Here is a 288,358-nt window from a genome sequence, read left to right as displayed (position 1 = left end):
GATAACTTTCTTTATATATATTTTCATATTGTCAAGGTATATCTTCAAAGTAAATTCGAGAAGTGGATTTATGGGCCAAAATGCTTATGTAGTTTTCTTGATTTTTGCAAATTCCTCTCCAAAAGAGTGGTATTAAAGTGTATGTCCATTTATGTTTCTTCTATGAAGATATATTTATACTTTTCTCCAATATCTATAGTTATTTTCATGAAAAGGTTGGTCTGCATGATGTATTTCATCATTATAGAAAACAAGAAATCCGTCGTGCATCACTCTTAAATATGGAATGACAGTCAGTGATCATTGGACATTTCAGGCAACCCCCACATGAAAGAGAGGGACGCCTGGGTGGCTCAGTCAGTTAAACATCTGACTTTTGGTTTTGGCTCAGGTCATGATGTCATGGTTCGTGAGATCTAGCCCCACGTCAGGCCCTGCACTGACAGCATAGAGTCTGATTGGGATTCTCTCTCTCCACACCTCCCCGCTTCATGCTCTCTCTCTCTCTCCCTCTCTCTGCCTCTCTCCTGCTCACGTTCTCTCTCTCTTTCAAAATAAATAAATAAACTTAAATTTTTTTTAATAAAAAAAAGAAAGACACAGAGACTAAAATGACAAAAAAAGGAAAAAGGAAACTCAGATGAAACAAAGGCAATGAGGAAGAGAAAATAATTTTTAATCCCTTAATTAATATTTTTAGGGGTATATGTTCACAACACACATAAAAAACAGTGTGTGTACATGTAATACAAAGACAGAGGTATGTATGTGTAAATACACACACACACACACACTCACACATATATTTCCTAACTCTGCCTCCAAGAGGGGTTAGAAGCAGTGATACAGAGTAGCAGTGAGCACACAAATATCCAGATCTTGGTTTCTAAGTACCATTCTCCACTAACCAGTTCGGAGCTCTCTGGAAAATGGCTAATTCTAAGACTTGGAGCAAGGAAAGAACAACAAGACAGTCCTGAAACACCTGGTACCAGAAAGTAAAGAAATGTTCAAAGGATGATATGGAACATGTGAAAAATGACACAGGAGCCACTTTGAAGTGGCACCCACTAGCCTACTTTAGGAAAACATGGGCGAAAATAAACAAACCAATACAGCAACAGATTAAAAGCCATGGAATAAAAGAATTTAAAAGGTCATGATAATAAAAACTAAATGAACAAATATAAATAAGTAGGGAAGTGGGATTCCAGCTAATGACTAGAGAAGAAGGGTAATGAAATTAAAAACCTATGAACTGGCAACAATCATAGTGATAATTACTTCACAAGATAATCATCAACAGATATAAACTAGTGGGCTAAGTATTGCTGAGAAGCAGCATGTAGGATTCAAGTACCTTACCACAAAATATTTATTAATTACAAAAAGAGTAACTTTGCTATAGAGAAACCCAGAGTACACCAATTTACACAGCTGATTAAAGTTAACCTCATTAGTGGGGTGCCTGGGTGGCTCAGCCTGTTAAGTGTCTGACTTCAGCTCAGGTCATGATCTCACAGCTGGTGAGTTCGAGCCCCGTGTCGGGCTCTATGCTGACAGCTCAGAGCCTGGAGCCTGCTTCACATTCTGTGTCTCCCTCTCTCTCTGCTCCTCTCCTACTCATGTTGACTCCATCTTTCTTTCTTCCTCTCTCTCTCTCTCTCAAAAATAAATAAACATTAAAAAAATTTTTTTTAAGTTAACCTCATTAGTAATGGAACAAATCAATTGTCTGTAACTGATCAAATTTAAGCTCATCAGTAATGGGATAAATCAATAGACTACATTGAGAAGAACACAATAGCATTTTCCATCACCGATATTCCTGCCACAATTTTATGACCTGAATTTAGTCATGGGGAAATATCAAATGAATGTAAATTGAGGGATATTCAACAAAATGCTCTTCAAAAGTGTCAAAGTCATGAAAGACAAAGAAAGACTGAGAAACTGTTTTAGGTTAAAGAAAACTAAAGAGACTGGATAGCTGAATTAGTTTTCTGTTGCTGCTGTAACAAATTACCACAAAATGTGAGAGGAAAGAGAGAAGCTCAAGAAAGACCTACAAGGATCCAGGACTTGCTGGCTTCAAAATAAAATTGTTCTTATTCCCATGATTTCCAAGATATTCAGATTGATAAAAGATCCCATCCAAAGTAGGACTGTAAGTCCCTGGTTAATATGTCGGAAAGATCCGAGACACTGCCTCAGAAAACCAGTTAGCCAGACAAAATACCATCAAAGCATCTTAAGAGTACAATAAGGTTTCTAGGAATCTTCAGTTTGTGGTCTCTCTGCTGTCCAAGTGGAAGCCTCTCAATGATGCTTGTGTATGTAATTTTTTTAATGAACTGGATTTTGTAAATTGATTCACAGGAAACCCATTATGTTTCTAAAGGAACTGTATCAGCATGCAATTTTAAATGGTAGGAGGCAGTACAAAAGGAAGAAGGATCATGGGGCAGTCGGTTGAGCATCTGACTCTTGATTTCTGCTCAGATCATAATCTCACAGTCGTGGGGTCAAGCCCTGAATTGGGCTCTGTGTTGGCTGTGGAGTCTGCTTAAGATTCTGTCTCCCTCTCCCTCTGCCCTTCTCCCACGCACACGTGCACACGCGCGAGCACTCTCTCGTTCTCTCTCTCAAAAAAAAAAAAAAAGAGAAGAAGAAGGATCTTAAGGTCATGCCTCACAGATCCTCTCCATTAACTGTTAGGACTTCTAAGAATCTTGACTTTCTTGTCTCTCAGTGGCTTCATGTGAAGCCCAGTCGGTGAGATTTCTGGGTATGTGTTTCTAGAAGTTGGTTCCTAAAAACAAAACCACAAAAAAGTTTATAGGAACTGTATCAACATGGACTGAAACGCATAGAGGCGGCACGCAATGAAGAAGGCTTTTCGCTCTAAGACTCCTTGGGAAGAAGCAGGGTGCCCAAATTCCTCAGCTGCCAACATGGCAGCATTTTATGGAAAAGGAAGGCTAACTCAGCAGGCAGCACCGGGGGCCCAGGGCTATGGTGAACCGCCCCACACGGTGGGCTGAGCCCTAGCCAAGGCAACAAGTGCCCAAGGGGGCTCCGGAACTGTATAGGCCAGTGATTCCTGGGGGCTCCCTATTGTACCTTGTTACGGATGAGAGTCATTCTCTCATACAGCAGTTTTTCTGGGCCTGTCCCACCAGTGTATGTTGGGTGCCCGGTTCCCGGGTCTCGGACTGAGAGACGCTGTACTTGAGGTGCTATGTCAGAAGCTGTGCCCGAGCCATCATCCACCTCGGAACCAGGCAGAGAAAAGGAGGTTCTGGACCTCGAACCCGAGTCAGTCCTCTATTAGAGATATTGGGAAGCTTGTATGTAATTTGCACGTGGGGGGAAGACAAGTACATAATTTGAGGCCAGAGAGCCAACCGTGGCAGACTGAAAACACGCCCGCAAAATCTTTGGCCTGCCTTCCATGGAACGATGCGATCTAATTCGCCTTCCCTTGAACCTGTACTGACCTTAGTGACTCACTTCTAAGAAAAAGAATGCAACTTAAGCTGCCGTGAGATCTGTAAGGCTAGGTCATAAAAATGAGCCAGGCTTCCCTTGGCTCGGCCCCCTTCTTAGGACCGAGGGTGCCCCGAACTGGCTTTTCGAAGTCCAGCTGCCTACAGCTGCCAAGCAGGAAGTGCACGTGAAGAAACAGGGGCGCACCAGGAGCCCCCAGGGGTTCCAGTTGCCCAGATGCCTCGCCTGGAAGGGAGCGAACCTCCAGGGGGTGCCGTTCCTCAGTTTGCCAACCACAGACTGGCCCCACCCACCTGCCGACCCAGTATGTTCCTGCTCCTGTGGTTTTCAGCCACTACGTTAAGGGATGAAATAAATACCCAGAACAATTAACTACTGGTCGTCAAACACATTTAAAGGTTTTGCTAAACTGTTCCAGAAAGATCATATTCTTTCTGTGTTAGATTTCTTCCTCCGTTTTGTAATTTGATTAGCAGTCTCATTTTGAGTGAGGTGTTTGAGGTGTGTTTGTTTTTCCCTGCTTCTCCCTGGTTTTAACCCCTCGCTGTTTGCCAGTTTGACAGTTGTCCCCGTCTCGGATCCCTTCGCTGTGACCCCTGGTCCACAACAGTTCTTATAGTGTCTCATTGGGCTCCTGTCCCACGACGATTAATTGGCGGTATCACAGGGCCATCCCTTGAGCGTGATTCAGTTCCTGGCCCCATCCCCCCAGTTCTCCCATCCCCCCAGGCTCCCCACTTCCATAAACCCATGGCCCTACGTTGTGGACAGCAGGAGCCTTTACGGAGGAGGAAGAATCTCCCCTCTAGGTCCTGACTTCACACAGGCTCCTGGCTTTTATCTCCCCCATCTAAATATAAAACTTTCAGATCAGTGCCCAGTAGGATCCAAGTGGCTCACAGCCATGGCCCATCTCTGGACCTAAAACCCAGACATGCGGTTTCAGCCCCCCTCACTGCTTTGCACTTCCGTACTGTGTATGGTTTCTAGAGACCTTTATTTTGTCTTTCAGCCAGACCGTGTCTTTTTTCACTGCTTTTATGTATTATCACTGTTACGTGTTTAAGGCAGACAGAGTGCATCAAAGCATATCAGTCACCATAGTGACTGGTAGGTCCTTTCCTCTTCCTTCGGGGAGACCCCGGGCCTGGGAATTGGATCTTTTGGTATTGGGGTTGTTCACGTCAGGCACTTGTCCATCACACGAGGACACTGGTTGTTACAGAAATGGGGGGCGTCTGGGTGGCTCAGTCAGTTACACATCCGACTTCAGCTCAGGTCATGAGTTGAATTCATGAACTGAACTCACAGTTCACAAGTTCGATCCCCATGCTGGGCTCTGTGCTGACAGTTCAGAGCCTGGAGCCTGCTTCAGATTCTGCCCCTCCCCAACTCGTGCGTGCACACTCTTTCTCTCTCTCTCCCAAAACTAAACATTAAAAAAAAAAAAAAAAGAAATTAAATAAATGCTTTACTTGGCTCATCTAGTTCATACTTAAAGACTGCATAAATCATTAACACAGCCCAGTGTATCTGTGGTAGAAATATTTCTGATTACTACCTCCGCCCTGCCATATCAGTTATTGGAGACACATCCTGTGACCTTGATCACATATCACTGTCGACATTGGGGAGCCCATTTCCACTGAGGCATCTTGTACTAGAATCTCTTGAGTGAACAGCCGCAAATGCACTTTGTAAAGATTCTGGCGCTTCCCTCACTGGCTTGACACATTCTCTAGCCTTGTTCTGACGTGCAAGGCTTCAGGAAATACAAGAGCCACGTAACCTATCTGAGGACAACGCTTGGGAAAGTCCTCTAACTCTCTAAATCCAAACCAGAGCATGAGATGAGAAAGCAGGGCAGTACATCTTATTGTGTCTTCAGAGCATAGATGACGGGAATGTCACTTGGAGCTCACAATGCAAGTTAGGTAAGTATTCTTGACAAGGAAGATGATTTTAGCCCGAGCGTAGATATTTTAAGCTGCTTCAGCAAGGCCAGAAGTGAGGCAGGGACAGGCACTGGGAAGGCTTCTCCTGGTCTTGTTGGTTGGGAGGAGGTTAGCAAAGTGTCTTAGGGGGAGGGGAGTATATTTATTATTTTGCTTTAATGTAATAATGGACAGACTTTTTCATTGTGATTTTAAGATCAGGATGGCAACTGCTAGGGGCTCTGGAAAGGACGGTAGAACTTTGAAACTAATGAGGGACAAAGGGGAATAAACAGAAAAGTTGACCAAGGCAGAAGGAGTAAGGAAGGGAAAAAAGAAAAAGAAGAAAGTCAGATAAGTAGCAAATACTAAAATAAGTTAGCAAAATTAAATTTCATCTCATTATGACATTAGATGTGAGTTATATGAATCCCTAAACAAAAGGCTTTTATCAAAAGAATATATTTTCTTTTTTTTAATTTTTTTTAATGTTTTAATTTATTTTTGAGACAGAGGAGACAGAGCATGAGCAGGGGAGGGGCAGAGAGAGAGGGAGACAAAGAATACGAAGCAGGCTCCAGGCTCTGAGCTGTCAGCACAGAGCCCGACACGGGGCTCGAACTCATAGACTATGAGATCATGACCTGAGCCGAAGTCAGATGCCTAACAGACTGAGCCACCCAGGTGCCCCAAAAGAATATATTTTCTATTAAAACATAAGAGGGGGCACCTGGGTGCCTCAGTCAGTTAAGGGTCCAACTCTTGATTTCAGCTCAGGTCATGATCTCACGGTTCATGGGATTGAGCCACAGGTCGGGCTCTGTGCTGATAGCTTGGAGCCTGCTTGGGATTCTTTCTCTCTCTCTCTCTCTCTCTCTCTCTCTCCGTCTCTCTCTCTCCACCCCTCCTCGCTCATGCTCTCTCTCAAAATAAATAAACTTAAAAAAAAAACATAAGAGAAACAGCTAAAGCTTTTTTTCATATAACAGTGGTGAAATGTGAGTTTGATGATGAGTGTTGGGAAAGGAATGGCTAAATGAAACTGGTTAATAAAAATGAAACAAGTGAAAAAAAAGAGTTAATTACAAGTTCATAAAACCTGCAAAAATGAGCAAATTAGATAATCTAAGAACCCAAAAGTAAAATGTATACTAAACATAAACATGCATTTAGAACATCAGTTGTGAATACCAGTGTAATAAGTGGGTTACTTTCTCCTATAAAAAGACACACGTGTTGTTTACAAGAAACACACTGAAAATGCAGGGATAGAGTAAGCTCAGAAATATATGGATTTTCCTTTTTAAAATTTTTTTCATGTTTATTCTGAGAGAGCGTAAGCACACATGTGCACAGGAGAGGGGCAGAGAGAGAGGGAGAGAGACCATCCCAAGCAGGCACCACACTCGATGTGGGGCTCAATCCCGCGAACCACGAGATCACGACCTGAGCTGAGATCAACAGTCCAGCGCTTAAATAACTGAGCCACCCAGGCGCCCTGGTTTTTCCTTTTTGAATATCCCTGAGGATGTAAGGGAACTAAGGAGGACCTAGACTGATGATGTAGCGAGAAGTGGCTCTTGACAAGATAGAAACACAGCAAGAAACAGAGGACAAACTTTCGGAGTTTATAACTTTATCCATTTTTAACTGCAGTGGGTGGTGGGGCGGGGGTGGGGGGAGGCAATGGAAGTCGCACTCAAAAGTGTTTCATCATGTGACTGCTTATAACTTTACTGGAATTTACTGTAATTTAAGAATAACCTTAAAATGCTGGCTTCCCACATTTAACCCCCTACCTGAGTACCTGAGTATTTTTTGAGATTTCACAGTAGCTGGGTCGTTTTTTTTTTTTTTTTTTTCAACTCTGTACCTGTTTTAGACGATAGTAGGACAATAAAACTTAAGTGAATGTGTTTTTTTGTTTAAATAATTTATGGCTCCTGTAATAATAACGGTGTAACTATTCTTCCTGGTGTCGGCAGTGAAAATTGGCAGGGGAGGGGTACAGTTATCTAGATACGCTGGAATAGGACAGGCAGCACACAGGTTAATGATTAAATTGGTTAAAAAGATAATCAGGATGGATAAACAGATAAAAAGGTAGGTAGGTAGGTACATAGATAGATGATAAATGGCAAAAAAAAAAAAAAAAAAAAAAAAGTGGATCCGCTCCTCCCAGTAATGTACGTTCAAAGTCAGACAACAATAGAGGTGGGGTAGTGGATAGACCCCAAAGCAGGAGGAATGACACCACCTTTACGTGGAGTTCTTCATGGTTTACAAACACTCCCACAGCCATCTCCTTCCTTCATCCTCACAAAAGTTAGAGTGTTTTTATCATCTTCAATTTTACAGATCAGAGAAGTAACTCTTAGGTTTAAAAAAAAAAAAATGGATGAGAAATAGATCCTTAAAAAAAAGCAAAAAAAGGCATCAAGGCATCACAAGCGGTATCATTATTATCAGAACACATAGATTTTAAAATTAAAATCTTCAAAAAGGAAAAACAAGGACACGAAGTAATAATAAATGCATGAATTTAAAAACAAGATATAGTCGTTATAAGTTTGCTGCACCAAAAAAAAGGGTAGCTAAATATATAAATGGCAACCATTAGAAATGAAAGAACTTCATTCTAAAATTATATTAAAATGAGAGTAACCGTTTTCTCAGAATTAGATATAAAAGACAAAAATAAGAAAGGACATAAAATCAAATAACATAATCAAACCTGATGTGTATATGAAATAAAATTTTGTCATTTGATGAGGTACCTGGATGGCTGTTAGTGAAGCATCCGACTTCGGCTCAGGTCATGATCTCACGGTCCACGAGTTCGAGCCCCGCGTCAGGCTCTGTGCTGACAGCTCAGAGCCTGGAGCCTGCTTCGGGTTCTGTGTCTTTCTCTCTCTCTCTCTCTGCCCCTCTGCCGCTCACGATCTGTCTCTCTCTCCTTCAAAAACAAATAAACATTAAAACAAATTTTTTTTAATAAAAATAAATTTGAAAAAACTTTGTCATTTGAAAAAGGAATACACACGCACATATGTATGTCCAGGTATTACAAAATCTTGTATGCATTTGGTCAAAAATAAAGCATAAACAGTTTTAAAACTATACATGTTAGGGTCACCTTCTCTTAATGGAAGGAGAAATAAATAAGAAAAAATATGACTTTAGAAAATACATAACTACTTGCAAACTAGAAAAACATCGTCCCAAATACACGTTGGACTAATGAAGAAATCCAAACGGAAACCACTACCTAAAAGAGATCAAGAAAAGGAGAACGCACCCTCTCGAAACCTCTGAATCAAAGTGTTAGTTGCGCTGGAAAAATATCTGTCACTTGAAATCTCTTCATTCTTCAAAGAGAAAGACAGAAGATAAAGGAACTTCATGTTTCTCTATGGGGGGAACTGGTAGCTGTCCTTCAAAATCAATCCTCCGCTTACCACAGTAAAACAACAGTAGCTGGGCACGGGGCAGGACAAGCTGGTGCCCAGTGACACCGGCCCAGGACTCCCTCGCAGTTAGATGCGGCCATGTGACTAAATTCTCAAATATGAATGGAAGTGGTATGGACCACTTCTAGGCACAGGGGGGACATGCCTTTTCTCTATTGTCTCTTCCTTCCCTACCAGCTGGAAGAAGGCGTGCTGGTGACCCACTTTTGATTCCGCACCCAGGACTCTGCCTTAGAGCAGAATCAGCAAACTAGTTCTGACAAAGGCCGATGGGAAAATGCTTTTCGTTTCGTGGGCCATCTGGTCTCTCATGACTACAGTTCTGCCATTGAAGCTCAAAAGTGAAAGGTAGGCAAGATGCAAACACATCAGTGTGGTTGTGCTGCAATAAAATTTACTGATAAAGAACAGGTAATAGGCAGGACTGGCCCTCATTGGTATGCTGCCCCCAGCCCTAGAGAGTGGCAGAGTTTTCCCACTTGCTTGTGTTCCTGAATGACGTTATGGAACAGGCCACTTACCCACCCAGGACTGTTCCATGAAAGAAAATAACAAAGACGTTTTGCGATCGAGTCTCTGCTCCAGCAACTTAGCCTTCATTGTAACTAGTATGTCAACGTAATTTTAAAAACTTTTTATTTTATTTTTGAGTGAGAGCGAGAGAGAGCAAGCAGAGGAGGGACAGAGAGAGAGGAAGACACAGAATCCAAAGCAGGCTCCAGGCTCTGAGTTGTCAGCACAGACCCCGACGCGGGGCTTGAACCCACGAACTGTGAGCACGTGACCTGAATCAAAGTCAGATGCTTAACCAACTGAGCCATCCAGGCACCCTGTCAACTTAATAAATTAAGGGGGAAAATAGAGTCAATTTGAGAAATAAAACATGAAATAAATTAAAGATGAATTTAGTGAGGTAAAAATTAGGAAAAATGAATGCAGAGTTGGTGCTTTGCAATCACAGAACTCAATAAGCTCGAAACCCTTGGTGATCCTGGCTAAAGAAAAAAAGGGTGAAGAAGAGAGTAAAAGAATTATGAGACTACTTTATCTTAACCTATTGAAAATATTTTGAAAATTTAGAGGAAATGGATGGTTTCCTAACAGAATATTAATTATAAAGACTCAAGAAGCAGTAAAAAACTGGACTAAAACAAATGCTAATCAAATCAGACAAGAATGGAAAAGTGATTAAAACTCTATTATTTGGAAAGACCAATACTTCCAGGATAAAACTCATAACTGAGTCGTATCTGAACTTTCAAGAGCATGTATTCATTCATTCTATAAATATTTACTGAGTACTTACCATCTTCCAGGCACAATTCTCTCTCCAGGGTGAAAAAGTGAACAGAACACAGTCCCCACCCACATAGAGAAAGACAATAAATAAACACCCAAATAAATACATGATGCACATTGTGATAATAAATGCTGGGGAGAAAAGCAAAGCAGAGGTAACAAATGCCCCTAATGATAGGAAGTTTTCCTAATGGCACATTTTTCATGTGGTTATTTCTCATCCGCGTATCTTCTTAGGTGAAATGACTCTACCTGTCTCTTGCCCAGGATTTGTTTGATTTTTTTTAACTGCTGAGTTTTGAGTTCTTGATATATTCCAGATACTAGTCCTTTGTTGGATACGTGGTTTGCAAATGTTTTCTCCCAGTCTTTAGTTTGTATTTTTATTTGGCAAGTTTTGAATTTTTATGAAGTCTAATTCATCAATTTTCCCTTTTAAAGTTCATGCTTTTAGTCTCCAATCTAAGAATTTTTGGCATTACCTTAGATCTTGAAGATTTCTCATAGGTCTTTTCCCTTTATGTTTTACATTTAAGTCCTTGATCCATTTTGAGTAAATTTTTGTATAAGCTGTGAGACCCTGAAACAGGATGGGGTTTTTTTTTTTTATTTGTTGCGTTTTGGGTTTTGCTCATAGATGCCTACTTGCTCCAACATTTATTGAAAAGGTTATCTTTGCTTTTTTTAATTTATCTTAAATCTTTGTCAAAAATTGATTGGGCATATTTGTGTGGATCTATTTTTGTGTTCTCTGTTCTGTTCAACTAATCTACATGTTTATCCCTCCACCAATACTACACAGTCTTAATTACTATAGCTATATAATAAGTCTTGAAATGGAGTAGATTAATTCTTCCCATTTCATTTTTCTCTATCAAAATTGTTTTAGCTCTTCTGGCTTCTTTGCAATACCACATAAATTTTATTTATTTATTTATTTATTTATTTATTCATTCATTTATTTATTTAGGGGAGAGAATAAGCAGGGAGGGGGAGAGAGAGGGGACAGAGGATCTGAAGCAGGCTCTGTGCTGACAGTAGCAAGCCTGATGTGGGGCTCAAACTCACGAACCACGAGATCATGTCCTGGGCCACAGTTGGATGCTCAACAGACCAAGCCACTCAGGTGCCCCTCCCACATAAATTTGAGAGCAATCTTTTTATCTACAAAAAGCTCTTGCTGGAAATTTGGTAAGAATTGTGTTAAACCTGAATATCAGTTTGAGGAGAACTGACATCTTTACAATGTTGTCTCCTAATCCATGAACATAGTATGTCTCTCCATTTATTTAAATCTTCTTTGATTTGATTTCTTTCATCAATGTTTTCTAGTTTCATGTACAAATCTTGTACATGTTTTGTTAGGTTTACATGTAAATTTTTTTTTTCTTTTGAGAGACAGGAGTGTGTGTAAGCAGGGAGGGGCAGAGTGAAAGGGAGAGAGAGAATCCCAAGCAGTCTCCATGCCCAGACTGGAGCCCAACATTGGGCTCAATCTCACGATCCTGACCTGATTCGAAATCAAGTCAGATGCTTAACTGACTGAACAACCCAGGTGTCTCTCTCCCTCTCTCTCTCTCTCTTTCTCTCTCTCTCTCTCGTGATTGTAAATGGGGACTGTATTTTTAATTTTGATGAGAATGTGTTCGTTGTAGAAATACAATTGATTTTTGTATGTTTATCTGGTATGAATTTGCTGAACTCACTTATTCTAGGAGCTTTTTAATAGATTTTTAAAATATTTTCTATTTAGATAATAAGCCTATCATCAGCAAATAGAAACAGTTTTATTTCTTCCTTTCTAAACTCTATTTTTCCTTTCCTTTTCTTTTCTTGCCTTATTATACTGGCTAGAATGTTCAGCATTTTATTGAGTAAGAGTGGAAGAGCAGACAACCCTGCCTTGTTCCCAATCTTAGGAGAAATACATTCAGCCTTTTGCCATTAAGTAACTGTTAAGTGTAGATTTTTATAAATGCACTTTATTAAGTTGAGAAGTCCCCCTCTACCCCTAATTTGTAAAGAATTTTGTTAAGAATAAGTCTTAAATATTTCAAATTTTTCTGCAATTGATGTACTCATGTGACTTCTTATTCAGCCCATTGATATGGTGGATGACATTATTTGATTTTCAAATATTGAACTAGCCTTGCATTCTTTGAATAAACATCACCTGGCCATAGTGCACAATTTTTTATATGTTGCTGAATTCTGTGTGTTAATATTTTGTTAAGGGTTTTTGCATCAATGTTCATGAGGAATATTGGTCTATAGTTTGCTTCTCTTGTGCTGTGTTTGGTTTGGGGATCAAAGTAATACAGACTTCATAAAATGACTTGGAAAGTGTTCCCTCCTCTTCTATTTTCTGGTATAGATTATGCAGACTTGGTGCTAATTTTTCTTTAAACCTTTGGGAGAATTTTCTGAAGAAGCCATCTGTGCCTCAGGATTTCTTTGGGGAAAGTTTTTACATTATGAATTCAATTTCCTTAATCCTTATAGAGCAATTCAAATTATTCATTTCATATTGGCTGAAATAGGGTAGTTTTTTTTTTTTTTTTAAGGAACTGGTCTATTTCACTTACTTTGCCAACTGTATACATACAGAATTTCTTGTGGCATCTCTTATTATATTTTTTATGTTTGCAGGATCTGTAGCAACATTCCCTGTTTCAATCTTGACATTGGTAATTTGTGTTCTTTTTTATATGTCCATGTTGCTTGAAGTTTGTCCATTTTTGTTATCTCAGAGAGGTAGATTTTGTTCTATCGATTTCCTCTATTGCTTTTCTGCTTATACTTTGCTTTCTGACCTCTTTTATTGCATTCTTAAGCTTATTTTGCTCTTCTTTTTCTAAGTTCTTGAAATGAGAATGCAGACCACTGGTCTGAAATTTTTCTTCTTTTATAATGTGAGCATTCAGTGTTACAAATTTCCTTCTTAGCGTGCTTTAGCTGTGTCCCACAAATTTTGAATATGCTGTATGCATATCACTTCAATGTTGTTTTGGTTTTTTTTAATTTCCTTTGAGATTTTTCCCTTTGAAACACGGATTATTTTCAAGTGTGTAAGTTAGTTGCCAAGTGCTTGGAGATTTTCCTGTTATCTTTGTGTTATTCTTTTCTAGTTTAATTAATTATATCATGATCAGAGAACATACTTCAGTATGTTTGGTTTCATGTTTTTTTTTTTTACATTCCTTGGGGTTTGCTTTATGGATGTGGTCTTCGTAATATATTCCACACACACTTGAAGAGAACGTGTATGCTGTTGTTGTTAGGTGGAATATTCTATCAATGTCAATTTGAAATAACAGAGTACAAAGCAATATGTTGAACTATACCGTGAGTATCCAGACAGGGGAAGGACTACAGATAAAATGGCACACGTGTTTCAACAGATAATTTGTAAAGAAAAAAAAAGAGATAGAGAATCTGTAGATTAAAGACCTTAAAGTACACAGCAAAGTAAAAATAATGTGTGATATTAACCATAGTGTCTAGGGATGGACCCATGGTTGATAAAAACCATTAAACACATGCGCATGCATACACACACACACACACACATACACGGAAGTGATTACTATAAAAGTCAGGGTAGTGGTTACTTTTGGATAGAGATGGTTATGATGGGATACACAGAGGGGCTACTGGGGTAGCTGGCAACATTTTATTTATTAGTTTGTGGTTTTATTTCTTGACTTGGGTGGCAGTTACAAGCAGTGGTGTGCTGGTATTTAACAACTGGCTCTCCAGGGGGAAAAGAAAGCCTGGGCTTGTAGCATTTCCTGATTTCCATCATGTAAACACTACCACCATGGCCAATTTTCAAGCTACCAACATGATGTCATCGTGGAGCTGGGAAAAGATTGCACAAACGGCCCTGAGAGGGCCGCGTGGGCCAGCTCCGGCACAGCACTGGGAGGTTGTGTTCCTTGTAACAACTCTCTGAGCTGTACGTTTAGTTTTTGAATAGTTTACAGTTACAAGGATAAAAATAAATGTAAAACAACAGCACTGGATAAATGGGTGCTTCTCGAACAGGAAACACGTAAAATGAGCCTTGAACGTCTTTCAGTGTCCGAAAGCAAGGAAGTGCTCAAAATAGAAATAAAGAGCCCATAATGAGAGGGGTGTGTCAAAGGGACCCAGTAATTAATTGAAAGGGTTCCCAGTGGCCAAAGCTGGAGTGATTTGAGCAACAAGATATGGAAAAGGGGGGTAAAAAGAGTGACTTCATAGTAGAGAAACATGACAAACTCTCCCTCAGCCATGTGATCAAGGTCAATGCCAACAGAGGTGAGTCATGTCGATACTTTACACCCTTGATGTGATGTGATGAACATGGCACTTTACTTCCATAATCTTCCTTCCAGAAACCTGTAAGCCCAGTCGAGTCATGAGGGAAACATCAGACAAATCCCAAATGGGGGACATCATTCTGCAAAATGCTTGACCAAGACTCCTTAAAACTGTCAAGGTCATCAAAAACAAGGAAAGTCTAAGAAACTGCCATAGGCATGACAAGCCTAAGTAGACATGACAAGAAAATATCATGTACCCTACATGGGATCCTGGGGCAGAAAACAGGGAAAAACTAAGGTCATCTGAACAAAGTATGGACTATTGTTAATAATGTTTCCATACCGATCGTTAAATGTGCCGTGCAAGGCAAGCTGTTAGTAATAGGGGAAACTGAGTGTGGGCTATCTGCGAACTCTCTGTACTCTCTTACAACTTTTCTGTAAATGTAAAACTGTTCTAAAACGAAAAGTCTAAAATTAAATAAAATTTTAAACCATCTACTCTGTGTCTCTTCCTTAGGAAAACCACACATTCAGGCGAACTCGTCTCACCTAAACTTTACAACCCCCAGACCTCCAATGAGTGCTTGGTGTTGTCTAGAGGTCTTACTGTCTTGTCCTAAACAAATTTCTCTGCCTTTTTCCAAGTCACATTTCCTCACTTGTCACAAATCTTCCACACTGCTCTCCAGTCCAGTCCCAGCTGGTGGCCTTACTTCATGTTTTACTAAGAAAGCAGAAGCAAACAGAAGAGAATTTCCATATGTTTTGGCCACTGAATCTAACCATCTATTGTCCACATACTTAAGACCAGCGACTCCATTTCTGCACTGGGTCCCACCTCCCCTGCGGCCCCCGTTAAAGTAAAATCATTACTTTTCCCCTTTGTGTAAGATCATTACCGTCAGCAGTGTGTCTTGCGAATGGGGCATACTATCTGGATCCCATATTCCCTTCCAGCTTACCCCCCATTTTTCTGTTCTTTGCAGCAAAATGTCCTAAAGGAGTTACCTGCATTCGCCATCACTGTTGTTTTAAAATAGAGTGTATTAATAGAAAATTCGAGGTATGGTAAGGCCAACAACGGACCGGGAAAATTTTGACAGTTCGTTACTCATCGTTCCTAAAGGCAGAGGAAGGCCACACCATTGCTGGGCCCCTGGGGAAGCACTGGGAGGTAAAGAGGCAGAAGGAGAGGGAGCCACTGTGGACAAGAGCTTTACTGTGGTTTCCACAAGAAGGAACAGGCAAGGTAGGGCAGGCAGACTTAGGATTGATTACCTCGAATCACTTCAGTGGGCTCTGGGGCACAGGATGTCCCTTGTTGTCTGGTAGTTGGCCCTGGGTGGTCAGGGCAGGGAATAGGTGGCCCAGAATGTGAGAGTTGGGGATATGGGCTCTGGACTGGTTGGGTTGTTTTTGAAAAGTGTGCTCAGGAGTGAGTCATCCAGTATCTCTAGGAACTGGTAACCCTGGAAGGGGCAGACCATCCAAGATCAGCAAGGCCCCAGATGTCAAAGCATCAGCATAGAGAAAATAACAAACATGGTTAATACGACCATTTCTTCTCCTGTTTTGGACACACTCAAATCAGGCTTTCTTCCTTCTACTCTTGTCTTCCTCATTCTTGTAATGACATCTTAATCCTCCTGGATGTCTTTTTACCTCATTTTCTTCTGGTGGGGCCTTCTCCTCTTCAGCCCAGCCTCTGGAGATTGACATAACCCCAAGGCTTAACGCCCTTCTCATTTCTGTCTTCACGAGCAGCTCATGAGGGGTGCTGCGTGGACCCCTGTGGGGTCCCCGAGAATCCCCCTCAGGAACTCTAGGAGATGGCGATCGTCCCTGCTTGTTTCACTCAGCTCTCGGTTGGTATTTGTGTTTGTGATGCAAAAGGAAAGGTGGGCAAAACTGCCGGACCCTCAGCATTATTCAAGGCAACAGACTGTGCTAGTAAGGTATTGTTTCTTCACCGTCTCACACTCCCACTAAAAAAAAAAAAGAGGCAGTTTCACTTAGAACTATGTCTAGTAAAGTGCTTAAAAGTTTTGCTTTTATGAAATCTCCATCGTTTGAACAGGGTGTATACTTAAGGCATTTCTGCTGTATACCAACATATAATTATCCTGGGGAAAAGCACTTGTACAGTTGTTAAAGTTGCAAGCTGAACCAGCCTCTTTTTTCACAGGACACCATTATTTATAATTGCCAAGACATGGAAACAACGTAAGTGCCCACCAACAAATGAATGACTAAAGATGCGATATATACGTAGAGATAGAGGTAAAGATACAGAAAATTAAGCCATTAAAAGGAAGTAATCCTGCCTGCCATCTGAGACCAGCGCTGGATGGACCTTGAGGGGATTACGCTAAGTGAAATACATCAGAGAAAGACACATACTGTAGGATCTCACGTTTTTGTGGAAGGAATCCAAAGTGGGAAAAAAAGAGACCAGATCTGTGGTTACTAGCAGCAGGAGGTAGGGGTGGGGGAGAACTGAAAGAAGGTGGTCAAAGCTGTAAACTTTCAGTTATAAAGTAAAAAAAGAAAAAAAAAAGTACTATGGATGTAATAATGTACAACATGCTGACGATTTAACTGCCACTGCTATATGGTATATGAAAGTTGTTAGAATAAATCTTTTTTTAAAAATGTTTACTTATTTATTTTGAGAAACAGAGCACATGTGAGCAGGGGAAGGGCAGAGAGACAGGAAGAGTGAGAGAGCAAGAGAAAGAGAATCCCAAGCTGTTAGCGCGGAGCTGGATGTGAGGCTCAGTCTCACGAACCATGAGACCATAACCTGAGCCGAAATCAAGAGTCAGATGCTGAGCCATCCAGGCCCCCCTAGAAGAAATCTTAAGAGTTCTTAAGAGTTCTCACTACAAGGAGGGGCTGCTGGGTGGCTCAGTTGGTTAAGAGTCTGACTTTGGCTCAGGTCATGATCTCACGGTTCATGAGTTCAAGCCCTGCATCAGGCTCTGAGAGCCTGCTTTGGATTCTGTGTCTTCCTCTCTCTCTGCCCCTTCCACTGCTCACACTCTGTTTCTCTCTCTCTCTCTCTAAAATAAACAAACATTAAAAAAGAAAAAAAGAATTCTCACTACAAAGAAAAAAATTTTTCTTTCCTTTTTTTTTTTTTTTGGTATCTGTATCTATATGAGATGATGGCTGTTAACTAAACTTATTTAGGTAATAATTCACAATATATTTAAGTTTAATAATTATGCTGTTACCCTACACTTATATATACAGTGCTGTATGACAATTATATCTCAATAAAATAAAATGTGGGGGGAGTACATACTGGAAAAAGAAAAGAAGGTTTAAATAAATTATAACACATCAGTATAATGGATAATATGTAGATAAAAACCAATCAGTAGCTATCTGTACTCACAATGGAAATTCCCCTAAGATATAATGTAAATAAAAGATAACATTCAGAACAAGGTACATAATGAGCCACCTTTTGTGTAAAAATAGAGAAAAATAAGGCTCTGTATCTGTGTCTACTTGGATATACATAAACTCTGAAAAGATACATAGAATCCAGTAAGAATGGTTTCCATGGGTAGGAGGAAGCAATGGACAGAAGAACAAGCTGGAAGGGAGGTCTTTTCCTTGTGTATCATTTGATACTTATGGATATAATACCTATTGGAAAATTAAATAAATAAACCTTTTATATTATTGGTGGGGGCTGCGGAATGTAGATTGACAGATTCTGAGCCCCAAAAGTTTGAAAACCTCTGATCTCACCTACATAAATCCCCTGTGAACCCAGAGATGGTTCCAGAAAAAGAGTCTGCCAAAATCTCACATAACAAAAGTAAAAGAATTCTGTCCATAATAGGATGAGAAAACTCTTACCCCTCAGGGTGATGTCCTTAAAGACAGCACAGTGGACTAGGTGCACGTCCACAACAACAACAACAACAACAACAACAACACAGCAAGGATGAAAGTTATGAGGGATCATTATAACATTATAACAACTTTTGCAACCCCTTTACCCTACAAAGAACATAGAGATAACGTTCCAGCTCTTCCCCTTGAATCCGCATCCTCCCTTATCCTCCCTTCCTCCCAGGAACTTTTCCTTCTCTTGCCCCATCTGGCACAAACTAGTCAAGAAATCCCCGGCTCTAACTGTGTGCACAGGACAGGCAAGTGCCCTGGGGTCTGGGAATCCAAATGTGTCCGAAACTGTGAACCACAATGTGGCCTTCTGGCTGCTGGGGCCTCCTCAGCCTAAGTCAAATCGGTCTCCTGGGTATTCCCGGGGCACTGTGTGCACTTCACCCTTGGCCTTCTGCGTGTTCCGTCCGCTGGTGGGCTTAGCGGACCCACTAAGTGGTAGACTGTGCAGACAGCCTGCCTCTGTGATCAAGGTCCACATCTTTCCTTCGACCTCACTCTTTTCCAGCTAGACCTAAAACAACAAAGTTCTGAAACGATTTGAACCCTCCGGGAGTGCGTGGTGGGTCTGGTAGCCCTGGACGAGGTGGGCGGACTCCTCTAAGTCCAAGTCTGGGCTTACTAGAATGCCCTCCCAGGTGGCTACCTTCCTCCAGGCTTGTTGGCATCCAATCCATTTTCCCATAACTACCAAAAGACACTTTTATTTTAAGTTTATTCATTTATTTTGAGAGAGAGAGGCAGAGAGAGGGGCAGGGAGAGACTCCCAAGCAGGCTCTACGCTGTCAGCACAGAGCCCCACGTAGGGCTCCGACTCACCAACCGTGAACTCATGACCTGAGCTGAAATCAAGAGTCTGACGCTTAACCGACTGAGCCACCCAGGCGCCCACGAAAGGAACTCTCTAAAACTGCAAATCTGGGGGTGCCTGGGTGGCTCAGTCGGTTGAGCGTCCGACTTCGACTCAGGTCATGATCTCGCGGTCTGTGAGTTCGAGCCCCGCGTCGGGCTCTGGGCTGACAGCTCGGAGCCTGGAGCCTGCTTCGGATTCTGTGTCTCCCTCTCTCTGTCCCTCTCCTGCTCTCTCTCCCCAAAATAAATAAACACTAAAAAAAAAAAAAATGTTAATGCAAATCTGATCACGTCCCAGAGGCCACAGTGTGGAGCAGAGGTGGCCCCCCAGGAGGGTGTGCTGCTGTGCGTGCAGTGTCACAACCTTCATGTGATGAGTCTGAGTGAATTCCAAAGGGGTCCAAAAACTGGGGAAGGATCCTTTTTAAGCCTCTTACAATTGTTATTAAACATTAACTTTCTGTAACTAATACAAGGAAAGGACCAGTTGGTGACAGCAGCATTTTTTCAAGCCAGTCCATGGAATGGCACCCACACCCCATGTGTCGTATAGACGCCTAACAGAATAGGTGCTTGTCTAGGGACAACTGTATACGTGCTCCACCCACCTCCAGGGCTCAAGCCAAACCAACCATTCTAGATAATGGATAGCCCCCAATTACTTTTCCATTAACTGCTGGAATTTGGCAGGTGCCCCAGAAATATCTTGTGATGTGCATTCAAAATTGAAAACCACAGAGGACACGTGAAGGCATCCCTGGCTATGCACACGTTAATACCTCCCCATCAAGTCCGGTCCCGAGAACTAACGGATATGTACAATGGACTCATCTTTAGGCTGCTATTCTGGGTGCAAGGGCCTACCCGCATTTATCATTTTCCTGATTTCTTCCCCATCGCTACAGTACGGGATGAAAAAGATGGACAAAGTTTTCTAGATTTTACGTGTCAGATCATTGACCGACTGCCCTTTACTAAGATCTCAGGACTCCTAGACTTACTATGCTTTCCTAGACCTTGCAAATAAATAGCCTACAGAAATTCAATGCAAACAGTTCTCGAGCAAATGTGGAGCAAACATGCATGTGATTCGTGAGGGAGAAGACAATGCCCCTGGCTTTGGAGTGTCATGACAGCTCCCCCTACTCTGCAGAAGCAGAGATTTCCTAAAAGCGAAGCTCTTGGCTTTGGGCTTCTGCTCGGCCCCTAACCATGCATAGGCATTTGCTTTCAGAACACGAAGGGTCTGGACTGCCAGGTATTTGGCACCTGGCTGCTGGCCACATTATCGAACCACCACGATGACAAGGTTACAGGTTGTTCCAAGCGGGGCCGGCACTGTTCAAATGCTTCCCCCAGCTGGAGGAGTAATTGTGACATTATCTCCTCACTGATCCGTATTATCCCTTTGGGAAATTCCAATCTAACCACATAATCCAGCAGTTAAGCCACTGAGACCCCACGCTTGCAATCTTTATAACGAGAGGTGCTGAGATGCTTCTTATAACATGAACACCTTCCCCTTATGACCACGGAGTTTCACGCGTCCCGTTTTCCCAGCCACCTTCATCAAGAGCCCCAGCAGCCACTCTGAATGGACACCAGCTAAGCAACCCAGCCAAGCCTACTATGTCAGCGTCGTAAGAAACCTTGGCTCCTAGACACCTGGGTCATTTTCCCACCTGCTCCTTGTGGCTCCAACCTTACAGGTAGAAGTGGAGCCCCACTGAGCAGAATCCCATGAGAACTCGGCAGTCACCTCTCTCTGGATGCAAGGGCATCATGGAGGGGTCTCCCCGACTCTGTCTCCCGAAGGTCTGTATATCTGCTGTCACACTACTGGGGGGATGAGGGGGCGGAGGTTCAATACTAATGCATACACTGTGTTCCATATCCAGAGATAAATACAGGAGAGAGAGAGAGAGAGAGAGAGAGAGAGAGAGAGAGAGAGAGAGAGAGAAAGAGAAAGAGAGAAAGAGAGAGAAAGAGAGAGAGAGAGAAAGAGAGAGAGAGAGAGAGAGAGAGAGAGAAAGAGAGAGAGAGAGAGAGAGAGAGAGAAAGAGAGAGAGAGAGAGAGAGAGAGAGAGAGAGAGAGAGAGAGAGAGAAACACCGATTTTCTCCATAGGGACAGTTAGAATTTGGAGTATCCTAATCAAGAGTTCATATTCCAGACTTAGAGAACTGGCATGTCAAAATTACGATGGAAATATATACCAAAAGGTTTAAGACCTAGAAGAAATCATTGGTGAGATGGGTATCTTTGAGACTTTGCCCAGTTATAGATTTTATGGGCCCCATGATGCTTTGAATGAATGAACATTCATTCAGACAACAGGGAAGCCAGAGGCTATAGGCGGTGCTCAAGAATCCCTTCACTCCCAGAAGACTCGGTGGAATGACCGGACAACCAGGGTGGAGGTACATGTGTCTTCTAAGGAGTGAATCTGCCACGCGAGGTGTCCAGGCGACACTGCGAGGGACTTCCCATAGCCTTCTTCAGGACTCAATACTTCTTCCGGGCATCCAGATCCCCCCTGTCATCCTTCCCTCAGTGAACTGCCAATCTTACTTGACTCTGCAGCCAGACAACCCACCCTGCAGATTCTGGCCTTGCCCAAGCCTCCATAATTGCATGATCTAGTTCCTTAAAACAAATCTCTAGATAGATAGATAGATAGATAGATAGATAGATAGATAGATGATAGATAGATAGATAGATGATAGATAGATAGATAGACTTTGTCATTTTGCTATTTGATTTTTATTTCATATCTATAATTTGTTCCATTTTTCCTGCCTTCTTTGGGGTTGAGTAAGTTTTAAGATTTTTTTTTTATCTCCCCCATTGGCTTATTAGCTATGCCTCTTCAACTTATTGTTTTAGTGGTTTCTCTAAAGTTCCAATATACATCCTTACTATAGTCCACCTATGTAATATATCACTTCAGTTATAATGTAAACCTTACACCATGTTTCTTCTCCCCTTTGTTCCTTTGTGCTACTGTTGTCATGCTTTCTACTACATACGTTTTAAACCCAACAATACATTATTAATATTCTTTTAAGTATTCAGTTGCTTTTTAAAAAATTTTATGGGGGGGGGGGGTGGCACCTGGGTGGCTCAGTTGGTTAAGCATCCGACTTCGGCTCAGGTCATGATCTCATGGTTCAAGAGTTCGAGCCCCATGTCGGGCTCTATGCAGACGGCTCAGAGCTCAGAGCCTGGAGCCTGCTTTGGATTCTGTGTTTCCCCCTCTCTCGGCCATCCCCCACTCATGCTCTGTCTCTCTCTGTCTCTCTCTCTCAAAAATAAATAAACATTAAAAAAATTTAAAAAAAAAAAAACAACTTTTCTTGAGGTGGATGCAGAAGGAAAGGGAGAGAGTGGATCCCAAGCAGGCTCTACACCCAACACAGAGCCCAACACAGGGCTCGATCTCACAAACCATGAGGTCATGATCCAAGCCGAAATCAAGAGTTAGACACTTGACTGAGCCACCCAGGTACTCTTCAAGAAACTTTTTAAAATAAGAACAATTAGCTACCTATTTACTATTTTCAATAATCTCTATTCCTTTGTGTATGTCCAGGTTTCTATCCACCATCATCTTCCTTTTGCTTAATGTTCTTCCTTTAACACTTGTGATAGCATGGGTCTACAGAGAATAAATTCTTTCTGTTTTTGTTTGCCTCAGGAGGCTATTGCAAAGACTATCCTCTCAGGGATCCTTTCAGGGATTCTTTCTATAGTTTGTTACTAGAGAAGTTTCTCTGAACATGTAGAGTGCCCATGAGTATTGAGAAAGGCACTTGGGATGAGCGGTGGGTGTTGTACGTAAGCGATGAATCACTGAATTCGACTCCTGAAACCAATAGTGCAGTGTATGTTCACTAGCCAAACTTTAAATAAAAAATAAAATTAATTTAATTTAAATTTTAAAAATGAAGGCAAAATGAAAATGGTTTCAGAAAAGGGAAAAAAAGGCTATTACAACTTCATTTTTGAGTGCCATTTTTGCTCAAGATTAATAGATGGATGCCTAGTTTTTCTCTCAGCGGTTTAAAGACTGTTCCATTACCTTCTAGATTACAGAGTGTCTGATAGGAAGTCTGTGAAAGCAGAGGAACACTACAGAAACCCTTACTGCAGCCCCAGCTGAAACCTTGACTGCAAGTTCTGAAAGCCTCTGAGCTACAGAGTTCAGCTAAGCTGTGCTTCGATTCCTGACCACACAAAAATTATGAGGCAACATATGTGAGATATAAACCCCACTAAGCCTTGGGGCCATCTGTTATGCAACAAGAGATATCGAATTCAGAGGCTATCCTAAGAACTTCCACAAATGAAAAATTAGTTACATGAAAAGCACCCAGGATATAAAAGCACTGGACATCTCATCAGCTGCTTTAAAAACTGAGGCGGGTGGGTGCCTGAGCGGCTCAGTGAGTTGAGCATCAGACTCTTGACTTTGGTTCAGGTCATGATCTCACGGTGCATGGGATCAAGCCCTGTGTCGGGCTCTGTGCTGACCGCATGGAGCCTGCTTGGGATTCTCTCTCTCTCTCTTTCTCTCTCTCTCTTACCTCCCCTGCTCGTGCTGTCTCTGTCTCTCTCAAAATAAATACATAAACTTAAAAAAATCAAAATAAACCGGACGAAAGGAAGGTGCAGAATGCAAGAAAACGAAGACCCAAACCAACAGAGAGTCAAAGAGAATCCCAAGAGTAAAAGTAAAGGGAAACCCAAGATAGTAGCTATGTTATAGACTAGAACCACCACCCACTCTGAAATAAGAGAGTGGCGGGTGTATGTGCCAGAATTCGTAAATACCCAACACCCAGCTTGGAAAGTTGGAAAGGATTGCCCCTGGGTAACAGGTGAGAAAGGGCGCCTGGGGAGCACGGCTCCTGTCTCACCAAACTGTAGGGAAATCCTATGTCAGCCACCGTGGGGACTTTCTCACATCCACTCTCTCCCCAAAGGTAATCTATTTACTGCATCACATAACTGATGCGTGCACAGTGCCTTGCTTCATGCAGAATTAGTTCTCAGAATTCAAACGTTGTTATTCGATCCCCATCTCTCTTTGACCACATCTTTGCTGTGCTTTATTCTGCATTCACTTCTCTCTCAGGTAGGCACTTGCCTAAGGGGCTACTAGTTCTTCATTGGTCTAGAGAATTCCTGAAACTGGGACTTCCTGAACCAATCATTACGGCTGAGACAAAGAGCATATGATAATTAGCTAGGCCCGAGGGCCCTAATAAATGAAAAGACCCCCTTCACCACTGGAACTTACGGAGAAGTAAAAGTCCAAAAGGACTTAATTGTGCAAACATTTCAAGGGGGCCAGTCAGGCCTGGCGATTACCCTGTGCCAGCTTTTCCCTTCTCAAGAGTAGCGTAAGAACTGATTTATCATGGTCCTAGAGAAAGGAAGCTATCCTTGAAAAGTGTGAACGTGTAGAGAGCACATCTGAAAGGGACTGTTATTAGGACTTGCGAAGAGAGTCTTTGGAATCCTCACCGCGACCTAAACTATTACCCTGAAATAGCATGAGGGTTCTAGAGCATGCAAAATCACCCCAGCTGAGCACAGGAATTAGACACACCTCCACGTCCCCCTTACCACCTTGGTTTTTGCCAGAAACACCTGAAGGAAAACCAGGGCAAACACCATGCCAACCACATTGATTCATGGTGTGCACGGAAGAGGAGATTAGGATCTGACACAAGTTGCCAAGAAAGCAGCCAAAACCTCATTAAAGATGTTGAGAGAGAGACTGAGGGGAAGCCTTCAAGAAGATTCTCTTTCCACTACTTGCCCAAGTATGACTACGAAGACTATACTCCAGCTTTTCCTCTCAACAAGAGCTAAAAGATCTTCTAGTAATAGGTTCTTCCTCCTCCAGAATCACCTAAAATCACCTACTGTGGAGCTCCAACAAGTTTCCTGATGTTCTGTTTCCAAAGAGGAGCCAGGGGAGCCAGGACCTTCACTATAAAGTGCGTTTTTAATTTCATGTAAGATTAAGCCTTAAAGCATTAGCACTGAAATCCTCAAGCTGGCAAAGAGACACTCCAGAAATAATTAGGATTATTTTGTCCATTATTTTGTCCATTTTGTCCATTAGCACATTTGAGTACTTTAGAATAGATGAAAATGATCTAAATCTCTCCTTAGATAGGTCCAGACTGCAGAAGGCCAAGTGAGAAATGTATTGTTTGTATTTCAAATTTAACAAGTCTTAGTCTAACAAGAGGCGCTAAGAAGATACATTATATATTTTATGTAGAAATGGGTTTAAAAGTTTTGTATTTTAAAAGTCTTAGTCTAATAAGAGGCATTGAGTAAGGCAAGTTTTTAATCAATAAAAAGAGAATTACTTACAGTTTTATACACAACCTATCTATCCAGACACACACATAAAACAATTCTCTTTGTACCAGCTTTAAAAAATGCCTTCCTGTGAACACCTGAGTGGCTCAGTCAGTTAAGCATCTAACTCTTGGTTTCAGCTCAGGTCATGATCTCACAGTTCGTGAGTTCAAGTCCTGCCTCAGACTCTGCACTGACAGCATGGAACCTGCTTGGGATTCTCTCTCTCCCTCTCTCTCTGCCCCTCCCCTGCTCGCTCTTGCTCTCTCACTCTCTGTCTCTCTCTCTCTCTCTCAAAAATAAATCAACTTAAAAAAAATTTTTAAATGCCCTACTTCCAAAAAGCACTTATGGTGCTGTAATTGTCAAGAATGGTCTGCTTAGAAACTTCTAAGGGTTCTGTTCCTTCAAGCATATATACAACTTTGTGTTTACCCGTTTGGTTGAATGTGTGTAAGTATATATATGTATTTGTACCAAGCTAAAATTAGAATGGGTTTTAAGCAAATACATCTATTTTTTAATAGATGTATTAAAAAGAACCTCAAAAAAGAAATAGAACCTATCCAAAGGCTTTTTAAAAACTGGAATTCTACACTGTAATTAAACATGAGGATAATAGTAACTATTATGTACAAAATGATGTCAGAATTTTGACCCAAGTAGACAGGTCCTCACGCAAATCTTCAAAGCTTGTAATATGTGATGTGTGGTGGCCATGGAAAAGTGTCTCTCAGATCACTGAATGCAGAACGTATCGCTGACCAGTGGCCCCACAGCAAGCTGCACTTACTCTAAAATCCGCCACGATGTTTTTGTACTGAAGCCAAGCTTCCCAGCACTGCTCCCAGACAGTGGCTGTGCAGCAGGGACGCAGAAGCCCGCCCATTCCCAGGAGACACCGGATTCCTCTAAGGGACATCTTTGACTTGAGGACTCCTCGTCCGCCATATTGAACCTTCTTAGGGCTACGTTACAGGCTAAGACCCTTCCGCCCCACCTTCCTTTTCTCCCTCTGTCCTTCACAACGGTCAGAACTGCATCACGGGCTGACAGCCCTCCAGCCCAGGTCCCTCCTTATTTTTCCCCCTTGTGTGTCCCTTGTAGGTCCCTTGCGTGTCTAACCTTGTGATGCTATCTGCTCCTCAGAAAAGGTGGACTAACACAGCATCCATCCTTTCTTAATAAAACAGAATTCGACTATTTCATGAGATACTACATCCCTCCTTAAAATCTTCCTGCAGGAAAATCAAAGATGTTGGGATTCCCATTTAGGGAATCATTTGGATTTTACACATTGTAAACTTTGATATAATGTGATATTATTAAGTTGGCAGAAAAATGTTACATATTGTGTAAGGAAGCTAAAAACGAAAAATAAATTTTAGAGGCTTTACTATCATCTCATGTTTACTAAATTAAATATTGGTGGAATATATGAACATATGTAGCTAAATGAAATTTCCATACAGAACTTGGGAAATTCATCTGCTTGATTTGCCCTTTACTCCTCATCTCATCAGGTAGGCTGATAATTGGCTTCTGTCCTCCTCCAGGGTTTGAATACCACACAAGAAGAAAACTTCTTGGCTGAAAGCCACTACCTCTTAAGAAAACTGCTGATAACCTCCCAGAATTGAAAACAAATTAAATCATATTTATCACATATGATATATGCATATACATACATGATACATGTAATTATAAAGACTCAGAATAAATTATTATGAATGACTCTCCCAGAAAATAATTGGACTACGCATCCGTAGTGGCATTAAGTATAAGGATAAAAATAACTGCCAAAGAAATCTTAAGCTTTATTTAATAATTTTGTTAGACAACATTAGTAATTACCTTAATCTCGTTTGGAATCAAAATCTTAAGTATAAGAGAAAGGGGAAGGGAATTATAAAAGCAAAGTGTTTTAGTTAGGAACTATAATGTTAGAACTGAATTAGAAACAGTATGAACCCATGCTTAAAAAAAAAAAAGCATATGTTTTCCAATTCTGTCAGCTAAAATGAGCTAGGAACAAGGGACTAAGAGAATGAACCTAATGAGTAAACTTCGCTATTATGATTTCTAATTCCATCTTTCCAGGATACGTTGGAAAAAATGGCTGATTGCTGTCTAGGGTGGGTAGGTTATAAGCCTGGGGCAACTTGCTGAGCCAGGAGACAAGAAATAATGCAGATTAATGGGACTGTGTCAAAAGAACACAAGTGCCGTGATTCCCATGGGTGCATCAATTTGCAGTAAAAGACAATGGTTGTTGCAGTTGGTTAAATCACATTGAGACTCTGCAAAGTCATGAGTCTATAATGATATACAGGAGGAAAATTAGCATAAAGATGAATAAAGATGGCGAACTGAATAGCCCGTATTAGTGTTGAATCCTTTACTCAAATATGATGTTATTTTGATTCATTTACTTTATCAGGGAAAAATTCAGAATTTAGTAAATATTAAATACATACTATTAAAAATTGTTTTCTGGCTTAAGGAAGGATGCCAGTAGAATGATCCCATAAACTGTGACTGTAAGTTGGACAAAGACATTCAAGATTACCAAATTCAATCAGGTATCATTTCAAATGTCCACAAGCATTTTATGGTCTGAAGAATATGGAAAAATCGCAAGATACCATTAAACTCAAAGATTTTGAAAACCAGTTTGAAAGGCATTTGCAAATGTCTTAAAATCTTGTGAAGTTAAAAGGCAGAGAGGCTAGAAGTTACACGTTACAGAAGTAAAAATGTATTTTTGTATCTTAAGAGTCAAAACACAAAATCCAAGTAACCAGCCCAGAGGAGAGCCACCAACCTCTGTGAATGGACAGAAGCAGCAGGTACTGTGTGCAGATTCCATCCAGGGACACGATCTGAGCAATCCATAGCATTACTATCTGGCAAGTGGGAACCTGTGTGTATTTCAGATTTTATACACTTGTTAACATGTAAGAGGATTTGGCCTATTAGAGTGATGGCCTGTATCTCTAATTTAAAATGTATAATTGAATAATTTGTTTAGATTGGTCATTTTAAGTTAAGGTCTGACTACATATAGTATTCAAACTAGTATTAAAAAAAAAACAACTTGAGACTCATCCCAGCCATTGTTTATTTCATAAATTTGTAAGTATTTCATACTCAGGATAGATTAGGGAGAACTTAGTGACAGCTTAGCATATACTAAATAAAGCCCATGAACTTTTACCACCGGCGCAAATCTTGAGGTGGTCAGCATAAACATTTTCCCCTTTCTAGAATGGACGGACTTCTGCTAGGGGCTTGCCTGAAGCTGTGGTCCAAACTCTAGATATTCCAAACTCTAGATATCTCTTTCAATTCCTCTTTCAAAAAAATCAGCTCTGAGACTCAGGTCAACCTAGATGACTCAGTATTCTTCCCATCCGAGGTGCAGGGTTGGAAACAATATGGGTAATATCCAGATATTACTAGCATCTCTGTCCGTGTGCTTTTAGTCTCATATTTCATCAAATTCCAGCTTTGGGTAGCTAGTGCTGAACTACAAATGTGGTTTTTTAAAAAAGGCTACCACATATATGTATCTAACTTAAATAGCAATATAAATTTTTCACTTATGATTTCAGTTTTTGTTATATTGTTAAAAGATGCGTTATAAACCTAAGCATTTTTGCCACTTTCTAGGGCCATTTTAACTTGTAGCTGGTCAAGTTATGGGTTAGTTTTATCTGATCGAAACACACGTATTGAGTACTTACTATGTTCCAGTTCTAAGTGCTACGCAGCTGAGAAGCAGGACACTATCAATATTTATATTTTATAAATGACCTACCCAAGACCACCCGACTGGTAAGTATTAGTCCCAGGACTGGAATTAGGATGACTGCTCCAAAGCCTCTTCATTATTTTAAACTTCATGCTACAGTCCTATATCTTTTCTTATATTATGAAAGGCTGCATCATAAACAGCCTCTACTTACCCCTTTATTTTCATTTGTATTCTTATACTGTTCCAAGAAAGCAATTTTATAAACAATACATGGGGTGATAAACACTATTGGCCAAAGTTGCATGTATGAATGGAAATACACATAAATATAAAATTAATTCTCTCCACATCTAAGTCTGGCCAGGACACTGTATCTGTTACTAACCAAGCAATTAATGATTCCCAGGGCAAAGCAAGATCCATTAACTTCTGTGCCAATGAAAAGCTAAATAGAGTAAAAATCTAAAAAAAAAAAAAAAAATCTAAATAGAGTAAAAATAGAGGTACACAAAGTTTTCACCGAGAAACGTACGGATCCACATAGTACAGCAAAAATAAGAGCTGCGACCAAATATTTTAGAGAAGCGGCAGTTTGTTCTGACTTGTCTTCATGACCACATCTAAATCCGTCATCTCATTCGGTGGGGTGTGTTGGATGTTTGACTGACACCGAATAAAATTAAATAAAAGCAATCTCCCCCAAAGTGCTCTACACCCTGACAAGTTTGGGATCGATTTAATTTTCTATAAAATAAACCCATAATAGTAAAACAACAAAATGCTCGTGTTGATATTACTTGTTCTACCCAAGATCAAACTTTGACAGAATCCTTGTCATCTGAAGAGGGGATAAAAAAGTACATCCCCCCATAATGCAGGGGAAAGTAATATATAGGTGTATCAGGTATTAGTCTTTAATAAAATTATGTTATTTCTCTGAATTCTGTGATGACTATGTTGTCAGCTTTTCAAACTGTGTAATTTGTTGTGATTTCTCATCTAAAAAATATTCACTTCCATGCCTAATTTTTAAATAGTTTTCTTACAAATATTCAGTTTGTATAAGCTTTGAGCCCCACAAAACTTGGATTTGCCCTTGACCATCACATTATTTTGGAAGAAACCAGAGTAGCTCTCTACGCTTACGGACATGGAAACAAGTCCAGGATACATTGCGAAGCATAAAATTCAAAGTTCAGAATAATATCAGTAGTATAATACCACTTAAGTAAAAAAAAAAAAAAAAAAAAAATGTTTTTCAAGTTTGACTCCATAATCTTTATCCGTAGCAAAGTACACATTTTTTTTTTTTTAGCTTTTTAGTTCTAAAAAGCAGCAGAAGGGCATTTTCGACCTTAATTCATATTTGTAGAGAGCAATACAACACTTCAACGACCTCGGTACGCCTATTCCCTCACATTGTAACTTTCCGAAACTGGGCTGTGACCGGAGACCGCCGGGAAGCCGTGGTCACTCGGCGCGCATGCGCAGCCAGGGCCGTGGCCGGTCCGACGCGGTCGTCATCGGCGGGGTCGTGCGCGTAGTCGGCACGACTTGGAGGGTAACGGCCTTTTGAAAACGTCCTCCGGAGGTTTACGGGACGATTCTGCATGGAAAGGCGAACGCACTTCTGTGTACGCCGAAGGGCAAGTTCGCAGCAGCGGGGCGCACACCACACCTCGGGCCGCTGGCCGCCTCGGGCGTCACGGCCTCGTCCACGTGCTTCTCCGCCCCCCTGGGGAGCGCCGGGCCCGCGGCCGACCGGGCTGCGCGCTGACCTCAGGGCCCCCCGTGCGTCGTGCAGGGGAGGCGCCCGCGTCGTTGGTCCCGCTGCCTGCGCACGAGCCGCGCGGGGAGAGCGCCCTCCTGGGCCCCCGGGGCCGGCGAGCGGAGGCGCTGCCGGACGCCGGAGCCCGAGCCCCCGGCCCGGCCGCCCTTTGGGAAGGGAGACCTTGCGCGGGCACCGAGAGCGATTCTCTCCTGCAGCCCGTGCTCCGCAGTCTCTCCGACTGAAATCAGATTCAACGCGCTGGTAACTCGGCCTTCCGCTGTCGCAGCTTGTGAGAAACATGCCCTTGTCCGCCTGATCCCGAAGTAGCTCTTCACAGAAGGGCTGCCAATCGGAGCGTTTCCAATCATTGCCTTTTTTTTTGCTCCTCGGCGGGTGCACCCAGTGTCTCTCTCTCCGTTGTTTCATTAGCACTTCGAGGGTAGATAGTGCCCACCCTGTTCTCAACAAATGTCATCCTTTGCCTTTATTTGGGGATGACGAGGTTACGGCACTTGATCAGATTAATCTTAATCCTCTGCGTTTTTAGTATATTACAAGAAGGCAGTAGGCTCTTTGATCTTTAACCTCAAAATTTAAGTTGGAAAAACTAGTGAAACTTCAGATTGGTTTAGCTTGTAGTGAGTTACATCAGCCCTGGCAGGGTACATTTTAAACCACTATTGTTTAACAAATCGGTGTCTTATGGGTATCAACACCTATACACTGTTTATTATGAGTTTCATAAATAATAACTAGCAGTTAGGCATTACTTCTCAGGTCCTGATCTAAGTATTTGAAACAATTAGCAATTAGGTATAACTTTTCAGGTCCTTGATCTAAGTATCTGGAACTCTGTTAATCCTGACAGCAATCCTGAGGTAGGGCGGATGAAACTGGAGGACAGGCAGAAACCCAGGCCATCTGGCCCCAGAGGCTGTCTTAAAATGGAGATTCAATGAAATACTCTTTTTTTAAAAAAAAGGTTAGCTTTAAAAAAAAGTTAATGTTTATTTTTGAGAGAGAGAGAGACAGCACGAGCAGGGGAGGGACAGAGAGAGAGGGAGACAGAATCCGAAGCAGGTTCCAGGCTCTGAGCTGTCAGCACAGAGCGGGATATGGAGCTCGAACTCACAAAATCACAAACCCTGTGAGATCATGACCTGAGCGGAAGTTGGACACTTAACCGACTGAGCCACCCAGTCGCCCCAGCAATGAAATAACTCTTGAGCAGATTGGCAGACGATGGGTATAATGAACTTGGGGCTTGTGAATGTAGAGTACCACATTTTCATTAATACCTTACATTTTATATAAATAATAAAATCAACCTTTGGAAAATGAACTCTCTATGCTCTTATCTTAACAATAAAAATTACATAACAAGTCACGTCATTTTGCCAAGAAGGTTATGACACTCTATTACTCTCCTTTGACTAATATTCGCAGCATTCCTCATGCCAGGAAACTAAATTATACCTATGTGCCAACTATGTGCCAACTATTAAATAAATTTTGCAGTATAGACTTACTGTAGAATTTTCTTATTTTACTCTCTCAACTGTCATCCTTTTGTATTTTGGGTTGGATTCAACTCCCTTTCTACTAAAATATTTCATAAGTGTACACTTTTTAGACTTTTGTTGTTATCAATGTGTACAGGATTCCCCAACTTTTATCCCAAAATAAAGAAGTTTAGTAATTATTATCCTAATTTCTTTAGGTGAAAAAACTGAAGCTCAAACAGGTTAAACACTATACACGAGATCACATAGGAAGGCAGATGGGTAGTATAGACTAGAAATCCTATCCTAGGGCTCAACAGACTTCAAATGGCTTATGTAAATGCCTTGTGTTTATTCTCATATCTTCTCAGAATGAATATATCTCAAAAGCATAGCTCTATCATCATAAAAATATAGTTTAACATCACCTGTGTGCTCTCCGTACAAGAAGAACAGAACTTTAAAGACGTAGATCCTAACATGTTCCTCTGTTTTTTTATCAATAGGGTAATGTTGGTCTTTTCCCCCAAAGATATGGAATGCAAATTAGTGGGAGGTAGGGAGTTTGTTGTTACAGAAACTAGAAAGGAAGAATTTATGGTTGCACAGCAAGCCCCTGGTTTAATTTCAACATCTGGTTGTCCACATTACATATAGACAGTAGTGATTCTGTGCCATTTTTATTCAGATTTTTCCTCTCCTAGGATTCTCTATTTGTTATTATCTGAAGCTCTGATCATGGCTCTGAATCTGAATCTGTTCTTTTTTTCTCCCCCGCCCGACTCTGTTTCGACACTTCTGTAACTCATTTGCTGTGAAGTCGAGAATCTCTCTTGTAAGTGAGCTTACCGGGTGGGCCAAACTACCATGGCCCAGGGTTGTTAGGAAGTCGATAGGTTGCTAAGAAGTCTTGCTAATTTGCTATATAAGCTGAATGGAGTGTCAGAGAATTCTCCTTTCCCCTGATGAACTTAGGAGATGGATGTTTTGACCTGTATCAGTGATTCTATTTGGATCGATTACTTCGAGGTTAGTTTTTTATCCATGTATGAATGTTGCACCTAATTATCCCTGTAATCGGTTAAACAAATGTCAGCTGTTCGTATTTCAACTCTTCCTGCCAATAACTGCTGGAAGTGATTTAATGCAGCTGGAAAACAACCCTGACAATCATTATAGCCTGCAAAGTGTGAAATCATTTCATTGCACTATTGTGGTCTCCTTAGTCTGAGGACTGATCACGTTCTGCGGATGACGCTTAAAAAAAAAAAAAAAAAAAAAGCCGGTTTTATCATAATTAGGGAAATACTGGGAAAAAGGGGGTGAGCCCAGGGGCAGCTCGGTGTTGTTTATCTGGTGAACTCTTCTCAGTCAAGAGCTTGTTTTTACAAGAAGGCGCTTTCAGCGTTGAAGGGAAATCCTGTCATCTGAAAAAGAGGGCTGTGCTTCATTCGAGATTGTTTCCCCCTTCTGATAAAAACACTTACTGATTACATCCCAGATGCGGCTCCTTTGGGGGAAAACGAAGGAAGAGGAGAAAAACGCTGGGTGGAACCAAGGGGTCGGCAGCAAGGCTTCCAAACTCCCGGGGCCTCTTCTCTTTTCGCTCGCCTGAGTCGCTCCGGGGTCCGCTTCGAAGGCGCGATGCCCTCGCCGCTTCCCCGGCGCGGTTACCTCCCCGGCGAGTTTTCGCCCCCGGTGGACTCGAGGCCCTGCAGCAGCCCTGCTGAGCTGCCAGGTAGGGCAGGGAAGCTCGTCGTGGGTGGCACTCCTCCCAGGGCCCCGCGGCTACCGCGCCGGCTGGCCTGGTGCTCCATTGACTGGGAGCAGGTGTGCTTCCTGCAGAGGCTGGGAGCTGGCGGGTTTGGCTCGGTGTACAAGGCCACCTACCACGGTGTTCCGGTGGCCATAAAGCAAGTGAACAGGTGCACCAAGAACCGACTGGCGTCCCAGCGCAGCTTCTGGGCCGAGCTCAACATCGCCAGGCTTCGCCACGACAACATCGTGCGGGTGGTGGCCGCCAGCACGCGCACGCCCGCAGGCTTTAACAGCCTGGGCACCATAATCATGGAGTTCGGTGGCGATGTCACCTTACACCAAGTCATATACGGTGCCACCAGCTGCCCTGAGGAGGACGCGGAGCCTCGCTGCTGTGCCAGAGAGCAATTCAATTTGGGAAAGTGTCTGAAGTATTCCCTAGATGTCGTGAACGGCCTGCTTTTCCTTCACTCGCAGAGCATCGTACACTTGGACCTGAAGCCTGCGAACATTCTGATCAGTGAGCAGGACGTCTGCAAAATCGGCGACTTCGGGTGCTCCGAGAAGTTGGAAGATCTGACGTGCTGCCGCACTCCCCCTTACCCCCCGGGGGGCACCTACACCCACCGAGCCCCAGAGCTCCTGAAAGGAGAGGCCGTAACGCCCAAAGCTGACATCTATTCCTTTGCCATCACTCTCTGGCAAATGAGTACCAAGGAGGCCCCGTACTCCGGGGAGCGACAGTACGTGCTCTATGCTGTGGTGGCCTACGATCTTCGCCCTTCTCTGTCAGCAGCTGTCTTCACGGACTCCATGTCTGGGAAAAGACTGGGGAAGATCATCCAGTGCTGCTGGAGGGCCAGTGCCTTGCAGCGGCCAAGTGCAGAACTCCTCCTGGTCGACCTTAACTCCTTAAGAGCTGAATTTGGCTGACTCTAAACCTGTATCAAGATAGGCTTTGTCTTTGTTTCTACTCGTTTTTAAAGAAGTGACCATGTAGAAAAAAAAAAACATATCTGCGGGATGGGTTTTTAGAAAATAAAGTTATTAAAAACTCCTTTTTTGTCTCCAATACCTTTTCTTTTTTTAACTTATTTTGAGAGAGAGATGGTGGGGGGGGGGGGGGAGGAGGGGTAGGAGGGGTCGAGAAAGAAAGAGGGAGAGGGAGAATCCCAAGCAGGCTCTCAGCGCAGAGCCCGATGCAGGGCCGGAACTCCTGAACCATGAGATCATGACCTGAACCGAAATTAAGAGCCAGACGCTCAACCGACTGAGCCACCCAGGCGCCCCTCAAATACCTCTTCTAAGACACACAGCACAACTACAAATCTAGTAGTTGTCTTAATATTGTTAGTAACCTTATTCCCTTAGAGAATCATACACTTTGCTTTCGCAGCAAGCATGCTTCTTTTTTTTTTTTTTTTTTTTTTAACGTTTATTTATTTCTGAGACAGAGAGAGACAGGGCACAAGTGGGGGAGGGGCAGAGAGAGAGGGAGACACAGAATTTGAAGCAGGCTCCAGGCTCTGAGCTGTCAGCACAGAGCCCGACATGGGGCTCGAACTCACAAACCGTGAGATCATGACCTGAGCCGAAGTTGGTCGCTCAACTGACTGAGCCATCCAGGTGCCCCAAGCATGCTTACTTCTGCAGTCCCCTACTCCTGAATTTATTCAAATCTGTTATTGGTGAAACCGACTTGTCCAGAACAGAACTGAATCATAAAATGCCAAAATTTTCTATAAATTCAGATCATATGCTCCATACCCACCACCTAAATTTAACCTACTAACAGTTTACTTGCTCCCACACCAAAGCACAGAGCCCAGTGTGGGGCTCAAACCCACGAACCGCGAGATCATGACCCGAGCTGAAGTCAGGCACTTAACTGACTGAGCCACCCAGGCGCCCCAGTAGAAAAATACTTCTAAACTGGGTCTCTTTTACCTATTATTTGGACTCAGAAATAGGTGACAAAGCAAAGATTTATGATATGTGAGAAGAAAATGACAACCCCGAGGAAGAGTAAAATTTAACATTTGGTTGGAGGAAAGCAGGCAAGTAAAACCAGAATGCCCCCTTTAGAAATCAAGGCAATGGCTGCCAGGACATGAGACTGTGAAGAATGAGGTGACTGAATTTTGTCATTAGGACCACTCTGACTTCCATTTAGCACAGCCGTTTCCGTGAGTGGTGGAGGGCAAGGCCATTGCAATGGACCAGACAGTTATGGCAAAGACTCGATGTGCTTGGGCTCTTGAGGAAGAAGGCAAGAGCAGAAACCTTCAAAGGGGGTAAGATACACCCGTGTTCGGCTTCGGGGTTTGGTTTAGTTGTCTTAGGATGAAGGAAGTGAGTTGATTTGTGAACGAAGCAAGAAGAGACAAGGATAAACGATGAAGTTTAAAAAGTTGTAAAAGAAATGGAAAGTAGTACCTAGGGAAGGAAACCATAGCTTTAGAGAGAAAGGGTATTTCTCCCCAACGAGCAATATGAGTAAGCAAATGAGGGCGGGACAATTGCCACTGAAGGTGAGTTTTTATGCAGGAAAAGGAGACACTGGGGAGGTTCACATCTGTGGGCTTCTATTTTCCGTTAAGGGTGATTGAGAGTAGGAGGTCTACAAGGAGATCACGGTTTGGAACTGTTCTCGAGGGAAACCAAAGGGAGCTGTCCACGCCCACGTAAAGTACTGGTTCAGCATGCTATCTCTGTCCATGCAGCTTGGAGCACAGAGCACCCAGATACCAGCGAACAATTTCCTCCCCTGTTCATTGGAGCCACAGGGGTTCATGTTGGAAAGTTTAAGGTACGAGGGCTCAAAAGCAAAATTAAATCAGTTTGTTCCAGGGGCGCCTGCGTGGCTCAGTCGGTTGAGCGTCCGACTTCGGCTCAGGTCACGATCTTGCGGTCCGTGAGTTCGAGCCCCGCGTCAGGCTCTAGGCTGATGGCTCAGAGCCTGGAGCCTGCTTCCGATTCTGTGTCTCGCTGTCTCTCTGCCCCTCCCCTGTTCATGCTCTGTCTCTCTCTGTCTCAAAAATAAATAAACGTTAAAAAAAATTAAAAAAAAAATCAGTTTGTTCCGTCAAGTGTGCTAAAATGAGATTCTAATTATGCCGAATATCTCATTAACAGACTGTCAGCGAGCTCCTTGAGGATCCCCTATCAAAAGCATGAAGGTCCAGAATTCCCTTCCAGAATGAACGTGGCCACAGCTTAGACTCAAATACCTTCTCTTCTTCTGGAAACCAAAGTGGGAGGTACCTTGTATACCCCCTAATCGGTGACCCGAGGAGACAAAAGGTACAGGCTACAAAGTGTATGTAGTGACGCCAGATGACTGGACACAGCCTGCAGGAAGAGAGCGCGGGGAGCGGTAGGGGGTAGCTCAGGGGAGGACCTGTCAGTGGCCGACCTCAAAGTCTTGGCAAAAACACGGCCTGATGAAGAGGAACGCACTGTGAAGTGCAAACGTGGAGGAAGAAATCCTCAGAACAGGGCCAACATCAAACGGAGCTGAGCTTACAGGAGTTGATAGAGAGCGAAGGCACAGAAAGTACTAAGGGAGGTCTGGCCACGGCCCAGCTCAGAAAGTGGAAGCAAAGAGCCCCTTCTGAGCAGGAGAGGGTCATTTGGGCGGGGGCCGGGGGTGGTCAGGGAATACAAGACAGGCACAGAAGCCTCCGGAGCCCGGTTTGTTTGGAGAGAGAAAAAGGTGTGGTTGCTTGAAGAAACCCACAGAAATGCCATGCTCGAAGGAGACAAATATGGTCTTTGGGGTGGCAGAGAAAGGAAGTCTTTGAGCTGCGGGAAGACTGCTCTGATGGGAGGTGGAATAAGTATGCGGACGGCTTCACCTGTATAGCGAACAGTCACGGGAAATTACTTAAAGTAGACACATCAAGTCAGAGGTAAAGGCATATTTAACAGTACAAAGATAAGCATTGAAGATATACTCCTGACATAAATTGAGGCACAGGGGGAGAGAGGAAAAAGGATGTAAGCTGTCAACGTTATCACTGTTCATAGAAGTAAACTCATAGATATTGTCTAGGATTAAGGATGTTATATACAAGTATATAATTGAACACAAATACAAAAAAAAAAACAAAAACAAACCCGTCTCCAAAATCAGAACTACCAAAACAAAACAAAAAGGTGAAAGGACCAAGCACAGAATGAAAGACAACAACATAAACTATAGGAACAAACTAATATAAAATGTGAAAATTTAGATTAAGCTTATCCGTCATCACCAATAAATGTAAGTGACTTAATTCACCTATTAAAAGAAAATCTCTATGCTATAAGATATAGTTCTCAAGCAGGGGAGCAGCAGAGAGGGAGGGAGAGAATCCCAAGCAGGCTCTGGGCTATCAGCACAGAGACCGACGCAGGGCTTAATCGTTTTTTTTTTTTTTTATTAAAAAAATTTTTTTAATTGTTTTGTTTATTTTTGAGAGAGAGAGAGAGAGAGAGAGAGAGACAGAGCACAAGCGGGGAAGGGGCAGAGAGAGAGGGAGACACAGAATTCTCAAAGCGGCCTCCAGGCTCTGAGCTGTCAGCACAGAGCCCAGTGTGGGGCTCGAACTCATGAACCATGAGATTACGACATGAACCGAAGTCAGACACTTAACCAACAGCCACATAGGCACCCAGGGGCTCAATCTTATGAACGAGGAGATCATGACCTGAGCTGAAACCAAGGTCGGATGCTCAACCGACTGAGTCACCAGGCGCCCCAAATATAATTCTTTTTTAAAAGCATGGACAGGGGCGCCTGGGTGGCGCAGTCGGTTAAGCGTCCGACTTCAGCCAGGTCACGATCTCACGGTCCGTGAGTTTGAGCCCCGCGTCAGGCTCTGGGCTGATGGCTCGGAGCCTGGAGCCTGTTTCCGATTCTGTGTCTCCCTCTCTCTCTGCCCCTCCCCCGTTCATGCTCTGTCTCTCTCTGTCCCAAAAAATAAAAATTAAAAAAAAAAAAAAAAACAAAATAAAAGCATGGACAAAAATATACCAACTAAATGCAAACCAAAAATGGGAGCCACAATTTTATCGTAAGATAAAAAGGAGTTGGAGTCAAAGAAGGATATTGCATAATGTCAAGGAATGCAATTCACAATCAATAAACAAAAATTAGAAATAACTGCGAACCACATATTATAGCAACAATTTTCACAGACCAGAAATAACAAGCAGTAAGAGAACAAATTGAAACACTATCCACACAAGACTAACAGATTAGATGGGCACAAAATAAGGTATGATGTAGAAGACATTGACAAAATTAATAGAATACATCTGGTTGTAACACAGTTAAGACCCCAAAAAATAAACATAGCTTCTTTTCAAGTACCTGTGGAAAACTGATGTATACCATGAAGAAAACCTTAAATTCCAAAACCTAAAAAGTGTAAAGACAAATACAATTGAAATTTTAACAAAATTTAAAAAGAAAAAGCTCCTTTTCCTAGAAATTTTATTTATTTATTTAAAACATTTTTTTAAATGTTTATTTATTTTTGAGACAGAGAGAGACAGACCGTGAGCGGGGGAGGGGCAGAGAGAGAGGGAGACACAGAATCTGAAACAGGCTCCAAGCTCTGAACTGTCAGCACACAGCCCGACGTGGGGCTTGAACTCGTGAACCATGAGATTGTGACTTGAGCCGAAGTCAAATGTTTAACCGACTGAGCCACCCAAGTGCCCCCTCCTAGAAATTTTAAAACTCTTAAGTAATTGTGTGTCAAAAAGAAATGCTAGTCAAAATTGCGGGAACTCCAGAGGGCAACAATAAGAAAAACACATATATTAGAACACAAAGGAAAACAATAAAGTCAAAGAACATTTGTAGTCTCAAAAAGTTATAGCACCTAGAAGAATATATAATATTTTAGGAAACTATAATTTACCAAGTCTGGCACCAATGAAGATATAAAATCTCAGCAGGCCCATTTCTATAGAATAGAGAAGGTTGTCCAATCCTTCCCTTCCCCAGAAGGTTGTCCAATCCTTGCCTTCTCTAGAAGGTTGTCCAATCCTTTCCCTTTCCCCACCCCATTAGGCATAAGACCCAAAGTTCCACTGACTTCAATCCTTAAGGACCAGGTAATCTTGGTGCTACTTAAATTAGAAGAAAGACTTCCCAACTCTTTTTGAGAACAACACACTGAAGCCTGATAAAGATTGCTTTACAAAGCAACAAAGACCAACCTTATTTATAACAATCAGTGTAAAGGTTCTAAATAAAATATTAGCAAACAATATCATGCATGATAAATAAATGTGAGTTTATTCCAAGAGGCAAGGATGGGTCAGTATTTAAAAATTATTAAATCAGGGGCGCCTGGGTGGCGCAGTCGGTTAAGCGTCCGACTTCAGCCAGGTCACGATCTCACGGTCCGTGAGTTCGAGCCCCGCGTCGGGCTCTGGGCTGACGGCTCGGAGCCTGGAGCCTGTTTCCGATTCTGTGTCTCCCTCTCTCTCTGCCCCTCCCCCGTTCATGCTATGTCTCTCTCTGTCCCAAAAATTAAAAAAATAAATAAATAAATAAATAAAATAAAAAAATAAAAATTATTAAATCATCATATTAATTGGTCAAAGAAAAAATAATATATACTGAGAAGACAGTTGACAAAATTAGACGTTCAGTTCCAATTTTTAAAAAGAGACTAAAAAAGAGGAACCCTTAATATTTTTAAAAACACTCCACATACCAATGTTAATTTCTTAGTTTTTATAAATATATCATGGTTATATAACATGTTAACATGAAGGGAAGCCAGGTGAAGGGTATACAAGACAAGAGTTGTCTGTACTATTGTTGCAACTTTTCTGTATTTCTAAAATTATTTCCAAATAAAAAGTGAAAAATCATAACACACACATTTCAGCCCAAGAGCCACCACCGTAATGAGTAGTCACTGGAAACATTCCCACTAAAGTCAAGAATAACATAAGAATGTACACTACTTCCCTACTATTTAACACTTTCCCACTGAAATTAGAAAAAAGAAGGAAATTTAGGGTCTAATAATTGTAAAGATAGAGGGAAAGTTAATTCTGTTTGCAGATTCAATTTTCAGGATGCAAAACTGAAAAAGAATTAACAGAAAAGCTAAAGAGCAGTGAAAAGACTGTATAGGGTAGCACTATAAAAAATAACATAAAATATGTCAACTGTATTTCAATAATAAAAAATTAATGAGCCAATAGACTTCAAATATGTAAAAATAAAAAAAAAACAGAATTTATAGAAGAGGATTCCTTTTACAATAGCAATGAAAAAGAGAAAAATACTCTCCCTGACACATCCAGTGGGCCACTTGGTTGGTGATATTAAGGCCAGAAGATGGGATATTTGGCCAGTGTGGGAGGGATATGATTTGTATACACGTGGGCCGGAGAAGTAAATATATTGAAGATAATGGAACCCCTTGGAGAAGAGGGCTCTAAGTACAAAAAGGAAATAGTCTACAATAAATTGCATCCTGTTGGATTGAAATAAGAGGTATCAGTGTAAACTCATACTTTTTAATAGTGATAGACGGCTAGCAAGATACAGACATATAGAAATAGACATAAATGTGTTTGTATCTATAGGTGTGCATGCACATACATGTATTTTCTATTTCCGTCCTTTGAGAGGGTCTAAAATAATGGTGTTTTGAAGCAGACTTCAACATCAGATTTTAGTTTCTGAATTCTGAGTTTTTAGTTTCTAAATTCTTAACTATTCACAGCAGAAGAAAGACAGGGCTTCTTAGAGAATTGGCTGATTGCAGAGCGGAGAAAATACAAAATGGACCTAGAACATCTTATGCCCCAAATAAGGGAAGTGCTCCAGAATGAGAGGGACAAGTCAAAAGGACACAGGACAGGTCTCCACTGGCCAAACCGAAGACTATTTGTGCATTAAAATAATAACAGCAAGAAAATAAAAAATAAAACAAGTTAAAAAATGTAAAATAAATAAACATTAAAAGAAGAGAATCATTAAAAAAAATAAAATAATAATAACAGCAAGTAAAATAGGAACAAATAATCTTAGTGAATGAAATAGGAATTCATACTAATATGAATAATTAACTAGATAAGGGAGAAAGGAAAGTCCTACCTTACAAGAGAATTGCTAATAAATGTAAAAGACTTATTAATTATTAATTATCCTTACAGTGGAAAGTCCTGCTGACATTATCTTACAAGTGATATAGATAGATATAAGCTATTTTAATCAAGTTAGTATCACTAGCAACGGGACAAATTGACATCATGTGCCTCCTGATACGGCGCACTGAGAAAAACATGCACCACTTCTATGACATTCCTGAGAAAGATATACAACCTGATTCAAATCATGAGGAAACAATCTATAAACCCAAATTGGCCCGTGTAGTTGAAAGCCATCAAGGAAAGACGGAGAAGGACATGACAACCCAATCTAACACATCATCTTGAATTGGATCATGGTCCCGTAAAGGACACTACCAGGACAACTGGCAAAATTTGAATGCAGCCTCTGGATTAGTTGATAGTATTGGATCAATTTGTTGATTTCCATAGTTATACTGCAGTTATGTTGGAGTGTCCTTGTTTTTAGGAAATACTCACTGAGATACTAAAAGAGTAATGAGGTGTCCATGTCTGTAACTTACTCTCAAGTGGTTCAGAAGAAGAAATAATTATAAATATATGTAAAGAGAATGATAAAGTAAATGTGGTCAAATTTAACAACTAGGGGAATCTCTGTTGAAGAGGATTTGGGAGACTTTTATGTCACTTTTGCAACTTTTCTGCAAGTTTGGATTTCAAAATAAAACAATTAAGGGGCGTGTGGGTGGCTCAGTCGGTTGAGCATCCGACTTCGGCTCAGGTCATGATCTTGCAGTCCATGAGTTCGAGCCCCGCATCGGGCTCTGTGCTGACAACTCAGAGCCTGGAGCCTGTTTCAGATTCTGTGTGTCCTTCTGTCTCTGACCCTCCCCCGTTCATGCTCTGTCTCTGTCTCAAAAATAAATAAATGTTAAAAAAAAATTTTTTTAAATAAAAAAAATAAAACAATAAAAAAGAAAATACGTAGGTATAAGCTTTAAAAAATGTGCAAAATCTTCATGGGGGAGACTTTAAAACACCTTAAAAAATACATAAGAGTCATCAAACAAAATGAAAGCTTATTATAAAGATGCCTATTGTTCCTACATTAACTTATAATTTTTAAATGATTCCAATTTTCGTCTATCTCCATCTGAAAATCAGACAGGCTGACTCTAAGATTTATATAGAAAATAAAAAAACAGAAAGAGCCAGAAAAATTCAGACAGAAATGAGCAACAAGAAAGCACTAATCCTATTAAACATTAACAGGTAGTATAACATCTAAGTAATGAAAATATTGTGGTATGATGTATAAATACACAAACCATTCAAACAGAATAGAATGTCCAGCGAAAGAGTCAAACACATATGTGAATTTGGTATGCAATAAAGATGGCTTCTTAAATCAATGGAGAAAAGATGGACGTTTCAATGAAATTATGTTGGGACATTTATGTGGCCAACTGGAACCAAAATTAGGTCTACCTCTCACAACATATGAATAGGTTCTCAGTGAGTCAAAGATTGAAGTGTCAGAAATGAACTAATGGGAACTACCAGGAAAAAAAAAAAAGGTGGGGTCAACTCCATTATAACATTAGAGTGGGGAAAGTTTTTCCAAAGCCATAAGAGGAATAATTGGTATTCCCAACTACAAAAAGAAGGAACGTGTCTACATGGAAAAAAAGTTAACAATACAGATAAGGTCAAGAGAGAAATACAGACTGGGGGAGAGTATTTATACTTCAAACCACCGCAAAGAGCTAATATCCCTAATACAAAAAGAGCTCTTAGAATTTGATAAGGGGGGAAAAAAAAAGAAGGGTGAACAATCAGTTCACAGAAACAGAAACATGAATAATCTGTAAATATATGAAAATTCCTAATTAAAGCTACTCTGGGATACCATTTTCCATTACAGAAATTGAAAACAGATCACCAAAATGCAAAAAAATTGACAAATAAGATTGGTGAGGCATGGGGAACTGGATCCCGTCAGATATTGCTAGTGGAAGTACAAATTGTTATGAACTTCATGGAAAGTACTTTGGTACCTCTATTAAAATTACAAAATCACGTACCCTGTGATCCAGTAACCTTACTTCTGGAAATTTATCCTGTTGATCTACTCATAGGTATATGAACAAGCTTATTCATTATAGTATTTTTGGAATAGCAAAAGATTAGACGCGGGTCAAGTACCTTTCAACAAGAACTAGTTAGGCTTTGATTCATCTATATAATAAAACACTATTCCCGGGAACAAAAAGAATACACTTTTCACTGTTACTGAGAAACCTTCAGAGTGTATTTTTAAATTCAAAGCAAGGTATAAGACAGTAATGAAGGCCATACGCCATGCTATGCTTCCTTTTGCGAAAAATAAAAAGGAAGGAAAATAAGAATATATATTCATTTTTGTTTCTATTTGTATAAGAACCCCGGAAGGAAAAACAAAGTAAAAGTGATGATCTGTGGTGGGAAAAGAGATGGATGGAACAGGAATGGTAATGAGTTTTTGCAGTGGATCTTTTCTATTATTTTCTATTAACTTGATATTTGAACCATATGAATGCATTGCCTCTGCAAAAACAGCAACATTTAAACCATGTTTAAAAATAAAGTCAAACCTTGTCTGCACAAGTTTGCCCCAAACCACTTTGAATCGTCTCACCTAGCTGCCCTCTTCATCCAGCTTCCCTCAAGCCAATGGAATCATGGTAAACATGCTTTTAAGTGTGCCGGGAAATTCATTTCTTCCTGACCTTTCTCAGATTCAAAGCAGAGAGCAGCTTCCCGGGGCCATGACCTTTGAAAGAAAAAGACTGAAGCTCACCCAGGTTAGGTTACACCCTCTGATAAACATCCCTGTCGCATTCTGCATCTGCACAGCACCCATCACTCTTGTAATTACTCTCTTCACTACTTAGAAGAATCATCAACATCATACCTAAACTCCGTCGAGAGCATTATGTACCAGGAAGGAACTGTAAAATGGTTTACGTAGCTATCAAATTAAATCATCACAACTCCTCTAATGTACTTACTATTATTATTTCCTATATGTGAAATATTGAGGAGACGGACACAGAGAGGTTCAGAACTTTCCCAGGGTCCTACAGCTAAGTGACAGGGTCAGAACCCATGTCCTTGCCATTCTACTTCACCACCCAAGATGGTGGTGAGGGCAGGGAATACCCTACTCTTAGCTTCATTATTTCAAATGTTTAAACAATTTGCTTTATCTAATTCATAAAAATCAACCAAGAAAATTACTATGTAAGGCATTGCTTTGTACAAATATTAGGATAGGGTAGTTGAGGATGATTTTTAAAAGGAAACAGAAAAGATATCTGAGAAGTAGAATATGATGCCCAATGCTGAAAAGAAGAAAACAGTTGTAGTCTGTACTTATTCCTTTCCTTCACGTAACTCTGATCATTTTTCACGTGTTCACATATTCAGCAAACCTGTATTTCACTATCCAGTATATCCCTGGCACCATTGCAGGCACAGTGCGAGAAAGCACAGGCACACACATAGACCCGGGATTTGAGAATTACGTTCTAGTTGAAGAGGTAGTGCGATACTATGTTCAAGATTTTGTGGATACGGATTTCCTTATCGGTATATTAAATACATTTCCAAATTTTAAATTGCCTGACTGTCCTGGAAAACTCTGGAACTTCCAGTGAATGATGAAGGGAGAAAATTATTCATTTATCTCTTCTCCCTCCTAAAATTCCATATGTGACAGGAGATGAATTTTTAAAAGCATTAATTCACAAGGGCAAAGATAATGAGAGAGAAAATGATAGGAACAAAATTTTGGAAGCTGGCAACTTCAGTGTGCCCTAGAAAGCTTAATCCTGAGAAACAGGGGAAACTGAGATACAACCTGAGTTGAATCACAGAATGCCCAAAGGGTTTAGCATTGGTTGTTTAAGTTCACAGATTCTGGCAACTGGGCTAATACCCTGTAAGTAGAAAAACATGAATAGTCCAAGAAAATATGCCTCAAGATATTGACAGTGGAGGTTCCCTAGTAAAACAGCCAGAATAACCTTACAGTGAGGCTTTCATTCTTTGAGGCCAATCCACATGTACAGAGTTACCAATTAGCTTTTTAGTGCCCTACTATTAAATAGGAGTAGATAGCTCAGCTTGTCTTTAAAGAAAGTCTTGGATATGAAAGAGTAAGATCAAAAAACCTTAATTATCCTCACAGGCATATAAAAGGAACTACTCACAACATGAAAAAAACCAGGGTTTTACTTTTTAAAAAAGCCTAGCAAATAGTAAAGAGCCCTTGGAAGTTACAGCTATGATAACATAAATGAAAAATTCATCAGAAAAACTGATACATAAAGAGAAGTAAATCTCTCAGAAAGTAGAGGAACAGTAAAAAAAGATTTGAAATATCAATTGTCTTCTCCACGACATTGGAGGGTCAATCTGTGAAGTTTAATATCCAAATAACAGAAGATCCAAGGAGAGAAAATATGGAAAACAGGAGATTACCAATAGACAATTTAGTAAACAAACATTCCAGAATGAAAAGATGCAGTATTAATTGCCCAGACAACAAAAACAAAATACAAGAAGCTTTTAATAAAGCTTCCCCAAGAAATCACACACAATAGATAAGGATCCTAAAAGACAATGGAGGCTACTACCTCCAAAATTCTGAGGGAAAATCATTTCCAACTTAGAATTCTACTATACCCAGCCAAACTATCGAGTGAATGCGTGTCTGACTAAAGACCTTTCCAGGCATGCAAGATCTCAATTTACTCCTGTGTACCCTTTCTCAGGAAACTACTTGCGGGGGTATTCCACCAAAGCATAAGTAGGAACCAAAAAAGAAGAAAATATGCGATTCAAGAAATAGATACAACTCAATAGAGATTCAAAGGGAATCTCCAAAGATGATGGTAAATGAAGATCACAAGTTACCAATAGTGCAGTAGGGCAAATTAGAGCAAATCTGAAGACCCAAGAAGATAAAACTAAAGAATATCTGTGTTTGAATACACTGAAAGAACATTTCCCCAATTTGAGGAGAGCTCAGGGTTAACTGATGAGTACGGAGAAAACAAAGCGAATGCAACAAAAAATGTATTACCTTGAGGGGACACAAAAAGTTGGGCAATACAAGAAAAACAAATACAGCATAAAAAGCGGTTCAGTTCAAAATAGCCCTATGTAGCTATAATAACACCACATTGTATGTTGATCTAACCAAAGCTATAACAATGAAAGAAGGACCAGTGGAGGGGAATTTTGACTATAGGTATTGGAGATGGGAATGGGAAAAACCGAAATCCTAATCTTCCGAAGACAGAAGTCCATAGGTATCAATAGGTAGTTCCTAAAACTAAGGGGGAAAAAAACTCCAGCAGTGTCCACATAAGCACACAACTTCTAGGCACAGACACAGATACCAAAACCACCAGCAGAAGGGAGTTAAAAATGGTTATAAGTCTCCGAGAGTTGATGCGGCATCCTAGAGGCCTTTTGTCGTTGTTGCTGTTGCTGCACGAATTCTAGTGCAACGATTTGACTTCGAAGAAAAGTAAAACTAACTTTGAGAAAGAGAAAGGAAACACGGGTGGGCGTGTCTCGGGAAAAGGTGGATGGCAGGGATATATGTTAACGTGCCTTTTTCTACAAAAGGAATTTTAAGAAACGCTACCAAAGAGACGGAAGTAAATATTATCTCTGATGACTTTAATATGCGTGAATCAACTCACTCTGCGACATCCACGCTTTCTTCACACTAGCCTGGTGAAACATGGCGGGCTCCCTCAGAAGGGGGAAGCCTGACAGAAGGAGCAAGCCACCCATTCGGCTAAGGAAAGCAGAAGTGGGGGACAAGACAGCTTCCGGCACACTGCTGAATAGGGCAACAAATTACAAAGAGGGACACCCTCAGGGTCTCTGGAATGATAGAGTAGGGCCAGAAGATATTTGAAGGGAAAGGAGAGAAAAACTGGACAGAATAATGGCAGCCCGTGCCACGAGCAAGTCCCCTTACACGGGAGTCAAGTTGCAGAATTTCCCTGACTTCAGAACTGGAAGTAGATTTCCCCCCCTTCCAGGAACGGTGAATCATCTTACAACACACGGGACAGGCAGTCCGACCAAACATTTGTCAAACGTTGAGTAATCTTTGCTGAAGTCGTTAAGGAATTTTGATTCTTCCACAGTCTGAGGAAGAAACCATTGGGACAAAAAGAAAAAAAAAGACAGCAAAGTCACCCGTTTTCTCCCCTATTTCTCAACTGACTGTCATGACAGGGTCATGCCGGTCTACTCTAGATAGATCATGTCACTCTTATTAATTGTCTGCTGAAGTGTTTCTTGCCATAAGTATTTCAACTTCCTGCTATTAATCTCAGCTAGAACTACCCAGCACGAGGACAATTCTGTTTCTGTGATAGAGCGGACTGAATTCAGGCTTGACGATGCAATTAGTGGATTGTTCAGGCTCTGTCTTCTGGATTTCTTGCTGTCCACATTTTGGCCATTCCGGCACTCATTAGAACCCTGACCAGATGTTAGGAGAGAAAATGATGGAGACAAACTCAAATTTCTTTTTCTAACAAGTCTGTTGCCCAGTATAGGCTTTAATTCGATTTGAAGACTACTTTTAGATTTCATTTAGTTGTACCCTCCCCAACTCCCCATTTTATAGATTCTTCCTCGGGAATTAAAATTATATTTTCAAGAGTTGTTTTTTAGGGTTTTTTTTTTTAACTATTTAATGAGGTCCCAGAGTCAGAGCTATAGTTGGAACTTAAAACTTCAGGCATCAGTGAAGGCAGTGGGAAGGCCAGACTGGGCTTTTGTTTGTAAAAGCCTCAAAGATTTCATGAAAGAGATCACTAAGAAATTGGGGCTCTGGGGCACCGGGTGGCTGTTGGTTGAGTGTCCGACTTCAACTCAGGTCATGATCTCACGGTTCGTGAGTTCAAGCCCGAGTCAGGCTCTGTGCTGTCAGCTTCAGATTCTGTGTTTCCCTCTCTCTGCCCCTCCTCCACTCGTACCCTCTCTCGCACTCTCTCTCTCTCTCTCTCTCACACACACACACAAAATAAATAAACATTAAAAAATTAAAAACAAAAAGAAATTGGGCCTCATAGCTGAGCCCCCCACCCGCAACCCCTCCACCTCTCCCCATCAAAAAGATAAAAACACAACCAGGAAATAGTGGCATTTCCTTAACTAAGGAGGAGCTGTTGGAATGGAAAAGAAATGTATTCTGAAAAGACTATCAGAGCAGGTAGCTTAGGCTACCTTAGGGGCTGAGAAAGAAGATCTTTCGAGGTGTCTTCCAGGAAAAAATTCCAGTGGAGAGGACGGACGGTTGTATGAACAAGTGAAACAGAACAATTAAAATAAAAGAAGCGCCAGGGGGCGCTGCTGGCTAACAGCTGGGGTAGCCTTTTCCCTGACCCTGCAAAGGTAGGTGTCCTCAAGGAACAGCAGAGGCAGCAGCCCCTGAGGAAGCTGTCATGACCCTAGCAAGGGGACAAGCAGTTAGTGTCTCTGAGCAGAGGGCGGGAGAGGAGAACCCATCTTTCCTGATTGTAGCCTGGGCTGCTGGAGCGCCAAGAAACAGAGGCTGTGTTTAGGGAGTCTTCTGTCTGGGAAAGTGGAGGAAACCAAAGAGTGAGTAAGTCATGCTTCTTATTTTCTTTTAAAAAAAAAAAAAATGTTGTTTTTTACATTGATTTATTTTTGAGAGACAGAGTGAGACAGAGTGTGAGCGGGGGAGGAGGGGCAGGGAGAGAGGGAGACACAGAATCCAAAGCAGGCTCCAGGCTCCGAGCTGTCAGCACAGAGCCGGACACGGGGCTCAAACCCGTGAACCGTGAGACCGTGACCTGAGCTTCAGTCCGACGCTTAACCGACTGAGCCACCCAGGCACCCCTAATCATGCTTCTTATTTTCAAGAAGCTTCTAGCCTACCACCAAAAGTTTTACTAAAACTACGTATGTATTTTTTAATAAATACTTTACATATCACACACCAATATCATTTCCAGGTGGATTAGAGAGCTGGAAGAAGACAACTGAATAGTTAATATAAATTTGAAGGAGGAAGCAATTTCTAAAGTTTTATAAAAGCAGTATAAAAACTGTAGAGATTGCCACATCTAATTACATAAGGATTATAAGTTCTGGATATTAAGAAATAAAATGCAGACAATGGGTTGAGAAAAATAGACACGTGAACAAAATTCGTAATGCTAATGAAGTTGTGGTAAAACAGTCTTTCATACATTGCTGGTCACAATACAGACTACTGCAATTTTTTGGAAAGCACTTGCAATTTGGCAACATGTATCAAGAACCTTAAAAATATTTTTATTCGCTGATTCAGTAATTATGCTTCTGGAACGCGATCCTAGGAAATGCTACAAAATAAGCATTTTAATTAACAAAATGTTCACTAAGAGCCATTTATTTCAAGAAAAATTCGAAACAAGATAAATGTCCAAATGGTTAAATAAATTACAATACAACAGTTGATTTAAAATGTTATGATGATCGAGGCTCCTGGGTGGTTCAGTCAGTTGAGCGTCCGACTTAGGCTCAGGTCATGATCTCACACTTTGTGGGTTCCAGCCCCACATCGGGCTCTGTGCTGATAGCTTGGAGCCTGGAGCCTGCTTCGGATTCTGTGTCTCCCTCTCTCTCTGCCCCTCCCCTGCTCATACTGTCTCTCAAAAATGAATAAATATTTAAAAAAATTTAACATTATGATGATTATAATAATACAGAAATGGCTATACTACCTCATTAAGTGAATGGGGCAGAATACAAAATTATTTATCAGTTTGGTTATAATATTTTTAAGTAAACTGTTTTCAAAACATGTAGAAGAAGACTGAAATTCTTGTTTGTCTGGGGCAACTGTGGATGTCTCTTTATTTTTTAAAAGCTTTTCTTATTTTCCAACTTCTAAATATTCTTTATAATGAAAATACTTATTTAAAAATAAATGGCCACCAAAATCATTGGTATACATTCACAAAGAACAATCTGGAAAGGAAATTAAGAAAACAATTCCAATTTACAATAACATCAAAAGCAAAAAAATACTTAGGTATAAATCTAACCAAAGAGTTAAAAGACTTGTACACTAGAAATGACAAAATATTGCCGAAAGAAATTAAAGAACAAGTAAGTGGAAAGACAACTCATGTTCATTAATTGGAAGACTTTAATATTATTAAGAATGTCCATACTACCCAAAGCAATCTACAAATTCAACACAATCCCTATCAAAAACCCAATGGCAATTTTCAAAAAGAGAAAAATTCATCCTAAAATTCATATGGAACTTCAAGGGACCCCAAATTGCCAAGACAATTTTGATAAAACAGAACAAAGTTGAAGTGCTCACACTTCCTGATTCAACATATATTAAGGAGGGCATTGGGGGACCTGGGTGGCTCAGTCGGTTGAGCGGCCGACTTCGGCTCAGGTCATGATCTCGCGGTCCGTGAGTTCGAGCCCTGCGTCGGGCTCTGTGCTGACAGCTCAGAGCCTGGAGCCCGTTTCAGATTCTGTGTCTCCCTCTCTCTGACCCTCCCCCATTCATGCTCTGTCTCTCTCTGTCCCAAAAATAAATAAAAACATTAAAAAAAAAATTTAAAAAAAAAAAAAGGAGGGCACTTACTGTAATGAGCACTGGGTGTTACATGTAAGTTACAAATCACCAAATTCTAGTCCTGAAGTCAATATTACACTATATGTTAACTAACTAGAATTTAAGTCAAACGCTTGAAACAAAAAATAAAGTAAAATAAAATAAAATAAAACTATAGTAATCAAACTACAGCGTGCTACTGGCATAGATAGGCAAATAGACCAATAGAATAAAATAGTGAGCCCAGAAATATACCCTTACATATACAATCAAATGATCTTTGACAAGGATGGCAAGACCACTCAATGGGAAAAGAATAACCTCTTCAACAAATGGTTCTGAGAAAACTGGATATGCAAGAGAATAAAGTTAGACTCTTACCTCATAAAATATGCAAACGTTAACTCCAAATGGATTAAAGACCTAAGCATAAGACCTAGAAATATAAAATTCCTAGGAGAGGGGCACCTGCGTGGTTCAGCCGGTTAAGCACCCCACTCAGGTCATGACCTCACGGTTTGTGAGTCCGAGTCCCCCATCGGGCTCTGTGCTGACAGCACAGAGCCTGCTTGGGATTCTCTGTTTCCCTCTCTCTCTGCCCTCTCCTGTTCTCTCTCTCTCTCAAAATAAATAAATAAACATAAAGAAAATAAAAAATCAAATAAAATAAAATTCCTAGGAGACAATACAGAAGAAAAGCTTCATGATATTGGACCTAACGATGATTTGACACCAAAAGTACAGGCAACAAAAGTAAAAATGGACAAATGGGACTACATCAAACTTAAAAACATTTGCACATGAGGGAAACAGAGTGAAAAGACAACCTAGAGAATGGGAGAAAATATTTACAAATCATGCATCTGATAACGGCTTCATGCCCAGCATATGTAACAAACTCATACAACTCAGTGACTAAAATCAGATAACCTGATTTTAAAATGGGCAAAGGATTTAAATAGACATTTCCTGGGGCGCCTGGGTGGCTCAGTCGGTTGAGCATCTGACTTCAGCTCAAGTCATGATCTCACAGTTTGTGGGTTCAAGCCCCGCATCGGGCTCTGTGCTGACAGCTCAGAGCCTGGAGCCTGCTTTGGATTCTGTGTCTCCGTCTCTCTCTGCCCCTCCCCTGCTTGCACTGTCTCTCTCTCTCTCTCTCTCTCTCTTTCAAAAATAAAAAAATAAACATTAAAAAGAATTAAATAGACATTTCCTCCAAAGACATACAAGTGGCCAAAAGCATATGAAAGGATGTTCGACATCACTAATCATCAGAGAAATGCAAATCAAAATCAAAATGAGGTATCACCTAACACCCATCAGGAAGGCTATTATAAAAATTAAAAAATAATAACAAAAAACCAGGGTTGAAGATGTAGGGAAACTGGAACCTTTGGGAACTGTTGGTGGGACGGTAAAATGGTGCAGCCTCTGGAAAACAGTACAGAGAATCCTCAAATTTTTAATCTAGAACTACCCTACAATCCAGTAATCCCACTTCTAGTATATATCCAAAAGAATTGAAAGCAGGGTCTCAAAGATATATCTCCACAGCAGATATGTTCACTGCAGCCTTAGTCACAATAGCCAAGAGGTGGAAACAACCCAAATGTCCATAAACAGATGAATGGATAAATACATAAACAAAATGTGATATATACATGCAGTGGAATATTATTCAGCCTTAAAAAGGAAGGAAATCTGGCAATGTGCTACGACAATGATGAAGAAAATGATTAAGAAAATTAGGTTGAGTGAAACAGCCCGTCATAAAAAGACAAATACGATACAATTTCACTTATATGAGGTATCTAAAATTGTCAAATTCGTAGAAACAGAAATTAGAATATGATTAACAGGGGCGGGAAAGGAGGAAAAGAGGAGTTGTTAATACGTAGAGAGCTTCAAACTTGCAAGATGAAAAAGTTCTGAAGATCTTTTCACAACAAGGTGAACACATGGAACACTACTGAACTGAAACTTAAAGCCTTAAGCGGTACATTTTATGCTTATTATCACAATAAAACATTAAGGAGTCAAAAAGTGTTCTAAAATGAAATAAATGGCTGATGCAGCCACATGCTTCCACTTAAAGTAAAAGTTTTTCGAAGCGTAGTCTCCACTTCAAACCACGCTAAGACTGTCTTGAAACATCTCACGTCAAGGTAACACCACTGCATCCACTTTATGAAATCAAATGGTCCATTCTCTATCTTCATTGTCTTTTAAAAACAGCTTTCTTGAGATATAAGTCACATATACAATTCACCTATATAAGGTACACAATTAAATGGTTTTCAATACGTTCAGCTGTACAACCACCATCATAATCAATGCTAGAATATTTTCATCACCCCCAGAAAATCTCTGTCTATACCTATTAGCAGCCACTCCACCGTCCCTTCACGCCCGGCCTTCAGGTAAACATTAATCTACTTTCTATCTCTACAGAATTGCTTAGTCTCACATTTCAGGTAAGTGGAATCATATACTATGTGGTCTTCTTGATTGGGTTCTTTAACTTGGCCTCATGTTTTCAAGGTGAATTCCTTTAATGGTTTATTCCCAATAATATGATATATATAATGCATATAATATCTTTTTTAAAAATTCTTTTTAATGTTTATTTCTTTTTGAAAGAGAGAGAGGCAGAGCGTGAGCAGGGTAGGGGCAGAGAGAGAGACGGAGACACAGAATCTGAAGCAGGCTCCAGGCCCTGAGCCGTCAGCACAGAGCCCGACGTGGGGCTTGAACTCACGAGCTTTGAGATCACGCATGACCTGAGTCGAAGTCGGATGCTTAACCGACTGCACTACCCAGGTGCCCCTATAATATTCTATGTTATATTCAAATAACATTACACACACACACACCATATTTTGTGCATCTATTCAGTTGTTCCCACTTATTGACTTTTATGAATAATCCTGCCATGGACATTCGCATACAAGTTTCTGTGTGGATATGTTTTCATTTACCTAAGGTATATATATTTAGGAGGGAAGTGTCTAAATTGGATGATGAAGAGTTTTAACCTCTTGAGGAACTGAGACTGTCCTCCAAAGCAGCTGAGCCATTTTACATTTCCACCAGCAGTGTATGGGGGTTCCCAATCTGCACATTTTCATCAATACTTGTTATTAACTGCCTTCTTAATTGTACCCACCCTAGTGGGTGTGTTGTGGCATCTCAGTATGGTTTTGATTTTCATTTCTTTGATGGTTAATTTGCTTGAGCATCTTTTTATATTTTTACTGGCCGTTTGTGTACCTTCCTTTAAGAAATTTCTATTTGGATTCTTGGTTCATATTTCAGTTGGGTTATTTGTCTTGTATTATGGAATCATATGAGTTCTTTACATATTCTATATATGCATCCCTTATCAGATATATGGTTTGCAAATATTTTCTCACATTATATAGGTTGTCTTTTCACTTGTAATGTTTATTTATTTATTTTGAGGGGGGGGGAGGGGTACAGAGAGATGACAGAGAATCCCAAGTAGGCTTCCCACTGTCAGTGCAGAGCCCTACTCAGGGCTCGAGCTCATGAACCGTGAGATCATGACCCAGGCTGAAATCAAGAGTGGGACGCTCAACCAACTGAGCCACCCAGGCGCCCCAATCTTTTCACTTTCATACAGTGTCCTTTGCGGTACAAAATGGTTTAATTTTGATGAAGTCTAATTTATCTTTTTTTCTTTTGTTGACTGTAGTTTTGCTGTCGTAGCTCTAAACCATTGCCAAATCCAGGTTCACCAAGAGTTATGTTTTCTTCTAAGAGTTTTGAAGTTTTCTCTCTTACATTTCAGCCTCACATACATTTTGAGTTAACTTTTGCATATGGCATAAGTAAGACTTCCCTCTCTCCACCGAATTGTCTTGGCACCCTTTTCAAAAGTCAACCGTCTATAATGTGAGAGCTTATTTTCAGATTCTCAATTCTATCCTATTGGGTTATACATCAGTCCTTATGCCAGTACCACACAGCCTTGATTAATGTAGCTTTGTAGCAAGTTTTATTTTTCCTTTTTTTAAGTTTATTTATTTTGAGTGAGAGAGAGAGAGAGATCGAGAGAGAGCACAAGTGGGGGAGGGGTAGAGAGAGATCGAGAGAGAATCCCAAGCAGGCTGCACACTATCAGTGCAGAGCCTGATGCAGGGCTCAATCTCACACACCACGAGATCATGACCTGAGCTGAAATCAAAAGTCAGATGCTTAACCGACCGCACCACCCAGGCGCTCCTGCTTTGTAGCAAGTTTTAAAACCAGGAAGTGTGAGTCCCCCAACTTTGGTTTGCTTTTTCAAGACTGTTTACTATTTCCAATGTGAGTGTTAGGATCAGCCTGACAATTTTTGCAAAGAAGCCAACTGGGATTTTAATAAGGACTGAACTGAATCTGTATGTTGATTTGGAAAGTATTGCTATCTTACAACAGTAAGTATTCCAACTCATGAACGTGGGATGCATTTCCAATTACTTAGGTCTTCTCCAATTTCTTTCAATAACGTTTTATAATTTTCAGATTACAAGTTTTGGACCTCTTTTGTTAAATTGATTCCAAAGTACCTTATCCTTTGTGATACCATTAGAAGTGGAATCTTTTTTTTAACTTCATTTTTGGATTGTTCATTGCTTCAGTTTAGAAATACCCAGTTGAATTTCATATATTAAATTTGGCATCCTGCAATCTTGCTGAACTCATTTATTAGTTCTAAATGGGTTTGTACATTCTTTAGGATTTTTCATGTATAAGATAATGTCATCTGTAAATAGATAGCTTTACTTCTTCCTTTCCAATCTGGATGACTTTTTCTTTTCTCTTTTTCTTGCCTAACTGCCCTGGCTAGAAACTCCAGCATAATACTGAATAGAAATTATGAGGGTGGACATCCTTGTCATGTTTCTGATCTAAGGGGAAGAGCTTTCAGTCTTTCATCAGTAGGTAGGATGTTAGTTGTGGGTTTTTCAGAGAAGCCCTTAATCATGTTGAGGAGGTTCCATTCTAGTTAGTCCTGGTTTGTTGAGTGTTTTTATCATTAAGGCATGTTGAACTCTGTCAGAATTTTTTCCATATCTGTTGAAATGATCATGTGGTTTCTGTCCTTTAACACATTGGTTGATTTTTGGATTCTCTCTTCATTCCTACTTGACCTCCAAGCAATATTAACACTGTTTGAGTACTGCTTTTTGAAATACTGTATTTTCTTCTCTTGACTTCATTATTCTATTTTTCTCCTACTTCACAGGTTCCTTTTCCCCTGTCTAAATGCTGAGGATCCAGGGCTTTGTCCTGAACCCTCTTCTCTTCTCTGTTTGCACTCTCCTTGCATGATTTCATCCAGTCCCATGATTATCCCCATGCTAATGGGCCCCCAATTTATATTCCCAGCCTTGATCTCTTCTTTGAGCTCAGAGCAAGATCATACTGCCTCCTTTATGTCTTCATTTTCTATTAACAATGCAAACTTAACTTGATCAAAACAAAGTGATTGTTTCCCACTGCTTTCCAAGTCTTTAGCTCAGTTGATGTTCCCCAAATGCACCTATTTGCTTAAGCAAAGACCGAGAAGTCGTCTTGATTCTTTTTCTCCTCTACCTTCCGAGCCCAATCTAGTCATGTCTACTTCAAAAATACATCCCAAATTCAAGGACTTCTGATCATCTATATTACTAAGGACAACTGTATAAGCTTCCTAATAGTTTGCATTGCTATTGTTAATTCTCTGTGCAGCAGCCTAGTTTAGGTTTTTAAAACCTAAATCATTTCATACCACTTTCTTACTTCAAAATTTACATTATCAGGGTGCCCTGGTGGCTCATAGGTTAATTGTCCCACTCGAGATTTTGGCTCAAGTCATGACCTCACGGTTGGTGGGTTTGAGCCCCATGTTGGGGCTTGGGACTCTCTCTCTCTTTCCCTCCTGGTCCTCCCCCACTTGCTCTCTCTCTCAAAATAAATAAATAAGCTTTTTAAAAAATTTACATTGCCTTCCCATTCCTTCATAATGAAACCCAAACATCTTATTCATAACCTAAATCTGATCAAACCATGATCTGGGCCTTGGCTATCTCTCAGACTTTACCTTTCACCCTTCTTCCTTATTTTTCATGCCTAAACACACCATCTTTCATCCTGTCCTGTAATATACCAAGCTTCTCCCAGCAAGGGATGGCTAGTTCTTTATCATCATTCAGAATTCAGCTTAAATGTGTCCTCCCTTGAATATTCTATCTTAAGAAGAAACCATCACACTCTACTCCCCAGTCACTCTCTGTTCTATACCACTCATCTTTTATTTTCTATAAAGAAAGAGATATTATGATATGAAACTATTCTATTTATTCGCTTACCTTTCCAAAATATAACCCATCCTCATCCGCTATGTCACGTAATGAATGTAAGCTCCATGAGAGAAAATGTGGCCTCAAAGTATCTGCCCTCAAACAATATCTGACACATAGTAGCTGATCAACTAATATGTGTTGAAGAAATGAATAGGATATGTGAGAGGTACAAAAACTATAAAGACAGAGCATCCTTCCTGAAGTAACTTGTAGTTCAGACAAAGAAATGTATATTTATTCATTAAAAGTAGTTCTGAATATCTAGTATGTATCAGGCATTTTGCTAGGAGTTGGGAACACAAAACTGCCTCACTGTCTTCATCCTAGTTCGGGCTCTCATCATTACTTGATTTAATTTCTAAAATAATCTCACAGTGTTTTTTTAATGAACATTTTCAAACATATATGAAAGTAGAGGAGCCAGTATAATTAATTTTCAAACGGAACAATTACCACAGCTTTGCCAAATGTGCTTCATTTAGTTTTCTCTCTACTTTTTTCTTTGCTGAAATATCTTAAAGCAAACACCATTTCCATTCCTAAAAATATGAATTTTTTCTTACATAACCATATTGCCATTATCCCCTTTAATCAACAATAATTCCTTACTAACATCTAATAATCTGTCAACAATCAAATTTCCCTAATTGCCTTAAAATAGGTTTTATGATTATTTTGTTTGAATCAGGATTTAAATAAGGTATACACATTGTGCTTAGGTGTTCTTTAGTCTAGAGTGTCCACCCTCCTTTGGTTGTACATTTTCAGAAACCAGACATTTCTACAGAATGTCTCACATGCCAGAATTGCCTTGTGGCTCCCTTGTGTTTGTAAGTGGAATTTAGTTTCAGAGCCTTGACTAAATTCAGGTTCAACTTTTTGAGGAAGAATACTTCCTATGTGGTGCTGGTTACTTTACCCCAGGAGAAACACATTACTTTCTCCACCTTTTAGAGATACTAAGATGGATGAATGGGTTCGGTAAATCTCCCCATTGTAAGATTACCCTCGAGCTTTCTTTCCTGTAATGGTTCCATCCGTTACATGTTGCCTGATTCCATTTTTTTTTAATTTACTTATTTATTTTGAGAGAGAGAACACAACCGGGGAGGGGCAGAGAGATGGGGGGGGAGAGAGAGAATCCTAAGCAGACTCCATGCTAATAGTGTGGCTCAGATTGTGAACCAACAGTGAGATCATGACCTGAGCCAAAATCAAGAGTTGGATGCTTAACTGACTGAGCCACCCAAATACCCTGCCTGATTCAATTATTTAATTAGGAATTGTAAAAATGATAGCATCCTAATTTTACTGTTTCTATGCTATTTAGTATTTGAAATTCTGTTAAAAAAGGAACTCTCCCATATAAAATAGAACCATTTGGTGGGAATACAGTATGTATAAGAAAATCAAGATAAATGCTTAATTTTTGTTTCTAATTTCCAGTTTTCACGATAAGGCATTAGTGCCTTATTTACTTACTAGGCATCCAATGAGTTTAGTTATTTTTCTTTTCTTCCTCTATAGTCTTGTTCCTCTCTCTCTCTCTCTCTCTCTCTCTCTCTCACACACACACACACACACACACACACACACACACACCCACACTCTTGCTTGCTCTCTTTGGGTATCACTGTGAATTCATTGTTTTTTATGTATTCAATGTCTGTCAATTCTAGTCATTATTATTTTGATACTCAAATGATCTCATAACTGTCTAACGGAAGCTTCTTCATATTGATTGGCCTTTGTTCTTTTGACATAATCCATTAATCTTCCTCCCTCTGTGACACAACAAGATGTCCCAAGCTCATGTTGTAAATTCCTGCCCATATCCCGAATCAGGTATCCCTCCAATAAGCCCTGGATTATTGTAGTGGGGAATGGTATTTAGACACCACAACACAGGCACTAGTTGAGCTCATGGTTATTGGGTTGTTGTTGCCCCCGGGTCACTTCTGTGGATACAGCCAGAGAATAAGTTTTTTTTGAAATTAAAAAAAAAAAAAAAAAAGGTAAACATACGCAGTATGTTAATTATACTTCAACAAAGCTGTTAAAAATGAAAAACAAACATAATGCACATCAATGGGCTCTATTTCAACCACTCTTTTCACTCTCAACATTGATAAGATAAAGATAAGGTGAGATAAAGAGAACCATATGGAAAAGTACATAGCACACACACTTACACACCACCACAGTTCAGCAAATAAGTGCTGACAGATTATTTTCTATACAAGACATCTATAATAGAGATCAAGAAATTCTAGGTGTATTTTTTAAGTGAGACAACGAGGTACATCTGGAAAAAAATAATTTGAAACCACCTACTATCTTACATCAGAATAAATCTCAGAAGGATCAAAGAAATAAAGATAAACAATGAAACCTTAGAAGCATCATTAAAAAGCCACGGAAATTTTTAAAAAGGAAGCCGTGAGAGATAAGTATGACCCCAAATCCAAAGGAATAAAAGTGTAATTAATGACAACAAAAAAATAAAACTTCTGCATAGTAAAAACTGACATTAGCAAAATTAGAAGATAACTGACAAACTGAAACATAATATCTGCAACGCAGATCACAGATTAAGAGCTAATGCGCGTAACAGAGGGCTCCTACCAAATACCTGAATAAAAACAAATAACCTAATAGAAAAACATGGGTAGAGGATACCAATAGACTATTCACAGAAAATAAAATACTCCAAATGGCTCTGAAATATACTAAGTCAGGCTTAATTAGCTCAGAAAAACAAACAAACAAACAAAAAACCCCACAACAATTTTAGATGAATGCTAAAAGCAGTAAAACTAATCAATTTTACTAAATCTCCATCCTTTCCTTTTAATAATCTGTGTGATCAAATTGGAAGTACACATTAAATGCACGGAGTCTGTCACTTCAAGGAAAACAATTAACAGCCAATTGCTAATGACAAAATTTGAGCCTTCAAGCAGACTTGTGGCTCCCTTGTGGTGTCTTTTTCTACTATCCTTCATATTGTTTGTAAGTGGAATTTAGTTTCCAAAAGTCAGAGGACTTTGGAAAACCTATGTCTGCCACCATGAACTTCACAGCTTCCTAATACTGAAAGGACTTTTCTGACAAATTGAGTAGTGATAGTAAGAAATATAATTTTTAAAATATTGTAAAGTGAAATATGTCAACATGTAGAAAATCTGCATAAGTTCAGAAGCCAATATTTTCCAAGTGACCAATGCAAGATGTCACAAAATCATGCACGAGTAGGGGTAAAAGGTCCATTCAAAGTGCAAGCAGGACAAATAGATATTATTATGGGACAGTACAAAAAGGCCACTGATGTGGTTTCAGATTCTCATTGTCATTAGTCTTTAAGAAACTGCCACTTATCCAGTGTAAGTGCATCAAAGAAGATTATCCACAAATATCCGAATAGATTATTAAAATTCTTCTCCTTTTTCCAACTTCTTGTCTGTGCTCACACAGAATTTCTACACATCAGCCGCGGCAACCTACTGTAACAGACTGAATGGAGAAGCAGATATGAAAAGTGAGCTTTCTTCTATTAAGCCAGACATTAAAGAGATTTGCAAAAATACAAAACAATGAAAATATAGTTATTTTTCATAAAAATGTTAACAATGAGTAAGTTTATAATTTTTTAAAATAATGAACAAATGTTTTTAGACTTCCTCATTTTTAGTCTCTAGTACAGCAAACACCAAGAGACATCAGGCCACATAAACAAAAGCTTTTGGAGTCTTCAATAATTTGGAAGCATATAAAGAGTTACTAAGAATGGGAAGTTTGAGAATCACTGTTCTAGAAAATTATAAATTGCTAAAAGTGACCCCAGAACAGAGATACCAAGGCAAATTAATTACCATAGAAGAAATTAATGTTTAGAGTTACCTCTCAATAAAACATGCATTCTACCATATCTTTTAAGACACGCATAACCACACTACTATATAAACTTTGTGCAGAATGAAGGAAAGCTTCCAAATTGTTTCTCTGATGCCAGGACATAAATATGTACACACACACACACACACACACACACACACACACATATCTTAAAAACAATCTCATTTGTAATATGTTCTGTGAAGAGATTTTTCCCCAGGAATCCAAAAAAAAAAAAAAAAGGCTCAATATTAAGAAATCTATTCACCATATTAGTATGAACACCTACTTACTTACTTACTGAAAAGGCATTTGACAAAATCCTAAATTCATTCCAAAATGAAAATTACTAAAAGAAACCATAATTTAAAAAGTAATCTCAGAACGTGGAGGGTCTTTCTTAGCAATCAATTATTTTCTTGATGTGTCCCATCCAGTGAGGTATAAACAAGGAAAAGGTTTTTTTAAATCTAATTACTGGTTTCAATTGCATTTTGTCACTCATCTTTTCCCATCCCTTAATTAAAATCTAGGGAAGAGTCAATGACTCTGCTAACTTCAGGTTATTAAAACTCAGTCCCAATGCAGTTTAAAACCCTAAACTGATCCAATTCGAAGGCTTCTCCTCGCTATCACCCGTCGGACTTGTGCTTGAGTAAAGAGACCATAACATTAACAATCCAAATCGGAGCATTCTTGAGTGAAAGTTGGCGCTGGTCAAAACAACACCTTGGTCGCGTACTGAGGCTGCCCTGGCCAAATCAGATGAATGGCCACCTGAGACCACAGGACTTGAATGGGGAGAGAGGAGTCCCCATCTGCCATTTCAAGCCTCCTCCCCTGTGGATTCTATATCTAGCTCCTCCAGTGTTGGGGAGCAGGAAGGAGGGACAAAAGAGGCAGAAGCCATCTTGCGTGTCTGGCAATATGTTGGCGGTGAAGAGATATTCTCGGATCTGTTTATTTCCATGCAGTAGCTTCTCAGAGCTGGAAGATCACATAGTCCAACACCCTCCTTTTACAATGAGAAAACTGAGGCCCGTGTAGATAGTGTGACCCTTGCGAGGTGGCCACCCCAGCAGCGGACTTAAGCATGTCCTCACAACTCCTTTCAGTGTGCCCTTTGCTGCCCTACAGCTGCCTCTCCTACCCGCGCCCATCAGAGCCAGGACCAGGGTGAGGCCTTAGGAGGTAATCACCTCAGGTATAATATTTAAGGGGTGCCAAAAAAAACTCAGTAGTAAAGAACAGCAATAGGGCAGTGCAATATTTTTAAAAAGCAAAGTAACCCACGACAACCAACATATCACAACGTGCAATACAGACAGCATCAGTATGACTGACATTTCCTTCCGGCTGAGGCTCGAACAGCCATGGTATACATAGCTTTAAATGTCTAATATTCGTCTGGGACTGAACGTGTCTACAACAGAACTCTCAATCTTCACTTAACCTGTCCCTTCCGCAGGCCTCTCCACCCCGGTGAGTGGCCTAGTTCATCAGGCTTAAAACCCAAGAGACATTCTTGATTTTTTTTCCTGCCCGAGTACCTACAGCCAACCCATCAACAAGTGCCATAGAATCGACTTTCAAACTCTGTTTCTGATCTCCGGTCGCCTTCATTGCCAAGGCTACCACTCTTGTATATAACACTAAGCTCATCCTACCTGCAACAGCCTCCTAACTTCTCATTTTCACCATCATCCCCCTACAATTCATCTCCTCAAAACACAAATCAGATCGTAGCCCTCCCCGGACAAAAACCCTTGGGTGGTGTCGTAAGTAATGTCCCCCAAATATGTCGAAGCCCTGACACCAGTACCTGTGAATGTGGACTTATTTGGAAATAGAGTCTTTGTCGATGCAATTAAGTTAGGGACCTTGGGATGAGATCATTCTGGATTTGGTGTGGGCCCCAAGTCCAATGACTCGTGTCCTTAGAAAGAAGGACGTTTGACTCAGAGGCACAGGATGATGGCCATGTGAAGACAGAGCAGAGACTGGTGTGATGAGTCTACAGGACAAGGAATGCCACGTCCTGGTAGGAGAGAGGCCTGGAAGCAGAGAGAAGGCAAGGTACAGATTCTTCCTCAGAGCCTCCAGAAGGAACCATCCCTGCCAAGAGCTGTGAGGGAATAAGTTTGTGTTGTTTTAAGCCACATGTTGGTAATTTTTGACAGCAGCCATAGGAAGTTAATATGGGCAGCAGTTTTCTGTTGCACTTAGAATAAGACCCAGGCTCCAAATCCTACTTCGCAAGGAACGTTACCCGGCTCTGCCCTCTCCTTGACTCCAATTCCGTTCACCTTTTTCTCATCCACCATGCTGCGTCTTCTCTTTTTTCACAAACAAAACAAGGTTACTTCTCCCCTGGGGACTCTGCTGTCCCCTTTGACTAAGAAGCTCTTCCCCCAGCTTACTCCCTCGCTGGCTCCTTCCTGTGATCCCATCCTCTGCCCAGTGACACCTCCAGAGTCACCTGCTGTTCTCTTTGGCTACACAGCTGAAAATGCCAGATATCACTTTCCCGGCAACTTGGCCACGGCCACACGAGCTAGGCTTTGCCCATCAGATGTTGGCATCGAGAAACAAGGAACCGGGCCGAATCCGGAAGGAGCGACGACTGCAGCGGCACATGGATCCGGTTTCCAGCGGTCGTCAAGGCAGGGGCTTCGATACACTGTCCAGTGGCCACGGTGCAGCACAGCTGGGGTACACAAGAGGACACTGCAACATCAGGGCTCAGCCCCGGGACAACTGCGGCACTGTGTCCGCAGCATACCCTCCGAAGCCGGTTCTGCAGCCCTGCCACATTTTAATTTGCTTAAAGTGATCCAGAAGTAATTTCTGTAGATTGCAACCAGGGGTCGCGAGGGATGTGCCTCTTCGGGAGGCCCTTGCAGACCCCACAACTTCTATGCACATATCCTGTGCTGTTTTCTTCATAGAATTTATCACCGCTGAAATTCCCACTTATTTTACAGCCAGTTATCCGTCTCCTCCACTAAAAGGCATGCTCCGTAAGGCAGGAATGAAAACAAGGGTCTCGTTTTCCATCGTATTCCCAGTGCCTGTAACTGCCGAGACACAGGTGTCAATCCATAAAGATCTGTGCGATGAATCGACGTAATAAAAGAAAGTGGAAAAAGGAGCGCCTGCGTGGCTCAGTTGTTTAGGCACCTGACTCTTGATTTTAGCTCAGGTCATGATCTCATAGTTGGTGAGTTCAAGACCCACACTGGGTTCTGTGCTGACAGTGCGGAGCATGCTTGGGATTCTCTACCTCCCTCTCTCTCTCTCCCTCCCTCATGCTCTCTCTCTCAAAATAAATACACTTTAAAAAAAAAAAAGAGGGTTGCTTGGGTGGCTCAGTCAGTTAAGCATCCGACTTCAGCTCAGGTCATGATCTCACAGTCTGTGGGTTTGGGCCCCACATCAGGGTCTGTGCTGACAGCTCAGAGCCTGGAACCTGCTTCAGATTCTGTGTCTCCCTCTCTCTCTCTGCCCCTCCCCTGCTCGTGCTCTATCTTGCTCTGTCTCTCACAAATAAATAAATGTTAAAAAAATTTTTTTTGTTAATAAATAAAAAGAAAAAAAAAGAAAGCAGAAATAAGACCGTGTCTAAACTTGAAGTGTGTTTCAAATGGCTACTTTACCAGCAGAGAATAAAGATCTTTCAAATTACAATTATGAGTTTGGCTCTAAAGAACATTAAGGGAGGTAGTGAAGCTACTCGAAAGTTACTCCTCACCACACAGGGCCAGTTGAGAGACACACCCGTGGGGACAAGCTGACCGGAGGAACACTCTGAGCCTCGTGATTACGAGAAAGGGCAGTCTCCATGCTGCTGACAGGCCAGCAACAGTTCACAAAGGCAACAGGAAGGAACTCTGAAGAACAGGTATCTCTTACGCAAGCAGCCTATGATTCTGCATTCCCCGCAACGACATGGGCAAAGCGGTTCAACACCCTCTGATCAAATATCACTTCACTTGATCTTAGCCAAAAGGCCGAGAAATGATGATCAAATATCACTTCAGGTCGCCCTCTGGGGACTCCTACGTGACCCTTTGCAGCTCATTTCACCAGTTCAAACATGTTGTGTGTATCCAATGTGGTAGTGATCTATTGCCAAGTACCAAGTTACCACACATTTAGCAGAGGAAAACAACACGGTCGTTATCTCAACAGGGTCTGTGGATCAGGAATCCAGGCTCAGCTTAGGAAGGTCTCCGCTCAGGGTCTCTTGTTAAGGCTGCACTCAAGGTATCGGCCAGGGCTGAGGTCTCGTCTGAAAGGAGAGATCTGCTTCCAAAGTCACATGGCTGTTGGTAGGATTTCAGTTCTTCAGGGATGTTGGACTGGACGCCTCAGTTCTTGCTGGCTGTTGGCCACAGGCCGCCCTCATTTCCTTGCCCCGTGGGTCCCTCCCTATAGCAGTTCGCCACGTGGCGGCTTGCTTCATCAAAGCCAACAAGGGAGAGAGTCTTCTAGATAGTCAGGTGTCGGAACCCCATTTAATCTATTCACAGAAGTAATGTCCCAGCACTTTTGCTAAATTCTCGTGTTCAGAGGCAACGCACACGTTCCCACACTCAAGAGGAGGGGATTCCACAGGGGCACGAATAACACGGTGGTGGCGATCACTGGGGGCCACATTTGAGGCTGTCCACCACACAAAGGCAACGCGGCAGCATTCGTGTGTGGTGAAAGCTATAGGTTCCAATCTTCTCACAAAGGGAGGCAGATGGTAGGAATATTTTCTAAAGACTTGTGCCAATTCTATGCAACATGAAAAGCACAACCCCGGGGGGGGGGGGGAAATGATTGATAGGTACCTGGCTCCCCTGTGTGAGATCAGGATCACAAAAGTGCGACCATGGGAGTCCTCCGCAGGTTTTCTGCTAAAACTAGGAAATGGCACTAGGCAACACAAGTAGACCCATCTTTCAGGTTGCATTTCAAGAAACGCTAGAATCTTCAGGCCCGCGGGCCTGGGAACAGGAGAAACAAAGCAGGGAGAGAAGTACGCTCAGGTCTGGTGGATCGGACATTCAGTTTCCACCCCTACAAAGAATTCTGCGAGCTCTGCAGTCAAATATGGTGGAAACGTACCAACCCAATGCGTGTTCTGTAAGAATCGTTCTCAATGAAAAGATCTGTGTCCCTAGTTCTGTTCCATTGCTCACTTTTGTGAAACCATTTTAAGAGCAAAGAGAGTTAAGTGGCCTTGGGTATCTACAGAACTGCAAACCGGAAAAAAAAAATCGAAGAATTAAATAAAAAAGGATTCTGGGGTGCCTGTTTGGCTTAGTTGGTTGAGCATCCAACTTCGGCTCAGGTCATGATCTCACGGTTCATGAATTTGAACCCCGCGTCAGGCTCTGTGCTGACAGCTGGGAGCCTGTCTCCTTCCCTCTCTGCCCATCCCCTGCTCACACTCTGTCTCTCTCTCTCTCTCTCTCTCTCAAAAATAAATAAACATTTTAAAAAATTTGAAAGAAAATAAGGATTCTGCCTTACAGTGGACACATTAGTAGCTCAATAAAACTTCTGATTTCAGCTAGAGTAAAATACAGAAAGCCTTTCTTTTTTTTTTTTTTTTTTTAAATTTTTTTTTTCAACGTTTTTAATTTATTTTTGGGACAGAGAGAGACAGAGCATGAACGGGGGAGGGGCAGAGAGAGAGGGAGACACAGAAGCGGAAACAGGCTCCAGGCTCCGAGCCGTCGGCCCAGAGCCCGACGCGGGGCTCGAACTCACGGACCGCGAGATCGTGACCTGGCTGAAGTCGGACGCTTAACCGACTGCGCCACCGAGGCGCCCCCAGAAAGCCTTTCTATGCTTTTACACCTCGCACACAGGTACAACTACTAATGATGATGATAAGAGCTCTGTAAGTGAGAGACACCATAGCGTAGTGGCTAAGTGGCTACAAACGCTGGAGTTCGACCGCACAGGTTCAAACACCGGCTTTTCCTGTGACCTTGGGCAGCTCACCTAAACTCAGCTTCCTCATGTATAAAAGACTTTCCGGGGGGGGGGGGGGGGTCGATGTGAAGATCAAACAAATGGATGTGAATACACCATATACCCAGCACTGTTCTAAGCACACACATGTAATCCTGGCACACAAGGAATTGCCTCCATATTTCACTCCCCTACCAACACAACACGGGTAACCACAAGAAAAAGTTTTCAACCCTTTCTGGTTTTTATTCTTAAATTTCAGACAGAAGTTTTAAGACGAATTTATTTAGATCATAAACTCTGCAAAGAACACAGTGTCTAAACAGCCTCTTGACACATTCATTTGAAAATACGGCTTCATTATTTCACCAATGTACCCATCTGTACCATGAATGAAGTCGTTTTCAACTTCTATGAATTTCCTTTGGTGAGAAGTTATGATGACGCTGTCATTACAGCAAAAGACCAGTAGATGGCTGTCCACAGAAAGGAAGTCTTCACAAGATCATTTGAAAAGACCTACAAGGGGTGCCTGGGTGGCTCAGTCGGTTGGGCGGCCGACTTCGGCTCAGGCCATGATCTCGCGGTCCATGGGTTCAAGCCCCGTGTCGGGCTCTGTGCTGACCGCTCAGAGCCTGGAGCCTGTTTCAGATTCTGCGTCTCCCTCTCTCTGACCCTCCCCTGTTCATGCTCTGTCTCTCCCTGTCTCAAAAATAAATAAAACGTTAAAAAAAAAAAAAAAAAAAAAAAAAAAGACCTACAAAGATCAGCAAAGGAAGTCTACGAATAGAGATGTTGAGAATGTAATCACCACACTGCTGGAAGAAGTATCTATTTGAGCATAGCCTTAAAGGGCAACTTACATAACACCAAAGTATTTCTGATTTGCATAATATGCATATCCTTTGATTAAGCCATCAAAGGATAAGCGTATCTAGTAATTGATCTATGGCATTATGGATGGCATTCTGCATTTTCTTCTTCTTTTGGATAAATTGTTAATTTTCACTTTTTCTCCCATGAATATCTCACATCTAAAGTTAGAACATTACATTTTTAATTAAAATGTGGGGACTACTCAGGGTGCCTGGGTGGCTCAGTCGGTTAAGCATCCAACTTCGGCTCAGGTCATGATCTTGTGGTTTGTGAGTTCAAACCCTGCCTCAGGCTCTGTGCTTGCAGCTCAGAGCCTGGAGCCTGCTTCACATTCTGTGTTTCCCTCTCTCTGCCCCTCCCCTGCTCACATTCTGTCTCTCTCTGTCTCAAAAATAAATACACATTAAAAAAAATTTTTTTTAATGTGGGGACTACAGGAGCTATTAACTTTAAAGAGAAAAGTACAACAAAATGTTTGAACTAAACGTAAATTTAAAAATAGTGATGTTACACTGGAATACTACTTGGCAATGAGAAAGAATGAAATCATTCCATTTGTAGCAACGTGGATGAACTGGGGGGTATTATGCTAAGTGAAGTAAGGCAGTCCGAGAAAGACAGATACCATATGTTTTCATTCGTTTGTGGAATTTGAGAAACTTAACAGAAGACCATGGGGGAGGGGAAGGGGGAAAAAAAGTTACAAACAGAGAGGGAGGGAGCCAAACCAAAAGAGATTCTTAAATACAGAGAACAAACTGAGGATTGATGGCGGGGGAAGAGGGGAAAACAGGAGAGCACCTGTTGGGATGAGCACTGGGTGTTGTATGCAAGCGATGAACCAGGGAATCTACCCCCAAAAGCCAAGAGCACACTGTATGTTAGCCAATATGACAATAAATTATATTTTTTTAAAAAATGAAAGTAGTGGTGTTTTCATTACGTTCTTTTTCTTTTTTTGTAAATTTTCACTACAGCCTTCTAATATTACCTCAACCAGCTGTTTCCTTAGTTCTGGTCACATCAAGAATTATTCCCATATATGCTGGGCCACATTTTGCCTTTTCCTATACTGAAATTCTTTTCTGTGGTCAAGGAAGTTAATTTGTTCACCGCTTTCTCAAGTGCTTGAGGGGAAACAAACCTAAGAATAGATGGACCAGATTTGTTCCTAAAAAAATCACAAATACACTTAAGCATTCCTACTGGTCGCCATCACAGTCAAACCCTAAGTTACGAAGTCTCATTTAGATTACAGCTAGTAAACTAAGAATTCTGGTTTTCAGATGTTCTGCTGTAAATTCTATGGATATGTTTGTTTGTTTTTTTTACAGCCAATGGATGCCATTTTAGAATAAAATGAACTAGAAAGGTACAAATTTTAACACTGAAATTAATTGTTAAATGGCAGAAAAACCTAGTATACATATTTTTGTGAGTCAAAGAAAGCCAGCTAGTAGCTCTGCCCGGTTATCACCAAATAAGTAAGTTAATGCTGTTATTTCATGACAGTTTCAAACATCATTTCCCTTCAAGGAACAGAAGAGAAGGGCTCAAGAAGGAGCCCTAGCTGGAGGGGTCAGAGCTCTGCCCACCAGTTCAGTGTGTCGGAGCAAAGAAGTCTCATGCACCCAACGGTTCACCTGTAAAATAACGAGGTTATTTACCCTTCCTTCTGCCCTGCACCAAAACCCACCGTCCCTATGTCGTTCTACTTAACCACTCTGCCATTTTTCAGTACATGTGTCCTCGTTATGGTCTCTCTCCTGGCAGAGTGGTTAAGTAGAACGACATAGTGATGCCAAGTCAGCTGACCGCTCTTAAGTTTTTCCACTGTACTTTGTCCCATACACTCAGGCGATCTCGAAGGGTCTTTTCCGATGTTACCTTATCTGAACAGAGAGGGGATACATGTTTAGAGTTAGGGAGAGAGCCTGGGTCGCCAGGATCGGCTTCTGGAGGCACAACACGCTCCAGGATAATCCCAGCAGCCAGGCATCACGTTCCCGGAGGGAAAGAACCCAAGTTCAGGTGCTTTCTAGAAACGGATTACATGCTTCTACCGGTCTGCGACGCCAGAAGGCAAAGTATCACGAAAAGGTATTTCAGGCTATGAAAACAACGGCCTACTCACTTTAAAAACAACACGCCCAGCTTGTCAGTCATTTTTCCCAATATCCAGGTGAGTTACACTCAGAGATGTTACCCACCTGCTCAGAGAACGAGTGATTCGGTTTGTATGGGAAGAAACATTTGCGCTGTAAAAACCACAGGCGTCGTTTTGATTTTGCAGAGACCAGGGGCAGGGGCGCCCGGCAGAGGAGTTTCTCAGGTTTTAGATCGCAATCTCCCGGTCATCTCTCCCAGGCGGTTAAAGGACCGCGGTGGTGACAGCGCTGGCGTGGACGCCACCTCGCGGGGCTCTGACTCCTCCCGGCCGAAAGGGGGCGCCCGCAGCCTCACCTTTCCCGCCAGCTCGTCGGGCGCTCCAGCCCCGGCTCGCGCAGCCGCCTCCGTAGCCCTGAGGGCAGTTCCTCTTCCGGGGCAGTGCGGAGACTCGTGCGGGACCCGGATGCAGACGAGAGCGCAGCTATATAAGTGCCGCGCAGGCCACAAGCCCTTCTCTTTGAGGAAGACGCGGTCGCGGCCGGAGCGGTGCTTTGGAGGCCCCCCGCGCTTGCTCCTGACTCACCGCTGTTCGCTCTCGCCGAGGAACAAGTCGGTCAGGAAGCCGCGCCGCAGCCATGGTGAGACGGGAGGCGGCGCCGCGCGGTTCGGAACGTGGCGGGACTGGGTCCCTTGTTGGGACGCTTGCCGGGCTGGGCGGAAGCGGCGAAGGCGCGAGCCTCGCCTACCCGGGAAAGGGGCTCCTGAAGTGGTGGAGGAGCCTGGGGAGACGCGATGAAGCGTGTTTCTAGGCTTTTAAAAGACCTGTGTTCATCTGTGTAATGCTAGGCTTTTAAAGACACCGGGAAGACCCCCGTGGAACCGGAGGTGGCGATTCACCGAATTAGAATTACTCTAACCAGCCGCAACGTAAAATCTTTGGAGAAGGGTCAGTATGGTGGCTTTGGGCAAAAAAATAAAGTAAAATGAAAAAACGATGAATTTGACTTGTTGCTGTACAGGATCGACTCGGAAAAGTCAAGTGACAAGTTGTTTAACTTAGAAAGGGAAAATGAGAAGGATCCCCCCCCCCTTAACTGTTGGTGCGTCTTAAATCCTTGTTGGCGATGAGGAAATAAGTGTGTTGAGTTATGATGATAGTTTTATACGCTATTCTGAGCCAGCATCAGTTCAGATTTCTTAGGGCTGCTTTGGCTGTTTGGGACGAACTGAAAGATGCTTTTATTTCCCTGTAGTGTGTGCCGACTTGATCAGAGGCGCCAAGGAAAAGAATCTCAAAGTGAAAGGACCGGTTCGGATGCCCACGAAGGTGAAATGAGTCAGAGGGGTGGGAGAACCACACAACCCGAGAGAAAAGCGGTTAGAGTTTGTTCGCGTTGAGTAGCGGGGGAAGTTTTGCTCTTCCGTTCCTGGGTGGGTGCGGCGCTCGCAAGGGCACCGTGCGGGCTGAGTGGACACGGACTTGCCCTTGCAGGTCGGTGCCAGGAGAGGAGTGATGCTCCGGGGAGTAATCCCAGGGAATGGGCGTAACGGTCTTCTGGATGTTTAGAGAGCAGCGTAAAGCCATAAATGCTTGGTTTCCTTTGTCTTTTGTTGCAGACTCTGAGAATCACTACAAGAAAAACTCCTTGTGGTGAAGGTTCTAAGACTTGGGATCGTTTTCAGATGAGGATCCACAAGCGGCTCATTGATTTGCACAGTCCATCTGAGATTGTTAAACAGATCACTTCCATCAGTATTGAGCCAGGAGTTGAGGTGGAAGTCACCATTGCAGATGCTTAAATCGGCCTTTTAATAAATTGGTTATCAGTTAAATCTCGTTGACTTTCATTCGTAATGCCATCAGATTTTAGCAGTATGCATTTGTGCCACGAAGTTTAGTCCATCTTGCAGGTGGACTGGTCAGAATTAGGTGAATGTCCTGGGGTGGTCTCGCTTGTTCTCATTAGGCCTCTTAGAGGCCACTGAAGCCGTTCGCACTTGACATCACTTGAGAACTGAGTTGTATTCACGCAACGCGTGAAGTCTTCAGGATTGACAAACCTACGGCTGCATGTTGGAGCTTTTTCAAAGGATGTGTCTGGATCCTACCCCCAAATTCTAAATTGATGGATCACAGGGTGCTGCAAATCTAAAGTTTCTGGGATGCAGCTATGACTTGAGAACCTAATGTATTCTGGTGGGTAGGTAACATGGGAAACAGTAAGTTCTGCCAGTTAATCTTCCTCCTCCTGAAGACCAGGCTAAAGAGTAAACAGATGTTTTGGGAACATTTGCGGTTTTGCAGGCAGGTGTTTTATATTTTAGAAGAACGGGTTGAAAAAAAACCTGGCACTTGTTAGCATTTAGGTTATATGTATAGAAGTATTTTATATACCGTCCTTGAAGTTTTCATTTGATATGTAGACCATTTAACATGGAGCTATGCTGACATGTAGTTTATATATAAATACTAGTTAATTTTAGGAGTGAAAAGCATGTCCTGTAGGCCAAATTTATTTAGCCAAGCCCTTATTGGCACAGTAATGGATATCAGGCTCTGTTAGTGCTTTATTTTCTTGAATGTGTCTCGGGAGAATGCTGATGTTCCAGTATTGAGATTTTTTGCTTTTTGAAACTTATAATCAGATGGATATCTTCAATAGGTCTAGTTTCCTACTAGAGAAAATTGCCAAAAATATTTTGACAAAAGTAAACATTTTTGCAAATTACAAAATGCCCTGAAAGTCATCGTGATCGTATTTGCTATGCTTACTAGGATAACAGTGATGAAGTTAATGCCTTTCCTCTAGGTTTGGGCTTAGACCTTCACTTTGCTGCACTATCTTGTCCACTGTCTTCAGTTAACTATGTGCGTTCAAATTGAACTTGAGCTCAGATTGCTCTATACATCCAGTTGTGTGCTAGATACCTGTGCACCTCCCAAGCTCAAACTGTACATGCCTAAAATGGAAATCTCTCCCTGCTCAAAACCCTTCTCTTAGACCTCAACATTTTGGACTGAAGGGATTTGAGTGGAACTGACAGGAACGAATTACGCCAAGCTGATGAACTCACAAATTCCAGTAGTTTAATTAGTTTGGGAAACTAAAAAATTAAACAGTAACTTTAGTAAACATTGGCCATAAACATACTACTTGAAGAATTAAGCAGGGAGTCTAGTTAAGGTTCCTGGGGTAAGCAAGCAGTGAGTGATCCATTCTTTACAGAGAGGCTGGTGTTCTTGGTTTAGAAGTGAAGGAATTCTTGATCAGAAGCCAAGTAGTGAGCTCCTGACCTGTCCTCTAACCCAACTTTAAGATTTCTCTACATTGGGGACCCCTGCTGAGAGCTGTTTACTTACCAGTTAAGATCATTTTAATACTCAGTACCCTGTAATGTGTGACCTTCACACAAATACCTACAAGCTTGTTTTGATCAAAGTATTGCAGCATAGAAGTCTCGAATATACTCAATATCCTGAGAATTGTTTGAAAAACGATCTTCTGTGAAAACGTTGAAGTCCTTTAGGACTAAAGAACAGGTTGATTGTGAAAAGTGTGCCTCAGTACATTGGAAGATGTTGAAAACAGCTTTATGGCCTTCACGACAGTTGTGAATTTTACGTGATGTGCCAGAGTAACTAATACATGAGCCTTTGTGAAGTTTCCCACTCAGTTGGAGCTGTCTTTAAGTTACAGCTATTTAGCCTGTGATACAGCCAAAACACGGCACTTAAAATTTGGGGAACTGCTGTCGTCTTCCATTCCTCAAACATTTAAAAACATCTGTAGTACTTGGAAACAAAACCCATGCAGGACCTTGGGATGTTTAGTACTGACCTAAAGATAGGTTAAATAGTGGTCGTGGTGCCAGTGAGCCTTAGAGGCCAGCTTGTATGGATTAGGGATGTAAAGAAACACTGGAAGTTGGGAGACCTCTCCTGTCCTAAACCTCATTTCCTTTGGATTTACAGAGTACTCACAACTGTGAGCTGTGAACATAAGGCAAGAGAAACCACCCTGGCTGTGCGTTTGCTGGATCACATGTCCTCGCCTGACATTCCTAAGTGCAGGTGTACAAGCTCTGGATATAAAGTGAACAGGCAAGAGAATGTAGAAGTAGAAATTCTTGGCCGTGAGCAGTCAGATCTGCTGCAAACGTCATTTGGATAAGTGGGCTTGATAAGATACTGCTTTGGGACTCGTGCAAAACACTTAGTAACTATCTCAAGACCGTATATGGGTGTTCCTTTCTCCAGGGGATATTTTCCAACCAAACCAAGACTGGCTCGCTAAGGGCGTAGATTTCTCGCGCCTGGACCTCCATTCCCAGAGGGCAGGGTACGCTGCTGGTCAGTGGTATTCGGTCAAATTACGCTTCATTAGAGAAGTACACGTGAATCCCCAGAGGCGTGGCCTTTCTAACCATCCTCCTTCAAAAAAGTGAATGTGTAGATCTAACTATACTGGAGAACCTGGCCAGGCCAAAGCTTTATTTTTTTGAAAATAAGAGGAGCCAAATTAATAATTTACTTCATTCCAGGAATAGTATAGTTCACTTATATAGCAAGTTCAACTTTTAGAACGAGAGAAGTGAATCCTTCGTACATTTTGTTCTGTAAACTGCCTTTTTTTCTTTACATAGAACCTACCCTAAGAGGTATTGTTAATATTGTATTATTCAAAACTTTTCATGTACATAAAAGTGTATGTAATCATAATCTACTCTTTATATAAAGTCTATCTTTCTTTAAAAAATACAAATGAGAGGGGCGCCTGGGTGGCGCAGTTGGTTAAGCGTCCGACTTCAGCCAGGTCACGATCTTGCGGTCCGTGAGTTCGAGCCCCGCGTCAGGCTCTGGGCTGATGGCTCAGAGCCTGGAGCCTGTTTCTGATTCTGTGTCTCCCTCTCTTCTCTGCCCCTCCCCCGTTCATGCTCTGTCTCTCTCTGTCCCAAAAATAAATTAAAAAACGTTGAAAAAAAATTATAAAAAAAAAAAAAAATACAAATGAGAATACTAAACGTAAATTATTTTTATCATTCTATATCTGGGATAAGTTCCTATATCAGCACATAACTTCATTTCTTTTAATGAATGTTGCATTATATGGATGCACCTGAATTTAGTTAAATAACCAGGATTTATTTAATAATTATTCATTTGAAGAATTAGTCATTTATTTAAGAACATTTTCTATATTCAGGTATGACTTTGTCTAAGTCACTTTGATTCCACCTTGATTCCACTCTTAGTCAACGTTTTCACATAATTATGTGAACTATCGGAATCTTAATTCAGATGGTTTTCAGCCAGTTCTCGGGGTATTGAATGTATTCCAGAGACTTCTTTGCTGCAATATACGTCAATCATCAAAACAAGCTTGTAGGTATGTATACAAGAGAAGAGATAAAAGAGAAATAGATATTTCTGCCCTAAGATTCCAGAATTTTTAATTTTAAGTTGTTACCAAATTGGTGCCCTTGAGTGATTGCACCCATTTATATTCCTACTAGTAGTGGAAGTGCAATAACGTCCATCTGGTGGACAAAAAAAATGTATCAGTGTTTTATCTCTGCCCTCCATTTGTTGAGTTTCTCTTTCTGGGGCTCCTATTGATTGGGTGACCTGCAGGTCCTGTATGTCTGTTAGCTTTCTTTCACAGGCTCTTTTAGTCTTTTTTAATTTCACAGTGTGGGATTATTTCTTTGACTTTCTCATCTAGCACTTTTATTAATTTTTCATTTTGATAATCTTGAGGTGTTTTTTTTTTTTTAACTCCTCCATTCTGGTAAATTTCAAACATAGAAGTAGAGGGAATGGTATAATGAATCCATTCAGCTTTAAGAACTGTCAACAGTTTTCATGTATAACTTCATTCTCTCCCCCAACCAACCTTCAAATTATTTTGAAGTTAATCCCAAACATTATATTATTGTATACACACATTTTTCAGTGTCTACAGGACTCTTAATTATTACTTTGTAATTATTTACCTTGTTTTTTCAGTTTAGTAGTGTTAAGTGTGTTCACTTTGCTGTGCAACAGATCTCCAGAAGTTTTCCATCATGCAAAACAAACTATACCCAGAGTTTGACTACTTTAGATACTTCATAGACATGAAATCCTACAGTATTTCTCTTTGTGACTGGCTTACTCCATTTAGCATAATGTCCTTAAACTTCATCTTTGTGCCGTAGGACAAAATCTCTTTCCTTTTAAAGGCTGAATATTTCATTGTATGTACATACCACATTTTATTCATTTATCCCTCAATGAACATTTGAGTGGCCTTCACCTTTTGACTATTGTGAATAATGCTGCACTGAACACAGGAGTATTAATACCTCTTCCAGATCTGGCTCTCGATTCTTTTAGGTGAATACTCAGAAGTGGGATTGCTGGATCATATGGCATAACTTTGTATTTTTCATTTTTTAGGAACCTCCATTACATTTTCCTTAGCAGCTGCACCATTTTACGTTCTCACCAAGGGTTCCAATGTCTCCACATCCTCGACAACACATTTTCTGTTTTGGGTTTTTAATTTGTTTTTTGTTATAGTAGCTATCCTAATGGGTGTGAGGTGGTACCACACTGTGTTTTGATTTGCATTTCTCTAATGATGAGTGAAGTTGAGCATCTTTTCTTACGCTTGTTAGCCATTTCTGTATCTTTTGAGAAATATCTATGCAAGTTATTTGTCCATTTATTAATCAGGTTATTTATGTTCTTATTGGGTTGTAGGAGTTCTTTCTGTATTCTGAATATTTAACTCATTATTAGTTGTGCGATTTGCAAATATTTTCTCCTATTCTATAGGTTGCCTATTCACTGCTGGTTGTTTCCTTTGATGTGCAGGCTTTTTTTAAGTTTGGTACAGTCCCATTTGTCTACTTTGCTTTTGTTGCCTATGCTTTTGGGTGTCGTATCCAAGAAATCATTGCCAAATCCCTTGTCATGAAACTTTGTTTTCTTCCGGGAATTTTGTAGTGTAGGTATTAGTTTAAATATTTTTCTGTGTGAGACAGAGCGTGCGTATGTGCAGGGCAGGGGCAGAGGGAGAGGGAGAGAGAATATCTTAAGCAGGCTCCGTGCTCAGTGCAGAGTCCAATGTGGGGCTCAACCCCACCACTGAGAGATCGTGACCCGAGCCAAAATCGAGTGGGATGCTTAACTGCTGAGCCATCCAGATGCCCCTAGTTTAAGTCTTTAATTTTGAGTTAATTTTTGAATATGGCTTCACAGTTTTGCATGTAGATATCCAGTTTTTCCAGCACCATCTGTTAAAGAGACTGTCCTTTCCCCCACTGTGCGTTCTTGGCACCCTGATTGAAAATCATTTGACCCTATACATGAGGGTCAAGGCATCCTTGCATTCCAGGAAAAAATCCCTCTTGGTCATGGTGTGTAATCCTTTTAATATGCTGATGAGTTTTGTTCGCTACTATTTCGTTGAGGATTTTTGCGTCAGTATTCATCAGGGATATTGGTCTGTAGGGTTTTTTTATTAAGGTATAATTGACATATAACTTAATAGTTTCAGGTGTGTAAGGTAAGATTTAATATTTGTATATATAGTCTGTAGTTTTCCCGTAGTGTCTTTGGCTTTGGTATTGGAGTAATGCTGTCCTTAAGAATGAGTCTGGAAGTATTCCCTTCTCTTTGGTTTGTTAGAGGAGTTTGAGGATTGGTGTTAATTCTTCTTTAAATGTTTGGTAGCGTTCCCCAGTGAAGCCATCTGATCCTGGGCTTTTCTTTGCTGGTAGGTTTTGATTACAGATTTAGTCTCCTTACTAGTCTGTTTCAATTTTTTATTTCTTCATGATTCAGTCTTAGTACGTTGTGTATTTCTAAGAATTTATCCATTTCCTATGGGTTATCCAGTTTGTTGGCATGTAAGTGTTCATAGTATTCTCTCATAATCCTTTTTGGAATTTTTAAAAATATTTATTTATTTATTAATTATGAGACGGAGTCGGGGAGGGGCAGAGACAGGGGGAGACACAGAATCCAACACAGGCTCCAGGCTCTGGGCTGTCAGCCAAGAGCCCAACATGGGGTTCAAACTCACAAACTGAGGTCATGACCTGAGCCAAAATCAATGCTCAACCAACTGAGCCACGCAGGTGACCCAATCCTTTTTGGTTTTGTGGCATTAGTTGTGATGTCCCAGGTTTCAATTCTGATTTTAGTTATTCAAATATTTTTTCTTTTTTTGAAATTAATCTAGCTAAAGGTTTTTAAATTTTGTTGATCTTTTCAACAATCCAATTCTTAGTTTTGTTGATACCCTTATCGGGGTTTTTTCTATATTTTGTGTATGCTCTCATCTTTAGTATTTTCCTCATGCTAACTTTTGAGTTTCTTTTTCTTTCTCTAGTTGAGATGTAAAGTTAGATTACTGATCTGAGACTTTCTTAATGTAAGCGTTTACACCTATAATCTTCCCTGTTGGTACTGTTTTCACTTTATCTCATACATTTTGGTGTGTTGTGTTTCCATTCTCATTTGTCTCCTGGTATTTTCTAATTTCCCTTGTGAATTCCTTGACCAAAGAACTTGACTAAATTGATTTTTTGAATTCCAGAAAGTTGAACTCGCAAATCTGTTTCCATTTTCTTTGTTATTTATTCCTTGGTTTTCCTCTATGATAGTTTCAGTGAGGTCTCTAGGCAGAGATGAAGCAACTATCTGTGCTCAGTCTGCAACCCTGAGCTGAGATTTAACTGATTCTTAAGGTTTCTTGAGCATCTGTTTTATATAGATAACCCATATAGGACATTTGTCATTAACAAGAACGGTAGAGTGGCATTGTGCTGAAAGGTAGGGGCTCCTGAACCAGACCATCTGGGTTCCAAATTTGGCTTTTCTCTTTTGTAGCTGAGACTTTGGTTAGGTATGTTACTTATATTCTTGTATATGAGTTTCTTCACCAATCAAATGAGAATACTAAAAATCCCTTATGGAGTTATTCAAAGATGAAATGAGTTAATATTTTTAATGTACTTAGGTGAGTGATTGGCATAAAGTAAGAACTATTTCAATATTTGAAATTGAATAAATTTGAATTTCAGAAAATGAAATGCATCTGAGAATGTGGCCCCTTGAATTTGTCTCACTCATACCTGGTACAGAGTTCCTCGAATACAACAAGATTTAAAACATTTTTTTTTTCTGCTTAGAGGTCAACTAAGTTGAGTGGTGACAATTTTTGCACTTAAGTAGGTAGTTAATAAAAAAAACGAACTTAAGTAAGTTTGAATGACTGTGTGTATCTTTGACAAGATATACAGGCGTCACAGTCGCGACTGAAAGGAAATCACAGAAAGTCCGACTAACAGAGTCAAGAGGCACAACCTGGCCAAGGGAACACTCAAGGAAACAGATTACAAACGTTTGTTTCCTTCATTTTTATTAACCCTTGCATTCGCACAATATTTCAGCCGAAGCTTGAGGAAAGTAAGAACCCGACCTATTGAAAGCTCAACCAAAAGACTAATAAAATAGTCAGCCAAAGATACAGTTCTACAAAATTGCAATATTTTTTAATGTCTGTTTATTTTTGAGAGAGAGAGAGAGAGGCAGAGTGCAAGCAGGGGAGGGGCAGAGAAAAAGAGGGAGACACAAAACCCGAAGCAGGCTTCAGGCCCAGAGCTGTCAGCCCAGAGCCCGACGCGGGGCTTGAACTCGCAAATGGTAAGATCATGACCCGAGCTGAAGTCGGAAGCTCAACCGACTGACCCACCCAGGCACCCCGGCAACATTTTTTAGAAAGAACTTTTGACATTGTTTTCCTGTAAGCATTTGACAGGTGTTTTTAATCACACAGTATTCATTAGTTGTTCACTTACAATTTGGCACATTTGCATTATGAAGCCTCAAGTGTTTTCATTTCTAAAAAGGTCAGCACTGTGGGCTTAAGTCTTTTTCAAAGATAAATCCCATTAAACTTTGCTTTACAAAAAAATGAAAGAAGACCCACAAGAGCAAAACTGAGGAAGGAGAAATCAACCATTACACTAAAACCAGGAAGACCGATTTATCGCAGTTCAGTCCTTTGTTGCCACGATGCCAGAAAATGAGGTTGACACATGTTCTTTAAAGATTCTTCTTGTTTTTCTTTTGAAATAATCTCGAACTTACAGAAAAGCTGCAAGAACAGTACAAAGAATATTTTGTCAACCGTTTGGGTAAAGGTGGTCGACATGACACTCCATCACCCCCAAACACTTCAGTGTATTGTTTCCGGCACAAAAATGCATTCTCCACAACCATAATACAGCCGTTAAAATGAGAATATTCACACTGATAACGTTAGCTCCGTCCAATCCTCACATCTCCAAGTTTTGCCGGTCGTTCCAATTTTGCCCCTTAGAGCACAGGGATCCCGATAACAGTCAGGCATCCCATTGAGTTAACAGATCTTGTGTGTCTCATTTAGCCCGGAACGGTTCCTTGGTGTCCCTTTGACCGTCATGCCCCTGACGCTTCTGAAGGTTCCAGGCACCGAAATTTGGATACTTTCCTTACCCCACGTGGGCTGCGGCACCTCATTCAGGGCTGCCTCCTGCAAGCGTGCCCTCCTGCACGGAGACCCTCCACTTGGGCCGGACGCCCCAAGCCCTGCTGCCCTTGCCATCGCAGTGACGCCACCTCACCCTGCTCGGGCTCCGGCACCCTGGCACCGGGGCCCCCACCCAGGCAGCACCCCTCACCCCACTGAGGCGACAGCACCTTGCGCCAGGCAGCCCCTCCACGGACACCCACCTCACCCTGCTCCGGTGCTGACAGCCTGCAATGCGGACGTCGCGGCGCCCCACTCCCCGGGTGGCTGGTCTCACGCAAAGGCTGACTTGCTCAGGGAGAGAGGGATCACGGGAAAAAGGACAAGCTTCGGATGGTGTTCAGAAAAGCGTCTTAGTATCTGTAGGTGAGTCGTAGCCGAACCGGCTGACGAACTTAAGTCCTTTTACTTAAGCAGAAAGCACAAACCGTAAGCACAAAAGCGTTCTCATTTACATCATGAATCCCAAAGGAGTATTTTGAAGTGTTAAAACGGGTGGTCACATTTGACTGTGATTATTTTAAAAACATGCGCAGAGAATTCACTCAGTCTTCAACATTTTCTATGTATACACAAAAATGAAACCAATAAAAATTATCGTATAAGACATTTAAATTAGTAAGCTGTTATTATATAATTTGGGTTCCTGTTTTATAATGATGTATTAGTGTTCTCCAGAGAAACAGAACCAATAACTTCTATATACATGACATTTATTGAAATATATGAAATTTATTGTAAGGAATTGGCTCATGTGATTATGAATACTGACTAGTCCCAAGATCTGCAGGGTGAGTCAGCAAGCAGAGACCCGGGAGAGCCAGTGGATTAGTTCCAGTCTCAGTCCAAAGGCCGGAGAACCAGGAGCAATAACGGTATAGTTCCAGTCTGTAGGCCCATAGGCTGAAGATCTGGAAAGAGACAACGTTTCGGTTCAAGTCTGAAGACGGGAAAAAGCCAGTGCCCCAGCTCAAAGTCAGGTAGGAGGAAGTCCCTCTTACTCCCGGGAGGGTCAGCATTTTTGTTCTATTTGGGCATTCGAGTGATTGGGTGAGGCCCACCCATGTTGGGGTGAGGGGCAATCTGCTTTACTCAGTGTACTGATTTAAATGTCAATCTCAGGGCCACCTGGGTGGCTCGGTCTGTGAAGCGTCTGACTTCGGCCCAGGTCGTCATCTCACAGTTCGTGAGTTCGAGCCCCGCATCGGGCTCTGTGCTGACAGCTCAGAGCCTGGAGCCCGCTTCGGATTCTGGGTCTCCCTCTGCCTCTGTCCCTCCCCGCTTCGCACTCTGGCTCTGGCTCTCTCTCTCTCTCAAAATAAATAAACATTAAAAATTTTTTTAAAATGCCAATCTCATCCCAAAACAACCTCACAGAAGCACCCAGAATAATAGTAGGCCAAATATCTGGGCCCCTCGTGAGACGTCTAGTCAAGTTGACATATAAAAATTAACCATCACAAATGGCAAGCTACATGTTCCTACAGGAAACCCTCTCGTGATTACTGCCAGTCCAGACCACCATCCCTTCTTTTTTTTTTTTTCCTCTTTCACCTATAACCTAAAGTTTAACATCTTCCTGTTTATAAGTATGCAATTCAGTAGTGTGAAATATACTCACATTGTGGTGAAAGCAGATCTCCAGAACTTTTTCATTCTGCAAAACTGAAACTCTATACTCATCACACAACAACTCCCTTTTCCCCCACCTCCTGGCCCCTCGGCCACCGTGCCACTTTTCTGTTTCTCAGAGTTTGACTATGTCGGATACCTCACAGAAATGAAATCATAATGGTATTTGTCAGTTTGTGACTGCCCATGTCATTTAACATAATGTCCTCAAGGCCCACCTACGTTGTAGTATTTGACAGGATTTTCTTTCTTTTTAAGGCTAATATTCCACTGTGTGTACCACATTTTCTTTCTCTATTAATGGACATTTTGGTTGTTTCTACTTCTTGGCTACCATCAATAGCGTTGCTATGAACATGGAGGTGCAAACAGTTCTTCAAGACCCTCCTTTCAGTTCTTGGGGGTAAATTTCCAGAAGTAGGATTGCTGGATCGTATGGTCTACCATTCACTTCCTACCTGGGGTATTGCGGTCGCCTCATTCCCTGTCACTTGTGCCCAACCGCAGGCTCTTTCTATTTTTTTCCATATGTGCTAAAATTATCCTTCAGGTATTTAAATCGGGTCACGTAATTTTTTCTGTGTAAACTGCTCCAATAGAGACATCGAGGTCCTGCTTGAGATGTACAGAACTAGAAAAAGAGCCACTCCCAAACTTACAGCAGTAAGAAAGAAAAAAAAACCCTCAAATGCGTGACTTTTACTGAACTCATCAGGCTGCTGAGGTCTTAAGGCAACCAGATGGTGATCTAAGGCAACACAGGCGTTTTCTGGGAGAGGCCGGAGGCAAGCATCTGTTTGTCTGGGGCAGATGCAGCTGCTAAGAGGAACCAGACACTTTTCATCCTTTCTAATTTCTACGTTTCCGAAATCTTTCATCCTTTCTAATTTCTACGTTTCCGAAATCTCTGCATGAGGGAATTACGTTCTGAACGGTAATTTTACAGACAACTAAAGTAGAGTCCTTTAACTTCTAAATATTTTCTTCTACCCATTTGCAATGAAAGGTTTCTAAAATGTGCTGTACTTCGCCCCGCTTTATTGGACCAAGGACATGTACCAGTTATTGGGCTTTTGTAAGCTACACCATCTAGAACAGGTGCTGTACCGCGCTAGAAGGCTATCCTGTCCTCCAGGACGTCGTACCGTGAGAGGCCCTTGAGTGCATTTAAAGAGATCATCCTCCGGGCGCCAGAGTGGCTCAGTCAGTTAAGCGTCCAACTCTTGAGTTTGGCTCAGGTCATGAGCTCATGGTTCGTGGAGCCCCGCATCGGGCTCCATGCTGACAGTGAAGAGACTGCTTGGGACTCTCTCTCCTCCCTCTCTGCCCCTACCCTGCTCTCTCTCCTTCTGTCACGGTCAATAAACTAAACTAAATAAATACATACAGACATACATTAATGAATAATCCTCTAGCTGTTCTTCTGTTCCTTCAGGAAAGCCCTTCAAGGCTGTCCTTCCCAGTGGCACAACACCTAGAGGAAAACCTAGAGCAAGACAGAAGTCCCATTACCTTAGCTCTCAGATGAAAGGTACCAGTAGACCAAGTAGGAGTGGACTGGACTGGAACCCGTCTAGGTCCCTGGTCAGTCTTGGACCCTTATGACTGTGCTCACCTGCCCTCCAGGGTTTTGAGAGCATATCTGAGGAGCAATACACCCACTAAACTCAAGAGGGTATGCAAGCTTATCCAAATCTGATGATGATGCTTTCCTAGAATTCTGTGTGGTGTGGTACCACGAGTTCTTTCTTAACAAAGAGCTCTTTGCTTCGGATCTTTGGATCACCAGAAATCTGTGAATGGACTCCGGTGAATTCACTTTGAAATCATAGATAAAATTTTGTATAGGCTTATGCCTGACTTTTCTGGGAAGGAGTTCCAATATTTTCATCAGATTCTCAGAGGCAATGAAATAGGCTGAGATGTTACCCCTCTAACTCTGAAGAAAAAGAAGTGATGAAGTGAGTTACGTTGGTCTTTTACACAGGCTCAGTCTGGGCTGAGCATCAGGTATAAATAAAAGTGCAAGGTTATCTCTATTGGATCGGCGTCTGACGCATATGTAAGTGTATATCACACTCGAGTTACAATGCTTCCCACAAGGGGCCCCCCGGATGGCTCAGTCGGTTAAGTGTCTGACTTTAGTTCAGGTCAAGATCTCATAGCTTGTGAGGTCGAGCCCCGTGTCGGGCTCTGTTCTGACAGCTCGGAACCTGGAGCCTGATTTGGATTCTGTGTCTCCCTCTCTCTCTGCCCCTCCCCTGCTCGCACTCTGTCTCTTTCTCTCTCTCTCTCAAGAATAAATAAATGTTAAAAGATATTTAAAAAGATACTGTTCCCCACACAATGTCCTACACCTTTCCTTTCTTCACTAATATATCAGGACATCATTTTAGGCATCTTATTTTTGTGTTTATGGAACTGTGCTAATCTTTTTCATGATCACGTGGGATTCTTATGTATGGCTACACCACAATTTATTTATCTAGCACCCCACTGATAGATACCTAGATTTTTTTATTGTAGTTTTGTTGTTGTTGTAAACCAATGAAACGCTGCATATCTTTGTACATATGGCTTTGCACAATGTATGGTGGTGCCTTTTTGCTCATTCCCTTCAGACACAGGGCATTATTAATATCTTTTGGGCATTTTCCAGAATGATAGGTAAAACTAGGTGTGGTACTTTGCTTTTTATGTATTCCCTTAAAGATTTCCATATATTCATGGAGCATTTGTGTTTATTTTTCCATAAAATATATGTTTACATTTGCCCCAATAAATATATCTTTATAGTGTTACCTGTTATAAAAGTGAGAAGCCCAGAGTGACATGGGCTACAGCCCCCATTTCTCAGTGGATATGAAATTTGATCCTACTCTAGAACAAATTACTCATGCATCTATTTTCTTTTTTCAATTTGTTTTTGCAGGATCTGTTATGGTAGCTAGAAATCTGATAGAAAAGTCAATTGCCAAAAAAGTAATGATACACTGATGCACTGAGTAAAGATATATTAATATCCAAAGTAATATTTCAGGAAATACCAGGAACAGAACAAATTAGTAATAAAAACTTCTTTTTTGTAATGTTCATTTATTCTTGAGAGAGAGAGAGAGCACTCAAGCACGAGCAAGGGAGGAGCAGAGAGAGAGAGACAAGGGGACACAGAACCCGAAGCAGGCTCCAGGCCTGACTCAGGGCTCGAACTCCCGAACTGCGAGATCATGACCTGAGCCAAAGTCAGGCGCTTAACCACCCGGGCGCCCCAGGAATACAAATTTCTACAACACGACTTCAACTTAAGTATGAACTGACTTAAGGAAATGTTCGTAGTAATTACCATATTTCTGTGGGGTTTTTAAAAGGTAAATAATGCTTTTCTTAATGTCTATTTATTTATTTTGAGAGAGAGTGTGTGAGCAGGGAAGGGGCAGAGAGAGAGAGAGAGAGAGAGAGAGAGAGAATCCCAAGCAGGCTCCACACTGTCAGTTCAGAGCCCAACTCGGGGCTTGATCTCACAAACGTGAGATCGTGACTTGAGCCCAAGTCAAGCGTCAGAGGCTTAACTGACTGAGCCACCCAGGCGCCCCTAAGGTAAAGAATGCTTGGCTGCAACTACAGCTCTCACTATTACCCACAGAGGAATAATTTTATGTCCTATAGGGAAAAGTTGTAAAACTTTAAAAGAGTTGTGATTTCTAAATGCAAACTTTGAAGTTTTCTTCTTGAAGTCATCTCCCTGCAAGTTTTTGGCAGTTGCACTACTCTTAATATTTTACTGGATTCTTTGAGCGTGTATTAAGAATGCGGTTCCATAGGAAGAAGAAAGCTGAGCTCTGTGATGAAGGCAATGCTTAGTAGATCAGATGTTTTTCTGTAAATTTCAATATGGTTTTGATAAAATCATGGTTCCAAGTCAGTGAGTATTTGTTTTATTATTTGCACAGCTCAGAGCTAAATGTTTTGCCCAACTCACTTGGATTTGCCAAGGACCCATTAGCAATGTGAAATATAAGTAAGAATATGTTATATTGGGGGCCCGGAGGTGGGGTCTGGAGGTACTAAGGAGGAGACAGAAAACAGGTGAAGGAGTGTTCTAGGCAGAAGGTCCAGCTTGTGAGTGAGAAAGAGCATGGCATGTGAAAGGGGCTGGGAGAAATTGGGTGTGGATGAAATATTTAGCCTGGGATTCACGTGAGGAGACGGAGAGTGCTGGAGAGGTTAGACGGGTCAGGTCATGCAGAGGATTTATTCTATGCTAAGGACTGTAGACTTTATCCTCAGAGAAAGAAGAGGACATTAGAGGGTTCTGGTCAGAAGAGTAAGATGATGAGATACAGTACTAAAAACGGATTGGAGGGGAGGGAGAAGCCTGAAGGCTGGAAGACCAATTCAAGAGCCCAGACAAGACACAACTGCAATGCTAACTAAAATAGCGGGAATTGGAATGGAGAGATTCTATCACTGTGAGAAGTTTTCAGAAGGTAGAATCCACCATATTTGTAAATAGGTTGAATAGGAGGAAGAAGGTGTCTTGAGCACCCGATGCGGTGTCCTGAACACTGGAGAGCTGAGAGAGCATTTACAAAGAACACTAGGGAAGGTTCGGAGGGCTGGCTTGACCTATTAGAAGTGACCATGTGACATCCACGTGCAGGTACTTGGGAGATAGCTGGGTAAAATGGATCAGAAGACCTCTTTCTCAGGATAGAACTCTGGAGTGGAGCTCAGATATGGGAACCTCAGCACGAAGATAATTGCAGTCAGAGAGATCGAGGAGATGGCCCAGGGAGCATGTGTCTAGTGAGACAAGGTGGGCTGGATGGAATCTGAAGAATACAAATCCTGGTCAAGAAAACCAAGGGACTGTGGAATGAGGGAAGCCAAGGAAAACATTGCAAGAATGAGAGCGATGTCAACTGGGTCAAACAAGATGAGTCCATTAGATTTAGTAAAAACTTCCACAACTATCACTTCAAACAGCTGGTGGGGATGTGAGGGAGATTGTGAGAGGCTGGGGAGTGAGAGGAGGGTGGGAGAATGGAGGCAGTGAGCACAAATGAATCTTCTGGAGAGTTGGGCTGTAACAGAGATAAGAGAGACAGGGCTAGAGGCCAGCTGCGTGTGGCTGAGTGGACTTGGTGTTCTTCAGATTAACTTAAGGTGAGTTTAAAGGCTGATGGGAAGAGAAGCAAGAGTTGAACCCATGGGAGAAGGGGGTGGCAAGAGAAGGAGAAAGTGGTGAAGGATGACATCATGGGAGAAGGAGATGGGAGGGTGAGGTTCATGAGAAGGTTGGGGGGATGGAGTCCAGAGACAGGTAGAGGGATTAACTTGAAGAGGAGGAGGGGCACCTTATGCTTTTCTGTTTTATGTAGAAGGAAAACGGTAAGGACAAGACCTACTGGGAGGTAAGTTTGTTTAGCGCCTGAAGTTCAATAATTGCTCATCCATCGATTCCTAGTGTCTCTGTGAATGGAAGAGTCATGAGCACATGAGTAAGGAGTGAACTGTGGAGCCCAAGACTTGAAGAGAATGAGCAAAGTGTGAAAAAGCTTAAGGGAGACCAGGAGAGAGATAGAGCCAACCAGAAAACAGGAGGATTTGGGGGTGGTAAGACTGATTTTATAATGGCACCAATCCAAGCCATTTTATTGCTTTTTCTGTAGTTCGTGATCAAGATTTAGAAATGGGGAAAGCAAATGGTTGTGTTGATCTGGGACCGGGCTTTTCCAGATCACGACAATGGTGGGAGATATAACAAGAGAGTGGAGAATATAAAAAATATTTCCAATAGCAAAAACACCCCAATAACTCCATTAAAAGGTAAGCTAAGAACTTGAATAGATGTTTTTCCAAAGAATACATATAAATAGTGAGCACGTATATGAAAAGATACTCAACATCACTAGTCATCTGGGAAATGCAAATTAAAACAACAATAAGATACCATCTCACATCTGTTAGGATGGCCGTGATCCAAAAAATCAAACAGTGTTCATGAGGATGCGCACTGTTGGTGGGAATGTATGCAGGCGCCCCCACCCTGGAAAACCGTATGGAAGTCCTTCAAAAAATTAAAAATAGAGCTACCATCTGATCCAAAAATCCCACTCCGGATATTTATCCAAAAGAATTGAAGTCAGGATCTCAAACAGATATTGGCACTTACACGTTCATTGTAGCACTATTTACAATAGCCAAAATGTGGAAACATCCTGAGTTTTCTTGATGACAGACGAATGGATTTTTTAAAATACAGTATATACACACATCGGAATGTTATTCAGCCTTTAGGAAGGAAATCCTGGGGCACCTGGGTGGCTCAGTTAAGCACCATTCAGCTCAGGTCATGATCTCACGGTTCATGAGTTCGAGCCCCACATCGGGTTCTGTGCTGACAACTGAGAGCCTGGAGCCTGCTTCGGATTCTGTGTCTCCCTCTCTCTCTGCCCCTCCCCTACTCGTGCTCTGTCTCTCATTCAAAGATAAACATTACAAAAAAAAAAAAAAAGAAAAGAAATCCTGGAGTATGTGACGACATAGATGAATCTCGAGGATATTGTGCTCAGTGAAGTAAACCAGTCACAGAAGGACAAATACTGCATGATTTCACTTACCTTACACACACTTGCTAACAGATACATGAAAAAGCGTCCAACCGTATTAACCATCAGGTAAACGTAAATCAAAACTACAATGAGACATCACCTCACACCTGTCAGAATGGCTAAAATCAAAACCACAAGAAACAACAGGTGCTGGCGAGGATGTGGAGAAAAAGGAACCCTCGTGCGCTGTGGGTGGGAATGCAAACTGGGGCCGTCACCGTGGAAACAGTAGGGACGTGCTTCAAAAAGTTAAAAAGAGAACTACTTTATGATCCAGCTCGTGCACTACGGTGTATTTACCCCCCAAAATACAAGAACGCGAATCCAAAGGGAAACATGTTACCCCTATGTTTATAGAAGTATTATTTACAATAGCCAAGATATGGAAGCAGCCCACTGACGAATGGACGAAGAAGATGGGGTGTGTATATATAAACACACGAGGGAATATTATCCAGACATAAAAAAGAATGAAATCTTGTCATTTGCAAGGACATGGATGGAGCTAGAGAGTATAATGCTAAGCGAAATAAGTCCGTCAGAGGAAGATAAATACCATATGATTTCACTCAGATGTGGAATTTAAGAAACAAAACAAACAAGCAAAGGAAAAAAAGAGAGAGAGAAAGAGAGAAACCAAGAAACAGACTCTTAACTGTAGAGAATAATCTCATGGTTACCAGAGGGGAGGGGGTGGGGCATGCGTGAAACAGGTGATGGGGATTAAGGGGGGGCACTTGCCGTGATGAGCACCAGGTGACATATGGAAATATTGAATCATTATGTTACACACCTGCAACTAATATAATACTGGATGCTAACTAACTGGAATTAAAATAAAACTTAGGGAAATGCAAATCGAAACCACATAAGTTATCACCTCACATCTGTTAGAATCCAGGCTGTTATAAAAAAGGCAAGAAGTAAGCAAGTGAAACCAAAAACCGAACCCACAGATACAGAGAACAGATTGGTGGTTACCAGACGTGGGGGTGGGGGATGGGCAAAGTGGACGGAGGTGGTCAAAAGGCACAGACTTCCAGTTATAAACTAAATAAACCCTGTGGATGTAATGTACAGTACGGTGACTGTAGTTAAAACACTGTAGTGTGTATCTGAACGTTGCTAAGAGGATAGATCTCGAAAGTTCTCATCACAAGAAAAAAAATTCATAACTATGTATAATGATGGATGTTAACTAAACTTGCTGTGATTGGTTTGCAATCTATACATATATTGAATAATTGTACACCTGAAACTAATATAACGTTATATGTTAATTATATCTCAATTAAAAAAATACTTTCGGAATAAGATCAACAAATTCAATGAAACCTTACACATCTATAGAAAGACTTTTAAAACCTGCCTTCATAAATCATATAATTCTTTTTTACATATGAAAAGGTACATATAAAGCCACAAACATCCCATGTGGGGAAATAATGAAAATTCTGGGGCGCCTGTGCGGCTCAAACTTCGACTCAGGTCATGATCTCACCAGTCCCGAATTTGAGCCCCACATCCAGCTCTGTGCTGACAGAGCCCAGAGCCTGTTTCGGATTCTGCGTCTCTCTCACGCCCTCTGCCCCTCCTCCATTCGTGCTCTTTCTCTCTCAAAAATAAATAAACATAAAAAAAAAAGGAAAAATTATGTTAGAAGGATAAATGGACTTTCATATTTATAAAGGTGACAAAGGAAATAAAATCTGAGGAATAAAATGGTTTAAAATGGAAATGCTATTGACTCCACTTAGCAAAGAAAATAGTCCTCTGACCTTCTTCCTCCCCTGAGACCCTGGCCAGTTCTCCCTAAACACCAGTCCCTCACCACCACCCACCCCATCAGTCTCAGCGGCCAGACACACAAACATACACACTTCTCCTCTGTGGGATGCAAGGTCTCAACTAGAATTCAACTAGGAATGAGAAGGGTAGCCCCTCTAGAATTTACTTTCATCCATGACTAAGATGTACCACTAAGGGGAAACGAGAACTCCACAAATCTCATCCAAAGCCAAAGAGCCGGTGCCAGAGAAAAATGATTTTGATTTTGATGTTTTTAAATGTTTATTCGTTTTTTGAGGGAGAGAGAGAGAGAGAGAGAGAGAGCACCTTGCTTGTACCTTTCCTCTAGCAACGAGGACTTATAAAGCATGTCCTCTGTGCCAGGCAAGGATGGATAGGCATGACCATGAGGACCTTGTATGTAGGAAAGGAGATAGACACCACATCACGTGAAAGGCGTGACAGCCTGGTACCTGATGCATCAGAAATGAAACATACTTTTACTGACACTTGATAACACTCCTAGGCCAATGGCAAATTCAGTCTGGTCCTGAGTTCTCTGTGTATCTCCCACACCTCCTACCACCAATTGACTTCAGTTGATTGTAGCTTACCTGAGAAGGTGTCTTACTTCATCTAGAGTCTAGATCCATGACAGTAATTGATACACTGCCTGGCACACAGCCATCTTTTTCATTCAAATGAATTTCAATTTGAATAGAAGGGACAGAAAGTCCTGTTCATCTCTAATCCACATCCCTCTGTCATCTCCAATGGCCTGGAAGACATTCACCTTCTCCTAGCGGGAGAATCAGTAGAAGTTGACCATTTGTGGGGGTCCTGAGTAGTCTCAACCCCCAACTATTTCCCTATCAAAATTTGAAAAGCCAGTATCAAAATCTATACCAGAAACTGTTTTCCCCAGGCCCCCAAATCTTCAAGGTCCTTAAAATAGGAACAAGAAGCAAAACATAAAACATAGCAAACAAGAAACAAAACTGGATAATTACACTAGAGACAGGACATAACCTATTTAAATTCCACAGTGTTGACATTAACCAAAATAAGAGGATTATAAAAAAAAAGATGTAAAATAGCCAAACTCATGGGAGCAAAGAATTGTGGTTGCTAGGGATGGGGCGGGGGGGGGGGGGGGAGGGGCGGGAAAATAGGGAGTTGCTTTCAATGCGTATAAAATTTCAGTTATGCAAGGTAAATAAGTTCTAAATATCTACCGTACAACATTGAGCCTATTGATAACAATACTGGGTTCAGCACTTTACTTTTTAAATTTTATTTATTTTTGAGGGAGGGAGAGAGAGTGAACAGGGCAAGAGTAGAGAGAGAAGGAGAGAGAAAGAGAGAGAGAGAGAGAGAGAGAAAGAGAGAGAATCTCAAAGAGGCTCCACGCTGATCCCACAAACCATGAGATCACGACCTGAGCCGAAACCAAGAGTCGGACGCTCAACCAACGCTCAAGCGACTGAGCCACCAAGGTGCCCTTGTTGTGCACTTTAAAATCTGTTAAGAGCGAAGATCTCAATGTTAAGAGCTTTCACTATAATTTAAAAAAAAAAAAAATGCCAAGTGCTAGAAGATGAAATCCATGAATGATAGGGAAGATGTGCAACAGAAGATTCTGATAATTACATTCTGGCAGAATGAAGGAAAGTCAAAGTATACATTGGCAATCTCACAGCAGCATTCAAGTTACACACACACACACACACACGCACACACACACACACACAATGTGGAGCTGGAAAGAGCACAGGACTTGGTATCAGAAGATGTTCGTTCCAATTCTTCCCTCTTGTTTGGCCTTGAACAAGCAATATGACCTCTCTGGGATTCAGATGCCTTCTGTATAAAGCCTTAGACTAAATGATCTCAGAAGTCCCCTTCAGCTTTGAAATTCTAGAATTGTGGGATTATATTGAAGGAAAATAGTTTTTCTATGATTCTACATGGATGTGATGCTAATTTCCAGCTGTGGTTATAAACCATAACTAATAGGAATGATACACTCCATAATAACAAGAGGACTTTCTGTTGTTTTAATTCAGACTAGTGATCTGAGAATATTGGCATAACAAGTTTGGAGAAATGTTAGGATTTTTATTTTAAAGTGGCTACAGCAGAGGGTCTAGTAACATTCAATGAAACAAACTTTTTGTTAGAAAGGAGTTCTAGTAAATAATAGATGCTAACTTATTTTTTGCTGAGCAAATGTCCTCAGCACTGAAAATCCAAGGAGATACCAAACTATGGACATAATGAAGAGTCATAGTGAAGAGAAAAAAGGAGTTACTTTAAACTAATCACCTGGCCTTTACTGTCTTTTATGATATGACTTTGGCTATTCGTAAGATTGCCCTTATAACATGGTTTCTCTGGGACACTCCTGGTTTAGGTCTTTGCTTTCCATGTAATTAATGACATTTCTCCCTTTTACCTCAGTTCTTATTACCAGCTAAAACATATCTAACTTCTAAAAAACACCCAAAAACTGTTTTTGACGTGTGCCAAAAGATGAGGCAAAGCAAGCATCAGAACCAGACTCAGAAATGACGAAGATATCGGAATTATCGGAAAGGTAATTAAAAAGAACGATGACGAATATGTTAAATGTTGTAACGGAAAAAGTAGATAAGGTGCATGAACAGACGGGTAATGTACACAGAGAGAAACGCTAAAGAAAAGTCAAGAGAAATGCCAGAAGTCAAAAGCACAGTCAAATAAATAATGTCTTTGATGGGCTCATCAGGGGACCAGACAGAGCTGAGGGGAGAATCAGTGACCTTGCAGGTAAGTCAATAGAAATTTCTCAAACTGAAATTCAAAGAGGAAAAAAAAAAGGGAACGAAAAAAAAAGAGTGGAACATCTAAGAGCTATGGGGAAATTATAAACAGTATAACATACGCATAATTGGAACGTCAGAGATAAAACAGAAGAGAGAATGGAACGTCTGCTGCATAGACGCCAAACCACAAATCCAAGAATTTCATAAGACGCCATGTCAGTTAAACACCAAGAAATCTACAGCGAGGCTTATCATACTCATACTGCAGAAAACCAAAAACAAAGAGAAACCTGAAAGACATCAGAGTGAGGATAAACATTTTGGCTCTAGAAGAATCAGGGTACGAATTACAGCCAACTTCTCAGAAACCATGCAACCAAGAAGAGAGTGGAGGGAAATGTTGAGCATGTCGAAGACTGAAGATGAAATTGGCAACATTCTAGACAGAACAGAATTAGCCTTCAGACATGAAGGAGAGATAGACTTTCAAAGGCAAACAAAAACTGAGCGAATTCATTGCCCACAGACCCACCCCGGAAGGTTAGAGGAAAGTCTTCAGGCAGAAGGAAAACGATGTAAGTCAGAAACTCAGATCTACAAAAGAAAGGAAGAAAATTAGAAAAGGTATAAATAGGGGCGCCTGGGTGGCGCCGTCGGTGGAGCGTCCGACTTCAGCCAGGTCACGATCTCGCGGTCCATGAGTTCGAGCCCCGCGTCAGGCTCTGGGCTGACGGCTCGGAGCCTGGAGCCTGTTTCCGATTCTGTGTCTCCCTCTCTCTGTGCCCCTCCCCCGTTCATGCTCTGTCTCTCTCTGTCCCAAAAATAAATAAAAAACGTTGAAAAAAAAATTAAAAAAAAAAAAAAAAGAAAAGGTATAAATAAAGGTAAATAAGTTCTTTACTTTTTCTTGTATTTTAAATGTTTATTATTTACTTTGAAAGGGGGGGGAGTGCAAGCAAGAAAAGGGCAGAGAGAGAGAGAGAGAGAGAGAGAGAGAGAGGATCCCAAGCAGGTTTCACACACCATCAGCACAGAGCCCTACATGCTACTCAGTCTCACAAACTGTGAGGTCATGACCTGAGCCAAAATCCAGAGTTGGATGCTTAACAAATGGAGCCATCCAGGCTCCCCTATTTTTCCTTATTTTAACTGCTCTAAAGGAGAACTGTTTAAAGGGATTAGAACAGCAATGCGACAGTTGTCGCATATGGACAAGTAAGCTGCATGCCAGCAATGTCACAGGGATGGACGACGGACTTGGAATATTCTAGTCTAAGGTATCTGCACTCTACATGAGGCAGTATAGTATTATTTGAGGGTGGGCTTAGGGTACTTGTAAGGTATGTGCAAACTCTAGGGCGACCACTTAATTTTTTTTAAAGAGGTATAAATGATAGAGACATAACATGGGATCAAATAAAATGCTGAATTAAAACTAGAGAAGGTGGAAAGGGGGGTGGGGAGAGAAACAAAGTACAAATGCAGCAAACAGAAAACATTTCCAGAAGTGGGAGATTTTTTTTATCCAGCGCTATTGACAATCAGTTTAAATGGGACTGGTCTAAACATGCCAGTTAAAAAAAACAGAGATTGTCAGATTGAATTTTAATTTTTTTTTCAACGTTTTTTATTTATTTTTGGGACAGAGAGAGACAGAGCATGAACGGGGGAGGGGCAGAGAGAGAGGGAGACACAGAATCGGAAACAGGCTCCAGGCTCCGAGCCATCAGCCCAGAGCCTGACGCGGGGCTCGAACTCACGGACCGCGAGATCGTGACCTGGCTGAAGTCGGACGCTTAACCGACTGCGCCACCCAGGCGCCCCTAGATTGAATTTTTAAAAAAGATCCAGGGGCGCCTGGGTGGGTTCGAGCCCTGCGTCGGGCTCTGTGCTGACAGCTCAGAGCCTGGAGCCTGCTTCAGATTCTGTGTCTCCTTCTCTCCCTCCACTCCTCCTGAGCTTGTTCTCTCTCTCTCTCAAAAATAAATAAACATTAAAAAAGAAAAAAAGAGGGGCGTCTTGGTGGCTCAGTTGGTTAAGCGTCTGACTTCGGCCCAGGTCATGATCTCACAGCTTGTGAGTTCGAGCCCCGCATTGGGCTCTGTGCTGACAGCTCAGAGCCTGGAGCCTCTTCAGATTCTGTGTCTCCCTCTCTCTCTGCCCCTCCCTCACTCATACTCTGTCTCTCTCTGTCTGTCTCTCTGTCTCTCTCAAATATAAATAAACATTAAATAAAAGAAAGGGTCCAACTCAGTTTAAAAATTAAGATACAGGGTATTAACCATGTTTCTAGCTTCAGTAAACTCTGTGTTTTAACATCTGGTCTACACATATGGGCTTGACATGTCTTTTTCTAGGCAACCCAATAATATACCTTAGTCACCTTTCCTTGCCTTCCCGCCTCCCTCATTGCTCTCCCCCAAGTGGGGTATGCTTTTTAAATGTTTTAACGTTTATTTATTCTTGAGACAGACAGAACGCAAGTGGGGGAGAGGCGGAGAGAGAGGGAGACAGAGAATCCCAAGCAGGCTCCAGGCTCCGAGCTGTCAGCACAAGGCCAGACATGGGGCTTGAACTCACCTGGACCCGTAAGATCGTGACCTGAGCCACAGTTGGATGTTCAACCGACTGAGCCACCCAGGTGCCCCAGAGTGTACTTTTTAAATGCAAGCTAATCAATCCAGAGTCCACACTCCCAACCACCTCTTTCATCTGACTCACTGAGTTATTATCCCCTTGCTCTAACTATCTCCTTTTTCTAACTGCCCCTGGGCCCCAGAGCCCAGTGAAATAATTCAAACTAGCCAGTCGTAAGCCTGCTTGTCCTTTCTTGCCATTTCCGCCCTGAAGAAAGCTCAACAAAGGCCCTGGCCAACAGTGTCCCTCTCTCTCTGCCTCTTGACTGACCAGGGTGCTTCCCCGTGTGGCCCCCTGTGGTATGGCGTGTCCCCTCCTCCGAGGAACTGTGAGTAATAAACTACCTTTTTAATGGAAACCGCCTTCTCCTGATTATTGGCCTTACCATATCTCAGGTTTTCTACCAATACATCCTACTTTGAAACACTCAGACACATGAAAAGTAAAAAGATCAAGAAAAACATATCACGCTGACACTAATTTTTGAAAAAAAACCTGGAGTGACCGTATCAACTTGAGACAAATCGGAGCTACCTTGAGATAACGATGACATTTCCCTCGGCCTCAGCACGAGTACCACGGCGGTGGTGAGATCTCTGTAATCCCTCGTAATCAAAATAAAGTCCTTTGTAAGTTAAGGTTCCCGTCCACCAGCAAAAGGCATGAGGCTGAAAAAGATAATGTTCTGCATTTGGATCTGATGTATGTGCCACACGTAGAAGCGTTAAAGGCGGATCCACTTCAGATTCTGTGTCTCCCTCTCTTTCTGCCCCTCCCCGGCTCACGCCCTGTCTCTCTTTCTCAAAAATAAATAAACGTTTTTTAAAAATTTAAGATCCCTTTTCTTTTCATTCCCACATCGGCTTCTTCCTTCTCAAAAAAATGTTTCCAATTTGTTTTTTTCTTTCACATGAGAACATGAATACGAAGCACTTAACATGGAACGTGATATATATACAGTGGATGGGCGGGGAGCGTTGACTCTCACTGCCCTTCCCTAGGGGAGATTCAAACAGACAAACAGACAAACAAACACCTCTTTGCTTCCTGGCTTTATTGATGCCTTCTTGGAAGAAGGTGCATCTGTAAGAATCTGCAAAATCTGATTTTACCAAGGGGCCCTTCTGTCTCCTTTTTAGGCCTTCGTGTAGTTTCTCACCCCCGCCCACCAGGTTGAACCCATCTCAGCTCAGGGGTGTTTTGCTCTTTTTTGAGGACGCGGACAGGAGCCCTGGGTATGGAGTCTGTCACTGGCCGAGTCTGACAACGTGTTCTCCTTCAGGTGAGATCACTTGCTTCTCCTCAGTTCCCAATGACCCCCTCATAGGCTTAGTCCTAAGGAAGAATTTTCCTCCCCCTCTCTTGGCCCAGGATAAGTCTTTTAAAAAGTGCACTATTTGAAGAAAATTTAAGTTCATATGGGATTTGGGGGAAAACCAACAAACCCAATTTGTGTGGTGGGATTTTATTCCCTACCCACCCTACCCCCCCACCCCCACCCCACACACCACGATCTAACCTTATCATGGCTTTCAGTTCCTCTTCCCACCATTGAGAGATACTTGCATGAGGATTCTTCTTTCTCTCCTCATGGCTGGCTAGAAAGGGAGACCTCTGAAAGGCAGAGTGAAGAGTCGTCCACGTTATGCTATGATAGTCCTAGAAAATCTTCTAGTTGCTTCCTTCTGAAGAATATGTAAGACCCCCATCTACTGTATGGTGCCCGTTAAGAGTCCACTACTGACTTTGCAAGATGGTCAGCAAGATGCAATGCATTTATTGCAAGATGGCTGCAAAAGCCACACAGGTGGAATTGCCAGAACCCCGATGACTACTGAGGGCAACAGGGACCCAGGGAGGGACAGGTTAGCCCACACAGTAATTCATCTTCTAAAAACAAAGCAAAAAGTCTTTATGCTATATGATTCCATTTATATGAGTCTTTAGAAAAGGAGAAATCATAGTGACAGAAGGTGGACCAGCAGTTGCCTGGGGCAGGGGTGGGCACAGAGGTGCAAAGGAACACGAGGGAACTTTCTGAGATGCTAGAAATATTCCACATCTTGATTGTGGTAGTGGTTAGATGACAGGATAGGCATGCCAAAGCTCATCGAGTTGTACATTTAAAATTACACTGCAACAAGGAGCTAATTAAAAAAACAGTGTAAGACACCCTCACTTAAAATGAGTGGGAGAGCCAAGGGTGCAAACTAAACCAGCGCACCGCCCCCCCCCCCCCCCCCGCCCATTCCTTTCCTCCCCACGTCTCCTGCAGATCTCTATTGGAGGTCCACGGTCTGGAGGTCCTGGTCATTGACCAAAGAGAAGGGGCCCCACTGAGTAGTACAGATTGCCTTGCTTATTTCCTCTCTTTCTCACTTTCCTTGAACCTCCAGGGGTGCTGTGGAGGATGACACCAGTACCTTGTAATAAAGAAATAAATCCGGAATCATGTTCAAATCTCTTCTCCTCCTAACTGGGCCTTCTGAGAACCAAGGGGAATCATACCAACCCCCCAGATTCCATTTCCTCATGTCCATCTCAACTGAGGTGCTATGGCATACCTTGTTCTTTGCCATTTTGCTGGGACTGGACCACATGGTGTCTTACCCTGTCACCTCCTGGCCCGTTGTAGGGAGTGGTGCCATTAGACCGGCCCACAGGACCCTCTTCACCCTCTATGCCCACCTTGTTTCTTTAAGAATGTCTCTTCAGTTCTTCAGGAGGTTCCAGAACTCACAGCATAATATATGTCTATGTGTTTTTATTAATCCCAGGGACTCAGGATTGGGCTGAAATTTATTAGAGAAAATTTAAATCTTTGCACATTTTAATTGCAACTTTGAAGAGATTCCTGAGGGAGATTTTTTTTTTTTTTTTTTTTTTTTTACTTTTACTCAAAAATTTAATGAAATAACCCCTTGGTCATTAATCTGCCCGGGCAGTTGGTGGGGAATGTGTTCACACCTGCAGTGATGTATACGCCAGCCTTCATCCAATTATAAATCTCTGTGACCTCAGCTCACCTAGGAGTGTCACCAAAAGCCATTAAAATGTTTTAAATCCACTCAACCCTTAAGGGATATCTTTATAATTACAGTTATGCATAAAATTTTGCTAAGGGTTTTCTGAAGTCACTATACAACACATGCCAAAATGGCGAGGAGATTCACTGAAACTGAAACCCTACTGCATTCAATCGACAAGGAAATGCATTTATTGCCTACAACTTTTATCTAGTTTTAAACCAACTTACAATCATTATGAAAAGATTTTTCTCAAAGAAAATTCGACTAGATCCACCAGCCCTTTTGATACTGGGGGAGAGGGGGTGCTGGTTATCCATTGAAACCTCACTCTCTCAGGAGAACTTGAAGGGAGGGCAGGAGCCTATTGGGGATTCGATCTGTTGAGTCAGCTTTTGGACACTAGAGGACCAGGGACCACCATGGGTGGACTTTGTGACTTCTTATTTCATAGTGTCTATTTCTCTGGGATAAATTAAAGTGGGAAGGGCTTATATTCATCTTTCGAGAGAGCAAGAAAGTGAGAGCTGAAGAGAATCCTGTTTCGGAGGACAAAAAACTCCAAAGGATAGGTCCGGTGGTGACCACCATCCCAGAGGAAAGGATCCTTGGGACTCCCGGCAAAGAAGAAAGGAGAGTATAGGGAGCTGTCGTGGCTCTCCTCCAACAAGAGTAGAAAGTTTCATGGCCTTCAGGCTACTGGTTGCTCCATGGGAGAGAAGGGAAGTCATATTTCACTTGGAATATGCCTATTGGAGTCCCAGCATTTAGTTAGTTAGTTTGTTAGTTAGCTCTTCCTTATTCGTCCTCTGAAATGGTTTGCTGCCACTCTCCAAAAGTCCTTATTATTTAGCACTTACTACATAGAGAACTCCCACCAAAGGTGTTTTTCTTAATCACATTCCGTGAGACCCACGTTAGCTTAGCAGGGAATAGGGCCCCGGATGATACGAGAAAGAAACAAAGATTTGGGGACATCAACATTAACGGCAAGTATGCCACACAGGTAAATGACTTAATTCTGAAGGGGAAGAGCCTCATGTCATTTCGATCCTGAGTCATGAATATGATACCATCCTTTGAACTCTTCGGCCATTACAACCATCTAACTATCTCATATCAGATAGCATTAAATCTTTTTTTTTTTTTTTAAGTCAAGTTAGCTAACATACAGTGTAGTCTTGGCTTCAGGAATAGATTCCCATGATTCATCACTTACATACAACACCCAGTGCTCATCCCAGCAAGTGCCCTCCTCAATGCCCATCATCCATTTTCCCCACCCCCATCCACGCTTAACTACAGTTTGTTCTCCGTATTTAAGAGTCTCTATGGTTTGCCTCCCCCTCTGTATCTTATTTTTTCCTTCCCTTCCCCTATGGTTATTTGTTAAGTTTCTCAAATTCCACGTATGAGTGAAATCATATATCTGTCTTTCTCTGACTGACTTATTTCGCTTAGCATAATACTCTCCAGTTCCATCCATGTTGTTGCAAATGGCAAGATTTTGTTTTTTTCCATCTCCAGGTAATATTCCATTGTGTATATATACCATATCTTCTTTATCTATTCATCAGTTGATGGACATTGGGCTCTTTCCATACTTCGGCTATTTTCGATAATGCTGCTATAAACATTGGGGTGCGTGTGACCCTTCAAATCAGCACTCTTGTATCCTTTGGATAAATCCCTAGTAGTGCAATTGCTGGGTTGTAGGGTAATTCTATTCTTAATTTTTCGAGGAACCTCCACACTGTTTTCCAGAGCAGCTGCACCAGTTTGCATCCCCACCAACAGTGCAAGAGGGTTCCCCTTTCTCCACATCCTTGCCAATATCTGTTGTTTTCTGAGTTGTTAATTTTAGCCACTCTGACCAGTGTGAGGTGGTATCTCAGTGTGGTTTCGATTTATATTTTCCTGATGATGATCAATGTTGAGCATCTTTTCATGTGTCTGTTGGCCATCTGGATGTCTTCTTTGGAAAAGTATCTGTTCATGTCTTCTGCCCATTTCTTCAAGGGATTGTTTGTTTTTCGGGTGTTGGGTTTGGTAAGTTCTTTATAGATTTTTGATACTAACTCTTTATCCAATATGTCATTTGCAAATACCTTCTCCCATTCTGTTGGTTGTCTTTTAGTTTTGTTGATTGTTTCCTTTGCAGTGCAGAAGCTTTTTATCTTGATGAGGTCCCAATAGTTCATTTTTGCTTTTACTTCCTTGCCTTTGGAGACATATCAAGTAAGAAGTTGCTGTGGCTGAGGTCAAAGAGGTTGCTGCCTGTTTTCTCCTCTAGGATTTTGATGGTTTTCTCTCACATTTAGGTCTGTCATCCATTTTGAGTTTATTTTTGTGTCTGGTGCAAGAGAGTGGTCCAGGTTCATTCTTCTGCATGTTGCTGTCCAGTTTTCCCAGCACCATTTGCTAAAGAGACTGTCTTTATTCCATTGGATACTGTTTCCTGCTTTGTTGAAGATTAATTGGCCACATATTTGTGGCTCCTAATTTTTTTTTTTAAGATTTTCTTTTTAAGGAATCTCTACACCCAACGTGGGGCTTTAACTCACAACCCGGAGATCAAGGGTCACACACTCCACTGACTGAGCCAGCCAGGGACCCCATGCCCAGCATTTATTACCTGTAAGAGTCCTTAATGTCATTTTCTGAGATATAAAAAATAAAATCCTTTTGTAGTGCTTGTTCTGTGTCAGACACTGTGGTAAACGTCTACACACATATTAGCTCATTTACTCCTGAATCTAGAAGCAGATGGCATTATCCTCAGTTTACAGATGATGTTTAAGTAATGAAATCCAGTAACAACAACCATCACATTTGCCTTCCGTGGACAACAGTGGAGAGTCCACAGAGGCTGCGGTCACTGCAGGTGAGCCCCCTACCGTGCATGCCCTACAGGCTTGCTCCCACGGCCCATCCTGATGGGGCAGCTCTCCTGGCTCTTTGATGGCACCCCTCTGCTGAATATCTGTCTTCCTCACCCAAGGACCCACTAATTTTCATGCGACATATTAGCACAGCAAAGGCTCTTCCTTCCCAGCACCACTAGATTCCAACCCTCTCCTCATAAAGTCCTGGCCAGTGTTTTGTTTTGTTTTCTATTTTTGTTGGAGTTGGTGGCGGACAATGGTTCCTCCCCATGGTGCTTTGTCCTTGGGATAGCTTTCTCTCCTTCACATGCCTTCGAGGCTTGCTGCCTCCTTGCCTCATTGCCTCATTGCCCCATCTCTCCAAGGACCAGTGCGAAGAGACCTTAAGATGCTTGAAAGCCCTAAATCTGCGAAAGCCATCCCAGGACAGAACATTTATGATACAGATTTAGAAAGAAATGTACCATGTCCCAAGATTTTATTAGACTGAAAGCAGTAATCCCAATATTTTCTTTGTAATGTCCTAGATTTTGAGAAGGAAAAAGCAAAACCTTCAGAATCAGTGCCATAAAATGCAAGTCTGTCTGTCTTTGGTCATCAAAAACCCAGGCTCTTCTTCTTCTGGATCCTGGAGGTTCACGAAGGTGTTTTCTTGTAACACAGGCTAGTTTTTGTCCGTGCTGAACATTTGCTGAAGCTCATCTTTGGTCTGCTTCTTCAGCTCAGGAAGGAAAGACATGATAGTTCTGGTAAGTTCAAGTGAAAAGGAAAATCTTTCCAATGGACTTGACGTAATTATGCCCAGTACATGTTGGGAGGAGGAAGACCCTAGCCCGTTGTCTTGGGGACCTCTCCAGCCTTGAGCCTGACGCTCTGTGCAGGTCACCTGTTTCTTGTGCGCACACCTTCTACAGAAGTTTCCCCATTGTTTAGAGCCTCTGTCTAGAGCCTCATAGGCAGAGGCTTACAAATTGCTGCTTCTTGTTTCCGAAGGTCTCTAGCATGGATCAGCGCCATTGTTGGATCACTGTGGACTCTGTCCCAAACTCTAATTTTCTGCTCCAGTGTCATCACTTCCTTGGACAGCTCCACTTTCCGTTTGTTTCTATCACTAGGAGAAGTATTTGGCTTCCTCTGTCTGTAATGGGAAAAGCCAACTCTGTTTTATCTCATAAATATCCCTATTGATAAGAGGTGACCCGGGGGAACAACAAAGCAAGGCTGAGCTGGAAATGCTAGACAGTGGAAAGGCACCAGGTTTGCACCTCTTTGCAGTCATGATTCCGGGTAAGAGATGCACAGGGCGGGCGTTTCGTGACTATGGGAAGAGAGACACCTGTTTCCAGGTAAGAAGGGGTGACCATATCCATGCTTATTGTCAAAGTCAGTTTTGTCCAAATTCTTGCCCTGTGGTTTATTACCACCCAGGTCTCTTGGGACTAAACCCTTTAGGAGAAAACACTCTATACTTCTTTGTTATGTGTTTTGCATGACATACGTTTTCTGTTTTCTTGATGTTATTGGTTGGTTGGTTGGTTTTGTAGCTGGATAATTTTAATATGTCCAGGGAAAATACAACAACCAATAAAATGGGGCAAATTGTCTGTAGTCACATCATAACTCAGATTATCATCATTTAAGTGGGACAACAATTTGTTTGCTTTCAGGAAAACTTCTAAGCCCCAAATCTAAGAGAAGTTTTACTGTGAAAAAACAAAACAAAACCCTGGAATAAATTACAACCTGGCTAAGTTGTTCTCAGTGCCATTAAGCTCTACTAACTAAATGTTAATAAAATCTGAAAAACAAAGCCCCAAACCCATCTTACCTGAGAGATGACCTCTTAATACACGGACATACCTCTTAATTCAAGGCATCATGGGAATGATTCCTTTCAGGGCCTATCTTAATATGTCTGTGTGGTCAAAAAAGAATAAGAAGTGTCATTCAAATTAATAACGGGAATGTTTCTTCCCCCACTATTCTGTATGCCAAGCACAGAGGAAATCGGGGGTGGGGAGTAAATTTTTGCCATTTATAGTCTAGGCAAACTACCTCACTGGTTATTTGCAATTGGAAGGTGCTGGTTTTTCAGCCATGTTTCTTTTTGTGACACATTTTGAAAAATCATTCAGGTTCAAGAGCAATATATATTAACTAATCATTTGAGTTTTTTCACTTGAGATATTTAAGACTTTAATTAAAGGAGCCCATTCCCCACCCCCCTTTTACTGTTTCTTCTTAATAAAGATATAACTTTATGAACAACAATCTCATATTAAAATAGGCATGAACTCATTAAGCAAGGGCACTTTATGTATGTGCTGGACTGAAGTTAACACAATAGTAACTTGTCACAGCTTTGCAGTTTTCTGGAACGGACAGCTGGAATTCAGATCTGCTGTTTTATAAGGAGTAAGTTATTTTATACGTTTTGAACAGTGACCACATTATTACACATTTTCACGAGTTTGTATTTCTGACAAAATCTCTTTCATACACATTATTTTTGGACTGAATTTTTGCAAACAGATGTAGGCATTTTACAAACAGAAAGATTCAAGGCTGAAGTTGTAAATGCAGCCAGGTTATTTCAACTTGATGACTCGGGTTGTTTGAGATTATGAGCGCTTTCTGGGGGCGTGGGGTGGAGATACATTTCCATTTCATTGTTCTTTTCAGCTTTGAAAGAGGACTTAAGGTAATGTACAGCAGCCCATAGAGAGGGAACCAGAACCACCACTGGGTCATTTATGTGACTGAACACAAGATGGCGCTGTCCCCTGAAGGAATTGACTGGGATGCTAAGTTTTTTTTTTTTTAAGCCTATTGTCAGGGGTTGGTTTGTTATTTTCCAAAAGTCAGATAAAAATATTCCCTTGACTTTTTGTTCTTAAAGAGGTTTTAACTTTATGAATAAGCATCTACACTTGAAACAAACGTGGACTTCTTGAAGAATGTAACTCTAAGTAAGATGTTAGGTAACTCTTTCCGGCTTCATGGTACCAAGAGCAGACTCATGGAACTTGTTTACCTTTCCGTGGCTGTTGTTAACAAACTTTATTTTTAGAACAGTTTCAGATCTACAGAAAAATTCCACAGATCGTACAGCAAGTTCCCATATACCTTGCATCCAGTTTTGCCTATTATGGTACAATTGTCACAACTAATGAATCGATGTTGATACGTTATTATTAATAATAATGTATCATTATTAATGATACATTATGATTAACTAAAGTCCACACTTTATCCAGATTTCCTTAGTTTTTACCTAATGTCCCTTTTCTGTTCCAGGATCCCATCCAGGACACCACATTAGACTTAGTCCTCATGTCTCTTTTGGCTCCCTTTGGCTGTGACAGTTTCTTCATTTTTGATGACCTTGAAGGTCTTGAATGTTGCTGATTGGCTGTCTTATAAGATGCCGCTGCATTAGAATGTGTCTGATGTTTCCTAATGATTAGACTGGGGTTATAGATTTGGGAGAGGAAGATTACAGACGTAAAAGTGCCATTTTATCACATCAAGGGTACATATCGTCAATGTGACGACTAATCACTGTTGATAATGTAGACTTTTGTCACCTAGCTGGGGCACTGTTTGTCAGGTTTCTTCACTCACATTACCTTATCCCTCCCTTCCCATGCCGTCCTCTTTGGAAGGAAGTCTCTATGCACAGTGGACATTTAAGGGTTGGGCTGTTATGCTTTACCTCGTTGAAGGCGAAATATCTACATAAATTATTTGGAATTCCTCTGCATGGAAACATTTTCTCTTCTCCTCCACTTATTTATTTGTTGAATTATTTATTTATACCAGTGTGGACTCATGAATTTTTATTTTACACTCTGAGTCATAATCCAATACTACTTTACGTATTTGGTTACTCAAATCCTTCCAGCTTTGGCCCTTGGGAGCTCTTTCAAATGGCTCTTGTGTCCCTTTGACATACCACCATCGCTGGTGGGTTGTTGCTTTTAAGCAACTTGTTTGCTTTCTAATAGATTTTGTTTGATCTACAAATAGTATTTAGCTCCATTATTCTGTGGGCATTTCTCCTTTCCGTTACTAAAATAATCGACAATAATGAAAATTGGAAGATAGATAAAAGTAGGGGAAAAAAGCACAATTCAGTCTTTATGACTTGAGTGTGTACTCTTGGAGTGCCTTCTTTTTTCTTTTTCCTTGTTTTGCAAACTTTTCAACGTTTCTTTTTTAAAAAAATGGGTCTAGTCATTCTTTGTAAATAATTTGATATGTGGGTTATTTCTATTTAACTATACATTATGAACATTTTCCTGTCTCATTTGTATATATAATATATAATATATTTAATTTTATATAAATCTATATATCAATAAAATATATATTATATATAATATATATTAAATATATTATATATAATATATATTAAATATATTAGTTATAATATATTATATATAATACATATTAAATATTAATTATTTTATATATACAAAATAATAAATATATATATATATATATATATAACTTAAAATGTTTTACATAAGGAGCACCTGGGTGGCTCAGTCAGTTAAGGGTCCAACTCTTGATTTCAGCTCAGGTCATGATCTCCCAGTTCACAAGTTCAAGCCCCAAATCAGGCTCTGCGCGGACAGTGCAGACCCTGCTTGAGATTCTCTCTCTGCCACTGCCCCGCTCACGCATGCTCTCTCTCTCTCCTTCTCTCTCTGCCTCTGCCCTGCTCATGCGTGCTCGCTCTCTCTCTCCTCTCAAAATAAATAATACAAAAAACTTCAAAGTAAGAGAATGTTCTACACAATCAATTAACCTTTCCTGTTTTAATTTGATTAAAATTAGCCCATAAATATCCTCAGTGTATTGCATAATTCTGGATGCATAGCAGGTCTTTAACACATAAGGGCTGAATAAATTAGCTGTTTAGAAAGTTTCGATATTTTGGAATTATAAATAGTGATGAAATGAATGTGTTTGAATCTACAAGTTACTTAAGTATTTTTACATACCTAAGATTTCTAGAAGTTGAGCTGAGTCCAACAATAGCATGGATGTTTTTGAAGCTCTTTTTTTAAATTTTTTTTTTATTTTTAATGTTTATTTATTCTTGAGAGAGAGAGAGAGAGACAGAGCATGAGTCGGGGAGGGGCAGAGAGAGAGAGGGAGACTCAGAATCGGAAGCAGGCTCCAGGCTCCGAGCTGTCAGCACAGAGCCCGACGCGGGGCTTGAACTCACGGACCGTGAGATCGTGACCTGAGCCGAAGTCGGACGCTCAACCGACTGAGCCACCCAGGCACCCTGATGTTTTTGAAGCTCTTAATTCATAATCAGATTTTATGAAATTGGGCAAATCGTATGAGGCTAATCCACTGAAAGAAAGGGAAAACTATTGTCCAGACCGTGCGAGGAGGCAAGGGGTCACTGGTTGAGCCTCTCAACAAAATGTGTGCTGACTGATGAAACACAAGACTTATTGGAGACATGCTGTCTCGTTCAGAGCCTGGGGGCTGCCCTTACAAGCACACATTCTCGCTGCTTTGCTGAAACTCGGGGAAGTTGTGTGACCCGTTCGATTCTGTTCAAGAAAAGACAGGAGGAGAAGAATACACATCCTGGGCAGCACTGGCCACATAACCCTCTCAAGCGCTCTCATACGTGGGCAGAACAGTGAGAATTCACATCTCTCCCTAAGATCTCCGCTTAATTACACTCCTGTACTATTCACAAGGTTCGTTAAAAAGGTAACACAGTAGCGGGAAAACCCCAGAAAACCCCAGAAGCCAGACTCCTACATTTGATAGGAGGTAATATATTAAGAGGATTGAAAAGAGATTTCCTGCTGCCAGTTTTAAAAAGGTTTTAAACTATTTTTCTCTCGCAGGAGAAGAGTTCAGTCCTTGTTTTTTTTTTTTTTTGCATTACTTGGTCTAGCAGCACAGGGCTTTTTTTGTGGGGTTGCGTCTTCCGAACATTCAGGCTTTAAACCTCACACACGTTGTTGAATGTTGGCTTGGGGAGGTGTGTCCAGTGGGGACTCCCCATTTTCAAATTCCACCCTGTGAGGAGTATGACACATTCTCACCTCTTCCTCTGCCTCAGGTTTACGTCTTCTCCTCTCAGAGAACCCTATTTTCCACTCCAGAGCATTCTCCTAGATGCTGGTGCATAGCTGAATTCACTCCTGAAAGGGATTCTCTGTCACACTCTGGCTAGGTCAAGGACGAAAGTCCTTATCTCTTTTACTCTACTCTCTGGAGTTGAAGGTTTTAATCTGATTCTTAACGTTTTTCATTCTCTCTTTCTCTTCATTTCCTACCACAGCCCGAGCAGCTATCTGCAATATGGTTTGGATATTTTTAAAGCTGTTGACAGATGGGAAGCGGCTGTTGAAAGAACTAATGATCACAGAAATGACTGGGGGGGGGGGGGGGGTGTGTGTGCGCGGTCGTGGTGGTGTGTGTGTCTAGGTATCTTTTTTTAACGTTCATTCATTTTTGAGAGAGAAATAGAGGCGGGTGGGGGGGGGGGGGGCGGGCAGACAATCCGAAGTGGGACTCAGGCTCATCACGACCTAAGCCAAAGTCAGATGCTTCACCCACTGAGCCACCCAGGAGCCCTCTAGGTCTCCTTCAATATGAAATACACCCCAGCAAGGGCAGCACCCACGACCACGCCTAGCACACGGCAGGCAATCGATAAGTATTAGTTGATTGATAAACAGTTGGTAGTTTACTGTTATACATTCCCCCCCAGTCGAGATCAATTCACTTCTCTTTCTTTTTTTTTTTTTTTTTTTTAACATTTATTTATTTTTGAGACAGAGAGAGACAGAACATGAACGGGGGAGGGTCAGAGAGAGAGGGAGACACAGAATCTGAAACAGGCTCCAGGCTCTGAGCCGTCAGCACAGAGCCCAACGCGGGGTTCGAACTCACGGACAGTGAGATCGTGACCTGAGCCGAAGTCGGACGCTTAACCGACTGAGCCACCCAGGCGCCCCAATTGACTTCTCTTTCTCATCCACGAGTTCTGGTTTCTTTGGGGATCAAAGTCCTTTTAAACATCGCTAACAACGAAACACCCCAATCTCTGAGGATTCTGGCAAGAGAGAATAGGAAAGTATTCTGTCTCTGAAATACTTTGATGTTTAAAAAAAAAGGAAAAAGAAAAAAGGCTCGGCACACTTCCCTATCCCTTGGAATAATGATGCGGCGGAAGACGTTGGCGACTGATGATAACCACGCCTGCGTGCGTGCACATGCGTGTGCCCAGGACGGTGGCCACAAACACGCGGCCCTTCATGTTTCGCCATCCTAAGAGTCAGAGATCACTCTGGTCTGTGTCTGAGTCAGACCTCTCCATCCAGTCGTGATTCTCCCTCTGGCGCTGTCTTAGAAAGCCGACCCAGGGGGCTCGTTGGGCAGGTTCAGCAAGGTCTGACTGTCCCCGGCCCTCCCCAGGGTCAATCAATTCCTAGAGACAGCGAATGACTCCCCTGGGAGCATGCATTTCACATGCGACCCAAAGCCCACACCCCACCACCTAACCTTTGCTCCCACACTGGGACCACTATCCCCCAGGCCCAGGTAACTGTCAGCTAGCTCACCCCAGGCCCCAGAGCCGGCTGACGTCATCCTGACATTATCCCAGAGCCAGTCCTAAACCTGCTGGCCCCGCCTTCCCTGCAGAAACCACCAGAAAGCTGTGGCCCGTGTTTTCCCCTCCCGCCCCCCCACCCCCAGCACTTCCTGGGTGGCCTGGAGCTCTCTCTTCTCGGGTGAACTATAACAAACTTTGTTTTCAATGGCTGTTGTCTCCTCCTCTGTTGGCCTCCCTCCACTTGAGTACGCTGAGTTCAAAACCCACACTTGGAAACATACTGCTGAGGCCTCCGGAGCCTGGATGGCACCCCACGTTAGCTCTCCCTACTTCCTGCCTCAGCACACACTTTGTCTTGTTGGCCGGCCTCGCTCTCCCTCCCTATCCCTGCTTTCCGCAAGTTTCTCTTTTATTGGCCACTCCTGTAATTTCCCTAGGCTGCTGCGTTAATGGGCCAGGGACGGGACGCGGTAACAAAGCGCCACAACCGGGGTGGTTTCGACAGCAGAACCACAGCAGAAATTTAATCGCGCGCAGGTCTGGAGGCCCGGAAGTCGGAGATCAAGTTGTTGGAGGGTTTGTTGTTGTTGTTCCCAGAGCTTGAGGGAAGGATCTGCTGCTCCAGGCCTCTCTCCTGGGCTTGCCCACGGTCTTCTTCTCCCTGGGGCTCCTGACATAGTCTTCGGTCTATGCGCATTCTCTCTCTTCCCAGGATGTTCTTTCTATAAGGGCGCCCGTTATATAGGGTTAGGGACCTCCCTGTGCAGTCCCTCTTGGCTTAACTAATTACATCTGTAACAACCCCATTTCCAAATAAGGTCACATGCTGAGGTCCCGGAGGTTAGCATTTCAGCATACCATTTTGGGAGAACACAATTCCTTTTTTTTTTTTTTTTTTTTTTAATTTTTTAACGTTTATTTATTTTTGAGACAGAGACAGAGCATGAACGGGGGAGGGTCAGAGACAGGGAGACACAGAATCCGAAACAGGCTCCAGGCTCTGAGCTGTCAGCACAGAGCCCGACGCGGGGCTCGAACTCACGGACCGCGAGATCATGACCTGAGCCGAAGTCGGCCGCTTAACCGACTGAGCCACCCAGGCTCCCCGAGAACACAGTTCCACCCTAACAGTTCCCAATGCCAAAATCCAATTCCCTAGTTGCATTTATCAGGGTTATAATTTGAATACTGAAATCAGATCTCACCGATGGGGGAGGTTGTTAAAAAAAAAAAAAGCCACACAAACAGATCTCTGCACCCCATTCCACATCTGGAGACAGCCAGTCTCAGGGTGTCAGGCAAGGCCCTGAGATGGTCTGCACCCACAGTGTCTCCCAAAGCATGCCATAGTTTGGGCACTTATTTTCCCCTGGCTGGGACTGCCGTAACAGCCTCCTCATCGGTTTTCCTGTCCATCCGTCCCTCACACTGCTCACTGGTTGGACTTCATCATGTGATTTTCTGACATCGTGTTTTAATTTTTTTTTTCATATTTATTTTTAATTTTTAAAAATGTTTTAATGTTTTATTTATTTTTGACAGAGAACATGAGCGGGGGAGGGGCAGAGAGAGAGGGAGGCACAGAATCCGAAGCAGGCTCCAGGCTCCGAGCCGGCAGCACAGAGCCCGACGCGGGGCTCGACCCCATGAACTGTGAGATAGTGACCTGAGCCGAAGTCGGCCGCCCAACCGACGGAGCCACCCAGGTATCCCTTGATTTCACGCTTTCATTTCACAAACGCATTGGCCCAACTGTGTGCCTGGTTCCTAATGAACTATTACATGATTTATTCCTCATAACAACCCAGGGAGGGGAGGACCACTCTTACCCCTATTTTGTAGCTGAGCACGGTAAGCAGAGCCGGGGTAGAAAGCCGGGCAACGTGGCTCCTCTGTCCAAGGGCCGCCACCTCTCTGCTGAACCGCCTGGCCTGAGGCCCCCTCGAATGTGTAGGGCCACCACCCGCGTGCTCTAAGAAAGTTCCTTCTCCTCACCCAGGAGCCCATATTTTCTCCACGAGGTGGCTCATCCTAGTTGACTGGGTTGCCCAGCTGCTGAGCACCTGTACGTCCAGTGGGTCTCAAAGGGTGGTCCAGACTCAGGAATATCGGCTGCTGTTCTTGGGTCCCTCCCCAGACCCCCACCCCAGAACTAGAAACTCAGGGTCGGGGGCAGTGATCTGTTATAATGGATCTTTTCTTTTTTCTTTAAATTTATTCATTTATTATTTTTTTCAAATTATTTTTAATGTTTATTTTTAAGAGCGAGAGACAGGGCACAAGCGGGGGGAGGGGGGCAGAGAGAGAGACACACACAGAATCTGAAACAGGCTCCAGGCTCCGAGCCGTTAGCACAGAGCCCGACGCGGGGCTCGAACTCACGGACCGCGAGATCGTGCCCTGAACCGAAGTCGGACGCTTAACCAACAGAGCCACCCAGGCGCCCTAAATTTATTTTTGAGAGAGACAGAGACAGTGGTGAAGTGGAGGAGGGGAAGAGAGAGAGAGAGAGAGAGAGGGAGAGAATCCCGAGCAGGCTCCACGCTGCCAGCGCACAGCCCGACGCAGGACTCGAACCCACAAAGCCACGAGATCATGACCTGAGATGAAGCCAGGAGTCAGATGCTTCACCGATGGAGCCACCCAGGCGCCCCAGTTTTAAAAAAATTCCGGGTGATTTTGACGCGATCTCGAGTTTGAGTAGCAGGGCCTTCCTTCTACCGGGCTGGGGGGCTCTGCCCTTTGGTGTTTCCCACACTACCCTGCCCCTGCCTCTTGCCTGCTGCGTCCCTTCTCGGAAGCTTCTCTCTGCAGAGTCTCCTGTCCGCCTGCCAGCGCCCCGTCTCCCTGCAAAGCCAGTCCCGGATGCCACTTCTTTACGAAGACTTTTGTCTTCATCTCCACGCCTGTTCCTGTAACCAGCTTCGCCATCTCCCCTGGGAAGGATCTTCTTCACATTTTCCACCTCTTTTTTCCTGTATGCTAGGTTTCTGGCATTAAGCATCCCTGTACTTGTCTCCTTAAAGCAAGGAATTTGAGACTCACCGTCCATGTCCCTAAGGCGTCTGCTACATTTCCTGTCCTCAGGGAAGTGTTCGGTAAAGCACTGCACTGAATGACTACTGTTAGCCCACCGAGCACCCTATTTAAAGCGAAGTGCAAGGACAAAAAAGAGATTAGGAGTGTGCTGAGCCACGTTTAAAACGTCTTACAAAGTAGGATTCAAAATGAATTCTCTGACAGAGCAAACGTTTTTAAATGATTCCATTTATCTCCTTTACGTCAAAACTCAAAACGTCCGTGGTGTGGCTCTCCCCGGCTGCCCAAAGACTTCCACACTTGACATGCTCCCAATTCTTTCTCACGTACCCCATAGCCCACATCCAAATGACTTTTCCAGAGCTGTTCAGATTTGACAATTCACCATCGAGCGTTCAGAATTGAATGTAGTGCTTCCACGTGGTCTGAATTGCACGTTAGGAAAGAACGTCTTTGGTTTTTTTAATCATCTTTTTTTTTTTTTAATGTGTACTTATTTTTGAGAGAGAGAGAAACAGAGCATGAGTGGGGGAGGAGCAGAGAGAGAGGGAGACACAGAATTCAAAACAGGATCCGGGCTCCGAGCTGTCAGCACAGTGCCTGACACGGGTCTCGAACTCCTGAACCATGAGATCATGGCCTGAGCTGAAGTCAGATGCTTAATCGACTGAGCCACCCAGGCACCCCTCAACTGTCTTTTTAAAAAGGTGTGAGTAGTGAGTTGAGCTCTTGTCTGAGCTCTCTTCTCAAGTTAAAATTACTCAGAAATTTTCCCTCATACCTGCGCAGACTCCAATGAAGCAATTTGTAAGTGATTCCTTTGTGCGCCTGGAATGCTCAAATGAGTCAGGGAGATCCTGCTGTAAAAGCCTTTCACTTATCTCACAAGGAAACAACATGATGTGAAGCCAGCCTATTCCTCCGGTGGCCTTCAATGCACCTGGGTTTTCGGCCGTTAAATAGCGATAGCGCGGGCCATACCTTCAAGGGTTACGGCGTGAATTACAGGTAATTTTTGCAACGTGCCCAAGTACAAAAGAGAGCGCCGAGCCACTGGCGGGTGTATAGTTATCTTTGTAGGTTTATAACCACCGTTATCTTTGTAGGTTTATAACCGCCGTTTCCATCAGGAAGAATGGCAAGGCTCATGGTCACTTAATCTGCTAAGAAAGCAAAGATCCTGGGAGGAAAGATGGGTGGTGAGATCTCATCTGAGAATACAAGGAACTAACGGGCTGTGGAGGTGGCAATAACATTCACAGAGGCCAGGGAGCTCAGCTATGGGATGAACAATTGCTTTAATTCAATCAAGCGTACCCCGATGCTGGTGTTTCAGTACTGAACGCCTTTCAGCAGCTACTGCCCCAATATAGTTTGTATTCGAGCAAAGGAAAAGATACAAGGAAAGCCATCACCACAGGCTAAATTGGAAATGTGTTTGTATTTACATTTGAGTGCCCTTGAGCTATCCCACTGCATGAGTAAATAAATATGGTGCTTCCTTTCGTTGGCCTCTTTTACACACTCTTGGGACAGGAATCAAGGCTTCCCCAGTTTATTATCTTCCCTAGGAGGCCTGGGCAGTATGCTTTTCCAGGGCGGTTCTGACAGAATCCCAGGAGGTACCTTGGAGGGGCTATAGAGTGTCCCTTCTACTGAGGACACCAGGGTCAAGCCTATGAGTTTTACTTTGGATTCAGTGAGCTTCATGGTCATAAAAGAGGAAAAAGGCACATTTTCCCTCTTCCGTCCTCCAGGAGTCCTCTGTCCTCCCTGGGGGCATCTGAGGAAAGTACAGGCTGGCCTTCCTTTGAACAGTTAACCTTGCCATATGGACCGAAGCAAGGGAGGGACTCTCAAGCCTGGGTAAACCAGATATCCACCGGGGAAGCCTCTCAAGTACAGTGACTTACAGCCCTCCTGCGGAACAACAATGGCGGGACCTGAGGCCATGCTCCTTTTCAAGTCCCCAGTAATGAGCTGGGATGTGATGATGTAAGGCATTCTGATCCGCGCCCCCGCCCCCTCCCCCCCCCCCAAGATGATACAAACACTGCCCAGGCCCTCACTTTGCCTGCCGGTCATGAGGCAGCTGGAATCCTACTGACGAGGGGAGAGACCCATGCTGTCCATGGGGTATGATGTGACAGGAGCACATCCTGCAACTGAGTGACGAGGCCCCAGGTGATGGAGGAAAAGATCACATGCTTGATTGGGAGGGAAAAGTGGACCGTAAAATGGCGAAAGGAAGCAGAATTGAGAAAAGAAAAACAGGGCGAAGATAAACTTACTAATTTTCTAGACGTTTCTGCTTTAGGGATTCTTTACACTTTCTCTCCATAGAACATGCTGGGTCATACGTGTGATTTCTGAAATGAAATGTGAACAGGTGGGTGAATCAAGTGATCAGCTGTGCAGACGTTCTATGGTGATAACATTCTCCCTCTGTGAATATGGCATTTGTGAATCAAGAACTTCAGAATATTTTAAAAAGGACGTTTAAAAAAGATTGCACAGGAAAGTAAAATATTTTATCCCTTCCCCTAGGTACCCAACACCTAGGCGACACGCACAAAATGAAATTCTAATGGTGCCTGCTAAGCCTATTTGAAAACAAATCCTATTTGGCCCCCATAAAGGGATAGCCAGACTGTCAAGTCCTAGTTTTCCAATCTGGAAACGCTCAAAGGAATGGAGGTAGAACTTGTCAAAGTTTTTTAAACGATGTAACTGTATGGAATCGCCTCTCATTTTCCCCCAACTGGTACTCATTTCTACGTTGACGAGAGTTGGAAATGTTGGACACAAGGAAAAAGCTTGAGATGTTACTGGGCCAGGTGTATTCAAATAAAATCAAAAAAACAGCAATATTAGGTATATACACAACAGCATAAGTGAAACACGATGTGACGTAGCATTTTCTATTCGAAGCTCACAGTAGAACAACTTAGTAAACAAGACCTCTCGTCTCCCTTGCTGCAGGAGCTCATTTGAGCCTTTCAGTCACTTCCGTTCCTTTCGTATCCTCGTATAAATAGTCCCACCCACACCTTACACAATTTAGAAAAGATGGCTGAATCACAAAAATAGACCCAAATATGGCGTTTTTACTTTCTCGAGTACAACGAAAATTAACATTTCATCGTTAAAATAACGTTCAAATCATTGGAAGCAATAAAGAGAATTCTTATGTCTTAGAAGGCCTTTTATAAGGCTCTGCAGAGATTAGAATCTTATTGTTTGACCCAAAGTACATGGTCAAAAAAGTCTCTCAGATAGGAAACTGGGGAATTGAAAAGCTGGGCCGTTAAAAATATTCCTTCTGAGGGTACAGCAGTTCCTTTGGTTCTTCTCTCTTTCCTGGGAGGTCTGGGCCAGCCCTGGACGTCGGTGGGATCTGTGTGGTGACACACGACATCTGTGCACACTCACAAACCACACACACTCCTACAGGAAACAGAACAGAAGAGCATGCTTCATGTCTGGGAGTTCCCAGCCGTCTCCGTGGAAGGAAAATCTTTAACAGCCTCAGACTTTAGGGGCAGGGGAAATCACTGCAATCTGGGAGAGACCATTTTAACCTTCTGACTTCAGCTGCAAAACGTAACAGATCGGATTAGTAATTTTTTTTTTTCTTTTTTTTCTTTTTAACAGATAAGCCAAGGCAGAGAGAAAATGCAAACGAGGGTCGTGATCTGCGTCTGGTTACTTCGCTTTTTAGGAATGAGTTTCACTCTGCTACTGTTTGAGATTCACTGCGAGGGCCTCTGCGCCCATGAGTCCCACATGGAGTTGTAAACAAGAGGCCGAGGTGGGTGCCTGTTGGACAGAACAGGTGGCTTCTTCTCCGAAGGCAGACGTCGGTCTAGCGAAGCAAGGTTGCCGGCTGGGTGCGGTCCGCGCGGCTGCCGGTGGGCATCGGCCGATGAGAAAGAGAATACTTGCCCATGTCGAGAGTGTTCTTCCTGAGTAACTCGGCCTCGCTTTCAGGAAGCAGGGCCGGTAGATGATCCTAGCATATGAAAGACTAGCACAACCAGCGACGGTCATGTTTTCCTCTCGAATGAGGCAGCCGTCCCAGCCGATGGCCACGAGCCTCCCTGGGCGTCAAGGCTGCTGCTGATACTGCCCTTCCGTGGCCGTGTAGAAATCATCCAGGACACTCTGTAAGTAATCAAACGTCGGCCTCTCTTCTGCCTTTTCTTTCCAGCACATTTTCATAATGTCATAGAGCTCGTCGGGGCAGTTCTCCATGCGGGGCATCCGGTAGCCCTGCGACAGGGCGGTCATCACGTCGGCATTAGTTCGCCCTAAAGCAAAAGAAATGTACCATTTAGCAACCTGACCGAGGGTCGAGCACTGGAGTGGTCTTTCCGCTCCCGGCATCCTACATCCACTCTTGAAGCGAGCTGTAGACGCTGTCATGGACTGAACTGTGTCCCCCACCCCGGCCCCCAAATAAATTCACACGTTAAAGTCCTAGCCCTCCGTCTCAGAACATGCCCACGGGGCAGAGATACGGCTTTGAGAGAGGTAATCAAGTTAAAATGAAGCCTTGAGGGTATGCTCTCACCCAATCTGACTGATGTTCCTTATAAGAGGAGATTAGGACCCAGAGACACCAGGGACGTGTGGGCACCGAGGAAATGCCACGCGAAGACACAGCGAGAACATGGCCCTCTCCAGGCCAACGAGGAGCCTCAGGAAAAGCCCAGCCTGGCAGCATCTTGTCGCAGACTTCCGGCCTCCAAAACCGTGAGAAAATTCCTTTCTGTGGTTTGAGCTATTTAGGCTGTGGCACTTGGTTACAGCAGCCCTTGCAAATGCATAGGGAGGCTAAGGAGGGTTCGGTAAGCAACTAAATAACGCGTAACTTTTACTACAAAGGGGATCAAGACAGCATTCAGTTTGCCAGAGTGAAAACGGGCAAACGAGAGAAGCAGAAGACAGAGCAGGTCCTTTGAATGGCAAAAGGATAATGGACTTGACTGGCCTTAAATGATCTAGCCAAACCCAATTCTAACCCTCAATCTCCATTTCTTTTGCGGTATTTTTTCCAACTTCTACCTGTAATACACAAACCAAAAAAAATCATCCTCGCGTACGTTATCTCGTACCAACGTAGTTTTTTCAAATCAGCTTTTCAACATAAGTTTACTAAAGGAAGTCAAAATCCTTAAATCAGCCAGTCCAGTGGATTATGTCCCAATCAAGAAACTGTCCCCTAAAAAGACTTCAGTGCAGAGCTCACACTGACTCTAGAATGTGTATGTTCTTAACGTCCAGTGAGGGAAGGGGAGTGTTCGTCGTTCCTACTGGGCTCTGCAAGAGGACTGGGAATGAAGGGTGGCCTTTCATGTGGGCAACTGTCCATCTTTGATCCTGAGAACAGCTTTAAGGAAGAAAAAAGAACGTTTCCCTCCGTGTTTGAAATGGGGTATCTACATCTGTATGTTTTGCCAACTGTGCGGATACCTGACCGTGTAGGGAAAAAGCGGAGTCATGCAGAATGTTTCCACGTAGCATCTGATACCCGGCATACGAGGCGTTTCATTCATTACAACAATTTCCTTTCCATTAGCCATAGGTCTTACCAGGGGCGGTCACTGAGAAGGTTCTAAGAGATGGCTAGAAGTGAAAGGTCTTTGACCAGATTGGAAACAGAGCCTTCTTGTGAATTTATTCTCTGATCAGTGTTTCTCAAATTGTGGGTCACTACATGCATTTGATTTGAGATCAACAAATTGACCTTTTTTTTTTTTTTTTAGGGAGCTACCAGTTTTTAAAAATACATTATAACAGAATAAAATAGAAAAGATCAGAATGCCCCACACGTAGTAAAAGTTAGTGCGATTTTGTGAAAACTTTTGTTTTGTTTGTGGAGCAGACTTTCTGTTTATTTCTTACCGTGGGGCATGATCGGCGACCTTTGAACGCCTCTGCCCTGAACTAACCTTTCTTTTTCTAAGGACACAATGACTGAAGGCCCCGCATGGATTTTAAACCCTTGAAAGAAGACATCATTATTTCAGTCTTGGAAAAGTCCTTGTCTTTGAAATGGAAAGATCCAAGCCAACCTTACAATAGTTAGGATCTCCTGCAAGTTGTTTATTTACACGGTGAATTAATTTTGCTCAAGTCTTTTGAAACACTAGCTTCAGATATTTGTGTAACAGGAATGTTCTAATGGGAAGACTTCAACTTATTGTCATTGCTTGAAGCCAAGGGACCGATGTGCAACACTCTATTCACTTGGGGTTCCAGTCTCCATAAATTATGTGACCCCAGCATTGTTCTGGCTCTTGTAACTAGCCAAGCTCACTTGGATAAATTTCAGTTGAAATCTCTGTATTTGCTTCTACTTGGGCACTGGGTGAGGCTCTGCGATCCTGGTAGGAGGATTACACCCAGGATGATAGAAAACGGCAGCTGGACCAGCAAACTTCTTAGGAATACGTTTTTCACTTTTTTTTTTAATTTATTAAAAACATTTTTTAAACATTTGTGTATTTTTGAGAGACAAAGTGAGACAGAGCATACGTGGGGGAGGGGCAGAGAGAGAAGGAGACACGGAATCTGAAGCAGGCTCCGGGCTCTGAGATGTCAGCACAGAGCCCACTCATGGACCACAAGATCAAGACCTGAGCCGAAGTCGGACGCTTAACCGACTGAGCCACCCAGGCGCCCCTTACTTATTTATTTTGAGAGAGGGAGAAAGCGCATGTCAGGGAGGGGCAGAGACAGAATCCTAAGCAGGCTCCATGCTGTCAGCACAGAGCCCGATGCGGGTCTCAAACCCACGAACCATGAGATCAAGACTTGAGCCAAAGTCGGACACTCAACCGACTGGCCACTCAGGCATCCCCTCTCTTCTGCTTTCTGCCTGGAGAAACCCTAGCTGAATAAACGGTCAGAACGTGCCCACAGAAGAGATGATTTTCTAGCCCGCCCCTGCTTGGCTCACTGCAGAGTTTTCTTTCCTCATTCTCTGTTTTCCTAAACTCTGAAGAACTCTCCATAATGCAGATAAAGGCCAGGTGTGCTCCATCCTGCCTGAGGGAACATGACTTGATAAGAGGACCAGAGAGAAATCTGAATGCACACATAAATCAAGAAGCACAACGAGGCTATCGAATGAGGAGTCTTATGGAAGAAAGGGAGGGGGGGCAGGGAGACTTCAACCAGACCCTAAGGTTAAACCTGATACTTGGTCCTTGCTCTGTTGTGAGGTTACCCATTGGCTGGTGACGGAATAGCTAGCACTAGGCTCTGAGAGATGCAGAGATGATTAAGACAGAGTCTTGTCCTCAAAGGGCACGCAGCCCAGCGGGGAGGATGCCCTCAAGGAGAGGGAGGTGGGTAGGGAGCAGGAAGTGAAATCCGGAGAGGGTAGGAATTAGCAGAGACTGAAAGTTGGTGAAGGAGCACAGGGAGGAGAAAAACGCAGTGCAGCCGAGAACAGAAAAGGAATGGAGAGTTAGCAACTCTCTCCCCTCTGAATGGGAGCCCAGCAGGCCCCAGAGACCATGAGTCTTTAGAGACAAGGGGCCCTCTGTGCGTGTGAGCGAGGGAGTAGCAGCTGCTATGGGACCACAGCTTCCCACCCCCTAATACTTCCAAAAGGGCAATTTTTTTTCTCTTTCTTTTGAGCACCGTCTGTGACCAAGGTGAGTATCCACAGCAGATGAATTCCCTGATTCCAATTCACACGCTGGACGTGTCTGGTAAGAAAGAGCCAGGAAAGCGCCTGGGTGTCGCCGTCGGTTAATCGTCCCACATCGTCCGACATCAGCTCGGGTCACGATCTCACGGTGTGTGAGTTCGATTCCCTGCGTTGGGCTCCGTGCAGGCAGCTCGGAGCCTGGAGCCTGCTTCAGGTTCTGTGTCTCCCTCTGCCCTCCCCCCCCCACTCACACCGTCTCTCTCTCTCTCACCAAAATAAACAAACATTCAAAAAAGAAACAGCCAGGAAAGACATGATGCTTCAGGAAACTTTGTCATTTTCAAACTTCCTTTTTCTTTGTAAGAGCAAAGCAAAACAAAACCCCAACCACAAAGATCCCCTCTATTTTCTTTAGAAAATTCATATATGAATATGATTGCAGTTTGCTTTTAGGATAGGGAAGTAAGGATCTTTTGCCCCACCTCCTCCCCCTCCCCCCTTTAATGTATCCTAAAACACAAGGAGAACAAGAAATAGAGACTTCAGCTCTGCATTTGGTGAAACCGGGAGACACTTGTCACCCGGAGGCAGACGTGGTCTGAGCCAGGAGCAGGCACGTGGAACAGAAGTACCTGGGCGAGAGGATTACCACCAGCAGGCAGGATGTGTCCTCCCGGCACGCCCTGGGGAACTTCCACACGGAGTCACCTCACACTCAACAGAAGGGTGACGTTGGTGGCCGCAGACGGACTGCACCCGGAGCCTGCCTGGCAGGTGGCCCACGTTAGCGCTGGAGAGACTGAAGGCGACAAGCCCCACGCTCAGGAACGCCAGCCCCCGTGGAGGTGGGGGTAAAGTGCAGGCTGAAGGACTTAGGAGGAAGGCTGAGGATGGGAAGACGGGACCCTCCCGACATACACCACAACCGGAACGAACCTTGAGGACACAAGCCAGACGCAAAAGGGCAAATGCCGTAATGATTCCATTTATCGGAGGTACCTGGACTTGTCAAATTCAGAGACGGAAAGTAAAATAGAGGTTGCCAGGGGCTGGAGGGCAGGGGACTGGGGACTTACTACAGCTTAGGTCTGGGATGGTGAAAAAGTTGTGGAAATGCAGGGTAGCGATGGACACATGACAAGGTGAGCGTACTCACTGCTACCGAATTGTGCGCTTGAACATGGTTACCGTGGCAAACCTTACTCTGTGTATATTTCACGTACCCTGGCAACCATGGTTACCGTGGTTACTCTGTGTATATTTCACGACAATAACAAAAAAAAAATACAACCACAAACAACCACAGAGGACACTGAGGGCCCCTCCCCAGTGCACCTCCAGAGTGCTGACAGCCAGGCTGGTCCCCCACAGGCAGGCCCTGGAGATTCTCTTCTGAAGAAACTAAATGTTCCCAGAGAACAGACCTGAAGACACTGTCCCGGAAGGGTGCTGACTGGTGAGCCTGGACCACCGCAGACCTTCGTTCCCGTAAGACCCCTCATCAAAGGAAGGGTGGGCAGATAAAGCCTTCGAGCAGTACCAAAGGGCAGGATGACAGAAGCCACGAACAGACATGAGCCTCAACCTCCCCGTACGTGATCCAGCAAGAGAACAGAAAATGGGGAGGAGGAGTTTCGAGGAAGCTACCTATGAAGATTTCCCAGAATTTACGGCCACAAGTTTCCAAGTAGAAAGGACAAACAGTTACTAATAGTAACATAATGACCAATGACATTTCAGGGAGATAGAAAGATCCTGAGTTCTTCCATGGAAAAACAAGGGGATTCGGGACACGGGATGGGATTCAGAAGCCATCTGCTGTGGCTAAGCCACTTAGGAAGGCAGATTCGGCGGAGGAATCTGTTTAACATTCTAGGTGAAAGGTTTGCTGTACGAGCAGTTACAACATAAGCAAATTCGATAACGGTACTTAGTGGTTTAATTTTATTTAGGTCGTGAGTCTCTCAAGAAAAAGCCCCATTCGGGAAGAGTCCTAAGTATGAAGTACAAGCAGAGTATCACCTCTGAAGCCTCAAATGTTCATGACCGTGATAAGCTGTCTTTAGTCATCCAGTGCTCCCGCATCAATGAGAACAAGAGAATGTTTGACAAAAACCATTTCTCACCGCTCTGAGCCCAGGAGGGCTAAGAACTTTAAAACACAACAGAAAATTGTTGAAATGGACTCACAGTAATTGAAAACAAAGCATTTGGGGGATCTGCCCAAAATAGGATTAACAGGTACAAAAGCCTGTTTGTAAAAGGTGTGTTAAGAAAAAGACCTTTCCAGAAGTTCGTGCCTCCTCAACGTATCTATTTCAACACAGAGAACTGAAATGGGAAATGACACTCCTACCATCTACCCTATATTTAGTATGTGACGACTAGCATTTTGATTTTACTGATCCAAATGGATTTGTACCTTTTATTCTCTTATTCCCAGAAGTTTGTTCTATGTGGGTGATACCAGTTTTGGAACCCAGTCAACATGTGTTTTGGTACACCTTTAATTGTATCTGCATGAATATTTCTAGAATGTCTCTGTTCAGTTCAGCAGGAATTGATAACAATGGTTCCTATGGGGGCAAGGGGGCAAGGTGGCAAGGGGGGTTGTACGGCTGGAGGTTAGGGATGAAAGGCACACAAAACTGCCACCATATACTTCCCCGTAGGTCTTGAATTTAGAACCATGTGACCATATTCCTACTTAATGGTAAGTAAAATGGGGAACATTTTTACTTAAGAGAGACTAGTATGAGTATTTTGAATTCTGAGCAACAAATATTAAAAAAATTATTTTATGTTTATTTATTTTTGAGACACACAGAGAGAGAGAGAGAGAGAGAGAGAGACAGAGACAGAGACAGAGACAAGCAGGGGAGGGGAAGAGACAGAGAAGGAGACACAGAATCCGAAGCAGGCTCCAGGCTCCGAGCTGTCAGCACAGAGCCTGACGCGGGGCTCGGACTTACAAACCACGAGATCGTGACCTGAGCCGAAGTCGGACGCTCAACCCACTGAGCCACCCAGGTGCCCCTCTGAGCAACAAATATTACGATGACTAAAGTTCGTGAAAGTAAATGTCTTTGAGGAGCATGAGGCCAGGGAGGCAATTTTTCATTAGAAGTCTCTCCATACCACCTGGTTTTTTGATGAACATATATTACTTGAGCAAGAATTGAAATATTTAATAAAGACATAATTTTTTTTTAAATTAGAAACATCAGAAGTTTATCAAGAAGAAAATTAATATAACCTATCATTTTACTGCCCAAGGAGAGTAACATTTTGGTATATTTCACCTTCTGGTCTTTTATTTATTATTGTTTATTAATGTTTATTTTCGAGGGACAGAGTGTGAGCGGGGGAGGGGCAGAAAGTGAGGGAGACACAGAATCTGAATCAGCCTCCAGGCTCTGAGCTGTCAGCACAGAGCCCGACACGGGGCTGGAACTCACGAACTGCGAGATCATGACCTGAGCCAAAGTTGGACGCTTAACTGACTGAGCCGCCCAGGCGCCCTGTCTTTGATTTCTTTTAAAATACATGTTCACTTTATATCTGACTTCCTTATCTCCTTTTTGTTCCCTCCCTTTCTCTTATTCCCATTAATTTTACAAACCACTTTTTAAAAAGTGGTTTCTAAACCACTAAAAAAAAAAAAAAAAAAAAAAAGCATCTCCAGCACTCTTCCAGGTAGAGAAAATATGCCCAGATAACTCAATTATCAGTGGGGTCTCTCCCACAAGAAGTTTTATAGCAGTGATGGATATGGCCTGTGTTGGCAATATTCACCAATTTCCATGTTACCTGTGAATCAAGTCCTCTGATATTTAAGTAAATAGGATCGTTCAATTCTGCTCACATCTCCTAATGCTGGAAGCTCTCATCTTCTACAACCCTCACGACTGGAACACCTCACCAATCCAGAGTTCCTGACAGTATCTCACATCCCCTGTCCTTACAGGGGACAAGCTATCTGGGGGACAAGCTATCTGGGGGACAGAGCAATCAGTGCTTTCTGGTTGGTCTTACTGTATCCCCCCCCCCCATTTTTCTACTGCTTTACTTTTCTTTCTTTTTTTTTTAAAACAGTTTTAATGACTTTTTTCCCCCTAAATATTTTTAAATCCTGGGCATTGAGCACAGTGAATGAGAACAAGGTATTCTTGGGGTTCAGGCCTGAGGTTCAGACGCAGCTCTGCAAGGGGCTAGTGATTCAGTTCTGAGCCCGAGTCTCTTCTGAGCCTCACAGGCATCGCCTATATGTCGCTGTGGAACATGTCCTACGTATCACACATCATTTTATGAAGTCAAATGTTTATCTGATCAGATTCAGATTATACACGTAATCTACAGTCTCTCTGTATAGATACAGATCCAGATGATAGATCCAGATATGGAATGTCAGATATCAGGATTGATCCAGAAATATTTTCCTTGGGCACCTAGGTGGCTCAGTTGGTTAAGCAAAAGACTCTTGGTTTCAGCTCAGGTCACGATCTCGCGGTTTCATGAGTTCGAGCCCCACGTTGGGCTCTGCACCGGCATCATGCAGCCCGCTTGGGATTCTCTCTCTCTCTGCCCCTCCACACTCAGACAGTCTCTCTCAAAATAAATAAATTTTAAAAAACATTTCCCCCATTTTATAGTAGTGTTTTCATTCACTTCGGCATCTAGAGCGGGGTTGGCAGTCAGAATATGAAACGTTGGTACAAGAAGGATTTCATGGGACGGTCAGCCCACCACCTGAGGCTCTCCCCTCCCTGGTCCCCTGGTCCTTGATTCTCCGTGGCTCATCCCAAAACCGCACTGAGGGTGATCAGGAGCACGAAGGCCACATTGCTACTCTGTCCACAAGTTTTTCTCATCCATAGCACAGTGCCTGTCTAGACGTTAAATGGCACGTCATTCGTTCATTCATTCATCCGGCAAGCACTCACTGAGACCCAAACCACGGGGCCTCAGGAAGTCAAACAGTGGCTGTTTCCCCTGTGGGTCACCGGACCCTCCAGACAGCCCTGTGGCTCCCTCCTCAAATTGCTGAGTCCCTGCTGCCACCAGGATCACAGTAGACAACCAGCTACCCTCCTCCCCTACTCACTGATCTTTAAGCTACTCCATAGCCCACTGCGCCCTCTGACAGTCTGTCACCTAGTTGACTGTTACCAGTCCCTTCCTGCTAGGATATCAGCTCTCAAAGGCACAGGAGCTGTGACTGCGGCATCCAGGCACCTCGAGGTGCCCGGCGCCCTCAGATATTTTTTGAATGAGGGAACAATTGAAACATTAAAGATTTAACTGTAATTTCATCATATCATCGATTTGCAAAAAGCCGAACATTAACAAAAATGCGGAGGCTTTGGGAGAAATCCTTCTTCCTGCATATTCAGGCATGGATCCTGAGAAAAAAGGGCGGGCTGGCACAGTCTGGCTCCAAGGGCTTCGGGTGTTAGGAATCTAGAGACACTGAATGGATGGCCTCACATTCAGTAAGTTACAGACTGGGAAGATCTTTCACCGAGAAGCAGAGGTGGTCCCTTCCTGAAGAGGCAGAGACTCCAAAGTACTTTATACAATATAATCTGTTTCAAAACTAGCCAAAAAGCATTGTAAATCCTCACTGTTGTGTCTGTTTCCTCCTCTGACAGGTGCACCGCCGAGGAAGGGCACCTGTGTCCAAACCGTCCTCGTAACAGCAACGCCTATGAGGGTGCCAGGCACCTTCCAGGCATTAAGTGGTGGAATGAATTAGAAAAACAAAGGGAAGGGGCGCCTGGGGGGCTCGGTCAGTTAAGCGGCAGGCTCAGATCCTGATCTTGTGTGCATCAGGCTCTGTGCTGACAGCTCAGAGTTCGGAGCCTGCTTCGGATTCTGTGTCTCCTTCTCTCTCTGCCCCTCCCCTGCTCCCACTCTGTCTCTGTCTCTCAAAAAATGAAATAAAATGTTAAAAAAAAATTTTTTTAAAAAGGGAATACACATTCAATCAATACACATTCAATACACATCAATCAATAAGAAGGCAGGGAAGTGTCTAAGCCTATTTCAGAACACTTTCCACTAAAGATAGTCACAGTCAAGTTCTAGCACAAAGGGCTTATTCTTAACTTTTGGGATGGGTTTATTTTTTTATGCCTCCTGCCCTTGGGCTTTTTTTCTTCATGGGTACTACTCGAATGAAAATAGGTAAGCAAACAATACCTGGGTAGGGAATTTTCCCGTAGGTGACGATTTCATACAGGAGAATTCCAAAGGACCACACATCAGACTTAATCGTGAAACATCCAAAGTTGATTGCTTCTGGAGCCGTCCACTTAATGGGGAATTTGGCACCTAAGGGAGAAGACATGTGTCACTTGGGCCTCTGAGCTGACACGGAAAAAGTCCTGGACATGTGGCCTTCACACTTTCCTTCTCTGGGGGAAAATTTTAATCATTTCTTTTGAATAGAGAATGCCTCCATACAGTACAAAACAGAGACAGTAGAAAACATCATACTGAAAATAGTCGCCTCCCTCCCCTGTGTCCCTTTTGGGCATTCCCCTTGTGAGCAGCAAAGTTCCTTGTGTGCCCTCCCAGGGACATCATGACGGGCCCACCTGAAACAAAAGAACGTGACACGGAATGTATAGGCATTTATTCTTCGCTCACATATTTGTCCCTCGACACCGGTCTCCAAAGCATACATCTTCAGTGTTCAGATGGTCACTGAACCCGTTCTATGTTTGTATGGAATATAAATAATCCCTTGCACATTCTGGCGGGCAATCTCTGTAAACCCACACCAGCGGGAATTTCAGATACGACTCCAAATGTTCAGGTCTCCTGCCTTCATTTGCTCGGAGCAAACATTACTACTTGCGGGAACTGAGTAGCATAATGATCTGCCCAGAGGGAAGCAGTAAGGACACCAGGATTCTGGAATTTCTTGAAGTATCAGACCCAAGTTGGAAATCGGAACTAGAACAGTAAGGACAGGAGACGGCCCTGTAGAAGAGCTAGGTCCTGCACGCAGGGTACTCACTCTAGCACGTTCTGGCAATTAACCCCACAGGGCTGGGCAGCAGCAGGGGGGGTCGGGGGGTGGGTCGGGGAGGGGCAGGGTGTCTTGAGGTGGGTGGGGGGAGGTCAGTCCTGCCCAGCGCGCCCTGCTTTGAATCCCAGGTCTGCTGTTTCCAACTTGGTGTGACCCTGGCAAGTCACTTAACTGTCTTTAGGCCTTCTTCTGGGCACCTGTATCTCTCCGTCTCGAACCTGAGGAGACGGAACCTCCCCAAGGTTGGTGCCAGAGTCCACTGGGTTGATCTGCGTGCTTGGCACAGGCTAAACATTCCCGTTGCCCTGAAATGGCTACTATTTAATTCTAGAACCCAAGCTCTCTGCGCTAAGCCACCTGTCTCACACGAGAACAGTTAGTTATTTTTGTGAGACACCAGTCTCGTCATATCCAACAAAACCAGTGGAATATATTCCGGCTGGTGTAGGTCGAGGCTACCCCTCCTGGGTTCGATTCTTGGCTCTCCCACTTACTATGAGGCCTTAGCAGCTGCCGAATGTCCCCGTGGCCTGACCTAGAAGGTGGGAAGGGTGATGATAGGACAACAACGTGGCATCCTACATCACCTGCCTTTTCGCTGAGGACAAGTTATCACCCAACCTCAGGGGGGAGCCACCTGAACCATGATGGGCACAAGAGAGGCTAAATAGATCAAAGCGGTGTTTCCAATGCACCTTTTTTTTTTTTTTTTTTTTTTTAAACATTTATTCATTTTTGAGAGACAGAGAACACAAGTCAAGGAGGGGCAGAGACAGAGGGAGACACAGACTCTTAGCTGGCAGCACAGAGCCCGACGCGGGGCTCGAACTCACAAACCGGGAGATCACGACGCGAGCTGAAGTCGGACACTTAACCGACTGAGCCACCCAGCCGCCCCTCAATGTGCCTTTATAAATCCAGTAGACGTCTTCCAGAAACGGCACGTGTGTGTTTCCAGGAAAATAATCCTTGTTTAATACTTTTTGGGAATGTCAAGAGAATGCTTGGCTCTACAAAGATACGCACGCAACTTTCGTGAGTGAGACCTTCAGGATCCTCAGACCTTAAGCAACACGGAAAGGCGAGCACAGCCCTAGACAGAGCCATGAGCCAGCTTACTCTGTGCGTTTTAGTATGTGTAGAAGAACATGGAACGTGGTTAAATAAAAGGGGTGTATTTTTGTAGCATTACATTTACTTCTCCATGTGCCATACTTTCCAAGTTTTGATTTGCAATCGAAAGGCCAGAATACAGGATACAGAATTATCGTTACAAATGTTTTCTCCACAGTTAGGAACAGTGTGCTTCGTTGTTTGGGCAAAAAGCTTTAATGTACAATTAGCAACAAAGTCTAATCTTTGTTTGCCAAGTCTCTCTTTGTTTTCCTTTGCTTAATTGAAATACAGATGACATTTATAAACTTTACACACAGTGTGTGGAGTTAATCAGGAGAGTAATTTTTTAAAAACGATTATTAGAATAGACCCACAAACAGCAACTACGGTACATTGTGAACATTTTACCAAAGGAGTTCTTTTCTTCTTTTTAAATTTTTTTTAAGGTTTACTCATTTTTGGGGGGAGAGAGAGAGAGACAGACAGACACAGAGGGCGAGTGGGGGGAGGGGCAGAGAGAGAGGAAGACAGAGAATCCGAAGCAGCTCCAGGCTCTGAGCTGTCAGCACAGAGCCCGACGTGGGGCTCGAACCCACAGATCGCGAGATCATGACCTGAGCCAAAGTCGGATGCTTAACCAACTGAACCATCCAGGAGCCCCAGGAGTTCTTTTTTTAAAATGATGACTATTGTAATTGCTTTGTAAAAGAAAAAAGAGAGAGAGAGAAAGGGAGAGAGAGAGAGAGAGAGAGAAACGAAATAAAACACAACAGCAAGACAGCTGAAGCGGTGAGGACAACATACCTTCCCTTGCTGTGTACTCATTGTCCTCGATCACGCGAGCAAGCCCAAAATCCGCAATTTTGCACATGAGTGACTCAGAGACCAGAACGTTTGCTGCTCGTAGATCTCGGTGAATGTAGTTCTTCCTCTCGATGTATGCCATTCCCTCTGCAATCTGAAAACAGAAAAACGCTCTCATTTTCCGTTGAGGGTAACCTATCACAGAGGACCATCAGGAAAACCAAAAAGACTTACAAGTTCCTGAAATCCTTTCCCGTCTATTATTCTGAGCTTTCAAAAATTTGAAAACAGTGGGTAGGCGGGCGCCTGAGAGGCTCAGTCAGTTAAGAGTCCGACTCCTGGTTTCGACTCGGGCCATGGTCTCACTGTATTGTGCTCTGTGCTGACAGGGCAGAGCCTGCTTGGGATTCTCTCTGTCTCTCTCTCTGCCCCTCCCCTGCTCACTCTCTGTCTTTGTTTCTCAAATAAACAAACAAATAAATACAGTGGATAAATTACAACTGCTATTTTGAGTCCTTTCTAAAAGAGCTGCCCCCACCCCAAATCTCCAATGATAGTTGAAAAGGGCCGTAAGGCAAGCTGAGGGCCAAGCACAAGCTAGCACAACCCCTCCACCCGACCCCCACCCCCCCACCCCCCCACCCCGGTGGGACGCGTGTGATATTCCTCAGGCACTCCTGGCTGCCCAAGAACAAAGGAAAGGACAGAAATCAAATGGTTAAACTGATCGCGTCTCCATCGGTTTACAGATATCTCATCAACAGCCTAATCTCCAGGAAATGATTATGCTTTGCTAAATGGAGAAACAACCTTAGCTGACAACAGCTAGGCCTCCAGTCACCTGTCAATCCTCTTTAGCATACGGAAATCACTTTGAGAAACCTTCTCTTGACTTTACCTCCCCCAACCCCACAGTATATAAGCAGTCATTCCGCACAACCCCAGGGTTGAGGTCCTGTCCTCACGCTTTAATAAAATCACCTTTTTGCACCAAAGGTGTCTTCAAGAATTCTTTCTTGGCCATCAGCTCCAAACCCCGCCATCACCCCAAAACCCCATCAACAGTGATCACGTCTCAACCGGATTTTTGTCACAGCTACGTGTGTTGACGTTTCCTAATGTGTGGGCAATCTTTTTTAAGACCCCCGCTAAATTCTTGCACAGAGCTACACGGATGTCATGATCCCTGTGCTTCAAATGAGAAAACAGAGCTCGAGAAAGGGCCATGCTCACACAAGGAAATTATCAGGGTATTAAGAACAGCATGTCCTTGGTCAGCAAGATCCTTGCTGTCAGGTTCATCAGCAGCCCACAGGGCCAGTTCTCCAAGCTCTCCCCGCACTGTCGATGAGCAGAGAGCTTCACCCTGACAACAAAGCACGCCAGCAGGAAAGAAGCAAAGCTTTAAACAAAACTGTAGTAAAGCCAGGGAGGTGAAACTACTCCTCGCGGAACTCGGTTTTTAAGGAAATCCAAATGAGATGTTTAGGGGAAAACTACCAAATTATAAAGATAAGGATCTGGAAGGAAGGAGGGAACGAAGGAAGGAGGGAGGGAGGGAACGAAGGAAGGAAGGGAGGGAGGGAGGGAGGGAGGGAGGGAGGGAAGGAAGGAAGGAAGGAAAGAAGGAAGGAAGGAAGGAGGGAAGGAGGGAAGGAAGGGAAGAAGGAAGGAAGGAAAGAAGGAAGGAAGGAGGGAAGGAAGGAAGGAAGGGAGGGAGGGAGGAAGGAAGGAAGGGAGGGAGGAAGGAAGGAAGGAGGGAAGGGAGGGAGGAAGGAAGGAAGGAAAGAAGGGAGGAAGGAAGGAAGGAAGGAAGGAAAGAAGGAAGGGAGGAAGGAAAGAAGGAAGGGAGGAAGGAAGGAAAGAAGGGAGGAAGGAAGGAAGGAAGGAAGGAAGGAAGGAAGGAAGGGAGGAAGGAAAGAAGGAAGGAAGGAGGGAAGAAAGGAAGGGAAGAAGGAAGGAAGGAAGGAGGGAAGGAAGGAGGGAAGGAAGGGAGGAAGGAAGGGAGGAAGGAGGGAAGGGAGGAAGGAAGGAGGGAAGGAGGGAAGGAAGGAAGGAAGGAAGGAAGGGAGGAAGGAAGGAAGGAAGGGAGGAAGGAAGGAGGGAAGGAGGGAAGGAAGGGAAGAAGGAAGGAAGGAAAGAAGGAAGGAAGGAGGGAAGGAAGGAAGGAAGGGAGGGAGGGAGGAAGGAAGGAAGGGAGGGAGGAAGGAAGGAAGGAGGGAAGGGAGGGAGGAAGGAAGGAAGGAAAGAAGGGAGGAAGGGAGGAAGGAAAGAAGGAAGGGAGGAAGGAAGGAAAGAAGGGAGGAAGGAAGGAAGGAAGGAAGGAAGGAAGGAAGGAAGGAAGGGAGGAAGGAAAGAAGGAAGGAAGGAGGGAAGAAAGGAAGGGAAGAAGGAAGGAAGGAAGGAGGGAAGGAAGGGAGGAAGGAAGGGAGGAAGGAGGGAAGGGAGGAAGGAAGGAGGGAAGGAGGGAAGGAAGGAAGGAAGGGAGGAAGGAAGGAAGGAAGGGAGGAAGGAAGGAAGGAGGGAGGGAGGAAGGAGGGAGGGAGGGAGGGAGGGAAGGAGGGAGCTGTATCTGGTGAGCAGTTAGAAAGTTCTAATTAGGATCGCGTCACATAGGAATGAATGTATTCTTCTGGATTCTATCTTGAAATCCAAGAGTCTCAGCTCGGAAGGCCTGACTTTCACCCCTCATCCACTTGGTTCAAACCCCCTTTCAGCAAGGCCAAGCCGCTTTGCCAAGGTGTCGTTCCTTGTTACCGGCTGTGCTTCTCCTGGACCCTCTCCTGGAATGCCTTTCCTCCCCTTCCCTCAACCCCTCTGCGATGAGTTCTCGTCACTCTCTGCCCACTGTCAAGGGTCACCTTGTACAAAACCACGTGTTGGTCTTTATTTTTACGCTGTTTAATGTGTGTATCGTGTCAGGCCTGCCAGACAGTAAACACCTCCAGGGCCGAAGCCACACCCTGTACCTTGTATGCTTTCACTTCTATCTCCTGGAACCTTCCTTCACCAAACCTCTTCTCAGAGCTTTTTAGAAGCAAGAGCGGTGCGTGTGGCCCTTGACTAGGCAGGTGGCGTGGAAGACCCAGCCTACGTGAACCCCTACAGGGGGAAGTTGGAGTCAGGTCCCTGCTTGGCCAGCCTGGCCAGCCCTCACTTCCGTGAGGGCCCAGGTGACCGCATCCCTGATGCTTTAGTCCTCTGTGCGACTCCGGCCGGGTCACTCCCTGCTCAAAGCCAGCCTCAGGCCAATGTCTGAACTCTGTAACCCCGCCACTCAGGCCCCGTGTGACCGGCCCCTGCTCGGCCCTCCTGCCTCCTCACCACGAGCAGCTCCTGTCCCGTATCCTGGTTCCCCAGCTGCCTCTGCTGGACACATTCACTCTGGTCTCTTTGGCCTGGCCAACTCATTCTGAGGGCCTCAGTGGGGATGTCACTGACTCTAAGAAGCCTTACCCAGCTCTCCTCGGGGAATGCGTGTGGTCCCAGGGCTCTCTGCTCCTCACCCGTTTACCTACGAGCCCTGCGGGAATATAAACCAGGGCAGGCGTAGAGTGTGCCCGTTTCTGTTCCTGGGCCTTTATGTAACATTCCAGTAACTATACGTAAACCGGGTCAGGAAGCCCAGCGAGCCAAAGTCGGCTACAATCTCAACCTGGGCCTGTACCGCAGTTGGACAGAGCACTCAGGAAGCAGATGACCCACACAGATGTGCACTGGTGGCGTGGACAGAGCTTCTAGAACATGGCACCAAGTATCCACACCTCTCTGGCTCTTGGGGACAGATTTTGATGACCCATATGTTATTAAAAAAAAAAAAAAAAAAGGCAATAATTATCCTTGCCCTTGGAACTTTAACGAGGCTGAAAGGAAATTTCTTTCCCAGAATCATACCACAGGTTAATGTGATGGTCTGGAAGTCAATTTAATTTCCCTTGTGTACGTTTAGCGGTTAAAATGAAAGCTTAACCCCTATGCTAGTATTTCTTTAAAAATGGTTTTCTTAATATTTATGTTTGAGAGAGAGAGAGAACATGCATGAGTAGGGGAGGGGCAGAGAGAGGGGGGACAGAGGATCCGAAGCAGGCTCTGAGCGGACAGCAGTGAGCCCGATGTGGGGCTCGATCCCACGAACTGGGGGATCGTGACCTGAGCCGAAACCAAGAGTCGGGCGCTTAAGCGACTGAGCCACCCGGGCACGCTTGACTTGACCTTTATGTTTTAAATCAGATGAAGAGATTCTCTCATCATCCCGGACCACGGCAGCTTCACAACGCCAGGCCCAGGGATGTACAAACGCGAGAGGACCTCAATTCCGCAAACCACCTGCTGAGGCTAAAGCAGCAATTAAATGGGTCTCTTCTGTGTGCGCCAATTCCTGACTCTGTATTAGAGAGTCTGGGTGTGAAGCTACTGGGGAAATTTGAAATACAAAGCACCTCCATTATCTAAAATGAGAACAGTCACGTAAAAAGATAACGTTGGCGATGTTTTCGTGCTCCTGGCTTTAAGCAAACTGATTTAGGTTTGGGTGTGTTTTGCATTTCTCATGCTCTTCAGCTCAAATAGCATGACAAACGTACATTTCTTGGTTCCTCTTTCTGTACCTTCAGTGGAAATATATGAAGGTGACATTTCTGCCTTTGGGGGGTGTGTGTGTGCACACGCGTGTTGTTCACTGCTGTCCTGGGAGGGCAGTGAGGAATTATTAAGTAAGATAGTGACCCCCTGGGATCCCAGCCTGGGCTCTGGTGAAATTCCAGGCATCTAGTACCTGGTGAAAGTTCTAGGCACGGGGGCGACATTAAAAATGCTGTTTCCCGAGTTAAAGGGCAGGTGCTTAAAAAGCAGGCTTTAGGTCTCATGCAATGCAAGTTTTTCAGAGAGGCCATTTGAATGTGCTGTTAGAAGAAAAGACATTGGTCATCAGGGGTCTGCCAATCAGCTTTCAAACATGGGGGAAATCAAGGGGCTAAAAATAGGAGTGCAACCAGAGAAAGAAGGGGTTATCAAATGTTCTGACCCCAAACACATTGGCCTGCCCATTTTTGCTGCTGGTGTGAAATAGAAAGTGTCCTCCCTCCCAACCCGTGTACCCTCCCTGGCCCACAACAAATCAGAAGGCGCCATGTCTTCCAAGGGCAGGTGACCCGGCCGTGTTGGCTGGTGGGCGAGCTGGATTGGGGGGGTGGGTTTCCGACCCTCACCCAGCATCTCAGAGGGTCCTCGCGGGCACACTCGACAGGGCGTTGCGGTCCGTGGGTGTCTACGTTCTGGTACATCCACGTCTACAGATGTGGTTTTACAGACACACACACGTACACACACAAATACAATACAAGCGCAGGGCGAGTTTTCAGAACTCTTAACAGCCTCTGCTCCCTCTGCCCATCATTTTCTACTGCAAACAAATACATATACACGCACGTATGCAAAGTGGGGACGGAACACAAAGTCTAGAGTCCTATTTACTTTGCAAATACATTTTTTTTCCCCCAGGGTACAAGGTCGGAAATCACACCAAACTTTTCAGAAGCATTTGAGCTGAGTTCACTCGTTTTTAAATTCCTGCTCCAACAGTAACATTTAGGTAGAGAAAGTCTGTGTGTTCCTCTTCCCCAAAGGAGGCGTAAACATGGCAGGCAGCTCAGGAGACCCTCTCCACACACCCCTGCCTGGGCCGCTCTGAGGAAGGCCACACGGGTCCTGCCCTTTTCAGTGACCCGTGGCTTCCATCATCAAATACATTTATGGAGACGCGAGTTGCCAGTGACCGACTGGCGGCTCTCGGTACAGTTCCGCTTGGGGCAGAAAATACCTAATGACTACAGGCTTTGGGTCAGTATCAGAGGCTTATCTCATGTGGACTACAACTCTGGAGGGGGAAAAAAATCTATTATGTTCTTACATATCAAAGCAGAGCTCAAATAAACCTTGCAAGTGACCTTCCTTGCTAGCAACCGACCACAGAGGTCACGCATCTTTTCCTGTTTTTCTTAGAAGCCCCATCAGCAACCAGCATCCCAGCATCCCACACAGGACTCACGTCCCCCTCTCCCCCGCCCGCCTTCCAGTAGACTCCCTCCGGTTCACAGGCTCTGAGCCTTCAGTAGCCTTCCCAGGCCTGTGCTCTGTGGATGGTCTGCTGGGCACACACACTGGGCTGCTTTCACCAGAGAATCGGAGTGATGCTTTGGACAGATAACAAAAGGCTCGTGTGGATGGCCTTGCTCGGGAAGTCTTGCTCCGGTGTTCTGTTCGTCCTAATCACTATCACTTTCCTGAGAAATTGGCAAGCAACAAGCTATCTGGCTTAGTGAGTCATTTTTTATTTTAATGAGGAAGAAGCCTGCATTTGAATCGGATGACGGAGGGAACAAAGGAATGGAAGGAGCCTAATTGAGGGACTCGGTGTGATCTCTCAAGCACAGCTAAAATCTGCCCCAGGAAGTTCCAGCCTAAATGAGAAGCTGGAACTGAAAATACAACCTGTCTCAGAATTGGCTGGTTGGAAAACATTTGTCATCTAGACCAGCAACGAGAGAAGTTAAACAAGCAAAGTGCCAAAAGGCAGGAGAGAATAAAAAAATCTGGTTTTCTTATGCTTTACCTGTCCCATTAGGCATCGGTAACTTCATTTTTTTTTTTTTTTTTAAATTTTTTTTTTCAACGTTTTTAATTTATTTTTGGGACAGAGAGAGACAGAGCATGAACGGGGGAGGGGCAGAGAGAGAGGGAGACGCAGAATCGGAAACAGGCTCCAGGCTCCGAGCCGTCGGCCCAGAGCCCGACGCGGGGCTCGAACTCGCGGACCGCGAGATCGTGACCTGAGCTGATCGTGACCTGAGCTGAAGTCGGACGCTCAACCGACTGCGCCACCCAGGCGCCCGGTAACTTCATTCTTTAGATAGGCATTTCCTTCCTACCCTTGGGACAAAGAGGATTCCAATCACTAATTACTTTCAAATGCCCTAGGGGGCTCATGAAATAATGATGGGGATAGTATTAATAAGCTGGAATGGAACAAATGAGGAACAACTGAGTAAAACCTAGTGTCTGTGTGAAGGGTCCTTGTAACAGGAAGCCTCTAGAGTCCATCCCAACTGACCTAAAGACCATTTAATGACATAAAGACAACAGGGAGCTTTCAAACAGAAAGCTTAAGTGAGAACACATCCCCTCTGTAGTCCAAATGTGGCAGCATGTGTCTTACAGCACTCGATAGTTTTATAGAAACACTTCTCTATAAATATTCATTGATCTTTCTATACTGGATTCCTACAGTCTTTAATGTGTAGTTTGGATGGAGGAAGCACGGAGCTCACCCCTCGCTGGGTTTTGGGTCAAAATTTCCTAGAAATTTTGTTTGAGCTTTATTTGGTTATTATAACGTTCTTCTTTATTCTTCCCTTTCAAGCACAACTGCTAAGAAATAGTGAAGTCTTTTCCTTTGATAATGATGGTGGGGACGGTGATGATTATAGCTACTGAGTACACACTGCTTACTCTGCCCAGGCATCTGGCGAAGCATTTATACTCCTTATAACAAGCCCATGAGGCAGGCGATATTCGTGGTAAGGATGAGGAAGCGGAGTCTTGGAGAAGGTCATTTTTTCCTGGATAAACTTGGGTTTTAATCCAAGTCTGGCTGGTCCCACCACCTGTGCTCTGAACCCTTCATCCAGACTGGCATCTTCCTTTACCAAGAGGTACACATAGTGGAATGCTCACAAGCAGGTAAAAGGAGGGAAAAGAGAGAGAGAGAAAAAAAACCAAAACTAGATAACTTAAAAAGTGGCCAAGTTAAAGTTTGCAGTCTGTCCGACTACCGTCAGAGCTCTCAGATGAGGGCAGTTTGGCATATGCGAACTTGGGGCTCGTAAGTTTCCTGTGACCGGTCAAAATTTAATCAAACCGACATCAAACTTTCCATGGAGACAGTTTCGTTGAATAATCATACTTAAATCAGCAAGTTTCCATGAAGGAGATTCACCTTCTTTAGCGAAAAAGGAAGACAAATCTGTCAACTAATTCCCATAGAGGTTTTCTTGAGAGAACTTTAATTAGACTACTTCACGCCCATCAGGATGGCTACTGTAAAGACCAACAAAGAGACACCAAAGAAAAACAGAAAGTGACAAGTGTTGGTGAGGATATGGAGAAATCTGGAACCCTTGTGCACTGCTGGTGGGAATGCAGAATGCTACAACCACATAAGGAAGACAGAACGGGTATTCCTAAAAACATTACCACACAAACATGGAATTATCCTGGGATCCATCGATTCCGCTTCTGGGTGCATACGCCCCAAATTAAAAGCAGATATTTATACAATATCTGACGGATATTTGTACACCCCTATTCACAGCGGCATTATTCACAATAGCCAAATGGCGGAAGCAACCTAAGAGTCCACTGATGAGTGAATGGATAAGCAGAATGTGATCTATACATACGATGGAATATTTAGCCTTAAAGAGGAGTGAAATTTTGACACCTGCTACAACATGGATGAGCCTCGAGGACATTATGTGAAGTGAACTAAGCCAGGCACGAAAGGGCAAATGCTGTATGGTTCCACTCATGTCACGGACTTAACGTAGTCAAATTCGTAGACACAAAGGAAAATGGTGGTTGCAAGAGGCCAGTGGGGGGGGGAGAACGGGGAGTTGTTTGATGGGTATAGTGTTCTATTTTTGCAAGGTGAGGGGCGCCTGGGTGGCTCAGTCGGTGAAGTGACCGATTTCAGCTCAGGTCATGATCTCGCAGTTTGTGAGTTCGAGCCCCGTGTCGGGTTCTGTGCTGACGGCTCAGAGCCTGGAGCCTGCTTCGGATTCTGTGTCTCCTTCTCTCTCTGCCCCTCCCCCACTTGTGCTCTGTCTCTATCAAAAATAAATAAATCTAAAAAAAAAAAAATTTTTTTTTTTTTTTAATTTTTGCAAGGTGAAAAAAGTTCTGGAGATGGACGGTGGTAATGATTGCACGGCCCTGCCACTGAGCTGTGCACCTAAAAATGATAGATCTTCTGTTCTGTTCATTTCACGCGCCCCTCTCCCCCACAGCTACATTGGAAGCCTCGCGCCATCGGGAAGCAGGACCGGAGGCCAGCAAAGGCTTTCTGCCGCAGGGAGCCCAGCACAGCACTCGTCACCCACCCGCCTGTGGGTGCAGCTGGCTGATCAAGGTGCAGCTTCCCGGTGGCACACCAGGCGGGACCGAACCAAACTGGGAAGCAGGGAACGCTCCTCCCCATCACTTCTTCGCCTGGGGCAGCTCCTCCATCCGGCCTCAGATAAACCCTGGCCCCGACTGCGACTATCCACCTAGGGCCTGGCGGGAAAGAGATTACCGACGCTGCCTCGGGACACAGTTGGGACCATTGCGACTGTGCGCCCTAAACTTTAGAAGGACTCAGCTGGAGTTTACACAAGATGGGGCTGGGTTTCTCCTCAAAGCCTCCAGTTTCCCACTTGGCAAAATGGGGCTAATATTAGTAACAACCTGGTAAAGTCCAGAGGAGATTGAGAAGAGAACGGAAGGACGTTCAGCGCAAGATGACCACTCTTGTCACTGCTACGCTCCTCCTCCTGCTGCTGCTGTTAATAACAGAAAAGACCAAAATCCAGATGTGGCTCCTAACGGTGACATGACAGACAGCGGAGCAGATTCCGTGGAGCCCAGGGACAGTGGCAGGAAGCTGCGGCACAGGGCGGGGTGTGGCCCCGGCACGCCGGCTCGCGGCTCTCGGCTTTGGCCGACTGGATGCGAGCGGCCTTGCACTCTGCGAGTGGCAGAGGCTAAACTTGAAGACGCTGCCTCCGCTCAGGGTGGGCAGCAAGCTCCCTCCCACCAGCTGCCCCAGGGGGTAAAGGGGATGGTCTGCCAAAGATGCCCCCACCCCCCCCCCCACCCCTGCTGCAAGAGACTGGCCAGTTCTGCACACTCAGGACAAGGCGGTGAATCAATGACACTGGGGATCAGAAAGCTCCTTTGCTTACCATCCCCTCTTCCGTCATCATCAATTTCGTCGGTACTACTGTGCCGTAAACGAGCTACCCCCTGATCTGTGGCTAACGAGCCCCGCTCCTGCTTATCGCTTTGAAAAGCAAGCAGATTTTGAGAAGGAAGCAAATGGTTCACAACTTATCCCGCCGCAGAGGGAGGAAGTGAGAAAAGAACCCAATGGGTCTTGTTTCTGAGCTCGAATACCGATTTCCTCTGAGGTGGGATGTGAACCAACCCAGACGGTCCCCCCGCCCTGACACCTCAAACTGAGAAACAATTCACTCTATTCATTGCCACTGGGTCTTACGCGTAAGTGAGGGATCAATAAATTCTACTCCTGAAGCCAATATTACACTCTACGGTAACTAACTAGTATTTAGATTGTTTTTTTTAATGTTTATTTAGTTTTGAGGGGGAGAGAGAGAGAGAGAGAGAGAGAGAGAGAGCGAGCGCAAGCCAGGAAGGGGCAGAGAGAGAGAGGACACAGAATCTGAAGCAGGCTCCAGGCTCTGAGACGTCAGCACAGAGCCCGACGTGGGGCTCGAACCCACGAACTGCGAGATCATGACCGGAGCCGAAGTCGGATGCTCAAAAGACTGAGCCACCCAGGCGCCCCAACTAGAATTTAAATAAAAACTTGACACAAACCAAAAAAGCCAAATTTTGCTCAGTGAAAACAAGCTGTGAATGTCAGGAGGCATAAAAACATTTATATTCTGATCTTGTTATCTGGCTAGTGGGCAGGGGATGGGCAGGGGTTCTGTGGTAAGGAAACAAAATGAGTAAAGGTTTGTCCCCAGAAATGTTTTGTATTGTTATTTATATTAGGGAAGAATTGGAGGTTCTTCATATGGGAATGTTAAGGAAATCATCGTATAATCATAGGAACAGAATATTATGTTGTAAAGGCACATACGTGTTTTTTTATTTTTTTTTTTAACGTTTATTTATTTTTGAGACACAGAGAGAGAGCATGAACGGGGGAGGGGCAGAGAGAGAGGGAGACACAGAATCAGAAGCAGGCTCCAGGCTTTGAGCCATCAGCCCAGAGCCCAATGCGGGGCTCGAACTCACTGACCGTGAGATCGTGACCTGAGCTGAAGTCGGACACTCTACTGACTGAGCCACCCAGGTGCCCAAGCACAAACATGTTTATAACGTGATATTTATTTTTATTTTTTTTTCCAACGTTTTTTTTTTTTTTTTTTTTTTTTTTTTTTTGGGACAGAGAGAGACAGAGCATGAACGGGGGAGGGGCAGAGAGAGAGGGAGACACAGAATCGGAAACAGGCTCCAGGCTCCGAGCCATCAGCCCAGAGCCTGACGCGGGGCTTGAACTCACGGACCGTGAGATCGTGACCTGGCTGAAGTCGGGACGCTTAACCGACTGCGCCACCCAGGCGCCCCGATATTTATTTTTAATAAAAGGAAAAATTATTGGGAAAATATATTGGAAAAATATTGAAAAATATTCAGTCCAATACATACAAAACAGCACAGCATTTACAGTACAAATCTAATGTATAATTAGAAATAATTAAAATGGATGGTGAGGCACTAATAGAAAAAAATGAGCAGAAGGTTTAAAGAGTTCCCAGAAAAATATACTGCAAAGAATAAATGTGGAAAAAGGTGCTTGACCTCATCTATGTTAAATAAACATAAATTACAATAATGAATGCTAAATCTGATCTATCTGACTGGATTGGAGAAGGCTAACAATACCAAGTTTGGGCAAGGAGAGGAGACAAAAGATACTCTCATTTTTTGGAAAGACTTTCAGGAGTAACTATCAAAATTTTAAATGTACACACACTTTTGGTAGATCTATAACCTACAATTAATTTCATTTTTTTAAACGTTTTATTTATTTTTGAGAGAGAGAGAGAGAGAGGGAGGGAGAGAGAGAGGGAGGGAGAGAGAGGGAGAGAGAGAGGATTAGAAGGTGGGTTCTGTGCTGACAGCCTGCTTGGGATTCTGCCTCTCCCTCTCTTTCTGCCCCTTCCCTACTCGCGCTTCTCTCAGAATAAATAAGCTTAAACAAAGAATGAGGGGGGTCATTCTACACTGATATACAAAAATAGCCAAGATATATCAAGCTACGGAGTTGCAGCATATTGCACATATCATACATTTCCGTGGGGACCGGGAGGAATGACCATAACCAATGCTGGTAACTGGAATGATGCATTAGAATTGCCAAAATTGGGACCGAGGAATCGGGGTATAAGGTTTTCAGTTTCTAAGCTAGAGTATACTTTACTTTGACTTTTCTTCTTTTTTAACCCATTATCAATGCAATGCTTAAAAAAATATCATTAAACAAATAAAACTGAAATGTAGCATAAGAACACACAAAAAAGCTTATAACAGGAAAATGGCATCTGAATGCTATGTTTTCATTTGTTTTCAATATTTCTATCAGAAACGTGCACTGACTTTTTTCTTAATGATTATTTATTTTGAGACAGAGAGAACAGGGGAGGAAGAGAGAGAGAGAGAATCCCAAGCAGACTCCAAGCTGTCAGCACAGACCCTGACGTGGGGCTCAAACTCATGAACCGTGAGATCATGACCTGAGCCGAAATCAAGAGGCGAAAGCTTAACCGACTGAGCCGCCCAGGTGCCCCTGCAGTGACTTCTACTAAGCAAAACAACCTCTCTTTTTAAAAAAAAAAAAAAGGGGCGCCTGGATGGCGCAGTCGGTTAAGCGTCCGACTTCAGCCAGGTCACGATCTCGCAGTCCGTGAGTTCGAGCCCCGCGTCAGGCTCTGGGCTGATGGCTCGGAGCCTGGAGCCTGTTTCCGATGCTGTGTCTCCCTCTCTCTCTGCCCCTCCCCCGTTCATGCTCTGTCTCTCTCTGTCCCAAAAATAAATAAAAAACGTTGAAAAAAAAAATTTTTTTAAAAAAAAAAAAAAGAAAGAAAGAAAGAAAGATCTGATATGGATCACATTTTCCAAGACTTTCCCAGAGCATGAATACCTGTTTTGTGCTACGTCCGCTTTGAAAGACTTCTAGGATTACTCACTAGGTACGTATTCACATATACACAATCATATCAATACGTGGGTATGCCCCAAGTTAACAGAAAGCAGCTAGGAATGTACTTGGGGGGTCCGGTCACTTGTGGCTTCACGAGGATGCCACCCCCAGAGGACACTCTTCGTCCACTACAAGAATGAAGATCACTGTCATTCTGAGGCGGGGTTTTCCACTTATACCCAGGCCAGTCTGCCCGCTAGGAGCCTGGTCCTGTTCTGGGCGGGTGGCAACGAAACGGCGTCCCTGCCCTGTGGGGTTTACTTCCTAATGGGGCAGACAGAAAAGAGCACATCGGCAAACAGACGTCCCCTGTTGTGGGACAGCTAAGCACGGAAGAAAACACAGAGGCGCGCGTGCTGTGTTTCAACTCCAACGACACACTTTAAAGAACTTGAGTTTGGCTGGGTTGGCAAAGCCTGGGCTGTGGCTCTAGAACTAATCCCCGACTTCTCTTTCCTGGGACCAACTGAAAGCAGCCTGTGATGAGATCTGATAAACTCCAAATATACCTGAGACAGAGGCGCTGTAATCATTGTATTTACATTTCTTTTTTATTTTTATTATTTATTTATTTTTATTCTTTTTTCAATATATGAAATTTATTGTCAAATTGGTTTCCATGCAACACCCAGTGCTCATCCCAAAAGGTGCCCTCCTCGATACCCATCACCCGGCCTCCCCTCCCTCCCACCCCCCATCAACCCTCAGTTTGTTCTCAGTTTTTAAGAGTCTCTTACGCTTTGGCTCTCTCCCACTCTAACCTCTTTTTTTTTTTTTTTCCTTCCCCTCCCCCAGGGGTTGCTGTTAAGTTTCTCAGGATCCACATAAGAGTGAAACCATACGGTATCTGTCTTTCTCTCTATGGCTTATTTCACTTAGCATCACACTCTCCAGTTCCATCCACGTTGCTACATTTCAACCCTTTTGAAATAAGCTTCCAAAGTGGCCTGTGTTTATCAACGGAGCCGGTGAAGGTCTGCTCTCCGCGATGGCTCCTGTCCCTTTTCCTTTTCCTAAGGATATGGGAGGAGTGGGGAGCCGGAAAGGCGGAATCTTAGGAGAAAGCTGTCAAGTATTTGGTTCACCGGGGGGGGGGGGGGGGGGGGGGGGGGGGGGGGGGTGTCTTCTGTGCCTCGCGACTGGAGGAAATAGTTACTGGCCTTCACAAACGTAAAATGGGAAGAGAAATAAAATCCTCCCTGTTGGCCACAGCTTCACAACGAGGAAAAGAAACAGTGCACTCGACCCTTGAACACAGGCTCAGACTGCATGGGTCACTTTTACGTGGGTTTTTTGTTTTTTTTTTTTTTTTTGGTCAATAAATACAGTATACTACTGTCAATGTATTCTTATGATTCTTAAATTTTTTTAATCTTTATTTCTGAGACAGAGTGTGAGTGGGGGAGGGGCAGAGAGAGAGGGAGACACAGAATCCGAAGCAGGCTCCAGGCTCTGAGCCATCAGCACAGAGCCGGACGCAGGGCTCGAACCCACCAACCATGAGATCATGCCCTGAGCCGAAGTCAGATGCTCAACCGACCGGGCCACCCAGGTGCCCTGCTCCTTATGATTTTAATAACTTGTTTCTCTTTAGCTTATTTTACTGTCATACAGGGTGTAATATGTATAATATACAAAATAATTGTACAATACAAAAAATTAATTGACTTTATGTTACCAGTAAGTCTTCCATACAGTAGTTACCCCCAGGGGGGAGTCAAAAGTTATATACAGATTTTCAAGTGAGTGTGGGGTCAGGGCCCCTAACTCCTGTGCTGTCCAAGGGGCAACTGTACTTTAGAAGGTGTAGGACCTAGAAAAATGATCGCTCACTCAGTTCAGCAAATTCTCCGTGGCAGTGCTTTCCAGAACTCATCAGAGCCCCCAAGACACCTGCTGGTCGTCCTGAGCTCTGCTCCTTAATTACTGATATCCAAGAGAAGGACCCAAAAATCTACAGATTTTAAACAAGGGCTCAAGGTGAGTCTTAACGATAAGGCAAGTGCATGAAACCCTGTAACATACCCTGACTTCCATACAAATAAAAGAATCAAACAGTTAGGAAAAGATGAAACTTCTCAAAGATAATCCACAACAAGACTAGCACTGCAGGCAGATAAATAGCCACTGTGGGGCCTCTTGCTCTTATTCTGAGTGAGGCAAAGCGTAACTAGAGGCCAAGGGGAGGAGGGCGTTGGTCTGATTCATGTTTCCAAAGCAGCGCTCGGGCTACGGTGTTACAAACAGGCGCTGAAGGAAGCAAAAGCTAAAGCACAAGCCTAATTAGGCAGCTACTGAGTAATTTGGTTTGAGAGAGAGCGTTGGACTTGGGTTAGAGTGACGGCGGCGGGGGAGTGAGGAACGGGAGTCTGTCTGTTTTAGAGGCAGAATCACCCGATTTGCGGAAGGACTGGACACGCGGTGTAAGAGAAGGAGGGTCAATAACGACTTCAGGGGTTGGGGCCTGACCACTAGAAGGATGGAGATCCCACCACCCGAAGGGGAGGAAGCTATGGGTGGGTGGGCAGGCTCTGGAGGGGGAAGGACAGGAGCTCAGTTCGGGAATTGTTGACTTTGACATACCTGATGTACATCCACGGGGAGGTGCTGAGTAAGCCGTTAGCTCAGGGAGGCAGATCAAGCTAGGGACATAAACTTCAGAGGGGTCACAGTACAGACAGCTGTGCTGGGTCACACAGCATCCCCCCTCAGAGACATGACCACCTGGACCCTCGGGATGTGACTTATTTGGAAATGGAGTCCTTGCAGTTTTAATTAGTTGAGGATCTCGCTAGGGAGGCATATCCTGGGTTTAGGGCAGATCCTGAATCCAACGACCAGTGTCTTTATAAGGGGGTGGCAGAGGGGATTTGAGACACAGATGCGGAGGAGAAGGCCTGTGAAGAAGGAGACAGAGTGGAGCACCGTGGCCACAAGCTAGGGAGCACCAGGAGGTGGGACAGGCAAGGAAGTGTTCTCCCCTAGAGCCTTCAGAGGGGACACAGCCAGGCCGACATCTTTGTGCAGGACTTCTGGCCCCCGGAACTGTGAGAGAATAAATCCCTGTTGTTTTAGGCCACCCAGGGGGTAGGAATTTGTTATGGCACCTCTAGGAAAGTAATACAACACTTTCAATGGGATCACTTGGGAGGTCAATATGGGGAAAGAAAGAGGAGGTCCAAGGACTGAGCTCTGGGCCCCTCCGATGTTTACATTTTGGGAGATGAGGGAGAAATGGCCGGGGAGAATGGCATCCCAGCATGTCCGGGAGCAGAGAGGGACCGGCTGCTCCAACCACTGCTGCTGGGCCACCAGAGAAGGGGCAGAGGGACGACGCCCTGGGACTCAGTGTGGTGGGGACCATCCAAGGCTTGCCAGGACCTGTTTGGTCGAACGGTGCCGAGTTCGAGAGCAAGAGGAAAGGAGCTGGGAAAAATGAGGCTAGTCCTTCCAGGGCTTTTGATCTTACAAAACAAGAGAGGAGAAACATGGAGGTGGGGGTAGCTGGAGAGAAACATGGAAGAAAGGGAGACCTTTATTCTAATTCCTTTGAGAATGGCAGAGAAATGAGGGGAAAACGCCAAGGCAGAATTTCTAGAACAATGTCTTGAAAAAGCAAGAGGGGATGGGACCTGGTGAATGATGCAGGAGGGATGGAGTAGAATGGGGGGCTTTCTGCGATGGCGAAAGAGACAGCAAGGAAATCCGCTGAGAGAGAGAAGGGGAAGGAGGAGTTAGGTTCGGGGGCAGAGGAGAAGGTGAGAGTCAGCTGTCTGGGAGCGTGAGGAGTGTAGGCACCTCCGTACTGGCCTTGAATTGCAAGTGGGAAGAGACACCGTGTTGACTTACTTGGATGTAAATTAAAAATTAAAAAAAGAAAAAAGTGCCAAGAGCCAGTGCTGGTGGCAGCAGGGGGAGACGGGGGAGGGGGGGGGGCAAAACGAGTAAAGAGCTGGACTTAAGGCACGTGTGACAAACGGAGAGGCACAAGGGAGTCTTGCAGAGGCCTGGTGAGGACAGAAGAGACACACGAGGTGGGGGCGAGGGAGGCATGGCAACAGGCAGAGGGTTCCATGGGCGGGAAGTGGCGGGAAGGGGTACAATTGTTGGAGGCGGGAGTCCCAGGGGGTGGGCCAGGCACATGGGGGCCGGAGGGGACTTGTGGAGGGGTGGAGCCATGGGTCATCCCCAGGGAATGTGGGGCAGTGGAGAAGAGAGGACAGAGTCCTAGAAGAGGAAAACTCAAGAGGCAGGGAGGCCTGAGTCTGAAGGTCTACCTGCGTGGGTCCCTGCGAACAAGGGCAGGGTCTCCTGGGGCTGGAGGGAGAAAGTGTGAACCCGAGCCGAAGTGTGGCAGTGACAAGCGTCCAGGGATCCGGGGACGACTACACGGAGGGCGGTGGACCTCAAAGCTGGAGGTCCTGGCTGGGGGGGGGGGGGGGGGGGTTGTCAGGGAGAAGGAAGGTATGGATCTTCTGTGGGTAAAAGGTAGGAATATCATCTTCATAGTCAGTTCTGTAACCTCATGCGTTGCCCAATTATGTTCTACACATGAGGAGATGTAGATAAAACAATTAACAGGACCTGGAAATCCTGACGTTTAAAAAAAATTTTTTTTTAATTTATTTTTGAGAGAGAGAGAGAGAGAGAGAGAGAGAGAGAGAGAGAATGGGGGAGGGGCAGAGAGAGAGGGAGACCCAGAATCCGAAGCAGGCTCCAGGCTCCGAGCTGTCAGCACAGAGCCCAACCCAGGGCTCGAACCCACGGACTGTGAGATCATGACCTGAGCAGAAGTCAGATGTTTATTAACCCACTTAGCCACCCGGGTGCCCCATTTTTAAGTTTATTTATTTTTGAGAGACAGAGAACGTGAGCAGGGGAGGGGCAGAGAGAGAGAGAGAGGGAGAGAGAGAATCCCAAGCAGGCTCTGCACTGTCAGCATGGAGCCTGATGCAGGGCTTGAATTCACAAACCAGGAGGCTGTGACCTGAGCTGAAACCGAGTCTGACGCTTAACTGACTGAGCCACCCAGGCGCCCCGGAAATCCTGACATTCGAAGCATCAGCCAGCCACACTGCCACTTGAATTCCAGCATCCCTCGCCCCTGCCTGCTGGTGCAGGTGGGGACACCAGGGCTCTCCCAGAACCAGGAAAAGGCCACGCAAGGATCTGAATGACACAGTGGGAGGAAAAACTTGCTTGTATTCCCCTCTCCCCAAATTAAATGCATCCACCACTGGCTTCGGTGTTAAACGTTTCACTTATAATTTCTCGTTCTTCCTGGTGTTCTCGATTCCACAGAGAATGAGAAACAAAGCAGCTCTTTGTCTTTGCATAAAGGCCCAGATACTTGTATCTACTTCTTTCTTCTCTCCCTTGTGTTTAGTTCAACAAAGTAAGTTTTGTGCAGGAAAGTAAACACACTTGGAGGAAGAGGAAGAATAAATGTATCAGGAAAATACTTTATGGCTAAATACACCTGAATAGTGACCCAGCACACATTAAAAGACACATTCTTCTAAACATTCTTTCAGAGCTGCGTGAAGCAGAGAACAAAGAATTTATTGTTTAAAAATCTTTAATGTTTATTTTTGAGACAGAGAGAGAGGGAGGGAGGGAGGGAGGGAGGGAGAGAACGCATGAGCAGGGAAGGGGCAGAGAGGGAGACACAGAATCCAAAGAGGCTCCAGGCTCCGAGCTGTCAGCACAGAGCCTGACGTGGGGCTGGAACTCATGAGCTGTGAGATCGTGACCCAAGCCTAAGTCAGCTGCTTAATGGACTGAGCCACCCAGGTGCCCCCAAAGTTTATGGTTTTAAACTGACTATAGACAGTCCCCACTTTGGTCAGTATAGTCATTCAACAAATATTATTGAGCACATCCTATTTACATGGCATCGTGCTGAGAGCCGGGGATAAAAGGTAGACAAGAATTTACCAAGACGTTCAAACTGCAGTAAATGTTACGAAAGAAAGGAACAGGAGGCCAAGACAGAGAAGAATGGAGTGAGTGGGGGCTTGGGGTGGAATTGTTTTAGGAGGGATGCTTGGGAAAAGTGTCCTTGAGCAGCAGGTGGGGTAAGGCACGGTACAGAAGGGGTGGGTTCCAGGAGTGGGCTTGGGAGAGGCACTCAGTTAGGAAGGAGCCGGTTGGGGGGGGGGGGGGGCGGGCAGCAGATTTTACAAATGTGGTGGGGATGCACTGAAGGAGCTAAGCGGGGATGCACAATCATCCTATTGGTGAGATACCTCGAGCGGTCAACTTCACCGAGGCAGAGAATCGGAAGGTGGTTGCCAGGGGCTGGGGAGAGAAGGCAGTGAGGGGTTAGTGTTCAATGGGTGGGCACTTTCAGCGTGAGAAGATGAGAAGGTTCTGGAGATGGACGCCGGGAACAGTCACATAACAGCGTGAACGTACGTCAGGCACGAACTGCACACTTAAAAAGGATTCAGAAGGCGGGCGCCTGGGTGGCTCAGTCAGTTAAGCATCCAACTTCGGCTCAGGTCATGATCACGCGGTTCATGAGTTCGAGCCCCGCGTCGGGCTCTGTGCTGACAGTGCGGAGCCTGCTTTGGATCCTCGGTCTCCCTCTCTCTCTCTGCCCCTCCCCGCCTCGCTCCCATGCATGCTCTCTGTCTTTCAAAAATAAGTAAGCATTAAAAAAAATTACTAATGGCAAAAATTTTATGATTCGTATGTTTGACCACAATAAAAAAAAATGCACAAACACATTTATCCAATTGGCTCTGCCTACTCTGTGCAGCTTGGGAAGAGGAAGCCAAAGAAATAGGAGAGAGAGAGACCTTGAGAACAGGATTGCCAGGTAAAACACAAAGAGAATGCTGCAGCTAAAACATTATTCCTTGTTGGGGCGCCTGGGTGGCCCAGTCGGTTAAGCCTCCGACTTCGGCTCAGGTCCTGATCTCATGGTTTGTGGGTCCAAGCCCCGCGTCGGGCTCTGTGCTGACACCTCGGAGCCTGAAGCCTGCTTCGGATTCTGTGTCTCCCTCTCTTTCTGCCCCTCCCCTGCTTGTGCTCTGTCTCTCTCAAAAATAAGTAAACATTTAAAAAAATAAAAATGGTATTTTATAGAAAAAAACCAATATGAACTTACTTTTGAAAATGAGGACCAAATAACTGCATTTAAGTTATGACAGGAATAAGTTGTTTCCAGGGTGTGGGCTGGGGAACGGCGGGGGAGGACCGACAGGGAAGACGAGGTGGTGAAGACAAGCCAGCCGGGTTTAGAGACTTAGCTGTGCCAACGAAGGAAAGGACCCGAGGAGCTGGGAACAGAGGAGGTGAGCCAGGGACAGAGAGGGGCAACGAGGCCAGGCATGTGGCTTCTGCCTAAACCACCACGCTGACAGGGTCTAGCCGAGTTCTCCGAGGACTTCCTTGTTTAAAAATCCCAATGGCCAAATCGCCCCTCCTCCTTACAGGGCTGTCTCCCAGATGGGTGCTCCTGGTGTCCCCAGGCTGGCCTCCATCCTTGTCGCTCTCAGCCCTTTCCCTGGGGCTCTGCCCCAGGCTGTCCTCCGCCCCCCACGCACAGGTGCTCTCTGGGAAGTCAATCAAAGTCCCATTGAAAGTCATCAGATCGGCCAGCCTCCCAGGACACTTCTTGAGCTCCCCTGGCTGCGGGGACAGCAAGCGCCTCGAGGGCACGCGTGGATGCGTGTGCAGGCACAAATGCTACTGTAGTAAATACAAACGGCACCCACTCACACCCAAGGGCCAAGCAAAATGGAAAGGGTAGACCTGTACCTCCTGCGCGAACTTTTGCTGAGTATAAACGTTTTTTGTCTTTCTCAAATACGTCTTTTCAGTCACCCACCAAACAGTTACCTGTTCCTTCTCTGTAACTCGAGAGCGGGCGATACTCCCAGGCTGGCTCTCTCAGCTCTGTGTCCCCTGTCCCATTCTTTCCACACATCCTATTTGCATCCGCCCCGTGTCCTTATGCACCAAATTCTCTCAAAGACTCCTTCCTAGATCCAGCCCCTTTCAGGCTAGCAGGGCTAACCCTGGCTCTTCGGGTCACCTCCTCCAGGCAGCCTACCTTTTCCCGAGACCTCGCCCACTGGTCTGACAGCAGCCTGCGGCACCCGTCCCAGAAAGGACTCGCCATATTCCTATTTGCACCCCTGCTGTGCGGTGCCCTCCACTGCTGTTACTTCTCTGCCAGGCTGCTCTCTGTACGTGTTTGTGGCCGAAGAAGAGGGAGGTTTCCCAAGGGGGTGGCGGAAACACGGGGAGCATAAGCCAAGGGCTTCAAAGACCGATTGGAATGTGCACTCTGCTGCTCCTTTCCGAGTACTCCCGTCTCCGCTTCTGAATTGTGGGCAGCCGCTCACAAACTGTGTCCACCTCTAAACGGCTTCAATTTAATGCTGGCCTTGCACTCCATGAGGAGTCCCTAGACAGGAAATTATCCCGTGGCTTACACTAGCACTGACCAGAAATTGCCGCCCCTGGACAAAATACTACTGAGATACGCGGCAGATCTGGCAGGCAGACCAGAGGGACAGCTTCCTCCCCTTTACATGAGCTTAAAGCCTCTTCCTGCTCCTACAAAGTTTTCCCATCAAAATTAAAACAAGAGTAACAGCTAGTTCATGGCCCCTCTGCTTAAATATGCTAAACATCCCTGCACCCCCCCCCCCCACCAAAGTGGGGAAAAAGAGTTCCCATATTACACCATTTTTAAATGACAGTTTCCCATTCTTCAGACGGAAGAACTTTTTCAGACGGAAACTGCATAGGATCCAGTTTTGCAATTCTGACAGTCACTCTGGTTTCATGTGTCCATTCTGTAAGTTTTCACAGCCAAAGTTCAAGTCTCGGGCCCAAAGCTCACTGTGCAAAACACCTTCCTCTGATACGTTCATATTCCTTTCTTTAGAGCAAGGTCAAAATCTTGTATCAGTGTCCTCCGAATACGCGCAAAATCATTACTTAGACTTTCAGGTGATGGTTCACATAGATATTCTCGGTAGATTTTCTTAGTCAGTCGTGGAATTTTAGCGCTGGGGCATCAGGATGCGGGAAACCTAATCTGTGCCTCTCACTTTGCAGATGAGGGCCCGGCCTGTGAAAGGATTTTCCCCAGGCAGGGCCAGGTTTCCCAGCCCTCGGCTCCATGCCTTCTCTGTTGGCATCACCAAGAGTGCCATCTGCAAAATGAGTGATGTTTCTCGTATTCTGAACAAAGAGTTAACCACCATCTCTAGATTTTATGCTGGGATTTACAGTCCAAACCCTGGCTCCTTAGTTTTTCGTTTGGAGAGAAAGGGTGGGGCGGGGGGGGGGGGGGGGGAGGAGCAAATGAGGGGCAGAGAGAGAGTGAGAGGGAGAGACCAAGGCTACTCAGTAATAATGCACGCCGAGTCGCTACCACGCCCCATCAGCCAGCACAGCCTGCGGCACGGAATTGGCAACACGGGGCCTCGATCTAGAGTCGTGCGTGAGAAGTGAGACCAAATGTGGGGTGGAGAGGGGACCTGGCCTCAGGGGTACAGTGCAAACCACGTCTGTGACCCGCGGTCTCCCCTCGCCGCTGAATCTGATTCAACATGTCCACTGGAATCCTTCCTCCAGTCTGAGTAAATGAAATGTGATGACACTATCCATCAAGGGTTGATTAATGACGGTTTGGAAAACAGAGGAGTTGTTTCATTCCCTTGCGCTGGGGGAAGGGGAGGGAAGGCTGGCCGTGAGTGGCAGAATGAGAGCCTAACTTATCTTTTAGGCTCTTTACGAAGAGGTAGAGCGAGGAGACACGTTACCTGACGGTATGGACAGACACGGTAGAAACTTCAGAAGCTCCCCTCCAGGCACCGCAGACCTCATTTACCACCAAGAGACTGGTGGGTCCCGGGTTATTTCTACGGATTCCCAGTCTATGCCTTGTTTTCTCAGGCAGCAGATCCTATGATGAGGGGGGACTCAAAAAAGCTCTGATGGCAAAAGGCCTTCCCACTCAAAAAGGTTGAGAACGACACGGACAGATTTCCTGCCTTCCTCAGTCTACCAATTTCCAATATAGAACGCAGCTTAAACGTAACATAGAGGGCAAAATATATTTAAGCACAATCACTATGTGATAAAACTATAATCTATGATAATAGAGATTGTGGGGGGGGGGGGGAGGGAAGAAAGCCAGGTATCGTTAATTCTGATAAACAACAGCCATCCAGTGGGTAAAGATGAGGCTCGGCACAGTGTGGGGTACAAAACAATCCTAGGGCAACTCTGATCTTGGCGTCCGAGCGTGAGATGGTGCAGAGGAAAGAGCAAGTTATCTAGAGTCAGAAGACCCAGGACAGAGTCCAGCACTTCCAGCCACTGGCTCTGTAACCTTAGACAAAGCCAAGGTCACCTCCTCATTTGTGACATGTGGTAACTACCGATAAAAATGCCTTCAAGATAGTTGGGCTCAAATCAGATAATGGACCTAGAGGTGCTTTATCAAATGGAAGGAGTTAAAGAAATGTTACTTGTGGCCATTATTGGAACCAAAGCCTTGACTTTTCTATTTTTATTGCACAACTGTCCATTTCAGTTTTCCTAACTTCCGTACTTCAGTGATGTTGCCACCAAAGAACTAGGAATGCTTTGGTTCACCTGACCTGAATTACAAGGTGATCTCTGACCTCCATCTTGCAACTGTGAATCTCCTGCTTCTCCCCCCTCCCCACTCCTTTGTACAAGTCTTCGATTCCATTTCCGCTTCCGTTGCAGGGAATCCCCACAGATTTCAACCCCCTGGCTTTTCAAGTTCATTTTTCTTCTCTTCCAGGAGGCAAAGGCTGGAAGGGAATTACGCAGTCTCTCTGCCCTGAAAGCATCCAGCTTCCTCTGCAAAGGGGGGATTTTCTGATTTTAGCACAGAGCGTACAACATCGCTTCCTTTCCTACAAGAAAACACTGCTGGAGCTGCCTTCGTGGAGATTTCTTCCTCTCCACTAAATGCAGAGGAAGGCCAGTGAGCTAAGAGATGGGTTGCACAAGGTGAATTACACTTGGGCTCGCAAGAGCTTTTTAGGACTCATCCTGAGACAGGAAGTGATGACATCAGCTCTCACATGAACCGAGAGGATATCATGTGCACTCACCCACTTCCTGTCTCGACTGGCCGAAGGGGAGGTGGCCTAGGGGAAAGTAGAGCTTGGGGAAGTAGGTCGCGGGGAGAGGGAAGAAGAGGCTGAGAAGAGGCCGTGAGAAGAGTCCCAGTGTTGTCCCTTATCCCCGCTCCCTCTTCCCTCCGGGGCTGAGATTAAGCAACCGCTTTATTTCTACTCTCAGTCCCTCAGTACCTCTTGTGCTCTTTGATGCTATGATAATGCTAATATGAGAAAGTACAAACTACAGCCTGCTAGTTGTTGAGAGTCCACATGCCAAAGGGACTTCCACGATTCTCCTAAAGTCAAGTGGAGGAAGGCACGGAAAGGATCGATTATTAGGTACGGGCACCAACGGTCCTCTATCACCTTGGGCCAGCGTATTTATTACTCTCATCCATTATGGAGAGGCAGCACAGTTAACTGGTTGCACACGATGGAGAGGAAAAGGAGGGAAAACTTCAGAGATGACTCTTTGTATGAAGAGATCACTTCAGACCGGTCACAAAGGGAATTGATGGTGGTCAATTGGTGCATTGACCAATTGGATGGGAAAAGGTTGGATGGTGACTGGGCGGGCTCAACAGAGAGCCGATTTCAGACCGAGACGTGCAGGCCCCCACTGCTTGTTGCCAAGGTTCAGGCCCTTTTCTCACGTTACTGATATCATAACAAGGAAAGTCACAAGCAAACGAAGCAGATAATAATCAAAGGTGGGGCAACATAGGGTCTGGGAGGTCCGCCTTGAGAGAAGGACTGGGGAAGAGTGTGGGTGAGGTGTGCACCATGAACAAAGATGAACTTGAACTACTGGCACCTCATGAAGATAAAAAGCTCCTGCGCTGCAAAGGAAACAATCAACAAAACTCAAAGGCAACCGACGGAACGGGACAAGATATTTGCAGATGACATATCAGACAAAGGGCTAGTAGCCAAAATCTATAAAGAACCTCACCAAACTCCCAAAAAACAAATAATCCAGTGAAGAAATGGGCAGAAGACATGAAGAGACACTTGTCTAAAGAAAACATCCAGATGGCCAACAGGCACATGCAAAGATGCTCCACGTCGCTCCTCATCAGGGAAATACAAATCAAAACCACACTCAGATATCACCTCACGCCAGTCAGAGTGGCCAAGATGAACAAATCAGGAGACTATAGATGCTGGCGAGGATGTGGAGAAACGGGGACCCTCTTGCACTGTTGGTGGGAAGGCAAACTGGTACAGTCACTCTGGAAAACAGTGTGGAGGTTCCTCAGAAAATTAAAAATAGACCTACCCTATGACCCAGCAATAGCACTGCTAGGAATTTATCCAAGGGATACAGGAGTACGGATGCATAGGGGCACTTGTACCCCAATGTTTATAGCGGCACTCTCAACAATAGCCAAATGATGGAAAGAGCCTAAATGTCCATCAACCGACGAATGGATAAAGACGTCGCGGTTTATATACACAATGGAGTACTACGTGGCAATGAGAAAGAATGAAATCTGGCCTTTTGTAGCAACGTGGATGGAACTGGCGAGTGTTACACTAAGTGAAATAAGTCATACAGAGAAAGACAGATACCATATGTTTTCCTCTTATGTGGATCCTGAGAAACTTAACAGAAGTCCATGGGGGAGGGGAAGGGAAAAAAAAAAAAAAGTTAGAGAGGGAGGGCGCCAAACCATAAGAAACTCTTAAAAACTGAGAACAAACTGAGGGTTGATGAGGGGTGGGGGGGAGGGGAAAGTGGGTGATGGGCACCGAGGAGGGCACCTGTTGGGATGAGCCCTGGGTGTTGTCTGGAAACCAATTTGACAATAAATTTCATACTAAAAATAAATAAATAGAATAAAATAAAGTAAAATAAAACTCAGAGAACTTAAAAAAAAAAAAAAAAGATGAACTCAAAATGAAATTGTGTTCGGTGAATGAATTTTGTGCTGAACCACATGCTTTGTGACAGCCCCGGGCGCTGCTGACCCGCTGACTCTCCCACTGACACTTAACTCCCCAGGCACTTAAATTACATGTCCCGCCAGTTCTACCCAGTGGTCACGGCTGGGAAAGCAACTCTGGGCAGGGGGAACAAGAGCTCATCCAGCAGGAGCTGGATTTGCAAAACTCCTTTGGTGGTGGCTTCGATTATCCCAGGCCCCTCCTCTCACGGGGGGGGGGGGGGGGTGAGGGGCGGGGGGAAGGGCTCAGCCCTATCCCAGTTGACCGAGGGGTCAACTGAAGCCACCTGGAACCTACGATTTGAAAGTCACGGTCAACGCCAGGCTCTGAGATAATCTTCCTTGCAAACGACAAAGCTTTAGAAAGCACCTTTCTCCCCCAACTCATTTGTAAGCTAGAAAAACGTACCTTTTTTAGTAATAGTAGTAATTTACCAAGTTAAAGAATAGGTACAGAGACCCTGAGTCTCTTAAAGCTTTAACTACGTCAAGATAAAGTTTTATAAAGTTTTATAAGGTGTCCGACTTCAGCTCAGGTCATGATCTCACAGTTCGTGAGTTCGTGCCCCGCGTCTGGCTCTGTGCTGACGGCTCAGAGCCTGGAGCCTGCTTCCTATTCTGTGTCTCCCTCTCTCTCTGCCCCTCCCCTGCTCACACCTTGTCTCTCAAAAATAAATAAACATAAAAAAAAATACTCATGCGACAAAATAAAGTCCTTCTCCAGGTACAGTACACACCCCGACGCGCATAATTTCTCTATAACTAACTGTAGACCCTATATTACCCCATAGAACTGTAGGCACAGATCAGACCCTCAGTTGCACTTGAACTATAACTGCTCAGGCCTCCGGGCCAAATGTCCCACTTCTCCATATCCCTGTCAGCAACCTTCCCCCTCTGAGAAGCAGGTGCAACAAACCTTCACTACACTCACGTGTCTCTCATCCACTGGGGACGCCTAAATCACTGCCTCCTTTATCTACGTCAAGTATGACACAAGTACATCGACTTCTGCTTTCTCATTTGCTGCCTCCCTGTCTACCTATAGCATCTAGAGCCTCGTCCATCCAAGTGATTTTCCTCTTACTGCAGAACAGTGGTTTTCAAACTGTGGTCCTGGAACCCTTGCAGTCCCACACAGCCTCTCACAGGGGCCAGCGTGCAGAGCTTGAGTGAAGGGTTAAAAAGTCAGGGCTGCTGGACTCTTTCCCTCCCCCAGCTCGACCACAGCGATCTTGCTTCTTTCCACCTTAGACACTGGGGTTCCAGATCACCTTTGAATGTCCTACTCAGATAAGAAATCTACTAAGGCTGTCAAGTTCAGGGAGAGGAGACGGGGCCCGAGCGTGAGGACTCCGTCATGCACCTTTACTGGAATGATGGGGACTGTCATCCCCAAGGTGACCTCAGCTTCCCCCAACAGGCTGCGATGTGCCTGTATCCACGCCAGTCCGTGGTGACATTAGACCCCCAACAACATCACCTTGAAGTAGGAATTAGCATTCCCATTTGACGGGCCGATAAACCAACCCAAAGAGGCAAAGGACTTCCTGGGTGGTTATGGCTATCGAGTCCCGACACACACGAGCCTTCGGATGTTGAACCCCAGCTCTGCCCACAATCCTCTACTGCAGAACACGTATTCTGACGCTCTGTTACTTGGAGTACTTCACCTGCACACTCATTCCTTTGATCTCATCCTCCCCAGAAGGCCTTATCAACTTCCCGATTTAAAGAGGGTCGGAGGGAAGAAACCGGAGAAACGAAGATCAGGAAGGCCACCCTTACCTGAAACTTCTAGAAACCTCCTGTGCTACTTCAGGCTTTATGGCACGTGGCCTTCCCAACATCAACTACCCACAGCCAGGATTTAGAAACAAAACAAGCAAAGTACGGGACGTGCCGACCAGACACAATCAAACTGTTAAAAGTCAGCAGCTGGCATCATCCGGACGTGCATTTCCTGGTCACATCGGGCATACTGCTGGGTTTCGGGTGATGTCCCTCTGCCCTTAAATGGCCTTCAGGAAACGTGTGCTTCCAAACTAAACACATTTGCCCCTTTAGGCTAGTACTAGAAATATTACGAATGAGTATTTCTTAGAATCCTAAAGACACAGCCAACAAGAAGGACGAGACGGGGGGAGATAAGGAGCTCCCTCTGTTTGCACGAATACGAAGTTTCCGTACCTTAGGTTAGTACCTGAAATACCACCATGCATCACTTAGAATGCGCTGTGCTTATGTCGCGTGGGACTGCATTTCCAAAACGCAGAACAAAGTGACCACTTCAGCTGCGTTTTTCTATAGCTGGTGCAGAAGTGAACGGAAGTATAAGGGGCTGACTTGTTTTAGGGCAGACGACACCCCAGCCAGAGCTCGACACACGCACAAATGCCTTCGGTGTGAAACACACATTACTGTCTTCAGGGAAGCGTGCCCTGGAAGGTCTTTTTCTCAGAAGCGCTCCTGGGAAGCATTCAAGGAAAATGCCTTCTCCCGGGAACATCGCGACTCTGATGCAAGGCGGTCTGCGTGAATTTACGGGCACCCTGGGTTTTTAATACTTCACCTGAGCAGAGAAGTCAATGAGCTTTGGAAGCAGGACTTTGCCCCCTTCGTCACTCTTCAGGAAATCCAGCAGACTGCCTGTTGATAGAGAGGAGCAAGTCGGCGTAGTTCAAACACACAAGACCAACATCCGAACACAAGTCAATCATTCCTATTAGCGGGGGAACCCACGGAATGACGGCCTTGACAATGCTGTGTGGCCACTGTGCCTTTTTCTTGAAGTTGGTCATACCCAGTCCCCTCTAAGCTGCTCTCTTTGACCTGATGGGAAATGTAGTGTGTGGTCCAGGTAAGAAAGGCCGATGGGGGACATGGTTTTTCTGGCTCCGGGTGACCGAGAGCACGCGTCTCAGAGCACTTTGCACCTGGCACCACGATACACTTAGTGCAGCTGCCGAATCCTCAGAGCTTCTCGGGGACGGACGTCAGCAAGTCCTCATGACTAACCTGCCTGCGGCAGGCACTGGGCTGGGCTCACTCCTATCTGTGTCCGGCAAAAGCACAGAGCTCAGCACAGGCTACAGACGCTCACGAGTGTCTGATGAACATACCGTGCTTTGTACCTAAAAGAAAGTGTGTCGATAACCTCCCCCCCCACCCGGCTTCCTATGGCATCATCTCTAAAACAAGACCTGCGTGCTCCCCTAGAACTTGAAGTGTCAGCCTTAGGCAAGTTGCTGACCTGTAACGTCTTAGTCCCTGTACAGCGGGCACAGCCTACCAGCTATATTATCAGGGTCCTCGTAAGGACAGATTTAAAGCACATGCCATGGTGCCTGGCGGATAATAAGCGCTCAATAAATGTTCTGCTACCTCACCCACAGCATAGAACAATGGTACTTAGCCCTCAGATTGCTAAGAAGACCAGGCGAGATCACCCGGGGAAGGCAGCAAGGACAATCTGGTATACAGTAGGTACTCAATAAAGGCTAAGCATCGCTATGTGGAGAAACTCCTATTTACAGTTACGATCCTGGATGCTACCGGCTGATTAATTCAACACATATTTACTGAACTCCTACAAAGTGTCTGATCCTGAGCCTGGTTTCTGGGTGACAGCAACCTAAGCCATAGGGACTAGATATTTGGTTTTCGTTTCTAAACAATGTCCTTTTCTGGAAGGACTCAGACTGAGTAATATTCTTTTTTAACATTTTTTTTTTTTTAATTTTTGAGAGAGCAAGACGGAGCACGAGAGTGGGGGAGGGGCAGAGAGAGAGTGGGGGACACAGAACTCAAAGCAGGCTCCAGGCTCTGAGCTGTCAGCACAGAGCCCGACACGGTGCTCGAACTCATGGACTGTGAGATCATGACCTGAGCCAAAGTCGGACACTTAACCGACTGAGTCACCCAGGTGCCCCAGACTGACTAATATTCTGAAATATTTATATATATTAAATAAGCAAATGTAACGTTCATTTTTCTATTCAGCTACGACATTACACTATAATCTCCATTAAGCATGAGATGATTGTTAATTCTCTATTATGTATGTTTCTTTCTTTTCTCCCTTCGTTCCTTCTGAAGATTTTTAAAGAACCATTTGGCAGTTTGTTAGTATCTCTAACTGAACAGAGGAAGGATGATAACTCAAACCCTGTTATCTGAAGGTAACATCGGCGGGAGAAAACGTGGTTGCTGGAAACCTCTTCGTTCAGTGATTCTGATGCATAGGAATTTAACTTCCAACAGTTTAAAAAACGTTAACATTTTTGAAACTTAAAAAGTTTTTTTTCAATGTTTATTTATTTTTGAGAGACAGACAGATAGAGTACGAGTAGGGGAGAGGCAGAGAGAGAGAGAGAGAGAGAGAGACAGACAGACAGACAGACAGACACAGAAGCCGAAGCAGGCTCCAGGCTCTGAGTTGTCAGCACAGAGCCCAGTGTGTGGCTCGAACTCACAAACTGTGAGATCGTGACCTGAACAGAAGTCTGACACTTAACCAACTAAGCCACCCAGGTGCCCCAAAATGTAAGCATTTTAAAGTGACACCCTGAACATTAAAAAATGCTAAAGAGGAAAATGACTCGTTTTAGGATTTTAAGAATTCCCGTTTTAAATATATAACAAAAATACTCCTATTTGAAATAGATTTTTTTTTTTGACAAATATTTATTAGGGGCCTACGACATATTGTGTGCTATTCTTGTGGCTAATATGTATATGAAGACAAATGCAGGGAAGATAGACTATGTATTATTTCTATAATTCAGGTAATATTTATAACATGTCTCATGAGGTGGTTTGTGAACATGCTCTGCTTTCCCACATTTTCTCATTTTTCCGTGGTGAGCCTGCTGTCTTAGAATTAAAACTGTGTGAACATTCTTTGAGCATTTAAGCGTTTTGCTTTGGGAGCGTCAAGCCTCTTAAAAGCATGGGGTCGGGGGGACGGGCTCACCCTTGGCCATGTATTCGGTGATGATGTAGATAGGCTCCTCTCTGGTGACCACGGCATACAGCCTCACTAGCTTGTCGTGCTGAAGGGTCTTCATGAGGTTGGCCTCCTCCAGGAACGCTTGCACGGACATGGTGCCTGGTTTCAGGGTTTTTACAGCCACTTTGGTACTGTTGTTATAGTAACCTAGAAAGCAGGCAGAAGAGAGGGCAAGTTTTGTGACTTCAGCTTTATATATCAAACTGAAAACCAAAAACTTTATGCAGAGTTCAAAGGAAATTTCGTCCTAGGTCGAAAAAACTTACACAAAACTCTCTACAGGGTTCACACGAGGGAAGGCTGAGTCAAGGGTGTGTGAGAATGTGAGACTTCTCTCTACCATATTTACCAAAGAAATCTAAAATCGTCCCCAAAACCAAAAAGTTTTCATAAAGCATAATTTAAAAAAACAAAAAAACCCTCTAGATGCAGGGCACCTGGGTGGCTCAGTTGGCTGAGTGTCCAACTCTTGATTTAGGCTCGGGTCACGATCTCACAGTTTTTCTTGCAGGATCGAGCCCCGCGTGGGGCTCCGTGCTGAGCGTGGTTACTCACCCATAAACAAGAATGCAATCTTCCCATTTGCAAGGACATGGATGAAGCCAGGAGAGCATACTACTAAGTGGAATAAGCCAGAAAAAGACAAATGCCATATGATCTCACTCATATGTGGAATTTAAGAAACAAAACAAATGAGCACGGGAGAAAACAGAGAAAGAGACAAACCAAGAAATGGACTTTTCACTATAGAGAATAAACTAGTAGTTACCAAAGGGGAAGGGATTGCAGGATGGGTGACATAGGCACTAGGGATCAGAGAGCACACTTACCATGATAAAACAATTGTTTTGATTAAAATGTTAAAAAATTTAATATGGAGACTCATTACAAATTTGTTTCAAGGTTCATACATAGGTTTTCAGTGACACAAATGTATTTAATGAATGCAGAAAAGTCGTAGGATACAAAGTTGATATACAGAAATCTGTTGTGTTTCTATACATCAATCACGAAGTAGCAGAAAGAGAAATTAGGAAAACCATCCCATTTACGATTGTATCAAAAAGAATAAATATCTGGAATAACTTTAACCAAGGAGGCAAAAGATCTGTACCCTGAAAACTGTAAAACGCTGATGAAAGAAACCGAAGACGACACGAACGAATGGAAAGACACACCAGGGTCATGGATTAGAAGAATTAATGTTGTTAGAATGTTCCTACTGTGCAAAGGAATCCACAGATTCAACGTAATGCCCATCCAAATGCCAACAGCATTTTTTTTACAGAACTAGAACAAATAATCCTAAAATCCGTATGGAACCACAAAAGACCCTGAAGAGCGCTGGAGGCATCGCAATCCCAGACTTCAAGGTACAAGGTTACAGTAACCAAAACAGGATGATGTTGGCACGAAAATAGACACATAGAACAACAGAATAGAAGAGAAAGCCCATAAATAAACTCATACTTACATGGTCAATTAATCTATAATAAAGTAGGCAAGAATATACAATGGGGACAAGATAGTTTTTACGATAAATGGGGTTAAGAACATTGGACAGTTACATGCAAAAGAATGAAACTGGACCACTTTCTTATACCATTAACAAAAAAAAAAAAGCCCTTCAAACAGATTAAAGACTTAAATATAAGACCTGAAACTATAAAATTCCTAAAAGAAAACATAGGCAGTCATCTCGTGGACATCAGTCTTCACAACATCTTTATGAATATGTCTCCGCAGGCAAGGAAAACAAAAGCAAAACTAAACTACTGGGGCCACACGAAAATAAACCGCTTGTGCACAGCAAAGGACACCAACAAAATGAAAAAACAGCCTACCGAATGGGAGGGGAGATTGACAAATGACACATCTGATAAGGGGTTAATACCCAAATATATAAGGAACTTCTACAACTCAACACCAGAAAAACCAAATAATCTGATTAAAAATGGGCAGGGGACCTGAACAGACATTTTTCCAAAAAAGACTTACAGATGGTCAACAAATGTATGAAAAGATGTTCAACATCACTAATCATCAGGGAAATGCAAATCAAAGCCCCCAGTGAGACCTCACCTCACACCTGTCAGAATGGATGGTACCAAGAAGACATGAAATAACGAGCATTGGTAACGACGAGGAGAAAAAGGAACCCTCATGCACTGTTGGTAGGAATGCAAACTGGTACAGCCACTGTGGAAAACAGGATGGAGTTTCCTAAAACAAACTGAAAATTGAAATACCATGTGATTCAGGAATTCCACTTTTGGGCATTTGCCCAGTGAAAACGAAAACATTAATTCTAGAAGATATATGCAACCCTATGTTTATTGCAGCATTATTTACAATAGCTAAGACAGGGAAGCAACCTGAGTGCCCATCAGTAGATGAGTGGATAAAGAAGTGATACACACACACCCAATGCAATTTACTCAGCCATAAAAAAGAGTGAGATCTTGCCGTTGGTAATAACACAGATGAGCCTAGAGGGCATTATGCTAAGTAAGTCAGACAGAGAAAGATAAATACCATAGGATTTCACTTATATGTGGAATTTAAAAAACAAAAACAAAAAACAAAACAAAAACAAAAACAACGTAAAATAAATGAACAAACAAACAAAAAAACCAAAAACAGACTCAACAGAGAACAAACAGGTGGTTGCCGGAGGGGAAGGGGTGCAGGGATGGGTGTAATAGGTGAAGGGGATGAAGAAGTACAAACTTTCTGTTACAAAGTGAATAAGTCACAGACATGAGAAGTACAGCATAGGAACTCTCGTCAATAATACTGCAATTATGTTACTGTGGTGAACAGTGAGTGATGTACAGAATGGCCAGATCACTATGTTGTACCTCCGAAAGTAATGTAACATTGTGTGCCAAACTTCAATAATAAATGCAGAAAACAAACTAGATAAAATGCAAAAAAGGTTTCTACATAGATCCTCAGTGACATGACTGTATCAGTGGCAAAACAGAGCAAGAAAATACACTCTCTTTGACACCGACAAAGGACTGGTGTCCAGAATATACAAAGAATTCCTACAAATCAATAAGAAAAATAGAAAAATGGGCAGAGGCTTGAATGGGCATTTTGAAAAGAAGTCGTCCAAATGGCTGCCAAACGTGTAAAAAAGAACTCAATCTTATTAGTAATCAGAGAAATGCAAATAAAGCTATAGGAAGAAGCCACCACCCAGCTTGACAAAAATCACAAAGCCTGACAACTTGAGTGTTGGTGAGCACATGACCATGGCAGAGAGATTGGGGCAGCTCCCCAAGGCCTTCTGTGTGCTCTTTTCTGAGCATCAGTGAAATCGAGCTTGAAGCTTGTCTTTAATAATATTCCCAGGGGCCCATGAAGGATGTTGACAGACCAGCCTCCTTTCAAGTGCAATCATTTGAGTGTTTGCCACACCCCCCACCCTCCCACAGGCTGTGCTGACCTGTGGCCCACCTCCTTCTAGATACAATTCTGTCGATCAGGAAATGGCATACTGAGAACTCTTGTATATTTGACTGGGACAAGCACTTTGGAAACAAAGCTGGCAGTTTGGTAGAGTTGAAGATCCATACTCCCGTGATCCAGCAAAGTGACTCCTGGCCACCCTAGAAAAACTCATGGACCCTGGATCCACTACAAAAAGGTTCCCGGCAGAATTGTCATTCATAGTTGCTGAAAACCGGGAACACGTCCAGCTTCATCAATAAATAGTGAAATCAGGGGTGCCCGGGTGGCCCAGTCAGTTGAGCATCCAACTTCGGCTCAGGTCACGGTCTCGCGGTTCATGAGTTCGAGCCCCGGATCAGTTTCACTGCTGTCAGCCAGAGCCTGCTTCGGATCCTCTATCCCACACACTCTGCCCCTCCCCCACTCCCTCTCTCTTTCTCTGCTCCTCCCCTGCTCACTCACCCTCTCTAACATTTAAAAGCAAATGGTGAAATTAATAGCTAAACCTCTCTACACCTTGAGTACGACAACACGATGCGATATAGCGATGAAGGTAAATGAACTGTAGCCACACCCAAAAACATGGATGAAATCTCGCAACTATAATGTGGAACAGAAGAGGCAAGACGTAAGAAAACGGTAGTTTTTTGGGGGCACCTGGGTGGCTCAGTTGGTTAAGCGTCTGACTTGGGCTCAGGTCGTGATCTGACAGTTTGTGAGTTCGAGCCCTGCATCGGGCTCTGTGCTGATGACTCAGAGCCTAGAACCTGCTTTGGATTCTGTGTCTCCCTCTCTCTCTGCCCCTCCCCTGCTCACACCCTGTCTCTCTCTCTCAAAAGTGAATAAACCTTTTTTAAAAATTAAAAAAAAATAAAAGGGTAGTTTTTGCTATGACTTATTAACATAAAGTTTAAAAACAGGCAAAACTACTATATTCTGAAGGATGCACACCCCCATGTGCATAATAAGTAACAGAAGAATAAAGAAAAGGAAATTATCACAAAAGCCAGAATGGCAGCTGCCTTTGGGGGACGGTGAGGTTGTGGTTGGTAAAGGATAAGTGGGGGCTGCTGGGTGCTGGTAAGTTTCCACCATGTGGTCTCAGCGGCCACCGCACCAGTGTTCATTTCATAATTATTTGTGATATTGAACATTTGTGTTGTATACACTTTTCAGTTTGCCGGTTAGCTCACCCAGCAATAAAAGTGAAAGAAACAAACCCGCTCTCTCTCTGTCATCCAACAATGGAACTCACTGAGCCTTTTTACATAAATAAAATTATGGGTAAAGGATGAAGAAAAAAAAAATGCTTTCCAAGGGCAGGGGAAAAAGTTGTCAGGAAACAGCACAGCTGTTAAAGATATTAAAATTGCTGATAAGGAGGTTGAGATGAAAGGTGAATAAAACGGTTCCATCATGCACAGCTCAAGATTGCAGCAGCTTCCAAACTCACTGGCGTCTTGGGGCAGTGGTATTTAAACAAGAGGGCAGGTCTCCGACTTGCCCTAAAGGCATGACTTTTATTCGGCACTAAGGATCAGACTGTACTTTGCCGAGATATTCTCCCGTAGGGTACAGGTTCAATTAACCTAGTCATGGACATTTGGGTCGGCATTACAGATAGACGATTTTTTTAAAAAAATCATTTGAGGGGGCGCCTGGGTGGCTCAGTCTGTTGAGCATGTGACTCTTGATTTTGGCTCAGGTCACGATCTCATGATTCAGGAGATCGAGCCCCGTGCCAGGCTCTGTGCTGGCAGGTGTGGAGACTGCCCGGGATTCTCTCACTCTGTCGCTCGCTGCCCCTCCCCAACTCGCATGCGTGCCCCCTCTCTCTCTCTCTCAAAATAAATAAATGAACATTAAAAAAAAAATTACTTGAAAGTGAAGAATTTCTTGAAGAGTGCCATTTTGGCACAGTTAAAGAAAGCTCGTGTGACACTTTGAGACAGCTCCACTTCCGGGTGTGACTAATTTGCTAAAAAGCTCCTAAGGACCGCAAAATGGAAGCAGGTTTTCACAAGAGACGCATGTGGTTGGTGTTGGCTGGTGATTAAACTTCAATGCAACTGGCTCGAAAATGTATCAGGCAACATTCAATGGAAAACAAGTTCCCTTTCTTCTACAAAGTCTCTTCGCAGATCAAGTGGCAACAGGAAACATCATCTTTGGCTTCACTGAGCAGTCAGTTCCCCTGGAATCCAACAATCCATGGGGGAAAACGTGTCACCAAGCCAGATGTCAAGAGGATCACACGAACGAGAGGAAACAGCTTGAGGGAGAAACTCCTTTCTTTTAGCCCCACCCTCTCCCCTAAAACAGGTCACTTCCTAGTATTTGTTCGTGCGTTGCAGACCAGAAAAATCTGGACCGTACAATGTGACTGGTAGTCTCTGAATGTCACAAAAATATGATTTTATTTGGTTACCAGTGATACAATTTTTAATTTGTTCTACTTTTGCTGTCAATGAGAAAAACTAGTCGGCTCATCTCTTGAGATACAAAATCCTAAAAGAGAAATAAGAAACTAAACTCAGGCAGCTCTAAATTGCAGACCTTGCTTTTTACACCAACCCTTGGACAGATGGAAGGAGATACAGATACACCCAGGAGCGGGGGGGCATCCTTTGACCTCTGATCCAAAACATAGTGTCATCAATCATTTATTCTTTTGGTCTGATTCCCAGTATTCCTCTGCTAAATGCATTCAGCACATGGACATTATTTCAATAGCAAAGGAAGTTCTCCCTTGACAGCCAAATTCATAGAACCGTATCTGCAAAAGATCCCAGATCAAAATTTCTATTTTGCTCTTTTCTCTTTTTTTCCTTCTTTCTTTCCCTTCCTTCCCCACCCCCTTCCTCTTCCCTTCCTTCCTTTAATACAAGACTAGAGGAGAAAAGCATGATTAAAAAACAACTATCAACGTCAATATCCTGGCAAGGATATCATACTGTAGTTTTGCAAGATGTTACCACTGGGGGAAACTATGTCAAGGTTACATGGGATCTCTTTGTACTATTTATGTATAGTACGTGTGTGTGTGTATATATTTATATGTATATATACGTATATGTATACACACACACACACACACACACACACACACGAATATTGAAAGAGAATTCATATGCCATACCATTCACCTGTTTAAAGCATACAATTCATTGGTTTTTATATATTCAGAATTGTGGGCCCAGCAGCACAATCAATTACTGGGACGTTTTCATCACCCTCAAAAGAAACCCCATAGCTATTGACAGTCACGTCCCCATCCTCCTGGCCCCACCACTAAGGTGGCCACTCATCTACTCGGAGTGATAGATTTGCCTATCCACAACATTTCACACAAATGGGATCACTTAACACGTGGTCCTTTGTGTCTGGCTTCTGTCATTTAACACAGTGTTTTCAAGGGTCACCCACATGGTAGCATGTGTCAGCTACTTTATTCCTTTTTATTGCTGAATAATATCCTATTGGACAGAAACAGCACATTTTGTGTATCCATTGCATGGATGGACATGTGGGTTGTTTACGGTCTTTAGCTATTATGAATAATGCTCTTACAAACATTCATCTAGAAGTGTTGTGCACAGATATGTTTCAATCTGTGTATTATTTCTTACAGCTACAGGTGAATCTATAATCATCGCAAAATCAAAAGTTTTTTTAATGTTTATTTATTTTGAGAGAGAGAGAGCACACATGAGCAGAGGAGGGGCAGAGAGAGAGGGAGAGAATCCCAAGCAGGCTCTGTGCTGCCAGCAGGGCTCGAACCCACGAACTGTGAGATCATGACCGGAGTCAAAAATCAAGAGTCAGAAGCTCAACTGAATGAGTCACCCAGGCATCCCTCAAAATAAAAAGTTTAATTAAGAAACCCAGGAACGGGGGCGCCTGGGTGGCTCAGCTGGTTAAACATCCAACTTCAGCTCAGGTCCTCATCTCACAGTTCCTGAGTTTGAGCCCCACGTCGGGCTCTGTGCTGACAGCTCAGAGCCCGGAGCCTGCTCCGGATTCTGTGTCTCCCTCTCTCTCTGCCCTTCCCCTGCTCGTGCTCTCTTTCTCTCTCAGAAATAATAAATGAATAAACTTAAAACACACACACACACACACACACACACACACCTAGGAACAACGGGGTGCCTGGCTCAGTCAGCTAAGTGACCAACTTTGGCCCAGGTCGTGATCTCGCGGTTTGAGCTTGATCTCCCTCTGTGCACAGCTCAGAGCCTGGAGCCTGCTTCGGATTCTGTGTCTCCCTCCCTCTCTCTCTCTCTCTCTCTCTCTCTGCCCCTTCCCTGCTCACGCTCTGTCTCTCGGTCTCTCAAAAGTAAACAAAACACACATAAAATTATTAGCAACTCTATTTAAACAATGAATTTTTCACAAGGCTTTTACCCCCTTTTAAAGAGTTTAAGTCAAAAGTAACACTTTGTATTTTTCAATGCCCCACTCTCCTCTCTTCTAAACTTCAGTTTCTCCCACCACCTGGGCACATGCTAGAATATGTTCTCTAAAGTCGGTGTGAATATTTAGCACGTGGCCAGTGGACGCCCATGAACAGGGAAGGGTGAGAAATGGGCAGGAAGCTTTAGTGTATCTAGAATTGCAGTGCAGCAGAGGTTTTCCGCATCTCAGAAGGACCAACGTGCCTGAGCTCCAGGTGACAATTTCAGCATAGCTTTGGGCCGCTCAGGGCAACACTGGGCCGTGAGCAGGTCTACTCGGCCGGGTGTGCCCCCCTTCCGCTGCTACCTCGCCCCTGACTTCCCACTAGCACAGCCCCTTGTCAATTTCAAATGGCACTTGTGATCGCCACCATCGCAAAGCTGGCGCAGTGGTTACCGTTCTCCTGAAACATTATTTTATTTTTGAGAGAGACAGAGGCAGAGCGTGAGCAGGGGAGGGGCAGAGAGAGAGAGGGAGACACAGAATCGGAAGCAGGCTCCAGGCTCCGAGCTATCGGCACAGAGCCCCACACGGGGCTCGAACCCACAGACGGCGAGATCGTGACCTGAGCTGAAGTCGGCCGCTTTACCCGACTGAGCCACCGAGGCGCCCCAACTCTCAAGACGGTTTTAAGAAGATACAAGAGGACTATCATAAGGTCTTCCCCTCCAAGCGATAGCTTCCCAGACTACCAGATCTCACTCTTATCTCTTGGGGGCAAATGGCGTGTAGTTTGATGCCTTCCTCTTGGCTTCACAGCTGAACACAAGGAGGTCGGAACCAAAGGCCATACTGTCCCTTCACACGCGGGGCTACTGTTTCAGAGCAGATGAGTACACCCTGCTTAAGCTCCCTCTGCTTTTCCCCTCAAGTATGCAATTCCTTTGCCAAAAAATATTCACGGGAAAGTCGAACTGGATTATTTATAGTTTGAATTTCTGATTGAAAGTGGGGGAAAAGCCACTAAAATATAGCTTCCCGTGGCCATAGTCAAATACAGATAAGAAAAGTAGAGGGCACAGAACCATATTCTATAGGAAACATGTCAGGTATACAATCTCATGCTTCATTTCGGCAACTGAGAAGATAGCTGTTTGCCCATTTGACTGATGAGGAAACCGAGGAGACCAAATTAATTTCTAAATAGCTTATTAGCAAGCGAGTCTAGGCCTCTGGGATGCCAGAGTGTCTGGCTTCTTCGCTACACTGAATGACTCTGGGCAAGTTGCTTATCTGAGTCTAGGGTCCTTGCTTATCCAACGGCGATGATAATTCTGATCTCGCAGACTTATTGTAATGAGTACGAGAGATAATCGAACACGTGCCCAGAGGACACCATGTCACTCGGACATTCCTCTTGTGCTCACTTCGATCATCTCCTCCCCATTCAGAGTCATAGTAAATACAGGGAGTTAAGAGCGTTCAGATGGCCAGGGGGAAAAGGCAGGTCCCTGGGTCCCTAGGGAGCCAGCGGGGTTGGAGAAGTCACGTTTGCGAGAGTGTGGAGGAGGGCAGGGACAGCTTCCTGTTAGAGAAGTTATGGCTTCTGAGACGGAAGAGAATTGAAAATGAGCAGATAATTTGCTGGAACCATTTGGGGAAAGCTCTTTTGGAGCAGAAGATATTTACATGATCTTGATCTCCTCACAGATTATTCATTAATTACGAAAGGGAATTGAAAACTAATATTTACAATGGAGATATCTGGTGCACTTCATCAAAACCAAACAGACCATCAGCAATGATGGAATCAACTAATATTCTGTGCCTCCTGGTAGATGCCCCGAGGACACAGTATCGCTTAGTACTTGGATACTATTTACGCACGAAGGCATCGTGGGAGCCAAATCATGAAACACAGTCTACAAAACAAATGACCCAGGTTCTATAAAATGTCAGTGTCAAAACGGATGAAGGGCCAAGGGACTGTTCCAGATCAAAGGATAGCGAAGACATGTCAACTAAATGCAAATATATAATCCTAGGGAGCTCAAGGGCATTACTGGGACCAGCTAGAGAAATCCTGGACTCTATGAGATAATCATATGTATCAGTGTTAGATTTCCTGAACGTGGCCAATGTATCATGTCAGATCACAGCCCTGCTCTTAGGAGACACATGTTTTAGTATTTAGGAGTGCAAAGTCATCATATCTGTAACTTACTCACAAGTGGTTCAACAACAACGACGAAAATAAAACATGTATGTGTATGTGTGTGTATCTATAAAAAAAGATCAAGCAAACATAGCAAACTACTAACTAGTAAACTCAGGTGAAGGGTTTGCAATGTTTCTTGTACTATTCCTGCCCCTATTCTGTGCCTATTAAGAAATAAATACAAATACCTCAGGGGAATAAAGTAGGTGGCCTTTTTTTTTTTTTTTTTTTTTTTTTTTTTTTAATGAGCAGATAACAGTTTGATGATTCCTTAAAAAGTTAGTAATAGAATTGCCACATGACCCAGCAGTTTCACTCCTAAAAGAATGTATGTATCCAAGAGAAATGAGACCATTGGTCTATACAATCTGTACATGAATGTTCATAGCAGCATTATTCACAATAGCCAAAATGTAGACACAACCCGAAAATCCATCAACAGATACACAGATAAACAAATTGTGCTATATCCATACCAATCCATATCCAAATTGTGCATATATCCATAGAATTGGGCGCCTGGTGGCTCAGTCGGTTAAGCGTCTGACTCTCGATTTTGGCTCAGGTCACAATCTCACTGTTCGTGAAATCAAGCCCCATGTCGTCGCGCTCTGCCCTGTCAGCTTGGGATTCTCTGTCTCCCTCTCTTTCTGCCCCTCCTCCGCCCGCACACAAGCACATACTCTCTCTCAAAATAAACAAACTTTCAAAAAAGGGAGAATACTGGGGTGACTGGGTAGCTTAGTCAGTTAAGTGCTCGACGTCAGCTCAGGTCACGATCTCACAATTGGTGAGTTTGAGCCCCGGGTCAGGCCCTGTGCTCACAGCTCAGAGCGTGGGACCTGCTTCGGATTCATTGTCTTCCTCTCTCTGCCCCTCCCCTGCTCATGCTCTCTCTCTCCCTCTCTCTCTCTCTCTCTCTCTCTCAAAAGCAAACATTAAAAAAAATTTTTTTTTTTTTAAAAAGAGGGATTATTATTCACCCATAAAAAGGATAAAATTCTGACAAATGCTGTAACGTGGCTGAACCTTGCGGACATTATGTTAAGTGATGGAAGCCAGTCACAGAAGGGCAAATACTGTATGATTCCACTTCCATGAGGTACCCAGACTAGTCAGAATCATAGAGACAGAGTAGAATGGTGTTTGCAAGTGCCTGGGGGCAGGAGAAATGGGGAATGACTACTAATGGGTACAGCGCTTCCTTTTAGGGTGGTGAAAATATTTTGGAACTCGATAGAGGAGGTGGTTGCACATCGATGTGAATGTAGTAAATGTCACTGAACATTGTTCACTTTAAGATGATTAATTTTACATTACACAGATTTTTACCTCCATAAAAAAGAGAAGAGCAGAAGAGAAAGGGGGAATTTGATATTATGACTTGAGCCACAGAGTAGGAGTAAGAAGAGGCCACATCTGCAGCCAACACTCACACCCAGGAATCTGATGACTGGGATGGAAATGACATGTCCAATATGAACTACTGACTGGTTCTGAAATGTGACAACCAAGATGGAGAATTGTAATTTACCCGAATTCCATAGTCTGTTCACAGACTTCCAGTGCAGCAAGAATTCATCATATGCTGGGTCAGTGTCTACCATATTTATTAATTGTTTTTCACTTTTTAAAATTTAGTTTTGGTTTCAGGAGTAGATTCCTTAGTGCCCCTTACCCACTTAGCCCATCCCCCCTCCCACAACCCCTCCCGTAACCCTCTGCTTGTTCTCCATATTTAAGAGTCTCTTCTGTTTTGTCCCCCTCCCTGTTTTTATATCATTTTCACTTCCCTTATGTTCATCTATTCTGTGTCTTAAAGTCCTCATATGAGCGAAGTCATAGGGTATTTGTCTTTCTCTAATTTCACTTAGCATAATACCCTCCAGTTCCATCCACGCAGTTGCAACATCTGCCATATTTAAAACTTGCTTCAACTAAAGCAGCACCAGCAGGGTTTCGTAGGCAATACTCTGATCCCAGGGGCCAAGATTTTAGAGGAGAAACCTCTCCCCCTCACAGACCCCTGGGTGGGCAAGTGAAATGTCTATATAGCTACAGCAGGCTGGAAGAGTCTCTGGTTTCTGCCCGGCTGGGACTGCACAGTATTAAAAGCTGCTAGCCCTTTTTCTCTCTAGAAATCATAGCTGCTTTCACTCACATAAAGCTGGCACAGAAAAAGTGACCCAATGAGATGTGTATGACCTCACATGTTATCCTTAACAAGAGTAACTGCATTTTCAGTTAGAACCTTGAGGGGAACATGAACTTTTTTTAAAAAAAGGTCTTAAAAATTCTATCACAAAAGAAAAAGCAATTCACATTCAATGTAAAAACTTTAGAAAAGACAGACGGGGGTGGGGGAAAAGTCCCCTGGAGAAGCCAGTGCTATAATTTTGGTGTACTTCTTGTCAGCCTGAGAAGGCAGGAGTTAACGGTAAGGAATGATTCATCAATGGTGGCGCTTTGAACATCTTTAGAAACTTCCTTGGTGAGACACTGAAGTAAGTGTGATGTGTCCTATTACGGCCACTAGTAAGGGTGATCCTAACCCTGAAGGTAATTTTTCCTGTCCTGCACTTAAGATAGGTGTCCTGAGAATCCAGTCATGAGAGAATCATGAACAAGTACAACAATCAGGAGAATGACCCACTGCCCTCTTCCTTACAAAGGTTTATTCCAAAATTTTTGTCAATGTTCAGTTTTGAGAGACAGAGCACTAGCGGGGGAGGGGCAGAGAGAGAGAGGCAGACACAGCATCCGAAGCAGGCTCCAGGCTCTGAGCCATCAGCACGGAGCCTGATGCGGGGCTCGAACTCGTGAACTGTGGGATCATGACCTGAGCCGAAGTCGGACACCTAACCGACTGAGCCACCCAAGTGCCCTGAAACATTTATTCTAAGAGAGAGTTACTGAGGTGGGGGTGGGTGGGAGTGAAATAGACAAAGGGGAGTAGGAGGTACAAACCTCCACTTATGAATATTGTAATAATGCTGTATGGCGACAGGCGGTTGACTAAACGTCTCATGGTGGGCAGAGCAGAACACAGAATTGCTGAATCGCTTATTTTCGTGCACCAGAAACGAATATAATGTTGAATGTCAACCGTAATTCAACTAAAATTTAAAAATATATATTAAACGTTTTTTAAAAAAGAAGAGAGAGAATTACAAGGAAGAGAGTCGAAACAGATTTGCAGGCCAGTCCTTGTTGTCAGGTGGGCAGAGCCAAACAAAAGCAAGGATGCTTCCGGCACGGTTTAATGTTTGGCTGAGAAAACGCGCCAAAATTAGCTTGGGCCCTTATTTCCCTGGTCGCCTCCCCCAGAGGCGCAACTCACCCATCCAGACTTCTCCGAACTGCCCAGCACCGAGCCTTTTCACCAACTTGATGGACTCCCGTGGGATCTCCCAGGCGTCTTTGTCCCATGGCTTTTGCGGTTTGGGACTAATACACGCCTTCTCCAATCTTCTGCACAAGCCATCTGACTGCTCTGATTTGAAAGAACACAAATTCAAAGAGGTTATGCAACGTCCCACTTTGTATTTCCCCGGCATCTAAGAAGAAATTTCGACTGCCAGCGCGATCGCTTTCGGCCTGACGTAGTCTACGGACCTAAAATGTCGTGCGGGTATCTTTTGTGTCCTCATGACTTTTGAAATTCTCACGTGAGAGACCATCTGAAACGTGCCTTGACTTTATCGATTAGTGCGGTTTGCAAACCTCCAGTGTATGTTGCCTCAGAGTGGGTTGCAGAAATAAACAGTACCCACGGCCGCCCACCACAACCGACTTCAATCACACAGGGAATGAACCCGGAGGCCGCCCACGGGTTTGGCTTAACAGGGCTGAGAACCGGCACTGGAGACAGAGGACCACTGACTTGCCACTTCTAAATATTTTCTTGTCATTGTCCTTTGTTTTCCTTCGCCCAGCATGCACATTACCTTATTACCTTTACCACATATACACATGTCTACAAAGACACATATCTGTGAATCTGCATTCCGATTCCAAATATTTAAAGGTGTGTTGTAAAAATATGCACCACGTGGAAAAAAATATTCATTTTGCTCTTCACCCTTCTGGGACATTAACTGTGAAACGGCATGGACTAGGTCGGAAGGGCCAGGATGATTATTCACTAGGATCAAATCTGACTTTAAATGCGGATTTAATTATAGATGAATTTAGAATCAATTATAGAGTATGATCCTCCAACTTCTTCCAAGAGATGTATGATGTAGAAGAATTTTAGTATAAAAAAGTGTCTGAAACCCTGCATCTCATAATCATCTGTTTTGCCTTGTCTGACCGTCGGCTTTTACTTACTTTGGTAATGCTTAATCATGTCACTGATACAAGGGAAAGTGATTCGTGGAGAGATGTAATAACCCCCATTGTCCAGACTTCTAATTTTGTAGTGCTTAATAACATCACCATGCACAGGGTCATAATCTCTGACAGAAAGAGAGAAGCTTCCTGTGAGGGAAAAACACAAGTAAAGATTATGCTTATATTTTAGAAGATCTGCCTTATGCAACACTATAGTATGCATTTTGCCATAAAATATGCAAAATGTAAATTAAGTATGGATGGAGTGCATAATTTCTAAAGTCCTATAAACAAGTCCGCTTGACACATGAGGCTAGTATTTTGTTTGCTATGAAACCTACCAACATGCCCTTTTCCTTCCTCGCAATAGGTTTTTAGGATTTCGCTGAATTGAGAAGTTACTTTGATTTTCTTTCTCTGAAGATTTCAAGATTTACTCTAAATAATAACGGAAGAGGCCCAGCAAACATAAAGTATGGTAAGAAATGGCCATAATTGGGCTGCTTCCTATGTTACTTTTAGTAGTAAAACTAATCATTTGAGTCATTTGTTACCAAACTATAAAACTTTCACTACCAGAACATAATATATCTTTCTTTAAAAAAAAAAAAAAAAAAAAAAAAAAAGAATTCCAGACTAGTTTCTAAGAATGATCTGTTTAGTAGTGATTTATCAGAGGATTTAAACCACTTCCTACCTTTTAACGTTTCACTTTCTCTGATAAGAAAAGCCCCAGCACTGTTCCCGGGCGCAAGAAGCTGCCTTTCAGCGTCTTTCCTGGTTATGTCCTTGAAAAACCACCTGAGAAGACATTGTGACATTTCATGGATATTATGCTCCAGGGAAGGAAAAAGAAGCAATCGGGGGGGGGGGGGGGGGGGCTGGGTGACTCAGTCTGTTAAGCGTCTGACTCTCGATTTCAGCTCAGGTCATGGTCTTGCGAGTTTGTGAGTTCAAGCCCCGCATCGGGCTCCTTGCGCTGACCGTGGGGAGCCTGGTTGGAATTCCCTCTCTCTCCCTCTCTCTGCCTCTCCTGCACATGCTCTCTCTCTCACAATAAAGTTAAAAACTTAAAAAAAAAGAAAAAGATAAGGAATAAACATGACGGCCAATGCAACAAACAAATCACCCAAGATGACAACGTGTAAAGGACTCACTCTTCCGTTTCCAAGGTGTTGACTTTGGCTACGTAGTTGCTGGGGATGAAACCTTCTCTCTTCGTTGAAAGGGATTTAGCTTTCCACCATTCTCCATGTCTGGAATGGAAACAGACATCGAGAAGTGTTCGTGTCCAATGAGTCAAGAACTGCAATTGTCTTAAGGTGTTTGTTTTGGGGGGCGAGGGAGAGTGAGAGGATCCCTGGAACCCCAGAATCCAGTGGGAAATTCACTCATTTTGCTGAAATACAAATACGTTTAGAGATGAAGGCAGGGGCAAACAGTCTCGCAACTGGGTCACCGTGCTCAGTGCTGTGCAAACAAGAGTTGGTAGAAAGGGCTCCCATCAGGCAGAAGCAACATTTGCGGCTTCCACCCGGGACATCTAAGAAATGCTTTAGGACCCTTACAGAGCGGGAGTCAAGGGACTAATGAACCATAGTTCCTAGGTTATAAACTCCTTTGTTAAAATATGGAAACATTAATTTCCATAGACAGATGCCGTGGAAAGAAAGAAATAGAAAACCATAAAATAGGGGCGCCCGGGTGGCTCAGTTCATTGAGCGTCTGACTTCATTAGACTCAGGTCATGATCTTGCCGTGCGTGGGTTCGAGCCCCGCGTCGGGCTCCGCGCTGGCAGTGTGGACCCTGCTCGAGATTCTGTCTCTTTCCCTTTCTCTGCCCCTCCACCTCCTCCTTTTCTCTCTCAAAATAAGATATATTCTCTCTCAAAAATATATATATTCAGGGCACCTGGGTGGCTCAGTGGGTTAAGCATCCGACTTCGGCTCAGGTCACGATCCCACGGTACATGGGTTCCAGCCCCACACTGGGCTCTCTGCTGACAGCTCGGAGCCTGGAGCTGCTTTGGATTCTGTGTCTCCCTCTCTCTCTGCCCCTCCCCTGCTTGCACTCTGTCTCTCTCAAAAATAAATAAACATTAAAAAAAAAAAAAAAAAGGAAAGGAAAACCATAAAATAAATGATTCCAAGCAGGCAGCCTCGTCCCCATGTTCTTGGCCTCCGCACAGAGGCAAGGAGGAGGCTGGGGCCGGGGAAGGAGGCAGAATGGATGGGTCCCCACGAGCCTCAACTATGATCGGCTTCCAATTCCCACACACAGTCGGGCTCCATGTCCACAAGACATGAACGACAACCACAGTGACACCGCACTGCTGCCTGTGGTACGCCCGTGCCGTATTTACACGCACGTTAATTCTCACATCACCCCCAAGACCAAGGTGCCGCCATTCCCATTTCATAAGTCAAGAAACCAAGAGCTGAAGCGGCCTGTCGAGATCACACAGTCGTCACGAGGCAGAGCCGGGACAGCAACCAGTAAGTGACAGCTGCTCTTAACCACTTAGCCCCTTGTACTTACTACGGGGTCTCCCTCCTCCAACGTGGTTGGTGGGCCAAGGGGACAACGTATGCCAGATCAGCGGGAAATACCTAGGAAATCCGTATCCTCAGTTCCAAGCCCCTGGGGTCTGAGTCACGGGTCTGTGAGTCAGCACAGAGAGGTCAAGGACATGATGATGCCTAAGTGTCTTCCCACGAGGGCTACAACTGCCGAGCAGGGGCGTTTCCAAAATGCTGCTTCAACAGTGTCCTTAGAACTCAAACCAAGCTGGACCCATAAACCCAGTCTGGGTTTGGGCAACATCACTAAACAAACATAGCATTAGAATAACGTGCCAATTCCACGCAGACCCAAACTTGTTAAGGTGACACAGATGGATAAAGAAAGAAACCAGCGTCTGGATTCAAAGGGACACCTGGAGAGTGTTCACAGCCACACATAAGAGGAAAGTTCCTGTGGCCTTCCTCCTTCCATTCCCAAAGCCCTGCTGGCGAGCAAGGAGGCGGGAAGCCAAATGAGGGGTCGGGCCTCGGTGGCCTAAGGGACAGCAGGCACAGCGTGCGGGGGCGTACTCACTCCTCCAGGACTTTCATCTTCTCTCCTTTCTTGAACGACAGGTCGTCTGGATGGATGCCATCGTAGGGGTACAAGGCTACCACAATGTCTCCTTGCTCCTCTGGATCTAAAACCGAAGACCGGGAAGGAAGACATTCAAGAATGAATCAGTGGAAACGTTCTAGTAAGTCCCTGTCAGACACAAAGGAGTCCTGCCCAGGGGGACGCACAGCCCACATGGTCTACGGTAAGCAACGTATTATACGCACCGGATACATTATCGGTCATCGCCAATGGTACAGGCCCGCGACTATAATTAATTCCAACTCTGTACTTAAGAAATTATTCAGCCGCGTTCATGGCGGCATGACGCACAAAAACTAAAAGGAGGAAACAATCCAAACGTTCAGTGACAAACGAATGGATAAACAAAATGTGGTGAGTGCGTACCACAGAATATTACTCAGCCTTAAAACGGAGGACAATTCTGGGGCACCCGCATGGCTCAGGTGGTTGTGTCTGACTCTTGATTTCAGCTCAGGTCACGATCTCAAGGTTCGTGAGTTTGAGCCCCGCGTCGGGTTCTGTGCTGACAGTGTGGGGCCTGCTTGGGATTCCCTCTCTCCTCCCCTCTCTCTCTCTCTGGCCCTCCTCCCCCTCCCCCACTCTCTCCCTCAAAATGAAACGTTTTTTTTTTTTTTTAATGGAAGAAAATTCTGACACAAGCTACAGCATGGATGAACCCTGAAGACGTCATGAGAAGTGAAAGAAGTCAGACACGAAAGGACAAACACTTTATGATCCCATTTATTTGAGGTACATAGAGTAGTCAGATTCAGAGGGACAGAAAGTAGAATGGGGGCTGTTGGGGGCAGAGGTGAGTAGGGGAAGGGAGCTAGTGTGTAATCTGGACAGAGTTCCAGTTTGGGGAGACGAAGAAGTTCTGGACACGGATGGAGGTGACGGCTGCACAATAACACAAACGTACTTATTTCCACTAAAAACTGTACGCTTAAAAATGGCCACCGTGAGGGGCGCCTGGGTGGCTCAGTCGGTTAAGCGTCCGACTTCGGCTCAGGTCACGATCTCGCGGTCCGTGAGTTCGAGCCCCGCGTCGGGCTCTGGGCTGACGGCTCAGAGCCTGGAGCCTGCTTCCGATTCTGTGTCTCCCTCTCTCTCTCTGCCCCTCCCCCATTCATGCTCTGTCTCTGTCTCAAAAATAAATAAAAAACGTTAAAAAAAAATTGTTTTTAAAAAATGGCCACCGTGGTAACTTTTATGTTGCATGTGTTTTTCTACACAGAAACATAAAAACACTCAAGCTGACTACCTTGCAGAGCCCTGCAACGGTGAAGAGAAGAAGCCATGTTGCTATGAAGACATACCTTTGGTTTGAAACCTCTGTCCTGGTAAAAGCTGAGATTCTGGAACCTAGGAGAGAACATTTGTTAGGAAGAGGATTTTGACGTTTAGCTTTTCTTTCTCCCGCGTTCACGTTGTACGTTCTCTCGTTTTTCTGACGGTAGCACGTGAGGTTTAGGACTTGCAACTTAGTAAGGCAGAGGGAAGAGGAGAACAGAGAAAAAAACTTCTGCATAGCTGCGTCCTGACATACACAGCTCGGTGGAAGGACTCTCCCCTCACAGTCTCTCCATCTCTCCACCTCTCACAGTCTCTCCAATTCTCCACAGACTCTCCATCACGGTCACTTGCCTGCGATGGCAGGAAGCGACCAGGGCTCGAAAGCAGGGGCTGCTAGATGCTAACCCGATCATCATTCTCCCTCTTATTTGGTAACAGGACCCTAATACTGTGTGCGATGGCAATTTGCCCAGCCAAGTGGCTATGCTTCTGACTCTCTGACATTCTATGCAGATGGGGTGGGGAGGAAGGAGGAAGGAGGTCTGTAAGCAAACTGGTTGCGGGGGTGCTTTGGGCCGGCTCCCCCTCTCCCTTGCGCTCTTTCTGCCTAGAAACAGGTGGAGGCTGGAGTCTCAGCTTGGAAATCAGACACCAAGGGAGAGCAGAGCAGAAGATGATGGGGCGGGGGTGGGGGTAGGTAGCCAGGGTCCCTGCTGGCTTTGTGGGATTGCCACTCTGGCCAGGACTGCTGATCTCCGAGTTTCCCAGACTTGTGTAGAAAACTAGTCAGGGGTCTGTCCCTAGGAGCTGAGAACCGGTCCTAACAGATCCAGGCTTCCTAAGGCTGACCCTGGTTCTGTCATGGGGACGGCTGGCATCTTTTGTTATTTCTGCTGGGGGGTGAATTATCAGGGTCTGTGGGACAAAAGCCACCTCAATTACTTTTTAAATCAAATCCCTTTTCCTCTCAGTGACCACGGAGAGGATGGTGAGACCTCCGGGGCCCCTTTTAAGAAAAGTACTGTCGGAGGCCTAGACCCGCAAATCATGCAACTTTTCTCTTTGATTAAAGTGACTTAATGGAATGGGACTGAAACGGCGTGCACTGAAATTTAAATTTCTGACGAAAGCTAGCCCATAAAATCTCCAATTAGGAGGTTGGGGGCGGGCTGTAGAGGAGAGAGAACACACTAGATTTCCTGGTAGCAGAAAATCATGGGTCCACACTATCCTTGAAGACTTATTTTAAGAAGTTCTAGACTGATTTTTTAATCACTGGATTTGCATAATTACGACGCATGATCAATTATAAATGACGTAGAGGAAATAATTAGAAGATGAGAGACTAAATCACTTTGAAAGCAGCAAGCTGATTTTCAAGTATCAATGAGTCCTTGATTTACAAAGGTTTCAGTAGCCTTTTCATAAGAGCAAAACACATATACGGTGCAGTCGCCTTAACTCTTTCTCTTTAAAGGGTCTCTTCCTCGGGGTGTTGTTGAATTCCATCACTTCTGCCTGTCCCATCACGGCTCCTCTGTCGTCAAAACAAGGCGTGCATTTTTGGCACATCTGGCTGCAGCTGGGAGTGTTATCTACGGCCATGGGATAAGGCCAAGCTAACAGCCTTGTGAGACAAAGGCATCTGTGACCACAGAAGGCACAGACTAAAATGCAGAATCCACGACAGAGATGCAAGGTTGCAACCATTTTTTTACTACTTCTGCTTTCCAACTCAACGTTTCACCTGCTTTACATTAAGTAAGAGGAAACATGGTAAGTTCATACTATTTGCCTTTGTGCTTTCTGAATAAAGGGCATCTTCAATCATCAGTTCAGGAGAAAACTTGGGTTTAAAGCGTGAAAAATGCATTGCATGTGATACCAGAAAAAGCCAGATTCTTTCTCTGAGATCTTCCCCCCCCCACCCCCATTTTCTCCATCTTTCTTTAAAAATTTTTTTACTTTTTAAAATTTACATCCAAATTAGTTAGCATATAATGTCTCTGAGATCTTTTAAGTCTCTAATAAGAAAACTACTTGTGACTCCCAATTCTTCAAATCGTTTTGTTTCCTATTAATCACGTTTATATAATACGATTCTACATCTACGCTTGTTTATGTAATATTTTTAAATATAGTTACATGTATTTATAATGATGAAATTATTAAAGCCATATCCTTATACACTTTGAGTTTCTATATAAGCGTAACGTTCACTTCTCTGTCTAGAATCATGTGCGGTAATTAATAGCGATAATATATTCACTCTTTATCTCCATTTATTTTTACGGAGGCCAACAGTGACGTCTCAATTTCAACAGCAGCAGGAGATTTTGACATACATAACAATATGTAACTTTGCCTTGGCAACAATAACAGACTTCTGTAATGCCAAGGCGTTATATTTAAAACAGGTCAGACTACAGCCGCTATGGAAGTTGTTAATAAAGGCATTGGGGCTAATAAACTGCTTCCGGCTTAAACGCTTAGAAATTCCACTATATAGACCGATAGATCAACAGGTATAGGTATCTCTATGTATATCTACAGACCTATCTACCTACCTATACATATCTATATGTAGATGGAAAGGACAGTAGGCCTGAAATAAAGTTCATTTGAAGCGCTAACTACCCAAAGCTCTGTTCCTCCTTTCCATCAAGTCAGATAGAGTATTAGGTCCTCCTTTGCCCAGCATTTCCCAACGGCATCGAATAGCATGTCACTCATAAGAGATATCCGTGCAAGGCCAGGGGGCAGAATTAGTTGTGTGTGTGTTTTTTTTAATCTCTTAATTCTCTACAAAAAGTCCTGACGGCTTCAGAATCGGTACCGTTTGGAATTAACTGAAGAATGACAAGACGTGGGATAAAACAGGACACGCCGAAGGGCCTATTCACACTTCTTTTAGCTTCTGGCTTGCATCCAGAATTTCCTTCTGCTTCCAGACCCCTGCACTAATCTCACTATCTACCCTAAGTCATACAGGTCCAGACAGATAGGCAGATTCATCGTTACGTATAAAGAGCTGGTCTTTGCACCAGTTTCGTGAAAAGTGATTTTCTTTTCACAGGAGAAGGTGACCAACGGCCCCTTTTTTTTCGGACAGGAAGGAGCCTGGTTATCGCTAAAATGTTTACAAACTCTTTAAAGGATTAAGTTACAAGGCATATCGAATGTTGTTGGGGGCCCAAGTAACGGATTTGATTTTCTGCACGCACAGTTACAGATTCGGTGTTTAAATTACGCAGCCATGCTTTGATCCTGCTGTGGGAACGCTCCCCTGAGACTATCTACTTACTGGCCTTTGCTGTTTATTGGACGTTGGATCTCTCACATAAATAGTTCGGTCAGTATTACGTACTGGTTGAGGCTTCAAATCTACTCCATCGCCATTCAGATTGTCTTTCCTTTTTGATTTTATACATCCCATATTTCCTGTTGGAATATAAAAGCAATGACAGGGTTTTACCATTCTAGAACTGGCGTTAAGCTCCCAAACATCTCCATTGACAGAGGCTAGAAAGAGTATATTTTTATGCTTTATTATAGATAACGAACTCAAATGTGCTTCACATACCCATTTGCTGGTTCATTCATTCATTCAACAGCTACTGCTCGGGGAGAAATTTTACGTCAGCCTGACATCATTCCCGCTCTAGAGACGCTCGTATTCTTGTGGCGGGGATGTGTGAATCAAAGCTACAGTACAACGGGACGAGTCCATGACAGAGGATGCAACCAACTAGGACCTAGGGAAGGGCACCTAACTCAGGCAGGTGGAGAAAGAGTTAGTCAGCAGGAAACATCCTGAAGGAAATGCTCCGTGAGTCAGAATGGGAGCCACACGGCAAAGCCACACGGCAAAGTCAGTAAAGGGATTCCGGGAAGAAAGAACTTCACTGCAAGCTACTGACCCTGAGACAACATGGCCCCTTTGGGGAACTAGTTCATCTCACCCCTTCGGGGAAGAGGTTCAAGCTGATCCCTTCAGAAAACTAGTTCTACAATGAGAAAGCTTTTCGCCAAGGAGCAGGTAGGGAAGGCCCTCGGGCTGGGATGGAAAGGGAGGCACACCTTGGGTGCAACGTCGGGGAGTTGTTGGGCTTACTTTGTCAGTTCACAAGGACACAACGTGCAAGGCAAAGTCAGGGGCTTGAGGCCTCAAAGGCAAGCATGAAGAAGACCCAGAAGGCAGAGAACCTGGCCGCAACTGAATGTGGCCTCGGGCCTGGGAAAATGGCGGGGGGCCTTCACCAAGACCGGAAATGCCAGAGGAGAGATGATGCCCGGAGGAACACCCAAATGATCAGATCCAGTAGGCTTCCCAGGAAGATAGGTGAGTGTGGAAACCAGGCGAGATGGAGGCATGAATGATGGTATCAGCAACGCATGACTACTTCGGAGGAAGAGCCACAGACAGAAGGGGTTGTGCCTGATCAGAGCACGAGGACATAACCATGCTTCCGAATGCTGAACTCTTCTACTCGTTTATCTGGTTAATACTGGGATGTATAGAGCACCACACAAAGCACTCTGGGGACTGAAGAGAGGATTCTGAAAACTATAATCAGATACGCATTCTGCCTACAGCATAGCCTCATGGTCCGATCTATACATTAAAAACCATCTGTTATGAGCTCTGTCAGAAGGTCCCATAGGGCAGTGGGTCCCAAACCTAAACGAACACCAGGGTCATCAAACTCAAGAGACCAGATTCCCGGGACACGTTCCAGGAAATTCCACTGGGGCCAGTGGAGGAGGGTACCCAGCGAGGGAGGGGGGTGCATCTGTGGAATTCGGAAGCACTGCCATTTTGGGGACCACTGCCTACAACAGCAGAGGAGGGGGAGATGATTCAGAGCTTGGGGGAGAGGTGCTGGGAATCAGGAAATAACTCCCAGAAGAAGAACTGTTCCAAGAAGTCTCAAGATCTCTGGATTATCACCCACAGGGCACGTGGCCACCGCTGATCTCTGCATCCTGTCCCGCAGGCTCCCAGTTGGCCCGCATCCCTCAACTTGTTTATCATCGCACTAGTGAGATATGAAGCCTCTAAAGGCTCAGTCACACCTCTTTCTGAAACTAGCAAGCACAGTTCCCAAAATAAAGGGGAAGCAAGTATTTCTTTGATTCAAAACAGCACCCCGCCTTTTTTTTATATGCTCAAGTTTCTGAAATGGAGAAGGGTTTTGAAGTGGATCTGTAAATGAGCGAGATGGGTTTTAGGGTAAACAGGCAAGTTCTTTTTTCACCAGTCTCAACCCCCACCCCCTCCAAAACGCTGTTTTCACTGATCGTCCATTAAAACGAGGGAATGTGGTCCTGGAGAAGGCCTCTCAGCACCCACCGCCAAGCACACGGGCAACACCAAGGGGAGGCCCTGGAGGGTCCCCCCAACCCCCCGCCCAGCTCCCCCTCGCAGAGACCGCACCCCTCCCCAACCCTCCGGGCTGCAGGTGCTCCTGAGACCCGGCTGGCTGCCCCACTCCAGCAGGTGCTCTGTATCTTGGTGTCTATTTCTCCCTCTGTGTGTGTGTCTCTCTCTCCCACCGTCTCCAGAGCTAACCCCAATGCTACCTGCCCAGCCTGGTTGTCACTAAGGACCCTATTGAAAAGATCCCCCGTCTACCCATTCCACTGCTCAGGCTTTACACTCTTCTCTTTTCTAATTGTGACCGACATCCCATTACATATTGATTAACTTGTGGTCAGCACCCGCCAGACTCGAGGCTGCTGGGGAAGCTCCCAGCCTGTTTCTTCCCGGCAGTATTCCCAGCGGCTACGCAGTGCCTGTGCAGGGCAGGTGCTCAGGGAACACGCCCCTGAGAATGACCGGGTGGGGCGGCTCTGGCTGTGTACACGCTCATCATCCCGACCCTCTTGCAAAAGGTGAACAAGAGAAAGGAGAGGAAACCCACCTCCGTCGGTTTCAGAGGCAGATATCTCTAGAACGGACTTGTAGTTTGCAAGAAATACAGACGTTAGAGGAACGAAATGATCAGACAAGTCCACAGTCCAACTCCATGTCTGGACACACTGAAGAGTGCACAGGGTAGGGGGGTGGGGACGAGACGGTTACACATTAAAAGACTAGAGACACATAACGGGTGAACCTTGCGTGGATCCTGGATGGGGGGGGGGACAGAGGAGGACACAGGGTGGGATAACCGGGGAAATCTGAATGTGTTTGAACATGATGTTAGGGAACTGCTAGGTTTCGTGGCTGATGAGATAACAGCTCTCTGATCATGCGGCATGAGGCCGAGTCTTAGGAGATGCATACAGTGCAGGGGAGGGTGGCTCATGGTGTCACAAGTTACAACGCTTTGCCCAGTACAAAGACAAGGTGGGGGCGGGGAGGCAAATACGGCAAAACGTTCAAAAATCAGAGAACTCAGGTGAGGACGTTTTCATTTTTTTTTTCCTGTGGCTTTGTTAGATTCAAAATTAAAAGTCAGAGGAGGGGGAGAAAATAAGAGGATGTTATGAACAACTTTATGAAAAAGAAGTCATACAAAATGTTAGAAACCCCGGCAGAGAGAGAGAGAGAGAGAGAGAGAGAGAGAGAGAGAGAGAGACAGACAGACTCAGCGGGAACAAGGAGAGAGAAGACAGCTGGTGTGGAGTGGGGGCGTCTGGGAGCCAGACCTCTCCAGGGTCTGGACAAAGAGGCGATGACGACTGTCCACGGGCAGTGGCCCCACGAAGGAAGAGGGAAGGATGGAAACAGAAAGCAGGTGGATGTGTAAACGGTGGCAACGGTTCACAGATGATCATCTCTTTATGTTCATTTCATAATTTCCCCTCCCCCCTGTCACCATGGATAATTGATACAAGGGCTGTTGATGACAACAATTACGACATTGCTCCCCGTGGGGTTACTGTCCTCGGTGGCTCAGGCTGAGCTGGCCTCTGCCGACGGTCCACCCGACAGGGAGTTCTAGTTCATCACCGTCCAGCGAGAAAGCTCAGAGAGCTGCTTGTGGTGACACGGGGATGAACTCAGACCTGGTCCTGCCAATTCCTCATGCTGTGGGAAGGTTCCCGAAAAGTAGAAAATCCAACGTACCCCCAACAAAAACGAAGGTGGTTACACGTTTGCAAGAGATAGGAGCTACACTCTACCATGATGCACACTTCAGCATTTATTTCATTTATTTTTATCTGAGAGAGGCAGAACGGGGTGGGGGGGGGGAGGAGAGAGAGAGAGAGAGAGAGAATGAGATTGAGAATCCCAAGCAGTCTCTGCGCTCAGTGTGGAGCCCGACGCAGGGCTGGGTCCCACAACCCTGGGATCATGACCTGAGCTAAAAGCAAATGTCAGGTGCTCAACTGACTGAGCCACCCAGGCGCCCCCACACTCTAGAATTTTTTTTTAAATATTTATAATTTTTTGAGCATCCCATGGACTCCCTGAAGAAACCCTATGATGCAGGTATTACTGACCCCACTTTACAGAAGAGCACACTGAGGCCCAGAGAGGCGGTTATGACCAGTCCAAAGCCACGGCACTGCTGAACCCTAGCGCTGGGCCTCGCACACAGGCTTAGCTGAAAGTCCAGATGATGGTGGTTTTGAAACTTGTGTCCTACCTACTTCGGTAATGATGCCGAAGGAAGAGAGACCATTTTTACAGCCTGCTTCTCTTGCAGAAGGGCTTGAAATGCTTTTCCCAAAACAGACAACGAGGAGTTTAATAAAACGAAAGCAGAAGAGCCGAGCTGAGGAAAAGAGGAAAATGGGGATGTGGTGACATGGCGGGCACCAGATTTGCTATCGCAGGTTTCCTGGCAGGAAGAACAGGGGTGCAGGGCGAGTGACGGCATTTCACGAAGGCAAGAGGAAGTCGGGCGGGCCCGTCACAGGAGGGCAAGGCCCCCCCCACAGATGCTAAGGTTTCTTATGATTAACTTCATGTAAGGTGCTACGGATGATGTAGTTCGCAAGGCCTTCAATTTTTTAGAAGTGAAGACGCATTTCATACGTGGGGATTTTCGGTCAAGGATAAAGACTGAGGGGCACCCGGGTGGCTCATTGGTCGGGCGTCCAACTTCAGCTCAGGTCATGAGCTCACAGTTGGTGAGTTCGAGCCCCGCGTCGGGCTCTGTGCTCACGGCTCAGAGCCTGCTTCGGATCCTCTGTCTACCTGTCTCCCCGCACCCCCCCCGCCCCTCCCCCACTCCCTCTTTGAAAAATAAACATCAAAAAAAAATTATGACGATAACCAAGATTTGACATGCAAAGACAGCCATGGGATCTTTATCACATAAGCTGGACTACATGGTCTAAAATAGACACAAACATCTGGGCAACTATTTGCTCACAAAGGGTCATCTGCCAACACGCCCAGGAAACGGGAGGTGGTTAACTTTTCTTTCCAGAAATTTCTTTCACTGGAACAAATATCCTTTCGGGTGGCTTATCCTCATTTAAGGGCCTTAGAATACAAACATCCTTTGGGGTGCCTTATCCTCAGTTAAGGGCCTTAGAATACTAAAATCGTTTTTAAGAAAAGATTTAAGAAAAGACTAAGTATGAGTCTTCATTTACTACCCTGCTCCCTCTGGTCAGATCAAATAATGCCTTACCGTTATCCATGCCCTTGCTAAAAAAGCAACCGTCCGCTTGGAATTCTACTTCCGGGGACGGATTTCTTTTTCTCCCCCTCCAGCTTTACTGAAATATAACTGACATAGGACATGGTGTAATTTAAGGCATACAATGTTAATGATTTTGTACACCGTGTATTGTGAAATTATTCCCACAATAAGGTTAGTTAACACCTCAATCACTTCACGGGGTTGTCGGGTTATTTTCATGGTAAGAACTTTAGAGGAACTGTTCTTGAGATACACAAGGTTGTTCACGTGAACGTTATGTATATCATATAGAGAGACAATCTACATGTCAGTAGGGGAGAGTTCATTAAGTTGGGTTAAACTGACATATTCTGAGAGTAGAATGAATTAAAAAGAGAGATTTGTAGAATTCAGGCATTCTTGACCATCGGTCATTACTGATTGAAAAAACACACAGAGACACAGGGACACACACATATCCATATGAAAGCATATCCATCTATCCACAGAAAAAGAAGACAGACCCATCACCATGTTGGTTAGGTTCTGAAGTCCATTGTAAGGGGCAAGATCCTATACAGAAATTTTCTCTTCAACATTCCGAAAGAGGACGCCACAACTTATAAGATATTTTGGAGTGAGGACTGTAGCATTGGATTGCTGAACTCAAATCCTGGGTCCATCAATTATTAGCTGTGTGATCTTGGGCGAGTTGCCAAACCTCTCTGTGCCTCAGGATCCTTCTGAAAACTGGAGATAATCTTACCTAGCTCATTGCGTTGTTATGATGCTCAAATGAATGAAGTTAGTCAATGTTTGTAAGTGCTTACAAGTATGCTGAAAACGGCACACTGGAAGAGCTATAGACGTGTTTGTTAAGCACATAGATAAATGCGGTCTAAACGCTAGTTTCCCTCCAGCGCAGCAAGGGAAACACTGTCGCCGATGAGAAACAGAAGCACAGCCTCTACCCCACCCCGAAGAGGGAACGGTAGGAGCCCATCGCCACCTCACCCTCGGGGTGGCACCCAGGCCACCTGGCCCATCCAAATGGCCATTTTCTTCCTTACTCCGTCCCTCCCCTCTTTGGGGTGGGTGCCTTCCATGCCGGGTCAACTCTGCCGTATGCTTGGGTATGGCATGATGACCAGAATGTGAGTGCATATGCATTACCCTGTGATTAAAGACGGGGAGAGAAGCTGGGGAGTGGAAGAGGTTCCTGAGTTTGCACTTAACATGCATTTTGGGTAATATCTTGGCCTCTGTCACAGATTTCCCAGGTTTAAAAGGTACTATGGTGGCGCCTGGGTGGCTCAGTCGGCGAAGCATCCGACTTCAGCTCAGGTCATGATCCTGCGGTTCGTGAGTTCGAGCCCTGCTCTGGACTCTGGACTCTCTCTTCCTCTCTCTCTCTCTGCCCCTCGCTCACTCATGCTCTCCCTCTCAAAAATAAATAACATTTAAAAAATATATAAAAAAGTGAAGGTATTACACCCCATATATTATATTTCAACCTATATTTTTCAAGTCCGTACAAATCACTTCCCTGACTGCTACATAAAAGTTTTGAAATCACTCATTTCTCATATTATCAGAGCCTAAAGAAATATAAAGTAGGAAACTGGAAGCTATTTCCCCCTATGTAATCTGAATCCGTATTTTAACAGCAAGTTAAAATCCTAGATCTTAAAATTTAAAAACAAGGTTACTAGAATTTAACCCCCCAGAACCTGCATTTCCAGCCTTTATAAAATGCTACAAAGAAACTGTGTTGGTATCCCGTTTTGTTTTTATTATGATTTGTAAATTTCCTGTCTTTACTCCATCAGCCAAAAAGAAAGTAAATTGTCTTTTTTTTTTTTTTTTTTAAACTCACCACTACTTCTCCCAACCGACTGCTTTAATTTGCATGCAGTTTTCCCAGCAGCAAGCCAATTACTCATCCAAAGGCTCATCAGGAGCTCCAGAACCTTCTTCCTGTTACCGACCTCCTGTCTAACCTTGCAATATCCAGCGTCATTCTGGAGTTACCAGACATGTGTATGTGGGAAGGGAGGAGCAGCGAAGAATATGCTGGGCTACTTTGTGCCCAGCATTGCCCCGATGAGGAAAGCAAAGCCCAGAGGTGAACCTGTGCGAGGTTATCAAAGGTCTTAGGTACAAATGGAACTTGGTCCATCGGCTTCGAAGCCACACTTCTTGACCCACCCAAGGCTTTGCTGCCTCCCCATACTGTGAGTTTCATCTCTGAATTAGTGAGCTTAGAAACACAAGACAAAGAAAAAGGAAGCCCCAATGACATAGGGAGAACAACCCCCCCCCTCCCCCAAAGTGACCTTCAGCATTTAATAAAAAAGAAGGGGGAGAGCCTGGGTGGCTCAGTCCGTTAAGCACGGCTCAGGTCATGACCTCACGGTTCACGAGTGGGAGCCCCCCATTGGGCTCTGCAGTGACAGCACAGAGCCTGCTTTGGGATTCTCTCTCTCTCCCTCTCTCTCTCTCTCTCCCCTGCTTGTGCTCTCTAGCTCTCAAAAATAGATAAACGTTAAAAAAAAACAAAAAACCCCCCAAACAGTGATCTTGAACTTCCAAAGTAGGCTGGGTTTGGTTCAAGGGTCATTCCCAGGAATTTATCCCTAAATAACGTCTTCCATGCCTCGTGCTTACATTCCAGAACCAGCTATTTAACTCAAGCCTTGCTTTGTCTGCCCAAATAGAAGCCTTCTTGACACCCTTTGATTGTTTTCCTTCTTAGTGTGCTTTCAAGAATGAGACTCCGTAGATGTTTTTAGAGAGGCAAGGTCGATGGAGGGGCTCCAACAACCTATCAGAGAGAAAGTGTCTCAGTGGTAGCCTCAGGACAACAGAGGAGGAGAAAGCTCCAGAACTAAACTCCATAATCAACTCCATCAGTTCCTACTTAAGTAGTTTTCTTTTGCCAACGTTCCTAAATTCCTTTCGAGAAAGATAGAATTGAAAAAGATGTAGCCGGACTCTCTTAGACAACTAAGATTTCTCTCCTCTGTAGGCCATGGTAATCATTTTCAAATGTTCTCGGTATTTTCCCCTGGATGAAATCGCCCAGAAAACCATACTGACACAGTTAGTAAGCTGATAACCAGGGCCACCCGGGTCCAGACCCTGGTTTCGACCAGCCTCGAATACGAGGTCCTGAAGGTTGAGGGGCAATTAAGTCAATGTCGTTTTGGTATTGGGTAGTCCTGGCTCCTAGGTTTCCTCTGGGTTCCGTAAATCTAAGCAAATCCTTGACAACGCGGGTCACAGGACTGCTCTATGGTGTGGGTGTCACCTCTGGTCTGTGACTAAAGGTGGGATCCGCGTAGAAGGGAGTGGGGTGCTTTACAAGAAGTACTTCTTGAGTTATAAAATGTGACAGAGAGCCTGAAGGAGCATTAGAAAGAGTAAGAATGGGGTAGAACCCCCATTCTAAATAAAAGGGGGCCACGCCCACCCACTTTTATTAAGGGCCAATTGGGAAAGGGGGGTGGGGCGGGAAGTTGCTTTAAGTACATTTAGTAGTTGTAGGTCTACACCCCCAGATCCAACCTGGAGGAGGCTGTACATCTGACAGAGGGTCTGTCTCTCTTTTTGCTTATAGGATGAGGCACAACCGAAGGCTATCTGGAGGCTCCCTTCACTCAGAAGCCTTTTGAAGGGACAGGGGCTCTGGGAGATCCCGCTGTGATCCATTCGCTCTGGAGGGGCTGTTCGGGTTAACGCTCCACACAGTCAGCAGTGCCCATCATATGGCAGCAGACACACAAAGGACGTGGAGAGAACCCGTGGCTTTTTTCCCTCCCCAAGTAGCACAACAGAAACCCTGTACCTACGTAGGTACCACCTAAGAAGGGAGGAGGAGAAACCCGAAGAGCGAAACTCCCATCTTAAAGAGGTGGCGACATGATGGAAAAAAGACTAAGCTGGGAAAACTTCAAACCCTGTTGGCAAACTTAAGGCTGTTTGCTGACCTGCTGTTATTCAGAGGGATGAGGAGCGAGGGTTGAAGACCGTGAAGCCTTCTTTCCTCTGTTTTTGCACGGCCGAGGTGCAGTGTGGACATTCCGCAAGCTTGCTACCCACAGGAGGCAGGGCATTCTGGAATGCATTCGTGATGATGGTTTTAGAACCTTGTGAAGCTGCTAGAAACCACTGAACTGTGTGTCTTAAAAGGGTGAATTTATGGCATGTGAATTGTGTCGATAACGAATTAATTTCAAAATATGCTTCCTCGACCCCCCAAGAGATGGATATAGGGCAGTATGGCTGGCTTCCCCTTCGTGAGATTTTATGTTTTTGTGATCGAAATCTGAGACATTTTAATTTACCTTATGTTTGCCAATGTCTCCATCTGGTTTGAAAGCTTGTTTTTATTATATGCTGTAGGACGCAGAGCAGCAGGGAGATCCAGATATTATGCAGTTAGCTACAATGTAAATGTGTAGCATAAACAACAGGAAGCCCATCCTGAAATATTCTGAAATAACGATGCATAAAAAGAGCAAGTTGACTGCGTTTATCAGAACCTTAATAAACCAAAACAGTTTTAGTCGCCGCATTTATCAGAGTGAGTCCAGAAAAGATCATTAAAGAATTAGGTGAGGGTTCAAATACCTGAACATTTGGAATCTGGAGAAGTTCAAGGGTAATTGGACTCTGGCGGGAAGACCGCAGAGGATAATGACAGGTACAGGAAACTAGGAACTGGGAAGCAGAGTTGCTGGGTCCAGCCTTGACAGTCCTGTAATTATGGACAAAACCACTTTTCTTCTCTGGGCTCTAATTTCTTCACCATAAAATGAAACCATGTGGCTTGGCATGAGACTAAATGATACTATTTTTAACTTGACAATACATATTAAAGTCTTTTAAAATGTGTGCGCTTCTTGGGGCGCCTGGGTGGCTCAGTCACTTAAGTGTCCTACTTCAGCTCGGGTCATGATCTCGCGGTTCCTGAGTTCAAGCCCTATGTCAGGCTCTGTGCCGACAGCTCAGAGCCTGGAGCCTGCTTCACATTCTGTCTCTGTTTCTCGGCCCCTCCCCTGCTCGTGCACTCTCTAATATAAATAAACACACACACACAAATGTGTGCACTTCTTAACATTCCATTCAGCAATACATTGTTTCTAAGAAAATAACTGGTCACTTACACAAAGCTCTGTAGAAAAGGATATTTTCTTTATAAAGAAAGGGGACTGTGTGTAAATACCACACGATCAGAAATATACTCGAAATACAAAACTATAGGTCACTCTCAAAGTTTATTACACCTACAGCCAGTTCTCTGAAAAATTACAAAATGATCAATTTACCAACATTTGTATATTTCAACTAGGTTTATGTAATTTTATACTAGAGGGATGGTTTTAACAGCTTAAGTTTACAACTGTGTATTATTAGTTGAAGTGGTTTTAATAGCTTAAAGGTATAACAATTGTTATTGAATGTAATTGTTTTAAAAGCTTTTGAAAGTTCCTAGGATGCCTTTTAAGGAAAGTTCTATTTTTAAAAACAGGATTGTTTTTAAACAGTTCTATTTTAAAAAACAGGATCTTCTTAGGACTATATTAATATTAGTTGGTAATAAGTAGGTAATAAGTAGTTTAATTTTTTTTAAAGAGGGGGGGAGGGGCAGAGGAAGAGAGAAAATCCCAAGCAGGTTCCGTGCTCAGTGCAGAGCCCGATGCTGGACTCAATCCCACAACTCTGGGATCATGACCTGAGCCAAAATCAAGAGTTGGGTGCTTCACCAGACATATATATTCTATATATATTCAAATATATATGTACTATGTAATATGTAATAAAGTGGGCTTTATTACAGCATGCACAAAAATAAACTCAAAATGGATTAAAGACCTAAATGTAAGACTTGAAACCTACAAACTTCCAAAAGAAAACAAAGGCAATCAATCAACTCTTGGACATCAGCCTTAGCAATAGTTTTCTGTCTTTCCAGGCAAGGGAAACAAAAGCAAAAATAAACAATTGAAACTGCAAAAAAACTAAAAAGTTTTTGCACAGTGAAAGAGATCATCAATAAAATGAAAAGGCAGGGCACCTGGGTCACTCAGTCGGTAGAGCACCCGACTTCGGCTCAGGTCATGATCTCAGAGTTCGTGAGTTCGAGCCCCACACGTTGGGCTCCGTGCTGACAGCTCAGAACCTGGAGCCTGTTTTAGATTCTGTGTCTCCCTCTCTCTCCGCCCCTCCCCTGTTTGTGCACTCACTCTCTCTCTCTCAAAATTAATATTAAAAACAATTTTTTTAAATAAAATGAAAAGGCAACTTATTGAATGGGAAAGGTATTTGCAAATGATATATCCAATGAGGGGTTAATATCCAATATGAAGAATATGAACATAAATATATTAATATAAAGAACTCCTACAACTCAAACAGTCTGATTAAAAAATGGGCTGGGGCTCTGAATAGACATTTTTCCAAAGACATCCAGATGGCCAACAGACACATAAAAAGATGCTCCACATCACTCATCATCAGGGGAATGCAAATCAAAACCCCAATGAGACACAACCTTATACCAGTCAGAATGGCTAAAATAAAAAAAGACAAGAAAAGCAAGTGCTGGCAAGGATGTGGAAAAATAGGAACCCTGTGCACTGTGGGTGGGAATGTAAGTTTGTGACAGCCACTATGAAGAACAGTATGGGGTTTCCTCCAACAAATCAAAAACGGCGATAACCTATAATCCAGCAATTCCATTTCTGGATATTTACCTGCAGAAAATGAAAACACTAACTCAAAACTTTATACGCACCCCTATGTTTATTGCATAATTATGTATAATAGCTAAGATATGGAAGCAACCTACGTGTCCATCAGTGGATGAACGGATAAAAAAGTGGTACACACACACACACACACAGGAATATTACTTACCCATAAAAAAAAAAGAGTGAGATCTTGCCATTCACAATGGCATAGATGGACCTAACAGGTATTATGTTAAGTCAGAGAAAGACAAATATCTCACAGTTTCACTTATACCTGGAATCTAAAAACCAAAGCAAATGAATGAACAGATACAGATTCATAAATACGGAAAAGTGTCGTTATCAGAGGAGGGGGGGGGCTGGGGGTATAGGCAAAACAGGTGAAGATGAAGAGATACAAAATTCCAAGTATCAAGTAAATAAGTCACAGGGATGAAACGTACAGCAAAGAAATATAACAAACAAGAGAAGCTGGACCCATGGCTTACGATCTTTGAAACGCTGATAATCTGTCGAAGTTAAGAACTTGGAGAGGTTGCAGCTAAAGCCGTGTCTTTGCTAAGAATTTGAACGGAAATAAATTGTCAATCATGGATATGCTGACTACACCTAAGGAAAACCGTTCAACATCCAGGAGATGCACCTAGGCGGGCATCTATGGCATGATACAAAATTCAGCTTCCTTCAGCTGTCTTGGGCTTAGAGAAACAGACACCTACCTGCCAGGTGTCTCAAGAGGTGACAAGGACTCAGACCCCTATGTGAACACAAGAGGCAACTGATACCCCCATGGCCCCTTCTCTTGGACTCCTAGCAAAGTTGGAAGGTCTCAGGTAAGGGAGTTGGCGGCGGAAGAAAGAGGCTGAGCAAAGGTCCTGTGACTGGAATGAGGTGAGGGGTAGGAGAGGAGCTGGTATGGCTGGAGTGAGGCAAGCAAGGATCTGAGTGGTAAGAGGCAAGGCCGAGGGCCTGACCCTCTTATGATAAGTGTGCAGCGGATGACAAATACACAAGCGATGGGTGGCATCCCCCTGGATCCGTGTGCATTAAGAAGCCTTGCTTACACAGCCGATCCCAATTTGCATAAGTCTTAGTTGAGCAATTTCACACAGAGGAAGACAAGAGGGGATTGTTGAAACAGTGGGGTTTTTTTGGTTTTGTTTCTCTTAACAATAAAAGGGAACACAATGAAAACAAGATGAGTTCATGGAAACTTATGTATCAGAGAAGCTTATGTATCAAACGTGTCATTTAAATGACCAGAAGAGGAAATGAAAGGCAGAGTATGAATTCTGTACGTACGGCCAACCAAGAAGTGTAATCAACTTCAACTTTGCGTCTAGCCTCAGATTTCTGTGATCAAGAATTCTGCCACATAGATTTGGAAATGCATAAAATCATGTATTTATATTCCATCTTAAGAACTAAAGCAGCTTTACATGCGTGCAGGCAACATAATACAAACTACTAGGAAATAAGAAAAAAAAAAAAAAAAAAAAAAAAAGGTGAAACTGAACCCAAGGCAGCTGAAGGAAGCTGAATGTTACAGCTTGCCATGAGTTTCTGTGCAATTGTTAGACGTAGGCTGCAAATCTACAAAAAGTGTAGGTTTTCTTGAGGCTGAAGCCAAGAGGAGGAAAAGAGGCCTCAGATATAAATAAATCGGCTGCTCTACAACAGAATTTCTCAACCTCAGCACTACTGACATTTGGAACCAAAAGAATTTTTTGTTGTGGGGGGCTGTCCTGCACAGTGTTGGGTAGTTAACGGCACCCTTGGCCTCTACCCAAGAAGAGAGTGACACCCTTCTCACCCCACCTCCTCGTGAGTCGTGATAACCAAAAATGCCTCCAGACACTGCCGAATGTCCCTTGATGAAGGCTATGTGGCAGGAAATCAGATGTTTTAATTACTGGCAATGACCTTACGTACTGAGATTTTCTGCTACACGTTGGGGTAAAACAATATGCTTTGTTAGTCAACGGTGAAAGTCAGGTTTAATGTCCCACTATAAAGTTTCAGGGACATAGCCAGAAATTTTGTCCGGTAGATGTCTGGACGTCTGCCTATATACACAGGGACAGACACAGACCCACAAAGACACACACAGAGATCCGGTGTTTGTTGGAATGGTTCCAGAAACTTTTTGTGAGAAAATCATCACCCTGACTCTACACTTCTATATAGACTAGTCATGGGGCGCCTGGGTGGTTCAGTCAGTTAAGCATCCGACTTTGGCTCATGGTTTGTGAGTTCGAGCCCCACATTGGGCCCTGTGCTGTCAGAGTGAAGCCTGCTTGAGAACCTCTCTCTCTCTCTCTCTCTCTCTCTCTCTCCTCCTTCACACCCATTCCTCTCTCTCAAAAATAAACAAACATTAAAAATAAATCAATAAAACTAGTCTCACGAGATAAAACTAGAAGAAACAGTAAGAATCATCTATTCTACCTACCCCCCTCTTATGAAAATGTATTTTATTTTCACTGAAGTTAACACAAAAACTCATTTAAAACTTCACTCTGGAAGAAATGGGCAGAAAACATGAATAGACACTTCTCTAAAGAAGACATCCGGATGGCCAACAGGCACATGAAAAGATGCTCAACATCGCTCCTTATCAGGGAAATACAAATCAAAACCACACTCAGATATCACCTCACGCCAGTCAGAGTGGCCAAGATGAACAAATCAGGAGACTATAGATGCTGGCGAGGATGTGGAGAAACGGGGACCCTCTTGCACTGTTGGTGGGAATGCAAACTGGTGCAGCTGCTCTGGAAAGCAGTGTGGAGGTTCCTCAGAAAATTAAAAATACACCTACCCTATGACCCAGCAACAGCACTGCTAGGAATTTACCCAAGGGATACAGGAGTACGGATGCATAGGGGCACTTGTACCCCCAATGTTTATAGCAGCACTCTCAACTATAGCCAAATTATGGAAAGAGCCTAAATGTCCATCAACCGACGAATGGATAAAGAAGTCGCAGTTTATATGCACAATGGAATACTACGTGGCAATGAGAAAAAATGAAATATAGCCTTTTGTAGCAACGTGGATGGAACTGGAGAGTGTGATGCTAAGTGAAATAAGCCATACAGAGAAAGACAGATGCCATATGGTTTCACTCTTATGTGGATCCTGAGAAACTTAACAGAAACCCATGGGGGAGGGGAAGGAAAAAAAAAAAAAAAGAGGTTAGAGTGGGAGAGAGCCAAAGCATAAGAGACTCTTAAAAACAGAACAAACTGAGGGTTGATGGGGGGTGGGAGGGAGGGGAGGGTGGGTGATGGGTATGGAGGAGGGCACCTTTTGGGATGAACACTGGGTGTTGTATGGAAACCAATCTGACAATAAATTTCATATATTGAAAACAAACAAACAAACAAACAAAAACAAAAAAAACCTTCATTGTGAACAGAATAGAGAGCCCAGAAACAGACCTACTGGAATATGGTGAACTGATCTTTGACAGAGGAGTCTGTGAAATTAATTCAATGGAGAAATGACAGTCTTTCCAACAAATGGTGCTGAACAGTTGGATATCCACACGAGAAAACACATTAATCTAGACCCAGACCTTACACCATTTACAAAAATTAGCTCAAAATGGATAAGCAGAACTAAATGTAAAATGCTTTAAAAATGTACAAAAGATCTGAACAGGCACCACTGAAGAAGATACACATGGTAAAGAAGCATATGGGAAGATGCGAAACACCATACATCACGAAGGAATTGCAGATTAATGCAACAGTGATATATATCACCACACGCCCAGAAGAATGGCCAAAATCCAAAACACCGACAACACCAAATGCTGGTGAAGATACGAGGGAACGGGAACGCTCGTTCGTGGCTGGGGGAATGTAAAAACGGCGCAGCCACTTCGGAATACAGTTTGTGGCAGTGTCTTGCCAAACTAAATTTTCTCTTGACAAATGATTCAGTAACCGGACTTCCTAGCATTCACCCGAATGAATTGAAAACTTAAGTTCGCACAAACCCTGCACGCGGATGTTTACAGCAGCTTTATTCGTAACGGCCCGAGCTTGGAAGCAGCCAAGACGCACCGCAGCAGGTGAATGCATCAACAAAGGAAGGTACATCCAGACAAAAAATATTCTTCATAAATAAAAAGAGATGGGCCATCGAACCATAAAAAGACACGGAGAAAACTTCGATACACATTGCTAAATGAAAGAAACCAATATGAAAAGGCTGCATGCCGCATGATTGCAACTATATGACCTTCTGGAAAAGGCAAAACAGCACTGTTCCCTGGAAATAGTAAGAAGATCCGTGCTCACCAGGGGGAGTTCAGGGGGAGGAAGGAAGAGGCGGAACGCTGGGGATTTTTAGGGCAGTGAACTATTCTATTCGAAGATGCGATGGCGGATACATGACATTATACATTGGTCAAAACCCATAGGATGTACAAAACAAAGAGTGAACCCTAATAAAAACCGGACTTTCATTGATAATAGTGTACCAATCTTGGCTCATCAGTTGTAACAAATGTACAAGGTAATCCAAGATGTTAATAATTTGGGAAAACGGGGGGGTGCCATATGGGAAACTCTCTGAACTTTCCACTCAATAAACCACTCTGTAAACCTAAAACTGCCCTAAAAGGAATGTATTAATTTTTTAAACTATATTATGACAGAAGATACCAATCCATATACTTTTGAGTCCATATGTCAGAAAACAGATCTTCGATTTTGAAAAGATGATTGCCTTAAAATAGTTCTGCTGGGAAAATCTGCACACATCCACCTACTACGTATGCTCCCCAAATTTTCCAATTATCAAGGGCAGGCTCTTACCTGCTCTACCTTATTATGGCGTAAAATACAGTAGAATTTCATTAAACCTTCTCAGCTGAATTCCTAAGCTTCTACAGTGTTAGCGTGGGAAAATAACTGGTAAGAGACAGGAGATCCATTAATGTTTAATAATAAAGCCGTGAATCCTAGCAATATGCTTATAGCCCTTTATGATAAATGAGAAGTAAAACTGTATTAGGCTTGTAAAAATGGCAAGACAAAACACATCTGATAACATAGCCCTGAGTTTATACACATGTATCTGCAGGGTGAACAGGATTTTATCAGCAATAGTAATCCCACAGAACCACTGTCAACCAATAGTTAAGTCAAATAAGTAAAAATAGGAGGAGTGGCAGGTACATAAGAGATGTGGTCCATTTAAGGGACGGTTATAGAGAAAATGGTTGGATCTGGCGAGTGAAACCGGACGGGGGATGTTAGGAAGGGGGGGTAGGAGTCTGCTCTTTTATGTTAAAGCTTTTAGCTGTTTTGGTTTTTAAATTGTGTACAAGTCTCCCCCTTGATGGCGATGAAGAATTTTTTTTAAGGATGGCTAAAAGAATTGTGTACCTAAATTAAAAAAAAAAAAAAAAACACAAAACTGTTTATGGGGTGCCTGGGTGGCTCAATTAGTTAAGCATCTGACTCTTGATTTTGGCTCAGGTCATGATCTCACGGTTCATGGGATGGAGTCTCGCGTCAAGCTCTGTGCTGACAGTGCAGAGCCTGCTTGAGATTCTCTCCTTCTCCCGCTCTCTCAAAATAAGTAAATAAACTAAAAAAACAAAACAAAACAACTTTATAGTGTAACATTAAAAAAAAAAAAGCAAGGTAAGTTTCACATACATTATGATTACATATGTAGAAAAAGTTTGGAAAGAAATATTAAAATCAAATGAAATCAAAATTGAAACGAAAACACCTCATGCTTCTATGGCGGGTCAGAGCTTTTCCTGGTCTTTCTCCCTTGCCGACATGTGTACAGAAAGCAACCGTGTTTGACTCTGATAAAAATACGCCTGTAAAATTAGACATCAAACATGGCGAGCTATGTATTTATGCTGCTCCCCTCTACCCACAGTGGCCTTTTGGACTTTCCCATTATCTGGGAGACAAGGGGCACCCATACGATGTTCAGTCCTGCTACAATGCCTTGAGGTCAGCCAGCCTCGGTGTCCTCAGATAGGGAACGGGGTGATACAGGCACTCATCCCGGTATGGTTGTGGGGACTTTAAATGTATTCAAGAGAGCTGCAGGCACGGAAAGCCCGTCTTCCCCATGGGCTGGCACCCATGTGAGCTTGTGGTCAATAAAGTATGATGGTCAAAAGCCAGGCAATGAGTCTACCCCAGACGACCAAAGGTCACAGGACCAAAGGTTCTTCGGGAGGAAGAAGAAGAACTGGAAACCATTCTTTGGACTAAGCTTGAAGACAAAACAGCAACTTATCAAGTGTGGTGGAAGATACTAGAAGCAGACAGGAGAGAGTAAACTTTAAACTCACTCCAGGAGTCTAAAAGTGAAAAAGAGGAAATGAGGCCACGGCTGGGTCCCAAGTTACTTTCTTAAAATGGTATGGCCAAAAAGGGTCACGAGATGCAGGAAGAGAAAAAGGGACGGGAGGCAGAGAGGAGACCTGCGGTCACGGTTCCCAAACTGTGTGCCACGGCACCCAGGGTGCCACTGCAAACTCGAGGCGTGCCCGGGGATATTTCAAATTTTCGAGGGAAACACCATGACATCTATTGGACGCTGTGAGAACGAGTAGCTCAAGGCAGCTCAGGTTCAACATGAGCTTGCACTGTATTCCTTCCAGCAATTTCGAATCTGTGTGAAACAGGGTTTTCTGTGGTTGCTGTGATAAAAAGGAAGGATCGCAGGGAACAGAAACGCGAAGATAAACATGGAACAGAAAGTAAGGCTGCTGGTGTCCAATCCAACTCCAAAAGTCGAGAGGCTGCATGACACAGGTACACACATCCCACTAGGGTACATTCGTGTTCATTTAATAACATCAGGGCGCCTGGGTGGCTCAGTCGGTGAAGCATCCGACTTCAGCTCAGGTCATGAACTCGCAGTTTGCGAGTTCTCTGCTGTCAGCACGGAGCCTGCTTTGGAACCTCTGTTTCCCTCTCTCTGCCCCTGCCCGGCTCGCGTGCACACACACACTCTGTCTCCCCAAAATAAATACACGTTAAGAAAACACTTTAAAGAAGAATAATGTAAAAATAGTATGCTTTACTTTCAACGTTTGTGTGCTATTTTTTCAAATGGTGCTAAGGTGTTATAATAAATACGTATTAAGTTGTTTGGACCTAGCAACCTAAACACAGACGGAACTCTTTTGTGTGTCTTCTGCTCTAGGATTGACCATGTAAAAATTACTGACACACTCAGGGTCAGTAATCTTTAAAATGTGAGCAGGTTAGGACAGACCAGGTGGGTGCTGCGAGCCTGAGCAGTGAGGCAGAGAGAGAGCCGAGGGTGGGGTCACCAGCCACGTGCACCTGGGGCGGGGACAGGGTGGGGGGCGCAAGGTCTCCTGGCACCGAGAACCCCCCACCTTCAACTTCACATTGCCTACCCTGCTGTAAGGAGAACCCACCCATTCTCAGTAGGAATACGCTAGAGGACGTCCCGATTCGTTTTAGAAAAATCTCAAATCATGGAGACAGCATGACAGGCATATTCTGTTGAATTTCCGTTTTTCTTCATGGAAATGCCTTTTTCTCACCGTCCTACTCACCTGGGCTCAGAAGCCCCGTCATCTTTGCGACCTGCGTGTCATGCTTGACTCAGTAGAAACAACGCTCCGTCGAGCCCTGTCCCTTCCGCAAGATAATTGTGGCTGGCTTTGAAGCTTAGGAAAAGGCATGGACTGGACGAATAGTGGATCGCGGTGGTTTTTCCCACATTAGTCTCCTGTGTTACGAAACCCTACATGATGTTAATCACTAATATCGCAGCATTTTAGGGATAACTAGTCTGGATTGTGGCAGGTGCCTCCTCGCTAGTCCTTCGGCAGCAGCCTTTCCCCTGCCCTTTGCTCATCTCTGCGAATCATCTGATCACTGTGTCTGTCGAGATTCCAAGTTCTTCAGGCCACCTTCCGTTACTTCACTGGTCCAGTGAGTTAATACCTATTCGCAGAGCCCAGTTTCACAGTGACGATCTGCGGCCATTCATCCCTGCCCTGCCCACTTCCCTGTTTACATTTCTCCATAGGAATGTTGGAAGCATTCAGATTACAGGACCCATGTCACCATCTGTCGGGCTCTCCTCCCGGGAGAGCAGGGATTTTTGTTAGTTCTGTACACAGCTGTAGGGCCAGAGCCGAGAACAAACCTAACTCACACCCAATCTTGCCTGCTCCCCTCAGGTCACATCCTTCTCTACCTCTGATTTCTTCCCTGTGTAATCAATTTGGAATGTAGGCACAAGCCCCGAGACGTCTCCCTCTCATGCCGGTAACAAAACTCTTAAATTGCCTACCTGTGAACGTGTACATAGCCTCCTCGACTAGACTATAAACTCCCTGAGGGCAGACACGGTCTCCTCTACCTTTTCGTAGACCACCTTGCGTCCGCCACCCAAACACCCACAGAACCCTCCCCAGCTGCCAAGTCAGCAATAAAGCACCATTTACTGAGTTAAAGTTGAATTTGGAAATTCCAAGGACTGTGTTTTGCAGTCAGACGTAATTCTACAAGTAGAATTCATTACTTTTGTGTTTAGATTTTTTTATGTTTTATTTTCAAGAGAGAGAGACAGAGAGGCTACGAAGCGTGAGGAGGAGAGGGACAGAGAGAGAGAGGGAGACATAGAATCCGAAGCAGGCTCCAGGCTCTGAGCTGTCAGCACAGAGCCCGGTGCTGGGCTCGAACCCACGAACCGTGAGATCACGACCTGAGCCAATGTCAGATGCTTAACCAACTGAGCCACCCAGGCACCCCATTTGTTTTTTTAATAGATGATCAGTAAATGTTAGACCCCCAAATTCTTTTAGTTTCAGACCATGAAAACATGAATCTAGATCATGAAAACAATCAAAATGCCCCCATTAACTAAAAATCAAAGAATTGGGGCTGAAAATCTCTACATTAAAAAAATAACTTTTCTGGGGGTGCCTGGGTGGCTCAAGTCTGTTAAGCGTCGACTCTTGATCTTGGCTCAGGTCATGATCTCCTAGTTTGTGAGTTCAAACCCTGCATCGGGCTCTGCACTAACAGCACAAAGCCTGCTTGGGATTCTCTCTCTCCTTCTCTCTCTGCCCCTCCCCCGCATTCATTCATTCATTCTCTCTCTCTCAAAAACAGAGAAACTTAAAAAAAATAACTTTTCGGAAGTGAAGTAGCAAAGGGCTTTGGAATGAGGAAGCATGGGCCCAGTTTGGTTCCTCCATTTATTAATAGCCATATAAATATCAGCAAGTTACTTGTTAATTATACTTCATTTTACTCGTTTATGAAACGTAAGGAATATTCCTCCTTCAAAGGTGGCTGTAAGGATGAACTGAAATAGCATCTGTTACGTGCTTCACCCAAAACAAGTGAGTGATGTGTTACTTCCCGTTTTCCCTCCCTGTCCCCGAAAACAAGGGGAGCCAGATTACAGTGACATTATCATACTGAAGTGAGAAAAAGGCTCGGGTTACCTCTGGCATGAACACAGTTGTTACATAAAAATTGCTAGGAAACCTTCATGAGTGTGGATTCCACCCCCAGCTATTTTCATGGCACGCCAGACAGCTTCTAACGATAGCTTCTCCCTCTTCTCCACCTGAATTCTTTTAAAATTTTTTAAAAATGTTTATTTTTGAGAGTGAGAGAAAGTGAGAGAGAGAGAGAGAGAGAGAGCGCGGGTGAGGATCAGAGAGAGAGGGAGACACAGAATCCAAAGCAGGCTTCAGGCTCCGGGCTGTCAGCACAGAGCCCGACGTGGGGCTCGAACCCATGGACTGCGAGATCAAGACCTGAGCCGAAGTCGGATGCTCAACCGACTGGGCCACCCAGGCGCCCCTCTACCTCAATTCTTACCCCCCCCCCCATTTGCTTTATTAAAAGCTAAGTGGCCCAGACTGCAGACCCTTCCCTGCCTCACGCTGGGCTCCCTCATCAAATCTGCGAACTCGTTTTCCCGTATCGGTGGTACATGCTCACATATCTGGCAGGAAAAGGAGTTCTGTGCTTGCAGACATTTTTTTCACCTGGCTTTGGCATTTCTCTGATTTTGTCCCCAAGCGAGTAAAAAAAAAAAAAAAAAAAAGAAGAAGAATTCTGCTTCTCGGCTTCAAGATGTGTTAGATTGAAGGAAAAGGAGAGAAAGGCCCAGAGAGGGTAGGCACGAAACACAGCCACTCAGGTCCTCTGTGTCCTGGGAGCTCACAGAATCACAAAGCTGCCTCTAGCCAGCTTCTCTGCCTCGAGAGCCTTGCTTTCCAAACCTACCTCTCAGCCGAAGTGTGTTTAGTTCCTTATCCCAGCTGGCACGCTCTGTCTCCACCACCCCTTGGCCTCTTGGATGCCTCCCCAGCCAGCCTCATGCTGGGCAGGAGAGGGACTCATGGCAGACAGATTAGGGCTTTTAAGCACCCCCAGGAGGAGGAAGTTACTTGTTCCCACGGGCCTGGGTTTTTCTTTCTGTGGGTGTGTTTTCTCTTTCTGAAACCAGGAAACTAAATTTGCCTAATGGTTAAACCCAAAAGGATTACAGATTCTTTCTTTAAGAACCCTTGGGAGGCCTGTTGTCCAATCCTCTGTGTTAAAAGCACGGCCGTTTCCAAGTCACCCAGGCAGAGGGGATGCTTTCTAGATTCTTCGGTGAAGCCTATTCTACTCGGTTATTTTTAGAAGAAGTACCATATAAACAGACCATTCAGATTTAGGCTTCCCATTCTTCTCCCCAAACACTACACAATATCTCAACTTCCTAAAAAAGACAAATTTCAACATTTCATCCCCCCCACCCCCACCCCCACTATTTCTTTCTCCTCTTTGAACAAAACCACTCTTAGGTTCAGGCTCTCACACACTTGCATTCTTCACATTTCCGTTAATTAGCCTTGAACGCCCAGCAAGTTCTGCTTTTCTTGCAATAATTGAGATCCTCTTTCTCGCCCAGCATTTTTACTACAAAACGTGTTCTCCCTTGGCAACGGATCCCAACGTTCAACGGCCTTCCTGTCAGGCATGTCACTGTTGGCTGCTCCAACCTCCAGACAGGTGGGGTCCCCTCCCCGTAGCCCCTGCGTGTCCCACACGGGAACACGGGTCTCAGAGAGGCCACTTAGAGTCTTTGCCTTCTCGGCCTGATGGCTGTGTTTGTCAAAGAACTGTGGGCGCAGGCTGAGTTTGAATCCCAAGCTACTGGGCCTTGGGAGGGTATCTAACCCCTCAGTCTCAGTCAATTGGTTGGGAAAATGAGGCTATTGCCCCCTATCTGGAGGTGAGGCCGCTGTAAGGGTGAAGGGAGGTAACACACCCAGAGAAGGGAGCTGAGCCAGCACGGTCTGGGAGGGCTCTTGGTAATTTTACTTCCCTGTGGTTACCTACAAGTGCCTTACTATTACTTAATGTATCCTTTCTAGATTTCTCCTTTTTTTTTTTAATGCTTATTTATATATTTTTGAGAGAGAAAGCGAGAGAGAGAGAGAGAGAGAGAGAGAGAGAGAGAGAGAGAGAGAGAACAGGGGAGGGGCAGAAAGAGAGGGAAGAGAACGAATCCCAAGCAGGCTCCAGACGGTCAGCACAGAGCCCGACGTGGGGCTCGAACTCACGAACCGGGAGATCACGACCTGACCCAGATCAAGAAGCAGACGCTTAACCGACTGAGCCACCCAGGCGCCCCTCGATTTCTCATTCTTAATTCTTTTAAACATATTTTCAGCTGCCATGCTCCAAATAGTACGCTCTGTATTTGTTCTATCAACGTGTAAGACCACGATCCTTAACCTTGTCTATGCCTCGGGACAACGTGGGGGCTTTTAAAAATAATGCACGTGTCCGGGCTCTACCCCCGACCCGCTGTGTCAGAATCTCCGGGGGTTAGGCCTTGGGCATCATCTTAAAAATCTCCAGAGGCCAACAAGTCAATGTGAAGCTCAGGACGGGACGACTGGTCAGCAAGGCCCGTGCGGGCAGACGCCGCTCTAGGGGAGGCCAGCCTTGCGGAGGCAGAGTGGCGAGGACACAGGGCTGAGGCGACAGCAGCAGATCGGAGGCCACCCAGGTCCCTTCCCACCACGGCTTTGCTTGCTCAGCTCTTCCTCCAGTTCTGGGCAATGCTTCAGCCTCCCTCCAATAATTCCCCATTTCTGCTGAAGCCAGCCGGAGGAGGCTTCCCTGGCAACCCAACCAACTTCTACGAAGGCAACAAGCTCTTTAGTCTAACTCAGTCTTATTTATGCAATCGTCTTTTGACCAATAGGGAACTTCAAAGCAAGACAGTTGGGGGAACCTGGGACAGTCTCTACCACTGAGACTCCCAAATACACTCCCTGATGTTCCCTGGCCCCACACCGTCTCCTCACTTGTAAGACAAACCTCTCCCGCAGCTCAGGTTCTGGGCACCCGTGAATCCAGGGTCCTTTTCATTTGGTGGACACATTATAGGAGCGACGCTGGAGGCGTAAATATTCTAAGACACGGCCATCTCCGAGGACCTGAGTATATGATGCCTTTGTGTCAATGGAGGACGGTTACCCTCTGGGGGCATATTTCGAGAACTCTTATCCTTTCCTCCTTTCTTCAGTTCATGTCACCAGCTCATTCGTACCAGCTTCTCCTTTCTCACTCCCTCAACTTCACAAGTTTGACAAAATATTATTGGTGTCGCCAGCAGGTCAAAACTTTTAAATTTTTTTTGATGTTTATTATTTTTGAGAGAAAGAGAGACAGAAAGTGAGCAGGGGAGGGGCAGAGATGGAGGGAGACACAGAATCCGAAGCAGGCTCCAGGCTCCGAGCGGTCCGCACAGAGCCCGAGGCGGGGCTCGAACCCACGAACTGTGAGATCATGACCTGAGACGAAGTCTATGGCTTAACCGACTGAGCCGCCCAGGTATCCCATACACTTTTAAAGAGCACTTTCAAAATAGTAACTCTCCCTGACCTCAACCATCACCCCAAATTAAATTTTTAACTTTTATCTCTGATAATTTTTCACACACACACACACACACACACACACACACACACACACACACACTGCCTGAGGCAGCATTTAATTTTCCTGCACAGTCTCAACAGCAGTGTCACTATCCCGACATTTCTAGGATAGAGACAGACAGAGGTCAGTCCGTACTCTTCTCTCAGGGGTGGACCATTGTGAAATTCAGTACATGATGAGGGATTTATATCTTCCTTAACATCTGGTGCCCAGGAATCAAAGACAGGATACCCATCTAGAACAACCGGTCCGGGGTAACACTCCACACCAGTGCCCCGTGATATAAATGTATGTCTCCACTGCTCTGTGATCTACATTATGCCCACACCCTTCCAGAGTGGAATTAGGTTTGGAAAGCACCCGACGTCACCTGACAACGTCCAGAAGTAGAAAGCCTAGCGCAAGAAGCACTATTTTTAAATGAGGAAATAGGACCATTTAACAGTGTACAATGGGAAACACAACCTCATCGGTTCCAGTTTACTGATGTTAAAAGCACAGTGATGTTTAACACACCCAACATTTCTCTCCAATATTTTCCCTTTCTGCCCTCAAAAAACAAGGTAAGCATTTATTTTTAAAATTTTTGTTAATGTTTAGTTTTGAGAGAGAGACACAGAGAGCAAGCAGGGGAGGGGCAGAGAGAGAGAGACACAGAATCGGAAGCAGGCTCCAGGCTCCCAGCACAGAGCCCGACGTGGGGCTCGAACTCACGAACCGTGAGATCATGACCTGAGCCGAAGTCGGACGCTTAACTGAGTCACCCAGGCACCCCCAGAAGTGTTTCTTTAAAACCACGACTCCTTTAGCCAACGATCAACTTGATAAATTTTTTTCTCTCAAGACCTAGGTAACAAATGGGACGATTACAGAAATAATTCACCGAGAAATGGAATTACCAAATTAATTTACTGAAAGTTTTGTTTCATGAACCTAAAATACCATCGATTTTTATATCATTACTTTATGTGCTGTTAAAAAAGAAAAACAGAATGGCTACCCTGCAAATTATTGAGATGTCATTAACTGTGATTTCAGAGGTATTAAAATGTAAAAATGTGGTTGCCTTAGAGCTTGTGAAATACAGTAAATACATGCTTATTGGACATCCATTTGTTTTAGAAGTCATCATCTAGGTTCTGTTTTATTCTTAAATGTCTTTTTTTGTTTGACAGTGCTGCTTCCTATTCCTTTTAGGTAGAGAGAATTTAGTCATTAAAGTGAATTTCAATAGACTTAAATGGCAGGTCTGTTTTTTCCCCCCCTATTTAATGGTGAAAGTGAGTAGTATTTCAAAAGCCTGGCCCACGGTTTATGCAGGGTAGTTGTATTATTGTCATCTCTAATCCCTGCTGACCTTGTTTTCCCATCTAACCATTGCCGTGATCCTGGGTGGCTCAGTCGGTTAAGCGGCCGACTTCGGCTCAGGTCATGATCTCGCGGTCTGCGGGTTCGAGCCCCGCGTCGGGCTCTGCGCGGACGGCTCGGAGCCTGGAGTCTGCTTCCGATTCTGTGTCTCCCTCTGTTTCTGCCCCTGACCTGCTCACGCTCTGTCTCTCGCTCTTTCTCAAGAATAAATTTAAAAATTTTTTTTTTTTTTTTTTTTTTTTTTAATTTTTATTTTTGGGACAGAGAGAGACAGAGCATGAACGGGGGAGGGGCAGAGAGAGAGGGAGACACAGAATCGGAAGCAGGCTCCAGGCTCTGAGCCGTCAGCCCAGAGCCTGACGCGGGGCTCGAACTCACGGACCGCGAGATCGTGACCTGGCTGAAGTCGGACGCTTAACCGACTGCACCACCCAGGCGCCCCTAAAAATATTTTTTAAAAAAATGAAACACTGCCCTGATGCTATCTGATAAAACCGTCATCTCTCTAACACTTACTATGTACCTGGTACTGAGCCAAGCACTCTACATGGATTGTTTCATTCAGTCCTTAGAACAAGCCTTCAGATGCCCATTTAACAGATGAGAAAGTTGAGGCTTAGAGAGGGAACGTGACTTTTCCGAGGTGCCAGAAGCAGTAAGCACTGGAGTCAGAGCTGAGACACGTGCTGGTAGGTAAGCACCATTTGCTCCCCAGGACGTACTGCAAGAAACCTCCCAAGAGTCCACACTTCAGACTACACGCTGAAAGAGGGAAGGGAGGACCACCGGGCACCGTCCCTCGGCCCGGGGTTGGCTGCAGACTGGGAATGTGATGTGGCCTCTGGAGGCCGACCGCTAACGGCTTTTTTCCGTGGCCGGAGTGAGCTGTTGGAACAGAGAAACAGGACCCCAGGGCGGTGACTGGAATTCCGCAGAAGCACAAGGGAAGGGTGACAAAAAACGCCTGTGACGTGAATGCGCAGCAATGGTCTCAAACATCCCTTTGAGAAGTGTTACAAGGCCCCTCTTGATGCTTCACAGAGGAGCACAGAATCAAAGTGTTTGAGCTGGAGAGGACTTAAAAGGTTATCTAGACCAGCAAGCTCAGCATCTCCTGAGATCGATAAGAAATGCAGATGCTCAGGCCCCAGCCCAGACCTTCGGAATCATACTTTGTGCCCTTGGGGGGTGAAGGCACAACCCGGGTTTGCGCAAACCCTCCAGGAGATTCTCATGCCTGCTAAAGTTCCGGAACGACTGACCAGCCCTGACCAGTCCAACGTCCTTATCTGACAAGGACTGTGATGCCCTCGGTCCGGCCACATGGACACAGCAAAGCGAACGAACAGAACCGCAGCCCTCAGGGTCTTAGTCTAGAACCTCAACCTTTTCAGGGGTTGGTTCTCCGTTCACAGTGGTATCGATTTTCAAAGAACTTGGATGTGCTAAAATATCGTGAAACGAACTATAGTTCCTCTCATGGAACCTGGATATCGGAGGCAGAGGATATCTGGCGTCACAGGGCGTAAGTTCACAACAGGTCGGGCGAAGACCAAGGAGTTATAGCACCCAGCTCTCGAATGCCGGAGACTAGTCAGCCCCTCACACCCTGATAGAAATTAACGGAGACACATTTTCAAAAAGAAGAACAGATCACAGATAAGGCTTTAAGCCAGAGGACGGCCTCAGTCATCAAGCTGTGGTTCACAGAAGTCTCATAAAATGTAATGTTTTCATCTAATTAACAAACCCATTTGTACTCTCCCAGTCCAATCGGACGTTATTAGATCATCCCGATTCAAAGCAGGTGAAACCCCAGGCGCACACACAGATGGCGAAGGGCCCATTTCAAGTTTAGCTGGTCCTGGATCCGCCTGGAAACAACTCCATGAGCATCGTTCACCTTTTCTGAGTTTGTCTGAAGCTGGGCTCCACAGTCACCAACAGGATGAAAAGGGCGGGGGGGGGGGGGGCGTGGGGGGGGGCAGTGAACAGAATAGCAACTTCCTGGCTCCTTCTTACTTTACCCAGTAGGTCAGTCTCCTGGATTTTGTTCTGGAACAGTATATCCTCATGTCTGGAAGGGGAGACTGAGGCAGGTGGGAAGGAGGTACAGGGAACACGACTGCCACGGTGACCCTGTTGTCCTCATGACCACCGAACTTCCCGGCCACTGAGGCCTCGGAGAAAGGTCCCTGGGTTTGGGCTGCTCCCCAGAGCGCATGCACATGGCCGGAAGGGCAGTGATCCCCCCCTCCTCCCCCTCCCCAGGGCCTGGCCGGGGCCGCCGATGGGGCCTGGTCCACCCGTGTGGTCAGACCCTCCCTGAGCTCCAAAGGAACTGCCCACCTCTCACCTCGGAATCGGAACATCCTCTGCTTGGCCTTTTCACCCTCCCCCGAAAGTGTGGGGTCATCTCAGCATAATTCACGTGAGATACAGAAAATGCTCACGGAGGTAGCGGGGGGGGGGGGCGCCATTCCCCCCAGAATGCGTGCCTGAACCCCTCTGACCTACTTCAGGACCCCACTATACCTCGGAGCCGTACTGAAAACTCTCTCTCTCCCCTTTCTCTCGCTGTCCAGTCCCAGTCTCCCCAACACCCCCCCCTCCCCCTCTCCCCCGTTCACCACGGCCCTCTGCTCCCCGTGCCACACGCGGCTGGCCTGGGTATCTTTCCAAGAAGAAAGATTCTTTCTCCCCCCTGCTTCCTCCATCCTCAGAGCCTGGCAGGTAGATTCCTGGGTTTGTAGGCCGCACACCTTGTTCCCACCCATCCTGCAGGCCAGCCACGCGGGAACCCAGTACCCCGCAGCCTTCCATCCCTCCCCGAACACCCCGCTCAGCAAGCGGGGCTCCTTCTCGTTTCGAATAACCCCTCGCAAACACCGTGTCCTGCGAATAGAGCCGGCCTGAACCTGCAGCCAGGAGTGCACATCCCTCCTCCCGGGCCCCCACCCGTTTCAGCACACGGCACCCCCTTCGGTTTATTCCGCGGGGTACCAGCAGCGCCCGAGACACAGCCATGGCCACGAGAAGACACCCCACAAACTCCGCTGAGCCACACAAGTAACGAGACCATTTGCGCGCAATCATCTCTCCTCCAGCCTCTCAAAAGGCTCCTTCACTCAGGGCGCCCGGGTGGCTCAGTCGGTCTAAGCGTCTGACTCCGGCTCAGGTCATGATCTCACGGTCTGTGGGTTCGAGCCCCGCGTCGGGCTCTGGGCTGACAGCTCGGAGCCTGGAGCCCGATTCTGTGTCTCCTTCTCTCTGCCCCTCCCCACCCCCCCACTCTCTCAAAAAAATAAACATTAAAAGAATTTTTTTTTTTTTAAATGGATTCTTGGGTCCTGCACTTGACAGACCCTTGAACTGGAATCCATATGGGGGTCGAGGGCATTTGTAGCAAACAACACAGGTAATTCTTCTGCTGATTTGACTCAGGTGATACTTTGTCCCCCTACTAAAATGTCAGTTCCTTTGGAAAGAGAATGGCCTAGTAAACTTTATTAACTGCTTATACTATAATGTTAATTTTAGCTGAAATTCCTTCCTGAAAGATTTAAGTAGAAAGGAGGCAGGGCACCTGGGTGGCTCAGTCAGTTAAGTGTCTGATTTCTCAGGTTATGATCCCAGGGTTCCAGGGTTCGAGCCCCATGTCAGGCTCTGTGCTGACAGCTCAGAGCCTGGAGTCTGCTTCGGATTCTGTGTCTCACTGTCCTTCTCTGACCCTTCCCCACTTGCTCTCTCTCTCTCTCTCTCTCTCTCTCAAAAGTAAACAAACATTAAAAACATTTTTTTTTTTTTAATTTTGAAGAAAGGGTGGGGGAAGAACAGTCATGGAATACATCCAATTTTGATTTGAAATATTCTCTGGATAGGAGGACATTTTACATCCAATCCCCCTCTAATCAAAATGCTTATCTGCTAAAGTGGCTTATACTGCCTAAGAATAAAGTCAAGGCGAAGGAACTCTTAACAATGGCCACTTTAAAAAGAAATTATAGGGGCGCCTGGGTGGCTCAGTTGGTTAAGCGTCCAACTCTTGGTTTCAGCTCAGGTCATGATCTCATGGTTCATGGGTTCAAGCCCCACGTCGGGCTCTGGGCTGACGGCACGGAGTCTGCTTGGGATTCTGTCTCCCTCTCTCTCTGCCCCTCCCTGCGCTCGCTCTCTCTCTCTCTCTCTCTCTCAAAATTAAACATAAAAAAAAAAAAAAGAAATTATAATACCTGTAGTTCTTTTTTTGAAAAAGGATATTTTTATCGGAAAACTCAGTGTTGCAAGGTGCTTATAAACTCTTGCCTTTTTACTCAAAAGGAAAGAATTTATTTGGGCTAAAATTTCAGAAAACACTTAAGTGGAGCCACAGTAGGTAGGGTCCGGTCGTAATGCTGGATTTTAGAAGTGCTGTAACTCAGACATCTTGAGCCTGGTTTATTTGGTCCTTCCCTATGCACAGCACAGCTCCATGGCAAAAATCGTTTTGTTTCAATATGCCTATCAGTGTATCCTTAAAGAAGCACACAGAACTCTGTGACACAATGAAACAAATATTCTTTAGGTTCCTAGGAAGTGCGTTTATTTTTCCCATTTTAAGGGTTCGCCACATCATACCCTTACACACACACGTGCCCACTCCGGCCATCTCCATCTCAGAAAAGAGCCCTGTCGGCTGTTGAAGTTGCAAATTGAGAAGTCCGCCTGACGCCTCTTTTTCCCATTCCCCAAACCCAACTCAGCAGCGAGGTCCTTCAGTCAACATGCACAAGCCATCCTCAGTCTGACCCTCCTCGTCTCTACCACCGGGGCCGTGCACGCGCGTGCCCCAACCGCCAGATAAGATACAAGACACCCAGTTACGTTGGAATTTCACAGGCACAGTGAGTCAGTTTTGGTATAAGTAGATCCCAAATATGGCATGGGACATACTTATGCTAAAAAAGGATTCATTGCTAACCTTTCGGTTTAATCTGGCATCCTGTATTTTTATTTGTTAAATCTGCCAACCTGTCTGCTTTCCCTACACAGTCCAATCTTCTATTTATTTTTTTAATCTTTATTCTTGAGAGAGGTCAGACAGGGTGTGAGCAGGGGAGGAGCAGAGAGAGAGGGAGACACAGAATCCGAAGCAGGGTCCAGGCTCCGAGCTGTCAGCACAGAGCCTGACGCGGGGCTCGAACTCACGAACTGTGAGATCACGACCTGAGCTGAAGTCGGACACTCACCCGACTGAGCCACCCAGGCGCCCCCTCAATCTTTTATCTATTGACTAAAATCCTCCCACAGCTTTCTTCAGAATTTAGAATTAAAGCTAAGTTCTTTACCAAAGCCTTGAGGGTCCTCGATCAGAGAAGGTGGGAGAGGTTGGAGAGGCAAGCAGAGAGCTCTCTGCTCTCTGCAGGGCTCTCTGCTTGCCTCTCCAACCCTTTGGCTTCAGCCAGAGGAGATGTCCTTCTTCCCTGCAGACACTCAAGCTCATCCCCACCTCAGGGCCTTTGCACTTGCCCTCCCTTCTCATCTCCTCTCCCTCTCCTTGTCTTCCACATCATTCAGATCACAGCTCAAAGACAGACCCCCTCCTCAGCCAATCTGGCTAAAGTAGGCACCCCACCCAACATGCCCTGTCACGTTACTCAGTCTTACCTTCCTCAGGGCCCTTCATCCTGCCTGAAAGCACTCAGTATATTGCCTTTTTTGTCCCAACTAGCAATGCACACGCCATTAGAGCAGAGCCCTGTGTCTTCTGTTCACGGTCTCCAGAGCACCTAGACCTGAACCTGGCATTCAACGGCCTCCCTTTATGTACCTGCTGATGACAAAGTCAATGGGTTTCCCATCTGTAAAATGAAATCCCCCTTCACGTCCGCAGGTTCAGCTTCTGCAGGAGTATGAGGACATCCCTATGCAACCTTTCCTGCACCAAATGCAGACTTTTTCCCCGTCAGGCAGCGACTATACATTTTCACCTTTTGCATGACAGTGCTGCCCGCTTCTCCAAGGTCAGAGGCATCAGGAGTGGTGTCTTAGCACGAGGCGACAGTGGGTGCGGTGACTGGAGTGTTTCGCTGCGTTTTAGAACCTGTAATTTAAAAATTTAGTAAAAAGCCAAAAGGCCAAAGTGTTGATATGAATGCTATAAAGAGCAGAAATGTCAGAAGCCTAATCCAACTGCAAGAAGATGAAAATCACAAGATAGGCTGACAGCCAGGACCCTGAAGCCTTAAGAAACACACTTCTTTTTGATGTCAGCTGGTAGCCTTGTTGTGAATAAAGTGCATAAAATTAGAGACCGAGGATAAAATGCTGAATATATATTGAAAATTAGGTCTAATCTGGAAAGTACAATTAGAAACGGTACAAGTTGTTTAGCTGTCTGCGAATGGAAACCCTTATCACATATAAGCCTATTTTTGGCTTTCGGGCTCAGAAGAGGAAGAAGGGGCTGGCCGCCTGTGGACCATCGGTGGCACAGCCCTAAAGCAACATGTCCAGGTCCTTCCACAGCAGATGGCAATCCCTCTTGTTCTTTTATACCCCTCCTTATTCCTGGAGGAAGTTTCTGAAGTTGTCTTCTGAAGAAGACAAGCCCCAAGTGTTAGTTTCAACTCTTGCGAGCTGCCAGGAGAGTAAAATATTTTCAGTGGTCGCCCAGGCTCTTTTGTGCTGTTCAGATAGAGGATTGGGAGGCAGGACAGGAAACCACAGGGCACAGGAGAAAGGGAAGTGCCGAAGTCATGGTATTGGGTGTGTGAGTCCATAAGCGGACTCCAGCAAGAAGCAAGGGGGGAGATAAAGCACACATGTTAAGTAGAAGCAAATCGTTGAGGAAGTCACACGAATGTTCCCCATTTCAAGATTCTAAATTCTCACAGTTTCTTTAACCATCCTACAGAGGCAGTTGTGAAAAATACAGGCTCGTAATTTAAGAAAAGCACGGAGGGGCGCCTGGGTGGCTCAGTCGGTTAAGCGCCCAACGCTTCGTTTCTGCTGAAGGTCATGATCTCACGGTTCCCGAGTTTGCGCCCCGCGTCTGGCTCTGAGCTGACAGTGTGGAGCCCTCTTGGGGTTCTCTCTCCCTCTCTTTGCCTCTCCCCTGCTCGCACTGTCATGGTCTTTCTCAAATAAAATAGAGAAGAGAAGAGAGGAGAAGAGAGGAGAAGAGAAGAAGAACAGAAGAAGAAAAGAGCAGAAGAAGAAAAGAACAGAAAAGCAAAGCATGGAAATGTACCAAGCCAAGTTCTGACATTGGGACCATGTGGCACACTTCCACGAAAGCCTCTCTTACGTGGATGTCAGGGGAAAGAGGATAAGCAAGATACTCTCTGCCCTCAGGAATTCAGAGAACAGCAGGAGAAACAGGTAAATCAGTGTTAATACTGGTAAGACATGACAGGTACAACATAGGTATGTTCAACACGCTTTGGGGCCACAGAGCCAAGAAGTGTCAGGGTTGGCTTCACCTATGCACAAGGTATTAACCTCAGTTATTGCTTAATTGGACTTTACCATATGATATTGTCTTTAGTTTTTTCTTTTCTTTTTTTTTTTTTTAATTTTAGAGACAGAGAGCATGGGGGTGGTGGGGCAAAGGGAGACAGAATCCCAAGCAGGTGTCACACTCAGCATGGAGCCCAACATGGGGCTCAATCCCATGACCCTGGGATCATGACCTGAGCTGAAATTAACAGTCAGATGCTCCTACTAGGTATTTATCCAAAGGATACAGGTGTTCTGTTCCAAAGGGGCACATGTGCCCCAATGTATACAGCAGCACTATCAATAGCCATGAGAATGGAAAGAGCCCATTATTTCCATCGACGGATAAGTGGATAAAGAAGATATTGTGTATACCCACGCACACTGGAATATTACTCAGCAATCAAAATGAATGAAGTCTTGCCATTTGCAACAAGGTGGATGGAAACTAGTCAGTCAGAGAAAGACAAGTATACTAGAACGTCACTCATAAGAGAAATTTAAGATACAAAACAGACAAACAGAAGGGAAGGGAAACAAAAGTAAGACAAAACCAGGGAGGGGGACAAAACATCAGAGACTCTTAAATACAGGGACCAAACTGAGGGTTGCTGGAAGGGTTGTGGGTGGGGGGATGGGCTAAATGGGCAAGGGGCATTAGGGAGGACATTTGCTGGGATGAGCACTGGGTGTTATACACAGGGGATGAATCACTGGATTCTACTCCTGAAATCATCATTGCACGAGGTGCTAATTTGGATGTAAATTTAAAAATAAACATAATATTAAAAAAGTCAGATGCTCAACTGACTGAGCCACCCAGGCGCCCCTCGTTTGCTTTTCTCATTGAAGCAAAAAGTGGTGTGGAGACAGATGGTGAAAAAAAAAATGGGGCGCCTGGGTGGCTCAGTCGGTTAAACATCCGACTTCGGCTCAGGTCACGATCTCGCGGTCCGGTCCGTGAGTTCGAGTCCCACATCGGGCTCTGTGCTGACAACTCAGAGCCTGGAGCCCATTTCAGATTCTGTGTCTCCCTCTCTCTCTGCCCCTCCCCTGTTCATGCTCTGTCTCTCTCTGTCTCAAAAATAAATAAACGTTAAAAAAAAAAATTAAAAAAAAAAAAAAACACGAGAAATTTTCCTTATCCACCAAAACCAGTATGTATATACAATGAAACACACAGATCTTAAAGGCTGTAGGAGATCGATTTTGATATATGTCCACAGCCACATACCCACCTTCCAAAAACAAGATACAAAACGTCCTTATCACCTCAGACCGTCCCCTTGTGCCCCTTTCTAAGTCACACCTTCCCTCTGATCACCGTTCTTGAACTTCATGCAAATGAAGTCACTCAATCTGGATTTCTTTCTGATGTATTTCCCTTAATACGTTTGTGAGATTCAACCAGGTCTTGCCTATATCGGTATACCCCCCCCCCCCGCTTTTTTTTTTGGTCTGAGTAGTGTCCCATTTTATGAATCTACCACCCAGATTTATTGAACCACTCTTCTGATAACAGGTATTCGAGGCATTTCCAGGGTTTGGGGTTTTTTTTATATATATTATGAAATAAGTGCTACCTACATACTTGCACAGGTCATTTTGTGGACACATGTTCTCACTCCTCATCCGTGAACACCTAGGAGTAGAAGTACTGGGTTGTGAGGCACACGTGTGTTGAATTTTACAAGAAAAAAGTCAAAGGGTGTCCTGGGGTAGCTGTCCCGTTTTGTACTGCGGTCTCCCCGCATCCTAGCCAGCATTTTGGTATTGTCAGTCTTTTTTTTTTTTTTTTTTTAACTTAAATAAAATTAAAAAAAAATTGTTTTATTTTTGAAAGAGAGAGACAGCATGAGCGGGGGAGGGGCAGAGAGAGAGGGAGACCCAGAGTCCGAAGCGGGCTCCAGGCTCCGAGCTGTCAGCACAGAGCCCGACGCGGGGTTCGAACTCACGAACCGCGAGCCGCAGTCGGACGCTCAACCGACTGAGCCACCCTGGCGCCCCTATCAGTCTTTTTTTTTTTTTAACCGTGGCTCACCACACTATAGATGCTGCATGGGGTTATTGCTTTCCCCACGGCTCTGCTCCTTCTCTCTCGGGCAGGAGGTTCACACCCCGGCTCAGCTGGAGATTGAATGGGGTTCCTTTCATTCTTTTCTTTTTCCACAAAGCACTTTCACGGACCCTTTCAAAATCAGTCCTGACAAGGAATTCTAACAGCTGAAGAGAAGAGCAGCTCCGAGATGGGGTAACATGCCCCGAGTTCACCGGGTAGAGAGCCCCACCCCCGGCCCTCTGACAAGACAGATTCCCATTTCTGAGCATCCCAGTCAACCTGCTGCCTGTCAAGGGAGAAAAAGAAACCCCAGCGAATGAGGGGTTCTGATGGAACCGTGCTACACCACGGTTTCCCAGACACAGTCCTTCGTCACTCACGGGCCACTGTGACAGCAGTCAAGAGCAGCAGGCAACCCGCAGGACGGCGGGGAGCGTGTCTCGGGGAAAGGGGAGCGAGCCCCTGGCTCGTGGGAGACCCCCCCAATGCCTGAGTCTGAAGTCCCCGAGTCACAGAAGCTCTGTGGAGCCCACACACCTAAAAACACAGCCAAGATAACGCTGTTGTGGTGAATGAGGCTGGCCCAGCAGGTGCTCTGTCCCCGTCCCACTCCAGAGGCTTCTAAGTGTGTCGGAGAGACGGCAGGACAAGCACTCTGACCCCGCAAACTGTCCACTGTCCTCACGGGTGCCCACTCTAGTTGCTTTCCTTGAAGGGGGAGGAGAGGTAGCTCCCCCGGGCCTGTCTCCACCCGCCAGCACACTTGACATTCGGCTGGAACGTGACCGGAGAGTAATGGCACCACCTTAACTCGCTGATTTGCTTACATTTGCTTACAACGGCCCGAAGGTTCCACGATGGCTAGAGCTGGTGAAATGGGTCTCAACCTGACACACAAGCAGAATCTCAAGGAGACCCCTAAGAAGTAGACTCTGGGTCCCCCCCTAGTCCCGCTTACTTGATTGGGGTGCAGCCTGGCATGGGAAGGCTTATGTGCTCTCCAGTGATTCCCATGAGAAGTCAGCGTTGAGTACGATTACAAAAACCCTACGCTGCAACCTTACCTGCTTTTGAAAAAGAAATGGCACCATCCAGTCTTGTTAGGAACCTCATCAAATACCGGGCTCCATGTCAGAAGTGAAATCATAGCAATGGAAATGCCATGGATCGTTCAACTCCAGGGGCCCCGCTGGTTGACTACAACAGTCACAGTTCCAAGGAGCATCGGGATTCCATGCCCTTATTCAGGAGTGGGGACTGGGATGTATCCACTGCCAACCTAACCCCACTCCTGAACTCAAAACGAAAAACAATGCTCAGGAGAAAAATTCAAGCTCTAAGGGATAAACAGAGCCCCTAATGGCAACATACCCGCAGTGGAACTGGCTTTCATAGCATACTTTTGCTTCTGTGAACTTTATTTTCGTTCCATAAACCTGAGAGCTGAGGTGCCTGGGTGGCTTAGTCGGTTAAGCGTCCGACTTTTGGTTTAGACTCAGGTCATGATCTCACGGCTCACGGGATCAAGACCCACTCTGGGCTCCGTGCTAAGGGTGCTCTTCGCACGGAGCCTGCTTGGGCTTCTCTGTCCCTCGCTCACTCATGCTCTCTTTCTCAAAATAAATAACTAAACTTAAAACCAAACAAAAACAAACCTGATAGCCAAAAATAGAAAGTTATTAAAGTTCTGAATTTGGTTATACTATAGCCATAAAGAAAACGGTAGTATTTACAAAGTATTAGCTTTGGGGTGTATTTTATGAAAAACAGAACTCACTTCTACTTTTCTCAGATTTATCTATTGTAAAACTGTGGCTATCATTTTCCTTTATTTCAAGACTCATGCCAGCTCATTGTTTATAATCAACTCTCAGAGAACAAGTATTTTTATGAGTGATAAAACAATGTCACTTCATGTGTAAAGCCTCAAAATGTATATAAAGTTATCCTAAAACCTTCTAAATTCTACATAAACAAACAATAGGCTAATCATAAATAGACAGAAGTCACTTTCAAATGGGAGGGTCTCCTTAAACCACAGTGGACTCATATTCAACTATCACCATGGAGATTAAAAGAAGCTTCCCAAGAAATAATCTCCTGCTCTTAAAACTTACAACAGCAGAAGATTCCCAACCTGTCTATTTCCTGAAACACTGGCCGTCAAAACCGGAAGTAGTTCAGCTCATCATTGTCCCCTTAAGTTTACTTCATCATCGTCAACTTTGTCCCACAAGCCTTGTATACAGAAGCCTTGTGATTCTCAGTGTTCCCCACTAGCTCACTTGGTTCTTTTGAAGACTTGAAAGAAATACCTCAAGGTAGGGCTCTCCTCTCCTGTTTGCTCTAATGCGAAGGCCCTTCCCCTTCATATCAATACAAGACTTTGTATTGATTTTTTTATTTTATTTTTTTAAATTTTTTTATTTTATTTTTTTAAAGTTATTTATCTTTGAGACAGAGAGAGACAGAGCATGAGCAGGGAGGGGCAGAGAGAGAGGGAGACACAGAATCCGAAACAGGCTCCAGGCTCCGAGCTGTCAGCACAGAGCCTGATGCGGGGCTCGAACTCACGGACTGTAAGATCATGACCTGAGCCGAAGTCGGTCACTTAACCGACCGAGCCACCCAGGCACCCCAAGACATTTTTTTAAATGCATCTGATATATGATCACTGACTCCCGTCTGGCTCCTGCCGGGTGTCTGTCTAGTAACGAATCCGTCACTGCCCTGGATAGGCCATTAACCCAAATCAAGGTGCCAATGCCTGTTTTGGCTTCGGCTCCTCTCATCTGTTTGGTTGAGCCCCAGGAACCAGATAAGGACTTACACAAGCTATTCAGTGGGTGCTCTCTCCTAGCTGCCTCCAGCTCAGGTTCGGGATGAAGCAGTGGTTTTGTGGCCCGAAGGTTCTCGCAGGCCCAGCAACGACTCCAAACTGTCCGTCGACGGAGTTTATTTCGGAATCGGCATGAAAAATATTGACCCAAGACTCCCGCGGCAACACTTGCATCCCTACGGAAAGCAAGCGTGACCCAGCACCTCTGCCTGACCCCAAGACTGCAGCGACCACGTTTGGGGACTATTCGTCCAGGGAGATCACCAGAGGTGGTTCTGGTCAGGCCACAAAGTATACCAAGGGATCCTGCAGGAGCCCAAGAATGGGCACAAGGGCTGGCGGTGAAAGGAGACCGCTCCTTTTCTGTTAAAGTCAACGTCACAACACTCCCACTTGCTCTGACTTCGTCTAGACGGATTTGGGGTTTTACTCAAAGAATCACCTGACAACGCCAGTAATGAAAGAGTACGGGGATTCTGACACACCATCCTTCGTAAACGAAAAGTTGAAGTCTTACCTATTGCTCTTTTAATGTCTTTTCAGAGAGCCATCATTCAGAAATGGAAAAGGCCATTTATAAACCATACGGGAGACATTCGGTCACGGACTGTCCGAGTGCTGAGCAAAGACACTGGCCGTAGAGCGGCCTCCCAGGGAACTCGCTGGGGGACACTGCCTCCCAGGGAATAAAGTGGTTCCGCCCAGGCACAACTTTTCGAACCTCAAGGCTCTGTAACAGCATTTTAAGGTCAAGCATTAGCGAGTATTCCATACTGAAGAGTTCCTGCTTTATGGGAAGAAAAATGCAAGCTACATAAGTAATTAGCAAAAGAAAAATGGGAGATACATACTGAAGAAAAGGCTTAATCCAATCACGAGTCAGTCTTCACTATAAAACAAATTATTTGCTCTGCTTTAGCGGAAGAGGAAAATTATTCTTTCCCAGCAAAGGGTGACAACTGTAATAGATTAAACTCAGTTATCAGCTGAAGTTAATGCGGATAAATTCAACTGGCTTAATCCTGATCATGCTTTAAACTCCTGACGTGATGTTTAAAGTTTCAGTACAATTTCAGCGAATTTATTCGCTCTTCACCTTTTCAAGCTCTGACCATGGTAAAAAAAAAAAAAAAGAAAAGAAAAGAAAAGAAAAAAAAAAAATCACACCAAATTGGCAAAATTGGGGGCGTTCTCTTGCTCTGACCGGTTTTTAGCATCTGGGATTCTGTCTTCCGCAAGACAGAGCAGTTAGACATCAGATTCACCGAACGGCGGAGCTGAGCTTGACCCAGGTTCAAGTTCCAGCGCCCACCCCCCCGCCCCCCCACAGAGCTATGTGACACCGTGGTTAGTCTGCACAAATGGGATGGTAACTGTACCAATTTCAAAAGGCTCTTGTGAAGATGAAATGAATAAAAACTTAGTGAGTGTTAATGACGCACCGTGTGTGCTCAAAAAAACATTCGTTGCGTCATTTTAATTATCAGTCTTTCAGGAGCGACCACATCCCTGGGTTTCCATGTAAGTAAGCATATAAAGTCAACCTCATAAACTAAAGTCAAGGACATCACCTTCCACATAGTATAGTCGTGACTTTTTTTTTTTTTTAATAAAAAATAAGCTTTCAAGGTTAAATACAGGCATACCTCATTTTGTTGTACTTGGCTTTTTCCAACTGCGTTTGCTGATTTCATGTCTCTGTCACATTTATTATCATTATATTGTTACAGTGACCTGTGATCAGGGATTATGACTCACTGAGAACTCAGATGATGGTTAACATTTTTTAGCAGTAAGGTATTTTTTCATTAAGCTATGTACATTTTTTTAAAGACATAATCCTTTTGCACACTTCATAGACTACAGTATAATATAAACATAACTTTTATATGCACTGGAAAACCAACAAATTCATCCGACTTGCTTGACTGCAACATGCACTTTATTGCAGTGGTCTGGAACCGAACTTACCATGTCTCCAAGGTATGCCTGCAAAACACACACACCAGCCTGGGGGTCAGGCTGGCTCAGGTTCCATTTACTTAGTAGCTAAGGGAGCATTTATTATCTCTGAACCTTGGCTTCCTTATCAATAACAGAAATATTAGCAACACACCTCGTAAAGAATTGGTGAGGGGCGCCTGGGTGGCTCAGTCGGTTAAGCATCCGACTTCGGCTCAGGTCATGATCTCGCGGTCCGTGAGTTCGAGCCCCGCGTCGGGCTCTGTGCTGACAGCTCAGAGCCCGGAGCCTGTTTCGGATTCTGTGTCTCCCTCTCTCTCTGACCCTCCCCCGTTCATGCTGTCTCTCCCTGTCTCAAAAATAAATAAATGTTAAAAAAAAGATAAAAAAAAAAAAAGATTAAAAAAAAAAAAAAAGAATCGGTGACCTAACACAGGACACACATTCAATAAAATTGCTATTTCTATTGTATTTTCTGTGAAAGGTAAAGATTGCTGAAGACGGGAAGAAAAACGAGTGCTAACTGTGCTGGCATGATTATAAAGCTCGGGCAGCTAAGAAAGAAACTTGCTTCCCCTTCGGCACCACGGCTAATCACTCCCAGCTCCTTTTTCTCTTTGGTCCTGACACATCGGTCTTTTGTCTAAGAAGATTGAGAATCAGATTCCGTGTCTCATCATTAGCTAGCATTTAGTAAGACTGTCTGGATTTGAGGACCAAGGGCCAGAAAGTCCTTTTAGCCCCCTGCAGAGGCGAAACAACGCATGGAAAACTTAAGTCATCCTGGTGTGGGTTTCTCCTTTGTCCATCGTTCATCCAAACATTCTTTCCCTCTTGGCAATACACTGTGCTTCTAAGCTTTCACAAACATTTCATAACGCAGTGCTGGCTCAAATCCAAGCATGCATCCAGACTCAGAGTACCATGGCCTTTGCAAAATCTTTTCAGTAATTTCCATACAGTTGCACAGAATAAGCTCCCTGAAGACTGAGGGCCAAACATGATTACTTTACCAAAAGAAAAGCAAATATTAAATATTTGTTAAGACTCTATTATGTTCTGAATAGATCCACATAAATTGGCACAGCTAAATTTCCAAAGACCTTCTATAATTAATCGCCACACAACAGATGGCCACATGGAAATGACCAGAAGTCAAGTGCCTTGCCCATGATGATACCTCCAACAGTGAGAATTTATACCTGCAAATGTGGAGCCAGGTCACATGACCGGGACCTCCATCCACTGTCCCTACATGACATTACCCCTCACAAAGAGAATGACACAGAAGCACTGGCTCCAGTGATCACACGCTTGACTCTTGGGAGAGTCCGTGAGAAGCTACGGTCACGTCCATTCTCTAGGTGGGGGAGCTGGGGCTCCCAGAGACCACCTCCCCACAAAGTAAACTTTGCAGTTAAGGGCACTTGCAGGATAGGACAGGACAAAATGCCCAGGTTACCCTCAGAATTTAAAGCTCAGCTTTCCAGGACTCCCCCCCCCCCCCCCCCAGCGTGAATAACACAGCCCTTTACAATCTTGGAGGATTCTCCTGGGGAGGACCTTTATTTAAGTAGCAGCCCTAAAGGAGAAAAACTATTTTGAGTATAGAAGACACAGCAAAGGTTCCCCCCCACGCACCCTGCCAACAATATGAAGCTTTATGGAAATTACATTATAAATTACACCTTGAAATCCTGCAAAGTTTAATTAATAAAACTGGAAACCGTTCAGTCTGGGAAACATCAAAAGCCACACACAACATATCATTGCAAACAGTTGCCTGGAATCTATACAAAAGAGAAAACGGACTAGTGGGTGCCCAGGGCAAGCGGGGTTTGGGGGGGGGCTTGGGGGAAATGGAGAGGGACGGCTCATTGGTACAGGATCTCTTTTTGTTGTGAACAAAACGTTCTCAGGTTGACTGTAGTCACGATTGCTCAATTCTGTGAACATACTAAAAACCACTGAATTGCAAACTTTAAATGGGTAAATGATATGGTATGTGAATTCTATCTCAGGAGGGCCACGCTGTAAAAAAGGCCACATACAGGAGGATTCTATTTATATTACATCCTGGAAAAGGCCCAAGTATAGCGACTGAGAACAGATCAGCACTTGCCAGATGCTGGGGGTGACAGAACCATTCTGCACCCTTGTTATGGTGGTGGCCAAGGGAATCCATACATTTTTTTCAATCACAGAATTGTATAGAAAATTTTAAAAGTCGACTAAAAAAAAAAAAAAAAAAAGGACAAAAAAACTCCAGTCGTTTCTTAACATCAAACCTACTTTCATTTAAATCTTTGTTCATTTAACTTTGTTAAATTTTTCAAAACAAAAATGCTTACTAATCTTAAAAAATTATTCCGATGACTCAGAGTGCTGTATCCCCCTACTGAAGGGATTTTGAAATATTCTGGAGCACATCTGAAGGAGCAGGGTTTTTTTTTTTTTTTTTGTCAGAGGGGGGATATCCAAGGCAGAAAAGGCAATTTTAAGAGTAGGGTGGGGTTCGGGATTATTGCTACAACTCAGGGGTCCCATGCAGTCAAGCCCCTCGTAAATGCCACAAGTGAACTTGGAGGTCTGCTTAGCATCTGTAAAGCTCGTTCTTGACCTCAAGGTGTTTTTAAGGTAGTCAGACTTCGAGCATCCTGTAACCCATTATTAGGAGGAGAAAAAGTATCTTTTAAGATACAACAGAGAAGACTCGACGTTCATTAGCCTCAAATCTGGATTCGTTTATGTGGCATGATAAGAATCACATGAATCAAAGCCAGAGCAGTAACGCGTGCACCTCATCTCCCTGTTGGAGGGGGAAAGGCCAAGGTTGCTCTAAGGTCAGAGGGCTTGAGGTGGGCAGAGTCTAGATGGAACCCACTCTCTGGCCGGGCCACAATAGTCTATCCAGGCACTCAGGTGAGGGAGCCTGAGGGTGGGCCTCGACCAAATTAGGCAAGATTTTTATTCCCTCCCTTTTTATCTATAAAACTTTTTTTAACTGCTCTACCTCTCATGCTTAAGGACTGCCTAACAATAAAAGAAAATGTTTTCCCTTTGCCTCCTGCCTGAAGAGGAAGGAAAGGCTAGAGGGACCGAAATTTGACCCCAAACGGCACCCCCAGGCATGTGGCGAGTTAGATTTCTCTGAGGACTTTCAGGTATATTACCTCATTTAACCCTTGCAGCAATGGGATGGAATGTGAAGTACACCTGTCATTGCTGACTTTAGGTGTAAGGAAAATGAGGCCTGACGAGTTTAAGGAACTTCATCTCATGCCCTACACCTACAATGGGACAGACGTGGATTAGAACCCAATTTTTTTATTTTTTTATTTTAATTTTAATTTTTTTTTTTTTTTTTTTTTTATCTTCAACTCAGGAACACACTTCTTCACCAAAAACATGGTCCTGCTGTGGTCAGGTTCCTTGGCCTAGCCCCCCTCCCTGTCCTCCACTTCCAGGATTCATTCCTTCTTATGTCACCAACAGACATAAGTGGTGGAAACTCTCAGACACTTTGGTCAGGGGCCAGGGGGCTGCAGGTGGTTATGCCATGGGCTCCCCTTGCCCTCCTGGCCTGTGGTTCTCCGGGGCCTTGACCCAGACCACAACCCGCGCCCTTTCTCGTAGGAAGGCCGCGCCTCCATACTCCCTGCCTGTGTGTGCTCTTCCTACTTCATAGGAAATAGAGATTCGTACTCCTCATTCTACTTTTTAAAAATATTTTCACTTCCCGAGTCCATATGGAACAATTCTGCCATTTAGAGCAAGTGGATGTAACTGCGGGTCACATGCATACATATTCATGAGGACGGAGTATCCCAGAAATGTTTTCTGAATGATGAATAAATGAAGCATTACTTCATGGATTAATAAATTCCACAGGTCAAATAATGGTGCAGTCTCCTCTCCGACAAAAATAAAGTGTCAGAACGATGTGAGACAGGACAGTGAGTAATAAGGGTACCGTGTTCCTTCGCATCAGAAAAATGGGTCCTATTTTCCTGAGGCGCTTCCCAACTGAATTCCCAAAACCAGTTAGTACTTCCAGATGTCTACGCACAGACTGGCTTTGGGTCATGTGGCCGGATGTGCGATTACTTTTGGGCCACTGGAAACCACCTTTCCCAAGCCCACGTTTTTATATCCGCCTCGACACATTCACTTGGCTGTGCAGAGATGGGGAGAAAAGCGAGACGAACGAATGGAGGAAGAGAAAGGTATTTAAATAAGGCTCGGATCAAACTCCCAGGAGAGAATTTTAGCAACGGAACAGCCAGGGTATAACACAGGGCAAGGACCTGCTCGGGATCGAACCGCAGTCATTCGGCAGAGGCAAGGGAGCTGGCCAGGGCCTGCCAGACCCAGAGCTCGGCAAGCTGCTCATCTGCCAAACAAAAGGCTTTGTGCTGCTTTTCAGTTTCTTACACCTTATTGCCGACAAGCCGACACTGGAAACTAACTTAAAACTGGGAGCAGGACGACAGATGCCTTTGAGAGAAGAGAGTATTGTCTGGGGGGCGCACAGGGAGGCAGAGGGTCCGGCTCTGGTTCTTGAGCTGGGGGTGGTCACAGGAGGCTTTGCTTTAAGCCACTTGCTGCGTGTATGTTCCACTTCAATCGAAAGAAAAAGCCCCCTGATGCGCTGGGAAAACTTTCTTAAAAGCTCCCCTTCGAGGGGCACCGGGGTGGCTCAGTCAGTTAAGTGTCCGACTTCAGCTCGGGGCATGATCTCACCGTTTGTGGGTTCGAGCCCCATATCGGGCTCTGTGCTGACCGCTCAGAGCCTGGAGCCTGCCTCCGACTCTGTGTCTCCCTCTCTCTCTGCCCCTCCCCAGCTTGTGCTCTGTCTCAAAAATAAATAAACATTAAAATAATTAAAATAAATAAAAGCTCCCCTTCGAGCCTAGGAGGAAAACTCCATCGGAAGCGTGCTTTCCTATGATTTGGAATCAGTGAGTACACAGCTAGAAAGAAGAGAGTTATCAAGAGCCGGGTAGTCCAGCCTGTTCGGTTTTTTTTCTTCAATGTTTATTTTTGAGAGATGGGGGACAGGAGGGGCAGAGAGAGAGGGGCACAGAGGATCCAAAGTGAGCTCTGTGCTGACAGCAGAGAGCCTGATGCGGGTGTCAAACTCACAAATCCTGAGGTCATGACCTAGGCCAAAGTCAAACGCTCAATGGACTGAGCCACCCAGGCGCCCCTGGTCCAACCTGTTCTAAAGGGTCCCGTGAGAGAATCACTTAGCGTGTGTTTACAAACTTCTGGGAACGGAGAAGGCCCACTTTGCACCCCAGCCATATCCCCTTCAGGCCTCCAATCGTGCCTCCTCTTTACCCTCCAATCTAGCCTCTGCCTTTGTACAATTCTCCACTCATGCGAGCGAACACACACACACACACACACACACACACACACACACAGCCGTGTCCACATCTTGTCAGCCATCAGTCCACATGGCTCTATGTTAAATGACACAGAGTTGAAGACCCTGCCCCCTCCCTTCCAAAAAAGTCAACAACAGCCAATGTGGTGGGCAAATCTCAGAATAAGGAGAATTTATCAAGAAAAATCAATGAAATATTCTCTACACCACCCTCATCTAATTTGTATACATTTCTGTTTATCTAGCAACTTTTCTAAAATCATTTTATTTTATTCTGAGAGAGAGAGAATGCAAGAGGGGGAGGGGGAGAAAATCTTTAATTTTTTTTAATATTTATTTTCGAGGAAGAGACAGAGCGTGAGCAGGGGAGGGGCGGAGAAAGAGGGAGACACAGAATCCGAAGCAGGCTCCGGGCTCCGAGCTGTCAGCACAGAGCCCGACGTGGGGCTTGAACCCACCAGCCGTGAGATCCTGACCCGAGCCGAAGTCGGACTCCTCCGACTGAGCCACCCGGGCGCCCTTTGATGCTTTGACTTTATAATGGTGCTAAAGTGATATGCATTCGGTCCTTGGCATCGTGAATTTTTATCATTCCCCGGACTAGCCACAGACAGCACAACCCTCTCCTGTGAAGCCGGGCAGTGGCAGTGACTCCCAGGGAACTATGCGATCACAACGGTCAACAACCGCTACGCCACCACTGTTCTGTCCCCACACAACCATTCTGCTTTCCACTTGCAGTACGTATTCAGCACGTTACAGGAGATCTTCAAGACCTTATTAGTACACAAAACAGTCTTTGTGTTCGTTGATGTTGGCTAATGTGACTGGTCTGAGCACATTTAAGGTAAGCTAGGCTCAGCTAGGATGTTCAATAGGTTAGGTAGATAAAGCGCATGGGTTTATTCGCATGTAACCCTATCATGAGTCAAGGAAGATCTGTAGCTATCCTCTCGTGACTATTTCTCTTAACATACTGGTCTCTCAAGGTTCATCCGTGTTTGAGCACGTGTCAGAATTTTCTTCCTTTTTAAGGCTGAATAATATTCCATTGTATGTACACACATTTAGTTTGTCCGTGCATCTGCCGACGGATGCCTGGGTTCCTTACACTCCTCAGCTCTTGTGAATAATCCTGCTATGAACGTGGGCGCACAAATATTTCTTTTGAAACCCCGCTTTCGATTTTGGGGGATACACACACAGAAATAGAAGTACTGGATTGTATGGTCATTCTAGGTTTAACGTTTTGAGGAAGAGCCACCCTGGACCAATTCACGTTCCGACCAGCAGCGCCCAAGAGTTCCAATTTTTCCACATCCTTGCCAACACTTGTTATTTTCTGGGGTTTTTGTTGTTTCTTTTTTTGTTTGCTAGAGAGAGAGAGAGAGAGAGAGAGAGAGAGCTAGCACATGCAGGCAATTGCATGAGTTGGGGGGGGCACGAGGGAGAGGGGGCACGAGGGAGAGGGGGCACAAGGGAGAAACCAAAAATATTGGTTTCTGCGCACTGATTTAGGTGCTCAGGGATCTCCTGAGCAAGAAGGTTACTGTTCCATCCATGACCTTGGCACATTAATTTGTCAGCCTTGTGGTCTGTGAACCACCCAGAGAGAACAGAGTACCATAAGCTCTTCCAGGGCAGGAACCTCATGCTACCAGTGTTTGCTTCCCCCAAAGCACCCACTACAATGCCCAACACACAACACTCAATACATATACATCTTAAAAATAAATTGTGGTTATGGAAGTCCAGTAATCACTACTAATCCCACACCAGTCTGTGTGACTACACATACACACACACACACACACACACAACCACATACTGTACACATCACAAATTAGCAAATTAGTAATCAAGATAACTTATATTTTCCTTCTAATTTCTTGACTCTCACGAGTTCCCCCCCCCGCCCCTTATTCCTCATTCATCTCTCACTTCTCTTCTCCCTCTCCACCCCTTTTCTATTCATGTTAGGACCACCTATGGGACACAACCTCCCTTTACTGACTACCGTCCAACCCCAAGTATGCCCATTTATGAACCAATCACTGGCAAGAGTAGGAGCCTCTGACCAGTCAGGGCCACCCTATCGATGGGGATGGGGAAAACTGCTGAACCTTCAGTGGAGAAGATGAATCCTGAAATAATCTGGGTTCTGTTTTGAAGAGAGGTGGGGTAATGGTGCTGGGTGGGCAGGCAATCAATCATGTCCCTACACGTCCCCGATCGACAGCCACAGCCTCAACATTTGTCAAAACAGTGCCAGAAGGCAGAGTTAGCAGCAGTAGGCAGAAGTTCCCGAAATGAAACATTGTAGCATGATAGAAAAATCTGTCTCCTCTCCAGAGCTGTCCAAAAATGAAATGGGTCACTTTGAGCACCCTCTCACGGTGTTCTCACAATGTGGCCTCCATTACCTGCAGTAGGATAACCTGGGAGGAAACTAACATTTGAGACCCAGTATTCATGGGAAGGTAACCACCTCCCTGCTAAGGGCCATGTGTAAGACACTACCAGAATCTCTTCCTTTTACAAGATTCTAGGATTCAAACGTTGAATACCAAGGTAGATAGGTGATGTCAAGAGCCCGAGGGTTGACACTTGACATCCGAAGGGTTATGTTATTTGTTAAGTTGGATTGCACGGCCTCATCTCTCTTGAAGACTTCTAACTATGGCAGCAATGTAACGTTGGGGTCATTCACTAAAGTGCTCAGAATGGTTTCTTCTACTAGACTCTTGAAAGGTTATCCACTCGTAAAGGAATTGAAGGAAACGTACAATGAAATCCTCATTCAGTGGTCGTATTAATTCAGTTAAAACCTTAACAATAACTGAGGGCCGGAAAGTAAAAGACACACAGGCAGTTATGAAATTTAACCGGTTAACGTTTCCTTTCTATATCCATTTTAATCCATTAAAATTGAAACCATTCAAAAAGGCAATGTGCTCCCGTGTCCAGAGAGACAACAACCAAGGTCTTGTCCAGAGAGACAAAAAAAAAAACAAAAAACAAAAAACAACTTACGGTACTCATTTATTATATGGATGACCCTACGTTCCACATTAGAATTTCATTTGAAGCCAGAGAGACTGGGTGCCTACTACCATATTTGCCTGTCCCCCTCTAGACCACGAAGCCTCTCATGTAAGGATGCGGTCCATCCCAGTAGCCTAGGCCAGAGGACCCCTGGCCTCTCTGGAATCCCCAGGCTCATTTGCCTATCTCTGTAAAGCCCCTATCTAGAGAATGCCTTCTACTCCTTCTACACCCGGCTCCAGCGTCTCTTCCTATCACCGGGAGCCCTTTCCTTCCGCTTGCAGAGCGCCGTGTGTATACATCTAGGACGGCACGGGTCACACTCTGAACACCACATCTGTGTCCTCACACTCCCCTACAAAGGGCATCCTTGAATGCCGAGACCATCCCGCTAACCCTGGTAGCCCCCGGGCTTACCATAGTTCTGGGTACCTCGTAGGCAGATCCAAAGTTCAGTCAAGACTCCAGCACATGGCAAACCGCTAGGCAGGATGGTTTGTGACTGACCCCCCCAGTAGACTCTGAACTCTCATTGGGTTGTGACAGTATTTAAATTTTTGCTCAGCACATGTTTGTGGAAGGAAGGAAGAAGGAAGGAAGGGTTCCTCCCCTCTAAGAAAGAATCACAGAGTCCATTATAAAAAGAGCTTCCTTTTATTTGGTGCCTGCTGTGTACCAGAAACAACATTAGGAGATAGGACGTAGGCTCTGTTAATCACCACCACAAACCTGGCATTACTAAATGGTGAGGATAAGTAACTTCCCTAAAGTCATAAGCAGGGGAACCGAGATAGGAACTCAGATCCGTTTAACTTGGAAACCCGTTGTCTTTTTACCATTTACGTTATCTCCCCTCAAATTTAAAGGTAAGAATCTCTCAAAGGCATTGAAAACAAGAGATATTCAATATGTGGTATCGGATTATGCAAGGTAGTTGCCAGCATCATTGGCAAAGTATGCCATTTTGGCCAAATATTGCCGTTCCTAGTTATGGAAGGGATTTTTTTTTTTTTATAATATTTTTGAGACAGAGAGAGAGAGCACGCGCGCCAGAGCACGGGTTGGGGAGGGGCAGAGAGAGAGGGAGACACAGAATCCGAAGCAGGCTCCAGGCTCCGAGCCATCAGCACAGAGCCCGATGCGGGGCTCGAACTCATAGACCATGAGATCATGACCTGAGCCAAAGTCGGAGGCTCAACCGACTGAGCCACCCAGGCACTCCTGGTAATGCTTTTACTATCTTATAGATCATAAAAGGGATCCCAACACCAAGCTGCTGCTTTATAATACATTTTTTTTTTTTGTAAGTAGGCTTCTCATCCAGTGCACAGCCCAACATGGGGCTTGAACTCATGACCCAGAGACCAAGACCTCAGCGGAGATAAAGAGTCAGACACCCAACTGACCGAGTCACCCAGGCACCCCAACAGATTTGCCTTTTAAATCAAATGGAAAATACTCATAATGCCACAGAATCTTAGACCTCAACTCCAAATTGCTCATTTCTTCAATAGTGTTGCTATCATTAAGAATATTTAGATAGGTGTTTGGACAGGATGACCACTCAGGCCAACGATCAAGTACTGACCGGCTAGTGACTACGAGGTCAAGGCTTCTGATGTTACACAAGACAGCAATAAATGCTACTTTTCAGCCCCAAATTAATCTCTGTGGAGGTGCCTGTTAGCCCCTGGGTTAATGATCCACCTCTTCCGAGCAGCTAATGAGTATTCACTATCTCTTCATCATTTGGCAACTGCATTTTATAGCCAAGAGTCTAGGCAAGAAGTTGGTCGTGAAGGAAAAAAATGGCTTCCCGCTAAAAGGCTCTAGCAATTCTCCTTTTACACAGTAAAATCCAACATTTGGTATTCTGGGCAATGGCCCTCCAGGCTCATCCCCACTCCACTAGAACGAGTTCTTGGATCTTCGAATGACTCCTGCACAGCTTACTCAAGGAACATTTGTTACGCTCCATGCTAAATATGACTAAATAGAAGAAACAGACCCTCCTTTAAGAAAATATTGTATCTACTTACAAGACACAGAGCCCATGAGTTCCTCCAGGGGCAAATCTGCTCACGATTAGATCACACGCGCTCCATCGTGGCCACTTTTGCCCCCACGTTTCCTGATGGCTCTTCCCTTTCCCCTGCACTCACACTGGCTTCATGTCACTGCTCATTACAATGGTGTTTTAAAGTCAAATAAGTGATTCTTGGGGCGCCTGGGTCGCTTAGTTGGTTGATCGTCCGACTTCGGCTCAGGTCACGATCTCACAGTCTGTGGGTTCGAGCCCCGTGTTGGGCTCTGTGTGGACAGCTCGGCGCCTGGAGCCTGCTTCGGATTCTGTGTCTCCCTCTCTCTCTGTCCCTCCCCTGCCCTCTCTCGCTCATGCTCTCTCAAAAGAGACAAACATTAAATTAAAAAAAAATTTTTTTATCAAATAAGTGATTCTTAAAAAAAAAAAAATGTACCAAGGCAATAAAATTGGTATAACCCAGAAATAATCACTATCAAAACTTTAGTACAAAAAGTATCGATCTGCATAGCTTACAGATTATGTGTCTGACCAATGCATATATTTCAGAAATACTATCATATATTACCCACACATTTGTGTTCAACTTATTTTTTCTTTTTCTTTTTTAAATTCCAGTATAGTTAACATACAACGTTATATTAGTTTCAGGTGGACAGTGTGGGATTGTGACCTGAGCTGAAATCAAGAGCCAGAAGCCCAACCAACTGGGCCACCCAGGTGCCCCAACTGAATACTATTTTTAGAAATATCTACGGTGTTCCATTGTATGGATTTATCTTAATTTGTATTTGCTTAATAAGCCTCCCTATCAGACTGCAGCTTCTTGGAATCTCTGGGCTCCCCCAAACGTTTTAAACTCTAATAGATCTCACTACGCTGTTCTCGAAAGGATGGCCCTGGGTCACACTGCCCGGTGATCTAGAAGGAAAAGCTCTTTCATCAAATTCATTTCTTTTTCTTTCTTCTTCTTCTTCTTTTTTTTTTTTTTGCATACACATAGACATGCATTCAGGCACAAGGCGAAACATGTTTCTTGATGTGGGTTATGGTCAAAGAAATATGAAAGTCACATGAAAGTCACCGCCCTGTCCCAAAAAATTAACAAGAGGCTAGAGTTTAAGTAATTTTAAAAATAGGACTGAACCACTATAGTTAGCTTAAGAAATTATTATATTGCCTGAACATTAAAAGATTTCAGAACACCTAGTTAGATTTTCAGAATGATTTCCATGATGGTGACCATCAAAACGTACATCTTTCTGTTGCTGAAGACTCAAACATGGCCACCATGGGCTTTGCCACAGAAGGCTCTCCAGTGATGACTACGCTTGTTCTCCCCCTTCCCCCCCCCCCCACCCCCTCTCAGGGGCAAACTGAAAATGAACAGAGCAGAAGGTGGTAGAAAGAACCCTGAGGAAAAAAAAGCAGTGTTGAGTGGTAAGGAAGGTGGGGCTGCAGGCAAATGACTGGGTCTGGGGCCTTCCAAGCAGGAGGAAGTATCACTTCCTTGCCGGCCCCCTCCCTCGGGCCTCCCGTCAGGCCGCCGGCTACAGTTCTGCCCTCTGTGACACAGCTTCCCCGTGGAAAGCAGAAGTGGTCCTCCCTCTCCAGAGGGTCTCTCTGAGACGAGCTTCTCTGTTCCCCTCACCCCCGTGGGGGTTAACATTAACAGGAAGAGGCACCCAGAAGGCCCAAAGGCCAAGAAGACATCACTACTTGAGCTGAGGCACCCAGAAGGCCCAAAGGCCAAGAAGACATCATTACTTGAGCTGAGGCACCCAGAAGGCCCAAAGGCCAAGAAGACATCACTACTTGAGCTGAGGCACCCAGAAGGCCCAAAGGCCAAGAAGACATCACTACTTGAGCTGAGGCACCCAGAAGGCCCAAAGGCCAAGAAGACATCACTACTTGAGCTGAGGCACCCAGAAGGCCCAAAGGCCAAGAAGACATCACTACTTGAGCTGAGGCACCCAGAAGGCCCAAAGGCCAAGAAGACATCACTACTTGAGCTGAGGCACCCAGAAGGCCCAAAGGCCAAGAAGACATCACTACTTGAGCTGAGGCACCCAGAAGGCCCAAAGGCCAAGAAGACATCATTACTTGAGTTGGAGGTAGAATAAATGCAAACCCATCTCTCCGGTCTCCCCAGCGCTGAAAAGTGGGCCCAAGGAAGTCCTGACAGCTCTCCCATGCCCCACAACTGATGCTGTACCCACAGACAGAGGAAGAAGGACTAGAGAGGCACGTTGGCAAAGAGCTTTCAGATGGCACGGCTTGGGATCAACAGAGTCAGTGCAGATGCTCAGAGAAAGAGGGGAGTGTGGGCAGACCCAGCATTATCAGACTTGCCTGAGGTGTGAACTGTAAAAAGCAGAGGATATAGACTTAAAGGCACTCTGAGCTACACGAATGGAGACTTCTGCCCAGGGTTCTCCAACTCACCGGGAGCAGAGCCCAGACCAGTAAGAAATACCTACATTGATGCATTCTATAAAGGTCTCACCATTCGTATAATTTTACGGGACATCATTTGTATAAGTCAGCGTTATGAAAAATGAACAGTTACCATGACATGAGCCAATAAACTCTTGCCATAAATGCTCATCTCTTATCACATCAACTCATGGTTCATGGACCTGGTAAGAGGGTGAACAGAGAGCTGAAGAGGGGGGCCAGAGAAGGGAGACTGGGAATATGTGAGGGTTAATAAAGACAGTCAAACAACCAAACTTTGGAAGAGTTCTATACAAATGAAAGCCATTTCCAGATGGTCAATAGAACTTTCAAGAACTACTTTTGCGGCAAATAAGGAATGCTGACAGCTTATTCAGTACTAAGGGAAAGTGAAGCACAGAACGAGATTGAGGAAAAAGTCCAAGAATGAAGAACAAAGGCTACATCAATGGCCCCTGTAACTTGTTAGCATGGATGTACCTTTTTAAAAAATTTTTTAATGTTTATTTTTGAGAGAGAGGGAACGCAGGGAGGGACAGAGAGAGACAGAGGGGGAGACAGAGAATCTGAAGCAGGTTCTGCATTGACAGCAAAAAGCCCGATGTGGGGTTTGAACTCAGGAAGCATGAGATCATGACCTGAGCCAAAGTCAATTGCTTAACCAACTGAGTCACCCAGGTGCCCATGGATGCACCTTTTAAACACAACATCCCAAATCGTTATTTGAACTTTCTCTTCTAAATTACAAGAGAGCCCGTCCAGCTAACTTAAGCCAAGGATATCCAAAAGAGGGTCCAAATCTTTAAACCGGGCTGTTTCAAAAATTCTAATTCCTCAACTGGCAGACTCCTATGCTATTTTCTATACTTGGGCTTCTCCCCTAAATGGGAACTTACTCAAAATAAATTTCAGAAATGATGATAGAGTGAACTCAACATTTCACAACTTAAGTATCAGGAAACCGGGCAACTGTAAGAAATCTTTCAATATTTCTGACTGGGGGAAAAAAAAAAAAGACTTCCTCTTACATATTTGTCCTCTTCTGTCACCAATCTTTAAAGATAACAGGCAATGTGTACCCTCTTGTAAGAGCGTTGGCTTTGAAGGGTACCTTGCTCATAGCAGGTGCTCAGTAAAGGGCAGCGTATGTTTTAACGAGCATCTTCTGGGCCCTATCTCCCTACTTTATATTTTCACTTCAAATGATGCTCCTAGTGTTATAACCACCACACAAGGAGGCCTGTAAGGTTCACGGGAGGCATTTCTAGCAGAGGCTGGAGGCAATCCTTGGGCAAAGTATTACCTGAGCACTTCTGTATTAACCAATAAGCCCTAATAGCCCCCAAGGCAGTCACTAGAGTTGCTTGGGCAACAGCCGATATAGGGGTCACCTTGGCAATGATCAGATCTCCCCCCTCCCTGAGCAGGAAGCAGTGCTAAAAGGCACAGAAACGCATCTCCCGGAATATGCCTTAAGTGCCCTGCTTGATGATGCAATCGCCAAGAGATAGAAGAAAATTACCTTGTGGTTCCCCTTTTTGAAAATGTTTGTTAAGTGATTTCTTTCCCGTAGTTGAGTACCTACTACAGGGCAAAGGCAGAAAAGTGCGGAACGCTCTGAATATGGAGCCAGAAAACATACCTACTCTGCCCAACGGTGCTACTTTGCCACCTGTAATCTTGGGCAGGACACCAAACCTCTTGGTTTTGTACCTGTCCCTGCCCACCCTGGGGTCCATGAGAGGTTCAGATGAAATTATAACTCAGGAAGACTTCTGATTCCGGGATCAGTGATTCCCAGGAATCGCTCCTAACAAGCGAAAGGGATGAGCACCGTCATCGCGATGGGTCATCGGTCGACATCCCAACTAATGACTATCCATGCTTGAGTACATGGAGGTCATGGAGATCAGCAGTGTGAGCTATGACAACGTTTCACACCGCAGCCTCAGACACCTTGTGTTCTTATTTACACAGATGCAAATTATACTACCCATAAGCAAACCCATGCTAATGTTGTTGAATCACAACTCTGTGTATTCATTTGAACCAAATGGCGTCTCCGATGTTTTGAATACAAGTGAAATGGACCTAAGGGGCTTGGACAGTCCTCGATTCACAAAATGGCTGGACCACTTTTTCTGCTAAAAAAGCCCCTGGGGGTTGGGAGGATATGGCAAGGTCTCCATACACGTGGGCAACATCGAGTGGGCCGTTTTGACTGGGCAAAGGACCTTTAATCCAAATCAAGCCCTTGCTCCCAGTGATACAGCTGAGTAACGGGTCCTGCAGAGAGACTGACCCTGGGAGAACTGGACAGTCAAAAAAAGTCCCTCAAATCCCCATTTCAGAAACCAGGACGGAGGGCCAGCGGGCTTCAAGTGCCTTACGAACCAGCCCTGTTCCTTGACCTTGCGTGGAGCCAAACTCGAAGCCAAACTTCACCCTTTCTTCCAAGTAATCTCGACTCTGCAACAGGCACTGGGGCTAGCGTTTTGGACCAGACAGAGCTGTTTTCACAGAGCCTTCATTGCAGTGGTGAATACAGACACACACACATACACACACACGCACAAATCATGATATAACACCAGTTACTGCTATGAAGGAAATGTTGGCCGAACAAACGGACAAGTCATTAACCCAACTTATCCCAAATCACAGCTCTGGTAGATAATGGCAGAGGCCCAAACTTAGGTTTTCCAGTTCCTGTTTTCTCTTCCCTTACCGGGGCTGGCCTCTACCCTTCACTCAGGAAGAGGGTTACCCCACTCTGCCTCCAAAGAGGCCCAGTCACCAAAAGCCTCCTGTGATCAAATTAAATGTCTTCAAGCCTTAAGACATTTAGCTCCTTACCTCCAAACGAAAACCGGGGACTAACTGAATCCCACCCTTTTTCCAGCAGACTTTACTTCATTTAGGAAGGGCTTCTCGGTACTTACCAAATTCCTATACTCCTGCTCCCCCCTGCACGGCTGTGGCTTTTACCTGTGCAGGGACAACAGGCCTGCCTTCCTAAACCCTACAGGCGCCTGTAGGGGCGGTCAACAAATCAAAAGTCAAACATCTTTACTGGCTAGCACTTAGGGTGAGTGAGACTCCCGGGCGCTAGCTTTGCAGACACCTAATCTCCGGTGTATTTATTAAGCACGTTTACTAGGAGGGTCAGGTGGCTAAATCGGACCATGTAGTCTTAGGTTTAAAATCAAATCGCAAAGAACCAGGGAACCCTGTTTTGATAGGGTTACTGTATTTGCGACAAATAGTAACAGCGCCATTTACGGAATGCCTGTGTGTGTACTTGGGGCTTTGCATGCAATACACAGCTCAGAAAGTAAATATGTTCTCCCAGAGATGAAAAAACCCACGCAGGTAATTTCAGTAATAGGCCCAAGCTGACACTCGGCGAGGAAACTGCAAGGCCCGATTCAACCCAGGTTTCTGGCAAAGAAGTTGGGTGGGTTTGGGATAATACACACACACACACACACACACACACACACACACACACACACACACACACACGAATGGAGACACAACCGCACGACCACGTCAGCTATTAGAAAGGAACATCGCAAACGCACAGCTTGGAGAAGATGCCACAGTCGGCCAAGATAACGCAGGAAAGCGGGAACTGACGCTTACACCCTTCCCCCCAAGGCGAAGGAAAGGCAACCCCTGAATTCTTAAAATAACTCTCGCTTCCTCTCCGCCGGCGGAGGCACGGGACTGCTCCTCGGCAGGCGGGGAGGCGCCGGGCTCGGCGGGAGGGTGCCTACCGATTCTGCCGCAGCCCCCCCACCCCACCCCGACGTCACGCTCGCGAGGAGCCTGGCAGAGGGCCCGGGCCGAGCCCCATCCCTCACCTCGGGGGGGCCCCGGCGCGGCCGGATTTTGCAGCCCGAGGAGTCCCCGCCGGGATCCCCGCCGCGCGCCGGCTCTGCGCGGCGAGGGGCTTCCCCGAGGCGCACCGAGAGCGGCCCGGGCGGGGACCGCAGCCAGCGCTCGGGTCGGCACCGGAGGGACCCGCCGCGCGCCTGCCCTCGCACCCGCACCTCCCACCGCGCCCCTGCGCGCCGCAGCCGAGAGGACACCTGCGGAGCCGCCCGCCCCCGCGTCCGCGCTCCCCCACGGCCCGGCCACCCACAGGCTGGAGGCATCCGCGCTGCCAGGAGGCGGCGCGCGCCTCCGGCCGCCGCGGCCCGCGCCGACCCCCCCCAGCCCCCGGCCCCCGGCCCGCCCGGCGCCCGGGACTCCGGGCGGGGACACAGCCGCGGTCCCCCCCACCCCCACCCCGCGCCCACCCCCCGGCTAGCTCCGGGGACTCACCAGCTCCGGGTGAAAGTTGCTGGGCGGCGGCGGCGGCGGCGGCGCTCCACGGTGACTCGAGTTCAGAGCGGGGGGCGCGACGGGGCGGCCCCGCGGGGCCGGCGCAGGGCGGGCTGCGGGCTCGGGGCCCGGGGTGGCGCGGCCGCCCCGCCTGCCGCGGGCTGGAGGCTGCAGCGCGTCGGGCCCGGAGGCGCCACGGCAGGGGAGCGAGCGGCCGGCGGCCCGGAGCGGCGGGAGAGGAACTGGCTGTCGCTGGGCTCGGCCGAGAGGTCCCAGCTACTTCCTGGTGCTCGGATTTGCATACTGCGCCGGGAGGGCGGGGAAGTGACCGTTTGGCCTCTGCCCAAGGCTTGGGTCTTCGGCGTGGCCGTCGCGCGAGCTTTGAAGGCAGAGAAACTTGGAGTCGCGGCGTGCCGCTCGGGGGAGTGGAGCCGCTGGGGCCCCACATGCTCCTGTCGACGCGGACAGAAGGCTCTTCCAGGGAGCCCGGCCACGGAGCCTCGGTCGGCCTCCTCGGCTTCTCTTCCAAGCCACTCCCGAAGGTGGCAGGAGGTGGGGTGCCCCTGGCCGCAGAGGGGGCGCGCCCTGGGCCCCAGCATCCGGAGTTCTCCGGAGAGAGGCTGAGATGTGCCGAGTTGACGTGCAGAGTCTCACGTGCAGAGTTCTTAATGTCCCCAACAGAGTGAGCCCCTGAAGGGTGCCCACGGGGGTGTTCAGGGGGCTGAGCGGGGGCGGAGGGTAGAAGCGGAGTTGAATGGCCTGGCGAATTACCCGGTTCCTCCAAACTTGGGCTTCCTTCCCGGAAAACGGAGATAAAGGTGCCTGGGAGGATGAAATGCTCGTGCAAAGGGCTCCTACTGTGCCCTAGCGCGCCGTGATGGTCGCTGCTGTTCTCTCATTCCGGCTCTCGCCGCCTCCCCGCATGCGGCACGGTGCTCGGCACACAGCAAGGGCATAATCGTGGTTTGTTGAAAGAATGAGCCCCCCTTCAAGCCCATGTCCCAACTCAGTAAATGCCACACGCAAGTCCCAGATACTCGTCCCAGCCGTGGCGGAGGCCCAGGTCGAAGCGAGATTCACCGGGATCCCAGCATTACGCCACGCTGTGGAATTTACAAGGAAATAAATAGCGGCCTGCGGGAGATTTACTCTTGGTATTTATAATAGCGAACAAGTGGGGCCTCTCAGGTGCCAGGCATTGGGCTAAGCACTTCTGACCCATTACCTTTCTCTTTTCCCCCCTGTAATTCTTCTTTTAATCTTTTTTTTTTTTTTAATCAAAGTACAGTTGACCCACAATGTTACATTAGTTTCAGGTGCACAACATAGTGATTCAACAAGTCTATATGGCAATGCTGTGCTCACCACAGGTGGAACTACCATTGATCGGCACCATTCAAGGCTGTTACAGTACCCTTGACCCCATTGCCTACCTTGTGCCTTTCGCCCCCAGGACTTACTTATTCTCTCACTGGAAGTCTGTGAGCTCCCACTCGTGTCACCTCTTTTGCTCATCTCCCTACCCCCGTGTCCTCTGGCCACCGTCAGTTTGTCCTCTTTATTTATGGGTCTGTTCCTGCTTTGTTGGTTCATTTGCTTTGTTGTTTAGATTCCACATATAAGTGAAATCATATGGTGTTTGTCTTTCTCTGTCTGACTTCTTTCAGTTAGCATGATGCCCTCTAGATCCATCCATGTGGTCACAAAGACAAGATCTCATCTTATTTTAATGCCGAATAACATTCCACTGTGTGTGTGTGTGTGTGTGTATGTGTTTCTATTTGTAATTTTTTGAGGAACTTCCATTCTGTTTTCCACAGTGGCTACACCAGTTTGCATTCCCACCAACAGTGCACGGGGGTTCCTTTTTCTCCACATCCTTGCCAACATTTGTTATCTCTTGTCTTTTTTAGTTTAACCATTCTGACAGGTGTGAGGTGATGTCTCATTTGGGGTTTTAATTTGTATTTCCCTGAAGATTGCTGATGTGGAGCACCTTTTCATGTGTCTGTTGGCCATCTGGATGTCATCTTTGGAGAAATATCTGTTCAGGTCCCCTGCCCATTTTTTAAATCAGACCATTTTTGGTTTTTTGGTATTGAGTTGTATAAGCTCTTTATTTATTTTTGAATGTTAATCCCTTATCAGATATACCATTTGCAAATATCTTCTCCCATTCAGTAGGTTGCCTTTTCGTTTTGATGATGGTTTCCTTTGCTGTGCAAAAGCTTTTTACTTTGGTGTAGTCCCAAGAGTTTATTTTGGTTTTATTTCCCTTGCCTCAGGAGACATATCTAGAAAAATGGCCTTGGTTGATGTCCAAGAGTTTACTGCCTGTGTTTTCTACTAAGAGTTTTATGGTTTCAGGTCTTACACGTGGGTCTCTAATGCGTTTTGGGTTTATTTTTGTGTATGGTGCAAGGAAAGTGGACCGTTTCATTCTTTTGCGTATAGCTGTTCATTTTCCCCAGCACAACTTATTGAAGAAACTGTCTTTTCCCCACTGTATAGTCTTACCTTCTTTATTGCGGATTAATTGGCCACGTAAGTGTGGGTTATTAAGATTCTTAAGAGGCTGGCCCCACCTGAGACGACAGCCATTGTCCAGCCATCAAGTAGCCACCTTAACATAATCCTATACAGCAGCCATCTATTACTGACAACAGACTATAGACGTTTGCAATCTACTGCCTTACACAACAAAAAAGGTAGGATGGCCTATACCTGTGATGTTCAATAGCGTGTAATCGGTTCATTTTCCTGCCGAAGAGGAGAGGGTAGGGCACCTGTTGGAAGGTATTGAATGTGTACGTGAGATTGGTCACGGATCCTATGGAGTAATTGATTATCTGAGACCCCCATTGCCTACACCTTTCTTCAGGATGACCTGTCAAGTACACTAAATGAAAATTACTGTTTGATTCGTATTTTAATACTATTACTACTGTTACCTTGAGATCCTGGCAAAAGGCACGTGACTGGGACGCAAAATGTTTGGTGTTGATTAATCCATCTGCAATGTCCCGTCAGTGTTTTTCGGTAAAGTGTCTTGTGGAATAAGGAACAAAGGATCACCAGGCAGGGCTGGGCTTGCACTTAGGTCCTTACATACAAGCACCTTACATACAAGCACCCTGCTTAAGTTTGTCTCTTTGTTCTTATTTGGGGGGGGTGGTGAGCGCTGGATGCGAATCTATGTTCCTTCCCATTTCTCAGGTTGCATTCATATATCCTGAATACTTCCCCACCCACCCTCCACACTTGTTTTTCCTCAAAGCCCCATGCAAATTTCATGTCTTTGGAAAAATTTTACTTAAAGCCCTCCTTGGTATCTTTCTTTTCCAGACGTCTAGAACACTCCGAGTGTGCAACATTCATTTTAAAATAGACTTAGGTCCTTTTTAACATTGTTTGCCTTTGTTTCACATGGTAACTTTCTGTCCTCCACTGCTGGGAGATAGCGAACCTCTCTTTGGAAGGCACGGCTTCTTGTATTTATCTCTTACCCACCGCACTTCTCAAAAGTTCTGTTAGGTGCTTGAGGGCTGACCTGGCTGGCTCCATCGGGAGCACATGTGACACCTGATCTCAGGGTTGTGAGTTCGAGCCCCATGTGGGGGGTAGAGCTTACTTAAAAATAAAATCTTTTTTAAGAAGTCTATTAGGTGCTTTAAAATACTTCATTAGTATTGGTTGGTTCATAATTGACGGACTGAGTTGTCTCAAGGGTAGTCTCAACAGGGAACTGAGCACACACGGCAATGATCAGAGGCAGGCTGAAAATCAACAACAAAAAAAAAGAAAGAAAGAAAAAAGAAAATCAACAAAGATCCCTCTTGGCAAGGGAAGCAGGCTTTTGAAGAAGGCGGGGGGCATGCCTGGGCAGGACAAGAGGAGGAATAGTGGAAATGGCACATCCTCAGTCTTTCTAATTCTGCACCTGCAAATTCACCCCCCCACTAAAACTTATTTGAAACCCCCAAATCCGTGCACCCAGTGCTTTCACAGCCACACGGGGACGTGAGCGTAGCAGTGAAAAGTCTGCGTCTCCCCAGGCACCCATTCCCAGCAGAGGTCAGACAAGGTCACGCCCCGCCTTCCCGTTGCAGCTCTTGTTACTATAAACCGGGCGTTCTTTGGGGCTTCGTTTTAACGCCGTGTTTTTTTGCATTTCTGTGCTTTTTGCTGGTAATTTCACTGTTTAAAATGGCAAAGGGTAGTGCTGAAGTGCGGTCTAGTGTTCCGAGCACGAGAAGGCTGTGATGTGCCTTATGGAAGGGACGTATGTGTTAGGTAGGCTTTATTCGGGCATGAGTTATGTATGGTACTGTTGGCTATGAGTTCGATGTTGGTGAGTCAACAGATTACATTAAAGAAGGTGTCTTTAAACAGAAACACATAAAACAAGGTCACTTATCGGTCCGTCGACGAACGTGCAGTGGCCAGAGACTCTCGGCTGCTGAAGCCTGCCTTCCCGTCAGGAGCAGTGGTGGGGTATTGGCTGATTCATTCATCTTTATAGACCGTAACTGCTAGGAATAATGAGAATCGATGGTGCAGAAGAACATCCTGTTATCCGCTGGTCGGAAAATGAAATGCCTGACTTCAAGGAAATTTTCCCTCAACACCATCTAGATCATGCGCCCGATCGTGGCACTTGGAGCGGGGATCGGGCATCCTCGGCACAGGCTTCCGTGTCAGCTCACCTGCCATCTGACCCCCAGCTCACCCCGCCGTCACCGTGTGGACTGTCCCAGGGTCCCTTTCACTCTTCCGGGAGCTGCCCTCCGGAGGCTCAGACTCTTGCAGACAATCCAGAGACTCGTACAGACTGTCTGCACCAGCGCCCTGCTTGGCTTGGTGGGGAGGGGCAGAGTGGAGGCTGAGACGGTCCACCTGACCCTTGCAGACACGGCCGCAGACCGAGGCCCGTGTAGCAAAAAGCACAGCGGTGCCCAGCCCTGGAAGCACGTGGGAATCGCCTTACCCAGGCCCGACCCCGGTCATTACATCAAAGGGGTGGAGTGAGAGAGACTTTGAAGCTCCCCAGGTGGGGCCGAGGAGAGGCCAAGATGGGTGGGAACCACTGGGAAAAAGCTCCAACCAAGACCCTGGGAAGACATGGGGCATAGCTGCCAGACAAACGGGTGTCTACTTACCGCCAGCGTTCCGGATCAAATGCACCAGAAGGCCTCTCCCCTGACGCACTGGGGACTGATGAATCAAAAAAGCTGTTTAAAGTGGGGAAATAATAAAAGTGATGTACATGTGCCTTAAATATTTCACTTGAGGGGCGCCTGAGTGGCTCAGTCGGTTAAGCGGCCGACTTCGGCTCAGGTCATGATCTCGTGGTCCGTGAGTTCGAGCCCCGCGTCAGGCTCTGTGCTGACGGCTCAGAGCCTGGGGCCTGTTTCGTATTCTGTGACTCCCTCTCTCTCTCTGACCCTCCCCCGTTCATGCTCTGTCTCTCTCTGTCTCAAAAATAAATACACGTTAAAAAAAAAATTTTTTTTTTTTAATATTTCACTTGAACTTAAGGTTGAATTCACGTTCGTTCCCTGCCAATCTCTCATGTGATGCTACGGCACTTCCTCTGTGAATCCCCGGCTGGGCATTCTGTATCCTCTTTCTTCCCTAACCCACACCCATGGGCCCTCATCTCTGGTTTCCCGTTACAGCTTTGTGGAAGCAGAGGAAAGACTCCCGAAGCCATCTCTCCCCCCAGTCTCTTGCCTTCTACAGCTGCTTCACTCACACCTAAATCATTCCTAAATCAGCAGAATTATTTGCTTTTACCATTAAAATTTTTTTTAATGTTTATTCATTTTTGAGAAAGAGACAGGGCATCAGTGGGGGAGGGGGAGAGAGAGAGAGAGAGAGAGAGACACAGAACCGAAGCAGGTTCCAGGCTCCCAGCTGTCAGCACAGAGCCCTAACGCGGGGCTTGAACCCACGAACCACGAGATCATGACCTGAGCCAAAGTCGGGATGCCTAACTGACTGAGCCACCCAGGCGCCCCTGCTTTTACCATTTTACCTGTGACCGTTTCCAAATATTCAGCTTAGTTTACATAGAAACAACTTTTCCACTCATTTTTTTCTATAGCTATTCTATTTTTTTCTATTGCTATTTCTATTTCTATTTCGTTGCTATTTAATTAAATTGCTTATTTATAACGTCAGGCACACATTGACATAAAAACAACTGGAGGGGCGCCTGGGTGTCTCAGTCGGTTAAGCATCCGACTCTTGGTTTCAGCCCAGGTCACGATCTCGCGGTTCGTGAGTTCGAGCCCCACATCTGGCTCTGCGCTGACAGTGTGGAGCCTGCTTGGGATTCTCTCTCTCCCTCTTTCCCTGCCCCTCCCCCGCTGGCTCTCTCTGTCTCTGTCTCTGTCTCTCTCTCTCAAGATAAATAAACTTAAAAAAGAAAAAAAACCTGGAAAAGTTGCAGCAAGGAGAGGACTCCCTTTGCTGGAGGGATCCAGAGGGTTTTTACAAAGGGTTTTTGTCACAACAACCCGGGAGGAACTGGGCAGGTTGTTTTATATTAAAGCCTCCTATCGGTCCTCACAACAAGCTGGCTTTATTTTCTATGTTTGATAGGTAGGAAAATAGCCTCAAAGGAGGAAGGTGACTCACCCTAATTCACCTTGAGATGGCACACGCTGGATTCAAACCCCTTCTGTCCGTCTGAACTTGCAGCCCATGTTTGTACCCTTGGATTCCAATACCTTCTGTAAAGTCTGGGCTTCTCAGTCGGCAAAGCGCAGAAACCCCGCCGGTGTGCCCGAAAGCACACGTGGCTGAATCTGGGCCGAGTCCTTCTCAATTCTTCTACATTACAAAGGGATAACCAAACTACCTGAATGAGAAGTTATTTAAAAACCGAGCTAGTGGGGCGCTTGGGTGGCTCAGTTGGTTAAGCGTCCGACTTCAGCTCAGGTCACGATCTCGCGGTCCGTGAGTTCGAGCCCCGCGTCGGGCTCTGTGCTGACGGCTCAGAGCCTGGAGCCTGTTTCCGATTCTGTGTCTCCCTCTCTCTCTGCCCCTCCCCCGTTCATGCTCTGTCTCTCTCTCTGTCTCAAAAATAAATAAACGTTAAAAAAAAAACAATAAAAAAAAAAAACTGAGCTAGCGAATAAGGGTAATAATACCAATTACATCGTTGAGATTGGAATCCTATCAAATGTATAACAAAATACACGATGATGCACAAGACGGGGCTACATGGGAATTAAACCAAAATATAGACTGTGTGTAAAAAATAAAAGTCTCATGTAGTCATATGGAGGGCTTGGCGGCGGGGGGGGGGGGGGGCTGGGGGTGGGGTCTACGGGGGAATGTCCGAGGTAAGAGGGAGAATTGGTTATGACTTCATTTTTGTTTTCTCTCAGAAGGACGAGGCCCCCAGTCGGTGCCATATTCCCTCCTTCCATAGCTTCTGATCTTTAGCAAGGGTATCTAGGCCCTCAAACCAAGCTGATCTCCTCACTCTGGTATCAGCCCTGCCCCCAGTGCTAATTGTAGATGTTTTTATAATATCTACGAACTCATGTACTTAGTTTTTCAAAATTTCTGACTTGAAGCAAAGTTCCAAAAATAGCCACAAAGAATCGCTATCTATCCTTCAGCCAGATTCTCCAGCCATTAACATTTAACCATGTTTGTGCTCTATCAATCCGCAAATTTTTCCTCAACCGTTGCTCCAGAGTAAGTTACAGACACGATGCCCTTTTACCCCTAAATTCCTCAGTGTGTATTTCCTAAAAACATTCTCTTATCAGGAAACGAACATTGATACACTGTTAATTAATCTGCAGACCATTCCGGGGCTCCTGGGTGGCTCAGTCGGTTAAGCGTCTGACTTGATTTCAGCTCAGGTCGTGATCTCACGGTTCGTGAGTTCGAGCCCTGCATCGGGCTCTGCCTTGCATAGAGCCTGCTTGGGATTCTCTCCCTCCCCGACTCTGTCTCTGCCCCTCCCTCTGCCCCCGATCAAAATAAATAAACCTAAAAAAAAGAAGAAGAAGAAAAAATCTGTAGACCATTCAAATATTGACAGTTGTCCCACAAATACACTTTATAGCAAAAGAAAATTCCAGATCATGCTGCATGTTGGGTTTATGTGATATTTCCTCATAATTAGATTCGGGCTGTGCATTTCGGGCAGAAGGCATCACTGAAGTGCAGTGCCCATGATCTCCTTAGTTAAGGGGGTGTCTGCCTAGTTTCTCCATTCCAGAGTCACGATTTTTCCTTTTATAATTAATCAATATCTTGTAGGGGGATAGCTTGCTCCCTACGAACTATGTATGGAAGTTTCCTATACTTCATCAAACTTTTACCCACTAGCTGAGCGTCCCTTGATGATTCTTGCCTGAGTCAGTTATCTCTGTAATGTCTGCAGAAATGAGGTATCCTATCACTTTGGGACAGAAAGAACCTTCTGAAATTGGATTGCATCGGTCGAAGGAAGTAGAGAGCCTTGGAAAAACAAGGATCAAAAAGAGAAAAAAAAAAAGAAGAAGCATAAAACCACTTAATTTTCAGAGCAGCTTCGGGATGCAGTTTGTTTGTTTATAATCTCTACACCCAACGTGGGGCTGGAGCTCACAACCCTGAGATCAAGAGTTGCGTGCTCTTCCGACTGAGCCAGCCAGGCGCCCCATGATGTAGTTTAATCGGAGAGCTCGCCTGGGGTGTTACTGGCATTAAGGCTGGCGGTTTGGATGAAGGTGGTGGCAGGCGGGAATGATGGCCAGGGGTCACCTGGTGCCCAGGACGTCCTGCAGGAAAGAAGTGTTTGGAAGCAGCACCTGAGGGAGGTGCTGGGTAGGAAAGCCTGCAAAAAAGAGTCTCCCTCCCACCCTGCCCTCGCCCCTCTCCCCCTCCCCGCTTACCTGGGACAAACCCGGCTTGCCTCTCTGGAAGTCCAGGGGTGCCTGGTACAGACACTGATCTCGAAAGCTTGGTTGTGTAATTTCCTCTGGGAGATGCAGCCCCACTAGTCACCTTTAGTGTTCCCAGCAAGAAAGAAGCCGTTTCACAAAGCGGGCAGGGGAGGGGGGCCAGTCTCGATGGGCCAGCCGAGGCCAGCAACCTCACTCCCGGAACTGGGCAGCACCCCGCTCAAGCGGGTTGGGGTGCGGACGGATGAGGAGTGCCCTCGATGCCCAGTGGCCGTGCATCGGGCCGCCCGCTGCTTCCTCTAGCTTCCTTTAAGCTCTCCTCCTCTTCTGCCCCCAGAAAGCAAAGGCCACCTGCGTGGGTTTGGTGCCACCATGCCGTGAGTGTGTCCAGAAGAGGGCTCGCCCACCGCCCCCCCCCACCCGGAGACCGGCTGTCCTAACAGTCGCAACCTCCCCCAGGTCCTCCCCCCACTCCCAGGACTGCCATCTGGAAGAGAATCACTTGTACACCTGCATGTGAGTATAACGGTAAGCATCAAAAAAAAAAAAAAAAAATCAACACACACACACACACACACACATAAATTGGGGGCAGGGGGTGGACTTTAGCACAAATGCTTATGGACACCAGGGAATTAATAAAGAAAAACGAAAACTCATATGAACTCTTTCAGGCTACAAAAATTTTCCATAAAACGTTATTTGTGCATAAATTACTGCAAAGCAGGATTTCTCAAACTGTTAAATATGAATAGGTGTCGCATGGAAAAAGTTTTCATGGTTAAATTGCTTCGGGGATCTTGAGATGAACCTGGTCCCAGAGGCTCCAGGTAGCGATGTCGTTGTGGGTCTTTTAGGAAGGGGCCCGAGTGCGCGCGTGTGTGTGTGTGTGTGTGTGTGTGTGTGTCCCAACTCACGGGCCCAGGAGACGCGCGTGCTGAGAAACGCACTCGGGACCAGCTGTCACAACACAGCTGCTCGTGTTCATGGGGAGCCCTCACTGCCGCCTGGTGCTAACAGGGCGTCGTGTCTGAGGCCCCTGGGACCGTGCCGCTACCTCGTCTGCTGGCACAGACGTGACAGCAAAATAGTTTAAATCGTGAGCACGAACGAGGTGCCCATGGGTGTTTGCACCCCTTTCCCAGAATGCGAACAAACCCGAACTGCTTCTCAGAGCTCTGCGACACTCCGTGTTGACAGAATTGTCCCTCAGAGCCTTTCATGGTGAACTGGCCCTCTGGGGTCTGGTGAATGCCATCACCTCTCACGGACCAGCGGCAAGACGGCATGGCATGGCTGGATACGGTTCCCCCAGAAAACCAGCTGTCGTGCGGAGACCTAGCCCGAGGAGGGTGTTCGTGCAACACTGATAATGATTTTACATTCCGGTTACATCCTTTATCTGCAGTGACCAACGTTGTGTCGTTTTCATGTACGTAACTATGTATGTATGTAGTTTGGTGACCATCTTGGAAATTGTTCCTCGGTCTATGCTGCCTGCGGATGAATTTAGCTTCAAAGGCTGCTTCTGCTTTTCACCCTGGTGGGAGGCATCAGCTAACCCCCCCCCGCCCTTCCCCCTCCCCCCCCCCAACCCCCCCTCCCCCAATTCTCTGTACAGCCAGCCTGGTAGCCTGGTCTGGCTATTACCACTTCTTGGGCGCGAATGGCCACCACCGCTCGGCAAGTATTTCACGGGGAGCTACAGATTCTAATTATGTACAAAGAGGTGTTGGTACGATTCCTTGACTTGTCTCCAGGCTAGTGATATCTCTCTAGTGCTCAGCTAAAGTGTTGGGGGGACCTCCACGGCCTTGTTGTGGTCATTTTCCACCGCTCGCCCCCACCTCCAGAAATGTCCAGAAAATGCAGAATATTCCTTACAGGCCACTCCGTAAAATTTCAACCGCCCTCTCAAAGGTAGAGTTCATTCCAGGGTAGGTTTATGATTTTTTTTTTCTTCTGACTTTGGGTGTGTCTTTTGGTTGATCTGAATAGTTTGTGTGTGTGTGTGTGTGTGTGTGCGCGCGTGTGTGCGTTCCTCCAAAGTCCTGTTTATTTTGATTCGCTGTTGTTAAGCTCTGAGAATACCACTATCCTAAAAATACACTGTCCTATGAAGTTCTTACTTAGGGAGTCTTCAGATCTGACTGTAGAACAGATTCAAAGTTATAAGAGAAAAAATTCACATGAATTAAGTTGGAATTTTAGAGTATACGTATTTGTCTTACAACCCAGTGGGAGAGCTTTGGTTCAAGGCTGTGATGTTGAACTTGAACTGCTCATTGACGTGACCCCAGGGTATCAGAAGAGGTCCTTTGTGATGATCGGGTTCGCGATACTTAACGTGATCCTGTTTGCTTATCTACAAAGTGAGTCACATCTAGCTCATACGAGGTCCTGTGAAGGCAGTCAAGTGACTCAGTTTTCCTCGTCTAGGGTTAAAGTGATGGGATGAGGTGGGGGAAGAGGTGGAAGGAAGGACAAGAAGGCCAACTCATACTTTAAAGACACAAGACGCTGAGAATATTTTTATGCGGCTTAGTTCACGCTGACCTATAACTTCACATCTTTTTTGGGTTGTTTTTGTTTTTGTTTTTCACACATTCCCCTCCCTGCCGTCTTCACCTGGCCAATTTTTACCCATCTTTCAAGGGCCAGTTCAAATGCTGCCTCATCCAAGAGTCGCGACCACTTCTTTAGATTCGTTGCATCTGTTCAGCCCTTAAAATCCTATGAAACTTCACCTCTAGCTCTTCTTGACTTGTCGCTTTATACCTTTCTTCTTTTTCTTTGTTTTATTAAATTCTTAAAAACTTATTTTTGTTTTTGAGAGAGAGACAGAACACATCTGGGGGAGGGGCAGAGAGAGAGAGAGAGAGAGAGAGACCCAGAATCCGAAGCAGGCTCCAGGCTCCGAGCTGTCAGCACAGAGCCCGACGCGGGGCTCGAACCCACAAAGCGTGAGATCACGAGCTGAGCCGAAGTCGGATGCTCGACTGACTGAGCCACCCAGGGCCCCCCGTACCTTTCTTCTAATATAGGTATTTATCTACATGGAGCTCCTACACCAGAAGGTGAACTCCTGATGGAGGATCCAGATCCGTTTCTTCTGTTTTGACTTGCTTGTTGCTACTCTTAGTCCTGAGCATGGTGAGTATCAGCAGCAGCGGCTGGGAGTGAGTTGCCAGCTCAAGAGCCAGTATGGCACGAGAGGCTCCCACCACTCTGCTGGAACCCAGAGAGGCAGCATTTTGCCTGGGTTCATGGGGAAAACCAGCCAGTGGGTCCTGTTCTGGGTTGAACTGTGTCTTCCAAAAGACGCTGAAGTCCTTATCTCCAGTGCCCGTGGGTGTGGCAGTGTTTGGAAACAGGATCTTTGCAGATAACCAAGTTAAGAGAGGTCACTGGGGGGGGGGGGGTGCAATTCAATAGGACTCTGTCCTTATAAAGAAAAGGAGAACGTGAACCCGGATGACCATGCCGGCACGCCAGGAGAATGCCGCGTAAGACGAAGCGGTGCAGGCACGAGTCAAGGAATGAGAAATGTCGCGAGGAAACCCGCAGACGTTAGGAGAGGGGTACACCACAGATCCTTCCCCAGAGCCTCGGCAGGAATCAACTCTGCCAACACCTTGATCTTGGACTTCTGGCCTCCAGAACTGCGAGACGGCAGATTTCTGTGGTTCGTGGTCCTTTGTGGCAACAGCCCTCGCAAAGTAGCGGATGGTTCTTGAGCGGGGCAAGTCCCTTAGACACATCACGTACACAGTTTTCTCAGTAACGTTTGAGACCCCTGCTGTTTCCTCCGGCTTACGCTTGATGGGAACGCTGTCACAGGCCAGTAAAAGCAGTTTTCCAAGGTCACACGGATCACTCACCCCTGCTGAAACATGGAGGTAAGATCTGACTTCGGGTTTAGCTGACCAAGCCGATGGCCTTCCCACTGCGCCCTACTGCCTGTTCCCATCCCTCCCCCACCGCCCCCTTTCTAGAGTCCTCGGTAGCTTTAATGCCAAGATTTGACCCTCTGATAGCAATGAGCATCTATGTAGGGCTCGCTACACATGCCTAAAGCACACACTTTCGGACCTCTTGAATTGCACCAAGTGGGACTGCAGACATATTCGGGCTCAGCCCTAATATTTGTGGGACCGCTCCTGAGCGGCCCAAATACTATGTGTCTAATATATCTAGTCTATATACATCAAGTGATACATAAAACATGATCTAGCCTCTTACCTTGTAAAATAAACCTTTGTATTAATTCCGATTCTTCAGAGAAACAGAATCAATATGAGAGAGAGAGAGGTTTACTTTAGCAAATCGGCTCATGTAATTATGGAGGTCAGCAAGTCCAAAATCTGCAGGGCTGGCCAGCAGACTGGACGCCAGGAAAGAGTAGAGTTGACGTTGCAGCTCAAGTTCAAATGCAGTCTGGGGGTAGAATTCCTCCTTTCTCAGGGGACCACAGTCTTTTTTTTTTTTTTTTTTTAATGTTTATTTATTTGTGAGAGAGAGATACAGACAGACAGAGCGTGAGCGGGAGAGGGGCAGAGAGAGAGGGAGACACAGAATCCGAAGCGGGCTCCGGGCTCCGAGGTGTCAGCACGGAGCCCGATGCGGGGCTCGAACTCACAAACCGTGAGATCACGACCAGAGCCGAAGTCGGCTGCTTAACCGACTGAGCCACCCAGGTGCCCCTCAGGGGAGCACAGTCTGTGCTGTTAAGGCCTTTAAGTGCTTGAGCGAGGCCCATCCACCTGATCATCTGCTTTACTCAAAGTCCATCGATTTAGATTTTAGTCTCGTCTTAAAGATCCCTTCACAGCAAACTCCACAGTGAAGTCTGACCAGATGTCCGGGTACCTGGCCCAGCCGAGCTGGCGCACAAAACTAACCACCACCGTCTTGGAAGGACTTGGGAAGGTGGAATTCTCAGACCCCGGGGAAGTGTGCATCAGAGCGAGGCGATACCAGGACCGCTGATGGCTGGCTGAAGGCCCTTCCTCGTGCTGCCACTCACCCCTTCTCTTCTCACCTCTGCCCCTCACTCTGAGCAGCCTTGCACGCAGGAGTGCGGCCTTCCTAACCCGCACATCGAAATGCTATCTGCGGCTCTGCAGACGGCTGTCTCTTGGCCTAGGGAGACGCGAGCTGCCATGTTGTGTTCCCTGGGGGAGGAGACCTGAGCGTCCGATCTTTCCAGAAACACCTAGGCGGGGACTTTGTGGTCTGTGGTACCGGGAACATGGGTGGAGGGGGCCCCAGGAGGCCGGGAACTCACAGACTCTTGTCTGGAAGGGCATGGCCTGCCAGGGGCAGAGTCTCCACCTCATGGGGAGCGAGACCAGACTCTTCTCGCCTGCATCCAAGGAACGGGTATAGCTTCTTAGGCTCGGTGTGAGAACCTGAGATTCAGAGAGCTTCTGTGAGATGCCTCAGGGACTCAACTCCTCTAACACACGGCGGGCTCTACTGGCTGCATATCCTAACTCCCAGCCAGTGCGATGGCCACTGTTCCACTCAGCGTCGCACTCTAGACATCGGGCTTAGTTTCATCCCAGATGCATTGCTTGAGAGATCGCTGTAAGCCGTCCTCAGGTGTATGTCATGAAACCATCTCGCAGCTAAATGTGTATCGAGGGAGTGAGTCTTTCTAACATTCCCATGACCACTGCTCTCGAATAAAATACTAGGTTGAACCCTATGAAACTGCCATTTTTACAGGTCCAAAAAATGGTTAACTATCGGCGATTTTACATGGTTCAACGTGTTACAAAAGTATTAATATCCTTAGTCATCCTTAATATCTTTATCACAAACATGGACTAGTCTTTCGATAAACTCCGTGAAGATAAAACAAAACACAAAAACAACCTCTTGATACAATTAAAGACTGGAATTACTACCTAACTTCTCTGGGAGCTTGGTGAATGCAAAAATAATGGAACCAGTGGGGTCAGGCACACAGAAACACAAGTTCTTCCTTAAACTCTCTTCTCCTTACTCTGGTCTTTGTGGGTTTTGGAAGGTGGTTGGGACCACACCGGGGGGGGGGGGGGGGGTTTCGTTTAAGTGGTTGGAATGCTTGAACTGGAAAGAAACAAAGAGTAAGATAGTAGTCACGATAATATGGTGGTAAGAGAAACATAATAATATTTTACAAGTGGTTTTAGAAGGCGTTGGTTCATTCAACCTCTGTAAGAAGTCTTTTGAGGTACAGAGGGTAGGCATGATTTCTACCTCTGCTTTTCAACTCCTAGTACTTATGGAGTACTAGGCATTGGTCGAGGTACATTGCATGTATTATGTCACACAGAGAAATGAAAAGACTTGCTCAAGGCCACATAACTAGCGAATGGGAGGCTGGGACTCAACTCAGGTCTTCGGATCCAGAACCATGGTGCATTCTACTCTCTCCATGATCTCCACTGGTCTGCAGTGATGACCCACCTCATCTGTGCATTCCCTGCCTCGAATGCAGACGGGGCTGACAACATTGTGTTCTACAGGCTGATCCAGGAGGACCCCGAGCTTCCTTAGGTTGAGGACGGGGTCTTCCACGCCTTTCTATCCCTGTGCCCAGCACAATGCCAGACACATACAGCTCAATGAATATTTGCGAGATGAATGTGTTCTCCAGTGCACTAAAAATCAATTGTATAAAAATAATCGTATGCTTTTATGCATCCATAAAGCTTAAGTTCTCTGGGATTTAAGCTGGTGATTAAAATAACCTTTCTTTGATAGAAAGAACATCACATAGGAATTATGAGAGCTCTGTTTCAGCTCTGGCTTCACCATTTATTAGCTGTGAAACCTTGGTTTCCTCACTTTTGGGCTTAGAGGCTGGTCTGCATGGCATCCGTAGGAACTTTCAGGTTTCAGAGTCTCTGCTTTTGATGGTAAGACATACTAGGAGGACTTTTATTGTCTGTTCAGGGCATTTGACCTGAGAAAATTATTCACTGTGACCTGGGAAATTATGTGAGCAGTATAAAGCGATATTTTTGCTTAGACCAATTGGAAGCAGCTTTTGATTTCAAGAAGGAAAATCCTTTGAGGGGGATCTGCATACAAAAGAGGCAGTGAGTAGATTGTTCATATTAAGGAGATTAAACCTTCAACTATTATGGAGTCTTATAAACCAGTCCAACTAGATGCTCCTGTTACATGGAAACAAAGAAATCCTTCCGGTGACCAGAAAACTAAAGCTGAATCTTCTAAAATTCCTTTACATATGAGTGTTTTGTGATCTGAACTTGAAAGTTTAGAACAGTGCTCAAGTACAGGGCTGTTTAGGGCGCATTCCTGAGAGAATTCTTATAGCAGATGGCTATAAGAAATCATTTTTAATGTGTACTTAGTCCCCTAGCAGTACCTGGATTTCGGACCTCTGAGAAGGGGGCTCTAAAGAAATGGGCTCAGGACATGACTGCGAACCAGTCAGGCTAGAATAATCAAACACGTTAGGCTACAGACAGATGGAGAAAAAAATTCAAATTTAGGACAGTTTATTAAATGAGGTTGAAGAGACCATAACTGTATCCATGTGTACACGTGTGTGCATGACATATGTGCGGCATGAGTCTGGAAACGGGAATGAGAATTGGGCCCCCCTGCCCCCGAGAAGGCTCCGATGGAAGCATCCGGAAGATTCAGCAGGCCTGAAGTCCAAGACGCTCGTTGGCAGAACTCCTCTGTCAAGAAGTGGGACATTCAGGGGCGCCTGGGTGGCTCAGTCGGTTAAGCCTCCGACTTCAGCTCGGGTCACGATCTCACGGTCTGTGAGTTCGAGCCCCACATCGGGCTCTGGGCTGATGGCTCGGAGCCTGCTTCCGATTCTGTCTCCCTCTCTCTCTGCCCCTCCCCCGTTCATGCTCTGTCTCTCTCTGTCTCAAAAATAAATAAACGTTAAAAAAATTAAAAAAAAAAAAAGTAGGTGGGACATTCAAAGATGCGATGAGATTTCTGAAAAGTGGATGCTGTTTGCAGCTTCTCAATCAGTTTCTATATCTCACACGCTCCGCATTGCACTAACCAGGGAACAAGGGCCTTGCTAACGTGAACAACGCTGAACCGGTTAAATGAACTAGCTGTAGGATTAATGATGGAGTGGACGTGAGAGCTGTAACCGTTATTGAGTCAGAGCACCAGGGAAGGTCAGGAAAGGGAATCCAGTAGCTGCCTTCCAATGGCCAGGAGTGTGCGGCAGGCTTCACGTGCTTTTGTTTTGTTTTGTTTTTTATATATAATTTATCGTCAAATTGGCTAACCTACAGTATATACAGCGTGCTCTTGGTTTGGGGGGGTAGATTCCCGTGATTCATCGCTTACGTACAACACCCAGTGCTCATCCCAGCAAGTGCTCTCCTCAGTGCCCCTCACCCATGTTCCCCTCTCCCTCCTGCTTTTTTTTAAAGTTTTTATTTATTTATTTTGACAAAGCGAGAGAACAGGAGGGGTAGAGGAGCAGAGAGAGAGAGAGGGAGAGAACGAGAATCCTAAGCAGGCTCCACACTGTGAGTGCAGAGCCCGACGTGAGGTTCGAACTCATGAACGGCGAGATCATGACTTGAGCTGAAATCAAGAGTTGGATGCCTAACGGACTGAGCCCCCCAGGTGCCCCCACATGCGTATTTTTGTTTCATCTCATGATAAGAAAGTTGGGCGACAGAAAAGAGAAACCTTGTCTGATCTCAAACTAGTAACTTGATGGTTCCAGGATGGAACACAGGCTTTTTGACCTACCATAATTATCTCGTTTTCATCGTGTGCTGAGCAGGACACTTGCTGGATGCTGCTTTATTTACTTCTCACAACAAGGATGTGCTGTTGGTGTTGTTAATCCCTAAGTTGCAGATGAGGAAAGTAAGGCTCAGAGAGGCTAGGTCACTTTCCCAGTATCACACAGCCAGTAACCGGCAGAAAGAATAATTATCAAAGTCGTGCATTACTTTTGTACGTGTATGTTAATATCCACAGTTAAATGTTTGATTAAGTTTAACTCATTGCGTGATCATCTTTGGGGTTAGACGGGTGATTATAACTTTTTGGTGTGAAATACAATGCTTAAGATATTTGAAGACGTTTGTGGAAACCAAATACGACTCAATTAATGTTTATTAAGTGTTATTCTCGCTAAAGAAACCACAAAGTTTGTTCTGTAAGTAAAACCTAAATAGTGATTCATCAACTTCTCAATTGTTCATCCTTTTGATACATATTAGCTGACTTTTTGTGCTATTCTGGTGATTATTTTCATTGGTGGCTCATCATCTGTTGTCTACCGGATCTGACGATCCTGTCACCACTCCATCAGGAAGATTATGTAAAAACCAAAGTCGATGTGGGAACTCTGTATAAAATAGCATGTTGCTGAAACAAAATGAAGTGTCCTTTCCCTTTCAGAGAAGTCCCTTATTTCCCAATAAAACCAAACAACAACAGCACATGGCAAGAGTGGAAGTGAGGGTGGAAAAAGTACAAATGAGTAAAAAATCAATAGAGAAGGGATTTGTGCTCTAAAAGAAAAATCTGTCTTGCAGAGATGTTATCAAACATGATCGGCCTTCAATAGTGCCTTTACAATTCTTTCTTTCTTTTTTGTCTTTTCCTTTACAATTCTTTCTTTTTGTACACAGCTGCAGCTAGACTTATAACATGTTTTAGTATTTGGTTACAGTGTGATTGCCTTTGGGTCTCATGCAGGGCCAGAAGGAGGAGGAGGAGGAGGAGGAGGAGGAGGAGGGGAAGGAGGAGGAGGAGAAAGAGAAGGAGAAGGAGAAGGTGAAGGAGAAGAAGAAGGAGGAGAAGAAGAAGGAGAAGAAGGGGGAAAGAAAAGAAAAGAAAAGAAAAGAAAAGTAAAAGAAAAGAGAAAAACTTAGAAGCATTGGAAAAACTGCATGGTGCCTACAGGATGTCCTGTCACATTTATCTGGTTAGACAGATGCGTGACTCACTATAAAACTTGACACATCGGAAATGGTTTTATTGTGCCCAGTGCTTCTCTCCTCATAAATATTAACACATAGGTTGGAGGATAACAAGGTATATTTGTCCTAATAGAAAAGTATCCACTCTAGTTCTTTTCAAGGCGAAAGAAATTGAATCTCAGACATGTAGATGGGGAGAGCCCAGAACGTGTAAGCAGCACCAGGCCAAGCCTTCTATCTGCACTCTCAAAAGCTCCAGAAGTTCCGCTCCCGTAAGTTGTTGGTAATAAATGGTCCGAGGCCGGTATCCCTGGATGGAATCTCTGTGTTTTACCATTGTTTTGCAAAGCTGGGATAGCACGCGCTCAACTAAAATACTTAAGTATTCTAAAATTGCAAAAATTCAGGGGCGCCACGGTGGCTCAGTCGGTTGAGCGACCGACTCCGGCTCAAGTCACGGTCTCACAGCTCATGGGTTCGAGCCCCGCGTCGGGCTCTGTGCTGACAGCTCGGAGCCCGGAGCCTGCTTCGGATTCTGTGTCTCCCTCTCTCTCTCTGCCCCTCCCCTGCTCACACCCTCTCTCTCTCTCAAAATAAAAAAAAAAATTTTTTTTAATTGCAAAAATTCACCGGTAATCGAATACAAGGTAGAACAAAGGCCATGTTTTCAATTCCATAATCTTTTAAAAAGCAAAACAAAATGAGGACACACAAAGGTGTCTTCTGAGTGTAGTTCTTGACACGGTCTTAGGTTGCCTCAAATGTCTCCTCAGCACGAAAACTTCTTGACTGGATGACCTGAAATGATCTTTCTCCTCTCCGTATATATGTATTGCCAAATAACATCATTAAAAAAAAAATTAACGCAGAGAGAAAATTTCCCTTGGTCCCATTATTGGAAATACAAAAGGATAACACCTGACCCTAGCTTCTTCCGCTTTCATCCGTGTTCTGACAGTGGCCGGGCGCGTGTGCATGTGCGGGCAGGTCTGTGTCTACGGAGAGTGTGTGTTCAGGGGTGTGTGTGTGGGAACGGTATTGGCACGTGTGTAAGGGTGTGTGCACGCAGGGGAGCGTGTGCGTCAGGGTGGGTACACCGATGGGTGTTCAGGGTGTAATTATGTGTAAAGACATTTGTGTGCGTAGATGAGTGTGTGTGCTAAGGGCTGGGGGGGGCGGGGTAAGGGCACGTATGTAGGAGCACGATGTGAGGATGTTCGTGTGTGTTTGTGCAGGAATGCGGATATGCAGGCGTTCTGTGTACGGGGTGTTAGATGCACGTGTATAGCTTTGCATGCACACAGACATATGCGTGTGTGTGTGTGTGTGTGTGTGTGTGTGCATGTGAAGTGTCATGTCCGGGGAAGAAATTTTGAGACGTGGGCCAGCCACGAGGACCTGTGGGAAGTGTGGAAGAACAGAGGGGTTCGCTCCCACGACCCCGCGATCATGCCCCGAGCCGAAATCGAGAGTCAGACCCTCAACGGGCTGAGCCACCCAGGCGCGCCCCAAGCTCGGGAACCTCCGGACTCGCTAAACTTCGGGTTTTGGTGTTTTAAAATGAGCAGACCGCGACTTCAGTGGGGTCTCACCGAGCCCCAGCCTGTCGAGGATGTAGCGTAGCTTGGCTCGTGGGAAATTCTCCCCGGACGGTCTCAAAGGAGAAGGAGAAGAGGGAGAAGAGGAAGAAGAAATTTCAGGGAAATGCAAGGAATGCTTTATTTTGATACCGAAAGAGGAACTACTCTGCGTTTGACCTTTCAGACTCTTTTCTGCCGTGTCTAATTCAGAGCCCGGGGACGAGTGCCTTCGGACGGCGTGGAGGAGAGCTTAGTGGACAGCTCAGCTCTGAGCTGCTGATGGAAGGGAAGAAGAACAAGGCCAGGGGTGGGGGGTGGGGGCGAGTTCAGTGAACTTTCATGCACACGGGAAGGTGCCCGCCGACCACCCTGGGGGAGTGTGTCCCCCAAGACCGCTTCTTACTGCGGTGGCCAGGGAGGCACGACTCCCCGGGATTTAGGGGGACGCAGAGCCGGGTCTGAAGACGGGATGCCCGTCCGGGGTGCGCAATGGAATCAAAGGAAAAGCGTGATGCTCTGTGTAATCTGCCTTCATCTGAAGATACGGTTTATCTAAAGAAAACGGGTCGCATTTCCCCTAATTTTTGACTTCCGCTCTTCTGCACCAATTCCTTAACCCTATCACCAAGGCCCATCGCCAGAAATGATAAAGCTTGCCATCGATCGCTCTTTCTCTACTGCCCCTTTTCTCGCTTCTTCTCTCGGGCTGGCGGGGTACCGTTGCGGGGGCTTTTGGCCACACTCTCTCGCTCTGATTCCCACAAGTATTCGGCACGAAGTTGTTTACTGTTGAGCGTTCTCCAGGCACTAGGCTCCCTGACGGGGGCAATTCTTCCATTTCACGGCAGAGGAGAGGGCATGCCAGCAAGATCGTGAGTCTTGCCCCAAACAGCCCAGCTCTGCGGCCTGAGCCCGGGCACCGCACACTCCTCCTCGCCGAGCTGGTGCGGCGGAACCTGATGCAGAGAGAAGCTTTGTGCCAACCCCTTGTGGCAAAAAGAAACTACGGTCAAATCATGCCCTTGTGTTACATAGCGTAAAATGCACGCTCACGGATACTCGTTTGTAAAAAAAGTAAGATGGAAATAAGTAAAGGAGAAGTCTGTCTCCATTCGAAGCCAGTTTAGATGTTAAGAAAAAAAGGAAAAAAAAGTGGACCTTTTGGCTTCATGTGGAACTGATGATCTTGTAAAACAATGAATGAAATTCGTCAGAAATCGAAATTTCTTGATATTGTTTTTGCTTAGCGTGAGGGTCAATCTTCAAAAATGTCTTTTTAACCAATTAAATTCTCAAAGGACATTTTTAAAAGGACATTACAAGTAAAGTTAAAATGAGAAACTGAGTGTAACTACAGATATTAGGGAGAAGAGAGTCCCCACGGGCTATCGAAAGGCCTAGAAGGGAAGGACGTCCTTCTTTGCCGTGAGCAGACTGGCTCATCCCAATTTAGACAGAGCCTGTCCACTGAAGAGGGGAACTATGCATTTTTTTTTGTTTGTTTCTTTTTAAAAGTCTTCATTACTGGGGCGTCTGGGTGGCTCCATTGGTTGAGTACCCAACTCTTGATTTCAGCTCAGGTCATGATCCCAGGACCATGGGATTGAGCCCTGCCTCAGGCTTGGAGCCCGCCTAAAATTTTCTCTCTGTCTTCCTCTGCCCCTCTTTCCTGCTCACTTGCTCTCTCTCTCTTAACAAATAAAAATAAAATTAAAATCTTCATTACTGTTTGTTGTGTTGATGCTTGAGTTCTCTAGATTTAGAACGTGTAGACCTTTGCCAAATAGCATGCTGATTTTTCTGGTAAATTAACTATTATAGGCTGAATTGTACCCCCCTCCCTCTCAGATTCAACCCTTAGTACCTCAGAGTGTGACCGTATTTGGAGATAGGGTCTTCAAAGACGTATTTAAGTGAAAACGAAGGCAGAGGTGTGGGCCCTCATCTGATGTGACAGGTGTCTTTTCAAGAAGAGGAGATCAGGACACAGACATGCACAGAGGGAAGTCCATGGGAGGACACAGGAGAAGGCGACCATCTTTTGGCCAAGGAGAGAGACCTTGGGAGAAACCAACCGTGCTGACACCTTGATCTCAGACTTCCAGCCTCTACAACTGTGAGAAAATAGATAGCTGCTGTAGAAACCACCCAGTCCGTGGCATTTTGTTATGGTAGCCCTAGCGTACTAATAAATCAACCAACCAAGGAACAACAACAACAACAACAAAAACCTTCTCAGGACCCCAAACCTATTGGCATCATCCACCCTATCCTATCCTTCTCCAAAGACAGAATCGTATGTCAGAGAGAGATAGAGACAGAGAAATAAATGTGAACAAAATGTGTGTGTGTGTGTGTGTGTGTGTGTGTGTGCACAGATGTGTACATGTGCATACGGGTACATACCAATGCTTCCTCCTTCTGCTCCCCAAGAAGGCCGGGAGCGGCAACACCCCCATGGAAATGAACACATCCAGTGCCTGGGGCTTGACTTCTCAATACCATCATCCTCTCAAAAGATACAGGACTCCTGGGAGAAACGGTCAATTTTGGAGCTGGGGCAAGGAAAGCACAAGAAGAGGCTGGAAAGAATTATAAAGGTACTATTGAAGGCCGATCATGTTTGATAACATCTCTGCAAGACAGATTTTTCTTTTAGAGCACAAATCCCTTCTCTATTGATTTTTTACTCATTTGTACTTTTTCCACCCTCACTAAGAAAGAAAGCAAGGAAGTACTTTAAAAAGTCCGAGGGCACGTCAGAAGGAAATTGAGGTCACTTTTTATTTTTTTTATTTAAAAAAAATTTTTTCTTAACGTTTATTTATTTTTGAGACAGGGAGAGACAGAGCATGAACGGGGGAGGGTCAGAGAGAGAGGGAGACACAGAATCGGAAGCAGGCTCCAGGCTCTGCGCGGTCAGCACAGAGCCCGACGCGGGGCTCGAACTCCCGGACAGTGAGATCATGACCTGAGCCGAAGTCGGCCGCCCAACCGACTGAGCCACCCAGGTGCCCCTGAGGTCACTTTTTAAAAGCACACACTTGTTAGGGGCTCCTGGGTGGCTCAGTCGGTTAAGCGTCCGACTTTGGCTGAGGTTGATCTCACAGTTTGTGAGTTCAAGCCCCGCATCAGGCTCTGTGCTGACAGCTCAGAGCCTGGAGCCTGCTTCCCTCTCTCTGCCCCTCCTCTGCTTACACACTCTCTCTCTCTCTCTCAAAAATAAACAAACATTAATAAAAAAATTTTTTTAAAAAGCACACACTTGTTAAATTTTGCGTCAATCTGAATATAAAATAATGAGAGTAACAAATTATAATGGGTTCTAGGTAACAGATTGTAGCCTATTGAGTAACATAGAAAGGAAGAAGTTGTGATAATATGTAATTGGACGTATGATGAGGAACAGGATATTTCTATAGTTTCAAAGTTTTTCCTCCACGAAAAGGTTATAAATTATAAAGGGAAGAAAGGTAACCATTTAGTGGAAAAGCCTGGCAGACACAATTTCATCAAGTGACCAAAGTAAGGAAGCGAACTGATATCGTGACCCGAAGGCATACGCTGAGGACACAGCGTCTCTTCTGTGGCATTTCATCAAAGACGCAGCACTGGAGCCTAATCGTGCAAAGAAGCATCAGAGAGGCCCGATCGAGGGACTTCCTGCAAAATAACTGGCCTGTAATCTCAATAAGTGTCGAGGTCCTGAAGGTCAAGGAAAGGCCAAGGAACTGTTCCGGCCTACATGATGCTAAAGAGGCCTGACGGCTACGCGTGATGTCTGATTCTTGTCTGGATCCTTTAGCTCTAGAGGACATTACTGGGATAACTGGCAAAACTGAAAAGGTGTCTGAAGACTGGATGGCAGTAACGTATCAGTGTTAATTTCTAAAATTTAAGAGTTGTTTTGTAGTTATGTAGGAAGTACGCACGAAGTAGTCGCAGATGACCGTGGTTTAACAGGTTTTGTTATCATTTAGGTACGGGAACGAGAGACCGCCATTGAAGATCTATCTAGTTGGTTATAGTCTCCGGGAGCCGTGGCACCCCACACAGGCCCACAAGGGGAAGCAGTGTCTGTAAGGAAGCAGAGGGAGTGAAGGGAAAATGTAGACCAGAGCTTTTACTCTTGCTTCCATGGGAAGAACAGGCGAGGCAGGGCGAGCGGGCGTGGGATTGGCTGTTTTGAACTATCAGTAGGCTCTCGGGCAGAGAAGCTGTCCTTCTTGTCTGGTACCTGCTTTGGGGTGATCAGGTGTTTGGTGAAGATCATGGGTGCGGACTCTGGCTTGGTTGGTTTGCATTGAAAAGCATGCTCGATGGGGGTTTTCGTTATCTTTAGGAACGGGCTACCCTGCTAGGGGCGGCCCCTCCAGGGGCAGCAAGACCCCAGCTGTCAGAGCATCAGAATACAGAAAATACGAGACATGGTTATCAGAGTTGGGACGACAGATCGGCAACTTCGCATTAAGCGATGGAAGAAAAATGTCTTCATCTTGCACCTGCAACTTTCCTATAAGTTTATGATGATTTTGAAATTAAAAAACAAAAGAGAATGATTTGCAGGCGTGTCTACCTTCACTGCACTGAACTTCTGGATGGCAAAAGGGATGCCTTATATTTGCTTTGCATTCCCAAAGTGCCCAGAACGCTCCAGCACTTAGTGGGTGTGAAACAAGAGTCAACGTTTTAATGAGTGAAACAAAAAGGTCTTGCTGCTTTCCCTTTGTGTCGTTACCTCCTCTGATACTTCCCATTAAAGAATCTGTCCTCTTGGGGACCCCGGGGTGGCTCAGCGGCTTGGGTATCTGACTCCCAATTTCCACTGGGTTTGGTTCATGGTCTCACGATTTCGTGAGTTCGAGTCCCGTGTGGGCTCTGTGCTGACAGCACAGAGCCTGCTTGACATTCTTCCTCTTTCTCTGCCCCTCTGCCACTCACACTCTGTCTCTCTCAAAATAAAAAAACAAACTAAAAAAAAAAAAAAAAAGAATTTTTCCTCTCCATTTATGCGGAGGGCAGTTTGATGTTGCACATTGTGTGTTTTTCCGAAATCAAAGTCTGCTGCTTTTTCCAGATTCTCAAGCAAGTATGAGAAGTCCAGTGTGAAAGTCATGCACCTTAACTTTGTTACGCCCTCCTTCTTCTTGTGCTGCTCGACAATTACTTAGACCCTAAAAAGGACAAAATCAGAGTTATTTTTACAGGTACTGACAACAGGCTTCCATTATATTCCATACTGGACGAGTGGCCATATTTCCTCAAATGGGAGTTAGGGCTTGGCAAACAGAAAAATTTAAATTAGAACTTTCTGGAAAATCTGGTCATTGTATTTACATGAGATGGAGAAAAGTTTCCGGCATGAGTTACAGAACAGTGACTGTGGGGAGGGGAGTTGAGGGAAAGGGATGCCGTGATGTGCCAGGTTTGAGACTGAGAGAAGGTGATTGGGGGAGGGGCAGCCATCTTCCCTTTGCACTGACGTACCCTCTACTGGTCCTGAGGATGGCCATGGGCTCGGGGAGAATGGGGGGAAGGAGGAAGAGACCCTCCAAGATGCTGAGAAGGAAAAGGAAAGGAAGTCATGTGGTTGTGGAGCCCCCTGATTGGGACCCCACTCCCTGGTCTATTATTGTTGAAAGATGGTGATGGGTTGGGACATATTAGTCAGAGGCCACTAGAGCTGATAGGGGACCATCGTGCCACCTCAAGAGACACTAGGGATTACAGAAACCAATGAACAGAGTGTCCTTGTATGTGGGGTGAGGGATATGAATAGACGATGTTCTCACTGTAGATACATTCGTGGGAGATAAAACCATAAAGAGATGTGCAGGAAGTCAAAGAGTTTGGGGGTGTGTGATTATTCAAAGGTGACACCAGATCGGGATTATTCAATAGGCAGACAATGTAGGTGCACAGAGCACTAGCAAAAGAGGGGCAGGGTCAAGAAGGATAGGAAAAAGGGGGGGTGAGAGGGAGGAAAGATACAAGGAATGGAGAGAAGAAAGAAGAAAGGAATGGAGGGAGAGAGGGAGAAAGGGAGAAATTACCCCAAATTTGACCATAGAGAAATCTAGAAAGAAGCTGTTTTGTTTCAGCATACATGTATTTTTGTATCGTATGGCTTACTTACCCATCGCTGTTGCTTTGCAAGACATATGAAGCGCACGCTGAACTTTCCGGGGCGAGGGACGTGTTGGAGACGAGAGCAGGTGAATGCCAGAGCCCTTCAGGGCCTGGCCAGTGATGGCCGAGGTCAGACGTCCCCCTGGTCTGGCCTGCTGAGGCCCAGTCTCTTTTTACGAAGACAACTCAGGCCTTTCAAGCATTGAAAACAAAACTTCACACTTGGGATAAAGGTTTGAGAAGATCTGCAGGCTTCGCTTTAAATTACAAGTTACTCGCTGCGTGTTGTAATTCTTGCCCCGTTAACCTTGAACCAGCCTTCCCAGGGCACGTCTGCTCTCACACTGTTAACACGAGAGACACGCTTGTTCGGGAAAGGCCACAGTCCTCTGGTACCAAAAATAGCAAAGCAACACGTTTCCCAGTTTCCAAGACATGGGGACAACGGAGGCCTGGCAGAGGCCCAGGAGACACCCCAGCGGCCCTCAGCCCCTTCCCTCGGAGTGTCCGTGATCCCTGGAGCTCGGAGCCCTTCCCTTGCGGTCAGCACGGGGGGTTCGGCGACCTCTGGCACGTCCACGGCCGTGCTCGAGTTCTGCCTCATTGGCTGCCTTCGCCACGTATGACCAACTGAGGCTTCCCCCGGAACCTTAACAGATGGTCTGCTCTGTGTCGTGCTCCCGAAATAACACTTCTGGCCACTCGGAAAAGAGATGGCCAGTTATCAGGAGCCATCTGCAGTTGGGTGTTGCCGGCTATTTCCTCAGACGTCAGCCACCAGGAACTGCCCCCAGACCGTGCTGCATTATCAGCGGCTGGTATAAATCTAGCATCCTACAGCCCTTTCCGATAACTCTACCGTTTCCATGAATCTATAGCTGCCTTTATACCGGGCCTCTAAATTTGAATGAAAAGTGAGAGCATTTATTCTGTTCATCAAATTTTTTGGCGTAAACAGAGCTGACCTTGGGAATGTTCTTGGGGTCCAGTTAATTGTTCGGCCCCACGTAGATGTGTCCCCAGATCTTGTTATCTCTCTTTCATCCCTTAGCGGGTATATCGTAACCCCTAAAAGGCAGGGAACGTCTTATCCTACGGGTCAGTCATGGTAAGAGGATTATTCTTTATGGGCTTCGAAAGGACATGTGTGAAGTCAGTGTTCTTCTTTTGTAGGCAGCAGAGGAATGTGAATTAGATAGAAATCTAGACAAGATTAAAACCAAGCTACCCAGCTGGTGGGGTCAGCACTTCCTTCCCGCAGCTCTGTGGTGCTGGGCGGGCCACAGCCTCCATCTGGCAAAAAAAAAGAAATAAAAATTAAAAACATAAAGGTTATTCCATGAGATCTGTGAACCTTCCATGTAGATACGGCCAGATTCATAGACCGTCTCAGGAAGGTGGGGCTCTTACCAGTTTCGCAATAAATGCTCGTCCTGGATGTTGCATTTTCTTTGGGAAAGACCTGAGATGGGTGAGGGGTTATGATGAGGGGGATCTATAATTCTCATGGTAGGGACTGAGATTATTGGATGGTGAAGCTGGCTGTAAGGGGCAGATACAATCCTCCTGGTTATCGGAGAGGGTCCTACCCCATCAGGATGGTCCGTTTGGTTGGCTGTGGATGAGGTGACTGTCCCAGACCGAAGAGCAGAATCGAATGGGAGGAATATGGGAAGTGAGAGACACAGAGAACTTTTGTCCTGGACTGTTGTAAGGAACTAAGCAAGTCCCCTGGAGAAGGCTCCCCGCGAGGCAGGAGGTAAGGCCATTATTTGAGAAGCCACATCGCGTGGAAACAAAATAGTAGCCACAGGTATCAGTGTTCACGTTCTAATAGCCACCTTAAAGAAGGCAAAAAGAAGGTGGACTTCATTTTAACCATATATTTTATTTATCTCCCAACATCCAAAATCCTATCGTTAAACACGCAATTGATATAAAAAATACTAATATGTTTTGGATTCTTTTTTGGAACTGTTGGAAATCAGGTGTGTGTTTTCCACTTAGAGCTCTTACCGCCCACATGTCTAGTTGTCCTTGGTCGCGTGCACCCTGGACGGTGAGGTGCAACAGACTTGCAAAGAGCTGAGGCAGTGACTCCTGGGACCCTGAGCTTGTCCTCTGGGAGCGGAGGGTATATGATCACTACTATCTGAAACCTGTTTTTTGTTTGTTTGTTTGTTTGTTTGTTGGGACCGTGACTGTAGTTATTCTCTGTGTGGCTCCTTCCTTGGTGGTCACTCCCCTTTGCTTGATAAATGCCAGGCACGTGTTACCCTAAGTGGAATTCTGAAAACTCATGTGCTTGAGTCCCTGGTGGGAATATTTAGGATAACGTAAAGAGAAGCCAAGAGGAGTGGCTTTGGGCTTGGGACCACGGGTGAGGAGGGAATCCCAGAGAGAGACGTCCCGCTGTTCCTGTCCACTCGGACTTCTTCCGGCGTTTTCTGTAGCTGTGGCCAGGGTGGCGACAGACCCAGTGCCTTTCTAGGGCTCAGCTAAGTGGGGTCCGGAAATATATGAAGGTGGAGGGAAGAGAGAATGAAATAAACGGCAACGGATAGAAGATACAGGTACGACAACGTCAAGCTGTGGTTGGTAACTCGAAGGCTGTGGCAGCCGCAGGCTGGGACCGCCCTCCATGTGGCACCAATGAGACAGAGCGTGTCGGAAAAACTTTGGGAAGCAAAGAGAATAGATCGATAATGACCGTAGAAGATCCCCCTCCTGGGCCAGTGCAAGAAGGGGTAGCCCTGTGGCCTTTTATCTACCGTTCAGCCTGAGTGGATCCGGGGTGACCTGGAAATTCAAACACAGGATTGTCATTACCAGTAATGGTACCAATCAGTTGGTGTTGGGCAAAACTTTTGACGTTCTTCTGTAATCAAAAATAGCATCATAGGCAATTTGATGTATGAAAACAAAACAATGGGGGCGCCTGGGTGGCTCAGTCGGTTAAGCATCCGACTTTGGCTCAGGTCATGATCTCAGGGTCCATGAGTTCGAGCCCTGCGTGAAGTTCCGTGCTGACAGCTCAGAGCCCGGAGCCTGCTTCAGGTTCTGTGTCTCCCTCTCTCTCTGCCCCCGCCCCGCTCACTCTCGCGCTGTCTCTCAAAAATAAACATTGAAAAAACTTAAAAACCAAAACAAAACAATGACAAAATATAATCTGTTGAGAAAGAAAATCTTTCCCATCCGACCTTTATTGCAGCCAGGTATTTGAAAACACCTTGGGAACCGTGTGAACGGTCATTTAAAGTGCTCCCTGGGAGCGGGCATTAGGATTAGAGGGCTTCTTAGCAAACCAGCAATTTGGAGCTGAGGCTGCTTGCTGAGAAGTTCCACTCCAGCAAAGAGTCCCCCCACCCCACCCCCTTGGGCTGCTGTTAGGTAAGGCATGCATTCCTGAGAAGCCTGGGGTGGGGGGCAGGGGGATGCAGTTCCGATTCCCACGACTCCCATGATTCCCATGACATGCCCTGTCCTTTGCGAGAAGGTGCCCTGGCTGTGCCCAGTTCTCTCCCCTCCTGAGTTCACATTCCCGGGGAACAGCAGAGCCTTGTTGGGGGGGGGGGGTCACAATGGGGAGTTTGCAGGGATACCGTGATACCCCATTGGAGTTTCCCTTTGAAATCCTTCTAAGGTCTGAGTCTGCAAATGAATCAGAGAGATCGCGTGGGGGGTGGGGGGGCACAGAGAAGGCATTCAGAAACCCACACTTGTCTTCGCTGGCCCCCACCCTCTCCCTGGACGCCTGAGTGGCAGTTGGAGCCACTGTCTCTCCCCCCCGCCCCCACCACCACCCTGCCCTTAACTATCTCTCCACGGCTGCCCTGGATTCCTCTCCACTCAGCCTGACGCTGTGAGATTAACACAACAAACTGTGCCACTACCCCTTCCTTAAAGTGCATTTCTGCATATTTCGGACATGTGTGCAGAGTTTACTGAACTGTCCAGACTTCCACGCCTCTCTGTGCAGAATATTCTGCAGGCAGATCATGGAGACAGACGCTGAATGGGAAGGCAGGGGGTGCCTTTTGTGTTTTTTTACAACCCCCCCTTCCCTTCTCCTTCTCACGTCACACGGATACCGTGCTCAGACCTCCTTCATTCCGCAGCCTTTCATGAGACCGACTTGGTTGGAGGTGCTGTGCCTGTGGGCTTGCTCTACCTGGAGGGGAGCCAGCTCTTCAGCAAAATAAGGTCTCCCCGAGTTACAGGGTTCAAGGTGCATATTCGTGAAGGTAGAAATTAGGCCCCTGTGCCGCCCCGTCACAGATGCGCACAGATGGCCATGCGACATGCTTTTAGCGTGTGACTCTAGGTTAGGAAAACAAATGATGGGAGCGGAGTGGAGGCCTTTAGCTAGAAGCTGAAAAACAGTTTGGGACTTTTATTTTTAGGAGGCTGGCAAGGCACTTAATATCAGACCCTGGAGACCGACGCTGGAAATCGGAAAGGCAACTTGACCGATAACCTCGATGGCTTCGTCCAACAAAAAGGACAAGACTGCGGGAGGGGCAATGGACGTGATATTCTTTATGAGCATCTGGCCCTTCCTGGAGCTGCCTGTCTGTTCAGCACTGCTTTTATTTTGCATCCCCCACGAACGGGGAGGGAGTGTGGCATTCGCTCCTCTCGGCGCCTTGGGCGGCTCTGAGGTCTGGCTCATTCCACGACCTGGGGCAGAGATCCGATTTTTTTTTTTTTTAATTTTTTTAAACGTTCCTTTATTTTTGAGAGACAGAGCACGAGCAGGGGAGGGGCAGAGAGAGAGAGGGAGACACAGAATCCACAGTAGGTTCCAGGCTCTGAGCTGTCAGCACAGAGCCTGACGCGGGGCTCGAACGCATGAACCGCGAGATCACGACCTGAGCCCAAGTCGGACGCTCATCCGACGGAGCCACCCAGGCGCCCCAGAGAGATCTAGTTTTCATTCAGTTTCCCAAATAGTCACTCACTTTTAGAGGAAAACCAACATCTCCTCTGTCAGTATATCCATCCTTCCTTGTTCCACGCGTTTGGCAACGATTAGCGGTCTGTTTACTGAGTTTGCGACTCAAGGGGCAGGCAGGCTGGCATCCTCACGGGAGGGCTGGGCAGACCCAGAAGGGCCGGGGGCCTCGGGGCCCTGCGGCCTCCCCAGAGACAGAGCACCCTGAAATCCGGTGACACCTCCTGCCCGGAGTGACTTCTCAGGTCCGCAGAGAGCTCGCCAGCTGTCAGCCAGCTGGTCACCCAGGAGGAAGCCCCGGGAATGGAGAAGTGAGAAGTTTCGGCATCGTAACTAAGGGCACGGCTCCTCTGACCGTGGCCGGAAAACCACGAATGGAAAAAGAAAAACTGCCCCGAGAAACATTTGAGAACCTGCCGTGAGTGCACAGTGCTGGGGCTTGATTTCCTCCCCCGAATTATAACAAGCGACCCGTCACTTTTCTTTGTCACTGCAGAGCCTCTCCCCTGCCCCTCGGAGGTTCCAGATCTGACAAGGGGCCTGGTTGAGAAGGGCAAGACTTCCAGGTCGTCTCAAGTTCGGTTTCCAGGAGCGTCTCAGTGAGTTTAGTGACTGCAGTTTAGCCGAGGACAGGAGTGGGACCCCTCCCCTGTGTCCCCGAGCCCGGTCGCGTTTCCAGGCCGGCCCCTCTGGTTCTGTGTGACCTTCTGAGTTCTGTGACGGCTCTGAGCTCTCTTTCCTCCGTCTGCAAAGTCTAGCCAATGGTGGCACTCCTGTCCCAGGCCCTTGTGAAGAATATATGACATTAGGTCCAAGAAGATCATTTGGTAAAGCCTTAAGGCATTGTTTCAATCTTTGGTTAACAAGTAACCAACAGAATCTCTCACATAGAGATGTCAGTGTCTAACCCCAAACTAACTTTCCCCCTCTCTTTTCTCACTTCTTCTTTTTCATAGAATCGTTACACATTTTGTGATTAGATTAAGCCAGTAAACATCTAGTGAGTTCTACAAGGACACTGAGCTATACAGGTGTGGTTTGAAATGCTCCCAAGAACCTTACCATCTAGTGGGGACGAAACACACACACATATTAGAAGTTTTAAGTGGTACTCACGTCACGTTACATAAAAATGTATAAAACATAAAGAATATTAAAATCATATTAAAAACTCCCTAATGCACAATTAATTACTGTATTAGTTTGCTAGCTAGGGCTGTCATAGCCAAGTACTGCACACTGGGTGGCTTTTAGGGAACAGAAATTAATTTTCTCACGGGGCTGGAGGCTAGGAGTCCACGATCAAGGTCTTGGCAGTTTCTTCTGAGGCCTCTCTTCCCTGGCTTAGAGTTGGCCTTCTTCTCCCTGTGTCTTCACTTACTCTGTCATTTGTGCGTACCTGTGCCCTAATCTTTGCACAGAGGGACAGTAGTCATTTCGGATTAGGGCCCACCCTAATGACCCCATTTTTTTTTTTTTTTTTTTTTTTTGGGACAGAGAGAGACAGAGCATGAACGGGGGAGGGGCAGAGAGAGAGGGAGACACAGAATCGGAAACAGGCTCCAGGCTCCGAGCCATCAGCCCAGAGCCCGACGCGGGGCTCGAACTCACGGACCGCGAGATCGCGACCTGGCTGAAGTCGGACGCTTAACCGACGGCGCCACCCAGGCGCCCCTAATGACCCCATTTTTACTTAATTACCTCTTAAAAGACCCTATGTCCAAATGCAGTCAGTCTGAGGTGCTGAGGACTTGTAGTTCAATAGAAGACCTGTGGGGACATGGTTTGACTTTATAACAATAACCAAGTAAACGGTGTGGACTAAGGATCCAGATGCTACCGGGGGAGTCTTGGTGAGTCACAAATGCACTTCCTACAGCGAGCTCAGATCCAAACATACAAATCCTTCTGTGCTTCTCTTGGTCATAGGTTGCCTGCAAATTAGTGCTACTTGAATGAATTGCCATCTTCCAGTTAAATAAATTCCGTAAAATTCCTAACATAGTGTTATCTCTATAGGATGTTGTTCCCCATATGCAAATCAAGGGAGCAAGTTCAAACAGTCATTTGAATAAATGACTTTGCTTGTGAAAAGCAGTAACTAAGTTTATTGCAATTTAATTATTTTTCTCTCTCCCCTCACTCCCTCCCCTTATTCCTTTGGAATGGGGATGGTCCACAGGCATGAAGACTTGAATATACGCAGGCCATAATGATGACGGAGGCAGGTAGTCAATACCGACGTGGGGCAGGAGATATTTTAGGGAAACTCGGTGGTGCAGAGTCGCTATATGGATGAGGTGGCCCTGAAACTGGGGACCTGAACGTACCCGTATATCAGTAGATTCAGTTCCATCAGATTGTCACATGGCTGCACAGAACCTCTTGGTTGAATTTTACATAGTATTTCTACAATAGTTCTACATAGTTCCGAATTGCGTTTTTCTACGTGTATGTACCACAATCTGTTTAAAAATTCAGGTCTTTTTTTTTTTTTTTTTAATCTATGTCTACACTGTTTTCAACTCTTTACTCAAAAGAGGACTGCAGGGAACATCTACATGATGAGTTTTATTTGCATTTAAATTCATACTCTTCTGTAGCCAGACTTTTTTTAGTATAGCAAAGTGTTATGCTCTCGGGACCTCTGCTTCTGCTGGTTAGTCATCAGGGTTCTACTCAGTGACTGAGGTGGGGTGGCTATTACACCCTTTTCTCCACACACACAGACACACACACACACACACACACACACATACACACACACACTCTTCACTGACTGGTTTCTTCCGTAGGGGGACCCACGGCAGAAGGAAGGAACGACCAAGTCAGAGGCAAGTTGAACTCTGGAGTCTGGAGCCCTTGAGTAAGCCCCGGGAGACTGGTAAAGGAAAACCTTTGAAACTCTAGGTAGCATTGAATCCAGTCAACAATAAGGGCAGTCTTGCTACAGAAGTAAAAGAGAGAGCTAAGGGAATTATTTCAACAGCTGCTAAAATCTCGAATAATGTAGCCACATCCCCTAATTTCATTCTCTACAGTATCCATTTCAGCTTAAAGCCTAGTCTAGAACAATTGTTTGTTTGTTTTTTTCTTTTTGGATAGGTATGTCAGAGACAAGCACGGAATAGAGAGTGCATATTTGGCACCTGGTTTAGAGAATAAAGATTAAATACAATACTTTTCGACATGGTTTTCCCCTTTGTTTGAGTCAATTCCTAAATGTTAACAGATTAAACTCTGAAATTAATTTTTAGCTTCTAGCACTACTAGAAAATCAGGACCTGTCAGGTGAAAAGGTAAGTATTTCTGGTTATTGATTCCTTTATTTTTTGTTAAGCTAAAATATAATGGGAACTTCCGAGCTAATAGTGGAGCTCTGTCCTTGGAGCACGAAAAGTTGTCATAAGCAACATGTAAACGAATGGGCCGTGTTCCGATAAAACTTTATTTATAGACAGTGAAATCTGAATTTCATTTCATTTTCACTTGCCATGAAATAAAATACTTTTCTCCTTAAAAAAAAAAAACTCTTTATGAATGTAAAAACCATCCTTCTCTGACAAGCCTTACAAAAAAGGTGGGGGGCCAGATTCGGCCCGTGGACCACGGTTTGCCGAGCCCCGACCTAGAAGAACGGAGGAATTTCAAATATCCAACCACTGTCTTTTGATTAGTTACAGGAAGTTGAAGGAGGATTGGTGTGTGATAAGTAAGATAAGGTGTGCCAGCCAGGGAGTGAAGCTTTCTTGCTGTAAGTATTTCTAGAGACTGGCGATAGCCCTAGCAAGTTCAGAACTGTTGTGTCCCTCCCAGGTTGTACTGTCTACTGCATGCTGGCTTTCAACAAGGGCCACAACATGTTTTGAATGAAAAAACACCTGCTTACGATGCTAACCAGACTCAAAGGCAGAGAGCGTAGCAAATGAAATCTTTCCATCCAAGCAGGCTTTTCCGGTAGTGAGACTAAAAAAGCAGCAGCACATACCGGTGAGTCTGTTTTCACATTTGTAGTTGAGGGCATGACATGGTGACCCCACCTGGGAACGCGCTTCTACTCTGAGTGGCTATGCAGTAGAAGCTACCAGACCTCCCAAACAGGGAAGCTGTCTCCAGAATGTTTCCTGTAATGGACCCATAACTACCTTTAACCTTGAATCCCTCTTTTTAAAAATGGGATTTTAAATCCCACGTTGAAGAGTTGCTTAGGAAGTAACAGAAATAATACCCTGTATTTTCTTAGTGCTTTCACAATCCTACAGCATCATTTTCATCAACATCCCATAAATAGTTCTATGTTTTGAGACCACATGGTTTCTGGAACAGTGATAAGTGTGCCAAACCCTACAACACCCATGAGAGACTCTCAAGCAAAGGAGCTTCAGCAAGACCCTGGGCTGTCCACACAGGAATGAATGACCCTAAGACCATTAACCACTCGATTATACCATCTCTTCACTTATCCTCCTGATTATTTTGTGGACCGGGAATTGTTATTTCCATTTTGAGGAGCAAAGAGTCGGAGACACTTGATCACTTGCCCAAACTGGATCAAATCGCCATCTTATGACCTCAAGCCCAATACCTACGCTTCTTTACGATTAAAACAATATGATCAGGAAGGTGAGGGTTCAGGGTTTAAAAATGAGAAGACAAAAAATCCTAACATTCATGCTTCTAAGTTTACTCATTTGCAAGAAGAAGAAAATTTAAATGTACAAACCTTAAGAAGGCAGTTTTTATGTAACAAAAATAAAAGTCTCTCATTGGGGGGCTTGGATGGTTCAGTCGTTGAGCGTCTGACTCTTGATTTCGGCTCAGGTCATGATCCCAGGGTCGTGGGATCGAGCCCCACATCGGGCTCTGTGATGAGCGTGGAGCCTGCTTGAGATTATTTTTCTCTCTCTTTCTCTCCTTCTGTCCTCTCCCTCTCTCACTCCCTCTCTAAAAATTTTCTTACTAACATTCCGACAAACATTTTGTTAAATTGAGCTATAACCGATGTACAACATGGTATTCGTTTTAGGTGTACAACATGATGATTTGATAGATGTACGCATTGTGGTTACAATGAGCTGCATCACCACACGGATACAATCCTTTTTTGTGATGAAACTTTTAAGATCTACTCTTTTAGCACCTTTTTTAGTTATTTTGTTCTTTTTCAAAATTGAGAAATGATTAATATAACACATTACATTAGTTTCAGGTGAACAACATGATATTTGTAAAAATGGGTTTTTTTAATGTTTATTTATTTTTGAGAGAGAGAAAGAGAGAGAGAGACAGAGTGTGAGCAGGGGAGGGTCAGAGACAGAGGGAGACACAGAACTGGAAGCGGGCTCCAGGCTCCGAGCTGTCGGCATAGAGCCCGACGTGGGGCTCGACCCCACAGACCGCTAGATCTTGACCTGAGCCGAAGTCAGACGCTCAACCGACTGAGCCACCCAGGCGCCCCCACGATTTGATATTTGTACATATTGTACAACCATCACCACGTTAAGTCTATTCACGTGTCACCACTGTTACAAACCTTTTTTCTTGTGATGAAAACCTTCAAGGTTTACTCACCGATTTTCAAATATGCAATATGCTATTGTTAATTATAGTCAACATGCTGTACATTAGTCTATCTCTAGGACTTATTTATCTTACCACTGGAAGGTTGCACCTTTGGCCACCTTCACCCATTTTGCCCACCCCCTGTCTCTGGCACAGTTTTCTGCATCTATGAGTTTATTTTTAGATCGCACACACAAATGAGCTCATACGGTTTTGTCTTTCTCTAATTTCATTTAGCATAATGCCCTCAAGGTATATCCATATTGGCAAAAATAGCAGGATTTCCTTCTATTTCGATCCCTTCTAGGATATATCTCACATTTGTCTGTTGATGGACACTTTGATTGTTTGCATATCCTGGTTACTGTGAATAACACTGCAATGAACATCAGGGTGCAGATATCTTTTTGATATAGTGATCTAGTTTCCTTCTGATAAATACCCAGAAGTAGAATTGCTGGATCATATGTTAGTTCTATTCCAACATTTCTGAGCAACGTCCATATCATTTCCCAGAGTGGTTGCACCAATTGACATTTCCACCAATGGTGCCCAAGTGTTCCCTTTACTCCAAATCCTCGCCAACACTTGTTATTTCTGGACTCTTTGATAATAACCATTCTAACAGGTGTGAGGTGATATCTCATTGTGGTTTTAATTTGCATTTCCCTGATGATTAGTGATGGTGACATAGTTTCATGTCCCTGCCGGCCATTGGACGTCTTTGGAATAATGTCTGTTCTGATTGTCTGCCCAGTTTTTAATTGGAGTTTTTGAGTTGTAGGAGTTCTTTATATATTTGGATATTAACCACTTACCAGACATATGCTTTGCAAATATTTTCTCCCATTCTGCAGGCTGCCTTTCCATTTTGTTGGTTTCCCTTGCTGTGCAGAAGCTTTTTCGTTTGTTGTGGTCCCACTTATTTTTGATTTTGATCTGAGATCCAAAAAGTCATTGCCAAGACCTGTCAAGGAGCTTACCCCTATAAGTTTGCATCTGGTTTTATGTTTTCAGGCCTTATGTTTAAGTCTTTAATCCATTTTGAGTTGATTTTTGTGTATGGTAGAAGAAAGTGGCCCAGTTTCATTTTTTTTTTTTTTTTTTGCATGTGGTTATCAAGTTTTCCCAATCAAGCTTTCCCATTGATTGAAAAGACTGCCCTTCTCCCATTACATATTTTTGGCTCCTTTGTCATAAGTTAATTGGCCACATATGTGTGGGTTTATTTCTGGGCTCTTACACTGTTCCATTAATCTAGGTATCTGTTTTTATGACAATACCATACAGTTTTGACTACTATGGCTTTGTAATATAGTTTGAAATCACCGACTCTGATGCCTCCAGCTTTGTTCTTCGTTTTCAAGATTTCTTTGGCTATCCAGGGTCTTTTGCGGTTCCATAAATATTTTAGGATTATTTGTTCTATTTCTGTGAAAAATTCCATTGAAATCTTGATAGGGATTGCATCCAATCTGTACATTGTTTTGAAAAACATGGACATTTTAACAGTATTAATTCTTCCAATCCATGAGGATAGGTATCTTTCCATTTTTTTTTGTGTCTTCATTTTCTTTCATCAAGGTCTTATAGTTGTCAGTGTACAGGTGTTTTACCTCCTTGCTTAATTTATTCCTAGGTATTTTATTCTTTTTGGTGCAATGATAAATAAAAGTGTTTTCTTGGTTTCTCTTTCTGATAGTTCGTTATTGGTGTATAGAAATCCAACTGTTTTTGCATATTGGTTTTTTATCTTGCAACTTTACTGAATTTATCAGTTCTAACAGGTTTTTGATAGAGTCTTTGGGGTTTTCTATATACAATACCATGATATCTGCAAATAGAGACAGTTTCATTTCTCCCTTTCTGACTCGGATGCTTCTTATTTCTTCTTCTTGTCTAATTGCTCTGCCTGGATTACCAGTACCATGTTGAATAAAAGTGCCAAGACTGGGTGTCCTTGTGTCCTTGATCTTACAGGAAAATCTTTCAGTTTTTCACTGTTGCATATGATGTTACCTGTGGACTTGTCACATATGGCCTTTATTATGTTGAGCTACGCTCCTTGCATATCTGGTTTGTTGAGAGGTTTTTTTTCATGACAACCATCTTTGATTCCTAATTTTTCCTTAAGAGCAATGATGAATACTAGTCTTTACTACAAGCCAGACACATAGAGCACTTTACAAAGTCATGTACATGAACTCATGTAATCTTCATGACCACTCTATGAAATAGGTGTCATTATTACCTCTGTTTTTCAGATGGAGAAACCAAGGCACAGAGAAAGAGGGTCCATTTCTAGATTCATCTCTGTATCCTTATAGGTTTGGGGCATAGAGGGACCCCTGGTTTGGTAAGTCTCATTTGGGCAAAAGAGTACGAGAATTCTGGAGACGGTACCTGGGTTCGAATCCCAGCTACCTCATTTACTAGTTGTGTGAACTTGAACAAGTAACTTAGTCTTCCAGTACTTTTGTTTTTTGATCTGCAAAATGAGCAAAATACTATCTCATAGAGTTCTTTTTTGTTTGTTTTTTAGAAGATTTTTTTTTTTTAATTTTAGAGAGAGAGCCAAGGAGGGGCAGAGAGATAGAGACGGGGGGGGGGGGGGGAAAGAGAATCTTAAGCAGGCTCTGCGCTCAACGCAAGCCCGAGGCAAAGCTCAATACCACAACTCTGAGATCATGACTTGAGCCGAAATCAAGAGTCACACGCTTAACCGACTAAGCCACCCAGGCGCCCCTCTTGTGGAGTTCTTGTTATGTATTAATGAGTTAATATACACCGAGGTTTTAGAGCAGTCTCTGCCCATGGTGAGCACTGCATTATTTCGTTGACCACAGAAGAGGTTGGCTCTGTGGAACTGTTTCCCAGCCCTGATGATAACTTGTGCTGATGTTATCCATTTTCTCAAGTCTGCTCCCTGTAATGATGGAGGGCTGGGCTGTCAGATAGCTAATGAGGAAGTGAGGTAGATAAAGTTACATGAAAAATTATAATTATGTAAGTTACGGAATAAGTACTACATATTGATATATACACAATTATGTAATAAATATTACATATTGGTGTATACTATATATATATATATATTTTCATTTCTTATTGTGGTAAAATATACATAAAACTTACCATTTAAAATGTGCAGTTCATTTTTTTTTTTTTTAATTTTTTTTTTTTCAACGTTTTTTATTTATTTTTTTTGGGACAGAGAGAGACAGAGCATGAACGGGGGAGGGGCAGAGAGAGAGGGAGACACCGAATCGGAAACAGGCTCCAGGCTCCGAGCCAACAGCCCAGAGCCTGACGCGGGGCTCGAACTCACGGACCGCGAGATCGTGACCTGGCTGAAGCCGGACGCTTAACCGACTGCGCCACCCAGGCGCCCCGTAAAATGTGCAGTTCATTAAGTACATTCAAATTGTTGTGCAATCAACATCACTGTCCATCTCCAGAACGTTTTCATCATCTCCATCGTAAATACCGCACCCATTAAACAATAACTCTCCATTCCTCCCTTCCCCTAGCCCCTACTGACCACCATTCTACTTCCTGTCTCTATGAATTTGACTGTTCAGGAGTGGAATCGTACAGTATTTTGTATTTCGATGGAGAGATCGAGCACCAAGAACTGTGTATATGAGTTAGACATGATCCATATGCTACACTTCCATTTGTTTCCTTTCTTCTTTTTCTTCCTCTTCTTCATTTTGAAAATAAACCATCTGGTGCGCCTGGGTGGCTCCGTGGGTTGAGCATCTGACTCTCGATTTTGGCTCAGGTCATGATCTCACAGTTGGTGAGTGTGAGCCCCGCACTGGGCTCCGTGCTAACAGTGCAAACCCTGCTTGGGATTTTCTCTCTTTCTCTCTGCCCCTCCCCCCCTTCTCGTGTGCATGCACACTTTCTCTGTCAAAAATAAATAAATAAACCAACATTTATGGGGTGCCTCGGTGGCTCAGTCGGGTAAGGGTCCAACTCTCGGTTTCAACTCAGGTCATGATCTCACAGTTTCATGGGTTCAAGCCCCGTGTTGGGCTCTGTGACAGTGCAGAGCCTGCTAGGGACTCTCTCTGTCCCTCTCTCTCTGCCCCTTCGCCACTTGAGCTGTTTCTGTCTCTCTCAAATAAATAAATTAAAAAACCTTTCAAAATAAACATTTAAAAGAATAAAAATAAATAAAAATAAACCATCTTTCTTTGCTTTTTCATGTGGAGAGAAAGGTCTCCCAAACCTGGGGAGGAGGCACATAGACTTTAGGGCAGGAAATAGTGGCAGAGGAGAAGGACGAGCCTCATGAGAGAGGAAGAACAGGAAATCATTAAGACATAAAAAGTATCCCTATAAAAAGAGTAGTAACTTTCTTACTTTAGAGTCTGACCTTCCTGCTGATCGACGTGACTTACACCATGTGTCCACTTCCGATCTAATTGCTGTGACAGGACAGATGTGACTATACTGGTTTGCGTTGGCTACTCTCGGAACCACCCTTAGAGTAGAGGTTAGGGTCCAGGTACCCAAATCCTGTGGCAGGGAAATTCGGGATCCTTTAGGAATGACTGGTAGGTTGGTAACCATGAATAATATCCTCTGTGATAGTGCATGGCTTAGTAACACCAGATAACGTGGATTATACTTCATAAGGCAATTCAGGGAATATGAAGTCAGGGCTTAAATTAAGATACCCCAAGTTCAACTTACCCTTTTGGGATTCAAGTGCTGACTCGAGAGCCTTGCTCCCTGACTATGATGTGACTCTGATAATTGAGTATTGGATCTGGTTTTAAAAGACTCGCATTATGGCTCCTGTTCTCAATAACAAATCTGCTCTTAGAACCGCGGTCTGGGCCCTGAGCTCTAGAGGCGCCACATATCACCAACGCCAAAAGGCACACAGCGGACATCCACTGGTACTCTTGGCCTGGGCTCTGCAATGGTAGGTAGGGGCAGGCCATGGATTCATTGAAACTCTCTCTTGATCTCTGCTCATGAGCAAGACAGGGATGATCACAGCTGCCAAACATCATCCTGGGACGTCAGGCAGACCAGCCGAGATAGCCAGCTATTTGGAAGGACACGCTGATCTATGAAAGTATTACACACAGGTCTGATTTGCTACAACATACAGTTGTTGCTATATTCTCTGGAAGGATATGGAAAACCTATAAGGTTTTGTTTTCTTCCAAGTGCCTGAATATTTAGTTTGGATTACAGAGTTTTTGAATGATTTATGGCTCACTAACATGGGTGAGAGAGAAGCATTTTTAAAAACTTGTCGGGGGTGCCTGAGTGGCTCAGTTGTTTAAGCATCCGACTTCAGTTCGGGTCATGGTGTCCCAGTTCGTGAGTTCGAGCCCCACGTCGGGCTCTGTGCCAACACCTCAGAGCCTGGAACCTGCTTCAGATTCTGTCTCCCTTGCTCTTTGTCCCTCCCCTGCTTGCACTCTGTCTCTCGCTCTCTCTCAAAAAGAAATAAACATCAAAAAATTAAAAAAAAAAAAAACAACTCATCACACTGAGCCTTCCAAATTCAAAAACTAAAAAAATTTGAAAAAGGATTAAACTTAAAAAGTTTAATGTCAATTTTATAATCATTTAAAAAGCAGTAAATAATAGGAGTGCCTGGATGGCTCAGTCAGTTAAGTGCCTGACTCGATTTCTGCTCAGATCATGATCTCACGGTTTTGTGGGTTCGGGCCCCACGTTGGGTTTTGTGCTGACAGCGTGGAGCCTGCCTTGGATTCTCTCTCTCTCTCTCTCTCTCTCTCTGCCCCTCCCCCACTTGTGCTGTCTCTGTCTCTCTCAAAATAAATGAACTTGAAACAAAAGCAGTAAATAATAAAATTTGATCTTTAAAACTCTCCTTTTATATACAACAGTAAAAAGTTGGGCAGAACTAGGCTAGAACGTAAATTCAAAATTGGCACTTTAATATCTGAAATATCTCTAATGTCTACTTAATATACAAAATTGGCACATGGGGATGCAAAAATCTCTAATTATTTATTATTGTTTTCATCTATAGAACAGGAAAAGTGACTTTACCACTCAGAGTCTTGCTGGGTATGAGTTTTTCAGATATGGTGAAAATGTTTATGTAAAGACCTCCCTGGTCAAGATATTTGGGGCATATGTAGTATTTTGTAATGCTGGCTGGGAGGTGCCTTTCTCGTAGGCAGAAAGGAGAAGTCAATGGATTTGTGAGCATGAGTAGAGACAGGAAGTGTCCGTCAGTACTTGGGGCAGAAGTCAGAGATTCGAGAATTGTAGGTGCTCTTGATTTTGAAACTAACTGATCATGTGATTACGGGTCAATCTCAATTTCTATAAATGGAAAGATCAGATGATGCTACAAATCCTTGCCGTATATCGAATGAAGTAATTTGTAAGAAGATCGATTTGCCATCTTCCTACGAAAGTAAAAGGACAGCGACAACCTAACCATTCCAGCTAAGGACACGGAAGGCTGTGAATTAATAAAGGGTTTTGGGGCAGCCTGGGTGGCTCAGCCACTTAAGCATCCAACTCTTGGTTTCGGTTCAGGTCATGATCTCATGGTTTTGTGGGTTTGGGCCCCGTGGAGGGCTCCACGCTGACAGTGCGGAGCCTGCTTGGGATTCTCTGTCTCCCTCGCTCTCTGCCCCTCCCCCACTCATGCTGTCTCTGTCTCTCTCAAAATAAATAAGTGAACTTAAAAAAAAATACAAAATAAATAAAGGGCTCTTTACATTTTAGCAGCGGTTCTCAGCTCAATGCTTCAACTCAAAGAAGTGGTCCAGACTCTGCCGAAGGACAGTGTGAGGGGTCTGCAGGTGCTCAGGGCAGATAGTCACAGGAACTCAGGGAAGGGACTGATCCACACGGGGTGGCAAGAGGGGACTGGGAGGTGAGAGAGTGATAAAGTCTCTGAGCTCAGAGAGCTAGGCTGAATTGGTTTCAGTCAGATGACCACGCTGTGTTGGGGAAATGTCCTAGCTGAGGGAAGGGCTTTGCAGGAGCTGGAACTGAACAGTAGGGTCCGGGCTGGATGGTGGGATGAGTGGAGAGGGTGTGGTGTGACTGGGAGAGAAGCAGAAGTGGGCTGGGCTGGCGGCTAGGGCGTGGGAAGGCGTTTGAGCATTATTATGGGGGCCACATGAGGGAGGGTTCAGGGATGATGCTCAGGGTTTTCTTTTGGGCACAGAGAAGGATGGAATAGCCACTGAAGAGTTTCAAGTTGGGAGAGATACAATCAGATTTGGAATTTAGAGAGCTTTGCTTGCTGCAAAGTTAGAAGACAGATGGATGGGGGAACACCCTTGGAGTCAGAAACAACAGTTAGGAGGCCCCGGTAGAAATTGATGCTAGAGATGATGGTGGCCTAGACTAGGATACCATCAGTGAGAATCAGTAGGGAGGAGATGATTCACCGATTACGTAGAAATTTGAGATTCTTGCTTGTAAGTTATGAATAAGAAGTCAAAACTTTTCTGGTCAACCAAGTGGCTGTAGTAACCTTCATGGCTCGGTTACTGTGTTAGTATCTACTGGCATGTAATTAATTATCCCCAAACTCAGCAGGTTAAAACCATATACATATTTACCTTATAGTTTCCATGGGTCAGGAGTCTGAGTGTAGCTTAGCTGACTGTCTCTGATCCAAGGTGCCTCCTGAGACTGCATTGCAGGTGAGCCATTGGCTATGGCTGTGGTCTCATCTGAAGGCTCTGCTGGGAAGGGATGTGCTTCGAAGCTCACTCACGTACTTGGTGGCAGGCCTCAGGGGCTTGCCACAAGGGCCTCTCAACAGGGCAGCTGGTTTCTCTCAGGGTGAGAAAACTCCAAGAGTGAAAAACAGTGCCCAAATGGAAGCTACAGTCTTTTTGTAACCTAATCTTAGAATCAGATTCTTTCACTTCTGCCAAATTCTATTTGTTTGTCCCCTCCATACTAAAGGGGAGGGGACTTACACAAGGCAGGGATCACTGGGAGGCCATCTAAGAGGCTGCTTCCTAGTTAGCAACCGTACATTAAAGACATCTTTAGGTTGTCCATCGGTAAAGATTTTAGAAGTTACTACTGCAGGGTCACCCGGGTGGCTCATTCGGTTGAGCGCCCGACTCTTGATTTTGGCTCAGGTCATGATCTCACAGTTTGGGAGATTGCGCCCCATGTTGGGCTCTGTGCTGACAGCATGGAAGGAGCCTGCTTGGGTTTCCGTCTCTCCCTTTCTCTCTCTCAAAATGGATAAATTTTTAAAACAGAAGGCGCCACAAAATCCCAAGGAGAAGTAATTATGAAGGTGCACGCCAGATTTTAATGTGTGTTACTAAGAAGCACTGATTATCTGATGACAGGGCAGAGATCTAACTCTCGTACCCTCCCTTGCAGCTTTTTATCCATCTTGCCTATGTCTCTTTACATGCTACACTGTTTGCCTGTTTTATTTTCACATGCCACGGTATAAAATCTCAAGACAGATGGTGCCTCAACATATAGTTATCTGGTAAAATGCACCTAGAAACCATTTCTCTAGAGAGAACCCTGGTACCAAATGGTGAGACTGTCACTAGAATCTGAGGAGAAAGTTTAAAATGTTAAAAACTCTTTTGGTACAATTCAGTTTTGGGGAAGTGAGCCATGCCATTATCGCTTCAAACTGTGGTTTACGTTTTTCTCCAGGAGAAGGGCTGGGACCATTCCAGGGAACACTGTTTTTTCTAGCATGGGTATTAATTTTGTGGGCATAAATAAATTCATGCAGTGAGTCCATGTGGTGGGGCACAGAGACAAGAAGAAAGAGCCCATGTGTGCCGTGATCGCAAAGGGTAGAACTTGAAATACCTTTACAGCTCACTCTCAGTTCTCCAGAGTTTGTCCTGAGGTTAAGCCAGAACAGAGCAGGACAACCTAGATGCGTTGGCCCCTGCGAGGCTGAGCGGACAGGAATCCCAGGCTCCACTCTGACCAATGGAGAGGGGTAGCAAGACCTAAGATGGGGGGGGCCTCAAAGTGCACTATTTGGTGTTGGAGAACATTGGAGAGATTCCTTTGAGCTATACACATTTTGAAAAAGCAGATTTATGTGTTTTCATGGTCTTAATAGTCACAATGTAAACAGCCAGTCTTCTTTAGGGAATATTTGGGTTGTTTTCAAATTTTTCCCTATATGTCATGGATATCTTCATGGATATAACGAATATCTTCATGGATATAACGAATATCTTCATGGATATAACGAATATCTTCATGGATATAACGAGTATCTTCATGGATATAACGAGTATCTTCATGGATATAATGAGTATCTTCATGGATATAACGAGTATCTTCACGGATGTAATGAATATCTTCATGGATATATGCCTATTTTTCCCCTCGCTCAAGGA

The 288,358-nt window shown here is 44.8% G+C and overlaps 3 protein-coding genes, 5 long non-coding RNA genes and 1 other non-coding gene across 13 annotated transcripts; 5 read left to right on the top strand and 4 right to left on the bottom strand.

The window, feature by feature from the left end:
• Positions 1-655: 655 nt before the first annotated feature.
• LOC131494888 (uncharacterized) lies at positions 656-4,202 on the bottom strand. Its single transcript, XR_009253629.1, has 2 exons — positions 3,124-4,202; positions 656-2,812 (listed from the first exon to the last, which is right to left on the bottom strand). It is a non-coding gene; the product is annotated as an uncharacterized LOC131494888 (long non-coding RNA).
• Positions 4,203-34,244: 30,042 nt separating this feature from the next.
• Positions 34,245-35,476, top strand: MOS (MOS proto-oncogene, serine/threonine kinase). The gene has a single exon (XM_058699618.1). The coding sequence runs from the start codon at positions 34,351-34,353 to the stop codon at positions 35,395-35,397; it is 1,047 nt and encodes a 348-aa protein (XP_058555601.1). The 5' UTR covers positions 34,245-34,350; the 3' UTR covers positions 35,398-35,476.
• Positions 35,477-71,898: 36,422 nt separating this feature from the next.
• On the top strand, positions 71,899-73,251 carry RPS20 (ribosomal protein S20). The gene is made up of 4 exons (XM_058699617.1): positions 71,899-72,056; positions 72,265-72,364; positions 72,672-72,745; positions 73,036-73,251. The coding sequence occupies exons 1-4, from the start codon at positions 72,054-72,056 to the stop codon at positions 73,216-73,218; spliced, it is 360 nt and encodes a 119-aa protein (XP_058555600.1). The 5' UTR covers positions 71,899-72,053; the 3' UTR covers positions 73,219-73,251.
• Positions 72,538-72,601, top strand: LOC131495173 (small nucleolar RNA U54). Its single transcript, XR_009253811.1, has one exon. It is a non-coding gene; the product is annotated as a small nucleolar RNA U54 (small nucleolar RNA).
• A 3,170-nt stretch (positions 73,252-76,421) lies between the features above and the next one.
• LOC131494885 (uncharacterized) lies at positions 76,422-82,592 on the top strand. The gene is made up of 2 exons (XR_009253628.1): positions 76,422-76,805; positions 80,987-82,592. It is a non-coding gene; the product is annotated as an uncharacterized LOC131494885 (long non-coding RNA).
• On the bottom strand, positions 80,353-84,467 carry LOC131494884 (uncharacterized). 2 transcript variants are annotated; one of them, XR_009253626.1, is made up of 3 exons: positions 83,605-84,467; positions 82,187-82,894; positions 80,353-81,569 (listed from the first exon to the last, which is right to left on the bottom strand). It is a non-coding gene; the product is annotated as an uncharacterized LOC131494884 (long non-coding RNA). The 2 variants fall into 2 exon arrangements; XR_009253627.1 differs by having other exon boundaries at positions 82,187-82,545; positions 83,605-84,457.
• A 32,364-nt stretch (positions 84,468-116,831) lies between these two features.
• Positions 116,832-242,167, bottom strand: LYN (LYN proto-oncogene, Src family tyrosine kinase). 4 transcript variants are annotated; one of them, XM_058699612.1, is made up of 13 exons: positions 241,913-242,167; positions 183,908-184,044; positions 180,627-180,672; positions 179,263-179,368; positions 177,323-177,421; positions 176,863-176,966; positions 176,163-176,312; positions 175,171-175,323; positions 161,723-161,905; positions 159,320-159,396; positions 130,628-130,781; positions 127,873-128,004; positions 116,832-118,318 (listed from the first exon to the last, which is right to left on the bottom strand). In XM_058699612.1, exons 2-13 carry the CDS (start codon positions 184,037-184,039, stop codon positions 118,116-118,118), a joined length of 1,539 nt encoding a protein of 512 aa, XP_058555595.1. In that variant the 5' UTR covers positions 184,040-184,044; positions 241,913-242,167; the 3' UTR covers positions 116,832-118,115. The 4 variants fall into 4 exon arrangements, with proteins under 4 accessions (XP_058555595.1, XP_058555596.1, XP_058555597.1 ...); XM_058699613.1 differs by having other exon boundaries at positions 183,971-184,044; positions 241,913-242,166; XM_058699614.1 differs by lacking the exon at positions 241,913-242,167 and adding an exon at positions 206,224-206,643.
• Positions 242,168-262,463: 20,296 nt separating this feature from the next.
• Positions 262,464-269,283, bottom strand: LOC131494882 (uncharacterized). The gene is made up of 5 exons (XR_009253625.1): positions 268,479-269,283; positions 266,275-267,516; positions 264,749-264,897; positions 264,198-264,456; positions 262,464-263,519 (listed from the first exon to the last, which is right to left on the bottom strand). It is a non-coding gene; the product is annotated as an uncharacterized LOC131494882 (long non-coding RNA).
• Positions 269,284-273,852: 4,569 nt separating this feature from the next.
• LOC131494881 (uncharacterized) lies at positions 273,853-276,891 on the top strand. Its single transcript, XR_009253624.1, has 2 exons — positions 273,853-274,024; positions 276,221-276,891. It is a non-coding gene; the product is annotated as an uncharacterized LOC131494881 (long non-coding RNA).
• Positions 276,892-288,358: the final 11,467 nt, after the last annotated feature.

The sequence above is a fragment of the Neofelis nebulosa genome, chromosome 14, assembly GCF_028018385.1.
Source record: "Neofelis nebulosa isolate mNeoNeb1 chromosome 14, mNeoNeb1.pri, whole genome shotgun sequence".
Lineage (NCBI taxonomy): Eukaryota > Metazoa > Chordata > Mammalia > Carnivora > Felidae > Neofelis > Neofelis nebulosa.
This window is presented reverse-complemented; position numbering and strand designations above follow the sequence as displayed.

Coding starts and splice junctions, on each gene's coding strand:
- MOS (XM_058699618.1), top strand. CDS start 34,351: ATGCCCTCGCCGCTTCCCCGGCGCGGTTACCTCCCCGGCGAGTTTTCG.
- LYN (XM_058699612.1), bottom strand. CDS start 184,039: ATGGGATGTATAAAATCAAAAAGGAAAGACAATCTGAATGGCGATGGA. Junction 161,906..175,170: donor GTTCGGAGAAGTCTGGATGG/GTGAGTTGCGCC, acceptor CCTGCTTTCTAG/GTTACTATAACAACAGTACC. Junction 130,782..159,319: donor TCATTGACTTCTCTGCTCAG/GTGAAGTATTAA, acceptor TTCTGTTTTCAG/ATTGCAGAGGGAATGGCATA.
- RPS20 (XM_058699617.1), top strand. Junction 72,365..72,671: donor CGTAAAATCTTTGGAGAAGG/GTCAGTATGGTG, acceptor ATTTCCCTGTAG/TGTGTGCCGACTTGATCAGA. Junction 72,746..73,035: donor CGGTTCGGATGCCCACGAAG/GTGAAATGAGTC, acceptor CTTTTGTTGCAG/ACTCTGAGAATCACTACAAG.